The 262335-nt window shown below is 42.0% G+C and overlaps 15 protein-coding genes and 1 long non-coding RNA gene across 49 annotated transcripts in view; 9 read left to right on the top strand and 7 right to left on the bottom strand.

Moving 5' to 3' along the window:
* Positions 1–387: 387 nt before the first annotated feature.
* LOC101165171 (LIM domain-binding protein 3) lies at positions 388–41299 on the bottom strand. 6 transcript variants are annotated; one of them, XM_078931446.1, is made up of 13 exons: positions 41208–41299; positions 37763–37936; positions 28762–28913; positions 25138–25207; positions 23949–24124; positions 15344–15507; positions 14291–14339; positions 7247–7506; positions 6766–7132; positions 6150–6330; positions 4585–4705; positions 3813–3928; positions 388–3133 (listed from the first exon to the last, which is right to left on the bottom strand). In XM_078931446.1, exons 2-13 carry the CDS (start codon positions 37856–37858, stop codon positions 3044–3046), a joined length of 1842 nt encoding a protein of 613 aa, XP_078787572.1. In that variant the 5' UTR covers positions 37859–37936; positions 41208–41299; the 3' UTR covers positions 388–3043. The 6 variants fall into 6 exon arrangements, with proteins under 6 accessions (XP_078787572.1, XP_078787573.1, XP_078787576.1 ...); XM_078931447.1 differs by lacking the exon at positions 41208–41299 and adding an exon at positions 40890–41031; XM_078931450.1 differs by lacking the exon at positions 41208–41299 and adding an exon at positions 38017–38185.
* A 6313-nt stretch (positions 41300–47612) lies between these two features.
* LOC101165418 (melanopsin-A) lies at positions 47613–80358 on the bottom strand. Of its 3 annotated transcripts, none has more exons than XM_078931454.1 (12): positions 80223–80358; positions 77130–77308; positions 64834–64976; positions 55198–55331; positions 53923–54126; positions 52392–52563; positions 52099–52257; positions 51573–51680; positions 50875–51070; positions 50643–50807; positions 49385–49441; positions 48896–49176 (listed from the first exon to the last, which is right to left on the bottom strand). In XM_078931454.1, exons 2-12 carry the CDS (start codon positions 77274–77276, stop codon positions 49000–49002), a joined length of 1662 nt encoding a protein of 553 aa, XP_078787580.1. In that variant the 5' UTR covers positions 77277–77308; positions 80223–80358; the 3' UTR covers positions 48896–48999. The 3 variants fall into 3 exon arrangements, with proteins under 3 accessions (XP_023819370.1, XP_078787580.1, XP_078787581.1); XM_078931455.1 differs by lacking the exon at positions 80223–80358 and adding an exon at positions 69388–69483 and having other exon boundaries at positions 77130–77314; XM_023963602.2 differs by lacking the exon at positions 80223–80358 and having other exon boundaries at positions 47613–49181; positions 77130–77382.
* Positions 80359–84851: 4493 nt separating this feature from the next.
* Positions 84852–90632, top strand: prorsd1 (prolyl-tRNA synthetase domain containing 1). The gene is made up of 4 exons (XM_004077001.5): positions 84852–85024; positions 86270–86395; positions 86466–86555; positions 88729–90632. Exons 1-4 carry the CDS (start codon positions 84944–84946, stop codon positions 88939–88941), a joined length of 510 nt encoding a protein of 169 aa, XP_004077049.1. The 5' UTR covers positions 84852–84943; the 3' UTR covers positions 88942–90632.
* Positions 90633–91910: 1278 nt separating this feature from the next.
* Positions 91911–127102, top strand: usp54a (ubiquitin specific peptidase 54a). 9 transcript variants are annotated; one of them, XM_004077241.5, is made up of 22 exons: positions 91911–92138; positions 108825–109232; positions 113469–113561; positions 113637–113771; positions 113850–113963; positions 114229–114311; positions 114401–114503; positions 114573–114719; positions 114794–114943; positions 116074–116242; positions 116320–116502; positions 117008–117127; positions 117251–117872; positions 118304–118401; positions 119370–119534; positions 119865–119984; positions 122497–122671; positions 123753–124603; positions 124715–124812; positions 125135–125245; positions 125474–125690; positions 125833–127102. In XM_004077241.5, exons 2-22 carry the CDS (start codon positions 109041–109043, stop codon positions 126345–126347), a joined length of 4461 nt encoding a protein of 1486 aa, XP_004077289.2. In that variant the 5' UTR covers positions 91911–92138; positions 108825–109040; the 3' UTR covers positions 126348–127102. The 9 variants fall into 9 exon arrangements, 6 of the variants coding, with proteins under 6 accessions (XP_004077289.2, XP_078787578.1, XP_078787577.1 ...); XM_011484205.4 differs by lacking the exon at positions 91911–92138 and adding an exon at positions 102543–102839; XM_011484206.4 differs by lacking the exon at positions 91911–92138 and adding an exon at positions 102776–103314.
* Positions 127103–128837: 1735 nt separating this feature from the next.
* On the bottom strand, positions 128838–151118 carry mmrn2a (multimerin 2a). Its single transcript, XM_011484210.4, has 10 exons — positions 150732–151118; positions 144134–144232; positions 142619–142725; positions 141586–141648; positions 134790–135160; positions 134508–134672; positions 133958–134422; positions 133533–133854; positions 129666–130154; positions 128838–129597 (listed from the first exon to the last, which is right to left on the bottom strand). Exons 1-10 carry the CDS (start codon positions 151016–151018, stop codon positions 129203–129205), a joined length of 2763 nt encoding a protein of 920 aa, XP_011482512.3. The 5' UTR covers positions 151019–151118; the 3' UTR covers positions 128838–129202.
* On the top strand, positions 133723–136850 carry LOC144984065 (uncharacterized). Its single transcript, XR_013647695.1, has 2 exons — positions 133723–133861; positions 133936–136850. It is a non-coding gene; the product is annotated as an uncharacterized LOC144984065 (long non-coding RNA).
* Positions 151119–159093: 7975 nt separating the features above from the next.
* On the top strand, positions 159094–169251 carry sncga (synuclein, gamma a). 2 transcript variants are annotated; one of them, XM_004077003.5, is made up of 6 exons: positions 159097–159345; positions 162596–162637; positions 163240–163367; positions 163783–163809; positions 166115–166171; positions 168870–169251. In XM_004077003.5, exons 1-5 carry the CDS (start codon positions 159225–159227, stop codon positions 166169–166171), a joined length of 375 nt encoding a protein of 124 aa, XP_004077051.1. In that variant the 5' UTR covers positions 159097–159224; the 3' UTR covers positions 168870–169251. The 2 variants fall into 2 exon arrangements, with proteins under 2 accessions (XP_004077052.1, XP_004077051.1); XM_004077004.5 differs by lacking the exon at positions 163783–163809 and having other exon boundaries at positions 159094–159345.
* Positions 169252–175872: 6621 nt separating this feature from the next.
* ninl (ninein-like) lies at positions 175873–195321 on the top strand. Of its 7 annotated transcripts, none has more exons than XM_023963796.2 (31): positions 175873–176047; positions 176761–177009; positions 178118–178214; positions 178295–178497; positions 180007–180070; positions 180340–180428; positions 180502–180648; positions 183745–183915; positions 184015–184151; positions 184935–185075; positions 185198–185372; positions 185711–185821; positions 186077–186163; positions 186293–186413; positions 188063–188122; positions 189034–189149; positions 189224–189304; positions 189416–189555; positions 189815–189952; positions 190165–191370; positions 191773–191877; positions 192172–192241; positions 192335–192481; positions 192557–192673; positions 192744–192857; positions 193744–193869; positions 193934–194026; positions 194094–194207; positions 194277–194486; positions 194566–194679; positions 194747–195321. In XM_023963796.2, the coding sequence occupies exons 2-31, from the start codon at positions 176827–176829 to the stop codon at positions 194936–194938; spliced, it is 4869 nt and encodes a 1622-aa protein (XP_023819564.1). In that variant the 5' UTR covers positions 175873–176047; positions 176761–176826; the 3' UTR covers positions 194939–195321. The 7 variants fall into 7 exon arrangements, with proteins under 7 accessions (XP_023819564.1, XP_023819565.1, XP_023819566.1 ...); XM_023963797.2 differs by having other exon boundaries at positions 194313–194486; XM_023963798.2 differs by having other exon boundaries at positions 193934–193984.
* A 491-nt stretch (positions 195322–195812) lies between these two features.
* gins1 (GINS complex subunit 1 (Psf1 homolog)) lies at positions 195813–198927 on the bottom strand. 3 transcript variants are annotated; one of them, XM_078931465.1, is made up of 7 exons: positions 198882–198927; positions 197085–197149; positions 196524–196619; positions 196363–196453; positions 196176–196292; positions 196036–196110; positions 195813–195957 (listed from the first exon to the last, which is right to left on the bottom strand). In XM_078931465.1, the coding sequence occupies exons 2-7, from the start codon at positions 197117–197119 to the stop codon at positions 195889–195891; spliced, it is 483 nt and encodes a 160-aa protein (XP_078787591.1). In that variant the 5' UTR covers positions 197120–197149; positions 198882–198927; the 3' UTR covers positions 195813–195888. The 3 variants fall into 3 exon arrangements, with proteins under 3 accessions (XP_078787591.1, XP_020565024.1, XP_004077053.1); XM_020709365.3 differs by lacking the exon at positions 198882–198927 and adding an exon at positions 198430–198523; XM_004077005.5 differs by lacking the exon at positions 198882–198927 and adding an exon at positions 198316–198521.
* abhd12 (abhydrolase domain containing 12, lysophospholipase) lies at positions 198456–212596 on the top strand. Of its 4 annotated transcripts, none has more exons than XM_078931462.1 (13): positions 198456–198596; positions 205251–205377; positions 207507–207628; positions 208016–208121; positions 208604–208754; positions 208837–208882; positions 208976–209108; positions 209184–209221; positions 210947–211026; positions 211117–211199; positions 211555–211633; positions 212129–212256; positions 212331–212596. In XM_078931462.1, exons 2-13 carry the CDS (start codon positions 205253–205255, stop codon positions 212365–212367), a joined length of 1128 nt encoding a protein of 375 aa, XP_078787588.1. In that variant the 5' UTR covers positions 198456–198596; positions 205251–205252; the 3' UTR covers positions 212368–212596. The 4 variants fall into 4 exon arrangements, with proteins under 4 accessions (XP_078787588.1, XP_078787587.1, XP_078787589.1 ...); XM_078931461.1 differs by lacking the exon at positions 198456–198596 and adding an exon at positions 198975–199149; XM_078931463.1 differs by lacking the exon at positions 198456–198596 and adding an exon at positions 199266–199340.
* A 287-nt stretch (positions 212597–212883) lies between these two features.
* On the bottom strand, positions 212884–219795 carry pygb (phosphorylase, glycogen; brain). 2 transcript variants are annotated; one of them, XM_011484217.4, is made up of 20 exons: positions 219203–219795; positions 218602–218703; positions 218375–218453; positions 218103–218206; positions 217905–218036; positions 217613–217724; positions 217457–217539; positions 217225–217368; positions 216920–217012; positions 216699–216845; positions 216458–216552; positions 216190–216304; positions 216001–216102; positions 215776–215923; positions 215617–215675; positions 215399–215540; positions 214057–214264; positions 213809–213943; positions 213581–213647; positions 212884–213424 (listed from the first exon to the last, which is right to left on the bottom strand). In XM_011484217.4, exons 1-20 carry the CDS (start codon positions 219443–219445, stop codon positions 213260–213262), a joined length of 2475 nt encoding a protein of 824 aa, XP_011482519.1. In that variant the 5' UTR covers positions 219446–219795; the 3' UTR covers positions 212884–213259. The 2 variants fall into 2 exon arrangements, with proteins under 2 accessions (XP_011482519.1, XP_004077055.1); XM_004077007.5 differs by having other exon boundaries at positions 216389–216552.
* A 4055-nt stretch (positions 219796–223850) lies between these two features.
* On the top strand, positions 223851–227016 carry tuba4l (tubulin, alpha 4 like). The gene is made up of 4 exons (XM_004077010.4): positions 223851–224615; positions 225439–225661; positions 225766–225914; positions 225983–227016. The coding sequence occupies exons 1-4, from the start codon at positions 224613–224615 to the stop codon at positions 226955–226957; spliced, it is 1350 nt and encodes a 449-aa protein (XP_004077058.1). The 5' UTR covers positions 223851–224612; the 3' UTR covers positions 226958–227016.
* Positions 227017–228249: 1233 nt separating this feature from the next.
* Positions 228250–238923, bottom strand: gtf3c3 (general transcription factor IIIC, polypeptide 3). Its single transcript, XM_023963726.2, has 19 exons — positions 238670–238923; positions 238503–238575; positions 237871–238187; positions 237674–237797; positions 237405–237596; positions 236850–237015; positions 235179–235326; positions 234961–235111; positions 233332–233432; positions 233082–233253; positions 231487–231689; positions 231161–231262; positions 230468–230600; positions 230153–230378; positions 230025–230079; positions 229821–229956; positions 229633–229757; positions 229406–229558; positions 228250–228763 (listed from the first exon to the last, which is right to left on the bottom strand). Exons 1-19 carry the CDS (start codon positions 238760–238762, stop codon positions 228641–228643), a joined length of 2793 nt encoding a protein of 930 aa, XP_023819494.1. The 5' UTR covers positions 238763–238923; the 3' UTR covers positions 228250–228640.
* A 2009-nt stretch (positions 238924–240932) lies between these two features.
* On the top strand, positions 240933–244296 carry LOC101171770 (barrier-to-autointegration factor-like protein). 2 transcript variants are annotated; one of them, XM_004077011.4, is made up of 3 exons: positions 240933–241074; positions 242641–242771; positions 242871–244296. In XM_004077011.4, the coding sequence occupies exons 2-3, from the start codon at positions 242646–242648 to the stop codon at positions 243015–243017; spliced, it is 273 nt and encodes a 90-aa protein (XP_004077059.1). In that variant the 5' UTR covers positions 240933–241074; positions 242641–242645; the 3' UTR covers positions 243018–244296. The 2 variants fall into 2 exon arrangements, with proteins under 2 accessions (XP_004077059.1, XP_004077060.1); XM_004077012.4 differs by having other exon boundaries at positions 241066–241190.
* Positions 244297–251518: 7222 nt separating this feature from the next.
* Positions 251519–255056, bottom strand: LOC101172187 (very long chain fatty acid elongase 6). 3 transcript variants are annotated; one of them, XM_004077013.5, is made up of 4 exons: positions 254628–255056; positions 253822–253953; positions 253206–253357; positions 251519–252571 (listed from the first exon to the last, which is right to left on the bottom strand). In XM_004077013.5, the coding sequence occupies exons 1-4, from the start codon at positions 254720–254722 to the stop codon at positions 252147–252149; spliced, it is 804 nt and encodes a 267-aa protein (XP_004077061.1). In that variant the 5' UTR covers positions 254723–255056; the 3' UTR covers positions 251519–252146. The 3 variants fall into 3 exon arrangements, with proteins under 3 accessions (XP_004077061.1, XP_011482521.1, XP_020565032.1); XM_011484219.4 differs by lacking the exon at positions 254628–255056 and adding an exon at positions 254220–254266; XM_020709373.3 differs by lacking the exon at positions 254628–255056 and adding an exon at positions 254150–254195.
* A 6416-nt stretch (positions 255057–261472) lies between these two features.
* The window catches only part of psda (pleckstrin and Sec7 domain containing a), a 36287-nt gene continuing 35424 nt past the window's right edge, over positions 261473–262335 (top strand). Inside the window, exon 1 of one of the 3 annotated variants that reach the window (XM_078931467.1) lies at positions 261473–261829. Coding sequence is in view for 1 of the 3 variants with exons in the window: in XM_078931466.1 (XP_078787592.1) it covers positions 262186–262284 (99 nt within the window). In the remaining 2 variants the exon portion in view is untranslated. Of the gene's footprint in view, positions 261830–262025; positions 262285–262335 lie in introns of those variants that run through there. The other 2 variants (XM_078931468.1, XM_078931466.1) reach the window with 2 other exon arrangements.

Genomic DNA, 262335 nt, shown 5'->3' on the forward strand with positions numbered 1-262335 from the left:
TAGTGGCTAGTAGCGAAACAACAGGTCTGCAAAAAAAAGAAAAAAATTAAAGGGAAGAGTAAATACTTTTTGAAAAGAGTTTGGTCACAGATAAGAACATAGACGCTGGATTGGTATTATATATATATATATATATATATATATATATATATATATATATATATATATATATATATATATATATATATATATATATATATATATATATATATATTTTTTTTTAAACATTTTAAATGTTCAAAATATTGATGCTCGAAAAAGCAACATTATTTTATGGAATTTAGTAAATGTAAAATTTGAAGTGAATTAGTTTATAAAGCTGCTAAAAACCCAAGTGTTTTTCTTGATTTCAAGCTGTGAAATAATGAAGAACAGGACAAATGCAGATGTTTTTTATGATGTAAGTGCTCGCTTTATTCAGACTGCAATGCTGTAATTCTCCTTGTAAACCTGTCAAACAGTAAAGCAGCATTTCAGAGTGATAGCAGGTTCATCCCAGCCTTCCTGCTGCTCATCACAGTTTCTAACCATTCTTTACAGTAATATTCTGCGTATGTGTCTGGAGGGCGGGGTCAGAGCTTTTTTTTTTTACATCCCAACATGCTGCAACAAACTGCTCTGCATGCACATTCACACTGTCTGACATAAACTGTATAAAAGGAGACAGGGTAAAAACTGGTCTGAACAGAGCAGAAATCGTGACACGCAGAGTTTAGACTGACATCCGGCATTATAAAAACTCCCACAGATGAAACCCTTTCAGTTGATCTGAAGGTAGGTCACACTAAAGCTCAGGATGCTCCAAAGGCGATGCTCTAAACAGCATTTTGTTGCAATTCCCCTTATAGTCACTAGATGCTGCTAAATCTCTTATTTGACCACAGTTCTTGAAACCAGCAGCTTGGAGACTGAATTGAAAATGTCAACATTTCCTGGGCTTTGACGATTTGTCAGTTTGTCTGTCTTTCCAGACTGTAAAGAATTTCCCTTTTAGTCTGATGAAACACGTTTTTCAGATATATCGAGTTTTAGCTGCGTGTTTGCAGAGTGGCACGGTTCAGTTCAGGTCAGAATGATCATGTTTGGGTTTGCTGCTTTGTCTGTTAGCCAGAGTCAGAGTTCATCCAGTATGTCAGACTTTAATCAGAAAGTATCTGAAAATACCTCAAACTTCAAATCCAGATTATTATTTTTTGACGGCACAACTTTGGGTTAGAAAGAAGCTCCTCCTCCAGAAGGAGGAGCTAAAGTACCTGCTCTGCTGTCAGTGATGAAAGATGGAGTTTGAGATCCACAGAAGGATCGGTGCAGCTGCTGAAATGTGGAACTTGTTCTGATGCACTGCAGAAAGATCCGAGTCTGAAGACAAAGATCTCAGTTTACCGCTACATCCATGCCCCCACCTCTGATCATGAGCCTTGGGTGCAGATGAGCTGTTAAGATTACGGATAAAAGCGCCAAAAATAAGCTTCTTTCAGGAGGGGCTCGGGTCTCCTATGAGGAAGGAGGTGAGGTTTAGACATCCAGGAGGAATTCATAATAGATCAGCTGAAGAAGTTTGGACTTCTGGAAATGACACCCAGACACCTTCACAGTGAGGCTTTAAGGATGTGTTCAACCAGGAGGGAGCCCCGCAGGAGACCTACAGCACTGGAGAAATGAGATCTCTGCAGGTCTGGAGAACAATCTGGTATCCTCCTGTAGGAGGTGGCAGACAGAGGTCTGCTGAGACTGCCGTCCCAGTGACTTGAACTCTGGCAAATGGAACAGACTGGAAGGATGGATGTAGAATTACGACGTTATTCAAGAAAACACCAAAGTCTGCACAAGGCAGAGAAACGTAGAGCTCATTGTTCTGCTACGACTCATCTCAAAGCTATAAAATGCTGCTTAAAAAACAGGAAGCAAATGTGTTTAAACACATCCAAAACGATCTTCTCCAAGAATACAAAACAAAGTTAAAGTTACTGTTTTTTCTCATCAAAATAACTCAGTCGCGTTAAAGGCTAATATTGCAGGAACATTTGAGTTTGAACATTTCTGCAGTTACGTAAGGAGACGGGGGGATCACACTGTAAATGCCTGACCCAGGATGTTTCAGGACTTTACAGTGTGCTTACAAAACGAAGAAAAAGATCAACACCCAAACACACACTGTGATGCTAAACAAACACACCTGAAGGAAGGCAGCGGTGAACAAGCATCCATCTTCAAATCCTGTCAGAAGAGCAACAGAAATCTAACTAAAGGATATCTGGACCAGAGTCAAACCTGGACCGGGACCACACTTGGACAAGGGTGCAGACCTGGAGAGGAGTCAGACCTGGACTAGGCTGCTGGACTGCAGCTCAAAGAAGGCGATACCAGAGCTAAGGCTTGACAGATGAATGTACATATCTTTAATTCCTGCAGTTTACGTGACAGTTTTGAAGCCAACCTTGACAGCAATACAACATCATTCTGAGATGAAAAAAAATCACTCAAAGGATCGAGACTAGTCAAAGAGGCACACGATCAGCTTGATTGTACGGAGTCTCCAGAGCGCTTCTGGAATCTTCAGGGTTCAATTAGGATCTGTTTCATATTGTTGCAGAAGACTTGATTAAATAAAAATTACAATAAAAATATCAATTAAAATGTAAATATTTTACAAACCAATATTTTCCAAAAACTTAAATTATAATTCTAAGTATAAATGAGCTGTGAATGGAGTTTTCCTGAGTCGGAGTGGATCTTCTATCATAACAAATCATAATTAAACACCTAAAAAGTCTACAAGAAAGTATTTCTGCACTCTGCAGACTCCATACAGAGATGTGGGCTAACAGCACATCTTCACTCAGAGTTTCTTGTAGAAAACATAAAAAAGAGGAACTACAGTACAGCCGGTTTGGCGGGGGTCAGATGTTCCCATTCAGGAGCATATTCATCAGGCAGCATAGTTTCTTTTCAGTGTAATTGCAAATAACTAGTGTGCTTGCAAACACGGGGTGTTATAGCGTCGCCTTGCCGCTGCGACCACATCAGAGGCAGGTGCGTATGCCTACACATTGATGGCGTGGGCATGCTTCTTGCACAGAGGTTTGTCTTTCTTTGAGTAGAAGGGATGACCCTCGAGGTTGACGTGACAGACCTGCAGGCAGAGTGACATGTCAGACTCTCACAGTTAAGCTACATTCACACCGCCCTCTGCAATGTGCGTCCAATGAAAAGTCTATGTAAATCCGTGTCAATGTCCATTTCAGGCTTCCGTGTTCAAAACTCTCATGTACACGCGTAGCTATGCAAGTTTTTACGACCCTTTTTGGGGTTTACGTACAAAACCCATAGCCATTGAACTGCCAGTTAAACCAGGTTGAACTTTGACTCGTCAGGGACTCGGATTTGGTAATGATGTATGGAGGTGACTAAACTCACCAAACTCTGAGAGTAGCTGGTTTATCTGGTGAACACGGTGACCCTGACAATGTCTGCGTTTGTTTTTCAAATAAAGATAAACCAATGCCACTCTCCTGACATGATGGTAATCCAAATCCTCCATTGCAAGGACGAGCAATGAACCGAAGCATTTTGGATTTGTGTCCAATTCGTGAGATCTGCACTGGTTCAACATTTCATACTAAGCCTCTTTTAAATGTAGATGGCGGACATGCGCTAGTAAATAGTAGTAAAGAAAAAGAAAAAAAGAAGCCCCTCTGTGCTTGTCCAGTGTGAACACCACAAGCTAAATGCACATTCATGAACGCGCACCATATGCCCGGTGTGAATGTAGCAACAAAGTGTCTCTGAAAGAAGATGTTTATGTGTCTTACCGCACAGACGAAGCAGGTGTCGTGCCAGGTGTGGCCCAGAGCTTCGATGAACTTATCGCCAGCTTCCACTGGGAAGTCGCAGCCATGACACTTTGTGCTAAAGAGTGCGATGTAATCTGAGCAAAAAGCATAAAGACACTTGAGCAAAGCTGCAACTAAACCAGATCACACCGGTCCCTTACTATCACAAAGTTTAGCACCTACCACTTCAACTGGTGAAGTGTTGAAAGGGTGGTCAGAATGATGAGACTGAATTGATCTGAATTCAGAAGGCATCAACTTAACTCAAACTAATCAACCGAAGTGACAGAGAAGAAGTTTCTTGAGATATTAACAAAATACAAGAGAATTGTGTCGACTTGACTCTACAGGGCCGTTGCGTTGCTTTCATGATTTGGAGGAAAAGCAGATGATGTGATTTTTTGGGAGCTCCAAAGTCTAAACTCTGTCAATTATTAGAACCATACGATCCATCAAAAGCATCCTAGCTCATCCATTCTACATGAATGTTGCTGACGGTAGGTTCATAGGCACAAAAGATATAATTGAGGTTTATTGAGAAACACAATAGCATGATCAAGAAGGGGCAACATTTACAGACCTTCTCCCTATGGCTAAATGGATGACTGCACATTGTGGTTTGGAGATCCTTGCTCAGACTTTTACCCTGTTCTTCTGGATAAATTAGACACCAGTCCAAGAACTACAGATGTGAGTTTATCCTTTAGTGATCAAATTGGTTGTGTTAAGTTTAAGGTGAAACTTTCCAAACCTTTCTCGCAGTACGGCTCTCCGTCCTCCATGTGGAAAAGACTGTTTCCAAAGGGTTTGCCACAAGCTGCGCACACGAAGCATGTAGTGTGCCACGTCTGCCGCAGGGCATGCATCACCTCCTGCAACCCAAAGCAGAGTAATTATTTCAATAAAAACGGTATGCAGCAGATTAAAAAAATGTTTGAATGTGGGTATGTAAAGACAGGAACTCCCCATTAAACTCTTATTGAAACGAGAAACACTTTCCAGGCGTTTTTGCCATTACAAAAGAGTTATTGTTTGTCAGCTAATGAAAGAGCTACTGTTTGTCATGACCTCCCTGGCAGATCCTGCAGACATGACCATCTGTATTTGAAGCAGAGGAGATGGCTCAGAAGTGAGTCTATGCTTTTGCAGATGATGCAGTGTTGTTGGCTTCATTAAGCTGGGATTCCTATCAGGTAGAAGATTAAGGATGGGAAAGCTAATTCAAAAGTTAGCACATTTGGGATTAGAGCAATAGTCCTCTTTTAGTCAGGACTATTATGAAAATTTCACTGCCCTATATACCCCATGGTCAAAGCATTGTAGGAATCCAACAACAATGGAGTCAATAATAGTAGTATTGTCAGATGTGAGTTTTTTCTAGCTTTTTAGTTTGTCATTGACCAATCACCCAACAGCTGTCTCCCGACGGGCAGAGCAAAAGTTTGGTGAAGGTAGTGTGGCACCAGAATTATGAATTTGTTTAAAGAAGTTGCAAAAACTCCAAGATTTGGGCTGCAGAAAAACAAATCCCACCAGATGATGTCTTACCTGTCCATGCAAGACAAACCTCTTAATTCTTCTCATGCATGGATCAGTCTTGGAGGGCTTATAATGTAGGAGTTTAATTAAATGACTGTAAAATTATGAACATGAAGGGCAAAAGAAAAACTGTTGTTTTTCGGAATGGTCTATGTTCCAACTCTGCCCTCTCATTAGTGAAAACCAGAAACAATCCATCCTGGAGCCAACCCAGCTACTAGTGAGCGAAGGCCGGATAGACCCTGAACAGTCTGTTGCAGTGACCAAAACATAAATAGTCTGTTGCAGTGACCGAAATCTAAATCATAATTTGAATATAGTAACACTAAATTGATTTGTGGAAAATATAGTCAGTTGACTAAATTACAAATGAACAGCTTAAGAGATGACTACTGTTGCCTAAAAGATGAATGGATGGAAATATGGATGGATGTGGAGATTGGTCCTTGTCTTGTAACATGATACAGAATTTTTACAATTAGTTTGTTTGTATGATATAAACACCACATGAACCAAAGACATGCTTTTAGATATTAAACATACTATTCAGCCTGAAAAATACTTTTTAAACCAGCTATTTAAATTTTCTTAGAAGACATGGCATCAACCCATGGAAATTTTGGAATGTAAGATTAAAAAGTACAAATAAAAACAAGAATTTTTGGGCAGGTTAGGCCGTAGATGAGTTTTTAAAGCGCGTGTAAACACCCCTCGAGACACTAATTCATTGATGTCAGTGCTGGGAGGTGACTGACAAAAGGGGCTGGGGCTCCTTACCCCCATGATTTTGGTGTTGCAGCGGGCACAAGTTGGTGCGAAGAACTCCTCGTAACAGTTCTCACAGTAAACATTGTTCTGCTCCTCCACAAAGCTCACGTCTGCCAGAGACACATGGCAATAGTGGCAGTTAAACTCCTCAGGATGCCAGGACCGGCCGAGGGCCACAAGGAAGGGGCCCCTGTGAAAGACAATCATTTGGTCAGACTTTTTAACACATTCTTGTCTTAACTCTTTAACTACCCAACCAAGATAAAATCAATTTAAAAAAATGTTCTTTCTGCTGCTTATTGCCTTTAGGGAGTTACACACACACAATACGTTTTAAAATATATTTTCTAAATGTACTTTACTGTTTGGTTGAGCAGGTAGTTAAAGAATTTAAAGATAACTGCATTTTTACACTGACCACCATCCCAGCTGAGATTTGTAATTGTGGTATAGCCATTTGCAATATCATTGTACATCATTATTTTTGTAATTTAAGGTAAAACCTGAAAACTTTTCACATGTATTGGCTGCTCTATATTTGGTCAGTTATTTTAGGACATCTATTTAAATCGTATATTTTGTTCTATCAACTGCTGTAAGTGAACATTTTGGTTCAAAAAGTCACCTGATGACGCTGTTGCATGCGCCACACAATGGCGTACGGCTGCTTGCTGCAAACCTCTCCGCCCTCTGGGCCACACCTCTCGCCACAGGAGGAAAAGGGGCGGGGGTGGGAGTCATGGGGGCCGGGCTGGGAGCTGCAGGCCCCACAGGGGAAGGGTTGGAAATGTATGCTGGTGGGGGAGGAGCACCCTGCGGCAGCGGCTGAACCTTCATGGTGGTGGTGGTAGTTTTGCTGGCTTCAAACTTTTCAGCAAAGTTGGTGTCAGTCACCCATGGGGGTCTGTTGGAGGTAGTAGGGGCTGGAGCAGGTGGAGGGGGGGCTGGGGCTGCAGCTGAAGGGTGGGGTTGGGGCGGCAGTTGAGCTGGAGCTGAGATTAAAAGAGTACACTTGAGTACAACATCCTACAGAAAATCCTTGAGATTTTGTTGGAGTTTTGGGAATCTGACCATTTAAACCCTGTAAATTAAAGCCAGAGGCTCACCAGGCTGGGAGGGGTAGATGCATGCAGTGCTGACAACCTTTGGGGCACCAGACCCAACAGGGATCTGAATGGAACTCTGCTGTGTGGGCGGGGCTTGATGTTGGGGTGACTGCTGATACTGCTGGGGAACTGGCTGGTACTGCTGTGGTACTGGCTGGTACTGCTGGGGTACTTGCTGGTACTGCTGAGGCATTTGCTGGTATTGCTGAGGGGGCGGAGCCTGTAGAGGCTGATGCATAGTTGGTGGTGGGCCATACTGGCTGCAGAGGGACAGAAACATAACTTGTTAATAATTGGATTGTTCTGTGCATCATTTCCCTTGATTGCGATCGCTCTGAATATCCAGATCCTTCAGACCACTCAGATTTAAATTTAGGAGATCCCATCTTCATTTTGACAAAAGGGCGTTTGAATTTTGAAGCAACTCATGCACTAGTCAACCCAGTCTATGGACAACATTTACAGAGAAGTTTCCATTAGAAAATGGACCCAAGTCCAATAGTTTACATTAGGTTTCAAAATAGAAAAAACAAAAAGGTGCCCTCCCATCACCATGATAACCAAATGTGATAGAAGCTAACAATGAAAATTTACTATTTGATGAGACTAATTTGCTCTAAAGGTATTTTAGTCTGTCTGCTTCTCATAGCTCTTGTTATTTTTTACCAGATGCACCTAATCTGAGAGTGCTCTTTTAGAATGGAATGAATAGTGTGATGTTGGAGGCTGTTTAATTACTATACAAACAAAACATTGGTTTGGTTTGCTCATCAGTAAGATATACTTATTTCTGGTCTTAACAGACTCCACCATGGTTATCACTGGTGCTATTTGGGGGAAGGACACATCTTGTAGAGATACTTGGATGAATCAATTAAGAATTTGAACTGACTGGTGTTTTTGGGTTGATCAGGGGTCAAACTGACCCCAGCTTGTGTCCCAACAGCATTTGCACACAGATTGGCCATCCAGATCTACAGCTACTTTGAGTATTTCTCTGCAGATTCAGATGCAGATCTAAAATCAGGCCCATAAGAGCGACTACCATGTAAATCTTCAGTACTTAACTTCAAAATCTTTAATGCACATTTTCCAGTTTCTACTTCACCTTCAAAACTTTCATGGAAACAACTTTTCACAATTGCCATCTGGAGAAAGTGTTCGGCTCTGAGAGTCTTAGAATCCCATCTCTTCTGTGTTTGTAAATGGTGCGGTCCTCTTGACCATTTTTGGCTGGGGAGGCTGCTGGAATGAGAAACTAGCAAATTCAAGTCTGAGGCCTAAACTCTTATCCAAATCAGGGGGGAATGTCCTTTTTGATTTGGACTAAGTCCCTCTCCCAGGTGGGGGGCGGATTCTGTGTAATTTGCTCATGAGTCAAGTATGTGCTGCTGCAGGGTGTAAGATTGACTGGTAGATCAGTCCAATGTCTGCAGTGATGCAGACTTTATACCAGTTTGTTGCAGTAATGATAGCTTTGTCTAAAGGCAAACTCTCAGTTCAAGATCCATCTGCGATCCGCTTAACTCTGACCATGAGCTGTAGGTTATGAAAAACCGTTTACAGGCGGCAGAAAAAAGCTTCCTTTTGAGGATGGCTAGGGTCTTCCTTAGAAATAGGATGCGAAAGTCAAAAATCTAGAAGGAACTTGTTGTGAATTGACTCGTCCTCCACATTGAGGAGAGCAGCTGAGATGGTTTCAACATCTGGAGATGTGACAGGCCTACAGTAAACCTAGGACACACTTGAAAAACTAGGTGTCTTGACTTGCCTGGCGAAAGGTCCAGGCATCTTTATTGACACTTCTGCCCCTGGGACTCAAACTCGTGATAGAATAAAGATACTAGATAAAAATGTGTGTGGAAAAAAACTCAACCTTTCTTTTCGTTGTTGCTGTCAGGTGCTCAAATAGTCAAGCACACCAAACAAGTGAAGGTAAAATATGAGAATTTTAGTGAGCAAAAGGATACAACATACTCAGCGAAATCTAAAAGGAAAATAAAGATCAAAATGTCAAGATAACCCCATAAATGACGCATCAATCACAAAACATGACGGACCCAATGAGAGTATTTAACTTTTTACCCAGAACACATGAATGCAGCATGAAAGCAGACTGGAAAGCTTTGAGACGGAACAAACCTAACCCTCATAACTGAAACACTCAACAAACCATCCGGACAAACTTTAACTTCTGACGTGGGGCAAATAGTTGTACATGTTAGAATTTTATCAATTCTTATTATTATATGCAGTTTGTGAAGAACTAAAACAAATAGCCACATCTCAGCCCAAAGTGGACTACAGCTCAGCAAAAACTTCTTCCATATGATTTTCAGCTGTGACCACTTAGTGATGAGGAAAATATTAAATTATTGATATTGTAAAAAAAGTACATAACATCAGGGGGTTGGAACAAATTTCGGAAATGTTTCCCCAACACTCCAGATATTAAGCTGTGGACTATTTTCAGTGGTCCAATCCTCCAGAAACAGCAAGAGGGTTTATGAAACTAAAGATAGGGAGTGTTCCTGGTATTGATGTCAGTCAGCGCCACACTGAGCCTCTCTGATGGGTTGTTATTAGATTTTGAAAAACAGTGGAGCAAAATAAGCAGAAGCGCTGATCACGTAGAGATATAAATACATCTGCCCAATGACAAACTCATAGGAATAGCTAAAAAATACAATTGCAACCAATTCTACTTGAAAGCTTAAAATCCTACATTAGACCAGAAAACTGACAAATAAATGCTTGTAATGTTTTTTTTGACATAATAACCAAAAGATGCTTTGCATTATAAAGGCCAAATGAGAAGACTACATCCCATACATGATAAAATACTAATTTCAAAGAATATATTTAAAGATTACAGGTAGGAAAGCATTGGTGAGGTATAATTCTAAAGTCTTGCTGATGATGCTAATGAATTATGGCTTCAGGAACCATTTACATAAAGCTGTTTGATTCCAACCAGAGCTGGTGTCCTGGAATAGTTCCATTCATTTGGTGGCTGTGACAGCTCACCTGTACTTTTGATGTGCCTGAAAATAAGGGGTACCGGTTTACTAAAGTGTAATTACAGACCAACTAAACCAAACCAAAGTGCAACGATTAGCTTATGTGCTGCAAGTGCATTAATATGAAGGAACGTGAATTTAAGACGGGCTAAAAAAATTAAGATATGTAACCATAGCCTACAATAGTAATACTTTGTTTTTTGATATCATAATTTCATGCAAAATTATTTTATCAAAAATGATTATGATAGAAAGAAACAATAAATGAATGGTTTCATATTGAAAGGAATATCAGCTAACTATAGTTTGTGTAAAAGCAAATCAGATGATGAGTTCAGGGTTTCCAATTTTATTTAGCCCAAAAGCTGTTAAAACACAACCTGCTTGTTCAAAAAGTTTGAAAGGGTCCTATAAAGTAACAGATTTAACCCATTGCAGAATTTTAAAGACTTTCGTCTTTTGACCTGTTGTAAAAGCGTTCTCAGCAATATTTAATTATGATTACGCAGTTTTTAGCCAATATAAGAAAATGTGTTGTTTTCTACGTTGAAATCTGACTCCAAGTTGTGGGGGGGGCGTTGGTGCGGAACATCTCCCCTTCCCTGTTACTGAAAGCTTTCTGTTTACACTCTCTCCCACTAGCTTACAGCCCTTCACACCCCAAACCTAATATTACTGGTGCAACGAAAATGGTGAGCATTATTTGCACTTTCCAGCCGTAGAGCTTTGAACTAGATAACAGCTCAGTTGGAGAAATCAAAAACATACATGGATCTGTTTATCTACAGGAGGATGTATCAGAATGGAGCAGAGCAGGGAGCTTGTGACCCACCCAGTGTATTTTCTATGTCACAAATCTGATCGGCTTCTGATTTACAATGGTTTGAATGTAAAAATACTCAGAAATGCATTTTTAAGATTAATTTACTTTGACACAAAAAACATGCTACAATACACCAAAAATACAATTTTCATTGGAGTGGTTTTTTAAACCATTTGTTGGAGGACCACAATGATACAGCAGACAATGAAACGCCATGAGTTAAGATGTCTCTCTCAGCTGGTGCTATTTGCCCATCCAACAGAGGATATGCCGTCACTTTTACTGTGACTGACCTGAACTAAACTGTAACCTTCAGCCTGAGCGTTTCTGCTAAACTACCCCTGCACTCCTCTGCACTCCCAGGAGTCACCCTCAACTGAAAACCAGCAAGCTGTAAAATGGCATCACTAGCTGTTAAAACAATCATAAAACAATGTCAATCTGCTCAGCTAGGAAATTGTTTTAGCTTCCTGCTCTTCAGTTCATAGCCCGGTTTTGTTGGATTTCTGTTACAGAAAATTGAAACAGGAAAAACTGTTGCTGAATCTTTTTTAAACTGTTCTTTAAGGTACAGAAATATTTACCTGGAGACCAAATCTGGTTTTAATGCCTCCTTTTAAGGAAGAATTACAAAGAAGGAGCACACTTGTAAGAATGAGGCTCTCAGCTACGTACTGTGTACAATTTTTGCACACTCATCACACATCCTCTCATTTTCCTAACATTTTTCCTGCTTCTTTTAAATTATTCCAAAGTATTCATTGAATATAAATTTTCTTCTCTTGGGGTGACTGTTGGCATAAACAGATGAATTCAATGAATATTTTGGTGCAGGGTGGGAGTTTCTTCAGCATTTCCTCTGAAATGGCAGAAGAACAGACTGTGGAAGTGCGGCTCTTTGCTGCAAACCCAGAGAATCAATCAGAGCAGATGAATCTGTGATGAATTACAGCCAGCAGGGAAAAACCACACAGTCTCTTTATTGGCGGATAAAAGCTCGACCTCTGCTCCGATTGATTCCCATTGAGTCATTGGACGCCGAATAGAGTCTGACGAGGGGTGGAGGGGAGCTGGGGGTTGAGGGGGATCGATGGCGCCTAATGGAGGGATGATTAAATAAGTGCAGAGAGAATGGAAAGCTCCATCCATCAGTGGGGAGGCAGGCTGAAAGAGGAGGAGTTTACCAGTTTCTGCATCCTCTTACTCTGGTACATACATGTCTGATCAAGACCCAACCCATGACAACAATTTTCCACCATATGTCAGATGAGACGGCTCTGTGGTCATGTGAGTCGTCTGTTTGTTTGTAGCTCGTTTAAAGCAGCGTTTTAGCTCCCTGCTTGTTGCTATGCTGGTAGGATAGGACACAACTGAACTTCTATCTTTCTGAAAATGTGGGAACACACCCACTTAAACCCTTCAAGAGGAAACAATTAAAAAATCATCTGCCAGTAAAAAGGTCATTTGACAGAAAGTATAAGACAAGTTTCATAAAAATTCTATTCCAACACAGATTATTAACCACAAAGGTAAATACATTTGCAGTAACCAACTATAACTTTGTTTGTCATTCTTGTGAATTGGGTCATTATAGTGAAGAGAGACTGATCTGGTTTTGTAAGCCCCCTGGTGGTTACCTGGTGAATTGACCTGGCTCCACTTTGTTTACAAACCTGCATTAAGGAGGATGTCAAAGTGTTGCTACTTGGTTCCACATGAGTCTTCATTCATATTTTCCTCTCCTATAACTGAGCCCTGTAGTGTTCATTATAGGAAAAGGGTATTTCATAGCCACTAATACATCTGTTCTATTCTGTGTGATAAAGGATGCTGGTTTTCCTGATCATTATTTAATTTCATTTGATTTCATTGATCATTATTTCAAGATCACTATTTCTTTGAAGACATTCAGACTGAACTGAGACACAGATGACTCATGGACCCCTAAGACCTCCATGCTGCTGTTTCAACCCACATCTTTGTTACTGCTGGAAGAAAAGGCATACCACAATGTAGACACAGCTGTGCAAGTAGAGGAGACTAACAATACAAGATGTGTAAACCACAGAAAAGCAGGGGAAATAAAACGGACACAAATAATGCAAACACATAAAAATTAAAGTTCATTTTACACAAATACTCTGCAATTATAAAAACAAGAGGCAGAAAAAATAAATAAAAAAAGATGGAAGATTGAGATAAAAGCTGCAAACATTTTAGGGGGATGTTATTATCCAACAGTGCCTCTTGTTGGTCATACTGGTTTACTACATGTCAGCTGTTTTATTCTGAGTTTTAACAAAAAACAGAAAACCTGAAATTTCTGAGTTTTTAATTTCCAATTTTTTGTTTGTTTGTTTTTACATTTGATTAAAATACAGTGAGAGGAATGCGGAATACAGTGACAGGCTTTGAATTAAGTCAGTTAGAGCTAACAGGATATAGGATAAAAAAAAATCCCAACGACAAGCAGCAATTCTGAAACATGGTTTAGCAGATAGAACGAATCAAACCAGATGCTAAGTTGGAGAGAACAACAATATTTGCAGAACCTCTTCTTTTTTTCAAACAAAATTTAGATGCTCTCTGAGTTTAAAATTCTTACAACAACCCCAAAATGCCACTTAATTATGATGAAGCTTAGTTCTGTCCTTATTGGGGCTCACAGCAGGTTTGTGTTTGGTTAAAAATTATGGAAAAATGTAGAACTATATTTAGAAATGGCATGTTTTGCATCCAAAACATCTTACTTTATAGTACATTCTCTAGGAAGGATTATGAAAAATATTTTGGAAATTATAAAATTCTTATTTTTTATATGAATGGTTAATTCCTAAATATATCCAGGGAGTAGTGATGCCGTTTTTATTTAGTTTATGTCAATAGTTTTACCAAGTTTCTGTTTGATGTATTTATGAATAGAATCTCCTAATCATTTATCGCTTTTAATTTGATTTTTTGGTCTGTTTTAAATATTCTTCTTCTACATGATGTTCCTCATAAAGATATTGTTCCTTAAAAAGACAGAGGGTCCTCAAAAGATACCAAGAACAAGAACACACACACACACACACACATTTACGGAGTGGGCGGGGCTAGATTATATTGATGCAATCGGCAGGTGAGGTCAAGTGGGTCAGGAGGAGAGGGCTGTGGGGGAGGGGTGTGGAGGTGGGGGACAGCAGGGGCCTGCCTGCCTACCTGCTCCTCCTTGTTACCTTCTCCTCCTCCTCCTCTTGCTTCTGCAGAGCTGCAACAGAGACACAGGAGGTGTGAGGATCAACAGGTGTGCATGAATCCACTGACTTTTCTACATTTTAAAACTCAGTCCTTTTAAAGGGAAATTACTCTTTACTTTAACTTGTTATAACAAGTTAACGTGAATCTTTTACATTTAAAAAATATTAGTTCTAAGAATAAGTTAACACATTTCTCTTTGGCTACGGACACTCCAGGCATGAGACGCGCATTCTTGAACGTGCTTGTCCAGTGTTCACACTAGATAAGCACAGGGAGGGAATTCTTCTTCTTTTTATTTTTCTACTGTGAACTAGTGCATGTCCACCACCTACAGTTAGAAGAGGCTTGGTGTGAAAATCGACGCAGTGCAAATCTCGTGAATCTTGCTCCAAGCTTTTTCTTTCACAGCCCTGAAATATTTTGTGCAATTCCGCAAATAGTTAATTTCTCCTTCATGATGTTTCAAATGGTTGGCACTTCAGTGAATTAAAAGGGATGCCATCCACAACTCACTACAAAATCCAAGTCCCTGATTGGTCAAAGCTCAACCTGGTTCAACTTTCAACATGCGTTCAGTGGTCTGAAAACATTCTTAAAAATTTGCGTAGCTACGCGTGAACGCAAGAGCTTTAAACGTGGAACACGAAACACGCTTTCCACGCATTCACACTGACTTTTTATCGGAAGTGGCCGCTTGAACGAGCATTGCTGAGTGTGGTGTGAATGTAGCTAAACACTCACTAGCTTAACACTGCTTTGACTTAAGAGCTGTGTCACATACATCCATTTCATCTCCACTTTAGAGATAAAAAGTTAAAGGACATATTCAGAACATCATTGATATTAAACTATGGATGTTTTTTTTAAGTGGCTGAATTCTGAAAATAGAAATTCTTTTAAAAATTGATGAGCAGAAATTCAACTATTTGAGATTTCCTGAACTTCATAGGATATCTGAGTCCTCGTGACCATTTGAAATAACACAGAAGTTCAGCAAGAGGAAGGGGAACTTACAAGATTCAGTTTGGATCATGTGAGCCAGGACTTGGAAGGACTTAGACTGCACGTTGGAGCTTCGGTGGCCACCTTCCATCGGGTCCAGGTACTTTTCTGCATCCTGAACAGCCTGATAGACCGGGGAGGAGCTGTCCACCAGCGGCTGATTACCTGGGAGAGGACTGCAGCCACAACCCCGCCAAAAACCAAACCACTCTTATTTCAGGCGCTATGTGCCTGAAACCCGAGCTGAAGCAGCAGTGATCAGAATTTACATAATATAAAGTAGAATTTGGAATTTTCTCAGACAGAGGAGACTTTCATAGGAATAGTAAGAAGACATAAGTTTAAAGCAGAAGAACAAAGTGAGATCCCAAAGAGAGGAGAAACAGACTCAGAACAGTAGAGTTTTATTTCTGCTTTAATACAGACCACTGAGAAAATTAGTAAAAAGCTTTTGTGTTTCTGTATTTAACATTTTGTAGAAAAATGTTGCTTCAGGTTGGTTTTTCATTGTGTTGTATCTCTTCATTATATTTTTTTAATATTTTTATTCTTTTTTTTTTTATTCAAGCTTTTGGCATCACGTATTAGTTTAAGTTATTTTTTTTGTTTCTATGAAATTGGAAATTTTCCTTTTCCAATTTTGTGTTAAATGAAATTTTGTTTTCATGTAATGTCAAACATTAAGGCCAGCCTCAGAAAAAAAAATACAGGGTTTTTAGCTGCTCTTTTTATTGGTGTTTTAAGACTTCAGCTTTTAAAGGATTACCGAATGTTGAAGCAGGACATCAGGACATGTTGGATGGTTTTAAAATAATTTATTTGACAAAAGAAATGCTGCATTTTGGGGAACGCGATGATGATATGGTAAATAGAAGGAAGACAAAAGAGATGAGCTTGTGTTTTTTCACAGCCCTTGTTGAAATTGATGATCTTGTTCAGCCCCAGTTACACAAAAGTTGATGACAAACATGAGCACAAACATTCCCATTTCTCAATCCTAAAGTGAAAACCTAACACAACCTAAAGAACCAGCAACTGCAACAAACCCAATCAGCATTGTCCATCAGTGTTTGATCAACTCTATGTTCCCACATCAGTTTCTGTCTGTAATGGGCCCACACACACCCGACAGTCAACTGAAGTCCCAGTCTCGCAGCGGTCACAGTCTCACCAAGTCAACACAAACAATAATTTGTGAAACAAACTCCTGAACCAGCCAACAAACATGAGCCTGGGATACCACCAGAACCACAACAGCTGGACACAAACCAGAAAAAGCTAGATGAAGAAGAGTAATCAGGTAATCACCCAAGTTGACAACCTCCAATTAACAATGGGATGCAACAAGCATTCAACTAATTTAAAGGTATATTCTTGTCAATGATTAAAAACTATTTGAGATAGCTGTCTCGGAGCTCAAACCATTGATGGATCAGAATACTCAAAGAAACCCATGAGCTGCACCCAAGTAGCACATCCAACATTAAACAGACAAGACTTCTGACAAAAAGTCCTTTTATAAAATTGGGATTTCATTTGAACAGTCATGCACGGAGGTGGGAGGCTTATTATGTGGCTGTTTGTTCAGCCCCAGTACCTTGACCCCTGCTTTCTTTCTGGTCCCAGTAAGTCCTGTGGACTTTGTGAAATGGTTACATGATTTGTAACAGGTGCAAATGCCTTCTCCAAATAAATGAGTAAAGTAAGACATTAATCAACATTGATTATTTATTCAAACTGAATTTTTTTGTCCTGACCCTTCATGAAAAAAATCGTAAAGAGTGAGAGACAGTAAGAAAAAAATGAAGGAGCGGTGTTCCTACCCAGCGTCATGGCCCTTGGCCTGTGACTGGCCTGCGATGGCGTCCATAATGGCGTCCTGTGAGTACATGCTGATGGGCGTGTTGTATTGTGCGTGGATGATGGTGGCCTTACCACCTGGCCCCGTCACCTCAATGGCTTTGTGGGTGGAGATGGTGTTTTCTTTCAGCATGCCGGGGTTGAAGCCAGCACTAGCAGGTAGAGAAGTAATGTGGAGAAAGATGACGAACAAGGAAGAACGAAGAGGAAGGACAGATGGAGAACAGGACAGATAGTTGTAGAGCGACGCTGATGTCAGAAATAGAGTGAGAATGTTAGAAAGAAGGAGACAGGCTGGTCATGCTCACAGCAGTCATTAAGATCCTATCAGAGACCAAGCTTCTCAGGAACACCACAAAGACTTCACAGCACATCAATGTAGATCCAAACCAACGATACCCGCATGCTGGAACCATTCAAGATGAAAATGTTCAGAATCCACCACAAGCATTTTATAAAATCACAAAGTTGTGAATTTCTACTGTAGATTCATGATCCTGCGAGTTACATTAGGGTCCAAACAAGAAGCATTTCAAAATTTCTCTTGTCAATCTGACATGTAGACTTCAATTCATCTCAGTGGGTCAGGCCAGATTTCAAAGAACAGCTGGCAGGAGTTTTTTGGACATTTTTAACTCTTTGACCACACCTTCCTCAGTCCCAACATATCTCAAGTCCACCAATCATTTCGCCTTTGTCAACCTCAAGAATCATTAATCAAATACTCTGACCTTGGTGACCATGAATTGTTTTCACAAGTAAAGTACATCACAGATCTATGTGCAAGCCTCCAGCTTGCATGTGGAGGATGTCATCTCTCCACACAGCCCTGTTCCAAGTCCAGCATCCTGAGTATGACACTTTAGTCAGAATGATATTTGTGGATTTCCTCTCTGCCTCTGAAACTGTGGCTCCTGACCAGGAAGCAGTGAAACTTCACAAGCTAGGACAGGCCACAGGGTTTCTGGAACAGGGATATTCTCAGAAGCTTCAAGTGGTAAGTAGTAAGAATTGGACATCATTAACACCAAGAACAGGTTCATTAAAAGGCTCTGTACCCAGTCCATTCTTCTTCAACCTATTTACAGTTTAAGTTAAAGTACCTTAGTACCACAAGGCCACTGAGCCACAATGGGGCAAAAAAGTCAACCACCAATTGTACAATTTCTTCCACTTAAAATTCATCAAAGGTATACCTCAACTATAGGACACAAAATGAGGGGGGGGGGGGATCCAGAAAATCATACTGTATGGTTTAAAAAAGGTTTTTAAATTATTGTATAAAATTTGTATTTGGTCAATAACAAAAGTTCAACTCAATACTTTGTTATACACCCTTTGTTGGCAATTACAGCAGTCTAACGTTTTCTGTAGGTCTTCACAAGGTTTTCAAAGACTGCTGGTGGTATTTTCAAAGATTTTCAATGGGGTTGAGATCTGGAGACTGGTTAGGCCACTCCAGGACCTTGACCTGCTTTTTACAAAGCTACTCCTTCGTTACCCGGGCAGTGTGTTTGATATCGCTGTCATGTTTAAAGACCCAGCCACGTTTCATCTTCAATCCTCTTGCTGATAGAAGGAACATTTCACTCAAAATCGGACGATACATGGCCCCATTCATTCTTTCCTTTACACAGATCAGTTGTCCTGGTCCCTTTGCGGATAATCTGCCCCAAAGCATGATGTTTCCACCCCCATGCTTTACAGTAAGTATGGTGTTCTTTGGATGCAACTCAGCATTCTTTCACCTCCAAACACGGCGAGTAGAGTTCTTACAAAAAATTCTATTTTGGCTTCATCTGACGATTGGACATTCTCCCAATCGTCTTCTGGATCATCCAAATACTCTCTAGCAAACTTTAGACGGGCCTGCACATGTACTGGTTTTAGCAGGGGGACACGTCTGGCACTGCAGGATTTGAGTCCCTGGTGACGTATGTGTAAACTTGGTCCCAGCTCTCTGCAGGTCATTCACTAGGTCCCCCTGTGTGGTTCTGGGATTTTTGCTCACCGTTCTTGTGATCATTTTGACCCCACGGGGTCAGATCTTGGGGGGAGCCCCAGATGGAGGGGGATTATCAGTGGTCTTGTATGTCTTACATTTCCTTATAATTGCTCCCACAGTTGATTTCTTCACACCAAGCTGCTTACCTATTGCAGATTCAGTCTTCCCAGCCTGGTGTAGGTCAACAATTTTGTTTCTGGTGTCCTTAGACAGCTCTTTGGTCTAGGCCATAGTGGAGTTTGGAGTGTGACTTTTTGAGGTTGTGGACAAGTGAATTTTACATAGATAACCAGTTCAAACAGGTAACATTAATACTGGTAATGAGTGGAGGACAGTTTCATATTACAGAATAAGTTTAAGGTCTGTGAGAGCCAGAAGTCTTGACCAAATACTTATTTTCCACCATAATTTACAATTAACTTCTTTAAAAATGAGACAATGTGATTTTCTGGATTTCTTTTCTTGTTTTGTCTCTAATAGTTGAGGTATACCTATGAAAATTACAGGCCTTTCTCATATTTCTAAGTGGGAGAACTTACACAATTACTGCTGACTAAATAGTTTTTCGCCCCAATGTTCATATCCCAAAAATGTCCAGTGAAATAAGATCTGCAAAAAAAATGTTTTAAGGAAGATGAAAAGTTCTAAACTCTTCTCTAGGCTTCTTGCGATCCTCAACATTGGTGAGCAGCCACTATTAAGCTTTTTTAAGCAAAGTAAAATAACCAAGACCTTTAGAGTGCACTAGCGCAGCTCACAGTCTAATGTGAAGTGGCAGAAATTATAATTAGCACCTCCATTGGGAGGCCATGGTTCTCAACCAGAAATAGGTGGATTGCCCACTCTGGGTAGATGGAGAGCTCCTGCCCCAAATACAGGAGTTTAATTATCCTGGGGTCTTGTTCATGAGTGAGGGAATGAAGGGGCGTAATATTGACAGCCAGAAGCATGCAGCAGCTGAAGGAACACGTTTTGATTTGTTGTAGAGGAGGAGCTCTACCAAAAGGCAAAGTGTTTAATTTACTGGTCAAGCTACCTACAGGATTAAATGGCCCTGGGAAAGACCCAGAATGCACTGAAGGGACCGTGTTTCTCAACTGCTTTACCACAAGAACTGGATGAATTTTCTGTGGACAAGGAGGTCAGGACATCTCTGCTTAGGCTGCTGGATAAGAGGTTGGATGGATAAATGGATGGATTTAAAAAAAATAGTTTGTACATTTCAGACACATTTTGTCTCAAAAGGATGAAGGATGATTCATTTTATGGAGAATATTATTAATAAATAATGTTTCACAGCTATTTTTGGAAAGGCAACAAATTCTTCAAAATCCACAGACGACCTCACGGTTACTCTGTGAAAGTTTCATTTCGGTTCACCTTCATCAACATACTAGCATTTACACACATCAATATGGACACATGCTGTCAACCATGAGGACGGTGACCATAAGAATTCATGCTTCACCTGTTCCTATGCCTCTTTTCAGCAAAACACAGAGCATTTTTAAAGATAAAATCCAAGAGTTTTGCTTTAATGACACAATATGAGAATCAGAGAAGAAACTGGTTTAACCAAAGTCCTGACATAAACTTGAAGTCTGTTTTTGTGATTTTATCCTTTTATCTAAAACCCACAGCTCTAGGCTGAATTACATTCACAACTGATCTAAGAGCCTGAAAAATTCAACTCTTTCTAACTGAGCGGTGCAAACCTGAATTTATGCTGACACCACAGAAATCTACCAGGTCGTTCTGTTCAAAAATTATCAAAAAAATCAAAAATTAGAGGCTGCAGAGGTGTGTCAGCCGAAACAGTCCTTCTGCATCCAGAGAACAACTGATGCATCATTTCCTGCTTTATGCCATGGCCATCTATCACTGTAAGCTCATCTGTTCTTGTTTTAAAATGTGCAAAAGCAGCCCTTTGTCACTGAAACCACCACAGTACCAAGCCATGCCTCCAACAGACAGCAAGCAGCAGAGCAAACACAACCAAGGTCATTCAGAGAGAATACTAACTTGGTGGCAGCAAGGGGGAAGGCCTTGTTTCAGAGAGAACATAGGCAAGGGAGAGGAGATAAAAGAAGAAAGAAGGTAGATTAATTAGACAACAAGATTTGGGTTAAAGGTAGAAACCAGCTCAGCATCCTTTGAGCCTTCAAATGTGGACTTATAAACACAATGGAAGATCTGAGGGAACGATCAGGGACTCCATTCTCTCATTATTCTCCTTTGGAGCTATAGATAAACAAAACTTGTTATTCTTCATCATGGTTCATGAAACCTCCTCATCATCATCAGGTAAGACTGGAAATGTGTGATATGCAGTTGATCAGATCTGTGGAGAATCCGCTGTGTTTTTTAGTATGTCACATTCAAAATCAATAAAATTGCAGTTTTGCACATTAAAAAAATATTTGATGAAAAAATGTTTTTTTTTTTACTTTTTGGGAACTAAAGAGTTATGATACAAATTAAGATTTTATGTTGATTTCAAAGCAGTCGACCTTGACAGTGAACAGCATTTCTCCCACAATGTAATCCTTTCACTAATGACACAATACTCAGGGTTGTGAAAATGGGCGTTTTCACAATAAAAGGACCAACTTGACCCCCATAGAATAACAGGCATTTGTCGGGGGGGGGGGGGGGGGGGGGTCTTGCTATTGTGAACTTATCTACAGACTTTGAATTTTTGATTACAGGCAATCCTTTTTCTTCCACTTTGACAGTTCCTGTTCATTGCATGCTAGGGTATTTATTTTTGTTTTAGTAGCTAGTTAAAGCAGCTCCATAAAAACTACAGCACAGTGACCTTCAATTGAGACTGGGCCAGTTCGATCTAAATTTTTCTGCATGAAGTTTTGTTTTTTTTGTGGAAAAAAAATTGGTGCAAAGAATAATTTGGTTCAATTATTTAAAAACAAAAAACAATCAGTTGCTGTTCAAAATATCGAAGCCATGCAACAAGGCTGTTTTTGCTGTGCACTCTTCATAAATTTAGGATTTTTGTGAGATATTATTTATGATTGGGTTGGTGTGTGATTTTGTATTTGTCTTTTTTTACTTTTTTGTCTTTTTGAACTGAGCCACATATTGAAAGTCTGGATATTTTTGTCCATGAGTAATTTTTATTTTTGTTTATAGTTTCTACATTACATTTTCTAGTCTTTGCCCCCATTGTAAACTGGGCATTTGTGTCTTTTCAATGGGAACCTATAAAAGTCTTAAATTGAAGTTATATAAACATATAGGAACTCTGTTCTGTCAGCCCACGTTTCTCCTTCTCTTTGACATCACCTGCTAGTAAAGCAGAGACCCACTGCAGCTGACAAAAGCCAAGGACTTTTATATAACTTTTTTTATGTAACTTTAGCTTTAAAGCTTTTTGTAATTCACCTTTGCTTTTCTGCAAAAGCTCTACTGGAGTCTGTGAGGCAGAGCTGATGCTCCAAAGTACAGAAACATTTAGACGAGCTGAATTGAACTTTCAGTTTCCTGAAATATTTGTGCAATAAAAGCAACAAAGACAAAAAGATTTTTTAAGAGTGTAAATAAGCACAAACAAGAGTACAGACCATTTGCCTTTGAGTCATCTTTTATCTTTCTGAGCTCTTGTCTTGCAAATGTTAGCCATAAAAAGTACTGTCTACTTTTTGTCAACAGGGACTGATGGCATCAACTTTAAATATCTCCATAGAAAGCGTTGATATCTTACCATTGTCTAAAGCAGTTTTTATAGTCTGACAACATTCAGAAAATGTACTATTGGGTGGTACAAACGTTTGTTGCGTCTCCCTGGTTAACCACTAAGAAAATAATTCAACTTGCCTCTAATGATGCTCAAATTTGAGCTCTAATGAAATCAAATCAATTTGTGTTTGTTGCTATAAATAGAAAATAAAGCAACAATCCTCAAAAAGATCTTTGACAGCAGGCAGTTGTTATTAACATGGGAGTCAATGGGAGAATGCTCCCCTCTGACTCCAACCCCTAGTGTTCTTTTGAGGAACTGCAACATTTGTTACTTCCAGAATTATACAAAGGGCCATGTTCTCCAAAGTCTACAGCCAGACCTCTTGGAGAAAAACTCCAATGTAAACCAAACCGGAAACCCAATTGACTTTGTGTTTTAAGGACAGGAAAAATCTAAAAACTTATAAAACTTTTTTTTTTTCCGTCCATCCAGTGCTGTTTCTTCTTTCATTTCTTAGTGGTTGATTAACCAATGAAAACTGGCCATACTGCCATCTGCTGAATTAGAGGGGGTTGCATCCACACTCAGATCTGGTTTATTATTGGCAATTTGAGGATAGAAAGGAAAGTCGGACCTACTGTAAAGTGTTGGATATCTGCGCAAAGCTGCTTTTCTCTGCTTACAATATCTATGTAAACAGTTGAATAGTTAAGATACTCAAAACGATGTATCACTGGAGCTAAATAAAGCTTTGGTATTAAAGGGTTTAAGAAGGAGAATTCTTAAGGAGGAATTACGATAATTCTCCAAAAACAATATATATTAAAGCTTTGACAATAACTGGTGGTTGCTGTAGAAGTTTGAATTTTGCTGATCAGAGGCAGAATTTCACCAAAATATTGACATATTTTTTGTCAATCAAACGTTGATGTTCTTGAGTACTGCTGTGTAATGCACAAACCTCAATTCCCTGCAATCAGCTCGGCCTCCCAGACCTAGTTTTTAACCTAGACCTCTGTCAGGCTGTGCTCAAACACTTCATCTCTACCTACCCTCCTGGCAGACCTTTCTGCATTGCTGCCATCTCTCTCAGAGTTTCCTCTGAGTACAGGCCGATGGGGGAATTGTACTGCCTCCTCTGAGGGGGGCTGACCGCCGCCCTCCTCCTGGGTGAGTCTGCCTCTAGAGGCCCAGGGGAGGCAATACAGGCAGACTTGCAGCCATTTAGCTGCAACAAATGAGGAGTCAAGAGTGGTGGAGGGAAGGATGCAGGAAAAGAAGAAAACATAGAGAACAGTGGGTAATACCTGTCAGCAGCTGAACATTCTTTTAAATTTTAATTATATGTATAAAGTCACAAAGTAAATGTAAAATATACAGGAATTGTTTTTTCCTTTTTATATTTGGGGCTTTAAAAAACTCATTTTATCCTCTACTTTTATGTATATTATGAATATTAATATGGAAAAGAAGGAAAATATAACAAATAAAATGTAGGCAAGAAGTCCGTTTAGATATTTTATAGTTTTAAGAACAACTTTATTGATTATTGTTTCTGGGTTTTTTTATTCACATGTTCTTTTTCAACCTTGCAAAAGTATTTTTTCATGATATTACAGTAAATATTCCCATAGCAAAGTTGGTCAGAGCAGAAATGAAGACATTCATGTTTGTTTGGTTGTGCAGTTTTTTTGGAAAAAATGTGTTGTAATTTGTTCTGGTTTCTTCTGCTGCCCTCACCCACCTGAGGGCAGCAGATTTCTGTGTAAAAGAAGGGACTGTTCTTTTTGGCAATGAGGACAGTACAAAATCCATTCCCTGGTCCAACTGTTTGTGCGTGTATGTGTGTTTCTGCACCTGTAAATCTGTCTTTGTGTGGACCACATAAACATGTCTGTTTTGTGAAATGAGGACGTTCAAAAAGAGGACATGAGAGCAGTTTTTGAATCTTTTGGGGGTCTTTGTAAACACAGATGTATCGGTATTTATGCTCACTTTGTCTGACTCAGCCAGATTTCTAAGCATACAAAAATAAAAAATAAACATTTGAAAGAAATTACATTAAAATAAATGTAAATGTAAAATCACCAGTGAACAGGTTAACATCAGACTTTAGAAGAAAATAACCATGGCAGCAGGAAGGCAAATATGATGATGAAACAAGCAAATAGGTAACACAAACAGCCTTCAGGTTGGATTTGGCAGAGAAACACAGCTGTAATGACACACAAATGGAGTTACCTGCTGATGGGGGATCATGGAAATCCCGGAGTCTATTCTTGGTGCTGCCAGTGGAGGGGGTCGTTTTGACCTGCGGGAAAAAGAAGTTTTTTTTTGCACCCATTTGCAGAATACATCAAAAGCTATTTATTTAATTCTGAAATACATTTCATACAATCTAAAATCAAAGCAAAAAGGGTAAGGGAATGATTGATATAAAAGATTTAATGAGCCTTAGAGTCCAACAACTTACATTTTTATCAGAAAACAACGAAGTAACACAAAAAACAAAGAAATTGCACAAAAAATATTACATAAATTTCTCAAAAATAACAAAATAAAAATTAAAGAGCCACTAAATTTTATTTAGTGAGTCTCATGGGAAGAAACATTACACAAAAACACACTCCTGGGAGTTAAAGAACACAACTGTAGCTCTATGAAAAGAAAAACTAAAATCCCACTGAGAAAAATGCATTTTTTCCTAATAAAGTGCACATAAATACTGTAGAACTAAAAATATTTAAAAGCAGAAATAATTGATAAAATGTTAAATGATCTACTTTCCACTGAAAATACAAAATAATAAAATAAAACCATTAGATTAATGCAGTGATTCTCAATTAGTTTTTGCAAGGCCCCCCCAAGGAAATAGAAAATGTTAATAGGAAATCAATATTGGCATATATTTTTTTCCATGCAGAGCTGCTGTCACCACCGGTGAAAATTTGTGCCCCGGACAATTGCCCACCTTTGCCTAAAACTGCCACTATTGCACGCCCACCCTGCGATGCCAGGGGGGCACACCTCACTATTTGAGAAGCACGGGATTAATGCAAACTTATTGTAAAAATCTGACACCATCTATAACTGTGAATTGTTTCTTTTACCCACTTCTCACTTTCTTTTTCTCATGTATATTTTATTTTATTTGGAAAATGGCAAGGCAAGGTAAGGGAAGTTTATTTGTATAGCACAATTCGTACACAAAGTAATTCAAGGTGCTTCACAAAACAGAAAAATGCATTAAAATAACAATACATCATAGAAATAATCAACGTAAAATTTACTTTAAAAGAAAAGAAAAAATTTGAAAATTGATTTAAAAATAAAGGAAGGAAAGGAAAGAAAAGTGCAGATAGGAGCTTTCAGTCATATACACAGCTAAACAGAAATGTTTTAAGTCTAGATTTGAACATGAACACAGAAGAGGCCTGTCTTACGACTTCAGGGAGGCTGTTCCAGATTTTAGCTGCAGAATATTGAAATGCTGATTCCCCTTGTTTAGTTCTGACTCTGGGAATCAACAGGAGGCCGGCCCCTGAGGTCCTCAGAGTACGAGATGGTTCATATGGCACTAACATGTCAGAGATGTACTTTGGTGCACTGCCATGGAGAGATTTGTACACAAGCAGAGCTGCTTTGAAGTCTATTCTTTGAGGTACAGGGAGCCAGTGCAGAGACCTGAGCACAGGACTAATGTGATCATACTTCCTGGTTTTGGTCAGGACTCGAGCAGCAGCATTCTGGATGTACTGAAGCTGTTTTACAGCTCGTTTGGAGAGGCTGGTGAGCAGGCCGTTACAGTAGTCTAACTTACTGGAGACAAATGCATGAATAAGTATCTCCAGGTCTGGCTTTGACATTATGTTTTTGACTTTGGCAATGTTTTTCAGATGGTAAAATGCCGCTGATGTTACTGACTTGATATGGCTGTTAAAGTTTAGTTCAGAGTCCATGATTACCCCTAGATTTCTAATTGAGAAACCCTAAATCTGAACCAATTTTAAGAAAAAATAATTTATCAAATTGTTAAAATTCATTAAAGAGTCTATAACAGAAAATGTTTCTAAGGTTTTTTTTATATTCTGAAATATTCATCTAATGCAGGTTTAAGAAAACTATACTGAAATAAATAAAGCAGGAAGTGATTAATTATGAAAGTCCAAATGATCTTTGCACTTGAAATTTTGCTGAACTTTTAGGCTCTCCAAGCCCAAAATGCCCAAAAAGATGTATTTATATTTAATAAAGATAAAAGATTTTAGAACATAAAGGACATGAAAAGTGAGAAACCAAAAATATAAAGGGAAATCTCCTAAAGCAGCAGAACATTATTAAAGGATGAGCTTCAATACATGAATAGACTCAGAGGAGGATCTCAAGGGGGTCAATGTTTGATAAATGTTACCAGAGGAAAACCTGCATCTAATGAGGAAAAAGAACTGAGACAAATAAAGCAGGACTTAAAAATAGAATTAATCTGAGAGTTGATAGAAAAACACAAACAAAAAATGATACATTCACTGTTTACTTATAGCAGTAGGAGAGGTGAAAACCACAGTGATAGCGTGACCCACCTTCTCACCTCCTGCCCAATAGAACAGTTAGTTCATTGTTATTAGAAACTGATCCAAGCTCCAACAGAACAAACAGTCTTTTTCATCTGGACTTTACCAGACTTTGAACAGATATTTAATTCATTTCATTCCTGCATTGTGTCTTCAGACGGAAGGATTCCAGTCTGAAGGCCTGACAGTGTCACAGCCTGATCTGATCTCTAGATTACATTCATTCAGTACATGAAGTTATGATCCAGTTCAACTCGGGCTTTGCTTGATTTGCTGATACTTGAAACTTGTGAAACAGACAGAAACACAGCACCAATTTTAGTCTGAGTCAAAACAACCCTCTGGAATGATTTCACATTAATTTCTGTTTTTTTCCAGTCTTAAGGACAGATTACGTCTTCCACAAGATCTAACTGTTCTTGTTCTTAAAAAAAAACCTCATTAATCAACATCAACAGGAGCATTAAAACATCGGCCGGTGAGGACAAGCAGTCGGTACCGGCTGCACCGGTCAAGCCATCTAACTTTCACTATTTCCCAAGACCCTGATAAATTTAAACTCTTAATTAAACACCATTTTCAGACCAAGGTGGGCGGCCTAATCATGATGAGGGATCTCAGAGCCTAAACCTGAGATTAGTGAGCTGGACATCCACTGAACTATAATAAAAAACAAAAACTTCTGTTTAATCTTCTTTATATTTTGTCTGCTTCCTTTAGGGGTTGCCACAGCAATCATCTGCCTCATCTTTATCCTCCTTGCTCACACCAACCACCCTCATGTCCTTCTTGGCTTCTTCCACAAACCTGCACATGCTCCCTGCTCATCTGCTAACTTCCTGAACCACAGAGATTCCTCATCTGTCTCTGCCCATCACTACAGCAAACAAGAAGGGGCTCAAAGCTGATCCTTGGTGCAATCTCATCTTCACCACTCCAAATTTCTTATGCAGTCCACAGCTCCTCTCTTTGTACTCTGTCATAGGTTTTTTTAAGATCCACAAAGAGAAAACATAGCTCCTTCTGGGATCATTGCTGCAGATGTTAATCTGCTGAGAGATGTCTGAATCAGCTGTTAGTCCTTGTTACTCTTGAAGTCGCAACTGAGTTTAACCAGCAGGTTTGGAGGGTAAATAAACAGAGATGTTCTTTTGCAAACCTTCAAATGTGGAGAAAGGGAGTCATTCACCATCACAAAAATAAATAAATCCAACAACCAATCAAATGTGCAGATGTGACTGGGTCATTGAATCAGTTACATCATTGAAATATGAAGGAAAAGCTGGGCTCTTACTTTGACATAGTGAGCGCCAGGCTGTGATTGGCCATCTTGATCTTGTTCTGAGCCTCCAGGTGGGTCATGCCTTCGGTGCTGACGCCGTCGATGGCGACGATGACGTCGCCCTGGATAAGGTTGCCCAGTGCCGCCTTACTGCCAGGAGTAATCTGTGCGAGCACAAAGACAGTCAGAGCTGCAGGCGCGTGCGTGTGGCGCTTCAATCCCACTGTGCTGATCCCAGGTCAGCGCACACGTCACTCTGCATTTTTACATCACTTCATCATGAAAGGCTCACGGGAAAGACTGAATCTTTTCCATGAATCAATCAGTCAAATGTGGAGATTATTAATGGGGGTTAATGATCACTGGAGTTCCTGGTATCCGAAAATCTATCTCCAGAGTGGAGACCTGTCAGAGAACACCATGAGGACACCAGGCAGGACACAGCGATCAGAGAAGTGGAGCGCAAAATGATTATGAAACATCTGGATTTAGGTCCCGACAAAAACCGTTCAGAGGATCAATGAACATGAGAAGAGATCATCTTTAATTTATGTCTTTATAGTTTATTGTTTGTTTGTTTGTCTCAGCTCATATAATCTCACCTCCGACTTCACATATTCTCACATGCTGGATTTAAACATTTAGGAACTTCAAATTTTTTACAAACTTTGTGCAAGTTTTTGTGGAGCAATGGATAATGAGGGATTAACAAAAGAGAGGCTGTAACAGCTGCAGACATAGGATGGTGCTGTCGCTTAGATGATGGAACCATTTTAAACTCGTGGCTCCAAATCTCTAAAAACTTTTAAAAGAGAAAAGTGACAGATTAAAGAAAAAGATTGAATAAAAAAAGAGCTTTAAAAATCATTTGTTTGTATTTGTATTTGTATTGTATTTGTTTGTATTTGCCTATAAAGCCCCACTAACTTTTTCAGCATTTGTCTTTTCACTTAGGATTTTATTATTAGCTCACATGTAAGGTGACGGTAAAAGGTTGGAGAAAGCAACTCTGTTAAAAAAATTAAAGGACTTATATATATATATATATATATATATATATATATATATATATATATATATATATATATATATATATATATATATATATATATATATATATATATATATATATATATATATATATATATATATATATAATTAAAAAGGAGCCAGAGAAAAAATGGTGTTTTATTGTATTATTTCATGGAGCTCCGGCAGAAAAATTCAAGGGCTTTGAAGCATACAAAGATTTTTATAGCTGCTGTTCTGTCATAGTTCGATATTTTCAAAATAAAAGCAGATCTCATAGCTGTGAAGGTGAAAGTTTAGTTTAGCCAGCCTGTGATAAAGTTTCCATGACTCAGCTTTTAGCTGCATCACTACTTTTATCAAAGTGGCAAACTGTAGAAATAGAAAAAAAAAAAATGTAAACAAGGACCAAAAAAAGCGATCATCTCAGTAAGAACTGTCCATCTAGCACCCATGTGGTTCTGGCTAACAGAGATCCATGATCCTTTCCTGGATCTGTAGTTGTCTTTTAATTTTCCAAAATGAAAGAAAAAATTATAAGCTGCACTGAAGTCCCCAATAAAAATGTTGCTGCTTATATGTTTCAATAATTCCAGCATCCTCTGACTCTGCAGATGGACATCTGGGGTTCCTATTAGCTTTGATATTAAACAAACTTCAGTCTGGAGGTAAAAATGTTTCTATTCTTGAAAACTTTAAGGGGTTCTGGGGTCACATCCCACCAGTGGGTCTGACTAATTTTAAGTGCAGAACAATAGGGCGGCCGTGGTGCAGCGGTAGGGTGGTCGACCCGTGATCGTACGATTGCAGGTTCGATTGCAGGCACACCCATGAGTTGAAGTGTCCTTGGGCAAGACACTGAACCCCACCTTGCCTCTGGTGGTAGGCGGGCACCTGTGTTTGGCAGCGGAGTGTGTGAATGTGTGTGTGACTGGGTGAATGGGTCTGTGACTGTAAAGCACTTTGTCCTTGTAGATAGAAAAGTGCTATATAAGTATATGCCATTTACCAATAGGAAAGACCATTTAGATAGATATTTCAGAAATGTTGTCCAATCTAAAATTTAGCTTTAACTTTTGCAACATTTAGTTCATCAACAGCACATAGTTTTATATATAAATGTAGGTCTTACTTAAGTCCAAATCATGATCTGAAATAGTACGTCTTAGTAGAATAGAACTGAATAGAATAAAACTTGATTGGGCACACAATTACAGTGCTACCATTAATCTATTAAAAACAGCAGATAGATGACACTAAAAATACATTAAAAGAATTGATAACAATAATAATTATTGTCCAGTGTCTATGAGGCGTTTTAGAGGCTAATATCTGACAGGAAGAAAGATCTGCAAACAGAATTGTGACAATTTGTTTTTATCACATGACTGTAACCCTAAGCCCAACAGAAAGGGAAAAAACTGAAAGGTTCGGGTTGATATTAAAAAGTTTCCACTGATGAGTTCATTTTAGCTCATTTGGAGTTTTGCAGATTTAATTAGTGATAGAAGTTCCAAAATGTTACAGGTTTGTAAAGACCCAATAGTCTAATTTCTGTGGACAGGCTATCTCTCCCTTTTCGCTGGTGTTCCACGGGGTTCTATTCTCAGCTTCCTTATCTTCTTGGCCTATTCCATCTTTCTGGGCAATATCATTCACTCAATTTTTCTTACCATTTCTATGCTGATGACGCACAGCTCTTATTATCTTTTGCTGCAGCAATACTTTCCCCTGCAGTATGCAGCAGAAATTCACAGGAAAGCCCTTCAATCCTGAAATTCCCCGTGTATTCTTGACTCGTTAATTTGCACAGCTGCTTTCCTAACAGTGTCAACATTTATTTTTAAGTAAAATTTCTTCTTTCAAAACTTTAAGTTTGTTAAAAATTATGTTCTTTAATAATTTGTTAACTGGTCTAGCTAAGTATGTAACTGACTCAGTTTTTGCTTGTTGTCCTTTTCTTAACTTTATGGATACGGTTCTTTAATGATAGAAAAGTAAATGAGTGAAAGAAAAGATGCTGGATGGCAGCAGCTCAAATGTTTGATCGAAAGATGAGCAGAGTTTGCAGCTCCAGTCCAAATTCCTTAAAGCCTCTTTTCCTCTGGCTCTGATACTGAAATGCAGAGTTGTCATCCACAAGCCAGCTTCAGTTACATGAAGTGTTTTTTACCCATTTTCCAGATCATGGTGTCACAGCTTAGCCACCATCAAGCCCCCCCCCCAATTTCATCACAGAATTGAACCAAATCTAAGTAGACTGCTTTTTTCTGAAAGCTGCTCAATGAACTCTAACAATGTAGACTTTGTCTGGGGCGCGGGATGGGGTGGGGGGCACATGCTGACCCATATTTACATCAGGTGGCCCCATATCTCTGCATTTTTAGACAAACAGGCTTCATCAATATCTACAGCATTCTTCTCAGTTCAGACACGAGCAGAGATGCTCCTGGTGAAGCTCAACAGGTTTAATTGTGCTGAAGGAGGAAACTGTTGAAATGAACTTTAACAGTTCAAACGGAGGCCCAACCTACAGAAAACTGCAATCTGTCTAAGGCTGCACTTTACTTTCATTTTTATCATCAACATTTTTTTTTTATGATTTATGGCTTTACTGTCCCATAGCAGCATTTTGCTGAAACATCTAAAGGTATATAAGATGACTCTCCATCTGTCTGCAGACAAACTTTGTACCGTCAAGGTTTTTGACAGGTTTTGTTATCTATCCATTCTCATCATATCTCCTCTTGAATTCCTACTTACTTCCCACACAACATGATAATATAAATGTTTAATGTCCCCCCTATTCAAACATATAACATAGCAAGGGGAACCGACCTGCTGAAATCCAGATCATTCACCTACAAATAATATTTGGATCTTTATTTTTAAAAAAAAGAAACATATTAAAAGACCACAGCAAACCAAAATCTGGCCAGAATGGGACCAAATACAACCCCAAAACACCAGAAACTGAGAACCTCCATGTCCAGACATCTTCAAAGTTTTGTAGAAGATGTGATGCTGCACCATGGAAACCATGGTAACCATGCTTCCGTCAAAGTTTTCTGAGACCCGCATCAGCATCACACTGAAATTGAGTTTTTGGTTAATAAAAATGGTCAATTGTTGCTTTTAATGTTACCTTTGTTCTACAGTTAAGAAAATAATTGTGTTTGAAAGTATATTAGACTTAATTCTACTTAAATTAGTAAAAATCAAAATCAACCTTTTTCAGAGTCTACTTCCATTTTATATCAAACATTATGTCTTTGTGTTCATTTAATATGTTCTATAGTAGTTTTGCAACTTTCATTCATTCTCTTCTAAGTTTATAACAACAGCAAACAAGTGATCTGATCAGGTCTGAATATGTTGTTTTGTGACAGTTTCATTTTCATTTTGTGTTTTTTTTTGTTACATAAAGCACATGGGACATTTTACACCCCATTCAGGAAGCTCCTCTAATCAAATACAGAAAAAGAACATATATGCCAGGCTCTCTCAAACACCAGAAGAGAAGAGGGGCTGGACAGGAAGTGATGTCACAAATTTATCAGCTCATTCCAAATGTTCAAAGTTTGAATCTTGAATCTGGACTCTATCAAACACACTCAGCTTACACTAGCAACGCTGGCAGCAGATGTGAACTGAGATGGCAAAGCAGCTGATAGGACATGCGTCTGTGTACATTTGTGTGTGTACTCGTGCACGTGTGTGAGGGTGTGTGCACATATGAGAGAGAGCTAAAAACAGCCTCTGCCTGTCAGCGCTTCCAGCCGCTTGCTGCCTCTATGCAGATCTGTGTGCTCGGTTTTGATCGACAGCAGAGCTTCACTTAGGTCGACTGAACACCAAACCCTTCTGGTTCTGGAAGGAATGACACGCTCTAGGACGGTCTGGTGAACTTGGATGAAATGTGCAGGGATCCTGAGAAATGTCCCCCATTCTGTTGGTTATGTTTGCATCTTTTCAACTGTTTTGACTGGGCTGGGGAATTGTGTAAAAAGAATTCTGGCAGGAGAAAAAAATCCATGTCTCACTGAATCCCCACTGGTGTTCCACAGAGATCTGTTCTTGGCCTCCCTTTCCAATATCATACCTCTGAACTGCATCATTTGTTTTTTCTTATATTTCTATGCTTCCAATAACGAAAAAAATGCCTGTTGCTTCAAACTACCTTAAAAACTAAACTATATTTATTTTTTCCTAACATTTTCGCAGCCAAGACATTGTTCTTACAGCACTGTAATCCATTTTCTGTTCATTTTGTTCTTCATCTCTAAGGTTGTTCGAATATTGCATCTGCATCTGTAAATGACTAAAGTGTAATGTGTAGTATTCAATAAAAATGTTTTAGAGTTTGTTTTCCAATTTTTGATAACCTATTTCCCATAACCTCCCTTTGCCTCCCTACCTCCCTGCTGCAGGGGTTTTTTGTGGGAGCTACACCTGCACAGGTGCAAATCCTGAAGAACCCAGACTTCTCTCACTTTTTAGTTTCTTGCAGCTTTAAAGTCTAATTTGAGTTTCCTGGATGTGAAAGAATGTGGGATCCTCCAATGGGATAGAGTACATGCCAATGTAATGGGCTGGGGGTTGGGGGGGGGGGGTGTCAGCAGTTCTCTGAGAGCTTGGTCAGCTCGGTTTGTTACAGCAGGAGTCAAGTTACCTGCAGCTCTGCTTTCACACAGACTGTAAAACAGCTCAGATGTTGGAGGACGACTTTAACTGAGGCTCACAGAGACAGTGGACGGTGAAACCACAGGGGCCGGACAGCGAGGTCAGACCCCGCTTTGTTCACACCAACACAGCAGCTAACTTTATTTAGATAGAAACCAAGTTCAAGTAAAAATGCTCAAATTGAGGTTGTGTCAAGACAAAGGAAGTAAGTTAAACATCAAACCAAGCAGGAAAGTACATGGGATTAAATTCAATTAGTGATTCATAAAACTGCTAGTTAAATATGACTGAAATGGTGTGGACTCATTGGAATGAATTAGTTTTTAATAATCCTGAATTAGGGGGAATAAGGTCGGGTTGGGGGCAGGTGTCAGACTACAGTATCAAAGAAAGACAAAGCATGGAACAATAGAAATAGACACTTAAAAGATGTGAAGCTTTGATTGTGCCACAGAATTATTGACTGTATATGGAAACTGGACCGAGTGAGTGTGACGCCCTACATAGAAGATGTCTTACTTCCAGCTCCAAACAAATGAAGTCAATAGGGTTAACGTTTTTGCTCAATACGGACACCAACACGTTGGAGCCAGACAACGTTCATATTGACTGAGCAGTGTCTGAATCGGTCTGAGTCATCGTTTCTATGGCAACCACTCTTGCCAATCAGGAGTAAGCTTGTTGGAAGGCCACACTCCAGACACTGGAGAGTGAGCTTAGGAAATTCTGTCAATCAACTGTTTTAAACATTTGATCTGAGACCACATTCTTTTAGGGAGGCATCTGATTGGTCGGTTTATAAATCAAATAACTTACATTGCAGAAAAAATATGATAAAAACATTTAGGATTAGCAAAAACATGTTAAAAAAAGTTTTCAGAGCAAGAATTGTTATTCTGACAAATAGAACGATTGAGTAACAGCTGTTTATTTCTCTATAGAAGTCTGTGGGATTTTGGTTTCTTGGAGCCAGTGGGTATTTCCTGTTTGGAACATGAGAGCGTTGGGGTCACTCAGTTCAGTTTTCACATATACAGTCAATGCTTAGAATTCACAATACCTGACAGATCAAATAAAGTAAAGTCTTTAAACCTGCAATAACAGCTGGAGCTCCTATTGAGAAAAAAAGGTTGAGGTTCTGCTTTGGTGCTTAGCTGTTTCCAAAGAACCGGTGGGTTTCCACAAACAGCAGGTCTTTATGCCACAGAAGGTGGCGTAAACATGGAGTGCACCGTCCCCCTTTTGTCTTTCCTAATTTATTTTCATTTCCACTGCTGTCAGTGTCAGTTTGTCTTTTATGATCAATAATGAAAACTATCAGCTCATTCTGATTCATTTCAAATTTCAGAAGTCGAGCACAATGCAAACACCGGGTTTCCTCTTTGGATCAACTCTGTTCAATGTATTGCTTTTGTGGTTTAAGACCTCAGTGTTTGAGGTCCCAACCTCCAATAACTGACATAACCAGCGTGGAGGGGATCTTGACTATGGCTGGGCCAGAGTCAGAGACAGACTACAAAACTGGATGGTATTGTTAACTTTAAAGCCCCACTCTGATCAACTTTTGATCTATCCTAAAAGTGTTCCCTGTGGTCTTTTAATTATGTCGTCTTTAGACAAAATCAAGCAATATGTGTCGTGTAGAGCGGCATTGGTTCATTAGAAATTCATCCCTTAGTTGTGGGCGGGAACGCTGGCGTGCAGCAACGCTGCCCCCCACCCCCTTCTTTCCCTGATGTGAGCGGAGCAGGGAGCTTGAGGCCTGCCCAATGTACCGGTATTTTCGATGTCACAAATAAGCTCTTTTTGACTGCTCCTGATTCACAACAATTTCAATAAAGAAAAACTCAGAAATGCTATTTTGAGCTTAGTTTTCAAATATATATGTCCTCCATCATCCCAAAAATGCCAACTTTTTAAAAATATCCAAAAGAGAATTTAATTTGGAGTGCGTCTTTAACAACATCCTGGAAATATTCAGAAAATGTGCATTAGTTAAAGTATTCAATGATATGAATAGGTATTAAAAAACAAATTTAGAGGAGGGATGACCTTCTGCTGTGACTGCAGTTCCCCGGAACACAAAGCCCTAAAGCATCATTTGTTTGTTCAGAATAAGACTGTTTTGTGTCAGAATCTCCAAAAGTCTTCTACCGCACAGGCACTGTGTGGTTTTGCGGAGGGGCAGTTGCCACTCCAGTGCAAAGATTTTCACCCCCACTTGCCCCCCAATATTTTAGGTCAATATTAGTATCAATATTGACAAAGATTAAGACACAATCAATACAAGATTCTTTAAGCATAATAAAAATAACAAAAGTATTATTTTTTAAATGAAATCCTGAACCCCTCAAATTATTTTCTACGCCCCTGCATTGGGAATTCCAGCCCTGTGCTGTCAGCACCCCGGCAAAAATATGTGCAGTTTCCTTGCTATAGCAAGAGGAAATAAAAATGTTAACAAAAAACTCATTCATAAGAACTAATCAATATAAAACTGTTTGCCCTTTAACTTTGCTGTTCTCATTTGCCACCCTTCCAACCCCCCCAGTGTCCAGCTACAAAATATAACACAAACTAAAAACGCACAAGGACAGGGAATCTGCAGCATTTCAAAGCTTAAATTCATCAAACAGACAAAAGCTGTCGGAGGTCAGGGAGCCATGGATCCTCGCAGCAGATGCAGCTCCTGCAGACAGAGGAGAGCAGCAGGTCGCTTCTCCGTCTATTCAGAGCGATGCTCCGAAACCAACACCAGCTCCAGTTTTAGACCCGCGGGTCTGTTTTCAGAGCTGCAGCTCACCCTCGCTGGCCTCATACGTAATGCAGAAACACCACAGCTGCTCCAAAAAGCAGCCTCAGAAAAGACGATCAATGAGAACCTGGAAGAAACCGAAGGCTTCGAAAGAGCCTGACGGCATTTTTTTATCCCTTCAAACCTTCGGACTCGTGACTGAGTCAATGAGGGTCTCTGGAGGCTTTCCTGCCGTCTAACAGGAAGTTATTGATTTCATGTCCATTTCATCATTAAAGACGTTTTAGACATCTTTATTTCCTACGCATTCATTTAGAAGATGTTCAGTTCATGAACTGAAGCGTGAAGTTCAAACCTAATTTCTGTTCATTCCAGTTCTTCTGCGAAGGATTTTTAACTTTGATTGAACAAAAAAGGAAGAACATTGATCATTCAAGTTTAGACAAACCTTGGCATCACAAGTAGAACACTAAACCAACAAAGAGGAGATGAGCAGACTTCGCTCCAGACAAAAACTTCTCAGCAGGGTTTCTAGCAGGTTCTTACCCTGGAGATGGTCAGCGGCATGTTGAAGTCCTTTCCTCCCTGCAGCCTGAAGCCCCAGGGGCCGGGGCCAGGAAGAGTCACAGTGTAGCTGCTCATTCTTTCAGACAACAAAATCCTCTTCAGAATTTTAACCAGATCCTCGATTAACACCCGAACGGGCTGGAGGGCTGGGCTCTGAAAGAGGACAGAGAGAGGAGGTGGAACAGGTGATGGCAGGAAGAACCAGAGAGAGGAGAGGTGTGAAATCCGCAAACCGAAGGAGAATGGGAGGAAGAGCCACAGCAGCTGAGAGGAGAAAGAAGAGGACCTGCCTGCTCAGGCTGAACGGGACGCCTAAGAATAGACAGAGATAGCACTGTGGCATTGTGTGTGTGTGTAAGTGTGTATGCTGGGGTGGGGTGGTGAGGGGGGCAGAAGGGAAAAGACTTATATGGTGTGAAAGAGGACACTCGGTATGCCAAGCTCGCCGTGATTCACCACAGCTAATATAGACCCAGCAGATTCTTCTGGACCGCCCCGCCCCAACCTGCTGTGGGGTCTCCCTCGACTCCGTTAGCACCAGCTCCAGGAAACATCTCGTTATCGCTGCGATGATAACGCTAAAACTGAAGGCCGAGGGTTCACGGCAGACTGCTGGCACCTGAAACACCACCTGATCTGGAGCGGACACTCACCTGACATTGAACACGTGAACACAGTCCAGCTTCTCACACACAACCAACATGCAGCTAATGAAAGATTCAATGACCACCAGCCTGTTAAACACCTCATTTACAACTAAAGCTTTCTCACAATAAAGTAAAAGAAAAAAGTCCCCATAAACTGAAGATCATGAACTAGCAGTAGTTTGGTTTCCTTAATTTTGTCCTTTAGGTTATTTATTCACAGTTGGTTGCATTTTTAAATTCATGTTTTAGTTTATTTTCCTGCCTTTGGGTCCTCTCCAACCAGCAAAGATCGGACCACCTCGGACCATGTAGAAGAGTCTTTTTTTACCGTCGATACAGCCTGTTACCTGTTCTGAGTCACCGCAACTGTATTAAGAACAGACAATAATGTGGAAAGCTGTTGGGGTTTAAACACAACTTTGTCCTAATGGCCTCTTTAGGAGAGGCAATACTTAGTTCCAAAGGAAACAAGCAGCATTGATTACTGAAACTCATCAAACACTTTCACCAAATGAAACCAGGCAAAAAACCTCTGTGACTGTTCAAAGTCCTACTTCGATCATCTTCTGATCTATTGTAAAAGAGTTCCCAGTGGTCTTTTAGTCATGATTACGTCGTTTAAGGCCATATTCAAATAACCTTTGTTGTTTTCTAGGACACAGTTTCTGCAGAGCGGCAGAAGTTAATCAGGAATTCATCTACAAGTTCTGGACAGGACAGTTGGCACTGAGCAACCCCACTCCCACCTCCCCAATCTGTTGCGTAAAGTTCTCTGTTTACATGCTCTCCTGCTGGCTTAACAACCAACCTAACATTACTGGTGCAGCAAAAATGGTGAGCAATATTGAAGATATCCAGCCGTACAGATTTGAGCCAGATGTCAGCTCAGACGAGGAAAACAAAGACGAGAATTGGATCTATTTGTCTACAAGTATGCATCAGAATGGAGCGAAGCAGGGAGCTTGTGGCCCGCCCAGTGTATGTTCTGAGACTCAAATAAGCTTTTTCAAACAGCAGTTTTTGTCTGCTCCTGATTCAGAAAGGTTTGAATAACCAAATACTCAGGAATGCAATTTTAAGCTTCATATTCTTAATATATGTCCTCCATCATGAGGAAATCTCACAAGAACTCGTTGAAAAAAAGTAAAAACACTATTTCTTTGGAGGGGGTCTTTAACAACTCCACCTGCCTAATTGTTGCCAGCAGGACCAGGACTTAAGTTGTGAGGGGCTGCGTCATGAGTGGGTGTTTCTTTTATCTAGCAAGTGCTGTGATGGCCTTGAACTTCTTTAATTATGTTTTTCAAACTAAACGGGTCATAAAACCCAGTAAATGTTATAAAACTGCAGCTAACATCCACAGTGAAGCTAATGTCCCCAGATAAAAACCAATCACAGATCAATTCACCAGTCTTTGTCTTAGGATCGGATGTGGAACATCTTGTCCTGAAGTGATGGTCAGAATGAAGAGCACGCATCAGTCCTGCAAATCCTGCTGACTTTATTTAAAGGTCAGCTGAAAGGAGCAATGAGAGTGGAACCACCCACCCAGAGGAGGGGAGTGAGGGAATGAGCAGGGTGGGGACAATGATATTTGAGGGGTAGGGATGCTGATTCTGATGACTGACCTCAATGCACCCAGTTGTCATTTTAATAGCTTTATAATAGTAAAACAAAGGTCATCTCTACAACAGACGTTCTGAGAAAATGACTCCTGTAAATTTCACCTCAAACAATCAAAAGCAGAGAATGAGCAGGAGCAGCTAAAGTAAAGGACGCTAACCACGGTTGCAACCTTCATCAGATCAACATCAGATGGTTGTTTGCTTGGTCCTTTACACAGGAAGTCCCACAAGTTATTACATCCCTGAGTGTGTGATGTCTTACCCCTCCCCAGATGGAGTAGTGAAATTTCCCCACAAGGCAACCATTTGGTGGTTTGACAACCTCCCACAATCCAACACTTAATGATGAATGTCAATCAGAAAAGGTATTAGTTTCATTTTTAGAGCTATTGCCTTGACCAACTGTGGAGTTTGTGGCTCTGAAGTTTTTGAGCTTAGAGATTCCCACTGTGTAAAAAAAAAATCAGAGGGATCACTTCGATTGTCATGCATGTGTTAACTATATTGTGAAGTGTTGGACAAGTATAACTTCCTTTTGCCTAAATTAACTAGTGATTGAGTTTTGCTGCCTTTGTGCCTCGTATGTTGACCCTGCTCATTACATTAAGTAGCCTTTAAATCTAAATCAAATCAATATCATCTTTATTTAAACACTAACACTTAGAAATACAGTTATGGTATGTTCTAATGAGTTTATTTTTAATTACTCATTTTGTAATTTGATTTACATAAAATTAAAAAGTAATTCAAACTCCTCATTTAATAAAAGTCTCAAATAGAAGAGTGATGTAGAATATGTGCTCTCCAGCGCCATCTACAGGCCAATGCGTTCACCTTCTCAGGTGATCTGGAGTGGAGAGGGTCCCGCTCACCGCTCCCCCCGACGGTGTTCTCCGTGCATGAAACCAAACAAACTCCGTGGAAACACCTCAGCAGTCAACGAGTGCTGAACCAGATGGAAGATCCAGGTCCATACCACCTAGATGAGCCGAGCCGAGCCGAGCCGGCGCTTTTACAGCGGAACAGATGAGCCCCGGGCACGCTCGCTGCGCTACGAAGCGGGCGCGAGACGCCACCTGTTGCTGCCTGAGGGAGTGGAGATGATGGAGGTGAAGAGCAGAGGAAACAACTGATGAAGACTCCACCACAGACCTGAACGGGCCGCGGAGGTCCCGGATCCTGCGGCGGTTCGACCCTGGTCCGACCCGGTCAGCGCGCAGGAGGCCGCGCGGGATGGGGCGGGGGGGTTACAGCGGATTTTCATTAGCAGAACTTAAAGAGGCAGGAGACCTTTAATTCACTTCGATTGAGTCAGTGTTTCTGCTTGATTCTCATCATGTTATTCTCATTGGGTTAGAGAATAATATTTTCAGAATTCTCGGGGGTTCAGTTCTCCTAGCCATTTTACATCTAATGATGTGACAAAGGCAGTTTGTTTGAAATTAGCACACAGTTATAAACCGAGCAGGATAAAATACAAAACAACTAGAGCACGTAATTATTGATAGAAGATTCATAACTCCCCAGGAACTTCAAGACAAACATGGAATAAATAACTTCTTGGAATATCAGCAACTTAAATCAAGTATTACTAAAAAGTATAAATATAAAGACGACGACTTAAAGCTACCAGATGTAGTTACCACTCTGATTAATTTTTCAATGAATAGAACTCTCTCCAAAATATACAAACTTTTATGTAATTTAGATAACAATATTGCCCTTCCAACAACAAAATGGGATGCAGATTTGAGCATCAGCACAGATGAAAGCTTCTGGTCAGAACTCTGTCTAAACACCTTTAAACTGACAAAAAGTCCAAATCTGCAGCTAATCCAATTCAAAACTCTTCACAGAATTTACCACACTGGACAGAGGATGTTCAAGATGGGTCTCAGTAACTCAGACATTTGCGAGCACTGTGATAGTAATCTACCCGACAGCTACATGCACGCACTGTGGTTCTGCACTCCTGTCCAGGCTCTCTGGCAGCAGGTATGTGCCGATTTATCAGTCTGGCTTAAGGTTTCAATCACTGCCTCACCGTCACTTTGTGTGCTTGGTGACATGAGTGCCATCGATATAGAAGAAGGATTAGCATCTATCATTTTCATAACTCTTTGTATTGCCAAAAAAACTATTTTAATAAATTGGAAATACAAGAACAATATATACATAAGTCAACACAGACATCTGCTGTTTGATCATATCAGCTTGGAAAAAATGTCAGCCCAAAGTTCAAGTAACTTTGAAAGAATTCAGTCTCTCTGGTCTCCTGTGGTTGACTCCATGACTTAGGGGGTGGGGTGCTTGGTCGTCGCTGCGCCTTGCCCTTCTGCCGTGGTTTGGGGTGGGGGTCGGGGCCTCCGGTGCCTGGCGGGGGCGGTGGGGGCTCTGTTTGTCGGGGGATCGGGTCCGGTGCCTGGTTGGGGCGGGCTGGGGCTCTGCGTGGTCCTCTGGGCTTGGGTGTGGGGGTGCGTGGTGGGGGGGTGGGGTGGTGGTCTGGCTTGGCTTGGGGGGGTGGTCCCTTTGCCTGTGCTGGGGGGGGTTGGTGGGGGGCCCTGCTCGGGGGGGGGGGGGGGGCAGCGGCGCTGGACGGGCTGCCCATCTGCGCCTGGGGCTGGGATCGGCCCTTCCCTGGCTCTGGGACGGGACGGGACAACCCTCTCGGGGCCCCCGGTCGCTCTGGGTGTCATCCGCTTCGGCTGCGGGGTCTGGGGTGGGGCGGGGTGGGGGGCTTGTCGGCCCTGTCCTGTGGGGGGGGGCGTTCTGGGGGGGAGGGGGGCCCATTATGGGTACGGGGCGGGGGGACTGACGGGTCGGGGTCTCCGCTGAGGCAATCGGTGGTTGCCTCGGCCGGTTGGCTCCCTCGGTCCCGTCAAGGCCTAACCAGAGCTCTTCTAGGGCCGGCGTTTGGGGGTGGGGGCCTGGGCTTGCTCCGGGGGGGGCGACGCTTTCTGGCTCCTCTCTCTCTCTGTGGGGTGGGTGGTGCCGGGCCTGGGGTGTCGGCGCCTCCGGGGGTGGGGCCCCTGGGCTGGGTGGGCCTGGCCCGTTTTCTGGGGGGGGGCTGGGGGACAGCTGTTTGACCACCGGGGGACAGTCTACCAGCTGTCCCCAACTTACCCCCTTTCTCATATAACCTCATATTAGGGTGAGGGGGTGGGGGGTCTAGCCTGCGCCTTGGGGAGGAGCTACTTGGCAGTGGCCCTGGCTCGTACCTGGGGTTGGGGCGGGGGGATGCCCGGAACTCCTGGGTGGTGGTGGGGTGCTCGTCTGGGGCTGTGGGCGTCCTTCTCCGGTGGGGCCCTGCGTTGGGCTCTCCCGGCGCGGCGGGGGGGCTGCTTTCCTGGCTGGGCTGGGGCGGCGCTCTCTTTCCCTCCGCGCCTCCCTGCTCTCTGGCTCTGGGGGCCTCGCGGCGGTCCTGCTGGCCCTGGGTGGCAGTCTTGGTCGCCCGGGGGGCGGTTGTTCCCTGCCTGTTCCCGTGTGGCGTTGGGGGGATTCTGGCTGCCGCTGCTGTTGCGGCGGGGGTCTGGGTGTGGGGGTGGCTGGGCGCTCCTCCTCCTTCTTTTCACATTCCACCATCCATTTTAGAAGAACATTGAATTGAACATTGATTGAATGAATGAAAAGATTTCACACTTGTTGGTTTAAAGGCATAGGTATGCGTTTGTGAACACTATCTGTTTTGTGTACATGTTGACATGTGGACATTTTTGCAGCTAGCAGGTGTGTTGATAACGTTTGAGTGTGTGTGGACAGGCCCCGCCCTTTTTGTACTACATTTGAACCGTACCGTAATGATAAACAACCAGTAAACCTGTCTGCTCTATGCTGCTTCATGGTCTTACCTCCCCCCCCTCTCACTATCACCCCCCCCCCCCCCCTCTAACATCCCTCTCTCTTCTTCCCTTCTTTCCTTTTCCGTCCGGTCCAACACCAAAGATTTCCAAACATGGTTGAAATTAATAAAGTTTGGCCTCAATTACAAAAGGGGTTTATTCAGTCATACCTTTGGTTTGTCTGAAGATTAATAACCCCTGTTGTTAAAGTAAAATATGTCCAACACAAGAGGCCCTCAGCTCTCATCTGCCTGCCTAGCTGTTATGAATAATATTTTCATCAGTTTATAAATACATTGAATCTGCAACTTTTCACACTTTTCTTTTCCTTAACTTTGTAACACAAAGCGCTTATGAAATAGAGAAACATTTTAAGACCCACTTGGATTATAATGGTGTTTTGGGTATTTTAACATGTTCTTGTGACATTTTTCTAATGACAGAAGTCACATATATAGAAAATTAAGATTAAAATTGCATTTCTGATTAGTTCTTTTTTCAAATCGTGCATCCAATAATAAAGTATTAAATTAATAATAAATTAAATTAATAAATTAATAAAGTCATCTATCTATCTATCTATCTATCTATCTATCTATCTATCTATCTATCTATCTATCTATCTATCTATCTATCTATCTATCTATCTATCTATCTATCTATCTAATCTATCTATCCAGAGCAGACTATTATGGCAATCCACAAGCTCCCTGCTTTGCTTTATTCTGATGGATCCACTTGCAGACAAATAGATACGTCTAATATTTATTTTCCTCATCTGAGCTGGCATCTGACTAATTCTGTACAGATGGAAAGCTCCAATATTGCTCGCCATTTCTGCTGCACCACTAATGTTAGGTTGGGGTTGTGATAACCTGTTAACTAGCTGGAGAGGGTGTAAGCAAAGGGATGATGAGAAATGAGAGCACACTAACTCTGTGCCAGTGGACCTGCCTATATCTCAAGTTTTGCTTTTTACAACTCTTTTTGTTTTATTTTGACCCAGGGGATGAGTACAAATTTCACACACCTAGGTGCATGACAGCTAGTGGGACATTAATTTTTAACTTTACAACAGATCAAAAGACGTTTGGAATGGGACTAAACCAACATTTACTTTGAAGTCTTTAAAAAATCACGTGTCATTCTTCACATACAATCATATCTGTTAAAAATACACATCCACAGTGAATCCTAAAAATTTATTAAAAAAAATAGTGAAACATTGAAACTAATAGGAAATCTTCCTTATTCTCATTTAAATAACATCTTCCCAGAGACTGTGATAAACGGTGTAATACATCAGACATTTATGTTCAATATTGTTAAGTTAACTGCTGTGGTGAGGTCTCATAGATGATCTTCAGTCTGGAGCAGTCCGAGTACATGAAGATGGAGGAGTCAGGAGGTAAGTACAACAAATGAGGACTATTGAACCAAACTTTTTGGATTATTCTTCCTCCTTAGATACCAAAAACAGTGACAAATGTTAGATAACAGTGGAAAAACCAGACGTTCAAGTTGGCATTAAAATTAGGCATTTACAGTTGCTGTTGAAAAGAAGACTTTTGAAGAATTTAGCCCCCCATAAATGTTTTGATTTGGAAAAGTCACAATACAAAATTATCTTATCCTGCTCGGTTTATAACTGTGTGCAAATTTCAAACAAACTGACTTTGTCACATCATTAGATGTAAAATGGCTAGGAGAACTGAACGCCGGAGAATTCTGGGTTCAAATCATTTTCTTCTCCTTAAAAGTAAATTAAAGCTTTTTAGGTGACTATTGAGCTCATTTGGATCTCTTTGTGGTGATATGTCTAGCGGGAAATCGCCTTATATTTTTCTATTTTTTTTAATTTTCTACAGAAACACAGTTGTTTTGATGATCAACTTTCTATTTTAGATCTTGAAAGTAGCAAACAACCCTTAGCAAAAAGTAGTCTATTTAAGTGTACTACAAGAATACTTTGTCTATGTTAAAAGTAAGGCAGTATACTTAAAGTTTACTTTTTATACACCATCTATATATTGTAAACTTAAAAAATTCTAATTGAGTCTGAAGAAGTATTCCCTTTTTATACTTCCTATACTACATATGCATTGTCTGTGCTTGCTATACCTATTCTATACTCCAGTATACTTAATAGAATAAACTTCAAGTGTACTACTTTTTTGCCAAGGGCAACATCTTTGTGACCCCTGATTTAGTGATAAAGAACAACTTAATTCACCAGTTAACAGTTTAGCAAATGTTTTTCAATGTTGTTTATTTACTTATTGTCTATTAAGCATCGTTTTTTAGTTATCCAGTGCTGTTTGACAGAAAACAACCAGAAATACAGTGACTGTACAGAGAATCTCACACAATCCAGCACTTTAAATTAGGCTGAACCAGAGCTGCCTTGTAGTCATTAGTTATGTCCCTTTTGAGAACCCGTACAAACATCAGAATACATTCCACAACACTGCTTTTAAGCTAAAACACATCCTGAAAAGGTGAGACACAAAAGCGACACAAGCAAAGAGGTAAAGACCAACTTACAGCACTATTTTTTAAGAACACAGCTGTCAAAATGTTTTTTTTCTCGCAAAAGTGCGTTTGCAGGCCCCACAAATAAAAAATGATTAAAAGTAAATAACAAATACAACAAATTGAAAACAAGATATTTTTAGATTTGGATTTTAAACCCTTCTGAAGTCTGTTATTATTAAATCTTAGTTTAGCACAAAGACAGAATTGGAGAAAAAGCAATACAGCAGATCCACTATAGGGAAAAAATACATCTCACATAAATCTCAATCTTTCTTTTCTCCTAGTCTTTGAATTGTTTGTTGTTTTTTCTTTTAAAATAGTGTTTTGTTTTATAGAAACAAATTGTAAAAAAGCTGATGTTAACTTCAAAAAGCTGTTTTTTTAATCCAAGCCAAATTTTAACTTTTTACTCTGAAGTTCAATTTTTTAATTCAAGGTTTAAGAAAACGTTTTTGTTGAAAAACTAAATGTTAAAGTTGTCTGTTGGTGGTGGTGTTGCCGTTTTAGGTAAAAAATAAATACTAAAAATGGACTAGCTGTCTCATTTAGGCAGTTTTGTCCTTTTTTACTCATCTCATGCGAAATAGTGGACATGTGACCACCACTGTGCTAAAAACAAACAAATAAAGCTGATGCTGAATCAGCAAATATTAGCAGCAACCAATACTAGCAACTATTACTCCAAAAACATTTTTTTAATCAAATTGGAGTCCAGTGTTGCACCATAAAGTGTCGAGGAACAGCTAGCTTAACTAACTAAAAAAAACATGTTTTTCCAGTAAAAACTGGAAAAACCCAAATTTCATTTGGGTTTGACAGATCTTCACATACAGTAGTAGAGAGATCAAGTCATCACAGTTGTCTGAGCACATCGCTGACATGTCATGGCGAGCGTGAAACCTTCTGAGGAAGACTGCAGGCCAGCAGTCAAAACCATTTGACAAAAATGGACACGGTGTTTGCTGTTTTAGGTGGAAATATTCCCACACAATGTGAACTAAAAAGTCTACTTTTGTTATGAATTTGTGTTGTTAACAAATGTGAGCACTCCGCTAACAATGCTTTTCGGAACATGTTCATGTTCTGAACTTTGGAGTTTAAATGAAACATTCAGAAAGAACAAAGTTCATGGAAACGGCTTTCCATAATTGTAAACATCTTCGAAAAACAGAATTTTACATTAAATTCTGACAAATTTTGTAGAAGCTGATTGTGGATAAGTGGCCGTAATTCTAAAATTTTCAGTTTGGTTTGTTTGATTTTAACTTTAACTTTAAAATCAAACAACTGACAGCCGATGTTTTTCCATCCATCCATCTTCTAAACCTACTTATTTCTGTTCAGGGTCACAGGGTTGCTGGAGCCAATCTCAGCTACTGTCAGGTAAAGGCAGTGGACAAACGGAACAGTTTACCAGTCCACTGCAGGACGTTATCTTTTTTCAAGATAGGTAATTAAGCAGCCAACCATGAACCACTGTTAACTTTTTACAAGACAAAAAACTACTTTTAAAACTTAAAGGTATTCAGACTAAACGGAAATCCAACACACAGTCCTCAACATTCGTACACTTAAAACTCTTTTTTGATCAGAAATTGAAAAAGAACGTGTTTTGTTGTTAAACTGTTGTCCTGTTCTGTCACTCATCTGAAGTTTGTTTAGACCTCCACAACAGCTCTTTAAACAAATAAATGGCTGGTGACATCAGAAACACAACTTTTTTTTTATCACACTTTACCTTATGTCCCGCACTGAAAGCAATAAAGGAGAGCTTTGTTTTTCGGACTGAAGGACCACAAAAGCCTTCACAGACATTAGAATTCCCCTATTTTTTCATAAAAAAATTTGTTGATCCATCTTTAGCTTGGGCCTGTATTTTAGAAGCTACACCTCCATCAGTGCTTTGTTGTTTCCTTTACTATGAAGCAGGTTTAACAAATTAAAGCTAAGCTTTGGTTTTCTGTAAAATGGATTTCTCTTAAATTATTGGGTTGTTTTTAGAAAAGTGAGGAAAACACAAGGGAAAACTGGATGTACAAACAACTTGATTCTTGGTTTTCTCATCCACGCATTTCTCCCCTTTTGCTTGTGCCAAAATTTTTCAAAAACCAAATGTAAGCTCACTGAGTTTCAACAGATCAAAAACTGTGAGCTGTCTTTTAGGACAGAATTGTTTTTTAATGTTTTTGTCTTCATTTGAATTGCTTTTATTCATGTTTCATTTTTAGAGATTTGACTTGTCCAGTGCTTTTCCTAACCTCAGTTGTTGCTGCAGCAGAAGACTTTTGCTCAGACCAAGATTTTCAGTCCAATATCATCAAATTAACAAGTTTTACTTTAAGTTTGACTGTTTTTGACTCGCCTGCAATCTAGAGATAATGTTAGACTAAAACCAGTTAACGATTATTTAGGCAACACGTTTCAGCCAGATCTGAGGACTAAAATGCCTTCATTTTCATCTAAATCTGAGAAAGAGCATTACAATACTCCTCATCAGCTATAAATACTTCTGACTTTCTTTGTTTGAAGCCTCTATCTTTATCGTCATGTGACTTCAGGGGGGTGGAGAATCACAAGAGATGTAGTTCTAGACAGGCCCCGCCCCCGCACTGCTGTTGGCCATCTTGGATCTGTTCGTGCGTGAACCATTTCGTCCAACTGGAAGGAAGGGGCTCATCTCTGAGGTGACGACGATGCTTGGGATTCGTCCAATCGTGGCTCTCGTCACGTTTCCGTCTCCAAAGTCTCTGTTCTGTCAGGACAGACAATTGACAAGGTTTACTGTCATCGGGCAACAAACACAACTTATCTGCTGGGCAGATAGTGCTCATGCAGAACTTTTTACAAGCTAATTCATTGACTCAGTATTGTGAGATACACAAACATATCAGGGATTCTTAGAAAAAAGTTTGAATACCTAACCTCTACAATGTGCTTAAATAGATTTTTACTCACACTTGGGATGCTGTTGTGTTCACTGACTCCTCCTATCGATACGGTGTCAAAGGACGTCTGAAAGCAAAAGAAAATGAGTTAAAGGCTTCAAAAACTACAATGAAAACAATTTCCAGGAAACTGTGGTTTGAAGCCGCTCCAGTAGCACAACTCTGAAACCCAACAGACAGGCTCCTCCTGCACAATCATCTCTGGGGTTTACAGAGAATGGTCCGAAAAATCGAAAACATCCGGTGAACAGCTATTCTTTGGGTGGAAATGTCTTGTTGATGACAGAGGTCAGAGGAAAGTGGTCAGACTGGTTCAAGCTGATGGAAAGGTAACAGGAATTCAAAAAACCCACTGGTTACAACTGAGGTCTGCAGAAGAACATTTCTGAACGCACAACACGACCAGCCTTGAGGCAAATGGGCTACAGCAGCAGAAGACCACGCTAGGTGTCAATGCTGTCAGCTAAGAACAGTAACTGAGGCTACAATTCACACAGACTCACTAAAACTGGACAACAGAAGATTGGAAAAACTTTGTCTGGTCTGATGAATCTCCATTTCTGCTTTGACATTCGGATGGTAGGGTCAAAATTTGGCATCAACAACATGAAAGCATGGATCCATCCTTCCTTGTAACAGTTCAGGCTGCTGCTGGCGGTAGTGTTATGGTGTGGGGGATATTTTCTTAGAACACTTTGGGTCCCTTAGTACCAATTGAGGATGGTTACAACACCACAGCCTGCCTGCTGTTGCTGACCATGTCCATCCCTTTCTGACCACAGTGTACCCATCTTCTGAATACTACTTCCAGCAGGATAAGGCACCATGTCATAAAGCTGGAATCGTGTCAGACTGGTTTCTTGAACATGACAATGTGTTCACTGGACTGAAATGGCTTCCACAGTCAACGGATCTGAACTCAATAGATCACCTTTGGGATGTGGTGGAACAGGAGATTGGCATCATGGATGTGCCGCCAACAAATATGCAGCAACTGTGTGATGCTGTCATGTCAAATGGACCAAACTCTCTGGGGAATGTTTCCGGTACCTTGTTGAATCTATGCCACCAAGAATTAGGGGAGTTCTAAAGGCAAAAGTGGGTGCAACTCGAAACTAGCACGGTGTACCTTAAGTGAGTGTAGTTGAAGTGTTAAAAAGTAGAGTAAATCTTTTCATTTGGTCCAACCAATCAGGTTAATCTTGGAATCTTGGAACATCATTATCATTTAGAGATGGAAACTGTGCTGCTCTGACTCATGAAGTTACCTTCTCGAAGATGCCAGAGTCATTGTTCTTCAGCTTAGCCTTGAAGCTGGAGGTGTGTTTGAAGTCGGGTAGCTCGGCGGTGTCTCTGCTAATTTCACAGGATACCTGCCGGCTAGCAGGTCTGGAGCTTAAACTGGATAGATCGGCCTCGGTGTCCGTCAGACCCTATAGAGGAGAACAATTAGGCAAACTCTGGATTGAAAATGTGCTTTTCGAAACCACCAAAGCTCACTGATTCGCTGTCTGACAAGGAGGAGAGGCGGGACTTGAAGGTGCTCTGCCGCCGAAGCTGGCTACTGATGTCGGAGCTCTGGCTGGTTACTGTGGAGCGCCGTGTGGAAACGAAGCTGCTGCTGGCTGAGCGCAGGTCCTTAGGATGGATGCAAAGGAGTACGCCCAGACCGGGGATGTACTTAGCCAACGCCATCCTGAAGTGAGAGACCAGAGCAGGAAGCATGAAGATAAACAGATCACTCCCTCCCAGAAACTGAAGCAAGAATGATCCAAGTCCTGTAAACTTGACAGTAGCCACCATGGTCCTAGTTATAGCTCCTTTCATGTAGAATGTTTAACATCTGCAGCCCACTCATAACAATATATCAAAGATAAAAATATAAAAATATTACTGAATAAATAATACTAAAAACACATTGTTTTACAAAAGCTTTTCTTTTGTTTCCAGTAAATTTACATTAAAGATATGTAAATTACTGACCATAAAATAGTAATTTACTCTTTTTTTAATAATTTTTAATTACTGACTTGTATAAAGTGGAAAAAATCAAAGCATGTAAATGTTTTACAGCAGTTTTTTAAAATCCTTTTGAAAGACTGACAGCAGAAGATCCAATTCATCTCTTTTTTTATTCCTGTTCATGAACCCAGTGTTCAGACTTCATGGAGATGGCGCTGCAAGATGGAGGACCCTACCTGTACTTTGGATGCGTGATGGCGTAGATGATGGGATTGTGGATGGCAGAGGCCTTGGCAATGACGGCGGGGATCGAGTTCATGTAAGGAGTCAGCATGTCTGCATACCTGCAGCAAAAAAATCAGGCTCAGTCCTGAAGCACATCCGCACAAGTCCGCTGACAAAGAGCTGCTTCACCTTCAACCAGGACCATCATCATCAGGTCCAAAGAACTTCAACAAAAGTGACAGTGGCAGCTGTAAACCTGCCCATTTTTCCAGTTAAAATAACTTCCAGAAGAAGATCAACAAACAGAAGATGGGTTTGTAGTCTGTCATAATCTGTGGTGAGCTTTGCTTTTCATGCTCTCCACTTTCTTCTCTCACCCTGATTCTGCTCACCACGTGTTGCCTAATCACTCATTTATTGTTCACACTCTCTGAAAGTTTAGATCAAATTCCAGCAGTGAGAAAACAGAAACAGAAGTCTGAATGTCAAACCATCAACGCTGTCTGCACTGTTTGTTTGTTTGTCTGTGAACCTTACCCAGCGAAGGCGGTTAGCGCCACAGTGGAGTACGGCGACCAAGAGATGACATAAAGCAGGATGACAATCAATGCGATCTTCGCCATCTTCCACTCGTTTTGCAGCCTGTTAAAACTCTTCACTGCGTCTCGAGTGTTGCCGTTGATCTTCCCCACAGCCCTGAAAACACACAAATACACAGCTCACCCCCTGACACAATCCTGCCTAAGACTTCTCCATTTAACCAGTCACCATGGTAACTGCAAATAAAGATGGTGACAGCTAATCCAATGTTAAACGGAGTTTAGACTGACCGGTTGGTGGAGCGGATGGCACGGAAGATGAACACATAGCAGTAGATGATGATGAAGAGTGGCAGGAAGAAGACGAAGATGAAGAGTAGCATGGTGTACGCTCGCACAGACGGGGTAAAGGTCATGTAGTCCCACGTACAGGAAGTCAAGAGGCCTTCTGGGACATAGGCACCTGAGAATGAGAGGTATTCACAGAGAGAGAGGGGAATATGATATAAAAACTTCTCTGTTCCCTGAAACAATGAAAACGTTTTCCTAAAGATGCGCCTGCAGCCTGGAGCCCAGACATGAAAGTGAACGTGCCATTCGTGCATCAGCATGTGACAGACACATATAAATGACTCATTAAAAATATAGTTTTGTTTCAAAGTGTGCACAATCTGCAAAACTAAATTAATCTTGTTTCTCAAAAGATGAACAAGAGTTAAAAAGAAAAGATGAACTTTCAGCTGTAGGCCCAAAGCTTTTGCTTTCATCTGCCATCTGCACTGACTTTGGAGTGCAAATGAAACCAGAGCGCAGGAGGTGCTAGTCTGCATGAGATGACATGAGGAGCCGCAACATAAAGCTTCTGAGTCTCAGGTGAAATCAAGTTCAAATTAAGCAGCAAGAAAGGGATTGTATCTTTTTTCATACAGCAGCACTGCTCATTTGAATAAAACAAACTATTTTACTGGACTTATACAGCCCACATTATGAACCCTCCACCACTGTGTTTTACAGTTTCTATAATGTTTTTGTATTATCAGACATCTCCTCTTTGCTCTCAAAGATCTCTGCTCCACAAGTCTTGATGTTTGTTCAGATGCAGGTTTCTGAACCTCAGATGTGCTTCAATGTTCCTTTTCTCTTCAGCTTTCAAACACCATGTCTGTTCAGTCTCCTTCTGGACTTATGGTCATAGTAGCTGATGCCTGGAAGGAATAAGACAAAACTCTTTATGCTCTATATTTACTCTCCTCTATATTTCCTGGTAGATCAACTGCTGAAACACTCAGATGTGCCTTTAAAAAAACCTTTTTAGACCCTGTGGTCTTCTGATGACCCCCATTATGAGAGCAGCAACAGTTTAAATCTGCTCTTAAAACATATTTTTTCACTTTGGCTTTTAACTGAGTTGGAATCCGGACCTATTTTATGTGTTTTATGCTTTATATTTTCATGTGCTTTTATTAATTTTTGTGTTGTTCAGCACTTTGGTGAACCTTGTTCTGTTTAAAGTGCTTTATAAATAAAGTTGAGTTGAGTTGAGTTGAGTCCTGATGAAGATTGAAATTCTGTAAGAACATGACCTGCATAGACAAGAACCTGCAAAGGTATTTGGATGGAGATGCAGTGATGCTGGAGCTGCTCCAACAGCAGATGAGACAGCCACTTCACAAATCCTCGATGGCTAATAAAAAGGGTTAAACACAGAGGCCCTGACCTCGACAGAAAGCTTGATAGCAGATCTTTTGAGGGAGGGGTTCACGTTTGACGTCAGTCACGAGCACATCTGTGTGCGTCTTTGAGTGTGTGTGTGTGTGCTCACTCCAGCCGAAGAAAGGTGGCAGGCTCCAGCCCAGTGAGTATGCCCAGGCTGCCGAGAGAATGAGGAGGGCTCGTTTCCGTGACAACACACCGATGGAGGTCAAAGGTCGCGTGATGACGAAGTATCGGTCAATGGCAATCACTGTCAGTGTGATCATGGAGCAGATCCCAAACAAAGCGCCACAAAAAGCATACAGCTCACAACCTGGAGACAGACCAAAGCCAGTCAGATAACCACCTGTCCATCCATCCATCCATTTTTATGCTGTCAGTTAAGCACATGTATGATCTGACCATGTGGGTTCTGGGTGTGTTCAAGTATGAACATGTGTGTTTTGAGTCTCTGGGTTCTGACTATGCAACATTAGAAACTCTTGGGTTCTGAGGATGCCTCTTTTTTAACATGGAGGTTCTAATCTTGTGTGTTCTGACCATGTGTGAGTTATAATAGTGTGTGTTCCAAAGACATGTGTTCTGACCATGTGTGGGATCTAACAGTGTTGGTTCTGAGGGTATGTGTTCTGAGCGTGTATAGTTTCAGAGTACATGTTCTTACCATGTGTGAGTTCTAATAGTGTAGGGTCCGAAGACATGTGTTCTGAGATTGTGTGTTCTGACCATGTGTGGGTTCTACCAGTGTGGGTTCTGAGGGTATGTGTTCTGAACGTGTGAGTTCTAACAGTGTGGTTTCAGAGTATGTGTTCTGAGCATGTGGGTTCTGACCATGTGTGGGTTCTAGGAGTGAGGGTTCTGGCGGCAGATGTTCTAAACTAGTTTTTTTTCTTTTTCTGACCATGTGTGTGATCTAAGAGAGTCGGTTCCGAGAATATGTGTTCTGAGCATGTGTGGGTACTAAGAGTGTGGGTTCTGAGGGTATATGTTCTGAGCTTGTGGGTTCTGAGCACATGTGGGTTCTAGGAGTGAGGGTTCTAGGGGTAGATGTTCTGAGCTTATATGTTTGGATCATGTGTGAGTTTTAAAAGTGTGGGTTCCGATGACATGTGTTCTGAGTGTGTGTGTTTTGACCATGTGTGGGTTTTAGGAGTGACGTTTCTAGGGGTAGATGTTCTGAGCACATTTGTTTGGACCCTGTCTGAGTTCTAAGAGTGTGAAATCCGAGGACATGGGTTCTGACCATGTGTATGTTTTAAGAGTGTTGATTTTGAGGGTATGTGTTCTGAGCGTGTGGATTCTTTCTAAAGGTATGGGTTCTGAACTTGTGGATTTGGATTGTATGGGTTCCAAATCTGTGGGTTCTGAGCATGAGCAGTTGTACCCTTCTCTCCAAAGATCCATCTCTTGTGCATGCTGGTGGTGAAGAAGATGGGAGACTGCGTGACACACATCAGCAGGTCGGTGATGGCCAGGTTGATGATGAACATGTTGGCTGGCGTCCGCAGACTACGACTCCTGCAAACATAAAAACTTTGCAGATCAGAGGAAGCTTTAATCTGGTCGATGGACAGAGCGTCTCGGTTCTGGATCCAGAAAATTATGGTTTTTGAACCAAAAAGAGCAGTCTTTTCTCCCAAAATGACCAGGTATTGTTCTGAAAAGCAAACATGAACCATGAATGATCACCAAACACACTTTTAAAAGTTTATTTGAGTTTCTTATTAAATAAAAATAGAACTTTATCAAAGAAACTGACCAATGAAAGGTTGGTCCTTCAATAGACGTGAAAATGTGTGACTTTTTTTTAGAATTTCAGAAGTTCTTCAGTAGCGTTTTCTTTGTTCTGGACCGGAAGAATCCATCTGTTGATGTGACGAAGGCTGAATGGATCATTGAAGCTTTTCAGCCAGAATGACGGCAACAAACTGAACACAGAAAAACAGCAGAGCTGCTCATTAAGCCGAGGACCGTCCGTCATAAAGAAGGACGCTTTTCAGTGAAAAAGCGATCAATCACTGAGACAAAGTGATCGATACTGTCCTCAAACGGGCCGTTACAGAAGAAGCTTCTTTCAGGAAGTGGAGAAATCCTGCTGGTCTGTGACAAATACTTCTGCCAGGGGTTTTGCTCCTCCCAGCAGGAGGTTCTAATTGAACCCCACAGAACCTGAGCAGGCTTCACCTCACTGCTGAAAAAGTTTGGAAAGGACTGTTTCTGTTCTGTCAGAAAGCTGCTATCCTTCAGACTCAACATAAATAAAAATGTTTTACTGGAAAACTGTCTTTGCAGAAATGACCACATCAAGTCTGAACACAGAAAGAGATGCAGACAATCTGTTTTATAGCACCACATTCTACCAATGATTTAAATAACTACCAACATGCTACCTTTCAGACCCACTTCAAACATATTTTGATCTATTTTCAATGTGTTCCCGGTGGTCTTTTAATTATGATTATGTCCTTTTAGCCAAAATCAAAAAGCGTGTCGTTTTCTGCAGAAAGGCAGGAGTTCACTTGAAATTTGCCTCTGAGATGAGGGAAGGACCTTTAGCCAGAGTTAGCTGGCCCCCATTTCTCATCATTCAAATGTTCACATTATCACCAGCTAACTAACAGCCCCTCACAACCCCAATCTAACATTATTGGTATAACAAAAATGGAAAGCAATATCAAAACTATCCAGCTGTACAGTTTTGAGCCAGACGCCAGCTCACACAAGGAAAACAAAGACGTACATGGATTTACACTATATCAAAAAATGTATTGGCTCACCCATCCAAATGATCAGAATCAGGTGTCTTTATTACTTGGCCAGGCCACAGGTGCAGAAAATCAAGCATTCAGTCATGCAGACTGTTTTTACAAACATTTGTCAAACAATGAGCCGCTCTTAGGAGCCTAGTGAAGAGGATGCAACAAATCCAGTCATGAAATTTCCTCACCCCTAAAAATTCCACAGTCAACTGTCAGCTCTGTCACAACAAAATGGAAGAGTTTGGGAACAACAGCAACTCAGCCACAAAGTGGTAGACCACGTAAACTGACGGCGAGATGTCAGCAGATGCTGTAGCGCAGGGGTCGGGAACCTATGGCTCGCGAGCCATATATGGCTCTTTTGATGGTCACATGTGGCTCGCAGACAAATCTTTAATTATACTTTTTTTTTTTCATTAGACCAGTCCTTCTCGGGCGCGATGCGATGCCAGAGGCGCGCAGTAGTAGCAGTGCTTAGAGAGAGAAATCTGCGCCAGCGCTATCAGTTACTATTATCTATTATTTCACAGAGTTTGTACCAGCTGGAAACCTGTGAATTGACGTGCCTAAAACTGCGCGCTCCCGTCTCTGAGAAAGAGCGCGCAGATGCGGGGACGGGATGTGTGAGGGAGAAAGCAGAGGGTGGGGCTGAGGTGTTCTGGGGACAGGCAGCAGGTGAATCGCGCAGGGATTGTAAAAACGTAAAACCCGCTTCCCGTCACTCACTGCAGCGTGTGAGTATATGTTTGGCTCCCCGTCTGCATGTGAGCAGTCTTTGTCACATCTACAGAACATTCAGACCTATGATCACGTTTAAAGTCTCAACGCCTGAACGAAGCAGAAACTCACCACGTATCAACCAGACTAGACCATCAGCAAAACTACCACGAAAATACTCATCATTTATTAGCAACAGCATAACAATGTTATTAAAAAGAATCCACAGACTTATTGTACTTTAAAAATGTTGAAATTAAATCAAATGCACACATTCATTTGTATATTTAGTTTTAAACAAATTGTCGCGGACTGAGTTGGATGGCTGTTGGGCCGCGTTAAAAGTTCTGGAGTTCATTGAACGCGTCAAGCAGAGATCTGATTGGCCCTCAGTTCTGTCGCTCAGCCTGTTGTTAGGTAGTTTGGACCAATGGGGTTCAGCTATGGGCCGAATCAGGGAAATGGGAGGGCTGGAGCGGGAGCAGGGGAATATAAAGTTGGGAGAAGCGCTCTCGTCTCGGCGGGAGAGATTCAGGAGTTGCTGAATTAATTGTACGGCGTTTGTTGCGGTCTGCAGTAATCGGAATAAAGAACTTTAAAAGAGGTTAAGTCTCCGTGCCTCAGTGTGGGGAAGGGACACTACATTATTGTATGGCTCTTTCGAAATTACATTTCAAAATATGTGGCATTTATGGCTCTCTTGGCCAAAAAGGTTCCCGACCCCTGCTGTAGCGCATAGATAGTGCAAAGAGGTCGCCGACTTTCTTTACAGTCAATTATTACAGAGCTCCAAACGTCATGTGACCTACAGATTAGCCCAAGTACAGAACGCAGAGAGCTTCATGGAATGGGTTTCCATGGCCGAGCAGCTGCATCCAAGCCACAGATCAAGTTCAACGCAAAGTGTTGGATGCAGTGGGGTGAAGTCCGACGCCACCGGACTCTAGAGCAGTAGAGGCGTGTTCTTTGGAGTGATGAATCACCCTTTTCCATCTTTCAATCCAATGGATGAGTGTGGGTTTAGAGGTTGCCAGGAGAATGGTATATTTCAGACTGCATTGTGCCAAGAGTGAAATCTGGTGGAGTAGGAATTATGGTGTGGGGTCATTTTTTAGGACCTGGGCTTGGCCTCTTAGTTCCAGTGAAAGGAACTCTGAACGCTTCAGGATACCAAAAGATTTTGGACAATTCCTTTTTTTTTTTTTTTTAACTTGTCCTGACCAACAGCTGGGCAGACAGATGAGAGCTGAGGGCCTCTTGTGTTGGACATATTTTACTCTAACAAGAGGGGTTATTAATCTTCAGACAAACCAAAGGTATGTCTGAATAAACCCCTTTTGTAATTGAGGCCAAACTTTATTAATTTCAATCATGTCTGAAAATCTTTGGTGTTGGACCGGACGGAAAAGGAAAGAGGGGAAGAAGAGAGAGGGACGTTAGAGAGAGGGGGGGTAGGGGGTGATAATAGGAGGGGAAGGGGGATAAGACCATGAAGCAGCATAAAGCAACAAGTTTACTGGTTGTTAATCATTATGGTAAGGTTCAAATGTAGAAAAAAAAAAGGGGGCGGAGCCTGTCCACACACACACTGAAATGTATTAAACACACCTGCTAGCTGCAAAAATGTCCACCTGTCGACATGTACACAAAACAGATAGTGTTCACACGCATACTTATGCCTTAAAACCAACTAGTGTGAAATATTTCAGTCATTCAGTCATGCAAACTATTAGTGCAAAGGTGAGCTAACACCAGTGCTCAGGTGAGTGTTTATGTTCTTCTAAAATGGATGGTGGAACGTGAAAAGAAGGAGGGAGAGTGCCCAGCCATCCCCACCCCAAGACCCCCACCGCAGCAGCAGCGGCAGCCGGAATCCCCCCAACGCCACACGGGAACCGGCAGGGAACAACCGCCGCCCGGGCGACCAAGACCGCCACCCAGGCCAGGGCCAGCAGGGCCCCCAGAGCCAGTTTTTTTGGACAATTCCATGCTCCCAAACTTGTGGGAACAGTTTGAAGTGGGCCACTTCCTCTTCCAACTTGGTTGTGCATCAGTGCACAAAGCAAGGTCCAGAAAGACATGGATGACAGAGTCTGGTGTGGATGAACTTGACTGGCCTGCTCCGACCTAAACCCGATAGAAAAACTTTGGGATGAATTAGAGCGGAGACTAAGAGCAAGCTAACATCAGTGTGTGACCTCACCAATGTGCTTTGGAAGAATGGTCAAAAATTCCTATAAACACTCTCCTCAACCTTGTGGACAGCCTTCCTAGAAGAGTTGAAGCTATAAAAGGTGTAAAAGGTGGACCGATATCATATTGAACTCCATGGGTTAAGAATGGGATGGCACTTATGTGAGTCAAGGCAGGTGAGCAAATACTTTTGGTAATAGTGTATTTGCCTGCAAGTGGATGCATCAGAATGTAGTGGAGCAGAGAGCTTGTGGCCCGCTCATTGTAGATTCTACGTCACTGCTGCAAGCTTTTTCCAAAATTTTTTTTTTTGCCCCTGCGTCACAACAATTTGAATTAAAAAAAGGTCTGAAATACAATTTTAGGCTTAATTTTAATTGTATATGTTTTCCACCATCAAAAAATGCCACAAAAACGTTTAAAAAAAGATTAAAAACAGGATTTTCATTAGAGTGGGTTTTTAAACCATCAGCTATATCTGACTAAAAGATTGAATCTTAGACAGAGACGGTGTGTACCTCCTGAACTAAAACAGCAGGTTGATTTCACAAAAGAGGAGCTTGACAGCTGAAAGCTCTGTCCCCATTCTAGTTTAAGAAATTCATAGAACAATTATTAACCCTGTAGTCTGGCTAGAAAATTTGTAACTATGAATTCTATGAGATAAGATGGATCCTAAATATTTAAAGAGAAGAAAAGCAGCTTCATGTGTGTGGAATATGGTTTTGTATTAAACACTGCTCTGCAGAGATCACAATGAGGCCAGATGACAAGCTTCAAGGATTCAGAAATAGAAACATGTTGAAAACAAAAGGAACAAACCCTAAACTTATAAATTTCCTTCAGAAAATCTAACATTTAGAGGAATTAAATGTGATAGGACAGAAGGATCTGACCCTGCTACTTCCTTTTAGTCTTCCTTTTTAGCGCAGGGGAAGTAAGAAAATAGATACAAAAACAGTTCTGTCTTCAGAAGCTGCTCCCACATTTCAGCTCGAAAGCAAATCTATCTCCAGGTTTTGTCCAGCTGTTTGCAGAATATCAAATATGAGAGGGAAAGTCAAGCAGGTCCGAGCTTTAGCTTATGTGCTGAAAGACAAATGAAAGGAGCGCGTCATAGAAACTTAAAAGTGACAGACAGCAGTTCTCACAAGCAGAATTATGTCATTAAATGCGGTTTATTAAACATTCGATCCATTTCCTCCAAGTCCCTCTTAGTCAACGAGTTAATTACTGATAACAATCTTAGTCTTTTAGCCTTAACAGAAACTTGGCTCCATCAGGATGACTATGTTAGATTGAATGAAGCAACCCCCCCCACTTATGCTAACTATCAGAAATCCAGGATTTCAGGGAAAGGAGGTGGTTTGGCAGTAATATCACAGTCTAGCTTACTTCTCAGCCCTAAAGTTAAAAATGCTTATAATTCATTTGAAAGCATCATATTGTCTTTAAGTCACCCAAACAGGAAAACTCGAAAACCTGTTTTACTCATAATTATTTATCGCCCCCCCGGCCCATATTTAGAATTTTTAACTGAGTTTTCCGACTTCCTATCGACTATTGTCTTAGATTCTGATCAAATTATAATATTAGGGGATTTTAATATTCATGTTGATGACCCCAGTGACTGCCTAGGAAAGGCTTTTGCAGCTTTATTAGATGATGTTGGTTTCACCCAAAGTGTGAATGAACCCACTCACTGTCATAAGCACACCCTGGACCTTGTTCTAACCCATGGGATAGAGATCAGCCAGCTGAGTGTCCTTCCTCTTAACCCCATCATTTCTGATCACTTTCTGATTACCTTCCAGTTTACACTGGAACATCCTTCTGTCCCAGTGAATAAGAAACAACTTAGAAGAACCTTAACTGACCGTTCTGTGTCTGAGTTTAAACACACAGTTCAGCCAGTACTTAGTGATATTCTGAGAAAATACTCTGAGACCAGCTCCCATAGTATCAGTCCTAGTATAAATGACCACTTTGTTAATGATGCCTTACAAGCCCTCAGGAGTACACTCGATGTTGTTGCCCCCTTGAAACCTAAGTTCGTCAGACAAAACCGAGTAGCACCGTGGTTTAACGCTGAAACTCGTTCTCTTAAACGAGAAACCCGTAAGTTGGAAAGAGAATGGCGCCGCTCCGGTTCAGAGCAGTCTCTGGATATCTGGAAACATAGCCTATTAAATTATAAAAAAGCTCTGCGTAGAGCTAGAAGCCAGTACTATTCAACCTTAATATCAGAGAATGGAAACAATCCAAGATTTCTTTTTAGCACTATAGCTAAATTAACTCGCAGTCAGAGCTCAGTAGAACCACATGTTCCTGTTTCTCTCAGCTCTGATGATTTTCTTACATTTTTCGATAGTAAAATCTCAAATATTAGACATAAGTTAAATCAAGTTATTCCTATTATCAGCCCAGAACAGGCTGAAGCGGTAGAAATGGAGGCATCCATAGAAACCTCTGTAACATTAGACTGCTTCACTGCTGTGGATCAAGCGGAAATAACATCAATTATTACGTCCTCCAAATCCTCAACGTGTCTGTTAGACCCAATTCCCACTAGACTTTTTAAAGAAACTTTTCCCCTAATTAATGATCCCATATTAACAATGATAAATGCCTCTCTGGAAACGGGTTACGTGCCACAGTCTTTTAAATATGCAGTTGTTAAACCTCTTCTGAAAAAGCCCAGTTTGGATCCTAGCATCTTGGCCAACTATAGACCGATATCAAACCTGCCCTTTATTTCTAAAATCCTAGAAAGAGTTGTAGTTAAGCAGCTTTACTGCCACCTACAGGACAACAGCCACTTTGAAGACTTTCAGTCGGGGTTTAGACCTCACCACAGTACGGAAACTGCACTAGTTAGAGTCTCTAATGACTTGTTATTGGCCTCAGAAAAGGGACTACTTTCTATTCTGGTCCTGTTGGACCTCAGTGCTGCCTTTGACACTATCGACCACGGTATTTTACTCCATAGATTAGAGCAGGACATAGGGATCAGAGGATCTGCTCTCCAGTGGTTTAAATCCTATCTGTCTGATAGGTATCAGTTCGTTAATGTAAATGGCCATTCCTCTCAGTGCACTCGAGTCAACTATGGAGTCCCACAGGGCTCAGTCTTGGGACCGATCCTGTTTATGCTTTATATGTTACCCCTAGGAAACATAATCAGGAAACACAGCATTAATTTTCATTGTTATGCCGACGATACGCAGTTGTATTTATCCATGAAGCCTGACCAGAATGACCAGATAGAGAAACTGAACGCCTGCATCAGTGACATCAAGACCTGGATGACAATTAATTACCTCCTCTTGAACCCAGAAAAAACTGAGGTCATTATACTTGGTCCTAAAAACCTCAGAGATGCTCTGTCTGCTCAGATAGTCTCCCTGGATGGCATAAGTATAGCCCCTAATTCCACAGTTAGAAACCTTGGGGTTTTACTTGACCAGGATTTATCATTTAAGGCTCACATATCTCAGGCATGTAGAACTGCCTTTTTTCACCTGCGAAATATTGCTAAGATCAGAAATATACTTTCTAAGAGTGATGCTGAAAAACTCATCCATGCATTTGTTACGTCGAGGCTGGATTACTGTAACTCCTTGTTAGCAGCGTGTCCTAAGAGTTCCTTAAGAAGTCTCCAGCTTGTTCAGAACGCAGCTGCTAGATTGTTAGCTGGAACCAGCAGAAGAGATCACATCACTCCTGTGTTAGTTTCGCTCCATTGGCTCCCAGTTGATTCTAGAATTAAGTTCAAGATCCTCCTGTTAACCTATAAGGCCTTACATGGAATGGCCCCGTCCTATATTAAGGACCTCATAGTCCCTTACCAACCAATCAGAACACTTCGCTCGCAAAATGCAGGACTGCTTGTGGTTCCTAGAATTAGTAAAAGTACGGTTGGAGGTAGAGCGTTTAGCCACCAAGCCCCTGTCTTATGGAATAAACTCCCAGCTCATGTAAGAGAGGCCGACTCAGTTTCTACATTCAAAGCTAGACTGAAAACATTCCTCTTTGGACAGGCTTATTGTCAGACTAGCTAGTATTCAGAGATTATTTAACTTAATGTTAGTTTGTTTAAATTAAACTTAATAATAACTATTTCTTTTAAAAGGCTGCTAGAAGTTGAAGCTGGGGTAACTATGGTGCACTGGGGTTCTGTCCTCTTTCCTTTTTTACTTCTACCCTTCCTCTCCTCTATTCTTGATCATAATTTATCATTTAGTTCTCCATGCCTCTGTTTGGTGCAGTGCGATTCATGTATTGTCCCTCTTTTCCTCTCCCCTCCTGGGGAGTGGGAGTGCTTCCAGACTCCAGTTGGCTCATCCGTGCTCCAGTTCCTGACCGTTTACCTCGCCTTTGCTCCTGCTCCTACACCTGGCTGTGGATCCTGCCTCTGGCTCATCTCTGGCTCGTCTCTGCTCTGTACCTGACCGAGTACCTCGTCTCTGCTCCTGCTCCTACACCTGGCTGTGGTTCCTGTCTCCGGCTCGACTCGCGCCTTTGACTGTCCCCACAACCACGGCTGGATGAAGCTCGTCTGCTGGACTTTTATATATGTAGTTGTAGATTTAGATAAGTTAATTCTTCTCTAAGATTTCTGGTAAATCGCCTGTCCGTCCTGGGGGAGGATCCCTCCTTCATGTGGGCACCCCTGAGGTTTCTTCGTTTTTTCCGGAATCCGGTTTTTTTGGGAGTTTTTCCTTACCGCGAAGGGGGGTCTAAGGGCAGGGATGCCAGTATAGCTTAGTCAGTTTGTTAGTTCATTTTAGTATTTTTCTATTGAACTCTTTGTATTCGTGATCCTTTTGATTTCATGTTTTACTTCGAAGCCCATCGAGACGACTGTTGTCGTGATTTTGGGCTATACAAATAAAATTGAATTGAATTGAATTGAATTGAGAGAGGGTTAAAAAAAATTAAACAAAAAAACATTAAAATGTTTCTTAATGTACAACACAAATAATGAAGATGTGTTGCTATAAAAATAACACAAAAGCAGATCCTAATTTAGCCTAACCTTTTTCAGCCAGCCCAACTCTTTCAAACGGAGCAGCAGAGCCTCCCCATTACAAACTAAAAAGAATGAGCTTTAGTACACTGAGGTATGATTAGCTGAAACTTCAACAGGATCGCAGACTAGAACACTTTAAGATGACTCAACGTGACCCATTAAGTAAACAAACCTGGACCACGACCTACAATAATTTGGAGACCAAAACAACAAAGTCAAGACCAAAGGCAGTGATCCTCAAAAGGTGCAGCAGTCTGTTTATCACATGAATCGCAGAAACAGACATTTAAGGTCACAAGAAGTAAACCCATCATCCTACCTGCTGAAGGCATAGATGACCAGGAAGTTTCCAATGATACCGGTGATGCCAATTGCAAGGATGACTGATCCAATGGTGTAGTGGGCGTGGTCAGGGACGTCCACTGTTGGGAATGGGTGAAAGGTTTGTGGGACCATCGCCACCTGCAGGACAGGAAGCAGAGAGCCAAACTTGAATTCTTCCTCAACATGAACCCCAAATACTTACAAGATCTTCCTTATTTATTCCACTGGATTCAAAATTGGGGATTTTTCCCAGCTGAAGTTGGTAGTTAAAACCTGTTGAAGAGTTTTGACAACATCACTGTGTGGGCGTGGCTAACCAAACGGCAAGTAGCTGCATCCCACTAGTGTGATTGGGTTTTTCCCAAATTGCAGCAAATGGTAAATTAGAACTTTCCTCTTAAGTCAGGCACCACCTACTGGCATTCGGATGTTTCAGTTAATAACCAGAAATCTACTAAAGTTCTAAAGAGCTGTGATCTTACTATCCTGAGCTTCAGGCAGAGCTGGTTTATTTGGACAACTCAGTTCATACACAAAGTCATGCAGTTTGTTAAAATGCCTCACTATGAAGTCTTCTTGTTTTGTGGAATGCATCCTTTACCCATCAATCCTGCTGTATAGTTTGACATCATTGGTTTTCTACTGTCAGAAAGGTGGTCGTAGGGTTTAGTAACAATCTAAAACTAGGATAAAAAGGAAAAAGGAGAAAAAGAAGATGAAGACTAAAAGAAATCCAAGAATTTCTGAGGGTTCATTCATAGAAACAAAGATCTTCGTTTCTGAAGATAAGGTACTGACTCTCGGGGCCGTTGACTTTTCTTGCTGCATACATTCTTATATTCCTTCAAATGAAATGCTAAATAATAACTTTAGAAATGCTTACATTTTTTCCTTTGCTGAGATTTCTGCTCCAAACAAAACAGCAAATCCCACACTTATTCTTTCATTTTATTTTTCCTCCTCTTAATTAGAAGGACCGATTCCCAGGTTTAAACAAACATGGCCAGTTGAAGCAGCGCCAATTCAGTGGCCTTCAACCTAAAGGTGACTCATGACATCATTTGTGAGAAAATTAAAGCAGCTTCTTCCAGAGGAGGACCTACTCTTTCTAAAATGTACCCACTAGGCCGCGGTTTTAATATGGTTTCTGTAGAAGGAAAAACAAGACACAAACATTCTTAACGTTTTCCAATGCTGTAAGAATGTGTAGAATAAATATTGTAATGCCCAGCAGGTACGTCACTTGCAGCGGGAAATACGGGAGCCAAGCGGTCAACAAGTTGAGCTGTCAATCAATTGGCTGCGCTAGAGAACTTTCTATGTCCCACATACCGCACGACTGCATAGTCTCAGAGAGGAAGAGGCAGAAAGAGAAGCTGAGAGCGCAGTGTCCTTTCCAGCACAATAAGGCAATTTATTTTGAACACACAACACATTGAACATTGCACAGGTGTGATCAACCTTTCCCTCTCCCACACTCATGGTGCAACATTAAGAAACAACATAACAGGAAGAATAAACTAAGGTAGAACAACAAAACTGCCATATGAAAAGAAACGTGGGCAAACAGAAATGCTCATGCTGAGCCCTAATTAGATCAGGAGACCGCATCCCACAATCCCCTGCTGCTAACAGACCTAAAATGCACATGACCGCCACTACAATATTAAATTTCAACGTTTCTGTCAACAAAGATTTGCGTCATAGCCTGCGACACACTTTTCTACCAGCAGGGCTATTTTTTTTTTCTAACTTTTAGCGGACCGCTTGGCAGGTGGCTGATGTAAATCGAACCACCGTCAGTTCCGTGCATTGCTTGATGAAGTTGAAAGGAAATATTTTGATCACCTGCTACACGTCAAAGTCCGATGGCTGTCCAGGGGTGACGTTTTGTATCACTTTGTCGTCTGTTTCGAACACGTTAAAACATTCCTGAAAAGCAAAGACCTGAACTACCCGCAACTGGAAGATACTGAGTGGCTCGAAAAGCTGCACTTTTTGGTGGATATGACTGTGACAAACCACCTGAACGAGCTGAATGAAAGTCTCCAGGCGCCGCAAATGCTTGAAGCTGTTCTGTCATTTGAGCGCAAACTGACTGTCTTTGCCAGAGATGTACAGCGAAAGAAGAGGATGCTGCTGTTTTACCCTTGCACTGACTTGCTTGACATTTGCACAGAAATCAAACTTAACTGTATTAATTAATAATTAATTGCATGTGTTGCCTTCATTATAAGGCTTAAATAGGGCTTTTAATATTTTGCGGCTCCAGACATATTTGTTTTTTTCGTCCAATTTGGCTCTTTCAACATTTTGGGTTGCCGACCCCTGCACTAGGCCTACACAATTAATCACAAATTTATCGCGATTTCAAGCTGTGCAATATCCATATCGCAACAGTGAGCGAAAATCGCAATAAATGGTAAACCTTAAATGTGCTAAAAACAATCCTATGGCAACTTGAACTATTTAATTAATTAAATAAATCCCTTTAGCCATTTGACCAATCAGATGAAGCCCTTCATGTTGTTGACCAATCGGATGGAGCTTTTATGTTAGATGTTGCCCTCCTAATTAGACGACGGTCATTTGGAGAATAATTTAAGGAATTTTGACTCTTATTTAAATTAAACTTTTGCAGTGAAATGGAAATGTTTTTGTTGTTTTTGCTAGTTGTTCATTTATCGCAAGTTATATCGTCATCGCGATATTGATAACTAATATCGCATATCGGGAGTTTTACTCATACCGTGAGCCCTAGTACCCACTAATGTTTAATAGTTTCCTCGATGTGAACGTGCTGTCTGATGAGGCAAGTGAGGCTGTGAAGTGATGGATGATTCCTCACTGAATTTTATCGCCCAGTATCCAGATCTGGCATCCAGCACGCTGAAGGACTGTGCACCCGCCAGCCTTGGTGTGATGTCATCCAACGTAGGCAGGGGGTAATGGGGTCTTTGGATGGCTTTGTTCAGTGGGCGAGGGTCTAGACACCCTAAGTTTCGTGGTTTGGGGCTTTTCCACTACCACTAGGGCATTTACCCATTCTGTTGGCTCTGTCACCTTCTGTATTATGTTTGTGTTTTCCATAGCATCGAGCTCAGCTTTTAGCTGGTCTCGCAGCGCATGCGGGATCCGGCGAGAGGGGAACACCACTGGAACAGCTGAGGGTTTTAGCTGAAACTTACATTCTCCAGGGAATAGACCAACACCCTCAAAAACGTCAGGAAACTCCTCCAGGATGTTTGTGCCTCTCTTGGGTTCTGCAGAAATGACATGTATTATTCTGAATATGTCGAGGTCCAGACAAGCACGCATGCCTAGGACAGGGGGAGCCTTTTCGCTTATTATGGTGAAATCCAGAGGAATCATCTTTTCTTTGTGTCTGCATGTCAGCCTGCAGACTCCTTCTGTTTTCAGTGAATGCCCACCAAATGCAGTGAGCTTGCTGTCTGCTGGGCGTAAGGCGACACTCCCGAACATCTGGTGAAATATTTTGGGTGGTATGATGTTAGCCTGAGCACCAGTGTCCACTTTAAAACTCAATCTGCTCATCTCTGCCTTTTTCTCCAATCCACAACAACAGGTAGCTGCATTTCTCCTCCAGAGATTTATTACGCAGCGGGCCTGAAAACATGAGCTCCACATGCTAGCGGAATTTTCTCCATGTGTCAGGTAAATTGCTGGAATCCCAATCCATTCGCGGCATCAGTACGCCGGCGCTCTTCATCTTCAATCGTCAGGTCGATCTGGGCACGCTCCGTTCTGACACCATGCAATACTTCCGTATTATTTTAGGATACTCAGAAACTACAAGAGGCTTCTTCGGCAGACAACTCTCTTCTTTTATTTACTTCCGTCACACGTCACATACGTCATCAACTTACGTCGGTGCGTGGAACAACACCGGATGTTACATGATGAATGGTGAAATATTCAGTTCTTGCAATTGTAAATCTGACTACCGAGGAGTCGGTGCCTCAATTTCAATTTCAATTTCAATTTTATTTGTATAGCCCAAAATCACAACAACAGTCGTCTCGATGGGCTTCGAAGTAAAACATGAACTCAAAAGGATCACGAATACAAAGAGTTCAATAGGAAAATACTAAAATGAACTAACAAACTGACTAAGCTATACTGGCAGCCCTGCCCTTAGACCCCCCACCTCACCAGCCATCAACCTCACTGCATGCCATTGGTTTTTTGTCATTTATATGTCTGCAATTGGAACAGCCCTTATTTTTCTAAACAAACTGCCTTTTGTGTCCTTCAAAGATAGACAGGATAAATCCAGCTGCTTGACAACATCTTCAATGGCATGAAGCTGTTGACAGCTCACTGCTGAAATGTTTAATGATGTATTTTTGTATGTTTTGTTGTGAAAGTTTTCAGTTGCCTTCAGGGTTTCTTCTGAGTGACTTTTGAGCCTAATGTTTGGCTTCTGCTGCAGCATTATTGCTGCCACATACACAAGTCATTCAGCACAACCGTGCAGAAAAATCTTCTGCAGATAAGTGTGAAAGAGAAAGCTGAATATCCACTTCACCTTGTGTCTTCGGTTTTGTTAAAATCCTGATGAAACTGTCCTTGACTTCCCGACTCCGTTTGTAGATGTTCCGGGCTTCAGAGCTGCAGAGGATTTCTGCAGAGCGCACATGAAAGCGGAGCTCAGATAATCGCCTGTCACAGAGGAAAATCTTCACGGCAAAGATAAACAGCCGCTATCTCCGAGTCCAGCACCTTTTTACTTTCTAATTAACCTCATATAAGCCCCTCCTCCACCTCACTTTACTAGTCGTCCACTGGAGGAATTAGGAGGCGCAGCTATGAGTCCAGGGTCACTCTGAGGAGGACATAAACCTGTTTATATCCAGTCAGAATTTCCCAAAAACGCTTTTACTTTTAAAAACATGGTCCCTGTTCCCTTTCTGTTGTATCTCATCAATACAAGTACATTTATAAGCAAATGAAATGAGCTGCTTTAATCATGGAATGGAAATATTCTTCATGCTTCAACTCTCACAGAAGGATCTCCTCGTGTTCTTTAGAAGAAACGGTGAAGGGGTTTTGTTGGTAACTGACAAAATAGAAGAGATGGACTTCCTGATGGTTTGCAGGACAGAGGGTTCACTTTGATCTTTAGTTTTTATTAGAGCAGCAGCATCACTGAAGCTGAACAAAGGGATTAGGAGAGCCTCCTCTGCACTGAGATGAGTGTCAACATGGGATAAACGATGCATTAAGTGTTCACGGTGATGGGCGACTCTGCTCGCCCTTTGAGCGGCACATCGGTGAAAGCGCTCCTGAGTTTCCCCTGTGGTGTTTTGGAGAAGAAATGTATGTGTTGTTTGTGCGTGTTATCTCTGTGGGCCCGAATGTCACAGAAAATGCCACAAGTCTCACGGATGGCGACCGCCTTGTGACCCCCCTGTGGCCCACCTGTGACCCTGGTGACAGGTTTCAACGCCTAGTTTAACATGCAGGGTGTGAGTCAGAGCCCCACCAACCCATGGAACCTGGTTAAACTGTGCAAACACTGATTTGTGAAGTTCAAAGCAAAAAAAAACAACACAAAGACATCTTGCAGCCAATTGCGGCGATGATGACGAAGATGCAGAGGGACATGTCCTGACAGGAGTAAACATTTACACCTCACAGCAGCTGCAAACACACAACACATACTCTCAAACCCAAAAATGCAGCTTATTCAGCCAGCTTTCTAAAAGCTCAGTTGTTATAATGTTTCAGGCTTTATTAACATGCTGGTTTGGCCCCGCCCAGCGCTCCACTCTCCACCAATGGACATTGAGCTCTTTGCTCTGTGTTAAAGCAGCTTTCTGCTGATTTCACTCTGCTGTTCAGAAAAATGACCGCAAAAACATCATGGAGTTAGACTGACTTTAGCAGCAGACCTGATAAAACTCAGGTGTGGCTGCTGGAGAAGACAAGAAGTAAATACACCAAAACAGATGGAGGACAAAATCCTTCAAAACAAAACAGGAAGTGCCATTGTTTCAAATGTAGCCTTCAACAGAAACTGAAGCCTGCAGAAACTGAGAAAAGCCTCTTAGACTAAAAGTGTTCTATGTATTTATTAAACTTATTTATATATTTAAATTGTATTAAGCCAAATAAGGAGTCGTGCTTGAAACCCAAGTGCAGCAGAAACAAACACTTTTTGTGTAGTAGAGTCCTCAGGCAAAGTTCAATCTTGAAAATTTCAGAGAGTTCTTTCTTCAGCTTTGTACATTTGCAGCTTTGTGTGTCTGCTGGATTATCCTTCCATAGTTGTGTAAGTTCAGCTTTGTGTGTCTGCAGCTCTGTCTATGCTTCTGAAATAAATTAATCTTATTTTTAGGCAGAGAAGAAAACTTTTGTTAGTTAGATCTCTGCGACGACGCTTCCGTCTGTGCAGATTTTCTCTGACAAACAGAAACGTGACTCTGCAATGCTTTGTGTTTCCCTGCAACATATCATTATGAAAATATTTTCCAGCTCTTCACTGGATGTTGCTGTGAGAAAGGAACCCTCTCAGTAGATTAATCCCGTTCTGTCCCAGAGCCCTAAGTCTACATTGATCATCACTCCAACACACCTAAGGAACAATTTTGAGTCCCTTACCCTCCCCTCACAAATTCAACTATCAAGCATTTTTTGGACTGTGGGAGGAAGCTAAAGTGCCTTTAGAAAACGCATGCATGCCCATGGAAAACATGCAGATTCCACACAGAAAGGACTCAGCCGGGATTCAGACCAGTGAGGCAACATTTTATTTCTATTTTAAATATTTATCCAAGTAATCTGCGGTCCCCTTATCAAATTTCCTAATTATTTATCAAAAGACCCTCACCTCATCTGAGGACTGATGGTCACCATGAAGGGATTCAAATATCCAAATCATGAGACAATGAGTGACTCTGCGTTACACTAAAATAAATAAATAGACAAACAAAAAAATAAATAAATAAATTGAGCAAACATGGGGGGGGAATCATTGTTATTGTTGTTTCAAATGAGTAAACAGCTCATGTCAAATGAACTTCTGCACATCACTTCAATCCATCAAAGCTCTTACAGCCAAGTGTCCCTCAACGCCTGAACGCAGCACAGTTTACAGAACCAGCTCAAAGCAGAACTGGGTCTGCCGTGATGTTCATCTGACACAGCTGACTCCACACTGCAAGAACTCCACTGCAGAAACATCTTCATCATTCATCTGCTCTGCCCTCATCCAGAAGGACCAACTGTTTTCTAAAACTAAGGTAGAAAAAGATGAAGGACAAACTCACAGAAAATCCTTTTGACCAAAACTTGAAGAAAACTTTCCCAAAAGTGTAAAACATCCTGAGGAGTCTCATTCAGAACCAAACGAAGTTCTGAATGAGACTACCAACTTCACGTCTGCCTACTCGCACACAAACATGGAGGCAGGAATGAAGTAAACTTTGGAGAAGAAATGCTAAGCTCCACAGAGTGGGGAACTCAAACCTCTACAAAGACAGGATTTCTGGCAGGATCAGACCAAATCCTGCAGAAACATCATGTTGGTCCACACCAAGCCTCACCCTTAATTTGATGTAAACCAGAAAGTGCATGTACTGCAGTTCCTTAAAAGATCACTAGAGGCTGATGTCAGAAGGAAGCAATTCCCAATGACTCCCTAATTAACTTTGCACTTAAAATGAACTGTTTTTATGTTTATTACTTTTTATTTGTGACAGCAATGGGGGAGGAGTCCACTTTTGAGCTAAGATTTGGATATATTAATCTGTCCCACCCAAATGTCCAAATTTAGCATGCTGTTCAGGTCGGCGCAACTAATCCTGTTTAACATGCCTGTTCCACTTCAGGTTTAGTTTTCTTTGTTTCAAAATCCTCTGTGACATCAGAGATTATCGCTCCGGTGCTCATGTCTGCAGTCCAACCATGTAGAAGATGAAGAGGCTACAGTCTTCATCACGCTGAGTCTTCAGCAGGATTTCTGTCATCGTCATGGGAGGAATTTAGCCATAACGTCAGTAAAAAAAAAAAACTTGAGTTTTTCCAAATGCAAACTGTTTTGCAAAACAAAAAACCTAAAAACTTTATGAATTGAAACCAGAAACAACGAAGCAAAACAATAAACTTTACTGTCAAAGAGAGAAACACTTCAACAGAAGGTAACTGCTAAAGCAAGGTGTCTGACCCAACAGAACCAGAAGGATCCATAAGATTTGAGCTTTAGTCTTGTCCTGAGGTTCTGGTTCGAAATGGGCAGAACTAGATTTTTTAATCCACAAACACTCACAAGTTAAAAAAGAAGTCACATGTTTGTCCAATGAAGCTGCTGTTAGCAATATAAATATCAAAAGAAGATTAGTGTTTACAGCCACTCTTCACTGGACCAAAACAAAACCCGAAGGAGTCTCTGAGACCAGCAAGTCTCTTCAGCGCTGAGGGGGTTCTCTGACTCCTGACCAAAATTCAATAAAACTGCAGAGTTGAAGCCTTCCATTCCATTAAAGTTCAACTTTTTTTAACTGGAAGCAGATTTCTCAAAAAATAATCTATTGATTCTAATAAACACCTTATTTCTTTACAGCAGACTTAAGTACTGAGAAAAGCTTTTACTTAAGAATTCATTCTAAAAAGAAAAGGGGACATTTCAGCCCATTTCTGTCATCTGTGTGCTTTCACACACGAGCAGCTTCATCTGCTCTAAGACGAGGAGATGCTGCAGGCCAGGCGTGAACGCAAATGAAGTCGACGCAGACACACAAGCACTAAACAGCAAAATAATGCCAAGTGACATTTCATTAGTGGGGCCAACATCAACAGTCACATGACAAGAAGCGACCCATGAGCTGAAGGCGTTTCACTGAACACCACGCCCAAAACAGGGAACACAGAGAAGACAACAGCAGGAAACCCATGTCAGAACATTTCTGAAGCCTTTGTGAGGCTCACTTGTGAATTATTGACCTCTGTGTTTTGGGTCAGAGGCTCTCTTGAATGCTGAACTGTCCTTCAGGAACTCCTGTCCCAGAAAAGTTCAAACAATTGAGAAAATCCTCAGTTCATTTTTTGCTCCTCTTTTGTTGTTGTTAGCTCACATTTGAATCAACTGAATTGAACTAGTTTGCAGCCGAACTGAAAGTTCAACTCCTCTCATCTTAGGATCTATTGTAAAAGCATCTCCAGTGGTCTTTTAACTATGATTATACTGTTTGGAGCCAAAATCAAACAACCTGTGTCATTTTCTGGAATATAGTTCTGCAGAGCAGCAGGAGTTTATTAGAAATCCCCCTCTTTAAATTAAGAGGAAACAGTCAGGATTTCTCGCTTCTGTGGGCGGGACCTCTGGTGTGGAGTAAGCCAACCCCCTTCTCCTTATCCATCAGTTTTTGTGCCAGCTTCCAGCCTCTCACAACCCCAACCTAACCTTTAAGGTGCAACAAAAAAATGGAGAAAAATATTAAAGCTTTCCAGGCATTGAGCAGTTTGGAACCAGATGTCAGCTCAGTCAAGGAAAAGAAAGATCTACATGGGTCTATTTGTCTGCAAGTGGATACATCAGAATGGAGCAGAGCAGGGAGCTTCTGACTTGCAGAGAAAAATGCTACCTGTTAAACAACACGTTAAAAACACCAAAAACACAAATTTCATCATAGTTGTTTTTTAAAGGGAACTAAGGGCAAAAATTGGAATTCCCCATGGTCCTAACAGACAATGGACAGAGTTCTGAAGGTGCTAGAAAGCTGCACACCTTCATCATCAGCTCATCTTCACTGAAGATGGTCCAAAGGCGGCAGAACTTGAGCAGAGATCAATGCCCGGCAGATATTTGATTGACTTCTTTCACAGAAACATGAAAACAATCTGGTCTGAAGAGCAAGAGTCCAGCAGCAAAAACCTGATTTATCAAAAACCATTAAGCAGCTCTGAGCTGCTCATCCATTGATCTGCATGAATCCTTCCCCTTCTCCCACAGTTTTATCCTCCTCTGCTGTGCAGAAAAAGAGAAATCCATCAGATCTCCTCCTTTACCCTGGTTCCTTCACCATGCAGGTTTTCCCCCTTTTTTCTCTTCCTCCTCCCTTTCTTTGTAAACTCCTGCTTTCAGGCGTGTGTTTGGAATAATGTTTGAAAGAAGTCTTTTAGAATAAAAGGAGTTTCAGTCTTACTGTTTCACACCCATTCGTCACGGCTCACTTCACTCATTTAGTGTTTTGGTGTCTCTGGTTCTGCTTCATGCTTCTTTTTACCTAAGTGACGGCCCGAGCAGCAAGTCTCAACTTCTTGATCTTTGTCATCATCCACAGAAGTGACTTCATGGCAGCAGAAATGCTCAGTGACTGTAACAGAATTTTTAATCAACTCTTTATCCAGTAAAAAGAGTTAAAGCCAATTTTTCCTATCTATTTTCCTTTAATCTCTGTAACACTATGTTTTCTGTCTTCTTGTTGTCAGTTTTTGTTCTTGATCGTCTGAAATATTCTTGTCATTGTTCCGTTTTCTTAAACGGTCATTTATTCATTCATGAAATCAGTACATGTGGATATTTTTGCATCCAACCTGGGTCATCCTGGACCCCACACCAAGCCTCTTCACTTGGAGAAGTCTTTCATTTCAGGACAGCTGGACTTTAAAGGCTGATAGAGGGCATTTCTCTGTTCATCTGAGAATTGTCTTTACATCAGAATTCAGGTTATCTTAGGTGTGAAAAAAGTCTTTTAGAGGAACCTTTAAACTCCAGATGTCCCACAGAATATAACCCTGTGTTTATGGCACGGATGAGAACCTCCACAGCTAAGCAGGAAAAAGGAGGCAGGAAGAAGTCGGATCTTAAAGGTTCTGCTGTGAGTCCGACAGGAACCTGCCGGTAAAGCGGCTGAAAGTGGAGCAGCTTTCCGGAGCCCCACACTCCAGCAATCAATGCAGCTTCCATGGATGTTCTGAGAACAAATGTCAATACGAGTTCATTCAGCTGCACCACAGGATCCCCCCCACTGAATCTACCCTCCACCAACCCCTCTGTGGACCCGCACAGCTCCAACAGCGCCCCCGGGAGGACAGACCGAGCTCAGCTTCAATCCATGAACTCACTTCCATCAGACAGCTGATCTTTGAAAAACCATATTAGCCCTTTCATGAACCACTTTGTTCACTTGTTATGAGGAACTTTCATTTTAATAATAATAGATATTTTATCCCACAATGGGGAAATTCTTCTCCGCATTTGACCCATCCCCTGGGGTAGCGGTGAGCTGCAGCCGAACCGCCCTCAGGAAGCAGTAGCGATAAGAGACTTGCCCAAGGGCCCTCACTGGGTGATGTTAATTGCTCGCCATTGATATGGTAACTGCCCCCAGTACCATTGTTCATTCCCCTCCGGGAATTGAATCCTGGATTCCTGCGTGGTAGCCTTTCACCTTACTGACCAAGCACGTGTAGTTGCATTAATCTTTTAAGTACTCAATTTCTTTACATTTACATTAATCTGCTAAGTTTGATGTAAATCAAAACAGAAACTCAAATATTCAGATCTGTAGCAGAAAACAATGGAGGAACGTCAGAGACAGCATCCTTCATGACGATCACAGAGCAACAACTGAAGAGGAGAAACAAACAAAGGCAAACCAAAACAAAACCTGTAATCACAGACACATGAAGAAATCAGCTGAAGGAGGTGAGGATCAGAAGATTTATCGGCTGCTTAACCGTTGTGCTATCCTAGGCACTTTAACATTGGGAGTTGGGTCATCTAGACCCACTAGACAGTGCTCTGAACCTTTTTTCTTCAATGATTTGTGATCTTCAATGGTGTCCATGGATTACATGAAATCTTTCCACTTTTATCCACCTTTGTCATGGTAGGGAGAACATGTCAAAGTGAGGGGGGGTCATCTAAGATAGCACAAGGGTTAAGACCATCTTTCCTTCTAATTGTAACTTTAAAAGGCAAAGTCAGTTCAGACAGTACCCTTCCATAAATCAAACATCTTGAAACATTGTCAAGACAGGTTTTAGTAAACCTTAACTTTTTTATGAACTCTGTGTTTTCTGCAGCTTTTATGATTCCTGCTGTGCCTGAATCAGGTCATTTCAAGTTCTTTTAATGATCCTTCTCCTCCTCATCATCATCATAATCATCATCATCAACTGCGTGTTCAGCATCGGATGAAGAATTTCTAATAATATTTCATCTGAATCTTTGTTTGCATCAAACTTTTTTTTATTTCTCTGAATGAGAAGTCAAAATAAAATAAAAAAACACTTCGCGCGCGTTAAAACGGACCATAAACTCACCGTTGAAGCGGGAAAACGAAGCTCCACAAGGCGTAACGCGTCCGCGGCCGAGCTGCTGGCGCGCGGGGGTGAAGACACCGGCACCGGGGAATGCGAGCCGTGCGCGGCCGTGCAGTTGGCCTCGTGTTTGCCGCAGGAGGTGTCCATCGCGCCGCCTCCTCCTTCTTGCGCGCTGCAGCCTGCAACGAGAGGGAGAGAGTAGCAGCCGTCCCCATGACAACGGGCGGGACAGGTGAGCCTCAGGTGAGTTCCATTTGCGTTTGAACGGTTTATATAAAAATATATATTAATAACAACACACACACGCGCACACACACGCAGCTCTGCATTAAAATGGAAACATTTTTAGATTTCCAAATTGTTATTCGGAACAACTATTCCAGATTAAATACATTAAGGGCTAACCAGATAAACCATAACATATAATGAACATAAAAAAACAATCATCTCGCAAAAGATTTAGCTTAAAACTGTACTCCATCTGCTGACTGCAGCTAACACAAAAACACAATATTTGATTAAATATTTGATCCAGATGATGTTCTTCATTGTCATGGTTTCACAACACATTATAAAGTTATTTAAAGCAGCTAAAAATAAACTGATCTTTGTGTGGATTGCGGTTTTTCTATACTAAACTTAATAAAATGCCTGATTCCATTGCCCCCCAAATGATTAAAAAAATCCTTCTAATTTGACTTATTCGGAGAATTCAAGCAAAGGTTTTCAAATAAAGGGTTTAGGTTCTGGTCTTCACAGACCCAGTTCTCCTCAGAGATGCTCACAACTTCAAGCCATAAGAACTCTGAAGGGGAGACACCAAGGTCAAACCCCACATGACTTTAGCACCAAACATGCCGAACGGATGCCATCAGTAAGTTTAGTGGTCTCCATGGAGACAAACATTCATGGAAAAGATCCACTTCAGGATCTTTGGTGATAACATTTTTAAAATTCCTGAGTGATTTCTGAAGCAGAGCAGCTTCAGCTTTTTTTTTCTTGCAAACTTTATCATTTTAATAAAAGTGAGTCAGACTGCGCACGTGAAAATTGTCGCCTTGGAAACAGCTCAGATCTTTGTCCTCAGATAAATGTCAGTGCTGGAGGACGTCTTGTGTCCTCAGTTTAAGACCACTGTGCAGGCAGACTCGTGCACCCCCGCATAGCAGCCCTGGCCTCCACACGTGCATGCTGCAGTCCAGCACAAACAGGGTGATGGTTCAGAAAATGACAAATATCTCTTCCTGTGTATTTTTTGGTATCTGCAAAGTTTTGATATTTAGTACCATGATGCACTGGGGCTTTTCCTGCCTCAGCTCTCTGAACTCTTCATGTATACTGATGTTGCATTAGCCTGTCTAATCAGTTTTTGATCACCTGTATTTTTTTGAACTGCAAGGTGTCAGCAAGGACAGCTGACATTAATACAAACGTAAAATAAATCAAACCAATCATGAACTGAATATCCATACTGATTCAGTTATGGTCCAGTTTAACAACTGCCACTACTGCTGTTGACTTACATGGTGTCAGTAAAAACTGGACCACTTTTGTTAAAAAAAAAAAAATAGAGGAGGTAGGCATCTTTGTAGACAGAGGGAGAGAGGGAAAGGCGTGTATCTGCATCATATTTGATAAATGCATTCCTCATTGGCATGATCAAAACTTTCTTTGAAAACCCAATGTATATAACGGTCTGTTTTTTACCCTGTAGTGAGTGTATCATCATTCCCCTTGGGGCACTAGAAGGGCTTTTCCTGCTTATGGGGAAAATAACTCATCCATTGTTATTCATTTTCTCAAATGTCTACTTGCTGTTTTGAAAGAATGCAAAGTTTGTTGATAATAATTCTTTATGATAAAATTAAACCATATTAAAAATGTATGGATCAAATTTGAGGCAGATGGTAAATAAGGTGCTTTCTTCCCAAAGGCTCATGTTAAAATTTTTGTATCACAAACTAACATTGTTGTGAGCAAAAACTTACAAATCACCCAACGTACCCTATAGGAACTATCTATATATCATGAAAAATAGATTTTTTGTGTGGATCTAATCAAAGGTTTTTAAAAAAACATCTTAATTAAAAAAAAGACGGTTGGCCCTGACTATGTTCTTAAGAAGGAATTACATTGTTCTGAAAAGGTGATCATGGAGTTTTTGAATGTTTAACAAGATGTTGGAGGATGAGAGAATGCCTGAGGAGTTGAGAAGTGTACTGATACCCATTTTAAGAAGAAAGGAGCCATGCAGAGTTGTAGAAAGTACGGTACAGAGCAATAAAGCGGATGAATCATAGTTCTAGTAAAGAGTTGTGGAAGCACGACCTAAAGTAAAGATGTTAGATGTTTAGGAGATCAATGCAGGGAAGCAGATTGAGATGGTTTGGGCATGCTGAGAATAGGGAAAGGGATTTTTTTTTTGTTTAATAATGCTGGGATTGGAATAACCAGGAAACAAACCTGGAGGATGATGACAGAAGTTCATGGATGTTGGATGAAGGAGCACATGAGGGTGGTTGGTGTGGAAAAGGAGGATACAGATTATAAATTAAGATGGAGACAGATGATTCACAGTGCTAATCTCTGAAGGGAGCAGTTGAAAGATTAAAATATCATTCTCATTTTAATGGCTTTCATCAACTCTGTGCTGAAAATGCTGATTTGTCTACTTTTTGTTCCATTTTTTCTGATCTAAACAGTTTTATTTAGCTGAAAAATGTTCCCTTTAAAATGTTAAATCTCTATTATTGGAGCTAAAAGTAACATTTGAGTCTATTAAATATTACTTCTTAATTCATGTGTTAAGTCTCTATTACCTTGAATATTTTTGCTTTCAAATACAAGGTTATTTCTTTTACAAAAGATTTTTTTAATAAAATTCCTCTTTTGTGAGTGAGGTCATGAAGCCTTAAAGGATTTTTGTCAGCTATTAAAACTATAGTAATAAAGTCAAAGTAATAACAAATATTTTTTTAATTGTTCTTAAATGAAAAGAAAAATGAAAGAAGGAACTAATGCTCCATTATGAAAAACTTCAAGCTAAATTAATCAAATGAGACACAAAAAGTCAAAGAGGAGGACTGCCTCTACCTGCAGGAAGATTTGTTTATCTCCGTTATCTTGTTTCTGGTTTGCTGTGGATCTCAGGATGAGATGTTTTTCAGAATTTGCATCCAGTTAAAGTTCATCTCAGCTTTTTTCGGACCTCAAAAGCTCTGAGTGGAATCTGTGGAGCCAGCAGGAACACCCAGGAATGGGAAAAGGACGCACCGCTGCTGGAGGTGCACCTTTTAAGGGAAGAGGGACACACAAGCAGTGAAGAGGAGCGGCAGGGGCTGCAGGACATGTAGGTCTGTGGGTCGACGCTCCGACAGAAAGCCATTACTCTGATTACCTGCTCACCTGCGGTGGATTAACTCACATCACAGAGAAAATTACATGATGAGGACAAACTGCTCCACATTACAGAAAACAGATAATCCCAAACTCTCAAACGTTTAGTGCAAAAACAAAAGAAGAAATCTTACTTCCAAATGAAGAGCCAGTGGATGTGCAGGAGGATATTTATCCTCTCAACCTCAGCTCTACAGGAACCCCTGAAGCCCTTCAGATCTGATACCAGCTCTTTTGTTTTTATTATTTTTATAAAATATTAGTAATAATGCCTCCACTTCATGCAGAAGTCGTACAATAATTCTCCACAGCAAATGTAATGTGAAGCCGTTTTCCAGTTCTCTCTGCACTGTTTTCTCCTGATTTGCTGACTTAGGTGTCTCCATAGTCTGAATAACTGAACACACCAGGTCCAGGTAGAGCCACCGCTTATGATTCCAGACCACACAATAAACTAACTGCTAACTAACTGTGTTCTAATAAATAAATACATACACAGTTTTCATTCATAAAATTAACATACTTTATTGGGTTTACTGGATTTTTTGAAAAGGGAAAGAAAAAAAATAGAAAGGAGTCTGTTTCTAAGTGAGTGTGTTTCCATCATCTCACTCATCTTGACTCTGGGTGTTTGACAGACGGAAAAGTCTATTCAAGGGTTGTGGAAAGCGGACAAAAGTTCGAAGGAAACATCAGGTGGCCAGTTCAGAAACAAAAGAAGAGAAGAGGAAGAAAAACATTCCAAGGATAAAGGAATTCGGGCGGTGTCCAAAAGTAACACTCGCTAAATACGACCAAATTTACTGTTTGAGGAGAAAAATTCTGAGCAACATTTGCCACATGGATAATGAGGGTTTGCACTTAGTTAGACTAGTCTTGTTAAATAGCTAATTGGTGGATTTCATCTAAGCTCCTCTGCTGTTCTCATATATAGGCAATGCTTTAGTTTGAAACCAGAAGAATATGTCCTTTAGTTTCCATTGATGTTCATTCATGAAGCCAATGGAAAAGACCGGAATTTGTTCATTCATAATTCGTATCAGGGTTGTATTCAGCTCAAAAAACAGTCAAATGTGGCAATTTTTACCAGAGCCAGCCAGCCCTCAAGAAGAAAACATAAACTGATGCGTGTTAAGTGTGAAATCACTTACATTCTTCATCTTAATCATGAATTCAACGTTACAAGTATTTTTTACTTATATGATTAGTGAAGTAAAATCAGTGATATGTTTTGTTCTACTGTTTGTATGTATGCAGACAGACAGGGTTGAGGGCTGGAAGGGGGGGTGAGGGTGAAGTGATGGTGCCGTCCAGTAACTCCACCAGAGCGTCAAACTAGCCAGGACCGCCTCTGGACAAAACACTTCAGGTCAAACCTCTTGATCGCAGGACTTCTGCATGAAAGATCCCCCGGAGGGGGGCGTGTTTGTGTGCGTGTGCACTCATGTGTCTGTTACAAACTAAGACACCACAAAACTGAAACAGCAGCAAGACTGATCAACTGCAGTGAGACTTTAACAGACTAAGGAGCTTAATATTACTGCAGAAAACTTGGAAGTCTTGGAAAGCCAAGAAACTCCAGACTACCTGACTCTAATTCACAAAAACTCACAGGGCCTTATTCTCTCAGGGATGAAGATCTGATGATGATGGTTACAAACTTGAATAAAGGTTGGTGGACCTCCTTCACTCCCACGTCACTACAAAAAAGAAAAGGTTTTAATGAGGAAGGCAAAACTGCTGTAACAGTTAAGTGAGGTGTGGTGGTGTAACTTCAGGTGGGGCTGCCAGCTAATTCTTCTTAACCCTTGTGCTATCGGCACTTTAACGTTGGGAGTCGGGTCATCTAGACCCACTAGACAGTGCTCTGAACCTTTTTTTTTTCAATTGATTTGTTATCTTCTCTGGTGTCCATGGATTACATGAAATCTTTCCACCTTTATCCACCTTTGTCATGGTCATCTAAGATAGCACAAGGGTTAATAAGGCAAACCAGGATTCTTCAGAACCAAACAGACTAATTTGAGAACTTCCATGAAAGGAGGCGCTAACACTTAGTCCTATCACTCAGACTTTAACTGGATCATGAAACGTTCATGACGTTCTCCTGTTTCCTCATAGATGGATCCTTCAGCAACGTGCGGTTAATGTGATGCCTGTCAAAGCTCAGTTTTGTTCTGACAGGTTGGGATCATACTGAGTATCTTCAGCTTTGACCCATTTGGGTTGAATTCTTTATTTACATGAACACAAATGAGACAGAAACTGTGAACTTCTGACCTCTTCTGGGAGAACCTAACGTTCAGTCATGCTTCAGTCTGTGATCAGAAAGGTTCTGAGTTCAAATCCCAGCAGCTTCAAACAACACTTAAGTTAGACGAGCTAAAAGGCAGGCAGAGCCTTCTACACTCTCTTATTTGTCTTGGGATTTTATTCCACATTGTTTCACTCGCGCCTGATTTTAGCTTCTTATCTCGTCTTCACTTTTTCTCTGAACTTCTTTGCTGCAGCTCAGTCATCTCTGAAGATGCTCACTTGGATAAATCCTGGTGCTTTTCAGAAGAGATGGTTCTTGAGAACATGCTGCAGGGAGGACGTTTTTGAAAAAATGTGTACTTGATTGTAAGAGTTTGGTTACATGCTGTATTAGATTGTTTGTAGAATTTCTTTTTGAAAAAGGCATAAATAAGTTTTCCAAAGTAGATTTTTGCATTTCAGCAAATAAAATCCTCATCTAATCTGAGGTTTGGTTTGTAAGGTTTGGATTCTCTCGGAAGGTTTCCTAAGAACCCGGCTCTCAAACAGAATTTATTTTTTAACAATTTATTATTTATTTTGCTTTCAAATTATTGAAACTAAGAAACACAGTCAGATGCTTCCAGCTTTCACGGAAAAACAAAGATTTCTTTATCGTAAATTCTGGAGCAGATATTGATGATCCTAAACATCTCTTCACACAGAATCCTTTAGATCCTTCCTAAAATAATCAGATTATTGCTTTGCTGGTTCCGACTCTCTGACCCAGATCTCTGCTGTTCTCTTTTCTGTTCATTTGTTAATAAAATTAAGCTGATGTAAGTCTGACCTGCTATTGGGCAATGATCTGGGCCATTGGGGGGGGGGGTTCATAAGATTCAGGTGGAAATGCAACCATACTAGACCTGATGATGAGATGATGATACAAATGTTGGGAACTTTCTTCAGACGTGACCACACGGGGGCAGCCTTTCTGCAGGAAGAACACCTGTTTTCCTCTGTGCATAGATTCTCATTCATTCAGGTCGATTCCATCAAAGTAGCGAATAAAAAAGCCAACCACTTAGTTTATCCTCCTATTATTGAAGACATTTCACCTATTCTCAAAGACGGTGTCTCAGTCTTTTTGTATGTGGATAAATGTTTGTGTGTGTCTGTGTGTAGTCTGCATGTGTAACAGTCTGGATCAGAGCACTGAGGAGTAGAACAGCCTCACTTTTAAATTTCTATCAGAAGTTTGCAATGAAAATTTAAAAAATGAAATAATTCATTAATTCGTTACAAGCTTATGTTGATTTTCATCAAGATATTTTATTTTCATGTTACAAACCTGCACACCTGACTGGATAGAAAGTGTCGTGATTTGATAAATCAGATGGTTTTACTAAAATAAAAAAAGTTTTGTATGAGCAAACGTCTTTTTAATCTGACAACTCCATCCAGCCTCCATGCTTGTTTGTTCCTGTGCTAAGTTATGGTGATGCTGGACAATTTTCCAATTAGTGAAGGATGAAGGTCCATCACAGGTCCACTCAAAGACAAGCAACCACACATTCAAATTTAAGAAGTGCTTATGTAGCATGCTTTTGGACTGTGAGAGGAATGGCAGAGTGCCAAGCACACACATGCACAGGGAGAACATGCAAACTGCACACAGAAAGAATCTAGCTGTGATTTGAGCCAGAGCTCTACTCATTGCAACATCAAGCAGCCCAAGATGAGTAAAGATTAAAAATGCAATTATGAGCAGCTCATTCATTCCTGCATACAGCTTTGCTTAGATCCTCTGGGATGGTTTAATAGAGCAAAACGAAGAATCTGGAGAGACATTTGTAAATTGTGCCCCTCTTGTTCTCTAAAAAAATATAATTTACTTAGTTAAAAACTGAAGATTTTAACCAGCTTTTTCCTTTATGGCAAAAACTCTTTAAAAAAGTATTTATTTATGTTTTTCATTTTAGCAAGTAAAGACCTGGATGTGTTTTTATTTGTTTCCTTGTTTAACTGCATTGACTGGTCTGAGTTCCGAAGGCCGCCGCCAGAGGGCGCGGATGCTTCTGCGGGTCGTTTAAGCAACAACAAAACAACCGAGAAGAAACAGTGCGCTCAGGCTGCTTCCAGCGTAGGGTTCGGTTCGGGCTTGGGTTCTGGATTCTGTCAGGATGTCGGAGGACCTGCGAGCGGAACTGGAGAGGTTCCTTCTGCAGTCAAACATCCAGACGACTTGCGTAGAGCACCCGCCGGTAAACCCGAACAAATCAACGTGTGGTACATTCGATTACTGCTCGGAAAATCTATGCACGAAACCACGTTGTCGCGTTTACAGTCTAAAAGGAAAACTGCTACAGAATATAAGCAGAAAAAAATTAATCTTGACAGAAAATTGCGGCTCTAAATTGTATCTTTCAGAGCTCACCGCTCCTATATAACTGTACTGTTCCAGTATAGCACGCGCATAAGCTCGGAAGTGCTACAGACAGGTCAAAGTAACCCAAAAGGAGTCAAATGCGCCAGGATCCCAAACATCCAGGCTGAGTAGAATAGTCAGGACTTTCTTCAGTTTCATACCTGAGAGGGTGCAGTTCTACTTCCTCTTTGAGGCTGCTTTGCAACCCAAAAATGAAACCAAAACACTTAGGCTTTCAAATAATAGGGGGATATTAGAGTTTAAGATTATCAACTTTAATGGAAAACTTCAAAGCTGCAAAAAAATATTCTCACTGTCTCTCAACAAGATAGAGATGTTCTGTTCTTGACCACATTAAAGGGCTAACCATTAAAGTGGAAACTGAAAACCAGATGCCAGCTTCAGCTTGGTCCAACTTTTAAAGTGCAGCAAATAAATTAAGTTAGTGACCATACTACGCCCCATACGATTCGCAAGTTATTAGGGTAGGGTTAGGGTTCAAATACGTGCAGGCAATGCAGCAATGTGCATTTTGGCGCATGTACAACGTGTGGCTACATGAATTTCCATCAAATGTGCTATGTCACTTAAATGTGAATAACGTGCAAATAACATTGACCAAAAATAAAAAACAAGATAAAACCATCACAAAAACTGGTATTGTCCTAATATAATAATTATTGTGAATTTATCATTGGTGCAGCAGCCACTTTGAGTTAATAGCAAATCTATTTAAGTCACATGATTGAGGCAAACGTCTTTACATCTGTCAAGAATGACTCATAAATACCCTTATCCCTCATCTTTATCATCCCACTCTCTCCTTCTCTCTTCTTTTTGTCTGATAAAACAAAGAAAATATATACAAACATAATTAACAGATAAAGTGTAGCCTCAAATAAAAAAGGGGTTTATACAAATATACACCTTGTGTTTTAGAAGATTCACAACCCCCTACTGTAATAGTAAAATCTGTCCAAGGCGGTGCTGCACTTCCTGTTTAGTTAGATTTGACTGCTTAAGCTGCTCCTAACATGTCTTTGTTTACCATCACCCCCACCCCCACCCTGTGCACACGCAGGTGTTCACGGTGGAGGAGATGATGCCTCACCTCCAAGACGTAAGTGGTGCTGTCACAAAGAACCTTTTCCTGAAAGACAAGAAGAAGAAGGGCCTTTGGCTGGTATCGGCTCGCCATGACCACCAGGTCAGCCCTCTTCATGTTGTCGCCTCTTCAGCTGCTATACATGCTCTCATAGGCCTGTGATTGTCTGCAGGTGAACCTTAACGAGCTCGCCAAAAAGCTTGGCGTTGGCAGCGGGAACCTGCGCTTTGCGGATGAAGCTGCTATGTTGGAAAAGCTGAAGGTGAGCTATGATGACTGAGGTAGGAGTCATGGAGTTAACTCTATGATTGTCCTGTTAAGGGTTTCAACTCTTTATATCATGATGATCCTTTCACAGGTAGGGAACTGAACATACAGTGAGGTCAATAAGTATTTGATCACCCTGTGATTTAGCAAGTTCTCCCACTTAGAAAACATGGAGGGGTCTAAAATTTTCATCATAGGTGCATTTCCACAGTGAGAGACAGAATCTGAAGAAACATTCAGAAATCACGTTGTACGATTTTTTTTTAAACAATTTATTTGTATATTACTATGACAAATACGTATTTAATCACTTGATTATCAGATAGATTTCTGACCAGCAAAGACCTGCTGTTCTGCTTTTAAATAGTCCAACTCCACTCTGCTCATGATTCTAAATTAGTGGAACCTGTTTGAGGTGGTTAGCTTGCATAAAGGCACCTGTGCCCCCCACAACCAGTCAGAAGTCTAACTACCAACCAAAGAGCTGTCAAGACACAAGAGACAAAATTGTAGACCTTCACAAAGCTGGAAGTGGCTACAGCCAAGCAGTTTGGTGAGAAAAGAACAACTGTTGGAGCAATTGTCAGAAAATGGAAGAGGCTAATGATGACTGTCAATGTCCCTCGGACTGGGGCCCCTCGCAAGATCTCACCTCGTGGGGTATCGATGATGCTAAGGTGAAGAATCAGCCCAGGACTACACGGGAGGAGCTGGTCAATGACCTGAAGAGAGCTGGGACCACCGTTTCCAAGGCCACTATAAGTAATACATTAAAATGTCATGGTTTAAAATCATGTATCGCACGGAAGGTTCCCCTGCTGAAGTCAGCCCATGTCAAGGCCCGTCTGAAGTTTGCCAATGACCATCTTGATGACCCAGAGGTGTCATGGGAGAAAGTCTGGTGGTCAGATGAGACCAAAATAGAACTTTTTGGTCTTAACTCCATTCGGTGTGTTTGGAGGAGGAAGTAGGAGGAGCATCATCCCAAGAACACCATACCTACAGTGAAGCACGGGGGTGGAAGCATCATTCTCTGGGGGTGTTTTTCTGCACAGGGGACAGGACGACTGCACTATATTAAGGAGAGGATGAACGAGGCTCTGTATTGTGAGATATTGGGCAAAAACCTCCTTACCTCAGTCAGAGCGTTGAAGATGGGTCATGGCTGGGTCTTTCAGCATGACAATGACCCGAAACACACAGCCAAGAAAACCAAGGAGTGGCTCCGTAAGCATATCAAGGTTCTGGAGTGGCCTAGCCAGTCTCCAGACCTAAATCCAATAGAGAATCTTTGGAGGGAGCTGAAACTCCGTGTTGCTCAGCGACAGCCCCGAACCCTGACAGATCTAGAGAAGATCTGTATGGAGGAGTGGGCCAAAATCCCTGCTGCAGTGTGTAGAAACCTAGTGAAGAACTACAGGAACCGTTTGACCTCTGTAATTGTTAACAAAGGCTTCTGTACCAAATATTAAAGTTGTTTCATTTAAGTGATCAAATACTTATTTGTCACAGTAATATACAAATAATTTGTTTTTAAAAATTGTACAATGTGATTCCTGAATGTTTCTTCAGATTCTGTCTCTCACTGTGGAAATGCACCTATGATGAAAAATTTAGACCCTTCCATGTTTTCTAAGTGGGAGAACTTGCTAAATCACAGGGTGATCAAATACTTATTGACCTCACTGTATACCAGGTATTTTCAGGAACCCTATTAATGTTCAATAAAAATCAATTTTTTTTAAATAGAAAAAATAAAGCAGTAAAGAAATGTTTTTAGCACCAGCCAAAGGTGGGCCCTTGCTCCATACTAAAACAAGCTTTCTGTTGTGACAGGTGAATTTCTGCATTTTCAAGCCAGCAAACGAAAAACAGAAAATTATTTTTTATTATTTTTAAAATGAAGCTGAATTTAATTTATTAGGCTTCATGTTTATAAATGAACATGTTGGTGATTGGTTACATTTTCCTGTCAGCAGGAGGTGCTGTGTGACCTTCAGAACCATTGATCTAATTTGGGTTTGAACTTGTTTTGGTGCCAGAATCAATTAAACTGCTCCTCTTTGTGTTTCCTGAACCCTCTTTGGATGCCCTGGCGTGCTGTGTTTCATTATGAGTACTTTTGTTTAGGGCGTTGTGATTCACTTCCTGTTCTGGCTTCATGACAGGTGGGTCAGGGTTGTGCCACGGCGCTTGCTTTACTCTTCGACAAGGACCAGAGCGTAAAGTTCATTTTGGACCGGGACCTGGTGGAAGGGGGTCATGAGAGGATCTATTTCCACCCCATGACCAACAGCGCCACCATGGGGCTGCGGCCAGACGACCTGCTGCGCTTCCTCAAGGAGACAGGACATGAACCCATCCTGGAGAGCTTTGATTAAAGCAGGACCTGGACTGGGTTGGCTTAGATCCACTTTGCTTGGTTTTAAAATGAGTCTAATTGTGTTGAAACGTGAACTTGAAGTTCTGCTGAACAACGAGATAAAACTTTTTTAAAAGCCTCCAGTCCACTCCAGCTGGACTCAGTCAGGAGCAGGTCTGCCATCTCACATCAGAACCCGACCCAGCATGAGAGATTTGTATTGAGCATCGCACTCTCCAGCAAGGACCAACAGGTGGCGCTGTTTGTGCATGCTATTAAATTGTTACAATAATGAAGAGACCCTGAACCAAATCAGGAGTCTGTTTCCATCACTGCCTGTAGTTCTATTGTAGTTTTTCCATTTTCATCTCTGTTGTTATAAAACTTCTCAGAACATTTTTACTCAGAAGACAATTCAGCCTCAAAAGGAGATTTTTAAATTTCGCAGCAAAAACGTTATCTTTGACCCCCTCCTCAGCATCATTAAAACATCCTGGGTGCATAAACTTGCGAGACTAAACGCCACCCATGACTCCATAATGGTCACCATGGTAACTGCATCAGAATGAGGCCAGTGAGTGTCATGAAGAAAAAAAGTACAGATTACAGCATGGAGACTGGAGGAAGTGTCTGGTCACGTGACCTATTGGTTTGCATGTAAAATCAGTTTTCAGCTCTGTGGTTGAGGCCTTTATAACAGATATGACACCAAACAGAAGGTCAGCAATGATATTAAAAAATAGTTGCTGATTTTTTTCTAGCTTAAGGAATTTATTGTCAGAAACCAGAGCCCCACACACACACACACACACACACTTTATTGTACTATTTCCTTCCTTTTGAATGTAAAAAATAGATTTTTACTGTCGGTAACATTGTCATGTATATCAAGTGCCTTATAATCACACTCCTAACAATTTTTACTATTCCCAAGAGCAACAGTGAAGCAAACCATGTCAAGGCTGGCTTGCAGGGGTCCCTGATATTTGGAGTTTACCTGTTGGACTAATCTGGCTTCATGTGCTTAAACTTGCTTCAGACAGGAAGTCTTTTTCCCATTGGGTTTGATGGACTGCTAATGATACATAAAGCTACTATCACATCACCCTCAGCAACATGCATTCAAGTGGCCACTTCCAATGAAAACTCTATGTAAATGTGCCAGGTTTTGGGGTTCCACGTTCAAAAACGGTGGCATTTACGGCGTTTTTCCTGGTGAATTATGATACATTTTGCTTTCCATACAAACTCTCATGTTCACGCGTAACTATGGACATTTTAAGATGGTTTTCTGGATATACGTACAAAATACATGACCATTGAGCTTGCTTTGAAAGATAAACCAGGTCGAACAATGACCAACCAGGAACTCTGATTTGGTCGTGCCAGATGGGTAGTGCATTCTTGAAGACGCGTTTAGCCCATGGTGTTCACACAGGACAAGCAGGGAGGGGATTCTTTTTATTTTTCTACTGTTTACTGGTGCTTGTTCCCCACCCATAGTTGGAAAAGGATAAGTGCCAAATGTCAAAGCGGTGCAAATTTTGCTCCAGGTTTTTTCTTTCACAGCTCCATTTTAATAAATACAAGATTGGTGTCATAGAATTCCAGCCGGGCTCAAACCGCAATTTTTAATTTCTCCTCTATGATCAATGTTCAAACAGTTGACACTTCTGTAAATTAAAAAAGTACGTGTTTTCTGACTTGAAATTGATGCACGAATCACATCCGGTGTGTATGCAGCATTAGAACGCGAGTGAAACGGCTGCTGTTCTTTATCAGAGCAAGATTTCAGACTGCAGAAACTTCACTCAAATCCCACTTTCAAAATATGTATATTTATTTTTCACGGGGAGGGGGAGGGGTTACTTTACAAACAGAGGGAGGTGTGTGTGAGAACCCTGATTCTGCATTTGTAATGAGGGCATTGTGCTATTGTTGTACCAAATTAGCAAATGAATGATGGTAATTCAGACGTGCTATTCCCAGGAATTCTTTCACAGACTTGGAGGCTGTGTGTGTTTGTGCGTGCGTGCATGCAGTGGTGGGGGCGTGCATGTGTGTGTGACAAAAACTTGTTTTTCCTGAGTGAGCGTCAGTAAACCGGCTCTGAGGTTCTGGTGAATGCAGAAGGAGGCCTTCAGGAAGATCTTTGTTGACTGATTCTTGCTTCTTTCCTGTCACACCTGTGACACCTGCATACCATACGCTCTCCATCAGCCTGGGTTCCTGCAGATCCATCACCACAGCGATGGGACCGTCTGGTTGCTAGGGGAGACGAACCAGAAATAATCTGTCAAGGAAACAAGTTTGCATATTGTGTAGGCTACTGCCTGATGATGTCATTGGTTTCTGCAGGTTCATATATAAAGAGGTCCAGTCTTTGGTTCTGTTCTGAGATGTCTGAGTATGAAAGCAAACCATGCAGATCTAGGATAACAGTATTCCAGCTCCTTTGGCCTTCCCCAAAAATGTTCTGGATGCCCCAGGAAATTTCACCTCTCTATGAATGAATGAATGATTGAATGAATGAAACTTCATTTCTATAGGCCTTGCTAATGCCTTAAGAGTAACAAAGAGCTTTACAATAAAAATACTGATAAGAGGAACATTTTAAAATTGACTGAATTTTAAAGAAACAACAGGCTTAAATTACAACGAGCGATAAAATACATAAAAACCGACTTGAATTCAGTCAATGGTCCAGTTCTCTTATACAGTCAATGGGCCAGTCGACTGTAGCTCCTACTTTACATCTACATGCTTTTTCCAATGGCAACTTTGTCTGCTCCTGATTCACAACAATTTGAAAAAAGAAATAATCAGAAATACAATTTGAACCTTAAGTTTTCTTTAAATATGTCCTCCATCATAAAAACACTATTCTCATCGCAGTGCGAAAATGGAAATGTAGAAAGGAGGAAACAGAACTCACCTGTGCGCTCAGGGACGGCGGCCCCTTTAAGAAAAGCAGGAAGTGCAGACAGCGGGCAGGAGGGGGGTGGGGAGGCGCGCTTCGAGGAAACAGGTGTGCGCGCGCTGACAGGATGATGTCATTGTCCAGCTGAATCACCTGAGAGACGCCGGGAGAACAGAGCAGGAGAAGGGAACGGAGGAGCTGCTTTTTTTTTTTTAACCTGGTGGGGGGAATCAGAGCGAAGAGGTAGAGCTGCAGCCAGAGAAGGAGGAGGAGGAGGTCAGCTCCGCATCGTCAAGGTGAGGAAGACCTGCAGAGGGTGAAGCAGAACCGAACCGGAACCTGCAGGACTGTGTTTAAGGAGAAGTCAGAGCTTCTGCATTTGATGTTAGCGGGTCAGTTTACATGTTTAGGTGTCCAGCAGGTTGAAAGTAAACTTAGAGCAGAAAAAGCAGAGTTGAGGAGATGACATCTTCAGGACAAACTTTCAGAAGCTCCAATCTGTTCCTGCTGTGGGGTGGGGGGAGTGTAGAGGAAATGGAGGATGAGCTGGAGGAGCTCAGACATTTGAGATGTTCAGGAAATGATAGTTTACATCAGAAACTGCTGTTTGTTTCTGTACTGTAGTCTGTGTTTTCAGTGCTCTGGACTGAAGTGAGCCTTCCCTTCTGCAAAGTACATTTAAATAAAAAGTTTTTTTTTCTGTCAGTAAAATGTTTTTTTCACATTAATAAAGTTCTCATGGAGATGTATTGCTTGAAGCATCATGCTTCTGTGTTAAGTAGACTACCAGCTGTGTGTGTGGTTAGGGTCAATCCCAAGGCCTGTCTGGTTTTTGGTCTGCTTTGCTTCCACACAAGGCGCTCCCAGAAGGCAACCAAAAACGGACACCGACTAACCCTCCTGCAAAAATCACGCTGTTCCTCCTGTTCTCTGTCTGAAATAAGCTTTGATCAGTAAAAGCATTGCTATCATAAATGAAGAAAGACCAACCAGCTCTGGACTAGACCAGAACCAGACAAAGACCTATCAGACCGAGTTAGTGTGGTGTCACCCACAGAAAACCCTTCCAGCTTCAACCAAATGAAGTCAATTCAGTCTAATTTTTTTTTTATGATGCGTACGTTGTCACATGGGAACCAGAAATCGTCGCTAGGCAATGATTGGTCAGTGTGAGTCATGTCTGCTATGACAACCACTCTCGCCAATCATAAGTGAGATTCTTGGTAGTCCACACTCTTACTGCTTGAAAGCAGGCTCAGAAGATTCTGTCAGACATTTGGAGCGTTCGACAAAAGTTCACATAATTGTATTGAGGCATTTGATTGGCTAGTTTATAACTTGAACTACAGAAGAAATATCATGGACAAAATTAGGATTATCAAGAACATGTAAAAAAAAAAAAAGTACCAGGGCTGACAAATCTAGCCAATGAGTAATAGCTGTTTATTTCTCTTTAGACATTTATGGGATTTTGGCCTCTTGGAACTGGGGGGGGGGTCGGTCTGTCTGGTTCTCGTAAATGGTCAGTAGTGTAAAGGCTCGCCTCCCTCCCCAAAAAATTATTGGATGAGTCAATCAGGGAGGTACCTATTCTTTGGTATGACCAGACCATAGATTAGAACCAATAGTATTACTGACCCCAAAGCTTTTACTTTCACAAACATCTTGTGTCACCTGCAGAAGAAAACCCACTGCAGTCTCCTGGAAGCCTCACCTGTCTCCTGGTTGCTTCTGTGGAAACTGCAGAGGATGTATTTCTTTATTTCTTTCACAGGTGAGCAGAAATGTCCAGGACAGCTGTGAGTCATTGTTTGTGTTACAATCACATGGTCGGCACAGTAAACAGTATAGCGTAATGGAGGAAGACACGAAGATGTTATTGCTCATCAGCCGTCACATGACAAAACCTGTGATGTTCAGCTGCTTCAGCCGTGCTCAAACAGATCAACGCTTAGAAGTTTGTGTTTTCACCGCTCCTGTGGCTTATTACTCAGCTCAAACTCTGAAGATACTGCAAAAATATAAAGCCTGACAATAACCACAAGCACCAACAAGAAAACATTAATATGAAGACAACGTGGAAGGAAAAGTGTTGTGACTAACCTAGAAAAAATTCATTAGAAGGTTTAACATTAGAGACAAAAGATAAAGTTGTCCTGAAACTGCTGTTTTGTTTGGGGCACCGGAAAAGAATACAGAGCTGCTTTAGTTAGGTTCTTTTAAAACACCTTGATGAGGGGGTGGCAACCAAGCTGAAGAAAGGGGATGGCACCTGTTTTACATGAAGGTAAACAGGAATTGGTGCACTTGAGAAGTAGGTTGTTCATTGGTGAACTAAACTGACTAAAGTTACCATTGGTTTTAAATGTGCCTCAGTCTGGAAGTCAAAGAGTTTAAGAGAAAAACTAATGTTTGTTCACCTTATTCCCGTCATGGTGCGCCACAGCAAAATCATCTTTCCTTGTCTCACACAGAATTTTATGGCAGATGCCCTTTCTGACACAACCCTGTATTTTCAAGGCACAGGGAGCATGTCACTGGAATTAGCTCATTGCACGCCCTGGGAAGCAAACCCAGGTTTCCTGTGTGACACCCAGCGCACTGAGATAACCAGCCGCCATAGACGGAAAACAATATCGTAATTAAAAGTGAACTGAAATGAAGAAATGCTAAAATCAAAACATATTTTATAGATAAATAGTTGAAAATCCAGTAATATCATTTTCAATTTGCACATTCTGTTGAATGCTTTATATATTATTGTCAGAATATGCCAATTATTGTGATTGTCAATCCAACATCATTGTAGGTTGCAGCCGTACTCATAATGTGATTTGAAATTTGATTTGAAATGGTTTATTTCAAGCGATCAGTAAAGACAATGATGAACCTAGGATATTTAGACATATTAATAAATATTGCTTGAAAGAGAGTGGAAGGAAGCAAACTTATGTAATCCCACCCCATTATACCGTAACCATTTTATAACATTATTTATCATTATACGGTTCCTAGTTTTTGTCAGACAGAATTAAGAATCATTAAGTATCAATAAAACACATGACAAAGATGAATTGCTTAAATTATGTGGGGCCATGAAGAAAATCAACTTTTAAGTCACGTGAAGATAGTTGTATAGCTGCCGTGAGCCACACGCGGAACCGGAAACTACTATAACTGCACAAATAAACTCACACGTCAGCTACTGGCAAAAATGAAGCCTGAAGTGGGATGTGCATGTTGACTGCGCATCCATAAACTATGTTCCAAAATTGGTGGTTGGGTGGGGCAAAGAAGGTTTGAAGCTCTGTTGGGTCTACCTACCTTCTTAAAAAAAAAAAAGTCTAAAATCTGACTTTTTTTTTATGTAAAATTCTCTCCTCTGTAGCCTGCCTCCAGTGGTTTTGGGTGGAATTATAGCATTTGTTTTCTTTCTGGTTTGTGTCAAATTCAGGAACAGGGGTTAGTGCCTTGATTATGCTGGGTTTTATTCCAAAACGCAGTTTAACTGTTTTATTTAATTTGATCATTTTTATTAAGTCTGATCACAGAGGGCAGTAAGAATGCTATCTTGTTAAATATCTGTATGTACGTCATTTTTGCCCATTTAAAATCATCATAATTTTTAGTTTGACATCCCCTTCCATAAATTCAGACTGAACAACTTTTTCATTGTCTAATCAATGCACGGACTTTTACATTTTAATCCTTAAACTTCAGAGAAGAAGGTGATTCAAAATAGAGTTTTAGTTAATAAGTTGGTTAGAACCCCTCTGTGCCCCCTCCCTCAGTGTTTAATAATCAGCTGATGACACAGTTTCTGCCTGATGCTCTTTGTATTCAAATATCTCCAGCTTTTGGTCCTCACTTTCACTCCAATGAACACTTTGTTCCTCTTCACAAATGCAAAGAGGGCCTCTCCACGCCATTGAAGGGGCTCAGGGAGAACATGGGAATATGTGGGTGTTGTTCTCCAACACAAACTCCCTGTTCTTCATCACTCTTCATCCATCAAACATCAGAAGTGTGCTTTTTTTTTTTTTTACTAGAGCTGAATTATGTGTTCAAGAGCTTTGTTTTAGCTGTTTGTTTGCAACTGGGTTTATTTCATCACGTCAGTTCGGTTTTAGTCAATAGAATAAAAATAATCTACATTTTAAAAGTTATTTAGGTCATTTTATTAACTCTGAGTTTCATCTTGCTTGATTTTTTTTTACGGTTAAAAAAGGAGAATTTTGAGCCATATTTGATCTCAAATTAATAAAAGATAGGGTTACAATATCAGGTGCTGCGATTGGCCAACGCCTGTTTAAAATTAGTGCATGTTTTTTTATTATTAACAAAAAGTCAGTGCTGGGCTTTCCTACTGATGGCTCTTAGATTCACATTATGAATCACTTCACACAGTGGGAACCTTGACTTTCTAATTTATTTTTAAGTTGTTTAACATTTTTAAAAGAACAGTTATAAAGGAAATGTAGAAAAAAATCACAATATTTTTCTTGTAATTTTACATGTAAGGTCATTATTATTGGGATTTTTATTTGTTCATTTTATGTGCCATTTTGTTGTTGTTCTTTCTTTTGAATTTGGTGTCTGTAACAGTTTGTCGTTCCTGAGTGGGGTTTCTCTCGTTTTGTCAGTGGGGTGTTGCAGGTGAATCTGTCGTTTGTGCTCGCTGGTAACGGCGAGGTCGTTTCATTGCATGACTTGATGTTGATCAGCTGGAAGCAGCTGTGGCTGCAAAGATAAGAGCTGCTGCTGTTTTCTGTTTCAGTGCTGTGGATTTTATCACCAGGAGCCTAAAAACAGGCGGAACACTTTCCACTGCTGGAAATATCTTGCTTTACTTCAAAACATGACGGCAGATTGAGTCACTTCCTTTCACGCTGTGATCCCCTTCTTTTTCCAGCTTTATTGCCTTTTATCTGCAGATGTTTTATCCTGCCTTTTTGATTGTGTGCTTTGGTTTGGTTTTTAATTGTTTCCATAAGTCAATTTTTGATATTTATTGGCTTCAGTTTTAGATGTTTGGGTGTCTGTCTTTATCAGCATAAATATGTCTCAAAAAGTTTCCAGGGTAACTTCTGTCTTCAAAACTGAGTATTTTCAAATTGAAAATATAGGTTTGAAACTGAAAATCAAAAAAGGAAATTAACTGATAAATTAAAAACTTCAAAATATCAGAATTTGGCAATATTTGGTTCAAAATGACTTCATGTTTTTTTTCTTAATTTCTAACCAAAATAAATTATATTTAAACATTTTTCCTCGTAAGTAATAAAGCACACTGAGCTAAAACCTTCTTGTAAAATAATACATATTTATATCAGATCTAACAGAAAAGCAGTTTTTTTACTTGGGAAAAAAACAATAAAATTAGCCTTAAATGAAATTGTGAACTTATATAGACCAATGAAACACAACATTAGCCAAGATGTGCTAGGTGCTTGCTGTACTTTAAAGAATTACACCTTGGCAAACAAATACTCAGCATTTTAGTGTTGACTGTTGTATTGTGGTGTTTTTATTCAGAAAATGGGCATTGTATTTTTTTGGTGTGTTGGAGTTCTGTCTTGTTATTTTTCTGGGTTTTTTGTTGTCTGTGAACGTGATAATAATAGAGATAATAATCTTAACAGTGATAATTTCCAATAAAATATACTGATGTTCCATGGCAGCATGTGTACAAATCTTTTTTTAATTATCTTTTACATGCTAATGTTGGGGGGCTGGATGGTGGTATAGTGGTGAACACTCTTACTTCACAGCCAGAAGGCCCAGATTGAGTCCCGCTGGGGCTTGCATGAGTTTGCATGTTCACGTTGTGTATGTGGGTTTTATCTGGGCTCCCTCCCGCACTCCAAAAATATGCTTCTTAGGTTAGTTGAAGATTTTAAATTCTCCCTAGATGAGGCTGTGAGTGTCAGGTCTGCCACAGACTGGCGACCTGTCCGGGGGGGGGAACCCTGCCTTTGGCTAACAGTAGATGGGATGGGCTCCAGCAACCCCATGATCCCCAAAAGGGATTCAGCAGATTTGGAAAATGGGTAAATGCACTACTACGCTCATACCCATTTGGAAGTTGGTTACGCCATACTAACAACCATGAATGCAGTTTCTAATTTTGCTTATTAGTTTAAAACCAAAAAATATGAATTCATTTAATTTTAAATCAGAAATTTACAGCACGATGTTTTTTCAAAACCAATTTTATTTGAAATTTCATATTTCTGGTAATATATAAAAAAATTAAAACTTTCTAAATATTATAATTTCATACAACAGCCTTTTACTTTGAAATCATTTAAAGAAAAATGCATTTGATGCGTCTTTCTTTTTTGTTGTTAAAGTATGTTATTGCATGGGCATCTTTAACGCTATACTAGGCTTAAACTGAAGATGGGTGTGGTTGCAATCTGAGGCCAAGATCATAAGCTTTGTGGACTTTGTTACTGTTAAAACTGCAATTTTCCCAAAAGTACACAAATATATATATATATATATATATATATATATATATATATGTGTAAATTAAAAAAAAAAAACAGACAGTCGTAACAGGCTTTACTAAGACTGCTCTGAAGCTGAAGATGTGGCAATCACCTGTCAATCAAAAGCTTACACATGCATTCGAAAGCAATTTCTTCAGTCATTGTGGTGAACGTTCATGTCATTCTTGGTCCTTTTTCATTGAAGTGAATTGAGGCTGACTTTAATGCCTGAGAATGAGACAGAATTCAGTCAGCAGTATGTAATTGTGTGAATAAATGTTTTTACTCAGCTGAATACGTCTGTCTGCTGAAAAAGAAAGAAGCACTTAGGCAGAGATGATAAACAAGAGTTTACACATGCCCTTCTTGTCCTTCATGCTGGTGGAGAGAAGCTTAGCAATCCTAAACTTGTGCTTTTTCATGGAAAATGACTTTTTCTGTTATGTTCAGACTTCTGAACCGAAGATTTTTGAATGCAAACCTCTGCATTGGGTTTGCATCTAAATGTCTGAATGGTTAATGTCAACAACCAACAACCGTTTTCCAAACTCTTTGCAAAAAGGAAACATCAAAACTTTGATTCCTTTTGACAAAAAAATCTTAATTCTACATAAAAATTTTGAAAACACAAATAACTATTACAAATTATTTAAATAGAATAAAGATGCAGGTTCTGTTCAGCCCAGGTTAGCAGTGTTTGATCCAGTTCAACCCAGTCTGGTCCTGTTCAGCTCGCTTCATTAGTAGCCAGCACAGGAATGTTGGAGGCTGAGCTGCAGCTGCTTCTATTATTTCATCAAATGGGGGCGTTTACTGCTGACCACAGCTCTGCTGCGACCCGTCTGGCTGCCTCTCTGCAGGCCCTCCCGCTCATATGTGGCAGCAGAAACACAAAGACAGTCGCATTGACTCAAACAGACTGCTTCTGCCCACTGCGGGAGAAACTCCTTCATTTTTAAAAGGTTTTTTTTTTTGTTTCATTTCAAATATTTATAATTTATTAGCTGAATCTGAGCACGAATCACAGGCATCAGTGAAAGGAAGTTTTTAAAATATTCAGGAATCAAAACAGGAAGTACAAAACTTACAAAAGATATTCTAGAAACACTTGTGTTTATAACAAAAACAAATCTCAGCAACTACACACACAAAAACTCAGGGTCAGGAGGCTGGAGCCATAAACAGAAATATGTGGTGTTTTTAACATGTTCTTGTGGCATTTTTCTGATGATGGAGGACATGTATAAAAAGATTTAACCTAAAATTGCATTTCTAAGTATTTATTTATTCAAATTTGTTGTAAATCAGGATCAGACGAAAAAATGCTGTTTGAAAAAGATTGTAGTTATGACATAAAACCTACAATGGCGAGCCACCTGCTCCGTGCTCCGCTCCATTCTGATGCATCCACATGCGGACAAATAGTTCAGCTTTATGAGCTGACATCTGGCTGCAAACTGTACGGCCAGATAGCTTTAATAATGCTCGCCATTTTTGTTGCATTAGTAAGATTAGGTTGGAGTTGTGAGGGGCTGTAAGATAGTGGGAGAGATTGTAAACAGATGACTGGAAATGGAGGAGGGCTTACTCTGTGCCCACATCTCGGAGCTGAATTTCTAAAATTGCAGCTCTGCAGAAACTGTTCTAGAAAACAAACGATTTTTTTTTTTTTTTTGGCAAAACTTGGCACAATCCTAATTAAAGGACCACTTGGAACGTTTTCAAAATAGATTTTAAAAAATCCAGACTGATGAGGAGCCAAGCGGACATTGTAATGGTGAACAGGAAAAGGAGTTAGTGGTGAAAGATGAAGATGTGGGAGGTGAAGGCATTAGTCACAGGGGCGGATTTGGGTTCTCAAAATTGTGATCCTCAGACTGGAAAAATGGTGCATTCCAGGGAACATTGTTGGAGGTTTCTGTCTAGAAAAGTGAAGTCCTAGAACAGCTAAAAATTTTAGCAACACCGAAAGCTCCTAGGCTTCTGGTACAGGACCCAACCTCAACAAAGAATTTGATTAACAAAAAGAGAAAAATTAAAAATGTGTGTGGTTGTAGATTTCAGTTGCAGGTAAGGTTTGGGGCCCTCTATCAGACTGATGTGCTTGTATGGTTCTGCAGTGTTTGCTGCCTTGAAGCTGCAAATCTGACTCCTGTTCATGAACTCAAAGGACACACTTCAAGCGAATCAGCTCATCAACCCATGATGGGGTTTTAAGGGTCAGAACCAGCATGTGGATGGAGCGCTGAGGCAGCTGCTGTCACCAATCGATCCTCAGTGCTGTTGCTGATGGAATCAATACCTTCAGCACCCGCCGACGCACACTGCTGCACAGCCAGCTCACCAGCCGAGCCCCTTGCTCTTGGCAAACTGACTGATTTAGGGCCAATCAGAGCACGCTGGAGGCGGACCTGTCACTTTTAACCTCAGATGATTGAAACAGTTGTCTTGAAAGCTCTGTAGAGGGACGCGCTGATGTCCTAGAGCGGCGATCAGTTCAGTCTACTGCTGTTCACATGACACAAGCACTTCCTTCAGAATAAAAGCTCTGATGAGAACACTTTTGAAACCATTTGGAACTGTTGAAAAACAGAGTAGAGCTCACAAAAAGAAAAGAAAAATCGAGTCATAGCTTTAGATGAACCATCTGACTGCAACATGGACACAAGTCTTTAGATAAACTGACCTGCAGCGGGACTGTAAACAAGGATTTGGATGTGAGCTTCAAGCATCGCCCATTTTAAATTCTTAATCAAAAATGCTTGGGTGTGGATGCAGATGAAACTACAGCGGGAAAAATGATGTGTGCTGAGCCAGATCATCTTTAAAAGAAATCACACCATTTTTTTAAGGAATGTCCAGTTCTGAGGAATATATTGGAGTAGCAGCAACATTTGAGTGGAAAATAAATGGTTTTGATCTGGCAGTCTGAAGCTTGTGCAGTTGATCCTGGTTCAAACTGCATGCTGCAAGCTCCTCTTCTGGGTTGCCAGGTTGGCTCTTGATATAAAGTTAGTTCTGCCATGTTCCTCCAAGGAACTTCGGATTTCACCAGCTTTTTGGAGACGAGTGTTTGCAAAGATAAAACCTTGATGTCTGAAGAGTGAACTGCATCCATGTTCCTCCCCTTCCTTCTCAGCAGACAGGAATAACCATAAAATGAACATAAAATCCTTCCCTTAATATTCACAGCAACTTAAAGGAAGAAAAGAAGTAAAGGACTTTAAAGCCTTCTTCAGAAAGAAATGTAGCACATTATGCGATGGAGCATCAATAAACACTAAGTCTGTCTGAATGAGTTCAATGGGGAGGAAAGATGCTCCTGAGAGCTGCTTGGATAAGGCGTAAATCTGGCTTTGCAGCATTTCGATTTTGTAAAACAAAAATTGATTTTCATCACCTTTTAGAAATCTGTCATATTAATTTACCGTAGCTTTGCTTTCAAAGACTCAATGAACCATGTTGGCCTTAAATTGAAGAATAAGAAAGAGATAACATGCTGGTTAGGCCTGCAATATAAATAACAAATTCATTAATTGCAATATCAGACTGTGCAATACACATATCGCAAAAGACTGTGTGAACTGCAATATATAGTTATCTTAAATGTTTCCACTCATGCTACAGCCCTTTGAACATCTGACCAATCGGGTGGACCTCGTTACATCATTGCCCAATCAAATGGAGCCCTTTTATATAAGATGACCGCCTCCCATGCGGACGTGGGTCATTTGGAGTATAACTTATGTCATGTTGACTTTTATTTAAATAAAACTGTTGCTGTGAAATGGAAACAATGTATTTTTGTTTTGTTTTACTATTTGGTCATGTGTCACAAGTCATATCTTCATATCAATATTGCAATCTTGATCACTATATCGCAGATCAAAACATTTGAAAACAATAAATAAGTGGATGCAGGGGGTGAACGCCAGTTCAATTCAGTCATCTGTTGAGATGTATAGAGGTGCTTGAAATCCTTAAATTTTGATGTTCTCCAAGTTTAAGGACTTTTAGTATGGGCTTGAAGTGCTTACACGTGATGAGAGGCTAAAGAGCATAAAGAGCAACCCCATCCTTTTTAAATGACATATTGCAGTTCAAAACACTTTAAACCTCTTTCTGTGGAGTCTGGCATCTTAGGGGTCCCTCTTACGGGAGGGGGGGTCACGCTCTGAGTGAGGGAGTAACCAGTCTTAGGATAATGATACAGAAGCGGAGGAGCATGCGCAGTGAACCTCCGTCATCTTGGTTGTGGAGCGAGGCGGCTTAAACTCTGTTGGACCCACTTGAACCCGAACTGGCCTTTCTGGGACCCCAGAACGTCCCGCGGTCCGTTTGTTTGGTCTGGCGCCGCTTCATTTTCCCTGCTTAATTCTGTAGCAGATCTGGCAACCTAGCACCCCCCCCCCCCATACAATAACTGCTGCGACTCCTGTGGGGTGGGGGGCATAGATGAGACAGCCTCCGGGACGGACTGGTCGCGTTCCCGCCGCTCTTCAGGTGAGATCTTATTCCTCGTCCACCGTGCGCGCTCCCGTGGGCACTGGTATCTCGCGGGCTCGGCTGCAACGCGTCCTCAGCATTTTTCGGGCCGAACCGGAGGCAAGCGGGCCATTGTTTAACGCAAAGTTCTGTGGAGGTGACGTCACGAGTCCAGGAGCTGTAGACGAACTCCGCTAGCTCGCGCTGGTTTTGTTCCTCGAGTTCCGCCGGTTAACGGGACTGAGGACGCCGGTCCGAGCCTTGATTCCGCTGAGTTCCGCCTCTGCATGCGGTCCCCAACGGCTTAAGAATCAGAAAGACCGGTTCGGCTCTGGTAGCTCAGACGGGAAGTTGTGTTGGTGTGCGCGAACTTTGAAAAGGTTTTGAGGGTCACCTGCGGACACCGGACTCTGTGAGGTTGAGGTCCATCTTGGAGCAGATCCTCAGCTCAGTGGAACAGCAGCATTCTGAAGGAGGAGCTGCAGGATAGGAGGTGAGTAGAGAAAAGAAAGAAGAGGTCCTCCAGGGCGGGGACTTTAAAAGTTGGTGTAGTTTTTGTGAAACTAAATCAGAATTCCTCCTTTTTTTTATTAGTTTAGACTTGTTCATGACTCCCCTTTCTCCTCCTAAACAACTTCCAGCATTTGGTTCTCCTCTTTGGTCCATGACACGTCTGTCTGCATTCACATCTAAGTGAACTGCATCAGAGTTCATCTGGTCCTCTAAAGTTCTGTTGTTTCCAGAGGAAACCAACTCTAGACCAGACCAGTACCAGAGCCAGATCGGACGAGGGCCAAAGCTGCCAGGGAGGATAACCCCCCTAAACCCTAAACTATGTTCATCAGAGGACTAGCAGGACTAGTGGCTTTTCTTCCTTTGTCCTTATTTGTCCCCCTGGACAATAGTTCCCCCAATTGAGTAACTGTTGGAACTGAGTGATTGCCGAGGCTTATAGGCAAAAGTATCATGGAAAAAAAAAACTTTAAATCAGCAAGAACATGTCAAAATGCTGTCTTCCCCCCACACAAAAAAAGGTTCTTCTTAACAGAAGTCTATGGGATTTCGCCTTTTGGGACCAACAGCTACTTCAATTTGGAACACAAGGGGGGAGGAGTCACTCAGTCCAGTTCTCATATACAGTCAATGTTTGTGACAGACAGCAAACTAGCCGATTAGGGGAAGAAGAACCTAGACTGGTTTGCATCAGCAGGTGATGTCTAGTGAAGATCCACAGCCTTCATGGACAGTCTGCTCAAGCCTGAAGGTGACAGGAGTGTGAACAACGTGCAGCTCATGAATCAAAACACTGCTGCTTGATGCCATACCTCCATGTCTCCACCCCCTTTTCCCCCAGTGTTCCCAGTAGCTCTGAGCTTGCTGGCTGCTTGTCTGGGCTGTATGAAGGTGGCAGAGAGCCAATCTGCTGAATTAGAGCTGATTAGTGTGTGTGTTTGCTTGTGTGTTTTGGTTGTAAAGCCTCTGCAGCAGACTGCCGACTGGTTACGTAATCGGTTTCACACCAAACCAGCTTCGGCGCCCTGCAGGAAAGGAAATGACCTCCGGCTCCTCCAGGTAGATGCCAGCTCTCTTGGCCTGGAGGAGCAGATCTGTTCTGAGCTGCGCGTTTGTTCCTCCTGGTCATACGCTCAGTGAGGAGCAGCGTCCTCCTGCAGGCGTTTCTGTCGCTCAGCTGCTTTGATAGAAGTTTAACCGTTTCGGGAGCTGCTGCTGTCACTGCGACTCCAAATCTTGCAGTGAACCCCTCACATCCATCTTTCAGCCCCTAAAAAATGAGCACATTTCTTATCAGGCCTGCAGAAATCACCAAAATATTTTTTTTCCCCATAGAGACCATTTTTAAAGCATCTGTTTCTGCTTTCATCCAAACACATGAGCTTTATTTGTACAGCATAAAGGATCTCTGATTTTAACTTTAATTTAGTTTATAAAATCCAATTAGTTACAGGTGATTTTATTTTTTACTGGAATGTAAAAGTGACATTTAAAGTCCCGCCCCAATCATCTTTTGATTTATCGTAAAAGTGTTCCCAGTGGTCTTTTAATTATGATTATTATGACGTTTTTAGGCAAAGTCAATACACCTGTGTCGTTTCTAGGGCATAGTTTCTGTTGAGCAGCAGTAGTTCATTAGAAAATCACTTCTGGGTTGTGGCAGGACGGTTGGCGTGAAGAACCCCCCCCCCCTTACAGCCCCCCCACGTTACTGCTGCAACAAAAATATCCAGCAATACTGAAGCTGTCCACCTGTACAGTTTAGATCCAGATTCCAGCTCAGATGAGGAAAACAAAAGCGTTCATGGATCTATTTATCTGCAAGTGGATGCATCAGAATGAAACGGAGCAGGAAGCTTGTAGCCCGCCTAGCGTATTTTCTACATCACAACTGCAATCTTTTGCAAATGGCATTTTTGCGTCTCCTCTAAATTCACAACAGTTTAAAACAAAAAATACTCAGAAATGAAACTTTTCGCCTAATTTTCTTTATACATGTCCTCTATCATGACAAAAATGCTACAAGGACATGTTTAAAAAAAACACCCAACATACAATTTTCACTGGAATGAGTCTCATAAGTTAGTCAGATGGTTACAACTACAGAATATTCCTGAAAGCATCATGCTAACATGTTAGTATTGTCGTACCAACACCACAGAGGCCGTTCATCTCAAACCTTCATGATCAACAGTGGCAGAGTTGAAAGTTTGCACACCGAGAACCACCGCCTTCATTTAAAAACGTACTCCTCTTCTTCTCCTCTTTGACCCCATCAGCAAACATCAAAGCAGAGAAGAAGAGATTCAAACAGGAAAAGGAGCCTCCACCTCTCCAGCAGCACTGGAATGGACAAAGATTGTATTACTCTTGATGAACTACAAATGTATTTAGTTGGACTTCATAAATCATACTTTTGCATCATTTTAGCATGTAAACATATGATCCTTAACATGAGGAGACACTTCACATAATTTAGTAAACTTCATGGAAGCAGTGGTGTACTGGCATGTGTGATTCTAAAAATCTTATCTGTTTTTGTGCTTGTTGGAGAGAGTGGACACTTACCAGTTTATCCATTCAGATATAGTAAGCCATCATATAATGCCCTCTATTTATTGTAAAGACGATAGCTGGCAATAGAAGCTCAGTCTGTAAAAGGCATTTCATGCTGCATTGTCTCCTTTCTCTGTCAGTAAAACTGTTGTTAAATTAGTTTTAAAATGTAGCTACACCTAGCCAAAAAAAAAAAATGTAAGCAGATCGGTGCAACCAGAGCAAAAAGTCCATCCAGCACCCTGATATCTATAGATGCTTCAGTTTTTAATGGTGGTAAAGAAGGGTGTGCATCAGAAAAGCACAAAAGAAAATATACAAGCTTTACTTCTGCCCCCTCTTTTTCTTCTTTCAAGCTTCCAAAATAAAACCCGCCATAAAATATTGTCTAATTGACTACAGTCACTAATTCTTCAAGTATTCCCCTTTAAAAGATGAGTTTGGTCTTTAATGTTAGATGATACACTTCAGCTGTGACAGATGGAATGAAAAAAAAAAAGAATCACAGTTTTTCTCTATTTGTTATCTAACTTTAAACTGTTTCTATTATTTCTGCTGTGGTTGACATAATTCCTAGAACTCTGACTAAAAGCCATAACAACCCTAATAACCAGGTAAACTTGGGTAAAGGGTGTTTTGGATGCGATTCTGGGAAAACAGTCGGATTATTCTGAGGCAGACGGTTGTGTGTCAGCGGATAAAAATGCTGTTTGTGGTTTTCTGTGGGCGGAGTCAGCTCTGCTTTTGTGAGTTATGGTTGTGTTTGTGATGTTGTGTGAAACCTGCAGGTTTTTCTGGCTCTGGAGCTCTTCTTCAGCACATGTTTTTGTTCAGTACAAAAGGCTCGTAAACGCTCGTCTGATGGTTCTCATCCTGCTGCTCCGAATACTTTCACCTCAGATCAGAGCAAAGGGAGGGAGGTTCCTGCTTTCTGTCGGGTATAATTCTTAAAAATGTTTTATAAAGACTTTTTTTCTATTGGAAAAATAATTATTCACATCTTATACTAAACTACATTAGGGCATAAAAAACCAAGGGGGGAATAGAATGAGATGTTTTTAGCCACGCTCAGTTATTAATTCATACTTACAGCCACAAGGAGGCAGTAAAGCTACAAGATGACTTTGCTGGAGTTAGACTTCACTTTGGTTCAAATATAACGTTTATGTTTAACAAAATACCCACATTAAAGAGCAAAGACTTGAATTATCAGAGGTCAATTCTGTGATGACGAAGTTCCATCGGTGTCATCACCTGTTTTATTCAGCTTCAGAGGAAACTTTCCGCTCTGCTCTGAAGCTCTGACTAGAGGTTTGCGTATTTCATCCATCTGTCTTTTCTCTGCTGCATGAAAAATTGCGCTGCATTGATGGTCTGCAGTTTTTATGTATTCAAACCAAAGTCATCTGTTTTTAAAAACCGTTTTCTTTTCCATCGTACTCGTTCCTGCACTTGCACCGACCAAAATGTTTCGATTTTACTTCACCTACAGGGTGCAACTGTTCTGTTTTCTACTTTTGCATAGTAAACATTCTAAAGTGATTGAATGACAGAGCCTCAAAGACTCCAAAATACACACAGATTCTCACAAACACACTCAGACATTGTAATCTTGTACAGACTGAGTGTGATCAGGCTAATCCTTCACCTCCTCCCACTCTGACCCAGAGTTCACCTCCAACACACATACATCCCTTTCACCTCCTGGACTCTGAGCATCAGGCTTTCATTGTCAATCTGACCAACCAGGTGACTCTCTGCTCCTTTAGTTGGATTGGGTCACGCTTTACTGCCACGTTGTGGTTTCTGTTTGTTTTCTCATGTTTCATTTGAATCTATTTCATTTGTTGCAAATAGCTGCAGAGCTTCTCTTGATGTTGTGCAGATGTGAGTGTTTTACAGAGGAGCTTACTCGAGAGGTTCATGTTTATACCCTACAGCAGGTGTAAAGCATCAGAGCAGATATCAAGTCGTATTTTTATCCAGAACCTGCAAATGTCACACTCTTAAAGTCCCACTCCGATCATGTTTTGATCTATCATAAAAGCGTTTCCAGTGGTCTTTTAATTTTGATTTTGCAGTTTTTAGCCAGAATTATATTTAAAAAAAACCTCCTGTTTTCTAGGATGTAGTTTCTGCAGAGTGGCAGGAGTTGATCAGAAATTCACTGAGTTTGGGCGGGAGCGTGGGTACGGAGCAACCCCACCCCCCTTTCCCTTCCCTCTTGCTGGCAGCTTGTAGCAGGGAGCTCTGTGTTTTTTCTACATCACATATATGCCCTTTTTCTAACGGCCTGTTTTGTCTGCTTCTAATTTCACAATAATTTCAATTTTTTTTAAAAATACGTAGAAATGCAATTTTAAGCTTGATTTTCTTGTGTATGTCCTACTTTATCAGAAAAATGTCACAAGAACATCTGAAAAATCACCAAAAACATCATTCTTATTTAAAGCGGGTCTTTCCACTCTTGTCCCTGTCTCTCCTTTTAAGAAGATGCTGGAAAGTTACTTGTTTAAGTCCCAGCAGCGTCTGTATTTTGTGCTGTGGTTCTGTGACTGCAGTGAGGGTGAGATTGAGAAGGCTTCCTTTCCTCGGATCAGCGTCTGTGGGTCTGGAGTGATCTCAGACTCGGGTCTTAGAGGGGATTTAAGCGCCAGAAACCCGGTTATTACCGAGTCGCTTCCGGATGAGTAATGTCAGGTCTGCAGGTCTGTCTCCATCTTTACCAAGCAAATTCCCCATTGCACTAGCTGGTCCTTCACATCAAAGAGTCTTCTCGCTCCACACTATTGGTCCACAAAGCTTCTCTTGTTCTGGTTCTGACCCGAGCCGGGCCTTTAATGCGAAGGAACTGAGGGAAATGTCAGATTAGGATGAGTAGAGACGGAAGACGAAGGCCATCTGTTGTTAATATTTCTCTTTCTTTTCCCTTAGGTCCCTCCTGACCTTTGACCTGCAAACACCAGGACCAGCTTGGGTTGAAGAGCGGATCTGTTTGGGATTTTCTAAAATTCTTGCTCCGAAGATCGTTGATGTTCTTCCTTCAGTAAAAACCCGGAGGTTTCCTAAGAAGAAAAACAATTTCTGAACCTCTGGACTGGATTGGGCTTTCTCTACACCTTCTCATCTGGAGGAAATGGATCTGTCTCCATGGATACAAGAACAGAGGACAGGAAGTTGACAATGGCAGGAATTGAGGCTGACAGACGGAGGAGAGAGGAGATGTCGTGGAAGAGGAACGGCGGCGGGATGCAGCCTCGCCCCATGACCTCCATTGCCCCCAGCAAAGGGCTAAGCAATGAGCCGGGCCAGAACAGCTGCTTCCTGAACAGCGCCCTGCAGGTACCAGAACCCAACACCAGGAACTACTTCTTTAGAACTTTCCTTGTTTTTGGTGTGCTCATTTATGTTAGAATGTTTTTATTTTTTTCATTGTTTGCTAGTTTTTTAGAACCTGTGTATTAAAATTTCACAGATTAGATTTATTCCAAAAACATTAATTACCCAGAAAAGGGGGAATCAGAAAAAAATAAATTTCAGCTGCAAACTAAAATGAAACTCTAAAGTTAACCATTTCTAAACCATAAAGCATTTTACAATCTTCTCTCTTCAGGAGCATATATGATGTTGGAAAAACAAATTTTATTGATTATCCTCAGAAAATATTGTTTCATAAATGCAGTAAGCAATAACATGAATCACACGTCAAATTTTTCTCTGTCAGTAAAATCCAGTGATGTTCAGAACCTCTCAAATGTAGAAACATTTTTTCTTTTAGAATCAAAGGTGAACCAGCTTTTTAATCTAAAATGATTAATCAGTGCCATATTAAATGATAGGACAATGATCTTTTTTATTTATTAATCTAGTTTGCTGTTACTCACATATGATTCCATCTTTATTCTCATGATTTCATCTCCAGCACGACCCAGTTCAATTCAATCTCAGTTCATGTTCCACACTTCACCCAGAACATTCAAAAGGAACAGAAACCAGAGAGGAAGACGCTGCTTTCAAACACCTCTGTTTTCATCTGAATTCAAATGCACTTTGCAGCCTTCACTTACTCCTGGCTCCTCATGGTGGCGCTAAAATACTCTAAAAAAAACAAAAGGCAATCACAGACGTGGCTGACTCATGTTTAAGCAACAGTCACAGGAACACCCTCTCTATACACACAAACACACAAAATAAAGGTTGTTCAGCAAATCAACAACTCATCTGTCAGCATCCAGCCGATGGAAGCAGGACCCCCCCCCCGCCTCTGAGTGCTGAGGGGGAGGATGATTGTTAGCCTGCATCCAGTGATGTAATTACCAGAGGCTGACTCATCGGGGGGTGGGGGGTGATGATGACAGGGTTCACATGTCTGTAATCAGCTGCTGAAAGCTGCTGTTGTCATGGAAGCCTGCAGGTATGAAGCATGAAGCTTTTTGTACGGAGCGACAGAAGTGACAATATATTACATTTATAAATGTATGTTTAATTAAATTTTTTTGTGTAAAGCAAGCAAAATACAATTTTAAGGAATAAAAGGCTCACAATCAAAGCTGATTGATAAGTCACATTTTATTAAAATTATCTTTTTGAAAAGATTCTGCATTATTTAAAAATTCATGGATTTAATTTTTCCAATGTCTACTTTCAATTCAGCAAACTTTTGCTGTTTACTTCAACTCAGGCTCCAACCGTTAAGTAAATGATTTAAATAATTTTTCTATTTATATTTATTCGATTTTCTACTTTTAATTCTCTATATTATGAAGATGTAAGCAATGAACCAAAGACAACAAGTTTCTAAGAGCTGCAATGCTAAAAGCTTTGAAGTGAAGAAATGATGTATTAAAATACATTTGCTTAGGGAAAATTCCAAAATAAAGAAAAGTAATTAATACCAATGAAAAAAATAAATAAACAAATACTAAACATTATGTAAAAAATGAATAAACTTTGAGCTTGAAATCAGTCATGGATCTAAATCCATTTGTGACTCATCACACAGCTCTTTTTCACATTGTTGCTGCATGTGACACACAACTTTCTGCAAACTGTTAAAAAAAAAAAAAAAAAAAAAAACTTCCATACAAAATGTAACCATGGACACAGATGCAGCAAAACTGGACGTTGTAACACTGGTCAGAGCCAGAGACAGAAAACTGATAAATGATGAGGCAGAACCTGCAAAGATCTCCAAAGATCCAGAGATCATCAATAAAGTTCAGCACTTAAATGATTTTCCTGATGCATCTCAAAACTGCAGTAAAAACGTCCAATTTCAATATTTTTCTCATTTGATGGAGTTTATTTTTAAAAGTAGATTTATAGAAATATAAATAATAAAAGAAAATATAATAAAAGATTTTCTTCATAGGGCTTTTAGTTTTCTGTCGCTTGATTTATTTGATTTATTAATTTATTTCAAGCATCAAAAAAACTATACAGATATATCAAAGGCATTTCAGGAATAAAGAAATGCATGGATTTTAAAAAGGAAAAATGAACGTAAATGGAAGAAGAAAATATGTGTCATTACTTATCAGACATTGTATCCAATACACACTGAGGGCATAATAGTTTCAATAAATATAGTGAATATTAACCAAAGTTAACATTTAGTTCTTTAAAAGGACAGGAAGAAGTGAATTTATGTAATCCCAACCCTACAGAGTGATTTCATTTTATTTTTTTGCATAGTTGTCCTTGTCCGATTCTGATCGGATCAAGGACAGATATTTTGTTAAGTGACAAATTAATAATATTGAGAAAATGTTCTCTCATAAACTCAGTAAGCAATAACATGAATCACACATCATTAATAGATTTTTAATTTCAAATTTCTTGCCCAAAAGACTAAACAAATCAAAATATCTTCACAACTATAGGGGGCTACGTGAATTATGATGGTAAGGTAAAGCACAATACCAGCCTTTAAGCTGTGGTTCTTCCCATCATTCTAGTATTTTGGATCAAATTTGTTGTACTTTTTGGTCATCTAATGGCTTATCTATGAAGGCCAGCAGCTGTTTTAAACTTTTTCAGTCTGGGTATTCTCAGAAGCTGGGAGGATGATTTGGAAAAAAAACTAGAAAAGTTTGAGCTGCAACCTTAACTGACTGCAGCAGAAAGTCTCTTTTGCAGATATCTCATCCCTTCATCTGGGGCTGAACCACAAAGGTTCTGAACCTGCAGGTCCTTCGGGTGTCTGAACTCCTCTCCTGCCGTCAAATCACTGCAGTCAGGAGTAGCTACAGGCCTAGCGGTCTGAGCTGAGCTGAGGCGGCGGAGTGGCAGAAGGCGTCATCATGACGATAAGCGTGACAACGAGCAGCTGAGGCTTTCAGACCCCTGAAGGCTCTCTTGCTCGTCTTTGTTGGCCAGGAACAGATGGTCCTTCGCTGAAAACTCGCAGAGCCAAAGCTGTTTGACAACTTGAAGCAAAAAGTCCTGACCTGTGCTGAGGGTACCTGAACGCTGCGTCCTGAGGGCACATATTGTACCCAGCAGGGAGTTTGAGTGAGGGTGGGGCGAAGAGGAAGGAGAAGTGCCGACACAGCAGATTCCTCATCATTCCTTTGCCACATTTGTGTTTTTTGTCGTTTCTCTGTCTTTGTGTTATTTTTGTGTCACTGAGAATCCCTGCAGCTCCGGGCATTCGACTGTTAAAAGCTGCTTTGTGGCTTGTGAGCACAGCACATTTCCACCCCCCCTTTAGGGAGTGCCTTTGTTTTTAGCTGCAGTCTGTGAAATCATACATCGAACCACAACCACAAAAAAGCACCCGCCCCCTTCTTCCACACAGACTTAAATAAATGCAGTTAAAGTCTCAAGTTGTTAAGTGTGAACTCAGAAAAGAACATTTATCTGATTTTTATCATCCAGAAACTTCAGGAAAAGTTTTTTTCTGTCTTGAATTTAAATGAAAAATCTTTTTTTGGTTTCAGTCACGGAGAAAAGTGGGACGTTTACTTGGAGGCACATTAGATGAGGAAAACAGACTTTTATTTTGAAACATTGCTGTGCTGTGTGGCGTCAGCTGGACACACCTGCGTGTCCTGCAGCTGCTCACGCTCTGCCTCTTCCTTTTTGTCTCCATCCTCCTCTTCATGCTGCTGCACTCCTCTCGTTATTGGTCACTTTGGGCTTGACAGGTGATTTGCTGGAGGAAGATGTGATGACATCACTGGTCAAGCCCTTAAAGTGATTCTGACCAGTTGACCTGGAGAAAAAGAAGAACTTTTTGACAGTGTCAAGCTTCCCTTGAGCTGCTTCTATGCACCATTTTGCCTAATCATTGCCTAATCATTTTTAACCCCCCCTCCCGTGTGGTGTCCGTTTGCTTGCACAAGTACAGACCCCCCCCCCCCCCCCCCCCCCAGCTCAGATTTCAGTCACTTGTTATAAATGTTTACATACCTGCAGTCAACACATGAACACACGCCCTATATGAGCATGCACCATCTGACTTTAAAGCCATTCGGCTTCAAAGAGTCCAAACCAGCATCTGCCCCTTTTTCCTTTTTTTATTGTGGGGGGTTCAGTCTATGATTTGTCTGACCCTCATGTGTTTGTGCGCCTCAGGTCTTGTGGCACCTCGACATCTTCCGCCGCAGTGTGCGCCAGCTGACGACTCACAGGTGTATGGGGGACTCTTGCATTTTCTGCGCTCTGAAGGTGAGCACTGTCCTGTCTCACCGGAGGAGGCCCCGCCCCCTTTTCCCCTCATTGCATCTTTCTCTTCCTCCTCAGAGCATCTTCACCCAGTTTCAGTACAGCAGTGAGAAGGTGCTGCCATCTGACGCACTGCGCAGCGCTCTCGCTAAAACTTTCCAGGGCGAGCAGAGGTTTCAGCTCGGCATCATGGATGACGCCGCCGAGTGCTTCGTAAGAGCTGGTCACTGAAACCCGTCAGACTGCGACGCTCCAGTCGGCCGCACTGAGCTGTCTTGTGCGTTTCCGCAGGAGAACATCCTGATGAGGATCCACTTCCACATCGCCGACGAGAGCAGGGAAGACGTCTGCACAGCCTCACGCTGCATTCCCCACCAGAAGTTCGCCATGACGCTGTTTGAACAGGTGAGGCGGATGCTGCAGCTCAGGTGAGCTGAATCTGAGAGGAAACACCTCAGATGTACAATTGTGGAGCGAAAACAGAGTAGAGATTTATGCTTTGAGCTTAGTCTTAGAGCTGTCTCAGACTCAAGCCTCAGCGGGAAGCGGGACATTTGTCTCTGTACTCTGCTTCTCATGTCACTGAACCGTGTAGATCTGAAACAATCACAGACAGGCACACAGTTGCGTGATGTTGGAGTGCTGATGCTTCTCTGTCTTTCTGTGTCAGTGTGTGTGCAGCAACTGTGGGGCGTCTTCAGACCCTCTGCCTTTTATCCAAATGGTGCACTACATCTCCACCACCTCCTTGTGGTAAGTCCACCCGTCTATCCTGACAGTCTCTGAAAACTGAGGCCACCCTCCCATTGTGTTTAAAGCAGTGTTGTCTCCTGTTTCCATAGTAACCAGGCACTGAAGATGTTGGAGTCACAGAAAAAGCCGACCCCCAGCATGTTCGGGCAGCTCCTGCAGAACGCCAGCATGGGGGACCTGCGCAGCTGTCCGGTAAGTCTTCCTCCTGTCCAGGTGAAGAGTTGCCTGCACTGTGGTCCTCTGACGCCCCTCTCCCCTCAGAGCCGGTGTGGTCAGCAGCTGCGCATGGCTCGGGTCCTCCTCAACAGCCCCGAGATCGTCACCATTGGCCTGGTGTGGGACTCGGAGAACTCGGACCTGGCGGAGGACGTCATCCACGCACTGGGGACCTGCCTACGCCTTGGAGACGTGAGCTCTGAACAATTACAACCTGACCGGCATGGGGGCGGGGTGAGCCGCCTCACGCCCCCCCATCTCTGCAGCTTTTTTACAGGGTGACGGAGGAAAAGGCCCAGCGGGCGGAGCTCTACCTGGTGGGCATGGTCTGCTACTACGGGAAGCATTACTCCACCTTCTTCTTCCAGACCAAGATCCGCAGATGGATGTACTTTGACGACGCTCACGTCAAAGAGGTGTGCCCCCTTCCTTTACACAATCTTCATCCCCCCCCTGTAGATTTAATTGACCTAGGATACTTTCACTCAACCAGAATATTTACACATCAACTTGTTTTTAACGGATCAGAAGCCTGATATTCTCCCCATTATGTCATGATTCCTGGAATAAAATGTTTGTTTGGAGGATTTCCCTCCATTGTTTAGGAGCAGATGGACGGAGGGGCGTGGTTAAAAAGCACTCCCATTGCTGCTGCCAGCGACTTTGCTCACTCTGCACACTTCTTTCTCTCCGTTAAACAAACAACATCATTTTTCCTTTCAGGGGTGGGGGGTGGGGGGTCAGTACCCTCCTCGTTAGGTTGTCCTGTCTGATCCCGGCTAAGCTACTCGTTTGGAAGTTTCAAGAGGGTTTCGAATATCAAACAGGAGTCCACCAAAAAGAAAAAATGAAACGGGAATGGGAGATTTCTACCCATTATTTTCTATGTAAAATATAAACGGAGATCAGAGGTTTTTCTGCTTCATCTTGTTCTTATTAACTGTTCATGATGTTATTAAAAGAACAAAGCATTTCCTATTAACGGCAAAATTACTAAATATCTGCTTATTTCAAACACATAAAAAAACATTGTAAAATTATTTTTGAAAGTCACTTTACACAGATTTTATAAAGTTGGATAAAAATGAGGGAAGCATGTACAAATATTTCTAATGTCATTATTTCCTTGAGGATCATGTGAGTGACCTCTTTCTTTGGCCCCTCCCCCAGGGGGAGGAGTTTAAACATGTCTTAAACATGGAGTGTGAGATCCACAGATGAGTAGATTTGCAGGAATATGGACTTTGTTCTGGTCTGTTGTGCTGAAGTCAATGCCACCCCCCCCCCCCCCCCCCTCATGCCATGTCTCTGACCATAAACTGTGGGTGTTAATGAAGGGTTAAGATTACCCAGACGGGGTTACCTGAAGAAGAAATGTATCTGTTTGAGATTTATATTTTGCCAATATTACGATAAAGTTCTTGGGTCATTTCTGCCAACTTTGATTTTGCAGTGATTTCCATTTCTGTTTATGAAAGAGACCAGAACCAGGATTGCAGTGGTTCTGTTTTGGATGATGTGACCTGTTAATGTTGTCCTGCTTTAGATTGGACCCAAGTGGAAAGACGTAGTGTTGCGCTGCATCAAGGGCCACTACCAGCCCCTGCTGCTGCTGTACGCTGACCCCCGAGGGACACCGGTATCTGTGCAGGACCTGCCTTCACACTTTGACTCACAGCAGGTGGACCGGTCCAGCAATGACAGCGAGGACTCGGGTAAACCCACAATGCAGTTCAGCTGGAGTTTTATCTTTGGCGGGCTTGTTTCTGATGAGTCTATGGTTCTTCTGCAGGACGCGAGCCTTCCATCTCCAGTGACACTCGAACTGACTCATCTACAGAGAGCTACTTCTGCCAACTTCCCCACCACAAGTCCTTGACCAGTCGCCTCTCATCAGACTCGCAGGGAACTGTCATCTGCACGGAGCAGGCTGGCGAGCCCTCCAACTCCTCCCACTGCAGCTTGGATACTTTAGGTGCCTATTTGACGGGATAGATAGGAAGCTCAATGACATGATGCCCAACAGATGGTGCTGGACATTCAGTACCATCCATGTTGGTGCCGATACTCTCAAAGGCCTGACACTAAGCACCATTATGTAGAACCGGATAGACCAAAATAATGTTTGATGCCAGAGTATTAAAACGTCTTCTTTTATTCATACCTGAATGATTTTACTCCCCCCCCCCTTCTGCTGACCAAAACCCCTTCTCCAGCAGAAACATCTGCATATTTGATGCTAAATGTTGGGCGGAGTCTCATCCGAGCATGAATGACCAATCACTCTGGATTCTGCCTTCTGTCTTCGATTAATCTGCACTCAATGGCTTTCACTCTTTTATTCATTAAATATCATTTTGTCATTGCCATCATATCATCTGCCCTGTCAGGTGACACTTCCTGCCTTACAGCCAATCACATGCTGCCGTTCCTTCTCTATTGACTTGTTGACATCATGTTCCTTGGTTGTCATTGCTAAGGCCACGGGTCAGACAGTGGGGACCATCAATCTCTAAGGAAAGGGGGCGAGTCCAGTAGGAGGGGGTCCGCGCTTCCCTTGAGGTCAAAACTTGACAAGGAAGCTGGTTACCACAGCGAGGGTAGGCGGGGCTTCAGAGGGTCTTTGGGTTGTTTTTTCTTCAAGCAACATAAACCTGTTAACTTTTTTAAGGCACATACAGAAGTTCTAAATGTTTCTCATTTTTGACATTTTTTACTCTTAGGAGAGACCTTGAAGGAGCAGCAGGTCGCCCGCCCCCCACCCAAGCTGTCGTCGTCCTCCTCTTCATCCAGTCGCCTGCAGGACTTGAAGGGAACCATGAGGAACATCATCCATAGCCGACAGCCCCCCTCCTACTCTCTGCCAGGGGCCGTGTTATCTCCTGAAGCTGGCTCTTCCAGCCTCCCTCCTCCCCTAAAGGCCCCTCTGAGTGCCCCCTGCTCAGGTAAACTGCAGGATTGGGAGGCCGACAGCACGAGTAGTGAGTCAAAGAGCAGCTCCTCTGGCGGAGGGGGTTGGCCGCGGCCAGCATGGAGGCCACGGAGGGAGGTGCTCAACATCGACAACATCTTCACACGCGAGAGGCGCCGTCAGGCAGGGTACACCCCCCTCGACGGCGGGGAGCCGGCCTCTGAGGGAGCAGATGTTTTTACAGCCCAGCAGGAGATGCCTTCTGGCAGGTCAACCTCCACCCGGAAGCTGCCCACTACTCCCAGGGTGCTTGATGGAGGAGAGAGGGGCACAGATCCTCCTTCTCGCCTAATACAGAGGATGGAGAGCGGATACGAGAGCAGCGATAGGAACAGCAGCAGCCCTGTCAGCTTGGATCTGAATTTGGCAGACAGGTGAGCCCCTGGCAGTCACATGATGTTCACTAGCCAATCAGGTTCTTGCTTCTGTAATTCAATAATAGTTTTTAAGAACTAATGCTCTGCTTCGAGCACAGATGAGAACAGTTTCCTGTCTTCATCATCTTTACCTGCAGAGGAGCATTGTGTTACCATGACAGCAAGCAGACTGCTGTCTGTCACAGGAAGCACTGCCACCTTTAGGTCAACCTAAAATCATTGAAGCAAAAAGTTCAGTTTCTGATGTTTCTGCAGCTGGGGGATGATGATGGGTTTGGTAACGATAACGGAATTGATGAACTGTTAGTGGCCTGTTGAACTGTTAAATGTGGCATTATGTACTGTTTTCATGTTTGAAGTTTGACCAAAGCTGACTTTTACAGACAACATTAAACACCTCTAAGTTCTAAAAACTGTTTCCTCCTCAGAGAGTATGTTACAAAGAAGACTTCCTCCTCCTCTTCCTCTGGCCCTTCGTGGAGGAACATCCGATCGAAGAGCAGTGGATCTTTGCAGCAGGACTTTGGTATGAGGAAGATATGAAAAACTGCCAGATAATTCAAAAACAGGGTTCCCGCGGGGTCTTAAAAAGTCTTGACACGATTTATAGTCGATTTTGGTTCATTTTAAATAAGTCAATTGGATTCGATTCACTTGTTTAGCCAAAACTTCAACCATTGTTTTGTTTTTTGTTTTTAGCTCCACCTCATTAATTTCACCACATGAACCTGAAAAATATAGCATTATATATAAATGTATAATATAGTAGCCTACCTATATAGTGTTTAGACAGGTTGCTCATTGTTCACTAGGACAGTGGAAAGCAGTTCATCTCCAGGACATAACTTGCACTTAACTGAAATAGTTTTGCCTTTGTTTTCAACAATTGTAAATCATGCCAAATGTTCCTACAAATTCATCACGTCTCTTTCCTCTTCCTCTTACTTTGACCAATCTCCTACTTTGCATTTTTTTAGTGTCCGTTTTGTTTCATGTAACAATGTCAGAGCAACTGTATGCATACTTTTTTTGATGAATCACTTATGGTTTCTCTGCACCAAAACGTTAGTAATGAAGTAATGAGAGTTTCTGTAGTCTAGTAATTGTAATTTATTACGTTACTCTGTTACTGACAAGTAATTGTTCTGGAATTCGAGGATTTTTTTTCCTTCCTCCATAGGGCTGGGAATTAGGCATAGAAATTGCTCTTAATTTTTTTAATGTAACTTAAAGAAGCGTGTAGGAACCCTGCTAACATTTCAGTTAAACATTGTTTTAAAATCCTTGTTGAAATTCAGATTCAGTGTTTCCTGTTGAATTGGATTTTCAAGCTGAGGCTGCTCAGTGGTTAGTGCTCTCGCCCAACAGTAGCTGGATTGGCTCCACCTACCCTGGACCTCGACAGGGATTCAGTGGGTTCTGACAATGGATGGATGGATTTTAAAATATGTTGGTCCATCAAAAAAACGAAACTGTTTTTCTGTGTGGACGCAGTGCCCCCTGCAGGCCGCAGCGAGCTGGACGAGCTGCAGGAGGAGGTGCTGCGGAGAGCCTTAGAACAGGAGCAGCAGCGGCAGCTGGAGAAAGAGAGAGAGGCGGCGCTCGGCTTCAACCCCAGACCCAGCAAATTTCTGGACCTGGACCAGCTTCAGATCCAGGGTACTTGTACTCAACAATGTTTGTAGACAACGGCAAACCTAAAGTTTACAGCAAAGTTATCCCTTTCTATAAATTAACAGAAAAAGTAAATTTATTTTAAAATATTCAATAAAACTTCATCATTCCTGTCAGCGTTGCACAGACCTCACACTCCGTATAGAAACAGGATCTGTATGAAGCGCGCGTGAGTGAACGTGCAGCCTTTGTCGCATGAAGTGTGGGATCAGCTGACAACAGTTGACAACAGATCAGTTAACAGGAGCACAAAACACAAAAGAAAGTACTTTCTGTAACACAACTTTATGCTTGATTTTGTGTGTTTGTGAGCAGGGAAAAACGACAGTCTAGAGCGCTGCATTACAGATGCTGAGCTTTTGTTGGATCAGTCCCTACGTCTGGAGCAGGCGAGTGAAGTCGCCGCAGCTCTCTCAGCTGTCAACGAAGCCGTCTGTAAGCTCCTCCCACTCATCAGATGCACTCAGTAACCTGCTGAACAGGCACACAACCTTCATAAAATCTTCCTTCTTGCCCTATTTGAACTGAAAGAAAAACATTTTTCCCCTTAAAGGGTCTATAATGGAAAATCAACTTTTTTAAGCCTGTAAGTGTATTATAATTTTAATTCCTCGTGAAAAATTACCACAAACTGGTATTTTGATCCATTCATGCATTTCTGAGTATTCCTCTAAAAACCTGCACTATTAGCACCAGCCCCTCCTCCAGGCTAACACACACACACAAACACTTTCTCCACAGAGCTAGCGGTGATCGGCAAAACTCTTAAAAAGCAATTCGGACACCATGCTCACTGCTTTTTTTTTTTTTAAATATGATATGACCTCATCAATTTCACTAAGTTAAAATTGTATTGATATGAGCGTTTTGTGACGATTATTTATGAGTCCACTGTCTTTCTGAAGATAAAACGTTGATGATTTATTAAAAAAATACATTTAAATACATTTTTTTTGGCAAAAATGGTTCCGATGCAATGCGATCTATATTCGCCGATCTTGTGAGCATCCATGCACACTAGTTTTTCATGGAAACTTCTGGGAAATTTCTATGGCATTCAATTTTGGAATTGTAGTTTTGGGCAGCACTACAAAATGGTGAACGCATTATATTGTGTGTCTATATGTAGAGGTGAGGGTGGGAATTCTGACATAGCTGTTGTCCAGTGACGTGCAGTCAGGAGAGGCAGGTGAGGCACAGCCTCACCTGTCATTATGGGAAGAAAAGAGAACAAATAAATTCAATTATTATATTTAATCAGTAAGTTGTGCTTTGCGGTCATTTTCCATTTAAATGTACCATTTTTGGGTGTTTTTTCTTTTCAAAATCGCTGAATTTCCGCATTTGCCGTTCAGATACTAAGTGACGTGCGATGAGGCACCAGCCCGCTGAGCCTCACCTTGGATTGCGCAATACCTATGCAGTCAGACGGTACTGCTGTCTCTCTGTATGTCGGTTCAATCACTTGTACTATATGAGCTGAGTTTAAATAATTTAGCAGATGTATATGATGCACAGTGCTTGTTTTTATAAATAACTGTATGTGAGGGACGTGTTTCTTGTGCTGAGCGCTAAACGACGGCGAAAAAGCCGCTGGGTGAGGCCAGCAGTTCTCGTGCCTCATGTTGCAGTTCTCGTGCCTCATGTTAGGGGGCGCCGGTGAGCCCTGAGATTATGACGCTAAAAAATACTAGAAGAAGTGATAGGAAGCGGCAACTCATTTTCTTCAGAAGGAGCGGCGTATGGACTTTATTTACAACTAAAGGTAAGACGATAATAACGTTTGTGCTTTTTTCTATGCTGCAGTTTGTATATGAAAAAAAACATGTTGAAATTATATTTTAAACAAAACGTTAACTGTTGTCAATCAAATGGTGAATAAGCTACTCAGTTATTTATACTCATGGTTCATATGTTTGTAAATCTGACTGATGACGTCAGTGCCTCACCAGCCATTAACCTCACCGCACGTCACTGCTGTTGTCTGAAATACAGACACAATGCTGAGGCCGGCTCTATGATGACGTCATGAAATGAGCGGCACCCACAAGAAGTGAAAGCCTGTGCCTCAGAGATTGAGTCTCCTTACCTTTGGGTAGCAAAATGTGCAGAAAAAATAACTCACATTTCATAAAAAATTCATTCTTTAGTTAAAATATTATCATATACATGAATATAGTTTGCCCCAGAAAGGCTTAAGAATAGCATGATATAGTCCATTTAAATAAAAATGATAATCTAAATAAATACAGTATGTTTTTTGATATTTAGAAGAATAAATTGCATGAGCCAAATGGTTAGTTTATTAATGCCATGACCCTGATGAATCTGAATAAAATAGTCTTTAAAAAGATGATGGAAACCCCCAAGGCTAATGTTATCATATATTGATAACATTTTATGTTTTTGGTGTTTACATGCTTCTACAGGTTTTTCTACATTATTTAATGAAAAGGGCGCAGTCTAGTGGATCATAAACTCTGACATATTATTTAAATGAGTCTGAATTTATCACTTTACTATTCTATAATAGCCATAAAATATATTTCAAATATTCTCCTCCACAAGCTTAGCAAGCCTCTAAATAGAGTTTGACACTAAAGTTAGCTGACAATGTGATTAACAGAAAAAATGACTAAAATTGTGTGAAGGTCATTTTAAAGAAAAATTAAAACCCAGTAGTGTCACAAGTTGGATTTTTTAGCAATTTGCAGCCATTCTGCATTTCTATTTAAGTTGAATATGATCTTAAAAGAAAACTTTTTCTAGTTTTGTTTTTGTATTGTGTTATTTTTATAGTATTATTTCCTCATTTCTCATCAATTCGGAGTAAATGTTTGAAAAAACCTTCATGGAATCATAACTTCTTTTGCATCATTTTTCTTATATTATTTCTCTTTTTTTTCCCTTTTTATTATTTTCTTTTTGTCACAACTATTCGCTTCAGCTAAGCTGCAGCCTGCAATGGCTGAGGGGGGAGCTAGTAGTCACAGCCGCTTGCAGCGTTGCATGAGGCGAGCCCGCGGCCTGCAGCAGCGCCTGCAGCTGCAGATGGAAGTAAAGGCAGGAGAGCAGCCTGCAGAGCAGCAAGAGGAGGAGCAGCAGCTCCAGGAACAGCCCAGGTACCAACTAAGAGTCCAGGAGCTGATGTTGCAGCTGCTGTTTCTAAAATGTCACCGGTCTGTCGTGTCGGTCTGAAACCCAGACACTTGGTGCTTTAAGTTTAGATAGAGGATAAGTGGATCTAAGTTCACCAGGGTTCCTGGAGGGTCATTAAAGTATACAGATCTACAATTAACACATCATAAAGTCAACAAAAGTCAGCATCTTTGTTCTTTCTGGTCCAGCAGCAAAAAGTGTGAACCAGTTATTAGGAACTTTAATGTCCTAAATGCTTTGTTTTTATATTTAACTCCTCTCAATCTTGCTGCAGAATAATAAGTCTTTCCAACTTAACCCTTGTGCTATCCTAGGCACTTTAACATTGGGAGTTGGGTCATCTAGACCCACTAGACAGTGCGTTAAACCATACATGCACTCTCGTGAACCCAGCACCTCCATGTTATTCTGTTGGACTCCACATTCTCACATAAATCTTAAAAGAACTCCACTAAAAGATTTGTCATTTCAACCGGACACACTGTTTTTAATTGATAGTAACTAAGAACTTTCATTACTGGTAATAAAATCATAGTTTTATTTCACTAACTGACTAATTAGTCTTGCCCAAAAATATATTAGAAATACTTTAAAGAAATAAAATGATATATTTAATTGGTCAATATAATTTTGAACATAAATGTTGCTTTGATTTCGAGGTATGGATTTTCCTTTTTTTTTTTTTAAACCCAAGCATACTTTTTCCTTAGTTTATTTGTCTGCATGTCTGAAACTGAAAATAAGTCAGCATTTGTCCAGCAGTGTGCGGTGTAATCATAAGAAAGTAATGGTCTTGTAATTAGGATGTTAAATCTGATGCCGCAAACATACATGAGTAAATTAATGTCTTTCACATTAGAAAAGGTCACAGTGCTGGTGAAGCAGTACTCAAAAAATGCTATCACAAAAGTGCGTAACATGCGTTATTAAGTTCCTTAAAATGGAAAAAAAAATGATAGTAGGTTTTCTAATTCAACATTTCAATCATATACACCCATCACCATCTGTGGCCCTTAACTGAGCCCCCCTCCTTTCTTTCCATAGTGAAAAGCCTATCCCGCTCAGAGTTCTTCTGACTGACCACTCACCTGCCACTCAGGCTCAGCAGGCCCCGCCTCCTTCCACCTGCATTGTTAAGCCCCTCCCTTCCCAGTCAAGCATGGTGTCTGATTCCACCCCCAGTGCTTCAGCAGCTGAAACTTCACCGGCGGAGACCAGGAAGCACAAACCCCACTGCCTCCGATTAGGGAAACCCCTACACATCTCCAGGTCCCTCCCCACTCTGTGTCTGGACCCCTCCACTGAGGACTTGGCCCCTCCTCCTTTATCTGAAGAGGCAGAATATTCTCCCACATTGACCGAAGCACTTCCTGATTCCACTCCTGGGAAAGCTTCACTCCCTGATGGCTCTCACAGTTCTCGGTCTTCATCACCTGCTAGCACCACCCACAGGAGTCATCTGTTCTACGAGGAGGGTCCACATCAGAGTACACACCCAAAGAAATCGACTACAACCTCAAGTCCCACTTCAGGATTAGCTCCTCCCACTCACCCAGTCAGAAACTGGTCTTGTCTAAAACTTGACCAGTGTGAAGTTGAAGATTTTCCAAATCATTCATTTGGTTCAGATGCTTTCTCTGGCTCAGCCCCCATCACTCAGCCTGCCTCCTCACCCCCCAGCAGGTACTACAGAGCCCCCCTGCCTGTAGAGCGATGGGCAGAGAATGTCAATAGGTACTACGGTTCCCAGAATCCAGTGGGAGGAGGTGGAGAGGCAGCAGAGTGTGGTGAGGAGCTATCAGAGTTGGAGATGCTGTACCAGGCCAGTCTGCAGGCTCCCAGCATGCACCGGGACTGCCGCCGCATCAGTCCACAGCCAGGGAGCAGCAGACCTGGTAAGAGGAGGTTGAAATCATGCTAGAATGACTCGTAACCTCTAACGTCCTTCAGACACTCAAAGGTTCAGCTGATGTTTGTTGAGTGGAAGTCCTTCTTCCTAACTGCAGGTGTGAGGAGTATGCCCCCCAGCAATGGACGGTCCAAAACCCCGACGGCTGAAATAGAAAGATTCGCTTACAGGAGCCAGGCCTCACCTGTGCAAAAGGTGAGACAAAGGTTCACCTGAAAATTCTGAACACAGATTTTTCTGGTCATCATCTGACTCCTTGTTGCTGAGCCGGTTTAGCTCGTGATGGTTTACGGCGCCTTCCGTCCGTGTAACCAGGGTTCGACTCCGGGCTGCTCCCTGTTCCCTTCTCTACTTCTGTGCCGGTACCAAGCCCGGTTGCTTTGAGAAGGTTGTGTCAGGAAGGGCATCCGGCGTAAAACATTGCCAAGTTTACCATGCGACTCGTTCGCTGTGGCAACCCTTGATGGGAAAAAGCCGAAAGACAAACAACAACATCTGACTCCTTGTTGCTCTGCAGCCCCCTGCTGGTGAAGACCTGGGCTACAGCGCAGAGAATCTGCGGCGCCTCGCCCGCAGTCTGAGTGGATCCGTCTCCAGGCCTGGGCCGCAGAACCCCTCACATTGCTATGTGAGTGACACATGTACACACAAAGCTGCCCCCCAGCACGGAGACTGTACCTACTGGTGTCTCACTTCCTTTTCCTCATGAGCAACGACCGTGTTTGGAAGACCGTTAAATGTTCCACCTGAGTTTGTGTGTTTCTGTGAATTGTTAGTGTTCTGATGAACTTCATTGTTGTTTCGCTTCATCTTTTTTTTCTTCTTCATCTTCTTCCTCCTCATTATCACCCTGAAGACACCCTCCCTGCCCAGACCCCCCCTTACACACTCAAACTCCTCCTTCCTACCCCGTCAGCCCCACCCCTCCTCCCGGCACCTTCCATCCTCCCACTCCTTCACAGCAGATCACCTGCCTCACTCCCTCCAACACCACGGCACCCAAGCACCTGCACTCCCCCCACAGCACCCCCAGCCATTGACATCACGGCCCCCTTTCTCTCAGGAACTCTCAGGTAATTTGTGACCTCCCCCACCCCCATCATATTTGTGTTGTTTGGTCCCAGAAATGTTCTGCTCCCAGAAACAAGGTTCTGATTTGGAGCCATTTTGTTTGGGTTTCTGATCACTGATCATCTTCTTCCCCCCTCCCTGCAGGTCGCTTCCAGCAGGTTTTGGTTTTGCCTGACCGATATCAGGCCCTTCCAACTCAAAACCTTCACGCTGTTCCGATGAATTACGGGACCCTTCCTCGGGCTCCTCATCGCTACACCCTACAGTCTTCTACCTCCTCCCTCCCTAGAACCAGATCTGCTGTCCCCCCAGCACCACAGAGTGTCTACGCCACCCTGGCCCGCCCCCGTCGACCTAACACCTTCTCCTCCAACAGTCTTCAGCGCCAGTCATCACTTCCTGGTTCTGTTTGTGGAGATTCTGGCTCCACCCCCAGCAGTGTGAGACTGTCAGCTAATGGCCCCGCCCAGCCGCGCCGCCTTGACGTCCCCCCCGAGAGTGACTGGCGTCAGCACCAGCCTTACCAAAGAATCCCCAGAGGCCCCCCCAAAGCCCCCCAGCTTTGCACACTTTGCCGCTCACTTCCTGCGGAGGCTCCACACCCCCACTGCCCACCCTGCGGCGCATATTTGGCACGTTTGCATTTCACGAGAAGGTAAAGAGTGCAAATGACATTACCCTCAGGCCCCGCCCTCTCATAGCTGTCCTGCTGACCTGCAGGCTGCTCTGGCCCAGTTTATGACATCTGTGGTCTGTTTAGAGCACAAGCATTTCATTGGTCAGTGATGTAATAAAGCTGTGTTAACAGTTCTATATTTCCTAGAAATATTTATCGTTTTTATGGCTGAAGCAAACCAGCTTCTCTGGTTCCTCAGTTCCACAGTAAATGTGCCAAAAACAGAAGAAAATAGCTGTGGTGCTGAACGTTAAAGGGCATATTCCAGATGGTGGAAACCTGAAAGGTTATTTGACCTGGACTCCTCTCTGGCTCAGAAACTTCAGAGCTCTTTGGCTGAAAGAAGTGTTCACTGCCCTTGGAAGAATGGTTGGCGTTACCTGATTGAGAAGTGTTCGAGCCCCGTACAGCAACTGCTTTCACTGACCGCAGACTTTTGACCGCCCTGGATTTTCAGGCTCCCTGCTCCTTTTTTACCCTAGTTTCTCCAAGAACCTCCACTTTCATTATGTCATAATCGGCAGAAACACCTCCGCTCTTTCTCATTACACTGTGTCAAAAGGTTGACGTAGCGCTCCGCCCTATCTGGTTTTCGGGAGGAAATGGTGCAGCAAAGACTGAAAATGTTTCTGATCATTTCTCATTTAGCTTCTTCAGGTTTCTTTAAAGTTTAGGGTTATTTCCGATGCTTATTTTTCTACATTGTAGATTAAAGGTTAATAAACAGTTTCCCATGTTTTTACTGGAGCATTTTTTTTATATTTATTACTCTGGCATCTTCTGACCACGTTCCTCGAGATCTGCACTTGTTGCTTCTCGTGATCTGTCTCAGGTGTGCTCAATCAGGACGTGGACACACCTGAGTCAGAATAATCAGCTGCAATGAAGGAAGGGACGCAGGGTGGAGGATCTCAAGGACCAGGACTGTGCCGCCCTACAAAGTGCATTTCAAAGTGCATTTCTCCACCCACAGCAGTTGTGCATTATTTTGGTGTGGAGCAGAAAAGATTGGATGTAAAGTGTCCATGATAGAAAACTTCTGAGCTAAGATTATTCATTGGCTTGCATTAAATCCTGGGTAAAAATAGAATGTCCACTCAATTTGTGACGAGCAAACATGCAGTCTTTGAAGGGATTCAAGTTTCTAGTTTTACACTAGATATTCCTAAAATTCAACACAGTGTGAATGTGAGTATACATGGGTGTGTAATATGTGGTCCTGTGACAGAATGGCGACCTGTCCAGGATGTCCCTTGCCTTCACCCACGAGAGGCTGGGATAGGCTCCAGCAGCCCTGTGACCCCGAAAGGGATAAAATGATTAAGAAGATGAATGAGTTAAGATGAAACTGTGAATGACAATTTTTCATTGTTTTAACAAAAATGGCTAAAATATTAAATGGTTTGGATCATTTTATCAAAAGAAAGCAAACAAAAAAAAAACAAATATTTAAATATATATTCTTTGAATTTTTTATTATTTTATTCTGAAAGGCTTTCTTTTGATTTTGGCTCTCAAAAGTTTGAAGGTTGATCAAAGTGCATTAGTCCAGCTGATGGTCTTCGTTCAGGCTGACCCTGGATCGTCAGAACCTGCTTGTTTGGTTCTGTCTGCAGCTGCAAAGCAGATGTTGAACTTCTGAGCTTCGTGAGGTCTTGACTTTTTTTTTTTTACACGTCTCTCTAATCTGTAAGGAAAATACGTTTTTCTGTTTCCGCAACTGCTCAGATTCCTTTGAGACGACAAGCTGGGAATAAAGATTTCTTCAATCCTTTCCCTTCACTAGCAGATGTAAGATGAGTAGTGTCTGTGAAAACTGAGGCCTCTGCTGTTTTTTAAGATGAAGAACCAGACCTCCTGGTTCTGTTCGGTCAGCCAGAAGTCCCACAGAGAACAACTCAGATGAAGAAAAAGGGGCATTATGATTTAAAAATAATCAAAAACTATTTCATGGCTGTTTTCACCCATTAAGATGGCTGTTATCTCCAGGACTTAACCGTCAGATGGACCAAAGAAGCTCTTTGCTATTTTTGTGTGGAATTGAAGAAACTCTGAATGTCTTCTTGTGTCTCCATCAAGACTTGTAGCATAAATTTGAACTGATGTCACCTTTAAGTTCTCTCATTTGAAGATGTCTTGTTCTCTATCAAAAGCTGTTAGAAATTTTTAAAGGCAAATACTTTTATTGTGACATGAGGCTGCAGGTGAGCCCTCATGGTTTCATTGAAGCAGCTGAGCTTCATTCCTCCATGCTGGAACTCCTCTGAGATCTGCTGAGGTTTTTAAATACATTTTACAAACTACAAAGAACAGAATTCATCTGTCCTTTTATGACGCCTGTGCAGTTTTTTGTTGGTTTTCTGAAAAAATGAAAGCATTTCTTAGAAAGTTTGAAAGCAGCATTTCTATTTTATCAAAAGTCCATCTGTTTTTAATAAGAACCTTGTGATTTCAAACAGCGGTAAACACCAAAGAACACACAAGTCTTTATTATTAAAGTAAATAGAAATTATTGCCAAGAAACACTGAAAAACAAATATTTTAACAGTTTCGTCCGCTGGTTTGCCTCACAGGGATATTTCATTTTCACATCTATTCTTCAAATACTCAGTAAACTCTCTCGACTTTAAATGGTCTTCTATCCAGAACTGGATCGGTTCTGGTTCTGCTGACTCCATCCAGAAAATAAGGAGCTTCCTCTTATCTCCTGCTGAGTTTATGTCCAAGGTCTGGTGGGTTTTATTCATTCACCTCCTCATTTGCTCTTTAAGGTGCACAATGGAAGAACTGACCCCTACCATTATCTTCTGACCCCCGCCCCCATGCTCTGTAGTGCCTTCAGGTGGTTCGATTCAACAGCAGCCCAGCAAACACGTTGTCCTTTGACTCCACCCACTCCCCTTGTCTCAAGTCCAGCCACACCTCCTGCCCCTCCCTCAGTGAGAGCACACCCATTCCACTGACAGGCCCTGCCTCCATTCCCGATTGCCTTTGTAGAGACATCGGAGCTCCGCCCTCATTCTCCCCCGTCCTTAGATACACATGGGCGGGGCCTGGCCTCAGGTCCAGGGTGAGAAGGAACAGGTAAACCCCGCCTACTGGAGCTCTGAAGGTGCCGGTTTTAGAGTAAAACTGACCCCAATTCAGAGATGGTTGGAAGGCCATGAAGCCATTTGAGACTCTGCGAGGAGATGCAGCGATGAAGAGCAGAGAGCTGGAAAGGACAGGTGCACCTGAGAAGGAGAGGGGATGAAAGTGAGGAAGAGTCAAGGAAGAGCTTTTCTTTTTGCTACTAACTTACCTAACCCCTCCCTCCTGCTGCGGCCCTCTCCCCCTTTGCTGCCCCTTCTGCCCCCTCCTCTTCCTCCCTTCCTCTTCATCAGCTCCCATAGCTTATCAAGCTCAAGCGTGGCGTTGGCCTTTAGCAGCACGTCTGCGTTGATGAAGACGTTCTTGAACAGCCTCAGGTGTTCCTCTAGCCCCCTCTTCAGCCACATCAGCTCTGTACAAAATGTGGCTTCTGTGCCTGCGGGTGGTGCTCCCCCGTCACTGCTGCAGGTGTAGGATCGTTGCTCCAGCTTGACCAGCTGCTGCTGCAGCTTCTCCACCTTCTTCTCAAGCTTCCACAGGTCACTGCCGTCTCCAGCAAGCTGCCTTTCAGGGTGGAGGAGTAACTGCTGCTCCCGTGTTGGATCTACTCCACCTTTCCTCCGTGAGCCACCAGGCTGCCACTCTGCAAGGGGGTGGAAGGTGGAGGGCTGATCAGCTGATGGCACCTCCTCTTTGCCTCCTGCCAAGAGCAGCAGACAGAATTGTGTAGAGACGAAAAAGTGATTAATGCAAAAACATTAAGTGGTTGTGGGCTGTAATGGAGGTTAGATTGAGACACACACATGCATCAACCAGACTTTACCAGAATAAACATTCATACCTAAATCTTTTGGGAGATTCACATCCACATTTTTTCTTCACCTTATCTGTTTTGAGGACATTTACTTTGTGTTTAAGTTAAATTTTTCAGGAGGATTTTTTTTCTTTTTTTTTTCTGCTTTTCCTAAATTTAAGTTGTGGGGGCAAATGTCACTGTAAAAAAAGCCCAAACCTCCCTCTGCTACCGCCTTCAAGGAGACAACATGATGTTCCCAGAACAGCAGAGATAGAATCCCCGTACGCCCTTGGCAACGGCGGCCATGTCCCCTGGGTGCCGGTTTCCTGGGCCCGGCGGTGCTCTCTCCGCACGGGGAGGGGGTTCACATTACACCTGAGCCGGGGGTGTCCGTGTCCCTGGGGGGTGGGTTCTGGTCCTTGCCCCTGAGCGCTGGGCCCCGCCAAATTTCCAATTTCCAGGCTCGGCCTGGTCGGGCCATGTTTACAACACCCCTTGTGGGCCCCCTTTTTCCCCGGCGTGCTCTCCTCGGCCCCTGCCTTGCTCCTCCCTGGACCAACCGTGGGCTGGGTGGGTGCCTGGAGTGCGGGGCGGGTCTCCCTTGGGGGGTCCTGGCTCGTACCTGGGGTTGGGGCGGGGGGATGCCCAGAACTCCTGGGTGGTGATGGAGTGCTCGTCTGGGGCTATGGGCACCCTTCTCGGGTGGGGCCCTGCATTGGGCCCTCCCGGCGCGGCGGGGGGGCTGGTCTCCTGGTTGGGCTGGGGCGGCGCTCTCTTTCCCCACATGCCTCCCTGCTCTCTGGCTCTGGGGGCCTCGCGGCGGTCCTGCTGGCCCTGGCATGGGTGGCGGATGTGGTCGCCCGGGGGGCGGTTGTTCCCTGCCTGCTGCCGTGTGGCGTTGGGGGGTTCCGGCTGCCGCTGCGGCGGGGGTCTTGGTGTAGGGGTGGCTGGGCACTCCCCCTCCTTTTCACATTCCACCATCCATTTTAGAAGAACATAAACACTCACCTGAGCACAGGTGTTAGCTCACCTTTGCACTAATAGTTTGCATGATTGAATGAAAGAATTATTTAACACTTGTTGGTTTCAAGGCATAAGTATGCGTGTGTGAACACTATCTGTTTTGTGTACATGTTGACATGTGGACCTTTTTGCAGCTAGCAGTTGTGTTGATAACATTTGAGTGTGTGTGGACAGGCCCCGCCCTTTTTGTACTACATTTGAACCGTACCGTTATGATAAACAACCAGTAAACTTGCTGCTCTATGTTGCTTCATGGTCTTACCCCCCCTCCTATTATCACCCTCCTACCCCCCCTCTCTCTGACATCCCTCTCTTTTCTTCCCTTATTTCCTTTTCCGTCCGGTCCAACACCAAAGATTTTCAAACATGATTGAAGTTAATAAAGTTTGGCCTCAATTACAAAAGGGGTTTATTCAGACATACCTTTGGTTTGTCTGAAGATTAATAACCCCTGTTGTTAAAGTAAAATATGTCCAAAACAAGAGGCCCTCAGTTCTCATCTGCCTGCCCAGCTGTTGGACAGGAAAAAATAAATAAATAAATAAATAAAACAAAAGAGATAGAATCTTTCATTGATCTCCTGTGGGGTCCCCTCCTGGTTGGACATAAAGGTGTATGAGCATCTCTCCAGTAGGCCACACCTCCTCAGTTGCTCCTCCTCTCCATGTGGAGGAGCAACTGATCTACTTTGAGTTGCTCTTGAATGCCTGCGTGGCCTCTTTTCTCTAAAAAAAAGATAATTTCTGCTGGCGGTACAACTGATCCTTACTCCTCTCCAGCTCCCACAGTTCATGGTCAGAGAAGGGGGGGTCAGAATGAAGGTTACATATGTATATGTATCCCAGATGACTGTCAGACTGCCTCTGACAGTCAGGAGTCTAAGTTTCAGCAGATAGACTGATCCTTCTGTGGATCTCGCATTCAATCCTTCTTCATGAAGAACTAAAAATCTGTCCACTAAAGTTTTGAACAGCATCTGGGACGAAGGAGAACTTTGAAAAATTTCAAAAACTCTCAGGGATGAAAAAGCCCCAAAGGTTCACCTCCTTTTGGATGGGATTTTTAATAAAATTGTAAATGCAATGCCTAAAGTGATTCTGAAATGTTCCTTATGTTGTTTAAATTAAAAAGAATTTGGCTGTGTGAACATCGACTGATGCATTCATCGGTTAGATATTGTCGTTTTTGGGATCTCATTTTTGTCCACTAGATGGCATCAAGTGCTCTTTTTTAACCCATGTTTTAAGTTGACATAATAAATTTGTAATTTACCTATTTTGTCATTTTGTAATGCATATTTTTTAAATGAAAAAAATATTTAGTGACTGTATCTGCTGGATAGGGGCCCACTCCCACCAGCCAACCTGTACAGTGCTCAGGTCCATTTGACACCAAAATTGTTTTCTAGGCTGCCATCGTTGCAATTAAGGAAAATAGGAGGCTGGCCTGCAGAGATTGGGCAATGTGTTTTGATCTTGTGTAATCCTTGTGCTATCCTAGGCACTTTAACATTGGGAGTGGGGTCATCTAGACCCACAAGACAGTGTGCTAAACCTTTTCTCGTCAATGATATGTGATCTTCACTGGTGTCCATGGATTACATGAAATCCTCTTCACCTTTATCCACCTTTGTCATGGTAGGAATAACACGTCAATGTAAGGGTGGGGTCATCTGGACCCCATAGGATAGCACAAAGGTTAAACATGCTTTAGTTGTTTAAAACGGTTCTTTGTGAAACCACAGCATAAACCAAACTGCAAACAACACAATACTCTAAAGACAGACTGCAGTGGAAGATATGAAATACACTTTTCCAAAGACTTCTTTACATCCCCACAAGCCCATACTTTCCTTTATTGATAGAAGGTCTGGTTTTCTATGGACAACACTGTAGGGCTGGATAGAGAGAAGTCGGACTAGCAGAACAATGTTGATCGAGCACCAATCACACTGACTGACAGGAGTAAGGAATCCATTCAGTTTTCAGATTTGCTAAAAGACTAAAATAAATGTTGATTCGGAATCCAACTGTAATGAGCAACTGGTAGCAAAGATATGAACCTACAGGCTTTAGACTTTAACCTGTTTTCTATTCTACTGTCTTCACTCTCAGCTGAGTTTTTCACAACAGCTTGTACATGTGGACAGATGGAGCTTGTATGTACTGGCTGTATTTAGAAAAGTTAACTGGTGTTCCCTCTGATGACTCGTGAGTTTATCTGTAGTGAGGAGTTTAATCAGATCTGTAGGTCCCCCACCTGTCCCAAGTTCTTCATGGCTCCTCATCTCCTCCTGCAGGACCCTGAGCTCCTCCTTCAGGGCTGGGATGGAGTGGGCCTCCTGGTCCTGGAGGGGCCACTCCACAAACTCCAGGACCTCCTCCCCAAGCAGCAGCTGCATCACGTCATTGTGTCGGACTACATCGCCTTGAAGGGAGTAGAAAAAGTCCAGGAGGCCCGCGGTCCTGTTTTCCAGCTCCACATCGGCCTCTTGCAGAGCTGACAAAGAGCTGGCCAGCTGGGTCAGCCTCAGGTCCAAAGTGCTGCTTCTACTCTGCCCCAAGGCTAGCAGCTCCTTAACCTGCAGGGTAGGGGGAACAACAGCACCTTCTTAAATACATTGTGTTTGGTAGAAGATCTTTTTGTTTCTACATCTGTGCAGGCTGTACTTGACTCCATCCCACCTGCTGGAGGCCACGTTGTAGCGCCTCCACCGCTGGTTCCCAGTCGCTGGCTCCACCCCATTGCCCTACTCCTCCCTCACTTTGCTCATCTAAGGCAACTCTATTTTCATTGGCTAGTGCGGTCACGTTGGCCACGGCCCTCTCCAGGAAACCCACGTTAGCTTTCAGTTCCTTGCAGTCACAGTTTTTGGACAAGTTCTGCTTGTAGGAGAGTGAAAACAGATAGTCGACGTCCTTGTCTGTGCGATGCATATGCTCCTCAAGCAGCGTCAGGTTTCTCCCCAGCTCCTCCACCTGTCTCTGCACTGACACTTTTGACTCCTCCACCTCCAGGCCTGTTTCCATAAACAAAACCTGGCTCCTTCGGGCTGTCTGGTTGATGAGTCGCTCAAGGTCTTTCAGGTTCTCTGTCAGCTGCTCTACCCCACCAGAGGTCACCTCCATGTCGTCCAATAGCTTGTCAACCTGCACATGAACACACCTTCACATGACTTCCTCTCCTCAAACATATCTCACTGGAACTGAGAAATAAATTCTTGACGGGGCGTACCTTATTCGCATTGTTGAGCAACTTGTTGTCCAGTTGTGTGACGGCATCCCAGAGCACTGTAGTGTTAGACGGTAAAGAGGGAGGATCCTCTGGCTCATCCTCATGGATGCTGTCCTGATCTGGTTTCAGCTCTGCAAGCGTGGTGTTCATGGCCTGCAGGTTGACCTGGGTTCAGAAGTTTAGGAAATACATTAGACCCAGAAAGTTATTCAGGTACTTGAGCAGTTCTAGTTTCAACACAAAAAAGACAAACAGGATTCAGATGACTGGCAGACGGCTTACCAACAACATCTTGTGGTGCCGCTTGAGCTTCACATCCACATCTGTCTTGAAGCTGGTGAGGTTGTATTGAAGAATTGCATGTTGAGAGTGCAGCCTGTTCTCCATGTCAGTGCGATGTTCATCCATCTGCCTCTGAACCTCATAGATCTGCACAAACACGTCATTCAGCTTGGCATCCAGCCGCTCCTCCACTCCCTCGTCACTCTGAGGGCCCTCCAGAGGGTCCCCTGCACGACTGGCCCCAAACTGGCGTCTCTTCAGCTGGGCCACGTCATTGGTCAATTGCCCCACCTGCTGGCTCAGGTGCTCCAGACGAGACATGACCAGTGTCATAAAGTGAGGAATTGGGAGGGTGGCAGGGTCTTCCACACCTGAAACCAGAAAAAATGTAGCTGTAGCAGAACTACCTCAATAACACCCAAAACTCCAACATCTCAAACCCCAACACCAGCCTCTTATCCCAACACCAAAAACCCCAACATGTCAAACCCCAACATCAGCATGTTACCCCAATGCCAAAAAACACGAACATCTCAAAACTGAACAAAACCAAAAGGAACAAATGCAACACCAACAACCCTAAAATTTATAATCAACACCAACCCTAACATCAGCAGAGATGAGAAGCTAAGTCAAAAGATACATGATCCTAAAAACTAATCACTAAATGCTGAAGGCATCTGTGCATTGTTACATACCTGCCTTGAACACCAACCACGTAAGTGGCTTAAATTAGAGCATTGGATCAAAATCAGAGGTCGGCTAATATATTTTAAAGTTGTTAGTTTCTGTTGTGAAGTTGGTTCATTTTATATCAAAGTGAGTCGGGACAAGCTTAATTTCTTTAACAAGCTTCCTGGAGGTTAAATGGTAAAATGCATAAAGTCAAAGTTGTGTTCCAAAGCTGCCTTAACAGGGAGATGAAGGTGTTTTCTCTCATGTTCTCTCAGTGCATTCCCCCAGTTAAGGAGCTAATTTTAAGATTTTGATGACTGCAATGAGTAACACACATTATTTTTCTCCCCAGTACATTCCTAATCTCCTTCCCCAAGATGTGCACAATTGATCCTTGTTAGTTCTCCTCCAGTTGCAGTCTTTGGACAAGTACTGCTGGGAGTAGATGGAGTACAGATGGTCTTTTTGGCATAACAGGTGTGAAACCTCACCTGAACTCTGGTTTGGGCTAAACAAGATCAAAATAACCCATCTTAAAGGTTTATATGTACAACTTCCTCAAAAAAGCACATGGATCTTCCTTTCATCAAGATTCTTCTCACTTTTGGATTTGAGCATCAGCATCTTTGTCACATTAAAATGTTTAAATCCAAAAATCTAACTATGCTGGTGGGTTGAAAGGTTATTTTAATCTAGTTACTTGGATGAACAACATGCCTGGACTTGTGTTCTTTTTTCAGCAGCACAAGGGGTTTCTCACACCCCCGCAGCTCCCCAGGGGCCACAGCTTCCAGAATTAAACGGACCCAAGCTGGCACGCAATGCAGGAAACCAGACCACACCACAGAAGTGCAGCTCTGAAGATGGATCCAAAGCCAGTGTGCATTCAGCTTCTCTGGGATCAGCAGATCTTTTTTGGTTTTGTTATAGCCTAGACTGGAAGGATGCTGCTGGATGTTGAGTCAGCTTCCAAGCCCAGAAGATGCACAGAACATAACCCATTCCAGCAGAACTGAGTTAGATAGAGCCAAAATGGAAAGAACCTGACACTCACTGTGAGGTCATCTTTCTTTTTTTTTCAAATTTCTTTTTTATTGAAAAAGCACAGGATAAATTGTACATTGTTTTGACGGGTTACAATGTTCATGCTTTCTCAGGTTTTTTTTGGAAAAATAAAAAAAACAAATAATAATCAATAAAAAAGGAACATGTGAGGGAGCAGGGACTTTTGAAACATAAATGATATGACATGATTTCAGATAAAGTCTGATCTTACAGGCTTAACATATTCTGTCCATATAGATCAAGTAGCGTAAAAAACATCCAGCCTTATTTGTAATGAGAGTGATATTCTTTCCATTATATAAATCCGTTGTTCCACATCAATCCAGTCCTCTGTCGTTGGTTGTTCAGGTTTAAGCCATTTTCTGGTTATTGCTTTCTTACTGGCTGCCAGCAGAATGTAAAGCAGTTTCTTATTTTTGTTGTCTAGGCCATCAATTTTACTCAAATACAGACTTTCAAAGGACAAGGGGAAAACAATAGAAAATACATTTAGCAGATGTGAGGTCATCTTTCAGTAAGACACATGCATTCAAGATATTGAAAGGAATTTCTGATGGATTTTTTTTTAACTTATAACCACTCTTCTACCAAATCCTACAAATGTGCACAGAGCAGGTTTTGTTGTCACTGAGCGCAGTAATGGTCTGATGATCTACAGCAACCTAAATAGCTGGGAATCTCAGGAGCTTCAGAAACTTCCTGCTTTGAAGTCAACTCAAAAACATCTGTCTGCTGACATTTACTGTCATAAAATACAGGATGAGTTGGGCTCAGAGGCAGATGACATCAATATTAGCTGGTCTGAGTACAGTTTATAACAAACATCCAAACGTATCAGACTTACTGTACTCAATAGCTTTTCACTATAAGATGGCAGTTTTAGGTCTGAACAGTCCCACACTAGGAGCAGGAAGGGCACCTGGGAGGTTACAGCTCCTCAGGAGGTAACAAGTTCACAGACCCATGACCCTAAGCATCGTGGGAAACGGGGAAGCTGGAATATGGGAAGCAGGAAGTGAGGTGGTGATGTCACACAGAAGCTGATCAGGTGACACGAGTGCAGGCAGTACATTATGGTCGCCTCACCCCCACCCCCCAAACCATACACATCCTTCTAAGGAAATCCTCTCTTTCTACGGATGTGTGTGTTTGTCCAGTGGTTTACATGTTTCATGTGTGTCTGCAGTCTGTTCTGTTCAAAGATCAATAACAAGTTCTAATACAATATTCAAATGGAAAAAGTACTGCAAACTAATGAATTTGATTCTCATACAGTAAACGCACACACTGGGCCAAGATGTCAATTATTAATTTGGGGGATCTTTTTTCTAGAAAATTGCAAAAGCAAAACAGGTGTGTGGAGTGAAATGTCATGTTTTTATTTAACACAACATGCAGCACCAATAACTTATGTAAGTGTAAATTTATGTAATATCAGCTTTTTGTGACATTTCTATTGCATATGAAGTGTCTATTCTGCCGGTAGCCTTTGTGACAGCTTTGACAGCATTCATGTTTTCATCATTTAGAAATGTTGCAGTAACACAGTAACACCCAGCATGTGTAACATTAATCAGGTTGTTAGATCTATAGCAAATGTAACAATATCAGTTACATTAACATGTCTTTTCTGTATCTAAATAAAAAAGATTCTTGTTTTCTGTAACCTCTGTAATTTAGTTACAACTGAAGTCTAACTTTTATAACCCATTTTTCCGGGATATGGACACCGCCATTTGGAGCTAGACAAGGTCAGTAAGCAGTGATTGGTACAAGTTGGTCTGAATCAGTGTTTCTATGGCAACTACTGTCTCCAATCAGGAGTGACCTTGTTTACAGTCCACACCCCTTCCACTGAAAGCGAGCTCAGGAGAATCTGTCAATTAAATGTTTTGATCATTTTAGGTGAGGGCCACTGGGCACCACATGCTGTTATTGTGGCATCTGATTGGCCAATTTATAACATAAATAACTTGCAATAAAGGAATAATATTGTGAAAAAGAGTTAGGATTAGCAAGAACATATTAAAAAGGTACCAGGGCAAAAATGGTTATTCTGATAAATAGAATGACTGAATAATAGTTGTTTGTTTCTCTACAGAAGTCTATGGGATTTGGCTTTTCTGAGACACCAAGTACTTCCTGTTTGGAATCCCAGTCAGGTTGGAGTCACTCAGTACTGGTCTCTTATACAGTCAAGGGATGAGAGTTTAGTCACCCAAATCAGGATTTAGGATGGAAATAGACCCTCCCCAAAAACACACTCTTTTGTTTATTTGTTCAATTCACCCACCAGGGGCCAGACGTTCTGTTATAGTGTTCTAGAAATATCCCATGTTTTCATTTTTGCAGGTTATAAATACTGGTGTGGGGAGTGGTTGTATGTTGGAGCCAAACAAGAAGGTGGAAAGGAAGTAACAAGAATGGCTGCAGTCCTTTGGAGCTAAACATTATGAGTTGACCCTATTTAGCACAGATGACATGAAACTAACACAGGAGTCTGTCTTTTCAATTACCAGACTCTGTTTTCTTATAACAGTTTAGGATTAAACTGTTGTTTGTGAATCCATTACGTGAACATTTACTTCAACCTGCAGGAAGCTGCCAACAGAAAAAAAGTGTGCTTTACACGTTTGTGTTCACAATTTCAAAGAAGAGAAATATATAAAATTTTCATTTTTTAATTCATTTTCAAGATCAAAAAGGTAGGTACTGCACCTGCCAAACATGAGTTCAATTATGTATGTCATTTTGTCCACAAACCCTCCTCCCTGAATAGCATGGAGTCTTTTGGAGTTATGTTTCCTTAAAAACATGTTTTGAAAAAATGGTAACCCTTGTGCTATCCTAGGCACTTTAACATTGGGAGTTGGGTCATTTAGACCCACTAGACAGTGCTCTGAACCTTTTGTCTTCAATGATTTGTGATCTTCACTGGTGTCCATGGATTACATGAAATCTTTCCACCTTTATCCACCTTTGTCATGGTAGGGAGAACACGTTAAAGTAAGGTTGGGGTCATCTAAGATGGCACAAGGGGTAATTACAGTCCCATTGGCTGTCACACACCTCAGTGTGTGAAATGTGTACTCAGCAGTTGACCCATCCTCTGGGGAAGTGGTGAGCTGCAGCCAGCCACAATCAGGAACCATTTGGTAGCTCAACCTACCAATCCAAACCCTTAATGCTAAGTGCTGGACACTTAGCTTTAAGGGGAGGGAGGTATTGGGTCTCATTTTTGGTCTTTGGTATGACTCCGCCGTGAATTTAAACTCACAACCTTCCACTCTCAGGGTAGACACTCTACCACACACGTGACGCACGTTTAAGAATCTGCGAAATGCGGGTTCTTGAACACATATTTAGCCAATGGTGTTCAAACTGAACACCATTTTTCTACTGTTCCCCAGTGCATGTCTGCCACCTGCAGTTGGGAGAGGCTTAAATGTCAAAGCGGTGCAAATCTGGTGAATGATGGTCCAGGCTTTTTCTTTCATAGCTCTATTCCGATATATGAAAGATTTGGTGTCATAGAATTGCAGCCGGGCAAATACAACAAATATTAATTTCTCCTCCATGATCAATTTTCAAACGGTTGGCACTTCTCTGAATGAAAAGGAATGCCATCCATAAGTCACTACCAAATCCAAGTCCCTGATTAGTCCCTGATTTAACTTACAACGCACTTTCAGTGGCCATGCACTTTGTGTGTACAGCCCGAAAATGTTCGTAGAAACCTGCGTGAACCTTGGAGCTTTGAACGTGGAAGCCTGAGATGAGCATTTTCTAGCATTTACATAGACTTGTCACTGGAAGCGATCGCTTGAACATGGGTTGCCAAGGGTGTAAACGTAGCTTTCTACCTAGGTGCAAATTCTTACTGCAGGATAGGTAGCTCAGATCCAGCTCTGCTAATCTTCCATATCGAGGTGTCCTTGGGTAAGACACTGAACCCAACCTTTTGTTGTTATCTTCTTAGTGCCTTGCAAAGTCGCTCTTTTGCCAAGAAGGCAGCAAAGCCCAAAAGACAAGAGGGTGAAAAAACACCCTATAAGTAGACCTGACCTTTCTTGCGATAATCCCTCCATTGCCGGTTGTACAGAGACACCCTCATATGTTGAGAGAATGAGTCACTGTATGTTTACAGGATGTAGGGCGGGGGGGGGGGGGGGGGGGGGGGGGGGGTTTAGAAATAAGGTTCTATGGTAGCAACCCTCCCAATCCCTTCTTCAAGGTTGAGAAGATGCTGGACCTTAAACTTCCACGCTTTGTTAAATGGGCAGAGTGAGTCAGATCTGACCAATGATGCTGCCCCCCCCCCCCCCCCCCCCCCCCCCCCCCCCCCCGTTATTGTAATGGAAACAAGAAGCAACTTCATCAGAGGTACAGAGGTAAGTAATTACACAAATCATGTCTGGAAAAGTTCAGCAGACAATCTAAGCCAGCAGAAGAAAAGCTATTGTTCATTTGGACAATCTGCAGGTCTGTGACAAAAAAAATGTAGAATATCAAATCTCAATCTCTCATTTCTCTGACCTCTCCTCAAATTAGGAGGCCGTCTGAATAGTAATAGTGGACTCAAATATGACCTCTTTCCAGTTCTCCACATAAAACATTTCCAGAAAAGTCTGACCACTTCACAAAGCTGTTGGACATGCAAAATGAAGGACGCAATACTGCAGCACAACCATTTCCTGTTAATAAATTTAATGAGGCACAATTATCTGACACATTAAGTTTTCTTCTTTACTGACTTCAATTTAGACTGAATCAGTTTGGATGAGGAATGAAACCCCACAAGAAGTCCAAATGACTTGACAAAGCTCTCGAATACATCCTCCGAGTCATGTGTCACGACATCAATCTCTTGATCTTCATCTGAACTATAACCTGTAACACTTGCTGCCTTTGGCCCTTGTCTCTGTGGTTTTTGAATCAAAGCAGATATTTTCCCCAAACGTGGGTTCTGCCACTCTTTATGTAACCTAAATCTCCACCAGTCATCAGATGGTTCTGAGGTGCTGTTCTTCCATGTGTATTTGTTAGATTAGATTACCTGCAGGATGGATCTCGGTTCTTTGGGGTTCAGATAATCCAGAGTTCAAATGAGGGTTTTCAACTGCCAGAAAAAAACAACACATTGACAGACTGTGAACTTTCATTTCAAATTAAATCAAGAACAAAATGTCACTTTGATGTGAGATCAAAGCCAAAGGTTATGCAATTTATAGTTTATGCTACTTGTAAAAAATACATTTTACACACAGGTTTGTACATGTATCTCTGAATATATATGGTAATATATGTACTGTAATATTGTGTGTTTTTTGTTTTTAATGTTAAAGCGCTTCGAGCTGAGAAGCGTTTTTTTATAAATAAAGTTTGATTTGATATATTTTATAAACATAGCATAACCTATGAATGCAGCATTATTTATAAATAAATAAGGTAATCACATTTATGTTCATAGGACGATTTATCTTTAACGTAATCCAAAAAAATCCGATGGCCAGAATGAAGCCTCAAGTTGGGCTAAAGCATTGACCAGGGTTTGCTCCACCCACTTCAACCACATGTCAAAAAGGTTGATCGAGTGGGACAAAATAAAATGAGAGTTTTGCTAAATTCAGTCATGGGCCAACTCACTTTCCAATCAAAAAACATAACATTAAAATAATAATAATTTGAGCTCCAACAAAATCATAAACAGTTTGGTTTCAATCTTAGATATGCACCTTAAAAATAAACTTGAATAAAACAGCTAAACTCCATCAAGTTTGGCCATTTAATGTTGAAATACTTGAGTGTAACTTGATTGCCCCCGTTGATAACCTGGTGAATGACCTTCACTCCAATTACATACGTTTTTAAACCACCATCAAGCACGAAGTGTTTTCCCCTTGGATTTTACTGGACTGTCAGTGAACTCGTCCTATCATTGGAATGTAGGAGGTGTGAGCATGAAGAAGGTGGGTGGTTTGGGACAACAGTGTATTTTTGACATAAAAAAGGAGGAAGCAAAGGGAGGTGCAATACTAATCAGCCCTCAGAGCTGGAGGAGAGGGTGAAAGATCAAGCAGCTGACCCACCTGTGATGCTGCAGTTCTCTCCCTTAAATCCTGGACAGCAGTGCCACCTCAGTGCGCTGACCGTTCTCCGCTTTTGCCGGTGGATCTGCTGCTTCCCTAGCCTGTCCCTGCACACACATGCACACACACCAATAAAAGAAAACACACGTGTAAACACCTGAACCCGGCGGCAGGAGCTCTCTACTCTAACTTTTTTTCAGGTATTGTATCACTCCTTTCTTCTTTTTTTAGCTCTTTTTTGAAATTGAAAATTTAATTTTTTTCCAGAGCTCTGAATTCTCTAGACCTGAGGTTCACCTGGGAATCAGAAGGTCAGAGCTGTCAACTGATGGTGTTTGCTCAGGTGCAGGCTGACCTGACTCTGGATCTGCTGTCAGAACTAATCTGCATCAAGCTGTCCTTCTTCACCCGGAGACGACCCCCAACCGCATTGATCCACTGATGGTTTCTGTTATTAGACGGATCCTTGAGCAAGAGGAAAGCAGCTTTGGCTTTCTCATTAGAACATCTGCTGCTCTGGACTCTCAAATAAAGCATTCACATCTACCTTGTTTGGGAGGTTGATGAAGGTCAAGTCCTTTTTTTCAGAAAAAACCGTACCTGACTTCCAGGACCTGAGCGTTTCCCTGAGGTCCACTTCACTCATCACGAACATCACAAACTGTCTTTTCCTTATTTTTCCCTCTTCAACCTTATTTTAAAAATAAAATTCAGGAATAACAAAGCCTTTTTGAAGGCTCTAGAAACAGATGTGAAGAGTGGAACCAGCTTGACACTAAAAGTAAACTGTCCTTTCATTGATGTTTTCCGACACATACTAGTGTTTGAATGATGGGATGGCAATGTTGCTTTCCTTAGAGTTTAAACGGCTTGAATTGCAGGTCATTAGATGTCCTGCTTTACCAGAATGCAGTAATGCTTTTAAAAGACAATGAACAAAGATTAGCTGATCCTTCCTGAAACCTTTGGACCACCCCCCAGAAAACTCCATCAAGGGAAAACCGACAATGTCAGCACCATATTTTAACATTTGACTAGAGCATCATAAGAATATCAGTTGTATATCTGCAAATGGAAATAATTATCAGCTGACATTTCATCGTTTTCACATTTTAGCAGAAACTGTGTCTTTACTTCCTAAATGCTCATGATGCAATCTCCCCCATCCAATCAGGGCGTATATTTGACTCTGCCTCAGCAGGAAGCTCCACCTCCAGAATTATTATGTTAAATTTAAAAAAACAATTCGGACTAAGCCAAAGCAAGACTAAACTCCTAGTCCTATTGGATGTGTGGTAATTTAATTACAAGTCATAAATTGAACATTGTTTATCATATAAACCTGTCTGCAGTTCCTATGGTAACAACTGGCATAAGATTTGATTTTCTGTTCCCATTTTTTTATCTAGTGTTCAGTAAAGCTTTTTTTTAGCTAATGCAGAATGTAAAACTCACAGGGGTGATAGAAGTTGTAGATATGCAAGCTGGAAATTCCCAGAGAGAGCAGGTACTCACATGAGCTGCTGACAGCCTTTAGATGAACACAGAGACCTGACGCATTTCTCTGTTCCACCAACCTCCACCACGCGCTCGTGGACAAATGCACACCAGTTCCTACGAACACAGGCAGAAACACACACAAAGTGAGGTCAGAGGTGTTCAGGGTGGCTCAGCTGTCCTGTAAATGATTTTATTATTAGGAGTGTCTTTAAAACGTTTTGTGAGATTTTAGGTCATATTATAGTACAGGGTTGGACAGCACTGGTCAGTATTGTAAATGACCCAGGCTCTCTAAACACTTGCAGTTCCAGACTCTCAAATGAAGCTTTCATGTAATTATTTTGTTTAAAAAAAAAAAAAAGTTTGATGAAGGTCTTTTTCTGTGGGAAAATCCCCACTGACCTGCCGGATCCGAACCTTCTCATGAGGTCCACTTTGCTCCTCAGAAACATCACCAGCTTCATCTTTTTTGTTTTTTCTCCCTGAGCTCTCTAAAAACAGTAGATGGTTCAGGGAGGACAAAGAAGGTTTGTAAGAATCCAGAAACAGATTTAAAGAAGGGAACCATCTCACAACCTTACAACCATCCAACAGCCAGAGTCAGACTCTTTCTTTGTTAGGCCAGAACAGTTACCTTAGTTCATGCTTCTATTTTAGCTTGCTTACTAAAATGCTCTTTTCTTTGTTTTCCTGTCCATTAACAAACTCCGAACTCAGCTGCTCCTGATCGGGAGGAGAGCTCACATTACTCCAGTCCTGAGGGCTTTGTGTCGGCTGCCTGTGGGCTTCAGAATTCATTTTAGGATTTGTTTTTAATCTCTTGATGCTTTCAGCCCTTCCTATCTTTCAGATTATTTTTTAATCCTACAGACTCTCCAGAACCCTCAGGTGGTGATGATTTTAATGACTCTTCCATATCATTTCATTTCATTCTACAATTAATTTTTTCATTGGTTTTATGCAGTTTCTTTATTTTGTATGAATGTGTTGACATCTTATTGGACTTCAGTTTGTGTGAGGCAGTTTGCGTTGTGAATGTTTACATTACAGTTTTTCTCAGTCGCTTTAGTACAATTCTCAGATCAGAATGAAATTCCCGAAACTATTTGTTCAATCTTCACATCATGATGTCACTTGTGCACATCACATAAGCAGTTTCTCACTTCTTTGAACAAGTTGCAATTGCTTTGGTACATCCATGCAAATGATTATGTACAATTCTCTGCTCTTTGATACATTATCAATTGTTTATGTCATGTTGATCAAAATGTATTATATAGTTCACTGTGCAATAGTCTTACTCCTCAAAACACCTAGTCATTAGTTCATCGTATAAGTCATTAACTGCAAAATGGTTGACCAAGTTGTCATAATGTGACAAACATATTTCGCTGCATTGCAAGAGAGGATATTCGCTGTGATGTGGATGAGAATTTGTGGCCTAACATACAGGAACGACAAGAGGTGTAGGAAGACCACACCAATTCCTACAGCACTGCCTGTACTGTTGGACAGAATATTGTCCTATCTTTTTTTTCCCTTTGTGTTACTGTTTGCAGTGGGTTTTTTCTATGTTGGTATGACATGGTCTGTCAACAAATTACAATATGAACAATAAAAGTGTAAATGTGAATCTTGTCCAGTCTCTTGCAACGAAACAAAAAAAGTGTAACTTACATTTTACAATAATTGCCATCCAAACTTTAGCCATAGTTTACATCAGAACCTCCCTCTAAAGTACACAGTTATATTGACAACATGACTAAGTAATTTGACTGCCTTGTTCGTAGACAATGACACAAGGACTTGACATTCTGATGGCACTGACATGTTCAATGACATAAAGACTTAGTTTTGAGAGATGAACTAAAGATTTTGAGCAAGTTACAGGCTTTTGTAAGAAATCCATAGTGTTTTGCTGTTTGTACAAATTGTTTTGAGAAATGCACGCACGTATTTGCAAACTTCAATTCTGATCTGAGAATTGTTCTAAAGCGACTGAGAAAAACTGTAAAATATTATATTGATAAAAAGCTGATTGATTAACAGAAGCTGGAAATCACAACAGATTAATGAGAAACATTTCACGTGAGACAGACTTTCTTTTAAAAAATACATCGCTATTATGGCAAATTGCAGCTTTTTTTTTTTTGCAATTCAAAAACTTTCTCGACATCCATGATGCATTTTCTCTAAACCGTCTTTTCATCAGTGAAATGTTGGATGTGAAATATATCATTTAAAGTGGAATAAGCAGACGTTTTGGCAACATTCAGTTTCTGCAATGCAGCCCCTTGTGTTGTGTTCACTGTGCTACGTGTAGTTTGTGTGTCGTTTATCAGAGCACTTCCTGTCGGTTCAGTTTGTTGATCTTTACCCATAATTACACAACCACCCGCCCTCCCCTCTTGAGTGACTTCACATTCTTGTGAGTTATTTGGAGTTCGGGGTGGTGGGGGTTTGAGAGTCATCAGATGTTCTGCTGACTATGAAATAAGTTACGGGCGCTCTTCTGTTCTGAAAAGAGAAGGAATAAAGTAAGTTCTTTCTTGATGGGCTGCAGATCTGCTCAGATGAAGACCCCCATCAAACCTTGGCGTGCGGCTTCAGCACCACAACCCTCCATCAATGAGTTGAAAATGTGATGCAGAGCAGCACAAGAAAACTTCTGAATCAGACAAAGACTCATCTTCTGTCTTGATGGATCTTCCTGGATTGCCTTAAATCTCCAGAAGTCTACATAATTTTTATCATTTTGTATCCTAAAAGGAAAAATGTCTAATTTGAAATCAGGAACCAGGTGAAGTCAGGAGGAGTCTAGAAACCTCAGGGAAAGGTACGAAGTTTCAGCACAGACCAGGAAGAGCAATGATGAAGATAAAGTAGAGGGACAGATGATTGGAAGTTATTGTCTGGACTCCAAATAAAACAGTTGCTTCCCGTTTCATCATTTCCTGCACAGTCAGCACTGCCCTCCTTCAGAGGAAGTTACGTCCACTTCCAGAAATTTCCTGAAGCCCTTCCTGAGGTCACAGCAGAAACCCCTGAAATGAACTTCACCAACAATTTTAAGGTTTTGCTTGTGTAAAAATGTTCAAATAAAACATTTTTATAGAGATTAAAAGAAACATAACCTTGAAATATCTTCAGAGGTTCAGGAATTTCTTTCAATCAAATAATAATAATATTCTGTCAATAAAGTGATCTGATCAGTCACAATAGCTCTGCTCTTAGGTTGAAGTTTCCTCTGCATCGTGTTTCTCACCCTGTTTGTCAGAACTGAAAGCAGCTGCTGCAAACCACAGATAAACGTTGACTGGAGGAGATCAAAAGTCCTGGATCTCCTCTGGTGTTCAGTTGTAGGTTCTTGACTTCAGGTATGTCTACCTGAAGACCAGGCTTAGTGAACTTCTGTCATGTTTGCTAATCTGCTGAACGACTTTGTATCACGGAGGTTTAGAGGAAGGTTGTTGGAAACATAAACTGCGAACAAGAACATCCCAACACCAGCCTTCAGTTTCAGGGGTCATGTCAGACGAAGCTCTGGGCATCTAGTGCTCTGAGCACTAGGATCTTCCTCAAAAAATTATGGTTCCTCTTTTTCAAAACAATGTTCTTATTGTAGTGGCACAAATATTACTTTATAGTTCTCCTTCACCTCAGAGAAACTGCAGATGAACAAAGAAGGAACCACAGATTTTCTGATGATGAAGACGTGTTCAGGGATCATCTCCTCCTCCTCCTCTCAGACTTTATATTTGTTTCTGTTTGTTCAGATTTATCCAAGAATCCTTTCTGGGATTACTGGGTGGAACTTCCCAAAGCGGTCAACAACCTAAAATTCCCAGCATGCATTTGGGAGGTCCTGTTTGGATTAGATTTGGTTTTGACTTAGTTTTCGGTTAAAGGAGATTGAGGCCTTTGATCCTCCTGTGTCAGATGTCCTCTTCACTTCAAAGCTGTTCATTCTTCATTTTTCAGCTTATTTGAATTTGTTTCCGTTTTTTTTTTTTTTTTGGTTTATTTCTGTTACTTTTTGTGATTGTTTAATTGTTCACTGCTATACTTTCTAATGTTTTTTTTCTGAATCTGATGAAAAATCATACTTTCCAATCTTCCTGTCCCCGGTGTGTTTTTCAGTGTTTCAATCTCCTTCTTGCCTTCATCTATGAAAATGATTGTCTATGCCAGAAACTTCCTCTTTGGTCCTTTGAATCTTTCGATTTTGTTTTGTAATTTTCTTCAACACAAACTAATTTTAAGCTCGTACAAACAAAAACTGGGAACATCTCATTTACAACAGCTTTGTTGTGGTTGATTTTACAGTAAACCTAAGAGGCAACTCTTACCCTAAAATACTTTTTCTTTTTTTCAGTTTTACACAAAATTGTATTCTGTTAGCTATACAAAAACAGTACAGTTACCATTGTCAATAAAGGACTGAGCTAAGACTGAAAGGTGGGCATGAGGGATATTTCAATGGTCCTTTGCTATAGTGACAAAACCTCTAATCATTTGGCTTGCAGTGCCTATACAATGCCAAAGGGACGAAGTATTTTTGGGGCACTGATTGTTTAAATGAGAAGGAAATTTAGTTTTGACACATGAGTCAATTGTTTTGGGAGAGATATGAGCTTTTGCTGGCGAACTATGGTGTTGTGCTGAACCATCCACATTATTTTGGCAAAAGCACCAAGAGTGTTGAGAACGTCCGGTCTGCTTCAAGAAATGAGCCAAAGCAATTGAGAAGGATCTTTGCCATTTTTGTGGCACTGACTCTTTACAAGGGAAAGGAATTTAGCTTTGAAGCATGAGTCAACAGTTTTGGAAGATATATTAGAGTTTGCAAGTGAGCTATAGTGTTGTGCTGAACTGTAAGACTGTTTTGCCAAATGATCTTAGAATTTTCAGAATGTAATTTCTGTTTCAAGAAATGAGCCAAACCAATGGAGAAAAACTGTTATATAGTCTTCCTTCACAAGGGGAGCAAACAGGCTAAATACAGACACTTCCTTCCTTGGCACCAATGTTCCTTATGTGCTTCAGTTTTGCTGTCAGACCTTTCAGTTCTGGATCCTGAAAACCTCTCCCTCTCCGAAGCGCACAGCATCTTCTTATTGTAAATGTTTAAATTCTGTTTCTCCTGGTGGAGACAAATGCACCCAGGACAGAACTAACGACTGAAGCAGACCAAACTGCTGAAAAGAATCGTGCGCCTCCAACATCTGCTCATTTGTGGACATTATTGCCCGAAACAAGTTCTGACTAGGACAGGAAAACAGCTGGTAACTACCTAGTCAGATGTAAATGCATTTGTCATTAAGTAAAACCGAATCAGGATTCAGGTTTCGGAATTCGGGATTCTTTTATTGTCATTTCACCACAGGGGATAAAACGAAATTTGTGTCTCTGGTCCCAGGCCAGCCGTTTACAGTGAAATTAAGACAGGAAGTAAGAGACATATCTATATGATATATTATGATTCCCATTGAGTATTGCACAGAAGAGAATATATCACAGTATTGCAGAGTCCTATGATTACGCACTTTGAGATTGTCCGTGACGGGGGTTACAATGATCTTCCAGACTTCAGCAGTCTATCTGCTACTGGGAAGAAGCTGTTTTTCAGTCTAGTGGTCCTGCTCTTTATACTCCACAGCCTCCTGCCTGCGGGGAGCAGGGAGAACAGATCCTGCTGCTCTACTGTCTTCAGAGAGAATCCACCTGCATAGCAACCCTCCACCACAAAAGAAAAGGTCTGCCTTTGGATCTGCCCCCACAGCTGAGTTCCTCTGATAACCTGAATGTTGTTATCTCCGGGTTCTCGTCCTCCAGAGCTTTAGTGTGACTGCTGGATGAACTCATCATTCACTGAAGACCCCCACCACCACTACAGGCTTAACACCCGTGGAAGAACAAACGCGTCCTCTTGTTTCATCAGTTCTCAATCATAATTACCTCCAAGGCATGAATCCCCCCCCCCCAGAAATAACTCCCACGCTTGAAAAGTTCTTTCCCTTGCTTTCCTTTATGACACAAAGAGCTGACAAAGGACAGCTTGTTCCCAGGGATTTCCATCAGTCTGCAGCAGTTCAAGGAGCTAAAGAACAAAAAACATCACCTGCACAGAAAGGTGCCCCCCCCCCCCAACTTATTGAAAGAAAACCACTTCAAAAGAACAGCAAACAGAAACTAAGGCATTTGTCTGCAAGCGATCAGCTGATCTTATCAGAGCCTGAAGCTGCAGGATGACAGAAGAACCGGGACAATGTTCAACTCCACTTTTCAGCCACATGCTCCTCATTTCAATGATATCAGAAAAAGCTGTTTTGGATCCTGATGAGTTTATGTTGTTGTGATGCGTTTGTGTCACAACAACAACATAAAAAGCTCCAACAGAAGATAGATAGATAGATAGATAGATAGATAGATAGATAGATAGATAGATAGATAGATAGATAGATAGATAGATAGATAGATAGATAGATAGATAGATAGATAGATAGATAGATAGATAGATAGATAGATAGATAGATAGATAGATAGATAGATATGTTGATTGGTTAATTGAATTAGCTAATTTTCTAGCCTGTAGAGTGAACAGAACACTCACCCTCTCTGAATCACGTGGTTCCCCTTCTCCTCCACTAAGTGGATGTCCCTCCTGTGTGGGTTTGGGGGCTTTTGACCCCCATCTCCCCCTCCTCCAAAGTGCTCCTCGTCCTCCTCCCCCTCCACCTCGGGGTCCCGTGCCCTTACTTCACATCGAGCGCTCACCAGTAGTGCCAGAAGTAGCAGCAGCATCCCTTCTGCAGCCATGTCTGCTTTGAGTGGAACCCCCCTAGACCCTGCAGCTTTTAAGGAGGAGGCTGAGAAAGAAGGGACAGGCTCCGCCCCCATTCTCTCAACCCTATGCAGGAGTGCAGCTCTCAGTTTTCTGTCTGGTGCTACAGTTTGTGTTCCTTCTCCATGCCTTTGTGTCTCTGTTGATTTTTCATTGTTATTTGTCTCTGTAGCAGTAGCGGTTTTAGGCACGGGCCATACGGGCGATCGCCCGGGGCGGAAAAATGACGGAGGGGCGGCGCCAGCGGCTCAGCTCTTGTAAAATACTTTATGCATCACTATTGGTTTACTTATATCACAGAGTTTGTAACAGCCTGAAACCTGGCGGCGCCCCCGCCCCGCAGCTGCGCTCCCTGCTGTCTTTGAGAAGTAGACGCAAATGTGTGTGAGAAGGAGAAGGGAGGGGGCGCGGGGTGAAGAAGGAGAAGGGAGGGGGCGCGGGGTGAAGGGTGCAGGCTGAGGTGAGCACGGAGCACAAAACGCATGCGCAAACCTGGCTGGATCTTCTTCCAGGGGGGCAACGGTCGCGGGCCGCGGCTCAGTGCTTGATGAAAAAATAAAAATAAAAATTGCGCCGCCATGTAGCGAATTAGCGCCCCTGGGTGCAGCTGCACGCGCTCCTGCTGGAAATGTTTGACGAACGGGAGGGGGGGGGGCTGCGGGTATAAAAAAAGTATAAAAAAATCATGCTTTTTTGGTTATTTCAAATAAAAAATGGGAAAACAAAAAAAAATTCTTCACTTAGATGACAGTTGGTTTAGTCGACAGACTTGATACCTATGTCAGGACATTTATGCTAAATGCAAAAACATCTGAAATATGGAGAAAAAAGGTCAAAGCTGGTGCCCAATTTAGAAAGAAAAGAGAAGAAGAGGAGAAAAGAGACAAAGAAAAGGGTATTATCACATAGCTAGATGCACGTTTTCTAAATTCGAATGCTACCTGCCCTACAACAACAACAACGTTGCAGAGGAAAAATCTCTTGTTTGGTCTATCATGACCAAAACTGAAGGAGGCCCAAATATTGCAAATAACGTCATTTTTAAGATATTTATTCTTAAATGTTTGCTCTGCCTTAACTTGTAACATTAGTTATGATTCGTGTGTCTGTCTGCTCTGCTGTAACACAAAGTTTTTGTTGTGTTTTATTGTTGTATATTAGTTCATAATGTTAAATAAGCTGTGATGGTAGCATGCTGCTGCTGCTGCTGCTGCTGCTGCTGCTGCTGCTGCTGCTGCTGCTGCTGCTGCTGCTGCTGCTGCTGCTGCTGCTGCTGCTGCTGCTGCTGCTGCTGCTGCTGCTGCTGCTGCTGCTGCTGCTGCTGCTGCTGCTGCTGCTGCTGCTGTTAGCTTTTCAAAACTCCAGTTGATCAAGTCATACCTGAGATCACCAATGTCTCAGGAGCAACTCACTAACCTGCTGTTGTTAGTATCAATCATTCAGGGGGGGAGCAGATTTCATATGATGACGTTATTGACAAGCTTGCATCAGGAAGGCCACAAAGGTTAGGTTTTAGTTAGTGTTTTCTCTTCTTAGTGCTGCAGTTACATTTATTCTAGTGTATTATTAGTGTGATTTGTAGTTTATAATATTTATTTCAGATTGTTTGTGTTTATTAAATATTTCCTAACTGTATTTTCAGTTACAATAAATGGACAAAGTGACTCTATGGGGGGGGGGGGGGGGGGGGGGGCGCTAGAGGAGGGCCTCGCCCGGGGAGTAATTCAGGGTAGAACCGCCACTGCTCTGTAGTGGGGGTTCCTGATCAACACCTCCTGACAAAACTAAGCTCTGAAGACATGTCTGACTCCCCCATAATATAAAGAACATGGTGGAGCAGTGGTTAGAGCGCTCACCTCACCGTGAGAAGACCCTTGTTTGAATCCCTGTTGGAATTCTTTCTGGAGTTTGTATGTTCTCGCCCTGCAAGCTTGGGTTTGCTCCAGGCAAAATAAAAACTGTCTGGCTTTCTACCGAAGTCCAAAAACAGGCTTCGTAGTTAATTGGTTACTTTAAAGTGTCCTTAGGTGTGCATGTGTGTGGGAGTGATTGTGTGCCCTGCAACAGACTGGCAAGCTGTCCAGTGTGCACCACACCTTCGCCCAAAAGCCGGGATAGGCTCTGACAACCCTATGGCCTCAAAAGGGATATAGTGGGTTAGGAAAAAGGATGGATAGAATTTTAAATGTAAAAAAAAACAGACACACTCACATCTCATGGTCCAGTTGTCAGTCTGTTCCAGACTTCTGATGATGAGTGTGTTTCTGGGGGTCATTCTCAAACTTTCCAATGATGAAATACGTTTTTTTTAAAGTGATAACGCCACCTACTGGTAACAGGAAGTTCCAATGACTCCCTGAAATAAAAAGGCTTGTAAGTGCTTAACACTTGTGCTATCCGAGGCACTTTAAGATTGGGAGTTGGGTCATCTAGACCCACTATACAGTGCTCTGAACCTTTTTTCTTCAATGATTTGTGATCTTCACTGGTGTCCATGGATTACATGAAATCTTTCCACCTTTATCCACCTTTGTCATGGTAGGGAGAACACGTCAATGTAAGGGTGGGGTCATCTAAGATGGCACAAGGGTTAATTGGATTCTCCATCTTACTTTTTGTATCAAGACATGAATTTGTTTGAGTACTGAAAAAAACATGAAATATTAAATATTTATTTATCCTTTTTTTGTATTGGTATTTTTGACGTATGAAGTTTGTATGAAGATGCTCCATGTTAGCTTGTCAGAATTAGGTCTATCTTTGATTTTAGACTCAGCTGCAGAAATAAACAAACATGGCAGAGGTGATACGACCACAGGAAGTCCCCCGACCTGCAGAACAAACAGCCTTCTTCCTGCGTGTGTTTATGCAGCCTTGATAATGGAGGGGTAGTTAAGGGGGGCTTCATACCATGACTCTTTTTTCTTTTTTACATTTTCTTTAAATACAAAAACTTTGCTTTGAATCAATGATTGTTGTCTTCAGAACTCTCCTGTCTTTTACCACGCGAGGGTGCTGTTGCTTGAGAATAGAAGAGAGCAGAAGACAGATAAAGACAAGAGTTTATAACAAAAAAAGCTAAACAGCTTGAATATAAAAATTATACATCAAAGACTCACTCTGACAAGTTTTTAGATCTTTGAGTGCCTCTGCAGAACCACAGTTTGACTGAGAACCAAAGTAACGAAAGAAGCAAGTCGGGAGGGGGAGCTGCTGCTCCTCTTGGCTGAGCAGGGGGAGTTTCCTCCTGGGTGGGGTGAGTTGTCGGATGGGGGTCATTTCCACAGATTGTTTAGGGCAGTGAGAAGGGGAGTCGGAATTAAGGAGAAAGTTTCACTTTCACAAAACAGACTTGAAAGAAATCAATCATTTCCATGACTTCCACACAACTGCAGCAGAAAAGCAGCATCTCCAGGAGCATCGTGAGGATAAAACCTGGTCTGTGTTGTAGGTTTTACGGTTACAGATCTTGGTTTTGAGACCAGATTCAGGTTTGGATCCTCTTTTTTCTGTTCTGACCACGTTCAGATGAACACAGATGTACTTAGAGTATAGCACTTCAATTATAGACCTCATGGTTCAGTCCTGGTCAAGGACAAGCCCTCACATACCCCACTTCCATGCTTGACAGGTTTTTCACTTTAAAATAGTCATCTCCACCTTAGTCTTCTGAGTCAAAGTCAAAGTGCCTCCTAATGAGGTAATAATAAGACTGACTGCCCATCAGCTTATTGACAAGATTTTTTACATTTGACCACCAGAGATGAAAATATGCAAAAAGAAACGAAGGTACATGGTTTTATAACAATCATTGACTTCTAAAAGCCAGTGTTTTTACAAAATCTTTATGTTTATGTATCGGTAACAAAGAAACATTAAATTACATGAAATAAGTATACATTTTTTGACAAATATTACCAATAATACAGTAAAATGTTTCATTTTCCAATCGAAAAACGCACATAAGAAGCATTTATCACCATCTGCTGGACAAAAAGTAAAATTACAAAAGATTATAAAAGATTTCAACGTCTCACACATAGGATATTTTGCTGTTTTGTGTATAAATACCTGTATCATCAGCATAGAATTTAACGGGCCTATATCAGGCTATTCATGAGCCTTTCAGAGTAAAAAATATCCAAATACATGATAATATATTACCTTTGGCACACTACAAAACAAAATTTTTAATGAAAGATTAGTTATTTTCGTAAGTAATAGGCACACACGGTGGCGCAGTGGTTAGTGCTCTTGCCTCACAGTAAGAAGACCCACAGTTCAAGTCCCGGCTGGGGGACATGAAAAACACAACATCAATGGGGGACCTTTCTGTGTGGAGTTTTGCATGTTCTCCCATTAATTGGCAACTCTAAATTGTCCATAGGTGGAGTGTGAGAGTGAACGGGTGTGTGTGTGTGATGGGGGTCTACCCTGTGACAGACTTGCGACCTGTCCAGGGCGTCCCCTGCCTTTGCCCACAAGTGGCCGGGATTGGCTCCGGCAGCCCCGTGACCCAACAGAATAGAGAATGAATGAATGAATGAATGAACATCATTATACACTTAAAAGCTCAAAAAGTTGATTTGCATGATATAGACCTGTTTAAGTTTGAAATCATCATACACAGAAAGTGTGATTTTTTTTTTAGCATGACAAAAGGGTGACCAAAATTTTCAAATCAAAAGAAATGAATAGGTTAATAATAGGTTGATTGTTGTTAATACACCCAATTCCAATTCAATTGAATTCGTTACAATACATTACAACAAATGTAGTCTCAATGGGCTTCATGCCAGTAATTGTATGATAAACATGACATCAGTCATAAAATACAATAGGTACTTGCTTAATTAAAATAAACAGACTCAGCTAAATTGGGCATCCCGGCCCTTAGATCCTCCTTCTCAGTAAGGAAAAACTCCTAAAAAAAACGGATTCCGAAAAAAATAAATAAAAAAACATCTTCTGGGGTGGACATGCTCTTAGAGAAGAGTTAACTTATCTAACTCTACAACTACGTTTGAATAGTGTAGCAGATGGGCTTCATCCAAATTGAAGTGGGGGACAGCTGCGGGCATGAGACAAGCCAGAGACGAGGTCCACGGCCAAGGACAGGAGCACAGACAAGCCAACTGGAATCTGGAAAACCAGGTTTCTCTAATCCATTGCCCTGGTTTTTTAAGCCATATTGCTGCTGACAGTGTATTTATCGCAATAAAAAGTGACTGACAACAGCTTTTTTGTGTCAGGAAAAGAATTAAAGGTGAAAGGTGGATTTAATTAGCAAGGACTTCTGGGAAAAGGAGACAACAGTTCTGTGGTACTTGGTAAAAAGGAAAACATCACAAACAAACCTGTAAATTAGTACAGAGTGTTAATTGAGTGTAAAACTCTCAGCTGAGGGGAACTGACCTCTTTCACACACATTAGCACATGAACACGCACACATGTTCATTTACACACACCCACCCCCACACTAACACACACTCACACGCATAAGCACATGAACACACACTAATATGCACACACATGTGCACACACTGATACACCCACACAATTGCATGCATATCCATGTAGACACACGTAGATGCGCACATGTAATCCCTACCACACACAAATGCATACACACATGCACTAACACACACGCACGCTTTCACACACACGTACACACAAAGACACAGACTCATGCATCTGCACATACACTTACACAAGCAGGCTCATTTAAGGCATGAACTCTCAACAACTTTCAATTAGAAAGCAGCTTCCAGATTCCTCATGGAGGTGACTCATGAAGTGAATCCTGGATGCTGCACAAACAGCAGATCAGCTGATTTCCTGCAGACAAAGACAGAGGAGAACAAAACATTCATCAGGTTTTTCCATGTAATCAGTTTGGAGCAATAGTGGTACTGAGGTTGATCTGAATCCACAGATGTCACATCATTAAATTCAGAAAACGTTGGCTCAGTCATCGGACCACAACACGGCTCTGCCCTGTGCACGAGGTTGCTGTGGTTATAGCACAAAATAGAAAATGTGGTTTTAGACACAAATTTTAATTTTCTCCAGCAATATCTGAACAGTGTTTGTGGGTTCATCACGTTTAGCTGTTAGAAATGTGACCTTGTTGTTGTCACGACTTTTGTCCTCTGTGAAAAGCGCCACCTTTGATCCAAATTTGTCATCACGACAAAAAGTAATTTTACTGCTGTTTAGTTTTTACAGATTTTTGTCAGTTAACTCCGGAGTCACAGCTCTTGAAAACTTTAAAGTACTTTGGCGTTAGTCCAACAGTTTTCCTGTAAGGGTTCTTGTCAATCAAGCAAATGTCTTTCTAAAAACCTGATCGCTGACATTTGTGCTCTTTCCATCTCTTGTTTTGTGGACTCGACTGAGAGTTGGGCCGAAACCACCTGGAAAAAATCCGGCAGTTCCAACTGCTGCTCTTTTCGGGGCACTATTTTCAGTAGCAAAATCTGAAGGTGAAAATGGTTTGTTATTCAATCAGTTTCAAGAAACCTATGAGAGAAGCTTTAATTTTGTTCTTCGGACACTCTTAGATGGAAGGATATATAGATCTGTGTTTCTACTGATGATCAATACTCACCCAATAAGTATTCAAATCAATGGTTTACACAGTAAATGCAGGAGACTGTGTGAGTGTAATGATGCTGGTCAACATCTATCTTTGCTCCAGTCACTGTGGAAACATGCCATCCTCTCAATCCTGCACAAAAATATATTAAAAAAAGGAAATACTATACACAAACTAAAAGAAAAATTCCAAACCAATTGCTGACCAATCATAGAGAAGTCTGTATTTGTTTTGTGCATTTGTGTCTGTCTAGATTACAGTTTCCTTGAATGCATCATCTTGGCAAGAGAGGATGTCATGGAATCCTGGTCTTTATAAACAAAGGTCAAGATGTAGCAACCATCTGACAGCATTGCCCAGTAAGAGGGTTGTACAGCTGAGAGTTTGATGGTAATTCTTGGATTGGTCAATCATAAGACTGAGGACAATTTTGATCTCAAATGTGAAAATGAACGAATGAAGTTGAAACATTTCCCTGTGATAGAACTGTCTGCAGCTGTCATGTCAAATCCTTCTCAAATAGGAGAAAAGGTTGGAAACCAGATGGTCAGTTTGTTTCTGTTTGACTGAATAGAGGGTGAATGTGTAAAGCTATGTTCACACCAGACACGTCAAGAACACGGCAAACTCGGATTCTTGAACTCGTATTGAGCATGATATTCCCACTGGACAAGAAGAAAGGGGCTTCTTCTTCTCTTTGCACTGTTTACTGGCGCATGTCAGTTGAAAGAGGCTTGGTGAGGAATGTTGAAGTGGTGTAAATCTTGCTCCAGATTTTTTCTTTTACAGCTCTTTTCCGATATATGAATGACTTGGAGCCACAGAATTCCAGCCGGGCACAAAGTGCAATTATTAATTTCTCCTCCATGGTCAATTTTCAAACGGTTGGAACTTCCAAATATGTCAGTACCAAATCCAAGTCCCCGACTGGTCAAAGTTTGATTTGGTTTAACTTGCAACACACATTCAATGGCAGTGTGTTTTGTGTGTAAAACCTAAAAGCGATGTAAAAACTTGCGCAGCGACGTGTGATTACAAGAGTTTTAAATACTGTAGCCCAAAAAACGATTTATATGCGTTATATAGACTTTTCTTTGGGAGTGGTTGCTTGAATGTCGCCTACAGTGGTGTGAATATAGCTTTACAAGATCCCTTGTGGTGACCTTGTTAACTGACCTGCCTCCAATAGATTTGATCTGAAACAGAAGGTCAACGTTTTGGATTAAAGAATATTGTTTCTACTATTTAAAAAAAGCAGGAACGTGACCTGCTCGAAGAAAATAAAACCTTAAAAAATAGGTGAAAAAAGACAGATTGTTCATGCATTCAGGGAAATTCAGGACATCCACATTAAAGAAAGTGTCAGATGTGTTAACACATATTTGTGTTTTTATAGCACAAACTAACATCAGAGCAGTGAAGAAGGACTTTTTCCCTTTTTGTGCTTCGTTTGCTTCACACGTTGTTTCCACATATCTCTTTCCCTCCCCGTCCCTCCCATCTCTCACGTGCTCTTTCTCCACCCATTCTTCTCCTCTCATCCAGTAGCAGGAAGAACAGATGCTGGAGGACGAGGAGCGGTGAGACGACCAGAGGACAGAGCACAGGAGGACGAAGAGAGCAGACGACAAACAAACCAAACAGAAGACAAAAAACAAAGCGTCATGGATGTTCTGAAGAAGGGATTCTCCATGGCGAAGGACGGAGTGGTGGCTGCTGCAGAAAAGACAAAGGCTGGGGTGGAGGAGGCTGCCACCAAAACGAAGGAGGGGGTCATCTATGTCGGTAAGAAAAGGGATGGAAGGATGAGTTTATACTGAGACAGAATAATAAAAGAGTTCAAGCAAAAGTTGACATGAGGATATTAAGATGAATGAAGGATTTAAGTCTGCTCCTCAGGAGTGTTTTAGACCAAAAAAACCATAAAAAGACAAAAACTGAAGTTTATCGTAACATTTATTGAGAAAATTCATTGTTTTTAACTTTCTACACAATTTTACGTGCATGCAATTGAACATTACATGAAACCTCCCATGTGAGTCAGATCTGGTCTAAAAATTTGAAATATTTGTTTTTTAAAGACAAATCAGACTCACAACAAGGGAGTGAGGGAGGACAATGTAAAAACACTCAAAACTTATGAAAAACAGAGAAAAGAATAAGTGATAGGAGTGATAGAGGGATTTAAAGGAGACAGAAATATGTCATTTCTATTAACATTTGAATTGATACACAGCTTAAAGTCCTTAAAGTGAGACAAATGACAGTATAAAACGAGGAGGGAAAAAAAAATCAAAGGTAGCAAAGTGTCATTTGTCGCAGCTTGCCATGCCCTTCTGGCTCCCCTGCCCGCTTTTGCCCCCTTTGAGGCTCTGCGGCCTCCTTGTGAAAGTTATGAAGCCTCTGAGGTAAAACCTCAGTTATCAGTCAAAAGTTGCTGCAAAAGAGAAAGGTGAGGCTTGATATTGCTAGTCTGGGTGTGGCGAAGACGCATGCCAGTGTTCGGCAACAATAAAATAAATGAGACTGGTTCACGTTTGTCACATGGTAGCATAGTCATGTGACTCCAGTTTAGGAGAAACCAAGAAAACAGTAACAGAAATGAAAATAAAAGACAATTAAATATTTTTGTGTCATGTTCCAACTCCACTTTATGACAGGTTCTTTAGCGACAAGCCAAGAAGGAACAGAGACCAAACCCTCAAAACCACAAAAAATATCTAAATCTTTTTCTGACCCAAAATGATTGCTTTTAAGTGGGATTTTACTTAAAGTTGAGATGTGTCAAAATAAACCCTGACCTATACTCCAGCCTCTTTCTCCTCTTAAAACTCAGTTAACTTTAAGTTCATGTCTTCAGCTCAAGCATGACTTCTTCTGCATCTCGAGCAAATTTTTGTCTGGTTTTTCATGTTCTGATGAACACAAGTGCAGAGCCAGCACACTTCTACGTCTCTCTGAAGCTTTCCTTTGAAAAAAAGCTGCTAGAAGCTGAAACCCACAAATTCTTCAACATTGAAGACAATCAAACTCAGCAAGAAATACCTGAAAGATGCTGTGATTTATCATTTTGGCTATGACAACCACAAAAAAAGATCTACAGGAAATGATGTCACATCCCCCACTGCTGTTTTCCCACCTGATGGATGGATAAATAAAGTGATAATACACTTTTTTGAACTTGTTGGTTGGTGATGAGCAATTCCTGCTGTTGGTCAAGCATCTCTGAAATTCCTGAACTCTGGAAGCAGATGCAGGAGCCAAATGTGCATTTCCTATCCCTGAATTACTAACTGGCCGCACCCACTTGCTGACTGACCACGCCCCCATTTTTTGACCTGGAAGCAACATTTAACAGTTTCTGTTGAGTTAGAATTCTGCATAATGTTGGATTTTTTCTTTTTTTGGAAGTTTCAGTTCTTTTAAAGCATGGAAAACCTTCCTAAAGTAAAGTGAGATCTAATATTTTCCCCTGGGCTTGTTTTGATACGATTGCAATATTTCCAACATTGATTCAGTTTTTGGTACTTTAGAACCTAACTGCTCGTCCTCCATCACTATCTTTGTTATGATGTTTTAAACTTGTCTTGAAATATGAACACAAGTTTATGTTAGCACAATTTTGGTCTTTGGTCAATTCATGTCAGGCAAAGTTCTTCTGAGGAGATGCAAAGTTCAGCTCCTGGATCAGATCACAGTCAACAAAAGACCATTCAAACCATCCTGTCAGAATTCTGGAAGAACATGAAGATCCTTCTCTTGAATCTCTAAAATGCATTTTCTTCATTCACCTTAATGAATCAGCACATTTGCTAGAGATCACAACCTGCCAGTAAGTGTCCTGGAAAAGCAGAGGGAAGCTCAGAGCAGCTCATCAAATATGCATTGTGTCTGCCTGGCTGGTTTCCTGTAGCTCATTTCATGGGTTGCAGATCTGATCCGAGCCCCCACAGAGCTCCTGGGTCAGATGACAGTGAGTCACAGAGCAGACAAAGAGTCTGCAGTCTGAGCCCTGCTGTGCCTCACCCGCCCTACATTCTCAGACTGTATTATAACACTATGATTCTGCATCTGAGCGAAGGAATGGGCTGCACTGCCCCCAGTGTCCTTTATACTGCTCTACAGAAGCCAGAAAAGGAGTCACCAGAAGGGTTGTTTAAGGAGATATCAGGGAGGGAAATGCGCTCAAGTGTCTGTTAAGTTTTAGTTTTGTTTGTCTAAAGTACACTGCAGCTAACGCCATTTGGCTCATCTGTGCTCCTGTACCTGACCGTGTACTGCAGTCTCTGCTCCTGCTCCCACACCTGGCTGTGGATCCTGCCTCTGGCTCGTCTCGCGCCCCCAGCCGTCCCCCCACTCATCTGGATCAAACCTATCTGCTGGACCATTTAAATATGTAGTTGTAGAGTTATATAAGCTAATTCTCCTCTAAGAGTTCTGGTACATCACATTTCCATCCTGGGGGAGGATCCCTCCTTCATGTGGGCACCCCTATGGTTTCTTTGTTTTTTCCGGAATCCGTTTTTTTCCCCGGTGTTTTTCCTTACCGTGATGGAGGGTCTAAGGGCAGGAATGCCCATTTTAGTTTAGTCTGTTTAGTTTAGTGATCAGCTATTGAATTCTATGACTTCATATTTTTAATGATCCATGTTTATTACACAGTATGAACTCCCATTGAGATGACTGTTGTAAATACTGGACAATAAGTAAAATTGAATTGAATTAAATTAACGCTAATATTTGAGATCTAAACTATGAACTGGGGGCAGGGGATGTTTGACCCAGATTAGAGAACCAGAAATCTTCAACTTAGTGATTCAAAACCAGAACAAAACTTTAAAAAGCCAGTTTCAGACTTTGGTGTTTCCTATTCTGTGCTTGTTGGTGCAGAAGCACAGAGCTGTTTGTCAGACAGCTGGAGAAAAAAAAAAGGACATAAACATACAGTCAGTCTAGAAAATAACCAGAATTTTTCAATCACTAGAAAATAATACTTTTCTGTTTGACGCTTCAATTTGATTTTGATTTTTTCCAGGAAACAAGACGATGGAGGGGGTGGTGACAGGGGTCAACACAGGTGAGCAAACAGCCGCCCAAGCTGAATAACAAATACGCACAAACATGCTTTCAGCTTCTTTTCTTCACACTGCTGCGGGTGAATCCATCGTCTGTCACCAAACTCACAGATATGCATAAAAAGATCCATCATTAACTTCAGATACAAAGGCAACAGCTGGCTTTTACAGCTGTTACTTAAAAAAACCTTTTCGGTTTTTAAAAAAAAAAAAAACCTTTTCGGTCTTATCACTTAAGTATTAAAAATAAGATGTATTCAGCTGCTATGGTTGTTGTTTAGACTCAGATTTACACATATAGGAGGGAAGGGTTTTTCTTTAATGTAGCATCCTGATATATGTCTAACCTATCCATTTTAAAACCCCACATATGAAAAAATACATTCTCACAAACTTATTTTTGTAAAACATTAACATCTTCCCTCACAAATTATTTAAATGATCAAAGTTATAGTTAGAATGACAAAGTTAAGCAGTAACAAAAGCCTGCAGTGCAACTAACCTGATTAGACTCTCATCTGACGCTATTTCCTTCTTTTAACGTTTAGTTCAATTTTAGCCTGAAAACAGACAGATGTGACATGTACTGATGATGCTGTTGCAGTTGCTCAGAAGTCAACGGAGCAGGTCAACGTTGCTGCTGAAACTGCAGTGGCTGGGGCCAATGAGGTTGCCGAGGCAACAGTGGAAGGAGTGGAGAACGCAGCGGTGGCGAGTGGATTTGTCAGCATGGTAAGAGAGGTCACATGACCCCCCCGCTGGCAATGCTGAGTTTCATTTTTGTTTAAGAGATGCTTGGAGGAAGACTATAAAGAACATTTTTAAACACCTTATTTTCGAGGCATTTTGTATTTTGCTTTGAATAAACATCAACGTTATTCAAGATGTTGTGTGTTTTTCATAGTTGCACATGAAAAATAATTAATACAGATAGTACTGTCCCTTATTTTGAAGTAAATTAAATGTTAGACACAACAAGTATATATTTTAATTTTAATACTTTATTTTTACTCAGTTAATTGATTTTACAATATTTCACACACGGTATATGTTTTGTATATAAATATTGTTTATATTTATAATCTTGTGTTACTAAATTTTTGTTTTATTTTTGTTTTCTTTTTCACAAATATCCGGTGATTGGCAGGAGGAGGCGGGACCAGTGGCTGCAGAGGTGCCTCAGTGGGTTAGGGTGGGGGGTGAGGGTAGCATGATGCTGGCTTCACTTCATGATTCTAGCATGTGGCGTTTCGTGCTGATTTGTTTCATCTCTGCAATGTTCATCACAGCAAGAACAAGAAAAACAGCTCATTAAAAAAATGTCTACCACCATATTGAATAAAACTGAAGAGGCATAACAACCGCACATTTAAATATCAAAATATAACATTGGAAAAGTTTATTTGTCAACATCCTTTTTAACTATTGATAGTAGGCATGAAGACAAAACAATTGTTCTCCCTCTGTTATTGAAAGAAAAGCCCACAACAGACACTTAATTACAGTGAAACTAGCAAAAATAATTACTGAAAGTTGATCACTGGAATACATTTATAGATAAAACTAAGGAAATTTGTCTAGAAAGAAATGAAAAAGGTAGAAAGTTAGCATTCATGTTAACACACTCAGGTGTGTTCTATGATCATTAGCACAGGTGTCTTTAAACCTGACATCAGTCTGCCTGTGTATGCTAGTTTCAGGTTCCTTTAGTGGAAACTGTAAGCATTAAAGCTCTGTGATAGTGTCCTCTGCAAAATAGGAAGAATAAGAAAAGGCAACTACAGTCTGAGTTTGTTTGCAGATGACGCCTGTCTACATTCCAACAATTACAGCTGCCTTTAGACAGATCTGGAAAAACTCAATTCTTGAGCTAACTGATGTATTTATGCATCTGACAATAGAAAAAGGTCTGGAGGAAATTATATATAAGGGGTGAATGAACACAGTATTGGCTTTAGAGGTGATGCAACAATTTCTGAATCCATAAGAGCAGCTGGGTCAAATGTAAAAAAAAAACAAAACTCTTTTTCTACAAATACTAACATTTCATTGGGCCTCCTCCAATCTGTCGCACTAATCTCAAGTATGAAGCTTCAGACCGGAGCTCTGCTGCCCTTTCTTGAAGCCGGTCTTGCTCCTTCCTTAAAAAGTGTTTCACTTTTTCAACAAAGGAAACAAAAACAGAATCTGCAGATCAATGTGTGAATCCGAACTCAACCCAGTTTAGGACAACTGTTAGGGCCTATGAAAATTTCTAGAGAAAAATGTATTTTTCTGAATCATCTGACAGTTGTTCTAAACGTTCCAAAGCAATGAAAAGGTGAGGAGAACAGAGATTTTATCAACTGAATGAGCTCCTGTCAAACATGCTACTGCTGATGTAGGTCTTAGAACAGTTTTACTGCAAAGCTAAAGACTATGGAAGCAGGACCAAATTTGGTGAAAGTTTTAGAGAAACTTCAGAAATCTCTGTGCGTCAAGGACAGGCCTGTGTTTCACGAGCGCTATTTGTAAAAGAGTAGAGGATGCTGCATCATAGTTATAAAAGCAAATGTGACCCTATCTGATTGTTCTGAGACCTCCAACAGCATCACATTGATAAAACGGTCAACTTTCATTTTATAGACATCTAACTTATTCATGTTCTGCTGGAGAGCATTAATGTTTACTCATGCTTGGAAAGTCAGATTTAATCAGTTCCAGTTGTAATTTCTCAATCTGCCCAAGAATCATACTATCCTCTTTATGACATTTATGGACATTCTGATAAATGTCAAAAACAAATATTATTTTGGGCAAATTAACATAAATAGTTATATTTTAAGGCGTAGTTAAAGGCTGGGGGAAGCCCTGGACTATGGCTTAGAGGCTGATATTTTCTGGTTATCAGATATATGATAACCAGACCATGGTTATCATATAACCCCTCGTTATCAGACCATGGACAGTTCCACAGAGTCAGCTGATTAGAGAGAAAAAACTATCGTGAACACAGATCAACTTTTAAATGTTTTATGTCTACTAAACAGAAAACATGTCCTTGTTAGTAACAGTTTTCTCTGGGAGAAGTGCAACATTTTTCTGGTTACTGTACTGCTCTTTCCTACACGAATGTCAACCAGTGCTGTATGCAATGGAGATGTCAATTTCCATGCGGGAACCTCCCAAATGGATAAATAAAGTTGTCTATCTATCTATCTATCTATCTATCTATCTATCTATCTATCTATCTATCTATCTATCTATCTATCTATCTATCTATCTATCTATCTATCTATCTATCTATCTATCTATCTATCTATCTATCTATCTATCTATCTATCTATCTATCTATCTATCTATCTATCTATCTATCTATCTATCTATCTATCTATCTATCTATCTATCTATCTATCTATCTATCTATCTATCTATCTAACATCATACATAGATTGTGATGCTGAACATGACAAGCTGGTCTCCTCTCTGCTCCTCTGCAGGCTGACCTACCAAAAACAGCAGCAGGAGGAGAACAGAACCAGCCAGCTGCGGAATAGGTGAGGAACCACAGATAAAACACAGGAACTACTTTTTTCTGTGGATGAATCCATGGTGGGGAGTAACTGAAACAATAAGCAAGGAGTGAGGCATTGCCTTCCTCTTTGAAGCTGACTTAAAAAACCTGCAGTCCGGATTGCATTCAGTTAAAAAATAAACCATTAAGGGGCATGTTACTCAAATAAACTTGTCAATTCACTCCAGTCTTCAATAGACTGACTTTACAGTTTTTCTCAGTCGCTTTAGTACAACTCTCAGATCAGAATTGAAGTTTGCAAATACGTGCGTGCATTTCTCAAAACAATTTGTACAAACAGCAAAACACTATGGATTTCTTGCAAAAGCCTGTAACTTGCTCAAAATCTTTAGTTCATCTCTCAAAACTAAGTCTTTATGTCATTGAACATGTCAGTGCCATCAGAATGTCAAGTCCTTGTGTCATTGTCTACGAACAAGACATTCAAATTACTTAGTCATGTTGTCAATATAACTGTGTACTTTAGAGGGAGGTTCTGATGTAAACTACGGCTAAAGTTTTGATGACAATTATTGTTGTAAAATTTAAGTTACACATTTTTTGTTTGATTGCAAGAGACTGGACATGATTCACATTTACACTTTTATTGTTCATATTGTAATTTGTTGACAGACCATGTCATATCAACATAGAAAAAACCCACTGCAAACAGTAACACAAAGGGGAAAAAAAGATAGGACAATATTCTGTCCAACAGTACAGGCAGTGCTGTAGGAATTGGTGTGGTCTTCCTACACGTCTTGTCGTTCCTGTATGTTAGTAGGACACAAATTCTCATCCACATCACAGCAAATATCCTCACTTGCAATGCAGCGAAATATGTTTGTCACATTATGACAACTTGGTCAACCATTTTGCAGTTAATGACTTATACGATGAACTAATGACTAGGTGTTTTGAGGAGTAAGACTATTGCACAGTGAACTATATAATACATTTTGATCAACATGACATAAACAATTGATAATGTATCAAAGAGCAGAGAATTGTACATAATCATTTGCATGGATGTACCAAAGCAATTGCGACTTGTTCGAAAAAGTGAGAAACTGCTTATGTGATTTGCACAAGTGACATCATGATGTGAAGATTGAACAAATAGTTTTGGGAATTTCATTCTGATCTGAGAGTTGTACTAAAGCGACTGAGAAAAACTGTAAGTAGAAACAAAGACATTTAGTGTATAATTTGTGACATCTGTACTGGGTTGTGGTCGTGGTTATTAATTTATTTCATGTTACAGATTGAAATTGCACCTTATGGGGCCCTTAGTGTTTAATTGATGTGTCCCTGATACAGCATTAGCTCCACATCGGTCACATATGGTTCTTAGGTGTTGATGTGATTGGCTGATTTTTGTGAAAATAGAGGTCTGATGACGTCACAAAGTCTTTTTAAAGGGCTCAAAGGCTCTCTTTGGGAAGGGATGCTTCAGTACTAAACTGTGATGTTTCATTTGAAATTTTTCATAATTTTACTGTATCAGATGACAGATTCATGCAGTGACCGTGTGAATGAGGTGCAGTCCTGTCCCAACTTCAGAGACACTGAATTTAAAAACTATCTTTGTAGAAATGAGCAAAATGGGACTTCGTAGAACTCAACTCAACTCAACTTTATTTGTATAGCACTTTCAAATAAACAGGAAGCAACACAAAGTGCTGAACACAAGAAATAAAAGAAAACAGACACTAAAACCAATTATAACACAAGATTAAATATAAGGAGATGAAACAATACAAACAGTACAATAACACTAAAACAACAGAAGTCTCATGTTGGATTAAAACCCAGAGCATAAAAGTGATGGACAGTCTACTGTGTCAAATGCTGCTGTTAGATCCAGCAGAACTACGAAAACACCATCCCCAGCATCATTAGCTAGGAGAATGTCGTTGCTGACTCTTAGTAATGCCGACTCAGTACTGTTCAAGGGTCTAAAACCAGACTGGAAGACTTCAATGATTTGATGTTGGATTAAGAAATTCTAGCTGTGAGTAGACCACTTTCTCCAGGAGTTTTGAAATATAAGGCGTCTTGGAGATGGGTCTAAAATTAGCGAACACACTTCTGCCTAGGCTGGCTTTTTTAAGTAGAGGCTGAACCGTTGCATTTTTAAAAACAGCAAGGATGACCCCAGCAGCCAGACTGCTGTTGATGATAGAAAGGACCGTCTGTGAAATTCTGGGGCAGAACTCCTTGAAAAGCTTGGGAGGGATGGAATCTAGGGGAGAATCTGATGCTTTACTTTGACTGACTAACCCGTTTAAAAATTGAAGAGACACGGCAGAAAAAATAAAATTTGAGGGTTGTGAAATAATGCCGTCCTTGACCTGACATTAGGTTATTGAAGCAGACGTAACCCCTGACTGTTTCATCTCATACTAAAGATTATTGCTGAAAAAAACAAAAAACGTTATTTAAAAAATTGTCTAGACCTAAGAAAGTTGAAGGAAACTAATGTCTTTGCAAATGTCTCAATGCTTTTAAAAATACCTGAAGCTGGTTCTGAGCTTTGGTGTGGGTCTTTATATGGTTCCTATAGGACACTTTCTTATTATCACATTCAGGTCGGCCTCCAGAAGTTCAAAAAAGAAAGGATGAAAAGTTAGAATGTAAAAAGCCCAGACACTAACCTTCTTGTTTTTTTCATCTGTCAGACTCCGAATGACCTAAAGGAGAAGAGGAGGAAGATGCAGCGACCTTCATCTCCTAAGGATTACTCTCCAATCAGTAAATAGGCTTTACCTTCATATTCCCAGCTGTTGCTATGCTTACGCAGCCTCTGCCTGTCGCGCTCTCGTGGCCACAAAGGCAAGTAGAGTCAAGCGCTTGAAATGCAGTCAGCTTATTGGCCAGAGTGGAGTTTGACTTGACATGAAGATGTGAAATGACAGCCCCGCCCTCCTGTGGTCAGACAGCTGACAGAGCCTGCCTCCTGATAGACTGCCTAGCCTGGAGCTGGTCACATGACTCACACTCACTTCCTGTCAGCTAATTGTGCTTTGGAAACTAAAATAAAATAAAAGAGTTTGAACTCCATCTGTAGTCGTCATTCCTTCAGTTTCTCATACTTTATTATGTTTTATATTTTGCCTTCACTTCAAAAACAGTTGTGAACGAAGGTAGGCATGGATGAGAGGTAGAGCAGGTGACCCTTGATCATTATGCCCAACCAAATGTTTTAAAGTGCCCTTGGGCATTGAACCCCACAATGCTCTTGGTGGCTGGGTTAGTCTGTTTATAGTAAAAAAAAAAACTAAAAAAAAAACTATAAATTGAGCTGGGCTGGAAATGTCTGTTACTCCATCCAGCTGAATGGAAGCTTCTCAGACAACACAACCTAACCAGTAGTTGTGCCCAGCTCTCATACAGTCAGAGAGCTGGACTGAGTGGGTGTGATGTCAGCCTAGAAAATATCTTACTTCTGACTGAAATGTCAGTTACTAATTTTTTACGATGCGGATATCACTATGTTGGAGCCAGACAACTCTAGTGAGCAGTGATTGGTCCAAGTTGGTTTGGGTCATTGAAAGCGGACTCAGGAGAATCTGTCAATCAAACCTTTCAAACGCTCAATCCCAGACCACATGCTTTTACTGAGGCATTTGATTGGCCAGTTTATATCTTGATTTTTTGTAATAAAGAAAAAAATATTTTTTGTAGTGGAGGTTGGGTTCACCATTCATGTTCTCTGTTGCCTGTAGTCCTCTCCTTACACTGGAAAAAATCTTGAATTTGAACCTTCAACTCTGCTTTGTGGCAAAGTCCCAACTTAGCTTTGCTGGTTTCAGTGCTTCCTTTGGTAGCACCTGCAGACATAATGTGTGGTCTTGTGTTGTTCTCAGTCAAATTAAATCTAAATTGCATGTTTTCTATGTTTTACAGAAACAGCTTTTATTTACTTATATAAAAGAAAATTGGTTTTAAAAAAAGTGTTTAAAAAAGGGTATTCATTCACATTATTAACACTTTAATTAAAGACTTAATTTAAGAATCTCCATGACCAACCCTGCTTTCCAACCATAAGACATTACTTTAATAAAACACATGCAACAACATTCAAAATTCCACTTCACTTCTTCGTTTGTACAATAATTTGCAGAACATGTGGTAAAAGAAGCCCCCTCTGATTTTCAAACAGCCTACTTTTTTATTTGAAAATAAAAAACATTTGCAAAAAAATCAATGGTATCTTATTTTCATCAGCAAAAACTTATGCAACAAAACCTTTTCTATTCTGCTGTAATGTGTGACTGTTCTCCCAAATAATATGTGGCTTTAAACTTTTAATGGAAACACTTGCATATAATTCAAATCTTTAAAATGCTTTCACACTAAATGGTTTTAAGCTTTTGAGTTGTTAAAGTTGTTGATTACAAAAACCAGGAGGAAAGCTAAACCGTTTTTTTCCCAGCACAATTATTTGTCCGTTCTTGTTCTCTCCATTGTTTCAGGGCCACCGCATGGCTGCAGAATGTTCTGTGTGGCACAAACAAAGGCCCACATTGTCTGTCTGCTCTGAACCGGTGCTGATAAATAACTTCCACCCATTAGAGCTTTACGGTCATTTAGTTGGGAATTTCTTTCCTCAGTGCTCCAGATGGCCCCTGATGGTTAGATTTTCTTTTAAAACACTTAGAACTGCTACATCAATTATTTTTGTGCTTTACTTCTTACCCTACATTTTTAAATCTTAACACAAAAGTTTTTAGTAGGAGTGTGGCAGAAGTTTGCCAGTCAAAACCCAAATCCAAGGTGCAAGGCAAAAGTCAGGGCAACTGGCAAAACCTAACAGGTCAGAATGTAGGTCAATAATCAAGGTAAATTCAGGAGAAAAGACACGCTGGAGGCAAGACACAACACTTCCATTCCATCACTAGATTAAAGAAAGGCAGAGACTTAAACAGACGAACACATAGGTGTTTAGTAATTAGATCAAGGAGAGCAGCTCAAACATGATGGCACTATTTATTTATTTAAAAGAAAGACAAGAACTGTGCAGTTTAAAAATATCTCACAAGTTAGTTATAAAAAGTGATTGACAAAGGCTGATATATTTTTATGATCTAAATCAGAGCTGATCACTTTAATTCTGTAGTTAAGGGAAAATCACAGTAATAATTTAGACTACAACTACAGTTAAATATAAGACTGATAATACAAGTGATGAACATTTACAGTTTTCTATTTAAACTTGTCTAAAGTTGATTACTTAAAAGCTTTTGCATACTTGTCCAGATGCACAGCAGATGTTCTCATGAGTAGAACCTACTCAGGACTGACCATGGAAAGAAGTATCACATGTGGAGCAATCCATCACACTTTCAACATGACCTTCGGCATGAACTGACAGACCTTGAGAAGAGGTCATTTGAGAGATCCATGGTGCTGAAGCAAAAAGAGCTTTGTGTTACAAAGCTACCAGTATACGGCATGAAACATTCTAAGCATGAGCTGAGCATTTTTGTGGTGTTTTGTGAAGTTTGCTACCCCCGTGTGACATCCTGGCGTCATTGCAGCTTAATCAGAAACCACTGAGAAGCTGCAGAAGGGATTATGGTTCTGCAGCCGCAATGGGCTTCCCACCCTCAGCTTGCAGTTCACAATTTGACCTCCTGCTTAGCTTAGTAAAACAAAAAGATATACTGCATTTTGTAAATTTTTATGTTTTTGAGTCTAAATCTCCAAACCCTTAGTTTCTCCCAAAACACTGAGGTCTGGGGAGGACTCATCAAACTCTGCCCCCCCCAAACTGGAATTGAGATTAATTTGACAATTATCTTCACTGTTGTCTGTTTACAAAGAAATGTTTTGTACACCTATCAATATTGAAAATATAAATGTCTCAATGCTGTCCATTCATTTTCCATGGTGATATTTTATTACATTTTCGTTTTTTTTAAACTGTTAAATATATTTTGGTGGGATTTGTTTGCAAAAAAATTCTTTTTTTCTATAGAAAGCATTTATTTATGTGAAATCTGCAGCATTACAGATGACTAAGGCTTCTATCATTTTTATTTTCTTTTAATTTGTCTTGTTCTAACTTCTGCAAGTCATTGTACTGATTCTGCAGACTACAGAGATTATTATGATTACTGATTGGAGATTACTGATTGCTCCTCATAGTAGCCTGTGATAATTTATTAATTTGGCAAGTATTTCTGTCACCGTTTGAACTTCTTAACCAAACATCTGCTTCTCTACTGGTTCAGTAATTCCCAACCAGGGCTTTGAGTACCCCTGTGGTTACTTGGGCACACTGCAAGAGAACACAGAATAATGCCTGTATATCAGAATCTGACAACCAAATCATCCTTGTGGTCATAAATGGACTAATATTAAGAATTTACTGGGCTACAGCTTGGCCAAATAAGTAATTCATCTTTTTTTATGTTTTTGTTTCAAAGGCTGGCACTTTATTGACACGTTGTGATGTTTTTATTTTTTTACATTTACTAATCCAGTAACGGTATACTCAATGTAAAAAAAAGATAACAACACCCCTTAGAGTCTTAGAGTCATTCACTTAATGACTAGTTTTTCAGGTGTGTTTTTCTTTTCTTCCAATTAACTCATTAACAAGCAGGTTGTTGTCTTTGTTTATTTAAGCACCATGGACAGCAACATGATTGTCATTGCTGTGATCTGGCAGAGTGGGGGGTCTGTTACGTCTTTCACGAAACAGTTTTTTAGTTGTTGTTAAAAAAATCCATCATCTCTACCAGTCACATGTTTTGAAATATGACTTTGGCATCTCTTCCACAATATATTTAGGATTTATTGTGTCTTGCAGCCTTTTCAGGATAAATAAGAGTAAACTGGAGGCTACTCTGTCAAGGCCAACAACTGCAATTGCTGTTGTAGCTGCTTTATCCATTATTGTGGTTTCTAAGCTTTTACTGGGGATTCTTTGATGGTTCTAGTTGTGCTGCCGTTACTTTTATTTTTTGACCTCTTAAAAATGATTCTGCAAAGTTTTAGAGCTTGATCAGGGGTTTCATCCCCCTTGAGCTTAATTTCTCCTCCTATCCATATTTCTTGATGAGTCCCAAGCATTCATTGTCAAGAAAGATGCATCAGATCCTGGTGTGGGCGCTATTATATTCCACAGGTTGGTTACTGATAATGTTCATTTGTGTGCTTTCTTCTCCCTTAGACTGTCAGCAGTATATAGCACAAGTATGATGTCAAAGACAGCAAACTCTTGCTATTAAGTTAGCTTTGGAGAAGTAGTATCACTGACTCTTTGGAGTCCAACATCAGTTCATGCTGTTTTACAGACCACAGGAATTTGGAGAATCCATGTACTGCGAGAAAACTCAATTCCCGTCAGGCCCAATAGTTTCTGTTTTCAATTGGTTCTAGTTTGTCCTGTCATATCATCCAGGACAGAAAAACCACAAAGCCGGTGTCCTGTCTCACATGGACAAGGTGGACCACTGTGAAACCACATCAGAGTCTAGTTCAGAGTTCAGCAGCATGACGGGCCTCGGCAGCCATGAGTATGGACCTTAAGGGTGAGGTTTAACAATCTCTTTCTGGTAATCTCTATCTCTTACAGTTGTCTTCTAGATTGTCTTTACATGCCAAGAGACTTTTGATCCAAGGTCTTTCAGAGGTCAACACTGCCTATTTCTGCTACCATCCTCGGTTATGCAGCACATTGGCTGTGGTCAGGATGAGGTTTTGATAGTCAATTCCATAGTTGGATGTTCAAAATACATTGTGGCCTGTACCGACTTTACACTTTACACCCCACATGACGTGTGCTACCTCTCTCCGTTCCCAGGTGGTTGTGTACATTACTATGGGTGCATTGTGCTTTCCACCTCACAGGGTCACATGATTGTTCTCATCATGGTGGATCATTTATCTGAGATGGTGCATTTCATTGGTCCTCCCAAGTTAACGTCATTTAATGACACTGCCGAGGTTCAACTGCAAAACATATACCCAGCAGGCACGTGCACACATAGGGCTCTAGGGGTGATCGAGCACCTGCCCTTTTGCCTTGTATTAAAAAGTGCCTTGGAACACTCTGGTTTTTTTTTGGTGGCTTATTATCATTATTATTATTATTATTATTATCGTTTTAACATTAATAAATTCCTGGGACAGCGAGAGAAGCTGCTCCACGGAGAACTGAAGAGAGACGACGTTAATGCTACTTGAACCTGTGAGTTTGTCTAGCTATCCCCATCTACTGATTCAACAAGCTTAACTGGGGTAGATATTTCAGATAAACGCTCTATACGTCAAGGAATACCTTTTTACTTTACATCTGAGGATGGTACATCAACACAGAGCATCACCTCACTCTCTCACTTAAAGCTCAATGTAACAGGAATATAAAACTACTCTTACACCCATGATTATATTAAAAACCAAAAAAACAATAAGGATATTATTTTTATGTTATCTTTATATATTCCCGTCTTGATTACTGCAACTCCATCTTCAGATTTTTGAGCAAAAAAATCTTTAGAACGGCTCTAGTTTGTCTGGAACAAGGCTTTTAACTAAATCATCTAAGTTTTCAGTCGTCACCCTGTTTAATCCAGCTACACTGGCTCCCCATCCGCTACCGAGTGTATTTTAAAATCCTGGTTTTAACATACCCAGCTCTTAATAGCCAAGCACCGGTCTACTTAAAAGACCTTTTGCAGCCGTACACTCCCAGCAGGTCCCTGAGGTCCTGTGACCAGGGTTTGCTGGTTGTTAAGAGAACCCGGTTAAAAACTAAAGGTGACAGAGCCTTCGCAGCAGTGGCTCCATCCCTCTGGAACTCCCTTCCTCTCAGCCTCAGATCTGCAGACTCAGTGTTTTCTTTTAAAAAGCAGCTAAAAACCTTTCTTTTTAAAATAGCTTTTTCTTAAATATTTTTATATTTTATGTTTTACTGTGTTTTATTGTGTTTTACTGTGAAGCACTTTGTGCTTTTTATCTTGAACAGTGCTATACAAATAAAGTTTGTTATTATTATTATTATTATTTTAAAGCTGCTGAAACACTCAGTCTATTTGTTATGTCTAATATAATTAAATTCCAAGATGTTCAATTACTGTGGTTGCATAAAATAGGTAATTCTATTACCCACTTTTTTTCTTACTTGTATGTTGCCACAAGTTCTTGATTTATTTATATTATTTATGCAATGAGTAGATTGTGTAAAAGCTGACACCCAGGAGGAAACTTTTTCTCTCATTACCGCACACTGTTTTGCGTCGTTTGAGGGTGTGTTCAAAATAAAAGCCACCCCCTGAAAAGTTCAGGGTTGTTTTTTTTATTTTCACAAGTAATAACAGGTTTAAGTTACAAAATATCAAAATTTCAACCAGAACAGTTTATATCTTTGGAAAATGCACCATCTTTATGGAGAAACAAACAACTCAACATAAAAAGTGTACTTTGTCATGAATGTGACATTGATCCTCTAAACTTTAACTAATTTAGTTTCCAAATCTACGAACAATGCATTTGAAAGTAGAGCACATCTAAATAAGGAACAAAAATATTTATTGTGTCCACATGTTTTCGCACAAACGGAGCCTCACATCAGGGAAATCAGACATTTATCACTTTTTATTGTTATGTTTTATTATAATTTTTGCTCTTGTCCATGATCCCCCTTTCATTTTATTATGAAATCTCAGCGGAAGTGCCGGCCGCATCCTCCTCCTGCTCCCTATCGGCGGTTTTCGGTACCGGTCAGTCGGAGGTCCGTGACCCCGTTACTTTCCTGTAGAACTGTTCTGTAGAACTTGCTGGAGCCGCGCAGATTTTCAATGGCGGAACGGTGAGGTCCTGGCCGGGCAAGGAGGACTGTCTCACGGTAAGTTTGCCTCACTTGGCCGGCGGAACCGTTTACCGGTACCGGGAGGTTCGTTGGTCAGCTCCGCGCGCAGAAAATGGCGCAGAGAAACTTTTTGTCCGTTACTTTTTTTTTTTTTTAAATCAAACTTGCAGCTCGCGCTGCTCACTCTGGGGCACGAGTCCTTTGTTCGCGGGGCTCCGTTCCCATGGTAATGCTTGTCGAGCTCGTGGGTTTCCGGATGGAGCCGAAAGCTCCTTCGAAATGCCGAAGTCCACATAATTCTCTATGTGGGACTTTTCACGGAGAGGGCAAACTTTGATCAGATCTCAAAGCTGCAGGTTTTCCTGACCGACTGGGGAGGCATATTTGTGTGTTTGGGGATGTGTGTGTGTGTAGGGGTGTGATACTATGTGTGTTAAGCATGTGCGTGAAACGCTCTGGATTTATGCAAAGCCATAGCCCACCCCAATGTTATCATGGCTTTGGGGTTTAGTATTTATCAGTCACTGAGCAGAGAAGCATGTCTATGAAGAACCAATCATCTTTGAGCACCTTTATCAACATTTTGGGTTATTTTGATGCAGTTTATGACTGCATGGCACAGAGTTATTCACTAATGTCATTTGTTGACCTGCATAGTAGATGTTTGTCCAAGGAAAAACAGAATGTGTGCTTAACTGGGGGACGAGTGGGTGAGTGTCAGAACTTGAGCTTTAGGATTGTTTGCACAGATCACCACACCAAACATCCAGAAGATGGTTCAAAGAAAGAAGGCCATCACAGCGTGATGTGTGGACATGGAGGAGGGGGGGCACAGCCACTACGTGGCCCAGCTGAAGGCTGAGTTTGACGGCTGTGACACCACGGCGACGGGTTTCCTGGACCGAGATGAGCTGACGGAGCTCTGCAGGAGGCTGCAGCTGGACGCTCAGCTGCCACTGCTGCTGCATATACTGCTGGGAGAGCGCACGCACAGCAGGGTGACACACACACCCCCCTCACCCACACACACAATATGATCACACTTCCTCATACACACACAAGTTTGCTCACACACATCCTCATATACACACAAGTTTGCTCACACACATCCTCATATACACACAAGTTTGCTCACACACATCCTCACACACACACAAGTAGGCTCACACACATACCCACACACAAACAAATATGCTCAGACACATCATCACACACACACAAGTAGGCTCACACACAAGTAGGCTCACACACTTCCCCACACACAAACAAATTTGCTCACACACATCCCAACACACACACACACAAGTAGGCTCACACACATCCCGACACACAAACAAATTTGCTCACACACATCCTCATATACACACAAGTTTGCTCACACACATCCTCATATACACACAAGTTTGCTCACACACATCCTCACACACACACAAGTAGGCTCACACACATACCCACACACAAACAAATATGCTCAGACACATCATCACACACACACAAGTAGGCTCACACACAAGTAGGCTCACACACTTCCCCACACACAAACAAATTTGCTCACACACATCCCAACACACACACACACTAGTAGGCTCACACACATCATCACACACACACAAGTAGGCTCACACACATCCCGACACACAAACAAATTTGCTCACACACATCCTCATACATACACAAGTAGGCTCACACATTTCCCCACACATAAATGCTTACACACATACACACAGCACAGTGCCCTGACTATACACACACAAATATGCTCAGACACATCCCTACAAACAAATATGCCCACACACAATTCTACACACACACACACAAATACTCTCACACACATTAATGCACACATAGATGTTTACACAGGCTCACACACACACACACACACACGTTAATGCACACATAGATGTTTACACAGGCTCACACACACATTCACATAACATGCTTAGACACACATGTTTACACACCCACACTCAAACACATGTACTCTTATTTACACCCCCTCCCACTGACTCTCACACACATACTTACACACACATGCTCACATACACACAGCACAGTCCCTGACAGGGATGTGTTGTCGTCCTACAAAGGTGTGTGTTTGTGCTTCAGGTGAACTTTGAGGAGTTCAAAGAGGGCTTTGTTGAGGTTCTGTCCCGTTCCCTGGGCTTGAGTACCTCAGAGGAGGACAGCAGCTACCTGGATGCAGGTAAGACCTGATGACCTTCAGTTTTTGTTTTGACTCCACCTTCAGGTCAGCAGATCTCAGTCTCCTCTTCCTCTCTGCAGCTGTATTTGAAGAGATGAAACCAAAATTTGTGAAGGGGACGAAGCGTTATGGGCGCCGTTCTCGCCCTGACAGTGAAGCCTGTGAAGTGCTGACCTGTGACTCTGAAGATTCGCCGCCATCCAAGAATGAGGCCGCAGACTCCTCACCACCCGGTGTTCGCAGAGCCAAACAAAGGCGCAGCACGAGCTTGGAGAGTGTGGAGGTGAGCATCCTAAGGGGGTGGCTGTTTCTCCTGAGTCAGGTGGTTGATTGTCAAGTCATGTAATCTTGACGAGGAGCAGATCTGTCTGTTGGTAAAGGGACTCCTCCGTCTTTGGAGAGCTAGAGCTCGTCTTCCTCACTGCTCTGTGAGCTGAGACGGGCTGCGATGGCTCTGCAGTCGGTGCCTGAATACCTGAGGAGGGAGGAGGACAGAGGAGGAGGCCGGGGAAGGTTTTGTGGTTTTGGGGTTGGTGGAGGTTTTCCAGGAAGTGGGATCTTAAGGAATGTGGCTGCTGGCTGCTTTAACTCTGGTTTGGCTGCTGTAAGAGGAAGATTTTCAGAGTTTCTCAGAGACGTTTGCACTCGTGCTCAGAGGTTCATCCCACTGGACTGTGAAGAATTAAACCTTACTTCTGGAGTTACAATAAAAAAATCCTGGAGTCAATTTATAGACCAAAATGATTTCTACATTTCTAAATTCATCAAAGCATCCATATTCTACAGATGTAGCAGCTGAATACAGAGGCTGCATTGTTTCTATAATAAATTGTGTTTTTTTTTAAAGTTTCCAAGTCTCATGCAGAAGTTCCCATAAATGTCTGGACTGGCACTTGGAGGTTTCTTTGTTTTCACTCTTTCACTCCAGTTCCAATTCGGTGTGGTTCCAGTCTGGAGACCGTGCAGACCACTCCATGCTTTCACATTTCACATCTTGTTCTTTTGTTCTGTCGTGCTGCCGAGGATTTGATTGATGGTTTGGATGGTATTTTGTTGTAGGATAAATCTCTCTTGGCTTAGACCAGAGGGAATTGCATGCTGTTATAGAATGCTTTATTTGATCAGAAAGCTGCTCACTCAGTACTAATCAGCCCCATACCACTAAACAGCCCCTTATCATAACACCTCCTCCTCCATGTTTGACAGTTAATTTGACACACCGTGTTGACATCTATTTATTATTTTATGAAGATGTACAAAGAGTCTGTGTAATATACCAAAGGTTTCAAAATGTAATTTAATGATCTATAACACTGGGATGCACAACGATTTAGCGGTTAGCTGTTTTGCGTCACAGCAAAAAGTTCCTGGTTCGAGTCCCAGTTGAGTCTTTTCTGTGTGGAGTTTGTGTGTTCTCCTCGTGCATCCGTGGGTTTTCTCCAGGCATTCTGACTTCCTCCCGCAGTCCTAAAACATGGTACAATTGTCTATATCATGGTGTGACACATGCTCAATCACACATACTCAAATGTGCGTACACTTACACATGCACACTTACGGTAATCACATGCGCATAAGCACACATTTAGCCCCCATCTCACATATTTTTTCTAGCAGAAGTAACAGGCGCTCAGGAATTCCCGGTGACGGGTGTTTGTTCTGTTGGCATTACTGACCGTGTATGTGTGTCTGCACACGCATACACAGACATGCACACACACAGTTTCATAAGAATCTGCTGTTAGTTTAGGCTGGTTTCACGGCCCGGTTAACACGACTGTTTTCTCTGCAGAGCCTGAAGTCTGATGAGGACACAGGAAGTCAGAAGAGCATCCAACCTCCCTTTCAGTGTAAAGGTAAGCTGCTCCAGAACATCTGTGGACTTCCCCCTCTAGCTTCCAATGTCTGTTTTACAGGTGTAGGAAGTTACTCCACTCAGACTAGCATTTTAGCAGCTTTAATGAAGTCAGACCAATGAAAGCTTGATGAAGAACAGCTTCTGGCAGCTTTTGCTTTCATCAGTCTCGTTATGATGGACATCAATGTTTGGAAACGCCGCTCAAAGATTCTGACAAAGTTCAGAGATTCGGCTTTCTGTTTGACTGCAGCATTTGCTTGTCCACAGGAGAGGAGGAGCAGCTGGAAGCAGGAGGAGGGGATCGTCTCCTGACAGCAGCGTGTGATCACCTGTCACTGCAGCACTTTCACTCTGAGGTAAGGAGGAATCCTGTCTCCGATCACGTCCTGTAAATTCTCTTGGTTTTAAAAGGCTGCATCCTGGTTGCAGGACATGAATGGGCGCCTCTGCAGGGCAGAAGCTCAGCTGGACGGCAGAGTCAGCATCACAGAGTTCAAGAGGTTCCTGAGCAGCTCCAGTCCCACCTCCAGGTCCACCCCCAAAAGAGCAGTAGAGCTGCAGAGGGCACCACACAGGGTCAGTCACGCCCACCTCTAACTTCCTTTTTCCTTGGATGCTGTGTTGACGCTAAAGAGACATCAGTATTTCTACTTCATCTATAAATGTAAAGAAGTAAAAGCTTTTGTTTGAAAGGATCAGACAGGAACTTATTCAATCCAAAGACTTCAACTCAGAAAATTGGAAATCTGTGATTGGCAGAGAAGTTTTTCTCCATTGGTTTGGCTCATTTCTTGAAACAGAAATTACATTCTCAAAACAACATGGAAAAACCTCCATAAGCTTGGCAATTTTTCACAACAGAATGTCATTTCTCATTAGTTTCATCAAATTGCAAATGTCTTAGTACATGTCTCAATGTCTCAGTACATCTTCGCAAGTGATTAAGTACAGGTAGCCTTCATTTAGCACAATTTCCAAGTGAATAGATCTTGTTGATCTAAACTGATTGTTGAATCTCAGTCTAATGGTTGTTCGCTCCAAAATGAGTCAGCATCATTTCATTGTGTGAGTCATCACATGCACAATAGTCTGTTCGATTGTCAAAATTAGTCAAGCAATTGAGAAGGATCTTTGCCATTTTCATGGCACTGACTCTTTACATGGGAAAGAATTTAGTTTTGAAGCATGAGTGAACAGTTTTGGGAGATATATTAGATTTTGCAAGTGAGCTATAGTGTTGTGCTGAACTGTAAGACTGTTTTGCCAAATGATCTTAGAATTTTCAGAATGTAATTTCTGTTTCAAGAAATGAGCCAAACCAATGGAGAAAACTGTAAAGGGCCTATATCATGCAATTCTCAAGCCTTGTATAATAAACCATATCCATGTATATGATAATATATTAGCTTTGGCACACAAACAAACACATTTTTTGTTAAATATTAGTTATTTTCCTGAGTTCTTTTCCTACGTGGACCTAAGACGACTCGATCCCTGAGGTGCCGCTTTTAGCTCCTTGTGGGTGTCGCCCATTTGATGATGTCAACCTAGAGCTGGCCTCGGCAGCGTGTCTGCGTCTTGCCCACAAAGACAAATAATATCCAAACTTTGGTAAAGATGGATGTGCATATTGTGCATGTAAAAGGAAAGAGTTTTTGCCGATCACAGCTAGGTCAGCGGACAAGGTGGGTGCGTGTGTTAGTCTGGGGGCAGTGCAGACTCTTCTTGGAAGGAGCTGTTCTCACTGGTCTACGTCACAAAGTGAGGATCTGCTCGTTTTAGTGGATTGGGAGGGGCTGGTGTTCAGAGTACAGGTTTGAAGAGGAATTTTCAGAAATGCGTGAACGGATCAAAATACCACTGAGGTTTATTTTCGTGAGGAATGAACACTTTAATACACTTAAAAGCTCAAAAATTTGATTTTGCATGATATAAAACCCTTTAAAATAGAAGAGCTAAAGTATAAATTAGAGTCTAACAAAACACAAAAGCAGGTGCATTGATGAAGTCATCTGACTGAGGGCAGCAACAACTGAGTTAATGAACATTTTACATAAACAAAGGAAGTTGAATTAACAAACTGTGATGAAACTTAATCAGAGGTTTTGGCATGAAGACTATGATGAGTTCAGGAACTATAAAAAATTGGGTATTTGTCTTCTTTTGTCGGTTCATCTCAGCATGCAAAGGAGCTTTCAGAAACTTTTAGCTCTAAAAAGTTTTTTTTTCCGAATGAAACAAAAGAGTCATTTAAATGAGGCCTCAGGCTCTGAACACAAGACAGATGGAAACTTCTGTCATTGCTGGTGCTTACAAGTTGACCATCAGCTGATTGAACATCAGTCAAATCACTCACAAAACTCACAGTTCTGGGTTAGCGTACAACCCTTGAATGCATCACCAGCTCTAACAAGGTGGCAGCCTGATCAGGGGGAGGAGCTCAGGTGACCCTGCCCTTCAGACAGACACAGGTGACGGTGGTCATGCTGCAGCATGTCAACGTGTGTGAGGACAGGACACCTGAGAGCATGGCTTACAGCCACCTTCAGGTGAGGCTTAGAGGTGTGATCCCCATACTCAGGTCCAGTTTCTCCTCCTGTGCTTTACACCAAATGATGCTAAAGTCAAGGGAAATGATGAGTCAACATATTTTTACTGTTAAGAGTTCTTGGTGAAATCGGATTATCCTGCAGAAGCCAGAATTTATGATCCCGACACAAAAGAGAAGTAAGCAGTGGATTGTGACCTGGTTAGTCAGTCACAAAAACCCTTTAGTTTAAGGGCCAAGTATTACATTTTATATATATTTTAAAATTGACTTGTATTAAAACACTGTAGTTGGAGCTTTGTTGAAAAAGGTTGAGTGTTGTTTTTTCTTCTGTAGAGAAGTAAGAGCTCAGATTTTCAGTGAACATGCTGAGTGTCGCTGCTTCAATTTAATTTCAATTATATAGCCCAATATTACAACACAGTTGTCTCAACAGGCTTCACTAATTGTACAAAACATAAAGTAAATTTTAAAATACAATAGCTGGTTGCTAGACTAAAATAAACTGGGCTTCATCCAGATTGAATTTGGGGGAACGAGACGAGCCAGAGGTGAGGTCAACGGCCAAGGACAGGAGCACAGATGAGCCACCAGAATCTGGAATCACGGAGGGGAGTGGGAAAGAGGGACAACACATCACACTGCTCCAAACAGTATGGAAGGGATTGTGTTGAATTAATTAAAAATAAAAGTCAATACCAGAAAAATGCTTTTTCATTTTCAAAATGAAGCTGCATTTTTTTGACTCAAAATTAAGTGATAATTAAATGATTGAGAGCAGAGGACAGAATAGAGGACCAGCATGGGCCGAAACTTCAGCACTTCAGAACCCACTTTGGAAAATTCCTCCCAAAAGCAAAGTGTATTTTGGTTAGAAGTAAAACTTCAGCAGAAAAGCACAAACTGGACCTTTTTAAGTTAAAGGTGCTGATTAGCTCTGCCCCCCTCTTTAAACACCAGGAGATGGATTGTATGAGCTGAGCAGGTGTGCTATTTGTCCCATGTGGTTTTAAGGGGGCTAATCCAGAATAAATGTTGCCATGTCACGCTGCAACAAAGGACCCTTAGGGTGGCGCTTTACATCTGCACCAAGGCTCACTCTGGTTTTGTCCATGCGGTCTCAGGCGCTGCTAGAGGAGCGGCCGGCCCGCTCCGCCACCCCCTCCCTGTTGACAGCCACCGTTGGTCAGAGAGTTCTCAGCCGGCTGGATGATGGCTCAGGATACACCAGCCCAGAACAGGTTGCAGCTCTGTGGACGGAGGAAGGCATCCGGAATAGCAGGGACATCCTGCAGGTCGGTACAGAACCATGCCCCCTCAGATTCAGGAACATCAGAAAGTGGTTATCCTCAGAGAGCTGCAGGAGCTTCTTCTGATGAACTTGTGTGCTACAGACTCTGGACTTCTCCCCCGAGGAACGTCTCAGCTTGGCAGATCTCACTTTGGCTCTGGACAACGAGCTGCTGGTCAGCGGAAACGGGATCCACCAGGCAGCGCTCATCTCCTACAAGAACGAAATCCAGCTACTGCAGTAGGTGTTTCTCCTGTGTGTGTGAAAATGCAGAACGTTGTAGTGCCGATCTAACAGCAGCACCAAAGTTACACCTACTTAATTGAATTAACTTGAATGAAAGTAAAATAACTGTCTGATAACTATGTGTTATTTTTAAACTGACTTAACTAAAAAGAATTGATTAATCTCAATTAAAGCAAATAATTAAGTTAGATCAAAGTAAAAAGGTTTATCTTTCCAACATCCATACGTGGTCTCATCAACCTCTCACGGTGGAAAAAGTATTATCTGAGCTGCTTCACCTCTCTGTAAACAAACTAACCTTCAACTAAACCTGCTCCAGACCAGGTTATGTTCAGAGCATGAGTTGCCAGGGGAACTAAGCATACCTTGAAACATACCTCTGTTTTTGGGACAAAAAGTGGTGGTTGTACACTTCTTTAGCCTCAAACTTACCGTGGGAGCTATCATAACCTGCTTTTTCGGAATACCCCCCTGCAGCTCAGCTCCAGAAGGAACCAGGGTCACTCAGATGCCACAAGATTTTTTCTCTTGTTCTCTGAGGAGAACCAGAAGAAAGTTCTCCATCATCGCTGAAATGCCAAGTAGAAACCAGATCATCCAAAACTGCTTCTTTTAGTGAAAAGATAACCTCTGGTCAGATGGGTCAGATCCTCAGGTATTCCCTGGTTCTGATGGAATCAGGCAGGATGAGCTTCCTTGTGTTCTCGCAACCTCTGAAGCTTTAAAGGCCATGCTGTCACAGCTGAGGTTAAAGAACCACCTCCTTCTTATCTTCAGGGAGGCGGCGGAGCAGGCCTGTCGGGAGCGTGACAAGCTGAGGGCCGACCTGGAGGAGGCAGACCACAGGAACCTGCAGCTGGTCCGTGAGGTAGACGACCGACACGCCAGCATGGAGACGCTGAATCAGAGCAAGATCAGGTGAGAGGCACAGGCATCACTCAACTCATTAAAAAAAAAAATTAAAGGATTACTAGGAAATCAGTCTGCTCCAGGTGACGAAGTGAAGTCACATGACTTAGATGCTGCTCTGTGATTGGCAGAGATCTGGAGCAGGACTTTAGAGACAGGCTGTTGACGCTTCGCTGTGAGACGGAGCTTGAGAGCGAGGTGCAGCTGCAGCAGGTGGAGCAAGAGCGCCGTGCACTGCAAGAGGAGCTGCAGCTACTGCGAGCACAGGAGGTGGAGCTACAGGAGGAGCTGTGCAACGCTGCTCAGGTGCCTGTTTGATTTGCAGTATTCACAGACCTGAAGCCGCCCTTTCATCATACGGACTGGGGTCTCCTGTGTGTCTGAGCTCCAAAGTCACGATGCTGATCTCAGTCCAGCCTTTTGTTGATGAGGAGCATTTGTTCTTGCAGACAGAACCTCCAGCCATGTCAGTATAACACCAGACAGACAGCATCACTAACCACAATCACATTTTAATGTCGATATGCAGGTTAAATCAAGACAAACGATGATGATAGAAAAATATTATTTTCAGAATCATGTCGTTTAAACTGAAAATTATTTTTAAATGTTTTTAAGGATCTTGACTTATGCTTTGTCCTCAGGAGAACCAGCGTTTGGAGGAGGAGCTTAGTGACCTGAAGGTGAAGCTGGCTGAGGCAGAGACTTCCGTGAATAAACTGGAGGCAGACCTGAGCCAGCTGCTGCTCCACAAGGTGGCGCTACACAACACACAACTACTCACAACCACACAAAAGGACTTTAGCACACACACTCTCACACACATCTACTGGTGTTGGGTTTCTCCTGTCATTGCTGGTAAATCATTGATAGAGTTTTCTGTCTCTAGTGGTGTCTCCATCTGTGGGTTACGTACTTTTTCGCGTTCTTGTTTGCAGCTTCCCTCCATTAATTCTTCAGTTTGGTCCCCTGATTTTCTGTATAACCAACTGGAACTTTCTGTTTGACAGTTTGGAGGTTTGGATCCAGCCGGGTCTGCTCTGAGTCATGAGGAACGAGTCTCTGAACTCATCAAGGAGTATGAGCTGCGGTGCAGGGTGAGAACGCTTGTGAATAAAATGAAGGCCTCACCCATGATGGTGTGAATGTCTGATGTGTAGATGTGAATCATGGGGATGGTCTATGTTTCTACTGCCGTGCATGAGACACTGTTGTGTGGCGTTCAGGTGCTGCAGGACAGGAATGATGAGCTGAGCCTAGAGTTGGAGCTCCTAAAGAATCGGAGGAGTAGACGGCCAGCAGGAGATGCCTCTGCTCTGAGCTGGAAGCAGCAACATGCAGAGTCTGGTAATCGCACACAGCAAGCCCACTGAAAAGAACACAGCTGGATCAGGATCCTAATCCAGACTGAGCTGGATCCTGAATCACACTCATCTATGTTGAACACGAAAACATAACTACAAACTGGAGTTTTACGGAAGGTTTTAGGTTCTTTGATCTTTTAGGCATTCTTGTAAGATTTTTTTCTTGAGAGTTTGTCTTTGATTTGCTAATTATTTATTTTATTTATGTTTTCCTGTGTGTGTGTGTGTGGGGGGGGGGGCGTGTTGCACAAAATCTGGCAGGAATTCTCCTTTTCTCTCACTGTGTTGATCACAGAGTTCAAACCAACCTCGAGGGATTTACTTGACGTCTTCAAAGTCTGTCCATCAAACAATCATCACTTTGTTGGGTCTTTATTTTCTCACTAAAGACCCACTCTGATGAAAACAGGGTTTTTTGTGTTTTTAACATGTCCTTGTAGCAGTTTTCTAACAATGGAAGACATATAAACAGGAAAATTAAGCTTAAAATTGCATATCTGAGTGTTTATTCAAATCATATTCATTAACAGTCAAACATTATAGTTGCACCTAGGGCTGCACCATATGAAGAAAACTCGCGATATGCGATATCAGTGATTAATATTGCGATAACGATATAATTTGCGGTATATAAACAATTAGCAAAACAACCAAAAATATTATTCCCATTCCATTACAACAGCTTAAAAATTATACTACAAATGACCCTTGTTGACATAGGAGGCGAACATACAACATAATAGGGCGCCATCCGATTAGTTAACAACATGAAGGGGTCCATCAGATTGTTCAAATGCAGAAACGGATTCTTTCAATCCATTAAACACTTCAAGTTGCCATGAGATTGTTTGGCCACATCTAAGGTAACAATTCATTGCAAATTTGCTGTCTTTTGCGATATGCATATTGTACAGCTTGATATTGCGATAACAATAAATTTGCGGTATATTGTGCAGGCCTAGTTGCACCAGTGATGTTAGGTTGGGGTCATGAGCAATTGTACGATAGTGGGAGAGCGCCTTAAAAATGGATGACAGGAAGTAGGGGTGGGCCTACTCCATGCCAACTGTCCCGCCTACAAGTCAGAGGAGAGTTTCTGCTGCTGCTCTGTGGAGAAAAAACAGTGTGTTTATAATTAAAAGACCACTGGCAACACTTTTACAATAGATCAAAAGATGATCCGAGTGGAACTTTAAACTCTTGTTTCTTTGACCAAACAGAATCTTCTGAACCTGTTCTTCTCTAAAATAGTTTCACTGAAAGATGGTGATGCCTGTAAGGTTTCTACCTGCTGCTGGTTCTGTCTCAAAACCATGAGTGAAACTGCAAAACTGACTGGAAAAATCAAACGATTCTGTTAGACTAATCATAAAATGAGAAAGGTGGATGAGGAAGAGGAGTGTGGCCTCATTTATGCTGATGTGAGGAGAAGGGGGGACTCCTGATCAAAACATTCCAAAGATTTTTCTGCAACAGTTAAAAGAAGAAAAAAAGTCGGTGACTAAATGAATTAAGAATTTGCAGAAGCTCCTGACTTTCAGGTTCTGTTGGCAGTTACAAGGAGGGAGGCCACACCCACCTTACACACAGGAGTTTCAGAGTCTCTGATTTCAGGTGTTTGTTTCTGTGCAGACAACTTGGACATGAATCGCAGCTCGTCTCCTCCCTTGACACAGCCGGACCAAAAACCAGGTGAGAAACGCACACACAGTTACTAACACAAACACACACATCAGAGTATCCACCTGCTGCCATCCTGAAGTGATCCACATTGAACAGCATGGAGAGCGGTTCTGCTGATTCTTCCTCGTCTGGTTCTGAACACGGATGCAGACTCTTCCTCACCAGTTCAAGTCTGAGAGGAAGATAGAAACAGCTCTGAATGTGATCCATCTGTTCTCACTGCCTAGAATGATGCTCTGCATTTAAAAGCTCAGACTCCCAACGCTGACACACAATCAGCTTCCTTTAGAAAAATCTATACATTAAGAACCACTCACTCAGGTGTGTCACTTTACATAGCAGTCCTAAGTTTCTGTCCTATTTTATAATGGTAAATGGCGTGTACTTATGTAGCGCTTTTCTACCTACGAGGCCCAAATCACTTCACAGTCACAGACCCATTCACCCAGTCACACACACATTCACACACACATTCACACACTGATTGCGGCTCCACTGCCGAACACTGGAGCCAACCTCCCACCAGAGACAAGGTGGGGTTCAGTGTCTTCCCCAAGGACACTTCGACACATGGGTGTGCAATTGAACCTGCAGATCATGGGTCGACCGCACTACCGCTGCACCACGGCCACCCATTTTAAATTAAACTACTCTCTTGATATGCGTTGAACCAGCATTTGTTGTTTTATCTCGAATATTTGACCCCAGTATCTCAGCCTGCTGACTTTGAAAAAGAGGCTAGCAACAAGTTTGGGGAAAATGTAAAGAAAATATTTTATATTAAAACAATTTAACAAACGGACTCCATTTTAAATGAGTAAAAAGTGACAACACTTCTTCGGAGCAAAGAATAAATAAAAACGATCAGGAATCTGAGCCAGTTACAGAGATGTAACCACTTATGTTCTGTCTGTCCCTAGCGCCGGACGAAGGTCCTGGTCCTAAAGTCAGCATCCAGACGGAGCTGGCTGTGGAGCAGCTGCAGCAGAAACACAAGCAGGAGCTTCAACAGCTTAGCATCCAGCTGGAGACCCAGGTAACTCCCTCAAAGGAGAATCTTTCTCCTCTCTAATGCTCTCCAAAGCTAAAGCCTCTCCTCGTTTTCCTCAGATGAACTTCTACGAGCGCAGTCTGGAGAAGATGAGGGAGAGCATGGAAGTAGAGCGCAAGGACATCAGTCAGGCCTTCAAGGTGAGGAAGAGGCTGACAGAGACCTAATGGAATGGCTGCAGCAGAACCTCCCAAGTGTCCTGGTCAGGTCAGACAGCTGCAGATGAAAGTGATATAGTGATGTTTGCTCAGCTGGAGATCAGTGAGCTGGAGGAGCAGAAGACCTTGCTGGAGCAGGAGGTGAAGCAGCTGAAGGCGGCACTGGACAAACTGCAGAAACACAGTTTACAGGGGGGAGGTGGAGGAGGGGGGAGCAGCGAGCAGGACCGTAGGTAAGAAGATGATGTTGTCGCTCCTCTGTTTCCACTGAGACTGCATTAGAAAAGATTACAGTTCAAACATGGTTCAAACATGATTCTAAAACAGAAGGTTAAAAAAGATTCAGGTAGTAGTCCTCAGTTTAAAAACAACTGTTAGAGAGTGGCTGGAAGGAGATGCTGCCACCAGGGCAGAACTAAGCTAAGCACTGGTGAAAGTCTTTAAGGTGAATGCTTGGTTTAGGTCTAAACCTTATTTTCTTTCATCTCCCAGGATGCAGCGGGAGCGCGCTGAGCTCGAGCAGAATTTTGCCAAGGAAATTGGTAATCTGGGGCAAAAACTGAGCAGCGAAAAGGAGCAGCTGGAGGCGGAGCTAAAGCTGAAAATGGATCAGGAGGTGATGGCTGTCAAGTGAGTGATGTCACAGCTGCTACTCGGCTACATTGGCTTGTTTTGTTTGTTTCTGGGGCTTTTATTGTGAAACTTCAGATAAGATGTATGAGGCTTTTTATAGTTTTGTGAGCGTGACATGTCACAGATTTGGACACAATGATGATGATGTCATCGATGTGTCGATTTATCACTCCCTCTCATGTTATGTGTGGGTTGAATGCCTGGGGCAGGGAGGAATTGGAGCTCATTCACCAGGAGCAGCTGCAAAGCTGCAAGTCATCCTGGGAGGGGCGGCTCATACAGTGGGAGCTGGAAACACTGCGCTGCCAGGAGGAAAAAAGGAAGATGGAGGTGGAGCATAAGGAGGAGATCCACAGTTTGGAGAAGAAGATTGTTGCTTTGAAGGAGGAGGTGAAGAAGTTTCAATCAAATACAAATCTAGAGGCGGGGATTGAAGCTGGCTGCAGCAGGTGCTCAAAGCTGGAGGAGAGCATCTCCAGCTGCGTGTCTCAAGAGCCCCTCAACAGTTCCACCGTCTCAGGGAAGAGCTCAGAGGAGGAGCTGCAGCTGCTGAAGAGCCGTGAGGAGCAGCTCCTGGTTCAAGTGTCCCAGCTGAGGGCAGAGCTTGAGCATCTGTCTAGCAGCCTCCTGCAGGAGCGCAACGCAGTTCACCAGCAGCAGCTTCAGCTCCAGGCCACGGAGCAGACCATCACCTCCCTGCGCTTAGAGCTGAAGAGCCTGCAGGAGGCGCTAAGGAGCAAATCCAGGTCTGTCTGTAGTCTGGCAGCAGAACTGGACCTGCTGAGGACAGACCGTCACAGGCTGATCCAAGACCTGAAGGACCAAGCCATGGCTGTGGACCACCTACAACTGGAGCTGGACAGTGTCTCTGAGGAGCTGAACCAGAGGAGGAGTAATGAGACCAGCCTTCAGGAGGCTCTGAAACAGGAGCAGAGCCAGACCTCCCAACTGCAGTACAGCCTGGAGGAGCAGCAGGAGGAGGTCTGCCGTCTGACTCAGGAGAAAAACAGCTATATGTGCCTGGCAGACCAGCTCTCTGCTCAGATCCTGGAGATGGAGGAGGAGATCTCTTCCCTCAGAGAGCACCTCCGAGGCCTGAGCTCCCAGCTCAACGAGACCGCTGACCTGGTTCTGGAACTGAGGGGGCTGCTCAACTCCAGAACCACAGAGGAGGCTGCATGTGGGAGAACAGAGTTCAGTGAAAACCAGCAGAAGGAGGCCCAGAACAAAGAGCTAGACCGGGTCAGGGAGCAGGTCTTCCAGCTCCAGCAGGCCCTGCAGAACTCTCAGAACCAGCTGAGTTCAGCTCAGGAGAACTTTGACAGGGAGAAAAGGAGAATGGTGCAGCAGCTGATGGACCTTGAGAGGCTGGTTCTGGAACTGGAGAAGGTGATGGACCCAGACAGTTCTGACAGGTTTGTGGAGCAGGAGATAGACTCAGAACCTGGTCCAAAAGACTAACTTTACCCTGCGTAAACCAAATAAGACTAACTGCATCCAGAAGAAGGACTGAATCCCCCACAATGCACCACTGTGCCTCTAACCCACTGACAAGCACTGTAATGCATGACACTCATCGCAGAACTTGTCCAAAACCCGTCCTGTCCGCATGTCTCTGTGCTCCGTCTTCTCTGCGTCTGACTCTGCAGAAACGCCTCTATCCCGGCTGCATGAACCGGACCATCCGAGCAGAACCCAGAAGCAGACTCTGGTTCTTCCTTTCTTCTTGTTTCTCTCAGACACCGCAGTGAGATCTGTTCCGAGCTCCTGGTCTTTTGTTGGTTATTTTGGGTTTGATGCGGGTTTGCGTCTCACAGGACCCAGCTGGAGGATGTCCGGTCTGATAACCGAGCTCTGCAAGAGAGACTAAGCATTCTGCAGCACGAGGTCCAGAATCTGGAGGAGGACATTTCCAAAAAGAGGCGGGTGGAACCTCATTTGTTAAGATAGGCAGTAGATGCTTTGAACTTGGAACCTGTTCTGGTTCCAAGTCCAAAGAGAAGAGCAGGTTTATGAGTGCTGCTCATTAAAAGCAGAGGAGCACAAAGCTGGACACAAAGTTCTCCACAGACCATCCTGCTTTGGAGTCTTCTCTGCAGTTAGCTGGAGGATCTTATGAAGTTTGATGGTCCAGAAGCAACAGAACCGCGATGGTTTTTGAAAGCTATCTTTAACAGCAGGTGTCCTCAATGAAACATGTGCTCCCCCTTCCACAGGAGGAGGCTGGAGGAGCTGGAGCAGGAGCACCAGAGAAGCAGAGAGGAAGAGGAGCGCCTTCACAAAGAGGTGAGCAGCTGTAGGCCTCCAACAGCCCGTACTCTCCCTCTTACCTCCCACTGCATCCCTTAAGCTCCTTCAGTGTCTCCTCTTCCTCTGCAGAACTCCAGATGCCGTGAGGAAGTTCTGGATCTAAGTAGCAGGAACCTAAAACTGAGTACCGACAACGGTGAGCTGAGTGCTCGCCTTCGCCAGGAGCAGGAATCGGTCCAGAAGCTGCAGGAGATGTCCAAGCAGAAGGAGGAGGAGGCAGGAGCACATTCTGTACCCACTGATCAGAAGACTTTTAACCTGAAAAGTGACGAGCAGTGGGGGTCGTTTCAGGTGCAGCGGTTGCAGGAGGCAATGACGTGGAAGGGGCAGGAGAGGCTGCAGCAGCAAGAGGCCTGGAGGCAGGAAAGACGCCTACTAGAGGAGCAACTCAGCTCCTCTAGGGAGAAGGTAAGAGGTTTTATATGAGGGAAAAAACTACTTCAGTCTCGCAAATGATTAAGAGGTGTTTGCCCTTTAGCTGGGACTTCATCATCAGTTGGAGGCGGAGCTTAGCAGTCTGACCAAGAAGATGCAACAACTGCAGGAGGACAAGGATCAACTTCAAAAAGCCGCAGACAGCAGAGAGGAGCAGGTAAAGCAAATCTGCAGAAATACACGAGGGTCAAGTGTTGGCGTTTACCTCTGAAGCTCTTCATGCTTCTTTACATGTAATTATGCCACATAACACCAGATATCTCCACAGGCTCTGACCATAACTACTGCTGCTGTGTTTCTGCTTTTACCTTAAAACCTCCAGGTCTCCTCTGTGGGACAGTCCCACAGATTCTTTTGGAATGAGCAGGAATGCTCCCCATCATTTGGTTTGGTTTGTTTTCACTCACAGCACTCTCAGGAGAGAACCAGAGACTGAAGCCGACCAATCCACCTGGAAAACAAATGACCAGTTTCAACAGCTGCCCATTTGGGCACACTGTTAAAAACGACTTGGGAGAAGCAGGAAGAAGAAAAGCAGCTAGTCTGACAGTTGTCTGATGGACATATATGAGCTTACTACACTGAATTTACATTTTGAAACTTTTGCATGATTCCCACTTTATCAAATTCCTCCTATGACGTGGAGCTTATGTTCTTTTCTCCCTAAGTCAGTGTAAATGCAAGTTCACACTGAGGTGACCCATACCAGAGTTCATTTGCAAGTGAACAGAGACTCTCATTTTCAAGAGAACAAGAATTCTCTTCTTTGGTCTAAACCAGCATTTTAGAATCTCCCAAACCAAGAAGACAATCAAAGAAAACCAGAGCTAGATGGGACCAGAGTGAATGCTGCCTTCAGGGCCAAAATGTGACACTCGTCAAAACCATTTTTTATTTTTAAAAGCCCAAACTGATGCTGCCTCTGCCGATGTCGCGGGCCTTTATATTTAATTACTATAAACAGAGCAGAAGCGTGTTTTTTCATGTGACTTCTATCTGATCATGAGCAACCAATCACAGCTGCTCCGGTTTTTCCCCTGCAGCTGCTCTCTGTAAAGGAGGAGGCAGAGCTTCTCCGCACTCAGCTTCACACTGCCACTCAGGAGAAGGTTAGCCACAGCCAGGAAGTTGTTGAGCTGAGGAAAAAGCTGCTGGAGGCCCAAAGCCAGGTGAGATCCCCTCCGACACCCACGTGTGGAGAAGTTCTCTGTCTGAAAGCTAGTACTCTTTCAGGTGAAGGAGCTACACGGACAAATCCAGAGGCTGGGGGACCACGAGGAGGAGGTGCACAGGCTTACAGTTAAAAACCAGCAACTCCAGCAGGAGGTACTGCTGGTGTTAGGGGATTGGGGGAGTTCACTATTCAAAGCTGATTGGTGCATTTCTGTGTCAGGTGTCTGAGCTGCAGATCCAGGAACTGCAGGTCCACAAACTGAGCCAGGACCAGCAGACCCTGGGGAGCAAACTGAGCCAGGTGGAGGCGGCCCGGACGCAGGCTCTGGATCAGGTCAGGTGGTGAAATCAGAGGCCTATCTGATTGGTCTGAACTGATCACATGACTCTTGTGGGTCTACAGGCAGCACAGGCCAACGCCGCTGTCACCCTCCTGCAGGCACAGCTGCAGCAGCAGAAGCATGAGCTGCAGGAACAGGCGGGTGGGGGCCACAGGGAGCGAGCTGAGCTCCTTCAGGCACAACTGGACAAGGAGGTCAAGAGAAGCCAGCAGCTGGAGGAGGCCCTGAACCTGCAGGTGCAGCAGAGCAGATCTCAGATCAAGATGAAGCAGGTAAACCTGGAGCCGCAGCCCCCTTCTCCCCCAGATCTCGCCTGGTACTGAGCTCTGCTTGTTTCTGTCCTGCCTTCAGGACCAGTACGAGAAGGCAATGTCCGCCCTCCAGGGGCGAGTGGAGGACTTGGAGGTCAAGCTGAAAGGGGTCCATCTGGTTCTGCAGGAGAAGGTCCAGGAACTCAAAGAGCAGGTGGGTCCTCAAGCGAGTTGGGACATTTGGGTGCAGCTGCGCGGTCTGACGCTGCCGTTTCCTGCAGCTGATAAAGAGCAACAAGATGAGCGCACTGCTTAAGGACGTGTACGTGGAGAACTCACAGCTGATGAAGGCGCTGCAGGTCACCGAGCGCCGCCAGAAACTGGCCGAGAGGAGGAACATCCTACTGGAGGAAAAGGTTGGAGCACTGCACCAACTGCTGCGGGACATTGTCCCGGCCGCGCTCGCCACCTGACAATGCCCAGGTGCAGCAGAGGGCTGGAGAACTTTTTCCTGTTTTTGTCTCATGCTGGCATGTGTCACACCTGAACCGAGCAGGTGAAGTTTTGAGGAAAGAATCATGTCCTACTGTTTCTTATCCATCACCTGGAATGGTCACACCTCCTCTTGCACGATGGTCCTCGCCGCACATGGTACATCTGTAGCTCATCAAACTATCTACTCTCAAACCTTTACTGGGGTTTCACTTTCCAGGCTTCCAGGGTTCCAGGGTTTGATTGACATCATCTGAACCCCCCCGTTCCCCAAACACACACCTTTGTTTGCACCTGTTCAGGTGCAGCTTATCGGAACTTACTTTGGACCAAAGCCAACTAATAAATGCATTTTTTTAAATCAGCTGTGTGTGGCGTTGGATGCTCTGCAGAAAACCTTTAACCCTTGTGCTATCCAATGACCCCACCCTTACATGGACGTGTTCTCCCCACAATGACAAAGGTGGATAAAGGTGGAAAGATTTCATGTAATCCATGGACACCAGTGAAGATCACAAATCATTGAGGAAAAAAGGTTCAGCGCACTGTCTAGTGGGTCTAGATGACCCAACTCCCAATGTTAAAGTGCCTAGGATAGCACAAGGGTTAAAAGATTGGGGGGAAAAAAAAACATGACTGAGTCACGTGATTTTGTGACATCCCTGCTGACCTGCCCCACTCTGAATACAGTGACATTCTTCTGTTAAAACTACTTTCCAAACCGTTGTTTCAGCACCAAATGTAGCTTCAACTAAAGTTTGATATCTGCTGATTTTCTTCACTATTCAGGTAAAATGATTAAAATGCATCAAGATTTTTAATTTTTTTTTGCACTGCAAAAAATAAGTCGCAAGATTGGTTTATTAAAGTGATTTATTACAACATAGGACAGTTGGTTCTTTGAAGGGGTGTCTACAAAGCCCCGCCCACTTTAGGACAGCACATGCTCCAGGACGCCCTGACGAATCAGATGCTCACATTTCCAGCGCGGCAGGAAGTGCTGTAGAGAAACACGAAGTCAGAACATTTAAGGGATTCTAATTTTACTCAAATCCAGGGGGACTTCTTCCTGTCTCACCTGGCTGTTCTTCTTCAGCAGGATAATCGTCCCGTCATCAATTTCAAACTCGCCATGGTCCTTAATGCACCTCACCTGCAAGTATAGGTGTCAGGATGATGTCAACACTATGAGGCGGGGCTTTGGGTTAGAGGTCTCACCTGAATATACAGACTCTTTGGGGGCTTCATGTCCTGTGTTATGTCGAGACCCTCCCCTCCCCCGATGGAGCGCATGAAGGAGGCCAGAGACTTCTTATACTGACTGAACCACTCCACCTGTCACACATGGAGACAGCTGTTACAGCTGCCAACAGGTGAAACCTGCAGGAAGTGATGTCACACTGACCTCCTCTGCACACATGTGAAAGCGGACGTTTGCCGGCAACACGCTGCCGTACTCCCAGCGGAGTGCTCTGATCCTCAGCAGCCGGTCATAACTAGACAACAGACAAACATCAACAACACCAGTCATGTGATCTAACCTGTTCTGACTGTGGGCGGGGTTACAGGTAGGCGGTGACACAGCGCTGGTTTCGGAGCAGGCAGCTGTGTCGGAGCTTGATGGAGGGGATGAAATCGGAGCGCCCCGCCTTCGCCTCGTTCCTGAAAACAGACAATCCATTGATGTTTCTGGGTTCTGACCCGATTAGACAGATCAGCTTTAGTCTGATTTTTCATGTATCCACAGACCAATATAATTGTGTCATTGATTATTACATAATTACACGGATATTGTTTGCTCTGTCCTCCACAGACATACACTGCAAAAACAAGCCCTCTAAGTAAAAAATTCTTAAAATTAGAATTTTTTTGTCTTGCTTTTTCATGAAACAAGGTATTTTTACTTTCTTAAGATTACGTTTTTGCTGTTTGCACACTTACCACTGGTTTTAGACCCAAAGATCAGAGGTCAGTGAATTTGGATCATCAATGTTAAAGCCTTCCTTTTGACATTTGAGGCAATTAGATTTTTCTTTAGTTTGTAAGTAAAAAATGTTTGTTCTGTTTCTGGATCAGAACGGAGAACAAGCACACAAAACCATCAAAACCTTGTGTGTGGGGACTCACACGTCAGCCTGGTTCTGGTCATACAGAGACTCCATCTCCTGTAGAACCTGCCGGAGTCCATCCTCCTAAAAAATACACGGAGCCACAGTTTAAAGTTCTGCAACATAGAACCCTAAAGACAGTTTTTGAGAACAATGACATGAGGCTGCACTACTTTTCATCCCTTCCTGCATATAGGTTTTTAAAACTCTTTGGTGTAAACGCCACTTGCGAAAAATATCTGTGAAGCATGGAGGTGGAAGCATCATGCTTTAGGGCTGCTTTTCTGCAAAGAGGACAGGATGACTGACAGGTATCAAGGAAAGAATGAATGGGGCATTGAATGGTAAGATTTGGGGCAAAAGTGAGGGCACTGGGGATGAAAGATGGCTGGATCTACCAGCAGGAAACTGATCCCAAACACATCCCCATGGCAACGAAGGGGTGGCTACATAAAAAGCAAGGTTCTGAAGTGGTTTAGTCAGTCTCTGGACCTCAATTCAATAAAGAGAATCTGTGGAGGGACTTCATCCTAGATCCTAAGATCTACATGGAGGAGTGACCCAAATAACAGCCGCAGTGCAAATCTGGTAGAGATCTACAGATAACCTTTGACGCCGGTGATTGACAACCGGGTTGCATTACAAAGTTTTGACGTCAATTATAGTTTTGACCAAATATTTATTTTTTACACCTTTATAAAAAACATTATTTTGCATTTGATGCAGCCTCTAGTTCCATTTATAAGGAGTTTTTCATCTCAATGGGAATTTCCAAGTTAATAAAACAAACAAATCATTTACCAAACATACATTTTCCTTTTTTTGAAAAAAAAAATTAAGTGAAGAAGTTTGTGATCAATAGAGTCAAATCAGAAATGTAAAGCAGCTGTCTGACTGGAAGAAACAGCCTCAGAGTAAACTCGAGCAAAAAGCCTCATGGGGTGGTTGTGGTGCTGAGGCAGAGCGTCCTCTGACCGCAAAGTCTCAGGTTCGGTTCCCACTTTGCCGGCCCAGGTGTCCGAAGCTTGGACAAGACACTAAACTCCACTTTGCTCCTGATGTACTCTGCCAGTGGGACTAATGAATATAAAACGTTTTGGTATAAAAATCGCTATTTAGAAAAATACGCCATTTGTATGTAGCTTGCTTGTTTAGTTTACAGGAAGTGTGTTGTGTGTATCAAGGGCTTAGATCTGATACGAGCCCAGCTTTCAACAGAGTCCCGCCGCGGCTCGAGCCGCCTCACTCACGTTAAAGGCGGGCAGCTGTCCATCGCTCAGCCGCTGCAGCTCCCGGACCAATTCGACGGCTTTCTCACAGAACATCATCAAACCGAATCGCCACACACGAACCCGAGCCCTTACCGGCGCTGAACAGTGGCTTTCGCGGGAAAAGTTATGTTTTGGTCACGTGGCTACGTGACATGAAATGATGGAGGCCGGCTTGGGACAAAATCCAAAGTGGTAGAATTGGGAAGGCGCTGTTTGCGAGACGGTCCGGCGACCTCCACGCTTTCCTCCGACGTAACAACGTGAGTTTTTTTTATTATTATTATTTTTGTGTAAATGAATGTTAAATCGTTTCCAGTTGGACTTCCGGTCTGCTGACTGACAGGCGATAGACCAAACCCATCGAGCTCATCGCCTCGCGGGTTGTTTTCTCTGATCTCTTGCCGATTCAAACTAATGCTGTGTTCAATTACTTCCAGAGAGAAGTGCGGCCTTTCATCAGTTCATGGGGGTATTCCAGGAAACATGTTTAAACTACCCTGGCTGTATCCCTGAACTCTGGCTGAAATCCGCCTGAACTTGCTTACTCTGGGTATGTCGGTTCCAAAAGACCGGATATGAATTGGCGTAATTACGCTCGACTTGGTAACCCTGGGTTAATGCGCATGCACGGCGAGTACATAAAGACATTCTCAATGGATCGCCGAATTCAGGAGTCACCATGGAAACGCGTGGAGAAAAAAAGAGAAAGGGAGTCTGAGATTTTAATGACGGCATATGAAGATTATACGCCCATAAAAATATCAATACGGCTGCATCAGCAAAAGAACGAGTTTCTGCTAAATAACGGACAAGGTAAACGCATCAGTTTCTCATTTCTATTGTCATTATGCCGCACATCTGAGGGTGTCGCTATAGCCATTGTACAGAGGGTATAAAAGGAAGTTGATGTGTGGTTGCCATGGTACTAGCTTCCTGTGAGAAAGCCGGTTAGCTCAGAGAGCAGCGTTAGTTGGCTCGAGCCGAGAGTGTGGATCACGGCAGAGGTAGATCGTGTTTTTTCGGGGGTTTACAGACTGGGCGTGAGGTTTTGGAATACTGTGCCCTGCTGTCCCGTTTTAGTTTTTTTTTTTTTTGGTTTTGTGTTTTGTTTATCCGCTCCTCACGGAGCTCACCCGGCATGATTGACTAATCAAGTGAAGTGCAGGAGAGGACTACTTCTTTTATTTTGTTGTCATATCTTTGTTAAAGTCACTTCCTCTCATTTATACTGGACATTGTTTTATAAGTGCCGTATCTGACCGAGTGGGCTGTGCATCAGAGTGTTCTGGCATGTTTGAATTTTTTTATTATTGTTTTTTTTTTTTTTTTTACATCGATTGTGATTTTCTTTTATGCACGTTTGCTATGGTGTCATCGGTATGGTATCGTACTGCAAAGAATGATCCTGTGTTAATAAAACTCTGACTTGCTTCACAGCGGTTATCAGTTTTTACTCGGTGCAACATTTATATAACTTATCCAACTTAAATTAATTCTTTCAATTGGTAACAAGTAATTGAGTTAAATTTATTCAACCTAATTTCTTACGTCTACCCAACTCAAAATATTTTTTTACAAATCATATTTATATAACTAAGTCATTTTACTCCAATTCAATTAAATGTTTTTCCATCTTTATTGTCTTTCTTGAACTCTCATGTCTAAGTTTAAACCTGCAGATATTCTCATTTTAGAACAATGAAATGATTGAAGCAAAATTGAATTGTATCATGACACGATATTTTTTACAATTTCTCTGACTTTGACATTACATCACCGGGGCTTCTAAATAAACTCCTCTTCCTCCCTCTCACTAATAGTGCAGAAAGAATTGCACTTAACAGGACAAATAACTCGACAAAACACAGTAAAAAAGCTACAACTAAACACATTTGGTCAAAAACCCACACTCAAACCCAAATCCATGATATCCCACAATTACTTGCGCTGCCGATCTAACAGCAGCACCAAAATTACACCTACTTAATTGAATTAATTTAAATGAAGGTAAAATAGCTGTAACTGTGTAAGTTTTAAGCTGACTTAACTGAAAAAAGATTTATCTTAACTGAAGCAAATTAAGTTGGAGCATTGTAAAAAAAAAAAAAAAGTTTATCTTTCCAACATAAGTGGTCTTATCACCCTCTCACAGTGGATAAAGTATTATCTGAGCTTCTTCATCCACTAAATCGTCTTCAAATGGACACGTCATGCTCCTTCACCTCTCTGAAAACAAACTAACCTTCAACTAAACCTGCTCCAGACCAGGTTATGTTCAGAGCATGAGTTGCTATGGCAACTTGACATACCCTGAAACATACCTCCGTTTTTGGAACCCAAAGCTGAGGTTATCCACTTCCTTAGCCTCGAACTTACCGTGGGAGCTAGCATAACCTGCTTTTTGGAATACCCCCCAGGCGTGTCGATACGAGTCTGTTAACAAGTTTTACATAGAACAGTAAAAACTAACTCCATCTTATTTCCTAATGGCGGGTTCTTTGGTTTTAAAAACAGAAATGTATTGTAATCTGTTCAAGCATGTTCTCCTGACCTTTACCCCCTATATCTTTAGCTCAGAGGAGAATGAGGCATTTGAGCCCAGTAGACGAGAGAATGTATAGGAGTTAACAGTGGCAGGGAGAGGGCCACTCCAATGTTGACCAATCCTCATCTTTCTGTAACATTAACTCCTAATTAAGGTACATGGGCAGTTTGACTCCATGTTTCATTTTGAAGAAAAAATTGTTTTTGTTGTTTTTAACTTGTTCTTGTAGCGTTTTTCTGATGATGGTGAGCATGCATGAAGAAAATTAAACTTAAAATTGCATTTCTGAGTATTTCTTTATTTAATTCGTTGTGAATGAAGAGTAGATGAAAAAATGACATTTTAAATAGTTTATTATTAAGTGTGACTTAGAAGATATTTCGGTAAGCCACAAACTTTTTGATGCATCCACTTGTAGACAAATAGATCCATTAAAGTCTTCGTTTTCCTTGTCTGACCTGACATCTGGATGAAAACTCTACGACTGGATAGCTCCAATGTTGCAATGCTCACTGTTTTCGTTGCACCAGGGGGGTATTCCAGAACGCAAGTTTAAACTACCCTGACTTTAACCCTGAACTTTGGCTGAAATCCGCCTGAACTTGCTTACTCTGGGTATGTCGGTTCCAAAACACCGGATATGAGTTGGCGTAATTACGCTTGACTTGGTAACCCTGGGTTAATGCACGTGCACAGCAAGTAAATAAAGACATTCTCAATGGATCGCTGATTTACGGAATCACCATGGAAACACGTGGAGAAAAAAAGAGAGGGCTATACTATAGTGAGACGGAGTCTGAGATTTTAATGATGGCGTATGAAGATTATGTGACCATCAAAAAAGTAACACTGGTGCATCAGCAAAAGAAAGAGTTTCTGCTTGGTAGGGCTGCACGATATGAGGAAAACTGGCGATATGCAATATTGGTAATTAATATTGCGATAACGATATAAATTGTGGTATATAAACAAATAGCAAAACAACCAAAAACATCATTTCCATTTCACTGCAACAGTTTAAAAATTATACTCCAACTGACCCTTGTCGACGTAGGAGGCAAACATCAAACATAAAAGGGCTCATCTGATTGGTCAACAATGTAAATGGGTCCTTCTGATTGGTCAAATGCATAAAGGGATTTATTTCATTTGTTCAATATTTCAAGCTGCCATGGGTTTGTTTTAGCACATTTAAGGTAATCATTTATTGCGATTGCGGTATATTGTGCAGGCCTACTGATTGGAGAAAAATAACGGACAAAGTAAACGCACAAGATCTATAAAACTTCATCCATACGTGGTCTTATCACCCTCTCACGGTAGAAAAACTATTATCTGAGTTTCTTCTTCCACTAAATCATCTTCAAATGGACACGCCATGCTGCTTCACCTCTCTGAAAACAAACTAACCTTCAACTAAACCTGTTCCAGACCAGGTTATGTTCAGAGCATGAGTTGCTATGGCAACTTGACATACCCTGAAACATACCTCCGTTTTTGGAACCCAAAGCTGAGGTTATCCACTTCCTTAGCCTCGAACTTACCGTGGGAGCTAGCATAACCTGCTTTTTGGAATACCTCCCAATGTTAGATTGGGGTTGTAAGGGGCTGTAAGCTAGTAAGAAGGTGTAAACAGATGGATGGTAAATGGGGGCAGACTCACAACAGTACCGCCCACAATTTAAGGGCGAATTTTTAATAAACTGCTGCCACTCTGCAGAAACTATGTCCTAGAAAACCACACAGGTTTTTTTTATTCGGGCTAAAAATCATACTAATCATAATTAATTTAACAAAAGATGACTGGAGTGAGACGTTAAATCTTGCACCCAGAGATGATTTAAGATTCTGAGGACTTGAACTGTTTTGTTCTGTAACAACAGGTGTTATCTGAGGAACACCTGTCATGACCTGAAAAGGGACTCATGAGAGCATTCCCAAGATCTTCCTGATTGAACTTATTCCTTAAAGACTTTTGATGTGATTAGGACAAAATCTCAGTTTCTGTACAATTTTAAAAGAAGTCGTTTTCACAAATTTTGCTTTTCTCTCGCTTCAGATATCCTGATCTGCAGATGATCAATAAAAATAACTTTTTACAGTTATTATCTTCAGAGGACATTCTTTCTGCTGCTTTAAACTCTGACCCAGTTAGAAACAGTTTGAACAGTCTCCGACCTTCAGATCCGTCCTAATTCTGTCATTTGAAGAACAGAAACTGCTGAAGATGCTGTCTGCTGCCCATAAAGCTGACACAGTTTACTGTTCACATGCAAACTAAAACCTGACTGCAGCTAACAATTTTATACGGTAGTTTGAAGATCACTCCTTCAGTCCACTACAAGGAAATTTTGTGGCTATGTTTTTTATTTGGTGCAAACATCAGGGGGGTATTCCAGAAAGCAGGTTATGGGAGTTACCCCGGTAAGTTTGAGGCTAAGGAAGCGGATAACCCAAGCTTTGGGTCCAAAAACAGAGATATGTTTCAGGGTATGCTTAGTTCCCCTGGCAACTCATGCTCTGAACATAACCTGGTCTGGAGCAGGTTTAGTTGAAGGTTAGTTTGTTTTCAGAGAGGTGAAGCAGCATGGCGTGTCCATTTGAAGATGATTTAGTGCAGGGGTGTCAAACTCGTTTTCACAGAGGGCCACATCAGCATAGGGGTTGTCCTCAAAGGGCCAAATATAACTTATACATGTAACTAAATGTAATGAAAAATAAATGTAACTACTCCTTAATGTTAAATAACTCATTTATTATAACTTTTTAAAGTGAAAATTACAGTTGCATAGAAAACATATGTGTGTTTGTTACTCTAGCATAAATCCTTTTAAATTTTGTCCGCTCATTAAAACCCACAATCAAACTGTCCAAGTGAATAAAGAAAAATGACATAAAACTGAGCTAGAAAGAACATGTATTACACGTGTAACATTTTACAAAAAAAGGCTGCACACAGCCTGCAAGACCTGCAAACATTGAATAATGAAAACTGCAGCTACACATAAATAATATGTAATCAACTAAAAAGAAAATTGTATTTTAAGAAATTAAAAACTTTTATGCTCGCGGGGCACTTAAAGTGACATGGCAGGCCACATTTGACCCCCGGGCCTTGAGTTTGACATGTGATTTAGTGGATGAAGAAGCTCAGATAAAACTTTTTCCACCATTAGAGGGTGATATGGTGACATATGGATGTTGGAAAGATAAACTTTTTTACATGGATCTAACTTAATTATTTGCTTCAGTTAAGATAAATCTTTATTTTGTGTTCAGTAAACTTAAATATAACACATACTTATCAGACAGTTATTTTACTTTAATTCACATTGATTCAATTAAGTAGGTGCAACTTTGGTGATGCTGTTAGATCGGCAGTGCAAGGAATTGTGGGATACCATTCCCTTTGCCTGTCTGGAGAGATTGGGGTTTAAGTGTGTTTTTTTGACCAAATGTGTTTAGTTTTTTTTACTGTGTTTTGCCTAGTTATTTTGTCCAGCTCGTGCTGGTTTGCGGCGCCTTCCGTCCGTGAAACCAGGGTTCAAATCCGGGCTGCTCCCTATTCCCTTCTCTGCTTCTGTGCCGGTCCCAAGCCCGGATAAATTGAGAGGGTTGCGTCAGGAAGGGCATCCGGCGTAAAACATTGCCAAGTTAACCATGTGACTCATCCTCGAAAGAGAGGTTGTTTCGCTGTGGCGACCCCTGATGGGAAAAGCCGGAACAGAAAGAAGATTTTGTTCTGTTTTGTTTAATTCTTTCTGCAGCATGAGTGAGGGAGAGGATGATGAGTTTATTTAGAGTTTATTTTGCATAACTAAATGCATGTTACATGTTGTAAATCCACTGCATGATTTATTTTAATGGTATAAAAATTAAAATATCTGCAGCCTCTAACTTAGACATATGAGAGTTCAAGAGGTACAATAAATTAAGATGGAAAAACATTTAATTGAATTGGAGTAAAATGACATTTAGTTAGATAAATATGTAAATTTCAGTTGTATAAACAACTATTGAGTTGGATAGACAGGAAATTAAGTTGAATAAATTTTAATACGAAGTCGGCGCACTCTAAACCGGTTTGTTTTGACACTCGTTGCTCCGACTTTCCTCGGCGGCAGTGGACGCAGCTCGCTGTGATCACGTGCGAAATCTCTTGCGCGCTGATTGGCCGCAGAGGATCCGGTTTTGGATCAGCCGCTCTCTGCGGGTCTCGGTGCCGCAACACAGAGGGACTCGGCTGCCATCCTCTGCGGCTGTCGAGCTTGTCACCGGTCAGGTTCGCGGCCTCCCTCCGCCGACACGTCTGCGCGGACGCTTCGCGCGCGCCTTCCCATCTCTCACGAGCCTTTCTGAACTTCCGCAGGGATGCGGAAGCGCAGGAGCCCGCTGTGCGCGGAGCAGGACAGCGACGAGGCGCTGAAGCGGCGTTCTGCGGACAGCAGCCGGCAGGACCCGCAGGAGGAGGGTAGCATGAAGAAACCGTTTAGGAGGTAAGACCGGACCGGGCCACACGTTTCAGAGCACTAGAGGATGGACGTAGGTCACGTGATGATGGAGAAAGAGTTTGTTGGGGAACATCAGAAGAAATAAAACCTGAAATAACATCTGTTTTGCTAAACCACCACAAGACAAAAAAGGACCGAAACCTTTTTTTTGTCTTGAAACAAGGTTCTTTTCACTTTAAGATGACTTTTTTGCAGTTTGCACACAGAAACTTTGACTTAAAGTTGCTGTGATTAAGTTGGTACTGTGGTCTTCTGGTCTGACTGGTTTCAGACAGACCCGGATCTGGTTGGACCTGATCAGCAGGTCAGGTCTAAATTCAAAATGAGATGCTGATAAGCCGTTGAGTTTTTTACTCAGGGGTTCTGGTTCAAAATCAGAACCCACATCCTTGCTTTGTTGTTAGTTCAGTGTCCTGAACCAACAACAAACAGGTTTGTGGCTGAGAACATGATGAAGGTGGGGAAGACCCAATTCCTAGGTCTGAGTCTGGAGGTCAAAAGTCAGCTCTGATCCAATTAATGTTTGGTTTTAGCAGAAAAATCAGAATAGTGTCAGCCAACAATTCCGGTCAGAACCAGTCCAGATCATGTGATCAGATAATCTACAACTGGCAGGCTCTTCTTCTCTTCATCCTCCTCTTCTTCACCCTGATCCGTGTTCACCGTTTGGCTCAAGCGCTTCAGTCCATTCTGGGTCATTCAAAACCAGATAATGGAGGCTTCTGATACCAAACACCACAGCAAGGTCAGACGTGTGTTTGAGCATGCACAGATGACCCGATTTGATGAGGTACTGAGCAGAACAGCTGAGCCTGTTTGCAGCACCACAGGAAGTGACATCAGTGCTGAGAGCATCGCTGGTTCAACTGCAGTCACTTATTTAGAAACTGATACTAAAAGGAGAAATTTTGAGTCAGCATCTTGGAGCAGGCCATGGGACGCTGCAGTTTGTCAGCTGATAGAAACGCACAGAACCTGCTTGGCTGGAGCAGAAACACCGTTAGCTCTGTGCAGAGGAGCTCAACCACGCTGCAGGGGTGTTCCTCTGAAAGTGAGCTCTGATCACCTACAGGGGGAAAAAAACCTTCATCTGAAGAACAAACTGCTCCTTTAGAGGTCAGGTGGTCTTCTTGTTGATCGATTCCTTCTCTCGTCTGCATTCTCTGACTCACTTAAAGACCTCCTTCCAAAAGAACATTGATTAGTCGATTGATTCATTAGTTTGTTTCAAGCATTTTGGCAACAAAAAAAAAATACAAAAATACACAGACAAAGAAACAAACACGTCAAATCTATTTAAGATATGAATTCAGATATTGATTATAAATTAAATAAATCAAAGACCTATTTGCCGTTGTGCATACACCTCCAACCCATTATATATGATGATTGTTATAGAAAGCTTAGTTCATTGCTTGAAACAGGAAAGAAGTGGACGTTTAGAAATGCACTTCTATATTATTTTACTTAACTCTTTTACATAGTTTCCATATTGATGGTTTATTGATATTTTTTTTCCCAAGCAATTTCAGCAGTAAAAACAGAGGGAAAAGACAATAAAAATTCATTCGTTGGTTTGAATAAATAGGGAGGATGAATCAGCACCAGTTTCATAGCAGTTCTGACATTAATCTTCAGGTTCAGCTCCTTTAAACTCCTTTTCTTCCAGATCTTTCATATTTTTCTCGCTGTTCTTTTATGCTGTTTGAATATAGTTTTTAGATCTAATGGAAAGTTCAAAGTTCAACCTTTCACCTACAAAGTTCTTCCAGTTGTGAATAATTCAGCAGATATCAGGCTATTTCACTTGATCTTTGTTTTTAAATTAATTGTTTTTCAGTCGTTTAGGTAAATGATGCAGAGGCATCCCCTTTCTCTCTGATCTGGGAGCAGCAGACTCCCTCTGCTCTCCATGAATCATTCAGCTGCTGGATCATGTGACCGTAAGCGATGGAGGATGTCAGGTTTCAGCTCAGGTTCCTGGGATCTCCTCACAGGGGTTCTCTTCTCTCAGACTGAATCCCATTAGAGTCGGAAGGCTTCCGGTCTAATGGTCAATTTGCAGCTCAGAGTGTCTTGATCTCACATCTCCTTGTGACCTGGTGTCTCCTCAGGCTCGGGCTGGTGGGTAAAATAAAGAGGATCTTCTTGGTGCTGATGATCATCTATGTGTCGATACCTTGCATTGTCAAGATCTTTCCTTCCATTCAGGCCAAACTTGTCTTCCTTAACTTTGGTGAGTTCTTCTAACTCTCCATCATGGAGAACATATCTGTAATAGGCACTCTGAGGATGTTAAGACTTTTTATCTCCAGAAAGAAACATCACAAATACATAGTTCTAATTTTATTGAATATCTAAAATCCTCCTGGAAGATGCAGAACAACCAAAATCTGGCTTATTGTCTTTCGTCACCTGACTCAGTCAGCTGCGGGAGGAGTTAAATCTCCAGTTTTGAGCTGTTTCTGACACATATTCTAGGTTTAGATGAGGATTTAGAAGTCAGTTGAAGACCAGACTGTTTTCTATAGAAACATTGTTATGAAGTTACAATGTGACTCGTTTATTTACCATCAATCAATGAGGAGCAGTCAGGTGACCTGTCTGTGGCTCCTCCCCTCAGTCAGGGTGCCGTTCTTCATAGACCTGAAGCGTCCGCAGGACCATGGCTTAAACCACACCCACAACTTCTACCTGGAGCCTGAGAGCGGCCTCAAAGCCGGAGTCTGGTAAAGTTCACACACATGCACGAACACATTCACATAAATGCACACCTGGAAACCCCTGGGTGCAGTAGGCCCCCCTTCCTTAAGCGGGGGCTATCAGGCGGCTCTGTTCAGATGTTTGCTGATGATGATTTATTACTTTGGCTTTGCATTCATGAAAAAAACCTGACCGCGCTCAGATGTCACGTGTAATCCTGCTAGTTTCCACCTGGAGCAGGGACACACAATCAGTCTGATCCCTGACACACACCCCTCTACGCACACACCACCACCACCTGCGACCAGCTGATCCTCTTAGTTTCAGAACACAGACGGATTCTCCAAAATCCCCTAAGTACCTGCTTCAGTTATTTTCAGTAAAACACAGCATCAGGACAAAAGGGGGCAGAGTTATGGGACAGTTATGAAGTTATGAAGAATTTATCAAACTAACAGTCAAGCTGGTGATTAGTGGTGATGATGATGATGAAGATGATGTGTTCCAGGCACACGGTTCCCGCTCAAATGTGGAGAGAAGCTCAGGGTAAAGACGGCAACTGGTACCTCTCCACGTTCAGCTCCTCCAACCCCGTCATTCTCTATCTCCATGGTAACGCAGGGACCAGAGGAGGAGACCACAGAGTGCAGCTATACAAGGTCATTTTCCAGTTGGTTGAGAGGAAGCAGCTGACAGGGTTTACCTGTTGCATGTGATTCATTCTTGCCCGTCTTCTTTCAGGTCCTCAGCTCGTTAGGCTACCACGTGGTCACGTTTGACTACAGAGGTGAGGAACTGTCGTCTCTCAGAAGAGAAGCTGAAGAGGAGCGGCTAACTAACCCGTGCACACGTCTGAATGCATGTGTGTGTGTGCGTGCAGGTTGGGGGGATTCGGAAGGTTCGCCGTCAGAAGGCGGGATGACATCAGACGCACTCTTTGTCTATGATTGGCTGAAGCAGCAAATTGGAAAAACGAAGCCGCTTTACATCTGGGGCCACTCTCTGGGAACAGGGTAACACACCTGCGCACACACGTGCACAAACGTCTGCGTGTGTTGTATCAGGATCAAATCTGTTTCCTCTTTCAGAGTCGCCACAAACTTGGTGAGACGGCTGTGTGACAGAGGTGAGACATGCACACCCACACACACACATATACACAGAGCCAATGAAAATAAATAAATATGAAAACAAAGAATCCCAAAAATAAGATTAGGACATAAAAATAAAATGTATCAAAATAAATCGTTCATAGTTTTGTTTCTCTTGATGCTTTATGAAAGTCTGATGTGCACCAGCATGACAAGAATGAAAACTGATTTCTGCTTTCAAACCAAATTTTCTGTTTACAACCAAGACTGAAGGTTAAACTTAAACTCCTGGGATGCATTCCAGTTACAAACCAGCTGGTCGTGCTCTGCAATAGCTCACATTTACTGTGTTTCCCAGCAATCTGCAGCTCAACATCAGCCTGCAGGGGAGAGTTCAGACTGATGATTCTAGGTTAGGATGAACCTCTCACTGCTGGCATGCATTGGCAGCATAATCTATGGGTTATACGCAAAAAGCTGTGTAGAAGATCCAAAGATGCATTCTGAAAAGCTGTTAGATGTAACTTGCATAGCACTTTGGCTGCATTTACACTGCAGGTCTTAATGCTCATATCCGATTTTCTGACTATATCCGATTTTTTTGACGACCCGCTTACATCATCTTTTAAAAGTGACCCGTATCCGATTTTTGCATTTACACTACAATGCTGCAACTATCAAACGTAGACGTTCTGAGGACTACGTAGCTGCATTTCTGCATTCCGCGGACCTCCTTTGGACTTTTGTGTGACTGCGGTTGTCATGGAGGCAACGCAGCGACGGAAGGAGGCGTTGCCTTGGGCGCTCCTGAGGGGATGCACGGGGGAGTAAAAAGGGGGGCTGCTCGGCCGGCTTATGTGCTCTCTCTGAGTTTTGAATGAGGAAGTGTTTGCAGACGTGCTGAAATAACAGTTTGATCCAAGTGTTGAACCTTTCCTGCGCGATGACTTCTCTTTTTCCGACCGTGGTCAGAAGCGCACGGTAGATTTTCTCAAGGGCCGAAGGCGGATTCTGCACAGAATGGGTTAAGAAAGACTCCAAATCAATCTTTTGAGGGAGACACCTTCTTTTTATTACGGTTCTCCGACACTCTCCCGCTCCGCGCTCACACCCCCTCTCCTCTCCTTACACACACACACAAACACACAGCACGCGCGGTCGCCATCATACACACCCACACTCCGCAACACAACGGCTTCTAGCCTGTTCTACCGGTCATATCCGATCTGAGCCACATGAGAGGAAAAAATCGGAATTGGGTCACTTGAACCATGCAGTGTAAATGTGGCCTTATTTACCTTCTTCGAAGGCCCAAAGCACTTTAGTGACGGCCCCATGCACAGACTGATGGCAGCTCTGGTGCCAAACACTGGCGCCAACCTTCCAATCAGAGGTCGACCACCCTACCGCTGCACCACGGCTGCCCTGACAAAGAAAAAAAAATCTAAAGCAACAAAATGCTACAGTCTACCTCATTTGAAAAAAAAAAGGTCATTATACAGTGGATGTAGCTGTCTGTAGGTTCCCATTGTTAGAAACAGGCACTTGTGTTGTGATTTTCAGGAATCCTACAGGCCAACAATAGCTGGGTTGGCTCCAGCAACCCCCTGACTCTGAAAGGGATTTAGTGGCTTCTGAAGATGGATGGATGGGTTGATCTGTTGAATAGTTGTAGGATTGCAAAGTTTACAAGATGTGTTTACTGACTGGAATTTGTATTTTTACGAATGTTCAGTCAGAAATGTCTTCTGTGTGTTCAGGAAATCCACCAGATGCTCTAATCTTAGAGTCTCCCTTCACAAACATCAGAGAGGAGGCCAAGTGCCACCCGTTCTCCATGGTAACACATGCATTCACGCGTGCATCTTTCCTTGGTTTCTGAGAAAACGTAGAGCGTTGTTGCAGCCTCACACCGGTGTTTGTGTTTCAGGTGTACAGGTATCTCCCGGGCTTTGATTGGTTCTTCCTGGATGCCATCACTGCCAACAACATCCGCTTTGCCAGCGATGAGAAGTAAATTTTCACTTCCTGTCTGCAGATCATGTGGTCAGCAATCTGGTTTGCTGAACTTGTCAGAGCACGATGTTTCGTTTTGATAAGATTTCAATAGGAACATGTGAGCAGCACCTCTATGGCCACGCCCACTCTGATATAAATTGCAGTGAAATGAGTAACAAACAGATCTAGAAAGAACATGAGTGTTTGAGGTTTCTGGTACTTCACCTTCACGTCTTCAGTTTTACATCATGACAGGTCTCTGATCTCATATTTTATCTCCAGTATTGTTGGAAAACAAGTCCCTGTATGCTGCAGCAGCATTTTTTGACCAGGTCATGACCTGCAGTTAATAGACTGTTTGTTTGTGCAGCGTAAACCACATTTCCTGTCCAATGCTGATACTCCACGCGGAGGACGACACTGTGGTTCCTTTCTATCTTGGAAAAAAGGTACAGAGTTGCTCAGTTCAAAGGTCCAAACTGCAGGAAGTCACACCTGTTCAAAGTGAAATTCTATTTTCCCACTTCACTGCTTTGTGTCAGAATGTAAGGGAAATCTCATGATTCAAACACTTCTGAAAGTTTCTTTTTCTTCTTTTTAAGAACATTTTTGTTTACACTTCTTGTCTGCTTTGACTCTGATATCTGATCAGAAACTGGGGGGAAAAATCTATGATGTTTTAGATGTTATGGCAGAAGAGCAAATGTGAGAAACTTGGATTTCTTCAAAACGTTGATGCTTTCATGTTTTAGAAAATGTTTTAAGGGAGAAACTCTTTGGCACTAAAGTAAATCTTTGACTCAGATTTTATTTTTTTCTTAAAGCTTTTTTGTAGCCAGAAAACAGAATTTTTGAAGCAGAACCTCAAAAATGGTGGGATCTTGTGGATGTTTAGAACTTTCCTCAGCAGTCTGCTCTTCTGACCTTTGACCTCTGTCCTTCAGCTCTACAGCATGGCGTCGCGCTCGCAAAGCCTCACCGGTCACAAGGTCCAGTTTGTGCCATTCCCGGCATCATTGGGGTACAAACACAAGTTTATCTACAGGAGCCCGGAGCTGCCAAGCATCCTCAGGTAGCGCCGGCGCCACTCACTCCAACCAGGGCAAGACCCTGAATGGCCTCACTGACATGCTGGTTTTGTTTCAGTGACTTCCTGGGCGTGGCTCACCCACTCGCACCATGACCCCCCCTTCTAACACGACGATTCTTTTTAATGAACTGAACATGCTCATCACCCCCCCAGCTTCAGGGCACACAGGGTTACCATGCCGGCTGTTTCTATGGCCAACCAGACCGTTCCTTCAAGGAGGATTCCCCCCACCCCCATGCTCCGCTCCATGGGATTGCACTCTGCAGGTTTTAGTTTGCTGCCTGTACCGACTTGAATTATAAATTAAATCTGTTTTATTTAACTTTGGTTCTGTTCCGGTCATTCCTAAAAACATGGGGCCAGAGTGTTGCCGGGTCGGCAAACTTTATTATGGGTTTCAGTTTCTCAACAGATTGTCCTGGAATTTTTTTTTAGTAAAAGTAAAAAAAAAAAGTTTGGATCACTGAGAAACCAAAGCAGCAGGTTATAAAAGGCAAACATGTTGCTTTTTAGTCAGCTCCATAGTAAACTCCTCCTTGGTTTGATTAAAAAATGTCACAGATAAAGTATATCGACTAGATAACCAGAGAAATGCAGATCACGCCAGCCTTTGCCCTCAGGAACAATGATATTTATTTCCTTTAGGATAAAACAGCAGCAGATGTAGGGGACTTAGAGATAAACTGAGCATTTATTTCTAGAGAATAAATAACCATTTTAGTCACTGCGATGTTTGCGACTGAAGTCAAGTTGAAGCTTCAACTTTTCCGAACCAAACCTCCTCAGTCCAGCTGCTTTCAAGAAACCGATGAAACAGGAGAAGAGTGAAGCCCCAGACGTTTCCAGCAGAATGGGAGCAGTTTTCACCAGATTCTCTTTTCTCCTGAATGCAGGCTGTTCAGCAGAACCCCTTTGCTGTAACTGGCAAACTTAAAAAAGGGTGAAGTAATGTTTCCACGTATGACAGACGGAACAATTGTGATCTTCAGCTTTGGGACTTCATTAACGGCTCATTGGGGGACGGTAATTTTATGTTAGATGGTTCAACGCCCCAGATCTCGCGGGCGTACTGGGAGATAGTTCTGTCGCTGGAGAACTTCCCTGCAGCTGCGATGTTCCGAATCACTACTTTGGTCCATTCTCTGGGGTTCTGCAAGGGAAGCAAACATCATCAGAACAGAAACCTTGGAAATGCAACGTTCAGCCTTACTGACAGTTATATTTTAGGACTAGTCATTTATGAAATGTGCAAGTGCACACAAGGCACGTATCGGTGTTCTGCACAGACTTCTGGGGTGTTGATTACCTCGTACAGCTCGCTGACTTGTTCTTGACGTTTTACGTAAGCTTCGTAATCTGCAAAAACCTTAAACCTGCAGAAGAAACGGCAAAACTAACTGTCAAAGTTAAAGCGATTGTGTATCTGCTGATTTACTGTTTTTGTTTAGCCAACAGTTTCCACCCATCAGTATCTACTTGGTTAAAGTGTTTACATGGTGCCATATTTTGCTTCTAGGGTCAGGCTGGTTTTTACCTGTCGTGCTTCATCAACATCTCAGTGACCTCTCTGAAAAGTTCTGGTTCTGAGGGACTGAAGTAACCCCTCTGGATCTGGTCCACAGCCAGTTTCAGTTCAGGCAGAGAATCATAGTACTCCTTAGCATTATAGCTGCAGAAAAGATGGGGTTATTGAGACTAATTAAATGCAAATTCTTTTTAGTACAAAACACAACCAAATCCAGTTTTAGGTGTGGGGTTAAGGCACCACACAAATGATCTCACCCTTTCCGGTCCAGTTCATCCACTTCCGCCACCTTCAAGCCAAAGATGAAGAGATTTTCTTCACCCGCTTCTTCAGCCATCTCCACAGTGGCACCGTCCATAGTGCCGATGGTCAGAGCGCCGTTCAGCATGAACTTCATGTTTCCTGTTCCAGACGCTTCTGTTCCTGCAGTTGAGATCTGCTCAGACAGGTCCGCTGCCGGGATCACTACGGCGAGAAGCAGCAGGGCGACAGTTTGAGCTGTTAACAGGAAATAGTCCCCTTCATCCACACTTAAAATTCTTTACTTTATTTTTTCTACTAAAGCCTGTCCAAAAATAAACAGACAAATGAAATTGAGTATATGTTTATATCTATAAATGTGTAATAAAAACAGAAGACATTTAGCATCACTGCAAAAAAGTCAAGACAAAGATTTGTGTTGTTCTTTTTTCCTGGAACACAAACTTTTACACCTGAAATGAATGAGAAAAAACTTCCATGCAATTTCATGCTTTAATAAAAAAGCTTTTCTATATTGTTTATAGAAATCTATGGAATGTCTAATAGTATACTATGCAAAGGCTCCAAGTGGAATTTTTTGGGACTGGGATGTCCACATAGGATTAACAGAACATTACTTTCTTTTCTTGCTCAAGTTTGCAGCGTCACCAAGAAGAGCCCAAAGGAAAAAGAAGATGACAATGATCTTTAGCCTTCCAGCATATTTATCACCCACCCTGATGAAAATGGTGTTTTTAACATGTTTTTGTGGCATTTTTCTGATGGAGGACATGGACAGAAAATTTAACTAAAATTGCATTTCTGAGTATTTCTTGATTTAAATTGATGTGAATCAAGAGGAGATGAAAAAACTCCCATTTGTAAAAGAGCATATTTGTGACGTGAAAAATACGCTGGGCGGGCCAAAAGCTCCCTGCTCTGTTCTGCTCTGCAGCAGGGAGGGGAAGGGGGGCGGGGTTGCTCCGTGCCTACAGTCCCATCCACAAATCAGAGGCACATTTCTAATTAACTACTGTCACTGCAGAAAGGATGTCCTCAAAATGAGACCGTTTTTTGGGGGGGGCTAAAACAGTATCATTGTGATAAAAAGACCACTGGAGACGCTTTTACAATAGATCAAAACATGATTATGGTTTGTCTTTGGTTAAGACAGATTTCTGGAGCAAATGTTTTACAACAATCCACAACACGTTAATGTGATGACATAACTTTAGCAGCGTTTCATGGATAATATGTTTTTTAAAATAATAAAGATAAGGCACATTTACAGTTTGTGATGTCTATTGCTGATAACTAGCTAAGTTGCTGCACAGCAATAAAAAAGCATTTGATCATCACCTTGCTCTGCCAAAGACACTCTGTAGTTCTCCAAGAAGATCACTTTCAGCTTGTCTCCCACTGCCGGGTCATTATTGACCACCTCACCCACTGAGGTGATCAGCTTAATGATCATCTTGGCCATGTGGTACCCAGGTGCTGCCTACAGGGGGGAGATGAAGAGCCTTAGTGATTGACAGATAGATGTGCATGTGGAAGAACAGATCGGTGCTTTCCACCTTTCCTCCAATCATAACAGTCCGGGGAACAAACGCTCTCTCTGGCCGCAGTTTGATTCCTGCGAACGAAAGCGTCGAATTGAAGCAGCTGCTCCACTAGGTGGCACCAAAGAGGAACATTTTAGAGCAGAGGTCTGTGCAGCATCTTGAGAGTCTTACTGTTGTAGAGCGTGATGGCGTGCAGACAGTTGAGCAGCTGCCTCTTGTACTCATGGATCCTCTTTACCTGGACATCAAAGATGGACTCTGGGTTCACCTTCACCTGACAGTGCTTCTGCAGGAATGCAGCAAACTTCAGCTTGTTTTCCTATGGAGACAAACGGGCTCTTGTGAGTGGACGGACAGACAGCTCAACAGGTGAGACACTGCAGGCCCCCCCTCTACCTGTTTGACTTTGGCCACATCCCTGATGAAGGCTTCATCGTCCACAAACTGTAGGATGTTCTTCAGCTGATATAGGTCTGTCAGGAAGTCTTCTCCTATCCTCTGCAGGACAAAACAAACCATGAAGCTCCTAAACATCATGAAGGTCTCTGCAGGTTTTCATCTGCTCCGTCTGTGGCGCTTGCATGCCTCAGCGATGATGTCAGCCAGGCCGGGATTACACAGCAATAGCCAGCGGCGAGGAGTTATGCCGTTGGTTTTATTCTGGAACTTGTCTGGATCCACCTGGTAAAAGTCTTTAAACCTGCAGAAACACCAGGGGACAAAAACAAAACTCAGTTCTGAACTATTGGATTGGCACAGCACACCGCCGGCGCGGCAGACGCACACTGTATTCTTGACGATGTCTGAGTGGATCTGCGCCACTCCGTTGACGGCGTGGGATCCGACTACGCACAGATGAGCCATGTTGATCCTTTTCGGGTCCCCCTCCTCAATGAGAGACATCCGCCGCAGACGGTCTACGTCGCCTGGAAACAGCGCGGCTGTCCTCTGAGGAACGACAAACATCTCTTCATTCAGAGACATCGGGAGTTAAAATCACTTTAAAATGTCTAATCTCCAAAACAGAACTTGACCCGGATATGCTTCATGGGTCATCAATAGCTAGACTTTGATGAGGAGCAGCAGAATCTCACATCCAGGTGCCTCTGGTTGATTTCATAGATGATCTGCAGATGTCGGGGCAGCAGCTGCTCGAACATGTAAACAGGCCAACGCTCAAGCGCCTCTGGCAGCACCGTGTGGTTGGTGTACGCGCAGGTACGACAGGTGATGTCCCACGCCTGAAAACATAGTAACACACAGTCAGAAATGTTGGGAAACCATCAGTAGTCTGCAGGGTCTCTGAAGACCCCACCTTGTCCCAGTCCAGCTTCTCCAGGTCCACCAGGACCCGCATCAACTCAGGGATCGCCAGAGCTGGGTGGGTGTCGTTCAGCTGGATAGCCACCTAGAAGACAGGAAAGAACAAGAAGGACGTGAGGCCAGAGAGTACAACTGCAGATGTAGTGCCCCCCTACTGATTCCCCCTTTTGAAACCAGCCAATCAGCAGCTGCCAGCTCTGGAGGCCCAACCCAAAGAGCTCAGACTATATCAAGGTTCAAAACCTTTTTCCAGTTTAAATTGTTGCACCAAAGCTTTCGTCTTCCTCGGTTTCTCACCTTGTCAGGAAATGTTTCGAAGGACGTGCGGACCGGCTCTCTGGAGCCAAACTTCGAAGACTTGAACCTGCGGATGATGTCCTGCAGCGTGGCGGCCACCACAAAATACTCCTGCTTCAGGCGAAGCTCTTTCCCCTCAAAAAACTGCACACAGACACACACAAGTCACACACATCCAGCAGCTGTGCGCATTTCTCTGCTCTGACATCACGTTTGTTGTGCAATCACTCACGTTGTCGTTAGGATACAGAACCCTGGAGATGTTCTCAGCCAGGTTCCGGTCCAGAACGGCTTGAATGTAATCTCCAACGTTAACTAGAGAAAGCGGAGGTCAATCTACAGGCCGGCCAACGTCTGCGTGCATGCACACAACTCTAATCAGACTCACAGTTCTGCAGGTTAAAGTCGTCAGGCGCTTTAGCCGACCAGAGCCTCATGGTGTTGACCGTGTTGTTATGGTAACCAGGGACTGGAGTGTCGTAGGGCATCGCTAGTACCACCTGGACACAACAGCTGGAATTTTATTTTCTTTTGCTTATTCCCATGAAAAAACATATAATTCTGAAGAACCATCTATTATCTCAGGGCTGCTTTCTCAAGATCCGGTGTGTCTGCATGATTTCCTGCCATTCTTGCTCTGCTCACCTGGATCAGGTGCGTTCCCCTGCCTCACCCCATACCTGCGTGTCAGTCCACTGCATCCCGCTCTCCGTCGCCTGCACTCGACCATAGAAGTGAACCGGCAGCATGTACTCGGGCCTCGCCTTCTCCCAGGGGTTTCCATATCGCAGCCAATCATCTGCCTCTTCTACCTAAAGGGCGGACCACTGTAGCAGCTCAACAGCACAACAACACATCAATCATGTGGGCCGGCCTACCTGCCATCCATTGCAGATTTTCTGATTGAAGATCCCAAACTCGTAGCGAATCCCGTATCCGTACGCAGCCAAACCGAGAGTCGCCATGGAGTCCAGGAAACAAGCTGCAGCATGCAGAAAGAGGCGGAGCCAATACAAAATGTGACATAAACTTGAATTAAAATTCTGTAAAAGAATTTACTTTTACTGAACTGAACAGCTTTGCTTATAGATTTAGTTTTCCTTAGCTTTGAGCAGGTTTCTGATCTGGTTCTTAGCAGGTAAAGACTCACCTGCCAGGCGGCCAAGTCCACCATTTCCCAGACCAGCATCCTCTTCAATCTCTTCCAACTCTTCAAGGTCCAAACCCAGCTGCGCCCACACACACGCGCAGGGGACGGTTGTTATAAAAACAGAGGAGCCCAAGAATGGATCCAAAAGACAAAGATCAACAGAGATGAATAACAAGTGCACACACATATATACATATGCAAATACAGGTGCACAGGCGAGTTGGTACCTGGTAAATGGCTTCATCGCAGGCGTTCTGCAGGCCCAGATTGATCATAGTGTTCTGCAGAGCTCGCCCCATGTAAAACTCCAGGGACAAGTAGTAGACCCTCTGTAGACAACAGCAGACCGTCAACCTGCATTTTTCTTCTGCTCCTGATTCACAGCTATTTGAATAAAGAACTACTCATAAATGAAATTTTAAATGGAATCTGTATCTATGTCCTCCATCCTCTCATAAATGCGAAACACACCAAAAACATGATTTTCCTGGAGTAGGTCTCTAAGGAAAAATGCTTCATTCTAAGTTAGGACCTCCTCTAGAACAGCATCAGTTGCCATGGCAACAGCAGAGAAGCTACTGCACACCGGCTGCTGTTTCAGCAGATCCATCAATCCTGATCCTGAACTTGATTTATTGTCAGACCGACAGAACTACTGGGGTTGAAAAACAAAACAACGTTTGACAATAGCGAACTTCTGATTTTTTTTTTTTTTTTTGTAGTTAACATTTTTTCTTCATCATGTGTGTAATCTCGATGTAAACGCCCATATGACTTGGACCTTCAGCGTTCAAGCTCACGAAAACTTCCGGGACCAGCCGAATGTACCTTCGGGTCCTTTTCGTAGTAGTTCTGCTGGGTTCGTATCCATCGGCCCACCACGTGGTCCCGGACCGTGTGGGCCAGGGCAAAGTAGTAGTCGCGGGGCGTGGCCACATTCCGGTCCTTCACGAGCGTGAAGTGCAGGTGTCGATTAAAAGTCCGTTTGATCTCCGTCACGTCCGCGAGCCCCGCGATCCCGCGCACGCTGATCTGCTTCCGCCTCTCGTGGTCTGTCACCGGCGCCGCCATATTGGCACTTCCAATTGGAGGGGGTAAGACACGAAGGAGGCTGCAGTAGAGCGCACCCGACAGGTGAAGCGAGGGGACCCCGGCGCCCCGCCCTCCGCATAACTTGGAGAAAAGAATGCGTGGCCTACACGGAACGAGAGGTTCAAATTTTCACGGAGGGATCGACCAATAAAAAGTTTCACAAAGAACTGGAATGATAAACAGGAGGTCTCACTTTGATTTTTTTTTTGGTCGTGCACAAAGGGGAATAGAAAGAACTGTCTCGGTCTGGCACCTGCGACAGACTGGCCAGCTTTCCAGGATGTCCCCTGCCTTCGCCCACAAGTACCGTGCCCCCGAACGGGACAAAACGGGTTTAGAAGATGAATGAATGAATGCCTCGGTCTGTCTTCAAACTCAAACAGTGTCTTAGTGCCACCCAGTGGTCTTATAAAAATAAAAATTGCACTCTCCCCCATGGTTTTGAACAACAAAAACTACAATATTTTGTTTTATGGCGGATGGCACACAGCGTTGAGGTGCATTACCACCTATTGCTTCTCCTGCTCAGGCTGCTCCATCTTCTGCTCCTGAACCCACAGGTATGTGTGACTTGCTCTACAACTCTGAGTTGAAACAGATGAGCCATTTCCAGAATAAGTTGTTCTATTTAGCATTTTTCAATCACTTACCTCATCAACTGCTACACTAATGTGATATTAAATGTTGTGACTCTAAACTCTGAAAAAGAGGTCATCAAGCTCTTGAAGGGTTTGGGAGTGGCTCTTAAAAAAGGCATTGTGGGTCAGTCCTTGGAGGACATGACACAGGACCAGATTCTGTTGGCTTCCACGCCACGGCTCCCTCTGCAGAGAAGTGGACCATGAAGGGGTCTGTCACTCGGAAGACTTCATTGGACGAGTTGTTGGTAGAAGCCTGTCCCAGCCCGTGCAACAGCTGGACCGAAACTCCCTCGTTGCAGATGCTTGTTGTGCTGAGGACCTGATCAGAAACATAGAAAGAAGTATCCGGGACCTCGTTCTTTAAAGATGTTCTGAACCGCTCTTAGTCTGACTCGTTACTATAGGACCTGTCTGCCATGGGAGACCCTAACAAGGGTGTCATCTCCAGACAGCTTAGCTCCTAGGATCACTGGAGCACGCAAACCCCTCCACCAAGGTGGCGGTTCACGGAGGGGAGTTTTTTGTTGTTGTTTTTTTAGTACATATAAGGAATATATTTCTTAAAACACATTTTTACACAGTTTCACACATTTACAGTTTTATACATGAGGGATATCAGCTTTATGTCCACAATAAAGACCCAGAGGACAATAAAGACCATAGTCCAGGTTGATGGATAGGATGAAGGGGGAGGGAGTGCAGAGGATGAAGAAGCCACCAAATGGTTCCCAAGCGCAGCTGTGTCTGTAGCTCATTGCTCCCCCAGGGGATGGGTCAAATGCAGAGGACAAATGTCACACACCTAGGTGTGTGACAGATAATGGGACTTTAATTTGTTGGTATTCCAAGAAGTTATTTATTCCATGTTTTTCTTGTAGTTCCTGGAGTGTTATGAATCTTCTATCAATAATGAAGTGCTCTAGTAGTGTAACGCCCCCTGCTTGCCAAGCTGGGAAGTGTAACATTTTTTTGTTCAAAAGGATGTCTGGGTTATTCCAGATGGGTCTCATTTTGCACAGTAAAAGTAAAGAGTTTGACACTTTGAGAAATTCCTACCAGGCTGTTAAAGTGGCATTTATATTACTACTTTGGAAGCAGTCCTGTTTTTTAACTGTTTGGCTAGTAAACGGTTGATCTGACAGGTTGATCTTTCCACATAACGCCTGTTCCAAGTCCATCCACACACAATTCTGACAATGTCAGTTACACATCACTAAAACTATTGTGCAGGAAGAAAGACAGACATAAAGAAAGATAGATATCAATTACAAAGCCCTTATTGAAATAATTAACCAGAGAGAAAGAATAAAAAAATTGTAGATTGAATGGCTTGAAGCAAAAAAAAAGAAGCGGATGACTCTCATGGTCGAAAAGTAACAAATGTGCGTTTGGCCTTTTCCATCTCTTACCTATAAACAACTTCCTTTACCCAGTTTAATTTTTACATGTAGTCAAATAGACTAAAAAGAGGAGTAAACCTTAGCAAACATGAAGCCTTTCTTCCTCTGTACACAGTTACAGACATGTTTATGTGCTGCTTTTTACACAAACGCATGCAAATAAGTTCAAGCTGTAGGTTTAAAACACAAAATATGACGTAAAAATAATTTATGAATGTTGATCATGAGGTTTTATAGAGCACCAGGTAGATTGTGTTTGCACACAGGAAAGATTTCACCTTTATGAAAATGATGGAGCTGTTTATTCCAACCACAGGAATTGGTTGGATTATGGTAAAAATATTTATAATAGCTCTCTTTACTATAAAGATGTTTAACATGTCTGAAAAACAATGAAGACCTACAACCAATAAAAAGCCCTGAGGCTGTAACTCATTTGCTGCTGTCAGCTGATAACAGAAAGCCTCAGAGTGGAAAAAGTAACCAGGGAAACCATGGTGGCGGGGAGGCTGGGGGTTTACACAATGCTGACACGGCTATGCTCATTTCTAAAGCTGGTGCATCTTTATTACTCTATAGCAGTGCCATTTTCTTCATCAAGGACATCCATAGAGGTTTTTATTCCCATAGTTCACTGTTGTGTTGATCTCCAGAGAGATGACTGTTGATGTCAGAGGTCTAAGGTTTCTTTTTCTGGCGATTTGCATTGCAAATGAATTCCCAGCACAGTACAATATTGATGATGGATTCACTCCTGTCCAGGTATAGCTCCTTTGAAAGATCATGAAGCTCAGACCAGAGATGGAGGACTGGACTTGAGACGTACTTAAGCCTCACTTGCAGACTTGAGACCTAATTGAGGTCTGGAACTCGAACATTTTTCACATGTTTAGTCTCTCTTTTTGTTATTTTGCATCCATTTTCTTTATGTATTGTGCTGATCTATCAGTCTGGTTTAATGTTTCAATCATGGCTTCAGTTTAATGACATTTTGTGGCAAAACAGTATTTGTTTTACAATATTTTTCAGGACTTGACATGAAATCGCAGCCAAAGACTCGAGACATGACTTGAAGTTTGCCAAGCAGGACTTAGAACAAAAATCAAGTTTTAATATGAAGACCATGGTTCATGTTTAATCATAATAGTTCCAAATCAATTAAGAGATCTGCTTGACAACAGACACCATTAAAGACCCACCCACTCCAATGAAAACTGTGTTTTCTGTGTTTTTTACATACTCTTCTGGCATTTTTCTGATAATGGAGGGCATAAAAAATAAGCTTAACACTGTATTTTTTCATTTGAATTGTTGTGAATCAGTTTTGTGAATCAATATTCTGGTGATATGAATGCTGACTTGAAATGAAGCCTCTCACTCCAGCCGCGACATCCACCTGAAAAACTACACAATGTTTTCAATTTGTGACAGAGTTTCAGTGAAACACCAGAAGTAAAAATCTCTTGTTCAGCATGATTAGTGAGACAGGAAGTGAACTGTTCCCTTCAGTGACCAAGAACTGAAACAGATCTGATCATGCCGTCCAGCGCGTGCTTTGGTAACTCACTTTCACAGCAAAGGTTCCAACATGAATGATATTTGAATGTTGCGCAACAGAAATTCCACGGAATTAAACATGGATGGCTTTGTGGAGGTTCAGGCTAATCTCTTCTGGTTAATGTTGATCTTTTAATCTACGTTTCTAAGCATTGTTGTTGCTAATAAGAGGAACTTAATAAATGAATTCTTTGTTGCTCAGTGAAGTTTTCATTGTCAGTCACTGGCCAGTGCTTTTAGAAACCTTTCAGCCAAGGCAAACTTCTACCAAGATGTAAAACTGTATTCTTACACTTTTATCTTGTTCATTTTAGGCATCTTAGTACGTTTACTCCTATTTTTACAACTTTAGTCTGCCAATTTCTTTTACTTTATTCTCATATAGTTTGTGTATGTATTTATTTCTTCAACCATTCGGCCTGCAACAATCTTTTTTTTCAGACTTTATTGACAAACCACATAATACAACAACAATGTGAATGTCTCAGGGGGAATTGAAATGTGTACATTTTGCAGAAAGAAATACAACAAAAATTATATACATATAAACACATACATATACAACATAAGAGAAAAGGAAACATCAATTCAAAAACCTTTGGGGTTTGATACGTTTTAAATTTTTCAAAAATCAAATTAGTTCGAATTGCTTTTTGGTTTTGCAGATGTTTTCGGCCTGCAACGACCGCTCGGGGTCCTTCGACTAGTGCTGACGTCACATTATGTGATTGGCTGTCCGTTGGTCCGATGACGTGTCAGATAGTGATTGGTCTGGACAAATTAGTATACTACCATAGAAAAAGATATTATGCGTCCGTAGTAAACTAACAGAGCTCCGAAACAGAGCGAGATTATCTTTTAAACGTGATTTTAGTATGATTATTATGATTAATAAGTGCATTGTAGCCGAACCGACTGCGGTCCGAACCCTTCTCTGGACTATGGTGTCAAATTAGACTCTATTTTGACACCATATACTGGACCGCACACGTTAACAAGCCACCCCCTGCCTGCGAACACGAAGCTACGAGACTCGCTGCTCTGGCTGCTCAGATACGGACGGTTCGCTTGTGTGGAGCAGCAGGTTCATTCTAACAGCCACAGATCTTTTAATAAAGTTTGTTATGGCAAAATCTCTCTATAAACATTACAAAGAATTTTGTCAGACACAATTTATGAAGGAAAAAAACTTTAGGCTACAAAAGGAAGCGTGAAATGAAAATATGTGGAGCCCGAGCAGAGCTCCACGCTATGTAGTTTTACCAAGTGGGGTCACCGCAGTGTGACGTTTTTATCCTCAGTCGAAAGGACCCCGACCGGTTATTGCAGGCCGAATGGTTACGGTACCTACACCGGCGGCGGTCCTGAAGCTCAACGTTCGCTCCCGCCCGCAGGAAATTCAAACCACTGATAGCCACGCCCCTCTCCACTAGTATAAAGACGGAGTGGCGTTCTACGCAGTCAGAACGCCTTTGGAGCTCGAATCTTCAACTTCGGACAACAGAGGCAGAAGTGCTTGTTAAAAAAAAAAAAAAAACAGAACCAAACATGGTGAGTTTAAACACACAGAAGTACCTTTAAAATACGTCATTTTTTTAAATATGCGGTTGCGCATTGCTTATGTCTGATCATATTTTTTTTCTTTTCTATGAGGTTTTTAATGCAATTTTGCACTGGATGCGTATACATTGACTTTTTCGTCGACTGGCTAAAGGCTTAAGAGATAAAAGGTCATATTTGGCTAATGGTTTTCGTGAAAAGGAAAGTTGTCTGCCGACATTTTGGAAAAGATGACGTTGTGGGTTTTTTTCCCCCTTTCTTTCTTTAATTTAAAAAGAGTAAAGTCTTCATTTGCTAAAATGAGCTTGAATCAAATGGCAATGTCCTTTGTTAAGCAGTTACGAACACATACCGCGACTGAGCCGTAACGCATAAACTAACGGTTCCATGCGGTTTGCTCAAAGATGAGGCCCCTCCCCGTGTGAACGAGGCGGGAGGAAAATCTTTTTTGCTGCGTGGAGGTCCTCCATATTGGAATGGTCACGTGATCAGTAAGCTCGATTTGTGACGCCGTACTTCCTCGTTCGATTTTCTGTCGTTCTGCTGAAGATGACTTGTTTTTTTTTTTTTTTTGACAGGTTTTTTTTTTTGTAAATGCCTGCAGGAAGAAAATCCGATGGGTGGTTAAATATAAAATTAATTGTGCTTTAGAGCAATGTTGGATTGCAAATAAAATGGTTGCTTTCTATATTATATAATTTAATGTGATTAACCTACTGTAAATCCTTCAGTCATGCACCACGTGTGAGTTGAAATGTGACTTCAGCACATTGTTGCACTGACACTATCGTTTGCTCCCTTTACTCCTTTGTAGCGTGAATGCATTTCAATGCACGTCGGCCAAGCCGGCGCCCAGATGGGCAATGCATGCTGGGAGCTGTACTGCTTGGAACATGGAATCCAGCCGGATGGTCGGATGCCCAGTGATAAGACTATTGGAGGAGGAGATGACTCCTTTAACACCTTCTTCAGTGAAACTGGAGCTGGCAAACATGTTCCCAGAGCCATCTTTGTGGACCTGGAGCCTACAGTAATTGGTAAAGTTTGTTCCATGAGGGTAAATTTTAGGAGCCGTTTCTTGGACTCTTTAGTGAAGTTGTCAGAGAATGCATCTTAAAATGTGAACTGTTCTGTTCTTCAGATGAGGTCCGTACAGGAACTTATCGGCAGCTCTTCCACCCAGAGCAGCTGATCACCGGTAAAGAAGATGCAGCCAACAATTACGCCCGTGGTCACTACACTGTGGGGAAGGAGATCATCGATCTGGTGCTGGACAGGACTCGCAAACTGGTCAGTTTCAGCTCATGAACATGTGTGATGGGCAGCATGTGGTGCTTAAACTGAACTTCTGTCTGCAGGCGGATCAGTGCACTGGGCTGCAGGGCTTCCTGATCTTCCACTCATTTGGAGGAGGAACCGGCTCCGGCTTCACCTCTCTGCTGATGGAGCGCCTCTCTGTCGACTACGGCAAGAAGTCCAAGCTTGAGTTTGCCGTGTATCCGGCGCCCCAGGTGTCCACCGCAGTGGTAGAGCCCTACAACTCTATCCTGACCACTCACACCACCCTAGAGCACTCCGACTGCGCCTTCATGGTGGACAACGAGGCCATCTATGACATCTGCCGCAGAAACTTGGACATTGAGCGTCCTACCTACACCAACCTGAACAGGCTGATAGGGCAGATTGTGTCCTCCATCACTGCCTCCTTGCGCTTCGACGGTGCCCTGAATGTAGACCTGACAGAGTTTCAGACCAATCTGGTTCCTTATCCACGTATACACTTTCCTCTTGCCACCTACGCCCCTGTGATCTCTGCAGAAAAGGCATACCACGAGCAGTTATCAGTGGCAGACATCACAAATGCCTGCTTTGAGCCAGCCAACCAGATGGTGAAGTGTGATCCTCGCCACGGCAAGTACATGGCCTGCTGTCTGCTGTACCGTGGCGATGTGGTACCAAAAGACGTCAACTCTGCCATCGCCAGCATCAAGACCAGACGCAGCATCCAGTTCGTGGATTGGTGTCCCACAGGCTTTAAAGTGGGCATCAACTACCAGCCCCCTACCGTGGTTCCTGGAGGAGACCTGGCCAAGGTGCAGAGGGCAGTCTGCATGCTTAGCAACACCACCGCCATCGCTGAGGCCTGGGCCCGCCTGGACCACAAGTTTGACCTCATGTATGCCAAGAGGGCCTTCGTCCACTGGTATGTGGGAGAGGGCATGGAAGAGGGGGAGTTCTCCGAAGCCAGAGAAGACATGGCCGCTCTGGAGAAGGATTACGAGGAGGTGGGAACCGACAGTGTTGGCGAGGAAGACGAGGGAGAAGAGTACTAGGCTTGTCCCATTACATGGTTATGTTTTATTTCTGTAACAATAAAGTTGTTGACGCGAAAGTCTTTTGTTTTGTAGACTATATTTCTTTTTTCTCCAAAGCTTCCACACTAGAAGAGCTCCACACATATTTGAAGCTGTTAATCTAAGGGTGAATTATAGGTTCATTAAAACCCTAAACTTCTACTTGACATCTAGCTGTTAAAACAAGCCCCTCCCACATCTTAGAAATGACCAAGTAGTTTGGGGATAAAAAACGCACTGCAGTAAATCGTCTCGGATCCTGGAAGGCCTCCAGTGCTCCATCCGCCTAAAGTCACTATCCTAAAATTGAAAATTCTGTCTAAACAATCCATTATTAGCCAAAGTCTACAAGTTAATCAGGCAATCCAGTCTGGCTCTCAATTTGAGATGAGATCTTAGATCACTGGAAGATGTAGAGATCATAAAAAGTAGTCTGAGAGGCCTCAAGAGATCCTAGTGAAAAAAGCTTTGTTCTCCAAACCATCCACATTAAGGCATGAATCTACTCCAGGGTTCTGATGAAGCTATACCAAATGATCGGATATGAGCCGTGCACCTTGTAATGTGCTCAGGAAGATTGACACTTAAAGATGCAGATTCATTCATCTGATTCCAACACGACAGTTTGGGGCATTTAAATATTAGTCTTCCCCTTTTATCTGAAAGAAAACAGTCTGGAAAGGTATTGTCTTATTTTCTAAAGGAAAATCTCAGAGAATGAAGAGGCTGCCAGAAGTTTTGAATTGACAAAAGTAGGAATAGAGGATATCTTATGAGATTTAAATTTTATTTTCCATCTGCCGCATACTCCAGCAGGTTCTAATGTGTGGAGACGGAAGAGAAGTTGGAGAACATTCCTAAAACACGTAAGGTCAACAGGAGATGCTTGAGGAAATGAAGGCAAGGATCTTTGTAGCAGGAAATACCAAGTGCACTAAATGTTAAATAGAGGTGCTTGTAAGCCGCTCTTCTAGCTTCCTCGAGGGCCCAAGTCCCATTCACACACTGGCGCCACCCTTCCCCCAGGGGCAATGTGGGGTCCGGTGTCTTGCCCAGGGCCGGCTCCAAGGACACTTCGACACATGGGCGGGCAAGGCGGGAATTGAAATTGCAATGTTCCAATTAGGGGTCGACCTGCACCACAGCCGCCCCGTGTGAAAACATTTCTGCACTGTTTCTGCAAATTAATGTCAAATTGGACTTAATTAGGGTTTTGTTTAGGGCCATTACAACCAAAAATAAATAGAGTACATTATAAATACTGCCAAAAGTTTCAATTGCAAAAGGGGTTTATTAAAAAAAAAGGAGCCTCAACTGTAAAAAATAAAATAGAAAACAATAGGAAACGTAGAAAAAAGAGTAAAGGAGCTGGTTCTGACGTACAAATGTCCAACTGGAGTTGGGCTTGCATGAGCCCCCCCCCTGGTGTATTGGAGGGAGGGGGGGGGTGTAGAACGTGGGTTGGTTTTTTCACAAATCGTTAACCAGACGTTTATGAACCAACAGGTGGGTAATAGATAACCCAACAGAACCGACGTGTTTAGGCAGACAATATCAAGCACAGACTAGTCTGCAATAAGTTCATTAACTTCAGTAAAAAAAACTTCCATCTCTGCCGTTGTCTGTCCGGGTTTGTAGACATTTGAGGGGGAGGAGCTGTTGTTAAACGGTGCAGTGCGTGTAGATGAGTTGCCGAGCCACGGCCATGTTCCCGCTGGCCTGGTAGATGAGCGACAGGTTGAAGGCGATTTCCCGCCGGAGATCCACCTGATCGTCTGCGATGCCCTGAGACATCAGATCAAAGAACAGGGGAGTAAAACTTTAAATGCATGATGGACAAACCCACAGGTTATGCTGCCTGTTCTTTGTAAAAAAAAAAAAAGGGGGTCAGGTGGATTCCCAACAAAAACAAAGTATTTTGGCCGGAAATTTACCCATTTTTAATTGAAATTATAAGATCCCCTGATCTAGTTCATCTGAGTAGCTTTTTGTTGTGTGTGGACACCAAACATGAGGAGGTAGGGAGGTTTTCTTTTTCTTTTTTAGGAGTTAGGGGATTTGGTGTCATAGAATTCCGACCGGACATAAACCGCAATTATTAATTTTTCCTTCTCTCCACTTCTGTGAATTAAAGGGGTTGCCATCCATATATAACTATCAACCCACTACTTCCTGATTGGTCAAAGTATGACCTGGTTTAATTTTCAACTTGTGTTTTGTACGTTGATCTTGAAAATAGTCTTAAAATTTTGCGTAGAGACGAGCGAACGGGAGAGTTCCGAACGCAGACGCACAGAACGGGCATCTTCTCGTTGAAAGTGGCCTTTTGATGTTGCAGGGGGCGGTTTGAACGTAGAAGGATGTATATTCTTCTAGTAAGAGTAACTAAAATATTTTTTGTGGGGGGTTCATGTTTGCTGGACTCACGCTCAGTGTCTTTGCAGGAAGCTCCAGAGCCTTCTGGTAATAATGGATGGCCAGGTGTGTGAGGCCCATCTGGTGCAGCGCGCGGCCCAGGTTGTACATGCTCTCCTGACTCTCTCCTCGCAACTCCACGTAGCGCCACAGGAAGGAGAAGCCCTGGGGAGCGCGAGGACTTACCACCACACGTCAAAACTCTGACGGAGGGGGAAACAAAAGGCACCAACACCAACCTGTAGCACCAGAGCGTGGCGTTTGGCCACATACTTCTGAGACGCCATGTGGAAGAAGGTGAGCCCCACGCAGAGGCTGTACAGTGGGTTGTCGGGGTGAGTCTGGAAGGCCTGCACGTACTGACCTGCAATACCGACCCGGATTCACCACCATGCACAAAATGGAAAAGCGGCCGTGCGTCTCATACCCAGAGCGTGCTTGAAGCTGCCAGACACCATGGCGTTGTGTCCACAGAGCACGCACAAGGCGTGATTGTTGGGGTACTTCAGCAGCAGGCGCAGACAGAAGCGGTGGTGGCGCTGGTGCTGGGAGTTGATCGTCAGCTGAAACAACAGCACAGACCTGAGCGGCTCTGCTCATCCGCCCATACCCACACACCGGAGACACTAACCTGGTTGAAGATGTTCCACAGCTGAGGGAGGTTCACATTTTCTATCAGCATCAACCTGTGGAGACCAAGGCATCCATGAGTGCTCAAGGCAAAGGGACTAACCAGTGCTTTGGCCCTGCCTTCCTGACCTGATGTAGTTGTACGCCTTGCAGTAGTTGTGGTCGAGGATGGTGGCAGACAGCCCGAAGCACTCCAGCTCCCTCCGCCTGGGCTTGTTGTCATAGAATGAGTAGAACTCCATGGCCGACTCCACCAGGAGGTCGGCCTCGTCGTAGCGCTCCAGCTGGCACAGGGTGAGGATGCAGCTCACCAGCAGCTGCCACCAGTCCTCTTTGGACAGGACATTGGTTTTACCTGAGGGACGAGGAACCGACAGGAACGTGATCATTCTGGTGTTTCCCCAAAAGAGTTTGGGAGTGTTTTCTGGAGCAGGAAGGACGCACACATGTTGTCTGAATACGCTGTTTCATGGTCGGAAATCTCCGGCAGCCGCTCCTCCAGCTTCTGCAGCCTCAGGTGAGTCACTCCCGACAGAGGGACGGCACGTACACACACCTTAGCTCTCTGCATGGCCACCTACAACACAAAAACACTTTAAGTCCCACTCTGATCATCTATTGATCTATTGTGAACGCGTTCCCAGTGGTATTCTAATTATGATTATGTTGTTTTTAGCCAAAATCAAAAAACCTGTAGTCTTCTAGGACATAGAGCATGAGAGCTCTTTGTTTACATGACAGTCCCTCACAAACTAAAATGTCGGGCAATATTGTAGCTATCCAGCGGTCAGATTCCAGCTCATACGAGGAAAACATAGAAACATGGATCTATTTGTCTACAATTGGATCAGGAGTGAAGCAGGGAGCTTGTGTCCAGCCCAGCATATTTTTTATGTCACAAATATAATCTTGTTCAAACACTTTTTTTTTCTTCGTCTGCTCCAGATTCACAACAATTTCAATAAAGATCCTCAGAAATATCTTAATTAATTTTTTAGATATGTCTTCCGTCATCGACATTTTTTTTTACAAGAACATGTTAAAAGCGCCAAAAACACCATTTTCTTTGGAGTGGACCTTTAAAGACATGCCGCCAGAGAAACCCACTGCTTTCTAAAGAAACCAAAAAAAAACAACCTTAAGCAGCATGGAGATCATGGAGATCACAGCATCCAGGTAGTCGTGCAGTTGGCCTTGGGTCTTCAGTAGTGTTGAGCGATGCAGCAAAAGCTTTAACTCCTGCAAAAGCAGAACAAAATGTTGCTGCTGTACTTCCAAAAACAGAGTTTTCCTACTTTTGATCATTTTTTTTTATTCACACTATTGAGGATTCAGACCAAAGGCAGCAAAGAAAGAACTAATCAAGTCCAATCATCAACAGAGGACTCAGATAAACCTGGACTCAACTATATCCAAGGACAGAAATGAAGGCAGCTTGAAGTTCTCCTGAGCATCCGGCCCACCTTTTGTGCAGCGCTTGAGTCCTGTGCCAGGGTGTCACTGTCATACATGGACTCCAAGGCTTTCAGAGCACAGTCCATGTGTCCCAGCTGCTGCTGCAGGGTTGCAAGGGACAGCCGAGCCTCCAGATGCTGCGGCGCCATCTCCACCACCTTGCTGTAGCTGTCTGCTGCCGCCTCCATGTGGCCCAGAGCCTTCAGACACTCTGCAATACAGAAGCAGAGAAGCTAGAACCTGCTGTCCAGGTCCCAGAGGGTGGTCAAAAAGCTGCTGTGTCGTGAAGTATCGGTTTAACATTGTCTGGTCTTATCCTCTGCTGTTCTTCTGATAATTTCTCAAAGTATTTTGCATAAAGTATCTGTTAGAACTCCATCTTCAGATGTTCTCCAGGGTTCTCCTCTTGGAAGACTGTTTTTGGTCTAGATGAACTCAACACAAACCCAGAAAGACCTGAAGTTGGAGTTCCTCAAAAGACCTCTGGTGGCAGGAGAGAGCAACTTCTCACCAAACCTTGTGTTAAAACTCCAAAAGCATTTTTGTAGCAAAAATAAACATATTTAAAGTTTAATGATTTTTTTAAAAAAAGTGTATTGCTTTATTTTCTATTTATGAAAACTTAAAAAAAAAAGTTATTTAGAGCTAAAATTTGCTCATCAGAGACATTTTCTTTGATTGGCAGGAGGGTGGACTCAAATAAACTCCCACTAGCCCCACTCAAATGCAATTTTAGCAGATTTTAGAGCTGGACTCAACTACAATAAACGACGAAGAAGTAATTTCTGATTTCTGTAGTGTTCAAACTAAAGAAAACAAGACATTTATTCAAATATATTAAGTTTAGTATTCGATGTGCATAGATGTTCTACATATGCTTAATTAAATGTTAACTTATAAATCTGGTTTGTAGCCTGACCCACTTCATGCTGGAAGAAACGACATTGAAACATGATCTCCCCTCCGTAAAACACAAGACGACTGTTTCAGCTGCATCTGCTGAGTTCCTGCTGACCCCTCAGCCGATGCTTTAGCTGCCATCTCTGTTCATGTGAAGGTGACCTGCTGCATGCCTGATAAAAACAGCTGCTGTTCTTCAAAGCTCTGTTAAATCTGGTTGGCTTCTAACCTTAGGTGTTTTGTGAGGTCATTGAAAACATGAATGTTTGCAGTATTTTTAAAATGTCACGAATCAAGGCCAGTTCAAATTTTACTTGACCTTCTATAATTGTTCAAGTCCCACTCTAATCATCTTGTGTTGTATTCTAAAAGTGTTCCCAGTGATCCAGCGCTCTTCAAGTTTACTCCATCTATCAAAAAAAGTGTGATGTTTTGAAAACACAGAGAGGAGGGTCAGTGATGATGTTGGTAAAATGACGCTCTTCCTCTTCTTGACAACTAAATACTGTTAATTCTGATAATAATTTGAATCAATTATCAAGGAAAATAGAGATAATTTGTACGATATGCAGATAAACTGTTAACTTTTCAATCAGGTCTCACCTGAAACCATCATTTACAAATTTCTCAACCCAGTGGACAATGCTCTGGAGGAATTGAGTGCACACTCATGTAGAGACACTTCAGTGACTCCCTGCTTTACCTGCATGACGCAGCCAGACAACAGCTAAGTTGTATTTGTCGGAAATGACGAGTGCAGACAGCAGAGGCAGTGCAGACGTGTAGCAACCCTGCTCCAGGTAAGCTTCACCAACGTCCAGGTACAGGTCACCGATCTCCTCTGGACTCTGCTCCATCAGCGACAACACCAGCGGCTAAAAACAATAAACAAAATGGTTGAAGTGTTTCTTTTTTCAGAGAAACATCTGGGGCATCACAAGGGTTCAGTTCACCTCTAGAGGCGTAAAGACTTGCAGGTTGATGAGGCAGACCATCAGCTTGGCTCGGAGGTCCACTGGGACGCTGTCTGCTATCTGAACAGCTTTGATATCGCCTGCAGACAAAACCGTACAAAGTTTTAGCAGTTCTGCTGTAAATATCAACGAGTTCCTCTAATCTCAAGAGTTTAGGGCCCTGCCTCATGATGGAACCAACATGCATGAGGTGTAAGTGGGACGAGTAAATGTTCCAGTTGGTGTGAAGAAAGTTATGGTTTTTCCTTAGGAATATGAACTCATTATTGTCTGTAGTTTATAAAAAATAAATTCCCTCTAAACCAGACGGATTAATTTCAGCTCTAGCAAGGTGTACTGCAGACCAACCTTAACAACTGTCTTCAGAGAAAGTCACAAAACCATCCAAGTCTATTTGAAAAAACAACAGTTAACTTCAATGGAGAGTTAAGGCTCCATTTTGTTTTTCTAAAGTATCTCCTTGAGTCTCTGTTCTATCACTGCTCTCTGCTGGTAAGCTAAGCTCTCTGCAGTCTCACTTGCAGCTACAATCCAGGACATTTCAAGGCTGTTATATATTTTCTTATCACGGCTTGCATCCTGTTGAACACCTGACTCAGGCGGGTTCAGTCCACAAATCAAAGTAATTTGTGGGATTTCCAGGATCAGGACTGAGCAGAGCAACCTGGCTGCAGAAAAGATGGCGCCTGACGCCATTGGCTGGAAGCAGAAATTCTACAATTTAACCTAAACCTCTGTCTCTTCTCCCTCAATGGCTCGATGGAGTGTGCTGAAGCCCACCTTAATCCAGAAGGTGTGATTCCATTACGTTTGCTCTTCTAACCCTAACCCAAACCTAAAAATTGTAGAGAAATGTTTATTAAAGCCTCAAACAGGAAAATCCGTAACTGTTAGGGTCAACGGTTAAAGTAGTTTTTTTCAAACAATATGGAGATTTTCTGGTTCCAGTCGAGAACATCCAGTTCTGGACGTTGATGTCTGCATCCAGGTCTACTTGAGCAGAGCTGGTCTTGAGCTTGACTGTTTCCCCCTGGAAATTAGACCATTAGTGCCTAGTTTCTCAACTTGGGGAGCCCCGGGTCCTTACATATCATGTGCAAACCCCGTGCACACGGCAGAGAGTCAGGGGCGAGCACTCGCACCTTACTAATGTCTAGAGTGTAACAGGAGGGCACCGTACAACAGCATCACCCATACGACATAAGTACAACTTATAGCCTCAAGGGAACTGCAAGGCACACCTGCACTCCCCTTTAGATCCAGCCGCTTCTCCCCATAACCATCTATGTGCATGTGACTGAGGCTTCACAGAGATGGGCTGCTAGCAACACACTTCCACAAGTTCAAAATTTTATTATGACCACCTTTACCAGCAAGGCTTAACAAACAACTAAATGGGCAAAAGTAAGAGGGGGAGCGATTAGCCAGGAAGATTTCAGAAATGTTAATTTTCCATTCAGACCTTTTACGAGTTTACTGTGAGCAAGAAAATGGTAAAAAAAAATTCCATAAGCTGAACTTTGTTCCAGTTCAGGAACTTCTTTTACTTCAGAGAGGTTCTTAGTATCATTGAACTTCTTATAAATCCCACTTGAAAACAAGGCTCACCGCAACTCTCAGCAGGCATTTCTTCTGGAAGGTTTAATGCTGCTCCCTTGTCGTTCGCCTCTTTCTTCTCAGCGGCCTCCTCGCCACGGTAGGGTACTTCAGCTGTCGCGTTCTCCCTTACCAGAACCACATCTGTGAACTTGACCAGGACCTAGGAAAACCAACTGCCATCAGCACACATTCTCTTTCACTGTGTGACTGAAGCGGGCCTCACGTACCTGCAAGGCCTTGCTGTGCTGCCGGCTGGAGATGTAAAGTTCAGCCGCCATGTTGACGAAGTCGTCCCCGACCAGACTGGGGTGTCGTGACAGACCTTCTTCTATGACGCTCAGGGCCGAGGGCAGGTCATTGCTCTCATAGTAACTCCTGAAGCAGACAAGCAAAAGGTGAGGACAGCGTTTGGGAGAAAACATTCAGGACAAATGTCACTGAAAACTGCTTCTGGAATTATTCCACCATTTTCTGTCGCTCCTCAGAGCAGCAATGTGGTGACAAACCAGCTCTCTGGGTTAGACACATGTGGAAGTTAGATACCAACAAACGTGGAGTAACTCTGGCGAGGATCAAAGGACTAACCTCAAGTGATTCTTCCTCAGTACTTTGAGGTATGAAAGCAGTAGAAACTCTGACTCAACACACCAAGAGATGTCTTTCATGTTCATGCATTACTTCACACCAGTGTAGGAGGCAAGACCCATAAAGACATGGATGGATGGATGGATGGATGGGTGGATGGATGGATGGATGGATGGACGGACGGACGGACGGATGGATGGAGTCTGTGTTAATTAAGTGTTGCCGAAAACATTTCCAGTCTTAAAGCGTTAAAGAACAGGTAGAAAAGCCCTCTGTAAGTTTAGCCATTTACCGATTTTTTAAACTGGTCCGTTCATATTTTGAGGAACAAACTGCTTACGTTTATCCAGAAATTTTGAGTCATTTAGTTTGTCTCTGATAATTCCAGAAAAGAGCAGCTCATTTATTGAAGGTCAATAAGTATACTTTCCCTCCTACAAGACAAAAATTGGGGATATTTGGACATGCCAAACTAAATTCCTTTGTGTCTGCGGTGTTGAGGATTTTGCATCAGTGTTTTGGACTGAAGGGGGCGTCTCTAAGGTGTATGTGAGGTTTCCTTCATGCAGTAACAGATCTGCGAACTCTGCTTGGCGTGTCAGACCTTTCATCTGGTCCAGCTTGCTTTCACACATGGAGCTTTCAGAGGGAAAACTGACTCAAGCAGACAAAACTATAAGAAAAAACTTGCAGGTTCAAACGCTGGGCGGAGTATTGTGCGATCCCCGTTGCCCACAGAAAAGACTTACTTTTGACCAAATTAAGTCAGTTCGGTCGTCCTTTTTTTTGCGACACAGACACCGCCATGTTGGAGCCAGACGGTGTTAGTAAGAAGATATTGGTACAGGTTGGTCTGAGTCATCGTTTCCACGGCAACCACTCTCACCAATCAAGACTAAGCTTGTTAAAAGGCCACACTCCTACCACTTGAAAGCGGGTCACACAAACTCTGTCAATTAAACAATTTGATCGGACGTGGAGGGCAACAGGCTCCGCCTACTTTTACTGAGGCATCTGATTGGTCAGTTTCCATTTTGAACAACTAGCAATAAAGAATAAATATCATGAAAAAGTACATTTGTAGTACTACGTTTGCCCTCTTAGATATTTCTTATTTAAAGTTTTGCACTGATTTATTTTGCTTATCCTAATTAGCACAAAACACCATCCAATAACAATTAACCTACTAGCGCCAACACAATTTACTCTTGCAGTAAATCTGAGGCGTTAGGTTGAATATTGTCACACTGCTCTTCTTGAAGCAAAGGCAAACCAGTCCAGGTGTCTGTGCGCTGCAAGTGTGGAGGTTTTACTTAGCCATGTCCTTGGACAGCTGCATGAAGTGCTCCCCATCCTCAAGAGGAAGCAGCGACAGGATCCTCCGGTAGCCGTCCATGCACTGCTTGTGCTCTCCCAAGCGCATGTGGAGGCTGGAGCGCTCCCACAGGTAGCGCACGTTGGTGGGGTCGTATTTGATGGCTGCAGAAAAAGAGTAAATCATAAACATTAAGAACCGGGAATGCCCCATTAAATGCTTTAAGAGCAGGGAGACTTCCTTCAGACTTGTACGGCTGTGGTCTTCGGGAAAAGTCTTTTTTTTTTGGTGTAACTTAAGTTCTCCAAACATTCTGAGAAAACATCAGACCGACCGACTGGATTGAGTTGACTCTCCGTACTCGCTGAGTTGCTGCTACACGCCCATCTCTTTCCCATTCTGGCAGCATTTTTTCGGTTGGTTTTATCTCCATAGCAACCCTTTTTTTTTGGTCCCCTAAGGTTTCTCACCATGTCTGTAATGTCCCTTTCACTGGGTACTAGGTGTGTGTTAATTTTGGTGAGTATGTGGCGGGGGTGACGTTTTCGCTCACCTTTGCTGTAGCAGATGATGGCCTGTCGGATGTTGTTCTGTTCCAGAGACATTTCCGCCAGCCTGATCCACTCCTCACAGTCGGACGGGTTGAGGTGAGCAGCAATCAGAGAGAACTGCAGAGATTTGTCGGTGTCTCCTTCGTCTTCATAGATCATGGCCAGCGTGGAAAAAGGCTCGTAGGCCAGAGGAGCTGCAGAAGACATGAGGTGAGATCTGTCAAACACAAACTCTGCATTGTCATAACCGCAGAATCTAAAAGCTTCTTACCCTGTCGGATGATTTCCATGCACATCTGGACAGCTGTGTCTTTTTCTCCTCGCGCGTAGCGAATGTTGGCTTCTCCCATGAGACCGCGCAAAGCTGTAGGAAGTTTGCTGCCATGACGACGCCCCTAAGGAGATGTAAGTTCAAGCACAGAGCTGTGCGAGTGACAGCATGCGTGTGTTGTTGTGTGAGGGGCATACCTTCATATGCTTCTTGTTTTCCCGACTCAGCTCCATCTCCAGGGCAAAAACATCTCCGACCGTCACGTCCTCTGCCTCCTCCTCTGCCTCCTCCTTTGGTTTCTGTGTCCGCCTCCCACATCCTTCCCCTCGCTGATGCTTCTTTCTCCCCTTCCCGGTCTTTGCGTCGCTGCCCTTATCTTCTACTACAAAGTCCTTGTCATCCTCATCATCCACATAGCTCAAGCTGTCCTCCTCTTCCTCTGATGATGGCGGCTCTGCAGACTCTCCCAGGATGGAGGCAAACGCCTGCTGAACTCCAGGGCTGACCCCGTCCTCTGGGAAGACAGTAGCAGACATTTATACTCCTGCTCCTCCATGCATCAGAAGCACTGTAGGAGAAAAGAGAATGAAGAACATCCAAAAAACACACAAAGCTACAAAAAAACAAACAAACAGTGATTGCATCGCAACTTTGTTTTCCTAGAGGGTTTTCGTTCCTTCTTGAATAAGAACGAGTGTTTTCATGGAGACCAGGAGATCCACCTTCAACACCAGTCTGCTTCCAGAGTAAGGTTCGAAGCTGTCTGACATCACAAGCAGACAGAGATATACAGACACGCAAACAGGCTAACATAACAAATCCATGTTACCGGGCTGTGACAGGATCTGCGCAGAGGAACAGGGCTGAGCGTCTTCTTCAGCATCTTCACCTCGTTCGGACTCCTGCAAACAGATATGATCAGCGAACCAGTCAACGAGCGCCACGAACGTGAAGGGTTCTGGTTCGGTCCTGCTGGACTCTGTCTGTCTGTCTCACCTCGGCTTTCCTCTCATCTCTTCTTCTATCGAACTCTTCAAAGGTTATTCGACCTTCCAGGTAATCAATTAGCTCGCTGCTGAAACCTGACATCTTCACCTGCGGGAAAAACGCAGGACAAAACGAAAAGTTTACGGTTGTTTTAACTCTTTAGGGTCTCATTTTCCAATATGTCGCCATGTTTGGTTACTTCTGCAGCCAATGGCTGAGAAGATGAAACTGCGACAAAACATCCGGCTTGACTCTTCGATACTGCCGCTTAAAGCGTGATTACTGCCATCTAGTGGTGTGGAGTGTTCCTTCGCCTGTCATAACTTCATAACTTTACGATTCAAAGTTATTAAGCTGACATTACACAAAGTCAAAGATAATTCAGTGGTAAATCATTTTCACAGCAATTTTAACAGTTTATAACATTAAGACAAATGTACTAATTTATTTGGATTACATCAAATAAGGGACACATTTAAAACAATCTAAAAAATTTAAGATAGATCTGAACTAGGATTGGTCTCTTTTTTTTATTCATAAATTCTAACGTTGCCTTATATGCAACCAATTCTTCACCGTATTTGTTGGTTGATCCCATATTTGCTCTAAATTTCTTTTTTGTCGTTTTTATCAAATTGGACCATGTATGAACTTTGTGCTGTAAAGAGCATTTTTTCATGTTTACTTTTAAACAGGTAGATTTGAATACCTGGGATTAGAGCTGCCAGAGGTTAAAGAAAGAACAAAGAGGAGTCTCATGGATGCAAAAGATATGAAGAGGAAGGTGCATCTTGTTGTTCTCTTTAAACATCTAAATGGAACAACCAGAGGCAAAAGGAGAGGAAAGTAATACATGTTACAAGAAACAAAAACAGATCCCAGAAACCATAAACATGAGCTGGAACAGTGGCAAAGGCAGACCAAAGAACCCCATAAGTTGGGTTGGTTGTGAAACCAAGATCCTGCCAGAACCACGCCTCCTTCTGTCAACGGTGATCAAATAAACAATGGAAACACATGACAGAACCTCAGCAGGGGTAGCTCACTGCTGATGATACCACTGTGTCACGAGAAACAAAATCCGTGTAGTCATGACATTTGACGATCAAGATGGAGGACTGGGAGCAGGCAAATATTAACCAGCTGTCTTCAGAGAACCAATCATGAGAAAAAATCCTTTTATTTTTTTCAGTTATACCATCATCTGGGTGAATACTCGATTCTGATTGGCTGCAAGGTGTCTATTAAAAAGTGAATAATGCTACATTTGTAAAAGAAGTACATAACCTGAAAGTATTATATTTTTGTGCTGGCCTAAATGTCAGAACAGAAATTTGGAACACAAGTGGACATCAAAGTTTATCACAATAGCAAGACAATAGAAAAGACCTGTCCTTCAAATGACACATTGATGGACATGCCTGCATGTCTATAGAATGTGACCATAAACAGTAATGTTGCCTTTAATTTTAAAGATCTAGTTTGTTGCCTGCATTTCTGGCCTGCTTACCTTCTTGCTTGATACAGACTGAGTACGTGTTTATAAATTATTTTATGATTAATTAATAAAAGAATTTGTTTGATTAGTGATACACATTTAATGATCGGTTAATGGTGCGAATTTCTTGCAATAAAAGTGATTTAGGAAACTAATTGTGGATTTTGTTTCTTTGAAACAAACTTCTGCTTCATCAACTGGTCAAATTTCCCTCTAAAATTAGATTTTATACCACCTAACATGACGTTTACCTATTCACTTAACTCTGGGTGTTAGTCCTCATTTAGCTGCAGGGGGAACCAGTGTGAATCAAACAGTCCGCTTCTTGAAAAAAACAATATAAACATTAAAGATATATAGATTTTGAAAAAGTCACGGTGATTTATTTTTTATTCCTTTCGTGACCATAGTATAAGACGGATAATGCCCCACCAGCTGTCCATTAATTGACAATAGACACCACAATGGGCATTAAACAGCCTTTGCCATATAATGTATTTATGAATAAACTTTAATCTGATAAATTCTCAATTTACAAGAAATTATATGTAAAACATCGACTATTTTACTCATAGTTCTACGAGTTTACTCTCGTAATTCTTTTTACTTTTTTGTTGTTGTAATTTTATGACTTTATTCTCGTAAAATAAGATGTGTTTATATTTTTCAATTTCACAGTAGCCCTAATACTCCGTCGTTCAAATGAGCATTACTTCTCTCGGATAAGAAACAATGAAAAAACAATGAAAGTTAGCTCGCATTCTGTTGGAGTAACTCTTCTTTCATACAAACGATCTCAACGCTCTCAGTCGTGACGTCACATTTAGAGCGTCAACTGATCCAGCAGTGTCTGGGTTTGGTTTAAAGTGTCGGGGCTGAGTGCAGCGTTGACGCCTCCCAGGTGCTTACGTTCCAGGTGAGTTCACGCGCGAAATCGTTCATTCAGGTTACGTTCACGCGCTCGTACTCGTTTAAATTGTTTTCGTCCGCCTGGACACGTGCGGCCCTGCAGGTGAAGTCCACTTCCGGCAGGTATGCTACGGGGCCCCGCGGGGTTCCGGATATGGTACGGTTTTTGCAGCTGTTAGTCTGGTCTCCGACTGCTGTCTTGACTCGGAACCAGCTCCGGACGAACCGCGCCCTACATGGAGTTATTGATTTACGTATTACTGAAGAAACGAGAAAAGATGTAAAAGTTTAGACTCAAAAATGAAGTAGTTCAAACCGCGGCTTTTTGTTTTACAATCGGTAATTTGAAAAATATCAGTTAAAATATCAAATCAGTTATCAGGCAGCTGCAGCCGGCTGTTTCTGAATCAATAATTGTGAAATATCTTATTTTCACAGTAAAAACCCTTTCTACCTCCATGATGACACTGTTTTTAAATTTAAATTGGCAGAATAAATATTGGAGGCATAATCCGAATCAAAGATAATTTAAAAAAAAAAAAAGATCGTTTGTTGTTTTCATAAAACTTGACAATGTCAATCATTTTTCAGATTAAATTTAAAAATTAACTAATTATTTTACATTTCAAATAAAAACTGTCAATTTTAAAATGTCATTTTTAATACATTTTGTAAGTTCCAGAGCAATTACTATTAATGTTCTTCCTTTTTAGACTCTGACATGAAGCAGACACAATGATGATGATTTTAGAGTCACAAAAAAGGCCACTGCTAGATTTTCTATCTGCATGTACTTTAAATTTAGCATAGGTTTGGATTATTCTGTAAAGCTCGCTGCCACCCTCTTGACTTTAATTTGAAACAAAAACAATGTAGAAGCAGAAATAATATTTTAGTTCAAAATATTTACATCAACGTAGAAACCAAAAAAAAGGAATACATTCCAACATTTTAAAATTTTCTATAGTTTCTTGGCTTGCTTAAACCTTTCCTTTCACATCTCTATTCCAATATATGAAAGACTTATTGTCATATAATTCCGTCCGGGCGCAAACCGCAATCATTAATTCATCCACCATGATCAATTTTCAAACGGTTGGCATTTTTGTAAATTCAAAGAGGTGCTACCCGTATGTCACTACCAAATCCGAGTCCCTGATTGGTCAAAGTTCAACTGGTTTAACTTTCAGAACGGTGGATCCCCTTCATGCTGACTCCACCCGTTGACCACACGTTGATATGTTACTGGCTAAAGTTCCTGAATGGTTGATGCCCTGCACCAGATGCTCAAAACAAGCTGCAGGGCCTCTGATCGCGTCTGTACGTTGATTTAACGTTGAACCCTGACGCTCGAATCACGTTCAGTGTGAAAGTAGCTTAAGTCATCTGTCAGGGAGAGTTACAGACAGGAAGAAATCTTCCAAAGTGTCTGATCAATTTTCTTTTTGTTTGCCTCACTGTTGACTTTTTGTGGGGGAAAAATGTAAAATGTGACGCCATCACAGCTCTTCCATTTAAGGCTCCGCCCTAAAAACAAAAACATAGCTGTGATGAGGGTGTTGTATTTCCACAGTCGCCATGTCCACCACGTCGCAGAAGCATCGGGACTTTGTCGGCGAGCCAATGGGAGACAAACCAGTGATCGCTCTGTCGGGTATCGGAGAGACGCTGGGGAAGAAGCTGGAGGAGCAAGGTTTTGACAAGGTTCCTGCCTTTTTCACTTCTCATTCATCTGTGCCCCCTCCCTGAGGATGCAGATCTCAGGAGGTCCATGACGCTTCTGTCTTCCTGTTTTGCTTTTAGGCTTTTGTGGTTCTGGGTCAGTTCTTGCTGCTGAAGAAGGACACGGAGATGTTCACTGACTGGCTTAAGGATGCCACCGGTGCCAACTCTCGGCAGGCTGGATCATGTGCTCAGTGCCTAAAGGAGTGGTGCGACGCCTTCCTCTGAAACCCACCTCCCCACCGCCCTTTCCTGCTCCACCTGGTTTTGCTCACCGCCTGCCTCTGATGCCCTCCGTCAGAGTTGTTCTCACAGGTTCACTGGATTTCTTTCTGCAGGATGCGTGGGAGTTTGCAGCGTGGCGTTAGTCACTTGTTTAATAGGAATGTTTGCAGTGCACCAGAATAAAAACTTTTGAACCTTTGAATCGGACTCTGATCCTAAAGCCTCAAAGCTTTGCTTAAAGGAACACAAGACAAGGCAGTATTGGTTTTAGGGATAAAAAAACAAAACAACTAATATGTGAAGAAAAAGGATTGAAAAAAAAACCCCAAAGTTTTTGTTTGTAGAAATGTGAGCAGATCCTCTAGTAGAAGCAGTGCCTTTTTTTGGAAGTAATTGGCATCAAAATTATGAGAAAATTTGAGCACAAAGATGGCATTTTTCTGCTAAAATAGGTCCATTGATGGAACCACTGGTACATGGAAACAGAAACCATGTCAACACCTTAAAACAACTATATGAATGGTAGATCTTTAGCAGCAATGGCTTCTATTCTCCACATGATCCGTTTCTGCCTCTTTCCGTCTGTCCTCCTGAACTCAAACATGAATGCTGTGCAGCTGCATGCTGAACATCTGGCCACGTTTCTCCTCTTGGAGGTCCTTCTGTAACTTTCTTTTGCTGTTTCTGTTGTTTTTTATTGCTATTCCAAGAGTTCTGTGCCTTTTCTGCCCCTCTTAACACAAGGCTGTTGGAGGCATCTTGCACGACATGTTAATGTATTTTTGCCACGGAAAACACCTGATGACCAGTACATTGTTGAATGATTCTAATCCCTAAATTATATTTATGTCTGCATTACAAATGCTAAAGGGATTTCAAGTCAGTCCGGGTGTCTGCCTCTCCACTGTCACCTTTTGCTCGACCACTAACACTAAAAATCCTTGAATGTCATCTGTTGGTCACTTATGTAGACTGTTACTGCGCAAGATTCCAGATCATTGCAATGATTGATCAATGATAACCAATAAAGCTCAGTCTATTTATGTAACACTTTGAGGGGCTTTATAAGTGAAGTGAATAAAACAGCAAAGCTCCGGAGGTCTGGTTTACAGTCACATTTAACAAATGAGACGAAACGTCATGGTGTTTGAACATGCAATTGATTTTTAATAATTCAAAAGTAATATCGAAAGAACATTGAAATGTGTTTTTTTTTCATTTGACATTAAGAATTCATTTAAAGTTTGAACTGTGGGTGAAATAAATAAACAAAGCTCCTTTACATGTTTGTGCCTTTGTTTGTCAGAAACATGATTGGAAAATGAGGATTATGGAGGACTGCGTCTTTTCTGTCTCAGAAATGAGCCTCCTGATCCTGATGAGGAGTTGCTGCTGGCTGCAGCATCACAGCTGGATTCCTGCTCCAGCCTCCTTACTCTCACACTCCCAACAATTACTTTATTCATGATTGCAAAAAAAGATACTTTGAGCAATAAAAACACCTTTTCGTAACCCTTCTGCTATCCTATGACCCCACCCTTACATTGACGTGTTATCCCTTCCATGACAAAGGTGGATAAAGGTGGAAAGATTTCATGTAATCCATGGACACCTGTGAAGATCACAAATCATTGAAGAAAAAAGGTTCAGAGCACTGTCTAGTGGGTCTAGATGACCCAACTCCCAATGGTAAAGTGCCTAGGATAGCACAAGGGATAATGTTTCTCTTCTGTGCACTTTCTAACTTTTCCTCATGGTGGGGCTGAAACCTCTTTTTGATGGTTTTGTTGTCCAGCATGGTCACTGTTGATTCACTGCAGTGAATCTTCATCTGAAATTTAAAATGAAAAAAATCTTCCTCTTTTGTTCCCTGACTTCATCTTTGTCTTGTTAATCTTCCAACCACAGAGAGTTTTCTTCTCCACTGTCACCTTTTGCTCGCTCAGTATGAGGATTACACTGAAAATCCCTCCATGCAATCTGTTGGTCACTTATATAAACTGTTATAGAATTAACATAATCTGAATTATTGGAATGATCTGGACTGAGTCTGAATTTATTTTACTAAAAAAATCATTTGATCTGAAGTTTCTTTCACTGAACTTCCTGGTAAAATAAAGGTTAAATAAAACAAAAAAAATTTCTAAATTGCCTTGAGAAAGCCTCATAGTGAGGAGAAAGAAAAGAAAGAGGATTGTGAGTTTTGGGATCTTTTTCATGAGTGGGAGAACAGGAGATTGATTGGATCATGGGGACATGGTCATAGTAGCAGTTGTGGTGAGAAAGAGCTGAGCCAAAAGACAAAGCTGTACTGGACCACTGGTTGATCTCCAGATGGTGTTCATGAGCGTTGGGTGATGTCTAAAAGATGAGAAACACAATATGAAGTTATTTCTGGAGGACAGGAGCTCTGTTATCTGGAGGAACTCCTGCTCATCTGCATCAAAAAGTCTTTGGAGAGCTTGTTGGTTTTTAGGTGACTGAACTCATATTTCTCGGCTAAGTCCAGTATACTCTTGTTTGTTGAAGGTGGAATCACACACTGTAACACAAAATTTTAACATGCTACTGTCCAAGTAGGGGAGGGTCTGCCCTAAGATTTGAGGGTTGTAGGGTTTGAATCCACAGTTGTTGTACCATCCATTAAATACAGGACCAAGTGCCTCCCTGCTTGTCTCACAGCTTTAAAGGCTGGACTGGAGAGGCTAGGAGCAGTGGCGCCACCAGGGGGTGGCCAGGGGTGGCCACGGCCACCCCTCTCCGACACCTGGCCACCCCAGTGGCCACCCCAGTAGCCACTATAAGCTGTGGTAGCATCAGTTGTGCGTTTCATCCCAAATGCACAGCCAGCAAGCGGGCAAGTCGCTCTGATCACCTAAACCGGCCCTCACCCCCTCCCCTCCCTGCTGCCTTTGAGTGCGCAGACAAGAGGAGCCGCTGGATGCAGAATGAATAAGACGCGTGGTTCACTTTCGCGTTCGAACCCTCAGATCCTCGGTCAGACAAAAGAACCAGTCTCAGTCACTAAAGATGAACTTTCTTTATTACTTTTTCTTTAAGTCAAAAACGGCGACTGACCGCGCGTGTACGCGCTCCACACCCTCACGCGCTCTCCCCCCTCTCTTCCTGCATTGCGCGAGCACCGGTTTCAGCACGCACACACAATCACACATCCCAAAATGCTACGTTTCTTTTCCTGTTAAATATTTTCCGTGGGTCTTTAACAATCTGTTTACTGTACTTTAGATCTGGATAGATAGATAGATAGATAGATAGATAGATAGATAGATAGATAGATAGATAGATAGATAGATAGATAGATAGATAGATAGATAGATAGATAGATAGATAGATAGATAGATAGATAGATAGATAGATAGATAGATAGATAGATAGATAGATAGATAGATAGATAGATAGATAGATAGATAGATAGATAGATAGATAGATGACTTTATTAATCCCACAATGGGGAAATTCCATTTATCTGTGGCAGCAACACGACATTCAGAAATAATCTGTATAATATAACATCAATAAAGGACATCACAAATGACATTTATATTAAATAATTAAAAATATCACTAAAATTATTGTGAAAAATTATTATCAAAAATTAGATTCTTATTAAATAAAGAAATATATATTAAATATTAAATAAACACAGCTGCAAAGGTGTAAAAAACATGCGGTCTGCAAAACATGTCAACCCAGTGGTCAAATACTTGGTGCAAATACGCCACATCATCAGCGGTGGTAGATGTGTCATTACTTTTTATTAATAAGTAAAAAAAGGATGTCCCTGTCACAAGCCACTCATTTTCATGGCACTATTTAAGCACCGGTTGTTGTGTTACCGCAACATTTTGATGTGTTTTTGTTTCCACAGAGTTACCTATAGTCATTAGTTGATGCTTGTGTCTGTCCATTTTCAGAGAATGAAGAGAAATTCAACATATATTCTTATTTTAAGAATAAAAGTGCAGCAGAAGGAGTGAAAGAGATGGTAGGGGAGCAATAGAGGAGTAGTGAGAAGGAGGAAGATGAGACAGAGCAGCATGAATGACAGAAGAGAATGAGGAAGACAAAGATGAGACGGCATCAGAGGAGGGACAGTCAGCATCATCGGTCAGAGAAGCAAGGCAGAACTCAGCATAAGGGGCTCCACCTGTTCCTGGACCAACTGGTGAAGTTAGAATTATGTTACCCTAATAATAAAAATGTTTCATGATTATTAGTCTGAATAGAAATGTCAACAGATATAATTAATAATTAGAAGGATATTTTTATTATTATTTCAGAACAACAGATTTAATTTTTTGTTTATTATAGATATCTCTCAGTCAAGAGCCGAACACCCCAAGCAGACACACCTAAGCATTAAATATAAACAAAAAAATAAATAAATATATATCAGTAGTAGTATGTACTAATGGTATCTACTAGTATCTATTAGTTATTATACTAGTAGTATCTACTATAAGTTCATGTTCTACAAAATATCAGTAGGCATTTATCTTTCTGTTGGTTTTCTAAAGGTTGTTTTGTTACGTTTGGTAGAATGAATTTTAAAAATATAGCTCATGGTTTTTGTGTGCCACCCCAAGATTAAATGTGGCCCCCCACTGGCCACCCCCATGAAAAATTTCTGGAGGCGCCACTGGCTAGGAGGTCGACAGAGATGTTCATAAGGGCTCCCCAAGAGGAGCCTGAGTATATCTGTCCCAACAATGACTGCTTACCTGAACTAACAAAGAAAACTGAAGGAATCAGAGCTGCTCTCCCTGTGCAACACAAGATGGAAAGCTCTAAGGTTAGAGCTTCTGAAGATCCAACATCTGAGTCTCAGTCTTGATGCTGGTTCCCTTCATCGGCTCTGACGTCTGTGGGCCAGAACTGAGGACATGGATGGACCTCTGCCAGTCAGATCTCGTCTGTGTTGGTGAACCAGGTTTGTCACATATTTGCTACTTAGCGGGATCTCACTGCGAACTCTGAATTCCAGCCCATCCCATTACAGAAATGGACCTGAATAACAAGTTCCTGTAGGATCCATGATGGAATGTTCTGTCTACTGGATTAGAAGTCCCAACTGCAAACTGAGGTCCGGTCTCTGAGCTTCTTCATGACCCATTACTGGAAGGCAAACACTGAAATAACATTTTTTCAGCCATTGTTTCCCATCATACCTTGAACCCATGTCTGTCAAACACCCTTTTAAATATCCAAAACGTAAACAAATCTCTGAGGTGTTTCATTGCAAACAAAGACTTACATAATGTCAAATACTGCAAATGAGTCACCACAACGAGATTGGTTGACTGGTTACAGTGTTGCTAAACATTTGCTTTGGGGAGTGACTTTAAAAAGATTCAAACAAACAACAGAAGGAGAGTTAGTCCACTCCCACAAATCAGTTCTTTATTTACAACCAATCTAACAAAAGAGAACAATAAACCAAAACTAGTGTAAAGAAAAAAGAACAAAAGAACAACAGGTTGCACCAGAGAGGCAATGAAACCAAACACAAAAAAACACAATTAATTGCATGTCAATATTCCATCAATAAACTGCACACCCATTCCATAAATGTGTAGCGATTGGTTTTCAGAGAGGCTCATTAGGCAACACTATGAAACTCAACAGCTTGCTCTGCTGTGCTTCTTCATCATCAGCTCTGATAAAAGATTTTTGCTTTGAGATTGAAAAACAGAAGAAAGCTCAATCCTAGTCCTTCAGCTGAAGGACTTCAGGTCTACAAAAGACTCCTTAAAGACCCACTTCAAAGAAAATTGTGTTTTTGGAATTTTTACACATTTCTTATGGTATGTTTGTGATGACCAAGGACGTATATGAAGGAAATTAAGATTAAAATTTAATTTCTGAGAATTATTTTATTCAGACAGTTGAGAATCAGGAGTGGACCAAAAAGTATGGTTGGAAAAGGCTTGTAGCTGTGATGTAGAAGCTACAATCAGCGGCCACAAGCGCCCTCCTACACTTCATTCTGGTGCATCAACTTGCATAGATCCATTTACATCTTTGTTTTACTCGTCTGAGCTTCTATCTGGCTCTATAATGTATGGCTGGATAGCTCCATTTTTGTTCGGAATTTTTTGCACCGCTAATATTATATTACCTATATTCAGATGTGAATTTCTGATGAACTACTGCTGCTCAGCAGAAACTACGTGCTAGACAAAAACACAGGTTTTGGTTTTGCCTGAAAACGGCATAGTCATCATCAAAAGACCACTTAGAATGCATTTATAATATAAGATGTTCAGAGTGGGTCTTTAACTAAATGTTGCCATGTGCATGTAAACACAGTACTCTACATTAAACTGTCAAAGAGGCTTTAACTGTGAAAGCGCCCACAGTAATAAATGCTGAACAAGGATCACATCATCTTGTGTGTCTGGAGCAAACACCCTCATGGAAACCATTTTTTTACCATAAATGATTAAAGGCAGATTGAAATGCCCCCGAAACGTGGCCCCTGTGCGGCAAACATGTGCAGACTGCCCTTCCCTAAATTTTGAAAATGAAAGGCAGCTTGGAGAAGAGCCTAAAGTGATCCGGGCTTGGTTAGTGGAAAGAACCACAGAAGAACTAACTGCACTTTGGTTAGACAGGGGTAGGCAGTGTCTTAAGACAGTCAGATGTTGCAGGTGAATGTGTCATCAGCAGACTTGCATCAAGACACAGAACTACCGGCAGATTCAATTCAATTTTTTCAATTCAAGTCAATTCAATTCAATTCAATTTTTTTTAATTCAAGTCAATTCAATTCAGTTCAATTTTTTTTAAGTCAAGTCAATTCAATTCAATTCAATTTTATTTGTGTAGTCCAAATTCACAACAACAGTTGTCTCAGTGGGCTTCGTACCGGTAATTGTAAAGTGAACATACAATCAAAAGGATCATAAATGCATAGAATTCAATAGGATAATACTAAACTTTAACTAAACAGACTAAACTGCACTTAGACCTTTCTTTTCGTTAAGGAAAAACTCCTAAAAAAAAACAGAATCCGGAAAAAACGAAGAAACCCAAGGGGTGTCCACATGAAGGAGGGATCCTAACCCTGACTCCACAGCTTTGACTTGAATGACAGACAACTGTTGCAGGCGACTCCACTGACACCAAGACACCGCTATGAACATTTGCAGTCGACACAAGACCATGTGACCTGGACAATGCAGCAATGGTCTACCGTCCTGTTCACTCATGAGTGTTGTGTCACCTTGCACAGAAATGATGGTCGTCAGCGCTGCTGGAGAAGGCGAGGTAAGCAACACGGCAAGGTCAACATGGTTCCCACGGTTGGCTTGGGTGGAGGAGGTGCAGCCGTCTGGTCAGGCATCACCAGTCAGAGCAAAACTGATTCGGTTATTATAGATGGCCCAGTCACTGCACGTTCTTACCTCAAAGACGTTATAGAACCTTCCCCAGTTCCACCAGAACACCCCTACTTTTTTGTTCACCAGAAATCAGAAATAATTTAATGTCATTGTTACACAAGAAGCTTGTGAAAACGAAAATCCTGGTGCTCTCCAGCTGTTTTATGTATATTTTATATATATATATATATATATGTATTTATAAATCACAAAAAGAGAAGAACAATAAGAAGAATTTGTGGAACTATGGATACATACACACATACATGTATTGCACATAACCATTATTGCACTTCCTGAACTGCTAAATATTGCACGATTGGTATATAGTTGTTACAGTTTTCATTTGTTTTTGAAAGGTTTGTAAGGTTCGCATTTTGTTTAGGTTGACTGCTCTGGGGAAGAAACTCGATCATGGATGACATGGATGGTAATGCTCCATCGCATCATGAAAGACTTTTCACAGCTTAGGAAGTGGGAGTGCCTCATATGGCACTGCCAATAATGACCCCTGACCCGAACCCCATAGAGCATGGCTGGGACCAAATGAAGCAGAGACTGGGTGATCGTACCGATCAATTTTACTGGCAGAACAGCATGTAGCACATGTACAAGAGTGGAACACAATGTCTCAGAAACACACGAGGCCATTGAGGAGTATAAGACATTGTCAAGCTGTCATTGCAGCAAATGGTGAAAATACCTGCTATTGACATGGATAACTTTTGTTAGTTGGGGCTACGTTTATTAGTCTTAAATTTTGGGCTTCTGAATAAAGTATTGAGTTTCATAAAGCTGAAGCTCAGAGTCATAACTCAGGTGAATGATGTGTCGGACAATGATTGATGGTCTAACTTTATTGGGGAAGTTTTCTATGGTTGAAAAAAAAGCTAAACATTTAGATTAGATCTATTAATGTCACGTAAACAGGCTTAGGTCCAGTTTTAGGCCACGTGAAGCTTGACAGAAGAAGCTGAACCGAGAGAACAATCCTTACCCAGCTTGAGCAGACAATACAATGATCTTCCTCAGCCGCTTTAATTCAATAAAGCAGTTTTCATGTTCTGACCTTACAATCTTAAAATAAAACTCCTCACAAGCTTTACAATAAAAAAAAAACTTTTATTTTCAATAATTTAAATATTAAACATTTGTCCTTCTTTGAGACTATTCACAGAAGTGTGTTGATGCGGGAAGAATGTCTTCATCGTTTCTCGCCAACACTGCTTTTCCATCCAAACTCAGACACGACCAGAAATCACACAGCCCTGTGGGCGGAGCCACACACGTGGTCACTCAGACAGCACATGAAGGAGGCTCAGGCGACCAGTTTAGCGCCATCATGTGCCAGTTAGAAGGAAGGGGTGGAGTTTCTCAGGGTTCGCTCCTCAGAGTCAATCAGATTGTTATAAATCAGATTGACAGACAGCGTTTAGAGTTTCAGAATGTCATTCAAGAAACTGAAAAAAGTTCAACACTTTTCATTAAATAAAAACAGTATAAATAGAAATGGTTATATTTTCAGCTGGGGGTCCTTAAAGACTTGTGCGTAAACACTGTTCAGTAAAAACTGCAGACTCAGTCCAAGTTCTGGTTCTGCCAGTGGGCGTACAGTCATGGTGGGGGAGGGTTCTTTGTCAGAAATAGCACTTCTCCTGAGGGAGTTTTCAGAGGAACTGAAAGTTGTTCTAGTGCGTTTTTGCAGATCTGACACTTCAGGTTCGGGCCTTTACTGAGTCTTGGTGGTCTTGGGGAGGGGGCGCAGGTAGGTCTGGTAGAAGAAGTTGGAGAAGAGCAGCAGGTAGCTCAGGTACATGAGCGTGGCCCAGGTGATGTTGTCAAGGCGGGAGTGACAGTCGCCCTGCTGCATCCAGCGGTACACCAGCGCGCTCACAGTCACGCCCATGACCATCTGTGCGATCTGAGAACTGGTGATGAGCACGGCAAAGGGGCGGGGCACGCGCAGACCGGCGGCACGTGCCGCGTAGTAACTGTACATGAATGCGTGAACGGTGTAGTTCATGGTCATGAACCAGCCGCCGCCAGCCACCATGTCCTTGTAGGAGTACCAGGAGTAGAGCAGCACGGTGATATGGTGGTACCAGTGCAGGAAAATGAGCTTCTGCTTCCGCAGCACGATGAAGGCCGTGTCACCTGCACACAGGTACAAGTAAAAATCACATTAACAGCACGTTTACCGAAAAAGAAACAGCCTGAACCTTTAGCTCAAAGAAAATATAAGCTGAACATTCCAGAATACTTCAATAGAACAAAAATGTGGAAGCCATCTGGCCTTGCAGGAATCTGCTTGTTTGGCTCATTTTTGAAAATTGGTCCCACTTACAAATTTTCCTTCTTCAGCTCTATTGACCCCCCCACCCATACATACTTTCATCTATTCAGTATTTCTAAAGTCAAAAGCAGTCCATCTTAAAGTGATGCAGATAAATTAGTGCTTAATGTCAAATTGATTTAATTCTTTATTATCAGGTTGTTGTGAAACTTCTCTAAAAGCCTTCAGCTGGTTGAAAATCCTGAAGCTAGAGATGAATGAAAATTGATCACATTTCACCAGCTTCAGCTTTTCTCCATTACTGAATGTTTAACTCCGATCTGGTTTGGAGGACTAGCTTCAGACTTTTAACCCTTTAACACCAGATCTTTAGCTCCAGTGTTTTAGGTGTTGTCGGCAACATCTCCTGTGTTTAAAGGTTAAAGACTCCGGGACAGCAGACGGCCCCACAGAGACTTGAATCTCATCCCTACCCATCATCTGTTCAGAACTTACCAAGCTCTGGAGCTTTGCTCAGGACGAAAGCATATGCCCAAAACTTGCTGATGGGTCCATTGTAGAAGCTTTGATCACAGATGGACTGTCTGAAACCACCATGGCTAAGGATGTGTAGCATGTATGAACCAGTCCGAACTGCTCCGATGATGCTGTAGACACAGAACAGAACCAATGGTCATAAGATGAGTGAGAGAACATCTTCAGAGGGAGAGGGGAACCATCTCAGTAGCTCCTGATCATGCAACTTTTGGGAAAAGCTTCTGCCTGCAGAGAGCATCAAAAATAATTCCAGTCCTGAACATTGGATGGACAAAAAGAACAACAGCTATAGAGAAGTCTACTCTAGACAGGAAGATGTTTTTTTCTGAGAAGACAGGTGGTCTGGGACAGGCTACCCTCTATCCATTTGGTGCGCTCAAACACTTAGTCAAGGAGGAGTTCACTTGAAGAACCTCCACCTCCAACCAGTTTGATACATCCAGAGCTGAGCGTTCAAAATCACCTGAGGGACAAGCAGGTCTCTGGGGAGAGTCCCCAATTGATCTGACACCTCACACCAACAGGTCACTTAAAGCCTGCAGAGTTTCAGAACATGGTAAGAGCAAAGGGTTACCTGAACACAGCCAGGCTAAGTGACCAGAGGACCAGTGGTAGCCGCAGGTTCATTTTGGGGCGGGGCTTCATGTAGTGCTGGCCTGCAAACACCAGGGCAGCATAAAGAGCGCTGAACATGAAGGATTTACTCCTGCAGGAAAAAAAAGGAAACATTGAACTTCAGGTTAAATCAGCACAAAAACCAAACAGACAGTGCAGCATTAACCAAGGAGGGAAAAGTTGAGAAAACGCAAAGTTGGCATCTCCTTAAACAAGACACTGAACCAGCAGTTGCAGACCAGGGTTCATTTTAGATCAGGTTTTTGATGCATCTCTTTGGGACATACATCTAAGGTTCCAATGTTCATCTTTATAACCGAAACTTGCCCACAACACCTGAAACCTGAGGATGCATACCTGCATAAGGACGGTCTGACCCCGCCCCTTTAACCTCGACCAGCTGCTGGTCGGGTTTGGTTTCTGATCTGCCCTTTTTCACAGGTGTGTTTAGGCGGGGCGGGGCCGGACGGACCGGCTCTCAGGTGTGGACATTCCGTGCCTAGTGCGTCAGCCTTTTTAATCACACCTGCGCGGAGCAGCCAAACTACATAACACATGAGATGATGAAATCCACAACTTGTGCTTGTTATCCTGAAACACTTAATTTATAAGCGTTCAAACCCGCGTGTCCGAGTGAAACCGGCAGGTAAGGTGTAACAAGGTAGAATTTGGTTCTCTGATGGGATGCCGGAACCTGCGGCGTCGCAGCATCTTTTCAAAGTAAAGTACATGCGTCAGGAAGCGCGGAGGCTGGGGGACCCTCACCAGTTCTCCTGCATCCACCGGATCGCTCCGCGCTCGTCGAAGCGCCGCTCGAAGCCGTACTCGGACAGGTGAAGCTCGGTCCCGTTCATCTCCATCTTCTTCACTCACCGTAGTCTGCGCTGCACCTGTCCGCGGCGTTTTTTTATGCCTGCCAGGTGGTAGGCGGAGCCTGAACACCTGTCTGCGTCTAATTCATACTTTGCCGGTGACATCAGAGCAGAGGCGTGACGTCGTCCTGACCGTAAAGAACGCGGAACCAACACAGAGAGAACGGGCGCAGAGAACGCGAAGCTTCTGTTGGAAAAGTTTTCCGGAAGTAATCCAATAAACACCTGGTGTTGGACGCAACACCAGGTGTTTATTAGACTTCTCTGGATGCTCCTGACACTCCTCGCAGAGGTTCAAAGGACGGTTTAAGCAAAGTGGAGAAGGGACGCATGTTTAATTTCAAACTAAATAATCTTTTAATTGAGAAATAATCCACGAGATTGTACATTAAAACCAATTTTGATTTATTCCCACCTCCCTATTAACAAAGGCACAATATTTAATGGACTTCTATAAATATTAGCAATAACACATTTTATTTTAAAAGTTCCTTTAAAAATACTTAAGGACACTGAATAACATAACATTTTTTTGTAATTACATTTGGAAAAAAAAGATGAATAAATGAACTGGACATATTTAGATTAATAGAGGTTTTGACATCAAGAACAAATCCATATTTTAAACATTGACCTAGTTCTTATACAACAACGTTTTGTTTTCCCAGGGTTACTTCAGCTCATGACCTCTTCAAAACACTCTGAAGATGCATGACCAAAGATAAAGCTGTCTGCAGCAACGTCTACTGCAGCAGCGCGCAGTCACTGCAGAAAAATGTTGACAATAACAAAGGAAACTTCTGAAAACCTACCTGACAAACATGTACAAAATTATGACCTTGCTGTATCCATAAGTCTCCTTTATTTTTTTGTACTTTGATGTACTTTGGAAGTTTGGAATCATATGCCGACTTATATGGACACTTTTGATTAGACGATTTTTTTATTCATAAACATCCCAGTCAATGTTTTACTGTTCCACAGATTCTGAATGTCGAATAAGGACAATAACTCCTTGTTTTACAGATTTCATAAAGGAATGACAACTAAACAATATTAAAATCAATAAAAAAAACCAAGTGATTAAAAACTAGAGATTTAGGCAAAATTGTAATTCCTGTGTAACTCTTTTTTTAAACAAACTTTGGTTAATATCCTAATTGCCATCTCTGTATGTTAAAAGTAAGCTTGTTATGGAGCAGTTACTTATCAATAAAGTTCTGTAAAAAAGTATGTTTTCACAAACAAAGAAGTTAACTTATTCATCAAAAACAAATCAAATACTCAAATAGCATTTAAAATCCAAAATCAAGTTGGATTGGGTGAAAATGCTTAGGATGTCAAATTTAAAAAAAAATGTTGCAAAACTAATATTTACTTTAAGTTCAAATGTTATCTTTTTATTTAATAATTGTTGCAATGCATGCATCTTCAGTTTTTTTAGCATGACAAATCAATACTTTTAAAATTGTTTGTTAGTTATCATTTTTCTTCATCAAAGCCTTTGACCTTGCTTTAGCATCCTTCCCAGCGTTCAGTGAAGCTTCAGCAGAAGCATGCAGGAATGTTTGTGAAACTCGTAAGGTAGGTCAGGACAGGAATGTGCGAGAGGACAGATCGTGTTGACAAAGGAGGACAAATGCTACCGTACGTTCACTTCAAATATGTCTTAACCTCATTCTTCTGCAACGTTTTCCTCAAAACAGCCTTCGCTAAAGCTTCGCTGAGAAAAAGCAGCAGCTCGCTTTTCCTTCAGACTTGAAAGAAAAGCAGGTTAGAGCAGCTTCACTGCCCCTATATGGCTTAGTTTTTTTTGAAAGGCACAGATACAATCTACAAAAACTCCTCTTTTAGATGAACCCAAGTAAGCGTCACATAGTTCATACCAACCATCCACCTTCAGTTCCCAAACTTGACAAAGAACAATAATGCAGTGCAGAATCAATTGAAGATATCAGATATATGCTTCCCAGTGTGTTTATGTCTGGTTTATGCTCACTGATGCAGCAGATTATTAGACAACAAAGAGATGGCTCAAATACACTCAAATTACAAGAAAAAAACAATGTCTAAAAACAGATCAACAGAGATTAAAACAGATCAATAAATGGGAAATATGCAAGTATTTGCAGCCAGGTTGACCTGCATCTTAACTTGAACCTGCACTTTGCTGAGCACCTGTACCTACTGAATCTCTCTTTCTTTGAACCTGCACATCAGGCAGAATTTTAACTAAAGCCCAGTTTAAATTGACATTTAATCTGGATTTTAATCTGAATCTAAACCTGCACTTTATGCAAATGTTTAACCTTTCCCGTTGGGTTGTCTGTGCTCCTCTCCTTGGCTGTGGACCTTGCCTCTGGCTCGTCTTGCGCCCCCAGCCGTCCCTCAATTCAATCTGGATGAAGCCCATCTGCTGCACTATTTAAACATGTAGTTGTAGGGTAAGATAAACTAACTCTTCTCTAAGAGTTCTGATACATCGCCTGTCCGTCCTGGGAGAGGATCCCTCCTTCATGTGGACGCCGCTGATGTTTCTTCTTTTTTTTCCCGGAATTGTTTTTTCAGGAGTTTTTCCTTACAGAGAAGGAGAGTCTAAGGGCCGGGATGCCCACTTTAGCCTAGCCTGTTTAGTTCAGTTTAGCATTCAGCTAAGGACTATAAGACAAACATATCAGGTTTAAGAACCTAAACAAATAGAGTATCGTAAAAATGAAGGTTGGAACTGGATGCAGATAGACACAGAGGCAAAAACCACACCGCCAAATAAACAGAGGCTCATTCAGCACTCTTGTTTGTGGTGGTGGAGCATAAAGGTGTACCGCAGACCTGTCATGACAACCGAGCTGGTGAATGAAGAAAAACAGGCCGAGCAGAAGGAAGAATTTAAAGACAGCTCAGTGAGTCAGTGACCATTTGATGAACTCAGAAGGCCTGAAGAAGTCTTGACATTCTTTACTGTGTTCCAGGACACGATGTCATGCAGGAGACACACAGAGCTGCACGGAGTTGCATGCCACAGAAGTTGAGCTTCATCATCTTAAACATAACACCGCAGACACCAGACTGTATATTTTTGGTGTAAAATCTGACTTTTTAAACACAGGAGTCAACCAAAATTTGCTCCCTTTAGAAACCAGCTTCCGCTTGTCTTTTGACAAACTGCAATGCTTGCACAGGTTCTTTTTTTTTGGCTAAAAATAGCATAATCATAATTAAAAGTCCACTGGGAACACTTTTAATAATTCATTTTGTATTTCTTTCAAGCAGATCTTCTCAAGAGCTGTGATGTTTTGGGACTGTTGCTGGGCAACCTGGACTCTCAACTCCCTTCACAGATTCTCTATTGGATTGAGGTCCAGAAACTTGCTAGACGACTCCAGAACCTTCAAATGCTTTTAATGGAGCCACTCCTTTTTTACCTGCGCGATGTGTTTGAGATCACTGTCATGCTAGGAGATCCAGCCACATTCGCCCTCAAAGCTCTCATTGATGTGAGGAGATTTTTACCCAAAATCTCACCATAAACTCAAGCCAAATATTATCCTCGTCCTGTCTCCTTTGCAGAAAAGCGAGGAGATATAAGTGATCTTGTATTTCTTCCATTTTTTTTAATAATTATTCCAGCAGCTCATCTCTTCCCACCAAGCTGCTTTCTATATGTGAATTCATTCATCCCAGTCTTGTTCAGGTCTACAATCCTTGGTGTCTTTTGACAGCTCTTTGGTTTTGGTGGAAAAGCTGCAGTAAGACTGTTTAACCCTGTAGAACCCAAGAACTGTTTTTTTTTCTATGCTTTTAAAGTTATTTAGAGCATTTTCCTGTGTTTTTTTTCTTTTTTCTTTTTGGGTAGATCTGCTTGGGTCGCAGCAAACTAAAAAACTATCAAAAATCAATAAAAAAAATACTAACATAAAATAAAAATATACAAAAATAATAATAAATAAATGAAAAATGTTCTTAAACACCAGTCAAATTTGCACTTTATTTTGATACTTGATCTCTAAAATGTAATGATGATGTAATGATTTCTGAAATGTTATTCCTTCTATTTGTGTTAATATGTACTTTATGTCATTAGATTTTATGGTTATGTTTTATTTTTAAATGATCTGCACTTGCGATGGTAAAGTATAAATAACTTATCAAAAGTTAAGAACTGGAAATGATAACTGTAAAAATAAATACTAATAATTTAAGTAAAGCATTAAAGGGGTGGAAATGAATTTGATAGTTGCATTGTGTATATGTCACCATGGGGACTGTCGACAGGTGGGTGGGTGGGTGGGTAGGAGGATAGATGGATATGTTGCCTGGCGAAATTAAGCCTGCACAGGACACCGAACTGTCTTTGGGTTCTTTATTCCAAAACAAAAATGCAACTCAGGATTTCAGATAAAAAATGGTGATCAGGATAAGAAAAAATAAAAAAACGTGAATCCCTTATGTCATCTGGATTATTCTTTTAGCCCATCACTTTCAGATCTTCCAAAATCATGAAAGAAATGTGTAAATAAAATAAAAAGAGTGAAAAAGTAATAAATTATAGGAAAAGAGTACACAAAAATAACTACAGCAGGTGCTCTGTGGCCCAAACTGTAACAGGGATGACAAAATACTAATTCCATCAAACATCTTAAAACTGAATACTTTTTACAACAATTACAGTCAACTTAACTTCTTCTTTTACCTTTTAATGTCTGTTAACCCTTAACATCAAGTGATGACAGCGAAGTTGAACACCGGCCACATTAACTTCATCAAGCACTGCTCTAATGTCTGTTCACCCTCTTAATGTCTGCTAACGGCTCTTCACGCCAGGTTTCAACCGTCTTGAATCCGCCGATCAATGGAAACTGTCCGGCCGTTTTCTCTCTTTACAGAGTTCACCACCTCCATGCCGAACTGGTATTGACAAAGCAGGGTGCGCCCTCTAGCGGCATAGCCATGAACCTTCATTCCTGCTCCACTTGGCTACGGATGGATGGAAGGATGTTTTTTTATTCGATTGCTTAAAATAAACATATTACCAAACACAAATCTGATGCGATGGGTTCTCCAGGGTTAAGGGAAGAAATAACAGGTCTATGAGGGACAGAATTGTTGTTTGTTAGAGCTAAATTATTTTTTGTAACCTTCTACAAATATATTCACTCAAAAATTTTAGAATGCGATTTTCCTGGATTCATTTTTCACATTCTATCTCAAGTTGAAGTCTAGGCCTATGATGAATTTTATATAACGCTCAATCTTTTAAATAGGACAAAATGCAGAATAAGTGACTGACAAATACATTTTGCTCCACATTGTGTGGCTATTCATGCACACACATATTGTGTATTCATACTTATTTGTTTTATCACTACTTTACACACCGTTATGTGGGTTTAACCATGTTAACCATTAATCTGTGATAGGCTATGATAAGAAACACATTAATTTTTTAAGGCTTTTAGAGTATGAAGATGCATTTGAATTTGTTTGATTAAAATGGGGATAAAGTAGAAGATGAGAAAAATTTGCATTCATGAATATCAAATTTGCCAAATATAATTAAAAGATTAATGAGTTTCTTATTTGAGTCCACATTTTTACCATGAAAGCCAAAAATTACATGTTCAAATTTCAGTGAAGATGGGGTAACTATATGTTCTTTGATTAATTTTAAACATTTTTTCTAAAAAGTCTACTTTCAGTACAGTTCCAAAAGAAATGATTAATTGTTTCTGTGTGTTCTTTGCAAAAGGTACTGTTAGGGTCAGTTGTTAGCATAAATTGATTGGTGGGATAATTTTTGTGAATTACGTATTTTCAAAAAAAACTTCTTTCACCATATTATTTGTCATAAATTGTGGGTCACACTCCAGCCTTTTCTCCAAATACTGTCAGGAACAAAATGTCTCCAATTGGTTTTGGTACATGGTACAGAAATGAGATCCCTTTGAAACAAGGCACACACTTTTTTGTTGTTGTTGTTGTGGGTAGGAGTAAAACAGATTTTTCCTGTGGTGGTGTCAGTCGCGCATCCCTAGCGGGCATTTCTTCATACCTAAAAGTTGTTTTAAACATTTTGCATATTTCTTTGGAGACATCAAACACAATTGCATACTCTTTAGGAGTCACAAGATTGTATTTAGAATTGAATTCAGTATACCTTAGTAAATACCCGTTCGTGTCAAAAAGCTGACCCACTAGTTGAATTTCTTTCTCAAACCAATGTGGAAAAAACGTTTTTTTAAGATAATATGTATTTGTTGTTCCAAATAAAAAGTTATGGGGAGAGGAATTGTGTTTGCATAAAAGTGCCCTTCCAAGAAGAGTTTGTTTGTGGAATGCTGTTGTTTAGCTGGTATTTTATCAACATTGTAATGGCAAAGGAGAAGAAAATGATATTTAAAAATACTGAATACAAAACATGTGGAAATATATTCCAAATTTATTGAAGTAGGGTTTTTTAGGTAATATTTGATCCAGTTTATTTAAAATGTATTATCTAGGGTTGTAAAATCAAGAAAGTTAAATCCTCCATTCTCGTACAAGTGCATTAAAACAGATTTTAATAAAATATTTTAATATAATAATGAATACGATTTTTCCAAATAAAATCAAATTAAATTTGGTCAATAGATGTCAGTGTTTTATCGTCCACGTACTAAGACAACGCAAAGTGAGTCGAGAAACTATCGCACATCCGGTCTAGCTTTTAAATGTTAAAAATGGCCTTCCATAGAGAAACACCCTAAGAAACCAGTTTCTGTTTCAGTCCTCGCGCGTTCTGACGTAACCTTACGTGACTATGACCTCACATAAACGATGCGGAAGTTCAAGGCGCCGTGGAAGACAGATGCCAAACAGCCTCTTGGGAAATTCAAATTAAACTCTAAAAGGATTTTTTTTAAACACCCGCAGAACCGGAGTGAACCGGAACAGAACCCAAATTTAAGGCCCATTTGAACAGCCTTAACCGCGGCCGCCGGTCCGCCCGTTACCGTCAGATGGACCGGGCGGGGGCCGTAGTCCAAGGCGCCGCCGCGGTGCTGTGTCCCGTGTGTGAGAGCCGCTGAACTGAAGCCGTTGCAGCCTGCTTCACCAGAGGTGAGTGACCGAAAGAACCATCAGATTAAAGCTTGAGATCACTACGCGCACTCGCCTGAGTGACGAAACACTCCGGGGTGAGTCTTTCTGCTTCTGCAAAAAAAATACCAGGAGTTACTCGGCACGCGCGTTAGTGAGTCCGGTAAACGGGAGCTTTTCCCGCTAACGGTCTACTTTTCCAGCCCTCGAGCTTTCCGGAGCTGCGAAACACCCTGATGAGGGCCGCCGGCGGTACCGCGGCTTTCTTGAAAAGAAGTGGACATTTTAAAGAGAGAGAGAAAAAAAGAACCGCTTGGTTAAAGATTAACGTGGCGGGCTAGTAAACGGGCACTCATCACCCCACAGACCGATGAATTATGCAGGAAGAGGCGGAAGCTTCCAGGTTAAAGTTAAAGAACGCTCATTCCGAAAGGAGATCCGACCGCTGCTCGGAGGAGAGCTGGGAGGAGGAGGAGGTGGGGGGTCTGTCCGCTTAAGGTCAAGGCTGTGTCCGGGGATGATGGCGG

The sequence above is a fragment of the Oryzias latipes genome, chromosome 15 (genome assembly GCF_053564925.1).
Source record: "Oryzias latipes strain Hd-rR chromosome 15, Olatipes_Hd-rR_3.1".
NCBI classification, from domain to species: domain Eukaryota; kingdom Metazoa; phylum Chordata; class Actinopteri; order Beloniformes; family Adrianichthyidae; genus Oryzias; species Oryzias latipes.

What these genes read in the sequence shown, in the direction of transcription:
- LOC101165171 (XM_078931446.1), bottom strand. Translation starts at nt 37,858, where the DNA reads ATGAGCAGCTACACTGTGACTCTTCCTGGCCCCGGCCCCTGGGGCTTC. An exon ending in TGCCGCTGACCATCTCCAGG is followed by an intron (nt 28,914 to 37,762) that starts GTAAGAACCTGC and finishes GTGCTCGCACAG; the next exon opens with ATTACTCCTGGCAGTAAGGC. An exon ending in CATCTACCCCTCCCAGCCTG is followed by an intron (nt 7,133 to 7,246) that starts GTGAGCCTCTGG and finishes TTTTAATCTCAG; the next exon opens with CTCCAGCTCAACTGCCGCCC.
- LOC101165418 (XM_078931454.1), bottom strand. Translation starts at nt 77,276, where the DNA reads ATGGACACCTCCTGCGGCAAACACGAGGCCAACTGCACGGCCGCGCAC. An exon ending in GCCACCTTTCTTCGGCTGGA is followed by an intron (nt 52,564 to 53,922) that starts GTGAGCACACAC and finishes TCTCATTCTCAG; the next exon opens with GTGCCTATGTCCCAGAAGGC. An exon ending in GCGCTAACCGCCTTCGCTGG is followed by an intron (nt 51,681 to 52,098) that starts GTAAGGTTCACA and finishes TTTTTGCTGCAG; the next exon opens with GTATGCAGACATGCTGACTC.
- prorsd1 (XM_004077001.5), top strand. Translation starts at nt 84,944, where the DNA reads ATGTCGGAGGACCTGCGAGCGGAACTGGAGAGGTTCCTTCTGCAGTCA. An exon ending in CTTGCGTAGAGCACCCGCCG is followed by an intron (nt 85,025 to 86,269) that starts GTAAACCCGAAC and finishes GTGCACACGCAG; the next exon opens with GTGTTCACGGTGGAGGAGAT. An exon ending in CTATGTTGGAAAAGCTGAAG is followed by an intron (nt 86,556 to 88,728) that starts GTGAGCTATGAT and finishes GCTTCATGACAG; the next exon opens with GTGGGTCAGGGTTGTGCCAC.
- usp54a (XM_004077241.5), top strand. Translation starts at nt 109,041, where the DNA reads ATGGATACAAGAACAGAGGACAGGAAGTTGACAATGGCAGGAATTGAG. An exon ending in TCCTGAACAGCGCCCTGCAG is followed by an intron (nt 109,233 to 113,468) that starts GTACCAGAACCC and finishes TGTGCGCCTCAG; the next exon opens with GTCTTGTGGCACCTCGACAT. An exon ending in AGGCCTCACCTGTGCAAAAG is followed by an intron (nt 124,813 to 125,134) that starts GTGAGACAAAGG and finishes GTTGCTCTGCAG; the next exon opens with CCCCCTGCTGGTGAAGACCT.
- mmrn2a (XM_011484210.4), bottom strand. Translation starts at nt 151,018, where the DNA reads ATGGGGGCGGAGCCTGTCCCTTCTTTCTCAGCCTCCTCCTTAAAAGCT. An exon ending in AAAGGCTGTCAGCAGCTCAT is followed by an intron (nt 142,726 to 144,133) that starts GTGAGTACCTGC and finishes ATGTGTGTGCAG; the next exon opens with GGACAGGCTAGGGAAGCAGC. An exon ending in AACCGAGATCCATCCTGCAG is followed by an intron (nt 135,161 to 141,585) that starts GTAATCTAATCT and finishes TTCTGGTTTCAG; the next exon opens with GTGTGGAAGACCCTGCCACC.
- sncga (XM_004077003.5), top strand. Translation starts at nt 159,225, where the DNA reads ATGGATGTTCTGAAGAAGGGATTCTCCATGGCGAAGGACGGAGTGGTG. An exon ending in GGTGACAGGGGTCAACACAG is followed by an intron (nt 162,638 to 163,239) that starts GTGAGCAAACAG and finishes ATGCTGTTGCAG; the next exon opens with TTGCTCAGAAGTCAACGGAG. An exon ending in CGGGACCAGTGGCTGCAGAG is followed by an intron (nt 163,810 to 166,114) that starts GTGCCTCAGTGG and finishes GCTCCTCTGCAG; the next exon opens with GCTGACCTACCAAAAACAGC.
- ninl (XM_023963796.2), top strand. Translation starts at nt 176,827, where the DNA reads ATGGAGGAGGGGGGGCACAGCCACTACGTGGCCCAGCTGAAGGCTGAG. An exon ending in ATAGCAGGGACATCCTGCAG is followed by an intron (nt 183,916 to 184,014) that starts GTCGGTACAGAA and finishes TGTGTGCTACAG; the next exon opens with ACTCTGGACTTCTCCCCCGA. An exon ending in AGCTGTGCAACGCTGCTCAG is followed by an intron (nt 185,373 to 185,710) that starts GTGCCTGTTTGA and finishes CTTTGTCCTCAG; the next exon opens with GAGAACCAGCGTTTGGAGGA.
- gins1 (XM_004077005.5), bottom strand. Translation starts at nt 198,393, where the DNA reads ATGATGTTCTGTGAGAAAGCCGTCGAATTGGTCCGGGAGCTGCAGCGG. An exon ending in CAAAGAGTCTGTATATTCAG is followed by an intron (nt 196,111 to 196,175) that starts GTGAGACCTCTA and finishes CTATACTTGCAG; the next exon opens with GTGAGGTGCATTAAGGACCA. An exon ending in TGCTGAAGAAGAACAGCCAG is followed by an intron (nt 195,958 to 196,035) that starts GTGAGACAGGAA and finishes GTTTCTCTACAG; the next exon opens with CACTTCCTGCCGCGCTGGAA.
- abhd12 (XM_078931461.1), top strand. Translation starts at nt 198,990, where the DNA reads ATGGATCGCCGAATTCAGGAGTCACCATGGAAACGCGTGGAGAAAAAA. An exon ending in ACAGAGTGCAGCTATACAAG is followed by an intron (nt 208,755 to 208,836) that starts GTCATTTTCCAG and finishes GTCTTCTTTCAG; the next exon opens with GTCCTCAGCTCGTTAGGCTA. An exon ending in GGTCACGTTTGACTACAGAG is followed by an intron (nt 208,883 to 208,975) that starts GTGAGGAACTGT and finishes GTGTGCGTGCAG; the next exon opens with GTTGGGGGGATTCGGAAGGT.
- pygb (XM_004077007.5), bottom strand. Translation starts at nt 219,445, where the DNA reads ATGGCGGCGCCGGTGACAGACCACGAGAGGCGGAAGCAGATCAGCGTG. An exon ending in CGACTTTAACCTGCAGAACT is followed by an intron (nt 217,540 to 217,612) that starts GTGAGTCTGATT and finishes CGCTTTCTCTAG; the next exon opens with TTAACGTTGGAGATTACATT. An exon ending in AGTGTCTTTGGCAGAGCAAG is followed by an intron (nt 214,265 to 215,398) that starts GTGATGATCAAA and finishes TTCTCGCCGTAG; the next exon opens with TGATCCCGGCAGCGGACCTG.
- tuba4l (XM_004077010.4), top strand. An exon ending in CCTGGAGCCTACAGTAATTG is followed by an intron (nt 225,662 to 225,765) that starts GTAAAGTTTGTT and finishes TCTGTTCTTCAG; the next exon opens with ATGAGGTCCGTACAGGAACT. An exon ending in TGGACAGGACTCGCAAACTG is followed by an intron (nt 225,915 to 225,982) that starts GTCAGTTTCAGC and finishes TTCTGTCTGCAG; the next exon opens with GCGGATCAGTGCACTGGGCT.
- gtf3c3 (XM_023963726.2), bottom strand. Translation starts at nt 238,762, where the DNA reads ATGTCAGGTTTCAGCAGCGAGCTAATTGATTACCTGGAAGGTCGAATA. An exon ending in ACTCAAGCGCTGCACAAAAG is followed by an intron (nt 231,263 to 231,486) that starts GTGGGCCGGATG and finishes CTGCTTTTGCAG; the next exon opens with GAGTTAAAGCTTTTGCTGCA. An exon ending in AGCGTATTCAGACAACATGT is followed by an intron (nt 230,379 to 230,467) that starts GTGCGTCCTTCC and finishes CTCGTCCCTCAG; the next exon opens with GTAAAACCAATGTCCTGTCC.
- LOC101171770 (XM_004077011.4), top strand. Translation starts at nt 242,646, where the DNA reads ATGTCCACCACGTCGCAGAAGCATCGGGACTTTGTCGGCGAGCCAATG. An exon ending in AGGAGCAAGGTTTTGACAAG is followed by an intron (nt 242,772 to 242,870) that starts GTTCCTGCCTTT and finishes TTTTGCTTTTAG; the next exon opens with GCTTTTGTGGTTCTGGGTCA.
- LOC101172187 (XM_004077013.5), bottom strand. Translation starts at nt 254,722, where the DNA reads ATGGAGATGAACGGGACCGAGCTTCACCTGTCCGAGTACGGCTTCGAG. An exon ending in CGGTGGATGCAGGAGAACTG is followed by an intron (nt 253,954 to 254,627) that starts GTGAGGGTCCCC and finishes TTTTTCCTGCAG; the next exon opens with GAGTAAATCCTTCATGTTCA. An exon ending in CTTAGCCTGGCTGTGTTCAG is followed by an intron (nt 253,358 to 253,821) that starts GTAACCCTTTGC and finishes CTGTGTCTACAG; the next exon opens with CATCATCGGAGCAGTTCGGA.